This window comes from Hibiscus syriacus, unplaced genomic scaffold, assembly GCF_006381635.1.
Source record: "Hibiscus syriacus cultivar Baekdansim isolate YM2019G1 unplaced genomic scaffold, ASM638163v2 tig00110321_pilon, whole genome shotgun sequence".
NCBI classification, from domain to species: Eukaryota; Viridiplantae; Streptophyta; class Magnoliopsida; order Malvales; family Malvaceae; genus Hibiscus; species Hibiscus syriacus.
The window spans coordinates 1,598,373-1,863,699 of NW_024062680.1; the positions used below are offsets into that span (position 1 = coordinate 1,598,373).

Genomic DNA, 265,327 nt, shown 5'->3' on the forward strand with positions numbered 1-265,327 from the left:
TAGCGGTCCTTACATATTATTTTTAATTTGTAATATAATCATCATAATTTAATCTTTTGTTTTTGTAATATCATGAGTTAATGCTAACACTTTGACTGAGAATTAACTAATGGCATTCTATAAATATTATGCCAAATTAAAATACAATAATAAAATCTCAAACTTGTTCAGAGTAGAGGTACCAAAACCAAAATTTAACCTATAATCATTAATACTGTAAACATGACACATTGCGGAACCAATGGTCCAGATTCCGTAGTTATTTGGATTACAGATGGCAATACATTCTTCTTTCTTCACTTTCTTGCATACTGCATACTGAACAAAAACAGTAATTTAGTGAGTAGTCAAGTAAAAAGGAAAAAAAGAAAACACGTAAAAATTACAACTCCAAAAATTCGTCGTAAAATATTATTACAGGCTACATTAGAAGGAGATGGGAGGAGGTTAATTTCAAAACGACGGAACGACGCCGAATCCATACATGTTACCGCCATTGACCTCGAATTCGATGTCACTGCGTTTTGCGAACCTCCCTTTAATCCTCGGCCGCACCTCTGCGTAAGCTTTTCTCGAGGCGTAACGTATCGTTTTCTCGAATTTCCTGTTCTTCCTCTTCTCTCTGTACCTCAACACCCTCACCTCTCTCTCCACCGATGAAAGTTGCACCACCGCCTGATGGGTTGATTCCGTTGAGCCTTTCCCACACGCGACTGATATGTCCGGCACTGCACTACCATCTGGCACCACCCCAACATCCAACGATGATGATGACACCTACAAAAAGTAAATAGAAAAAAAACATGGTTAAAATTTGAAACTTTGACTATGCGAAAAGACCTGATACTAGTATTTGCTTATATTTGTTTAATGCTTACACTATGGCTAAGGCAGTGAGGGTTGCAGTTGTAGCCATAAGGGAAGGCTTTGGGTGTAGTGAACTCCAAGTCGAAACAGTGATCGTTAACAAGCGGAGCTTGGACGGTTTTGTTTTGGACAGGAACAACTCCGTCAGTTGCAGAGCTGTTCTGCTCCTGGTCATACTTATGTGTTTCCATTTTCGGATCCACATGTCTGTAATCCAGATCCAGATACGGATCCATATCGGAAAACACGTACTGTCCCGCGTTCACGTCCGGGCTTTCAATAGCCTTATGGTTGTTAGGGTTGGGGAGCAGCCACGATACGGCCTCCGCTTCTTCCCTGCTGCCGTATTCAGCGTCACCATCAACGTCGGAGAAGTAACGGTCGTCGAGGAAGTTAAACGCCGTGTTGGGCTTGACAGAACCATAGAAGGGAGCCAATGGAACGCGCTCGTGGCGGCGAGCGAGAGGGTTAGCCGAGTGGATGTCTCGGTCACAAGTAACGCAGAGAGCGGCTGCATCAGCCTTGCAGGTGACATGAGCCGGCGCTTGTTCGCAGACTTCACAGACCAAGACTCGAGCGTGGCGGGAGGCGAGCTTGTTGGCGGCGTGGATTTTGGAGTCGCAGTTGGAGCAGAGAAAGGCGGATTCAGAGCTGCAGAAGAGAGTGGCCGTCGCTGATTTGCACGAGTCGCACAACTTGGAGGCCATTTCAACAAGGAATTTGCCTCTTTGCTCTTCTGTCTGAATTCTGAAAGGTGAGTTTGAGGCTTGGTTTCTGTTATGATTGAAGCTTTGACCAAGTTGGTCGATGATGGTGCGGTGTGGGGCAGAGGAGATCTAGACGCAAGCAATGGAAGTTAGAAACGTGGAAGAGACTTAGCCAAATAGGAGGATTTTATTACGGGTTGAAAATTGGAGGGTGGAGAGGCGAGAGCTGTCAGTTTCAGTGAGAAAGGAACCTTTTATGTTTTCGCCTTTCGGTTATGGCGTGGGCGTAGTCATCAGTAATGAGGAAAATAACAGTAAATTGACTGCTTCTACAGCTGTCCTCTAATCGATCTTTGGATTGGATTGCTTGCATGTGTCACTTTCCAGTTTCCACTTGTTCCCGGTGTGCAATATTTATGTATATTTTGATTTTGGGTATGCAATATAATGGCTAATTTGATGTAGAGTTGTGAAAAATTTTATTTGTTGAAAAAAAGGTCTAACTATTATTTTTTGATTTAATGTGAATGTTATAGTACATGTCGAGGAAGTTTAGAAAGTCGCCGGAAGAACTTACTGACCTATGGATGTTTCGACTAAAAGCCTAATTACCGATATAGGTAATCGTTGTTACTTATGAGAAACAAAGGAAAACATTGGACTTGGCGACCTTTCGACTAAAAGCCTAATTACCAATTTAGGTAATCACCGTTACTTATGGGAAATCTAGGAAACCAATGCTTGAACGTTTGGAGGACTTGACGACTTATGGAGGTCGTCTAGAGGACCTGATGACCAACTCTTGAACTGTAGCAAATATCCCAAATGAACAAATAATTATTGGGTTGTATTATCTGAAGAATCTTTTATTTCAACTCATTAACTGGAGAATTTTGCCCAATATAATTTATCATATTAATAATTACTATAATTTTATAACATGACAGCTATTGTTTCATTTTTGATAAAAAATAATCTTTTTAATTGTTTAATTAAATTTAAATTTTATAGTTTTAGTTTAGAATTTACATCATACCCTATCATCTTAAATAACGTGATTTAAATGCGTATGAGTAAATAAAATTCGATTTACTTAAAATTTGATTTTTTTCAACTGGATTAAAAAATTAAGTTCAAATCGAGTTATAAAATACAACTTGAATAACTCTAAATTTTTAATAATTAGTTGATTGATTTTCAAGTTTTAGTAGAGTCCTTCGACTCTGTATGATATATGTATATCATATATGAAAAGATATACATGTATTGTATATAGTTATAAAAAAATATTTAAATTATAATCAAATAATATCATAAACATTTATAATTAAATTAAAATATAAACTCGAAAATTTGACTCGAATCAACTCGAATTTTACAAACTAGATTTGGTTCAATAAAATTTAAAGTCAAGTTAAAGTTATAAAATATGACTCGTCAACTAGAAATAATTTTACTCAACTCGATCGACTCTATCGAATGTTCATCTCTACGTATAAGAGTAGCATGTCGATCCACCAAATCTCTAGGCTGACTCAAGAAAGCCTTTCTTGGGTCTTGGCTGTTAGGCTTTTATCCTTATATGATATGGCGTATGGGTTCAATGGGCCTACGATTTGCTTGATACATGGCTTAAATTTTCCATGTTTGAATTTGTTGATCAGCATTATAATAGTATTGTGATATTTAAATCAATTCTACGGATGCCTTGCTTTGGAAAAATTATAATATAAATATTTCTTATCATGTAATTTATAATTTCAATTATTAAGAATCTATTAAATAATTTTAGTTATAAATAAAAAATTTATTTTCTTTAAAGATTTCGAAAGCTACTGCATCTACATGATGTATGTGCATTGTAAATAATTAAGAAAGATTTTGAACAAATATTAATATTATTTTTATAATTAACTAAGACTATTAGAAGAAAATATAATTTTAACTATTTAGAATTATTATTGTATACATTAATTTTTAAGATAATTTTAAGTTTTTTTATAATAAAAATGAATGATTATTTAAAAGTTAATTATGAGTAGATTAATAAGTAATTTTTATGGATAAGAATTACGGATAATATTACGGATAAGCAAATTTGTCTATGAGATTTTGTGTTATTTTTTTCTGACAATAAGCCTGACTGCAATGCATTTATTAATATCAAACAATAAAATGCTTTCAATAACCCACTGTTTTTCCGCCAAGAGCTCTATCCCATTTCCTCACATATTTGATCATCGTGGTTGATGTTGAATGCTGCAACGCAGGGCCTCTTGTAGAACCTGGTTTTCTTCCTCATAAATTCCATATCTCTCAACGTTTGTTCTACCATGATTTCGGTACTCGGGAGCTTAAAGTTTTCATCGATAAGTCGAGCAACCCACATGCTACGAAGCTCCGATGCCCGGACGTTCGAAAAGCTTTCGACGTAACCTACAAACGCCATGTTCGGTATCAACGGGTGGATCGTGTCCCTGAAAAACAAATCATCACATGCTGGTTCAAGTATTATTATTATTAGTCTAAAAAATCATAGAGTTCTCAAGCATACCTATACAAGGCCATGATCCCATACGGATATTCAATCACACTCCGGAACGGCTCGGGTAAGATTGTTTTAAGTTTCTTCACTCCATTCTAACCGGTTGCGAGAATTACAACATCGGCCTTCGTTTTCGTATTGTCACCGAACTCGATTCCTTCTTCCCAGAACCACCATGCGGAAGCTCTTTTGAATACAATGTTTCCCTTATCAGCCTCCGCAAAGAAAGTTTTCGGCACGGTGACCATCTGACACGCTGCGATGTCTTCCTCAAATGAGTGGTCTGGTTTCAGTCCGTACTTGTTTAATGGAAGCTTCCAAAGCAAGAAGGATTCCATGAACTTCGAAGCCCCACGCCTCTATCACATAGACACACACAATGTAAGAAAGAAAGTTGTGTGAAGGGATTCATGTAAGAAAAGTTGGACTCACCAGGGGAGATAAGAGGTAGCAAAGGAGGGTCCTGAGTATGGTTTAGTTAGGTCTTTCATGGAGGAACTCTGAAGATCTTGTAGTGTACAAGAGGGAAAAAAGCAAACCGAAGAATCAATGATTTGGAGCAATCCAGTGAGGTGTCCTTACCACCATGGTGCATGGTTGCCCTTCGGCTCCTTCATGCAAACTAAATTACTTAACAATAACCCAATGCTTGAAAACAGGGATCGAAAATATAATTTTATGTTAGGGAATAACTTATAATATTTGAAGAGAATATACTAAATAAATTTTAGAGACTAAAACATATTACCAATAAAAAAATATAAACAAAACATCTAAAATAAATGAAAATTAAAATTTTTTTGGACGACTATCACCCCGTCGATCTCTCAATCCATCCCTATATGAAAATAAAGAAAGAAGCATATCTTTAGAAAAATCATTATAACTCCACTCTTAAATTGAAATAATTATTTTATAAACTATTTCCATCACATCATCAATAGTGTCAACCAATTAAATAGATACACATCAATCTTTTTTTCATGTCATTCACACATATTGATTTTGTTTTACAAACCAGTTTTTTCATTAATATGTATCAAAATTAAATCTAAACTAAGCATTATTTTTAGGATCTACATTAATACATATAAGTTTTTTTATCTCTCTTCATCCGAGTTTTTTTTTTCTCAAAGTTTATTTATTTATTTATGTTCATCCAAATTTTTTTTCCTGGCTCACTAAACTAAAATACCTAAAGTTTTAATTTATTAAGTTATGATGATAATTGAAGGGAACTCAAATTTAAAAGTTTTGTTACGTGTTAAAGCCAACAAAGAAGTCAAGCTAAGTGTGGAATTGTATTTGGATGTTAATGGCTCTGTCAATGCCATAAGTTCAGAGTTCATTCTAATGCATCTCCCTCCATGCAAATTAGATTAATATTTTAAAATTATTTTTGGTTGTCCCTTAGTTATTTGTGCCTTGGTGAAACCTCATATAGACAAGTAATAAATTTGTTATTTTCCATGAATATTTATTCTACAATTTTTATATACAGTTAGTTGGTCATAACTTGAAATATGTGTTCCTTGATATGCAATTGAATAGTATTTTGACAACATCGACATGAACTGTCAGTTAACAATTACTTTTATTCCTATACATGAATTTGAGGTAAAAAGAGACTTTAGATAGAGAAAAAAAGAACTTGGATAAATAGGAAGAAAGAAAACTTGGATGAAGATAGGTAAAAAAAATTATATGTATTAATGAAAACTTAAAATTAATATTTAAATTTAGGTTTAATTTTGATATACATTAATGAATAAATTGACTTGTAAAATAAAATTTATGTGTGTGAATGACATAGAAAAAAAGATTGATGTGTATCTTTTTAATTAGTTGGGACCATTAATGACATAGTAGAAAGAATCCATGAAATAATTTCTGCTTGAATTGGTGCATTTGAAATTAAAAAATTAATCCTAATTTTGTTTCATTATTAACATTTTAACCATAATTAATGGAAAGTTACCTTGGTTTGCTTGTACACACTCAACAACTAAGTCCATGGCTGATTTTTTATAGCCAAAACACAACCATCTTCCGCTTAAGTAGCTGAGAAGCAGCATCTTTGTTCAGCTTGCAATAATCGATGGTATGAAGGATTCCCTTTAAAAATCTCAGGGCCTTTGTTGTTTTGAAAGTTACAAATTCTGGGTATGTCTCCATATTGCCCAATGCAAACAACGACAAATTCAAAGGCATACCACTGCAAATAAAGGCCAGCAGAAATATATATATATTTCATCTCTTTATTAAGGTCAGTTCATATGCTTTTATTTAAAAAAGAAACTTGTATGTAGATAGAAAGAAATGATCTTAAGGCAGTTTGAATCGTTAGTTTGCACCGCAATCTCCCAAACGGGTTTGCCTACCAATGGACGGTTCCAATAGTACCCTGCGTTTCCGGTGAGGTCGGTTGTTTCCGAGCAACCGGAGAATCGGAGCTCAACCACTTTTGAATTGAACTTGACGAACCTCAACACATCAAAGTGTTTGGCATATGATTCCAAGTAATCCAAAACCTCAAGCTTAGAAGGCAAACTTGGGTCGTCTCGATTCTGCCATGGGAATTCTGCAAACTCATAATTCTTACGAGTGGATTGGAGTTTAGTAGAATTATAAGCACAGCTTTTCCATACCCCACCTATGGAATCTGAGGCCTCGAAAACAATGGGGTTATGGTGATATAGCTGTTTAGCAGCCGCGAGGCCACTAACTCCAGCTCCGATAATGGCAATTTTCGAGTTTGAGAGTACTGGATAAGGGCTTTCACAATGATATGCCATTTAAACAAAATTGGGTTTTTGATCTTAGTGAGAATTTCACTAGAAAAATTTTAAATTTAGGGGTTGTGGATTCACGTGGAAGTTGATAAATCCATATAAGAAATTGTATATATTTATAGTTGCATGAGGCTTCGTTTAAGAGAAAGTTTTAGCGTAAAAAATATATTTTTCTTCTGAAAATTATTTAACAAATAATTATAAATAAAATGTTTATATTATTTGTAAGTAATTAAAATATAATATTTTGTATCTAAAATATTTTTTAGTCAAAATAAGTACTTAAAATCATCATTTTGATCGAAACATTACTTAAAATATTTTTTTGATAAAATAGATACCTAAAAAAATTATCTTTTTCATTTAAATACCTAAATTATTTTTTAATTGATATCACATGTCGATTTTTTAGAACTTAGATGAAAATGATGGTAAATTTTAGGTACATATTGCTGTTTTGATAAAAAAAAAACTTAAGATATCTATTTTGATCAAAATATAACTTTTGATACTTACTATGACAAAAAATTATTTTAAATACTTAAATGAAAAAAATTACATATAAGTATTTATTTGCAATATGAATTTAAATAAAATAGTAAATACCTTTTATATGATTTTTTTAATGGTATTGTGTTCAATAATTGATGGCTTGTATGATTTTAAGTGATAATTTTCATAGAATAACTCAATCATGTTTTAGGTAAAATTTTGTAATATATTAAATCACTCTTAAATTTATTGAGAATCAACAAGATCTGACATAGGAAGAGAGTCAATGAAGATTTCTTACGGGAATGTCTAGGCCTGTAAATGAACTGAACGTTCAGCGAACCGTTCGTGAACCGTGGGCGGGAAGTTCGTTTATGTGCGTTTATTTATTAAATGAACGAACATGAACAATATTTTTTGTTCGTTTAATTAAATGAACAAACATGAACATAGGTCTCGTTCGTTCATTTACGTTCGTGAACGTTCGATTATGTTCGTTCGGTTATGTTTGTTTATGTTTGTTCGATTATGTTCGTTTATGTTCATTCATTTATGTTTAACTCAATCTTCTTAAATCAATTTTGGTGACCAATTTGTAAGTATCTTAAAAAATATTAATTAATATGATATTCTGATGACCAACTCCATAATTAACCCAATTTTATTTAGAGATTAAATCCAATATGTCAACCTGTGAGGCACATCGCACCTATATTCATTTCTCCCTTTTTTCCCAAACCCTAGTGTCCACTAGAGAGTGGAGACGATCGCTGAAAGCTTCAAAACAAGTTATATTATAGTGCAATATGAAGTTTTACAGGTCTGTTTTCATCTCTTTCTCTGTTTTATTTGGCTTAATAGTTGATATGTAAAGTTATTGCAGGTATCTTCACATCTAAAACTCAAGAAAACATCATACTTCTTTCTAGAAATAGATGGGAAGATAAAGGTAACAATCGGAAGTATATGAGCATCAATAAAGAGAAAAATATATAGAATTTGCCAGAAAACAAAACAAAAGTTTCTATGCAATTTCTGAAAAGAGTGTAATAGCGAAAAATGATTGTTCATATGTAATCATGGACCACTAAGATAAATGTTATAGCGTTAAATTAAAGTTGTGTGAATCATTTAATATCTTTAAAAGATCGATCAAAATATTTGATATCTTCAAACATTTCATCACTGCTAATAAACTCTTACGCTATTTATCACTGTAGATTTGGTTGATTTGCATTGTCGACTATTTTTCATGAAAGAACAATGGAAGGTAGGGTCTCCAACGTTTATGTTCGTGTTCATTTATGTTCGTGTTCGTTTATGTTCGTGTTCGTTTATGTTCGTGTTCGTTTATGTTCGTTTATTTATTAAATGAACGAACATGAACATATTATATTCCTTAATAAACGAACATGAACAAAAAAAAAATTTGTTCGTTTATGTTCGTGTTCGTTTATGTTCGTCTATTTATTAAATGAACGAACATGAACATACCTCCGTTCGTGTGCGTTCGGTTCGTTTACAGGCCTAGGAATGTCTCAGGAAAGGCAGGTTAATATACGGTTAATATACAGCATTACCGGATACATTAAAATGTATTTAATAAATTCGGTTTAGCGGTACCTATTATATTGACAACTAATAATGTTTTAGGTAGAAAATATGAAAAACTATTAAAAATTTTGGTAACCGGTAAACTTTGGTTATCGGTAAGTATCTATCTTTTTTATAAAAGTGTCCATACTTTTAACATATCAAGTAAATTTTACCGGTTTTGTCATAATGAATCTGGTTTTGTCATATTTTTACCTGTTATATTGTAAATTATCTATCCTTTTTATAAAAGTGTCCATACTTATTTCACTGTGAAAATATTTATTATTATCTTTAGTTAATATTGTTAAATTTAAAATCTTAATAATATTTTATAAATATCAAACAATCAAATAATTTTTTGTGTAAATGAAATTATTAAATTAATATTGTAGGTGGAAAACATGAAACACTATTAAAAAAATTGAAACATAAATTACATAACTTTCAAAAAAGTATATATCATTTTTATAAAAGTGTCCATACTTATTTCATTGTTGAAAACATATTTATTATTATATTTGGTTAATATTGTTAAATTTAAATTCTAAATAATATTTTATAAAATATCAAAACAATCAAATAATATTTTGTGTAAATTAAATTATTAAATTAATATTGTAGGTGGAAAACATGAAACACTATTAAATAAATTGAAACATAATTACATAACTTTCAAAGAAGTATATATCATTTTTATAAAAGTGTCCATACTTATAAAAGTAGGTCTAAGTCATGAAGAAATATTAAAAATTGTGCTACCGGTTCGTGTCGATCCAAATTAAAAATGTGTCGATCCAAAACGATATAACAGGTAAAACTATGACAAACCGGTATAGAAATGATAAAACCGGTCAAGCGCTACCGGATACATTTAAAGTGTCGGTACTTTAATATAAGGATCGACACTTCGTGAATTTAAAAGAGAAGCAGTTTTAAATCCTATAAAGTGTCGATACTTTTAAAAAATGTATCGATCCAAAACGATATACCAGGTAAAAATATGATAAAACCGGTAACAAAATGATAAAACCGGTAAAACGTTACCGGATATATTAAAAGTGTCGATACTTTATATAAAGATCGACACTTTGTGAATTTAAAAGAGAAGCAGTTATAGCACATATAATGTGTCGATACTTTAAAAAAATATATCGATCCACAACGATATAACAGGTAAAAATATGATAAAACCGGTATCAAAATGATAAAACCGGTAAAATGATACCGGATATATTGAAAGTGTCGATACTTTCGTAAGTACGTGTAATAAATTATCGACACTTTCAAAGAAATAGGTAATTATCCTTTCGAAAGTATCGACACCTGACATAAAAGTATCGACACTTTTGTATTTGTATCGATTAAATATAAATAACATATCCGATGAAAATAAAGGCCATAGCTAAATATCCTCTGAAAAAGATAGAACGGACGAGTTTTTGAAATCGAAGCGTAATTGTTGCTGCATTTCAGAAGGCGTTTCTAAAGTGAAGTTTGTTTGTTTTTTGCTGCAGTCGAATCGAAAAGTATGTTGTCGAAACCCTAATTTTTTATTATTACAGTAATCGCGATAGGGTTTTTTATGTGTTGTTTGGGGTTTTGGAGTAAGGAAGCATTTGGGACCGATTGCAGGTAGAAATAGATATTCAAGGAAAAATATAAATGTCGATACTTTTATTAAATATTATAGGTAGAAAATGATATTATAGGTTGTATAAATGTGCCGACACATTTTGGTGTGGCCATTCAAATTCTTTTGAAGAAAACCGTTTTACCACAAGAGTAGTTATCTATATTTGTATATTGAATAAAGTGTATGTAACAAAATAATTTGATTTGCGTAAACTGATATATGAAGGAAAAATGGAGTCAATGGGTTGGAAAATTGTTGGTGGAGCAGATGACTTTGAAATTGAGGCCGAGACTCGAAAGCAACCAAAGGGTGGATATATGTACTTCTAGTAAGTATCAATGTCCTTTTGTTATTATTGTTGAAATGGTAATTGGATTAAAGTATCGATAAACTTTAAATTGATTACAAATTTTAAATGTTACAGTATGGCCGAATGCAAAAGGATGAAGGGAGATGGCACACAGAGCGGTTCGGTATGTAAAATGAAATTGACATTGAGTAGTATTAGTATTTAGTGTTAATGTATTGATTAAGAAACGTTTATGTTTAATATTAGGTGAAAAAAGATGTGAGGTCCAAATGGAATTCAATGAGTGATGCTGAAAAGGAACCTTACATCACACAGTCAATGAATGATAGTAAAGAATACAAAGAACGGAGGAAAGCACATGAAAATAAGGTATTCATTAAACTTGTAAATACGTTGATACAAAATATATAAGAACTATAACATTATATATTGTTAAAAAATGTAGGAAGTGTCGACAAGATGCAGCATTAAAAGGGTGAATTTATTAATTAAACACCTTAAGGAGAAGGGTCAGTTGAATGTGCTGGGAGAAATAGGTTTTGGATCGTTGATCGGAGTAAGGGATCGACCTATTCGAAGGGAATTGTGTCGATCCTTGATGGCACAATTTGACGTCAGTCAATGTATGGCTAAGTATGGTGATTATTCATTCCCTCTGGGGGTATCGACTGCTGCAGCCGTCTTGAGGGTACAAAACAAAGGCAAAAGTGTTATAGAAGTCTGTAGGAGTAAGAACTGGAAAGCACTTGCCTCCAAATATGGTTTGAATCATAAGGTGACATATGCTGAAGTTGAAGAGGATATCAAAAGTGGATCTTACTGGGGGGATGAGCTGAAGGCCTGAGTTCTATTGTACCTTGTCGGGATATTTCTTTGTCCAACGGGTGATACGTCAATGAACAAGGAATATATGAAGCTCATTTGCGATGAAGGCTTGAAGGGTGAATTCAATTGGGCTAAATATCCATTCGAGATTGATTGAATCAATAATCACCTTTAAAAGGGCAGCCAGAGATACCTCAAAGGGTGCATAGCAATCTTAGAGGTAAATGAGTTGAATCACTTTTTTGTGTTTTATATAAAAATATAAATTTTATTATAAATGCAGGTTGCACTGTTCGATTTTTGGTCGGGCTGTGAGGCAGTGCCGGCTTATGAAAGAACCGGAGTGGCACGCATCCGTGCATGGGGGAAGGAAGAGGTGGTTAGAGTGATGGTGAAGTTGAAGTTGGATATAGGGAAGAAGCAAGAAATGGTAATAAATGTAATTAAATAATATTAAGAATATAATCAATGTCTTAATATTGTAATTTAATTTTGAAGGTTATTGGAAAGGATGTAGGAGGCAGTGGAGGCAGAGGAGAAAAAGGAGGGATGGTTGTATTGGGGATGACAGTGAGTGGGACGACGGTGAGGGAAAACATAGTAACTTCGACATTTTGATGTCTGAATTGGCTGATATCAAAAAAATCCAATTTGAAATCATGCAAAGACAATCAAGAGTCGAAGAGAAACTTGATCGATTCGTAGAGAAACTCGAGAGAGTCGAAGATACACTTGAGAGGCATAAGGGGGTAGTGGAATGAAAAATAGATGGAGTGGTGAAAGAAGTAGAGGTGTTGAGGGTGAAGTGGTGAAAGAAGTTGGGGTTAAGGGGTGATATTAAGATGGTGACGGGAGAAAAATTTGAGGGAGTGGTGAAGGAGGTTGTGGATTTGAGGAGTGAACTTACGGGGTGAAGGGGGTGGTTGATAAATACTCGGATGAAGGAGCTCAATTGAAGGGTGAAATAAAAGAGATGAAGACTATGTAGAAAAAAGTACGATGAACTGAAAAAATGAAGAAGAAAAGAGGGAGGAGGAAGAAGAAGAGATGAAATGAGGAGGAAGGAAGTCGATGTCATTTATACACCGGAGAGTGTTATAGCAGCAGTTTTGGATTCGAAATGTCCTGCACCCCAGAAGAAGAAGCAGAAGGTAAGTTTAATAAAAGAATACTTAATTTGATTTTATTATGTTGGTGTGACAAAAATTTGTATGCAAAATTGTAGGTTGAAAAAGCGGATATTCCAAGCGGAATTGATGACATCGAAGCTGCAATTTGTGATTATTTATGGAATAGCGAGTTAGAATCGGGTAAGTGAAATATATTGTTTTGTGAGTGATATTTAAATATTTCATGACAACATATTAATCCTAATGATTCATACAGATATTCTGTAATCTCAATGGGAAATCAATTCGCTATTGTATACGACGTTGCAACGTTGAAGCCTACGGAATGGGTTGGCGGTGTGGTAAGTATAAAGTAGAAAATGTTAAAACTTATTGAATATGTTCTGATTGTGTAATTAATTTTGTTAGGTTATCGATTTGCTCGCCTGGACCATATGCTACGATTCTCAAAAGTCACTCCGGAGGATTGGCTACCTTCCATACCTCTTAGTGGTGAGTTAAATTAATAAATATTGAAAAGTAGTGTTATAGACGGTAAATTAATAATGTTTGTTGCGTAATTACAGCAACAGGCGTTGGATGCCAACAACAAGAAAGTGTTGAGGGTATTTCTACCTTCTGGGTGTCATATGGATAACTATGTGAAATTCACCGACTGTGAGAGGTAAGACACCATGCCAATTGCAAATGATGTTTTCGGATATAGAATGTTGAATTTTGTCAAATTGGTGTGAAATTTGTTGCAGATCATGATCACAATAAACTACCATAATTCACATTGGTATCTGTTGGTGTTGGATATGGTAGATCGTGTTGTAATAATATATGATAGTATGTTTACAACTGAAGCAGCTAAACAGAGAGTGAAGGATGCTAAGATATTGGTATGTATGTATGTATGAAAGGACATTATGTAAATTATAATGCTATTTTTTTTTGGTGCATAACTTCTTCTATTTTAATGCAGATTAAAATATTAGATTCTTATAATAAGAAACGCATTTGGGTTGAGTCATGTGGATCTCTAGGAAAGTATCCCTTGAAAATTTCAAATTTGTGGAGCATAAGAAGAATAAGCAATTGAATGGGTATGAGATGTTATCACAAATAGAAAGCTTAATTTATGCAGTATCCATCATAATTGACATGTGTGGTTTTCAAATTTGTAACAGATATGATTGCGGCATGTATGTGATGATGTGGATGGAATCGATCGGTTCTACAGGGGCAACTGGTGATTTTGTAAGTGGATAGAAAAAATCGTTTGTGGTAAAATTGTTAAAAGTCGTAGATTGAATGCTGTAGTTGACAATACTTAACGTTCTGACAATTTGAATATAGGTTGTTGGAGACTGGGATCGATCGCGAATATTAAACGATCTCGTAAGCCACAATCAAAAACGAAGACAGGAGATGAACGAAGACAGGAGATAACAAAAGCTGCAATATTACATAAGAATAACAAAAGGATGCAATGATGTAAATGTAGGGTTAATTTTGTATAAGATTTATAATTTTGTATACTTTATATTTTTGTATGTGAATATAATTATGAATGAGATGAGAAAAGTTAGCAGTATGTTGTTGTACATTTTCTTACACATTAAGGGTCATGTTGATACTTTGAAGTAAAAGGCAAATTTACCATAAAGTGTCGATCCATATAAAAAGTGTCAATCCCAAAAACATCGAAAACCAAAGTATAATGTAATATGTAATTTTTCAATCTAACCGGTACAAGTCTACCGGTTTTATGAGAGAATATGTCTAAATAATGTGTCGACACTAATATATTTGTGTCGATTTTTTTTTCCAGAATGAATGGAAACATGGTGCACCCATAAAGTGTCGATCCATATATAAAAAGTGTCGATCCCAAAAACATCGAAAACCAAAAGTATAATGTAATATGTAATTTTCAATCTAACCGGTACAAGTCTACCGGTTTTATGAGAGAATATGTCTAAATAATGTGTCGACACTAATATAGTTTGTGTCGATATTTTTTTTCCAGAATGAATGGAAAACAGGGTGCACCCATAAAGTGTCGATCCATATATAAAAGTGTCGATCCCAAAATCATCGAACCCAAAAGTATAATGTAATATGTAATTTTTTCAATCTAACCGGTACAATTATACCGGTTTTATGAGATAATATGTATAAATAATGTGTCGACACTAATATAGTTTGTGTCGATATTTTTTTTCCAGAATGAATGGAAAACAGGGTGCACCCATAAAGTGTCGATCCATATATAAAAAGTGTCGATCCCAAAATCATCGAACCCAAAAGTATAATGTAATATGTAATTTTTCAATCTAACCGGTACAATTATACCGGTTTTATGAGATAATATGTATAAATAATGTGTCGACACTATATAGTTTGTGTCGATATTTTTTTCCAGAATGAATGGAAAACAGGGTGCACCCATAAAGTGTCGATCCATATATAAAAAGTGTCGATCCCAAAATCATCGAACCCAAAAGTATAATGTAATATGTAATTTTTCAATCTAACCGGTACAATTATACCGGTTTTATGAGAGAATATGTCTAAATAATGTGTCGACACTAATATATTTGTGTCGATATTTTTTTTCCAGAATGAATGGAAAACAGGGTGCACCCATAAAGTGTCGATCCATATATAAAAAGTGTCGATCCCAAATCATCGAACCCAAAAGTATAATGTAATATGTAATTTTTCAATCTAACCGGTACAAGTATATCGGTTTTATGAGAGAATATGTCTAAATAATGTGTCGACACGAATATAGTTTGTGTCGATACTAATTTAAATATCAAGTGTTTTTCCACCGTTTACGATATAGTACTCTTAATCGAGAAACCCTAAACATAAAGGCAAGCAGGCAGATCTTCCTCTTTCTTCTACCGTTATCATAAGTGACAATCAGATATTCAGGTAAATTTATCGATATTTTATGGGTTGATTGATTTCTATATTGGAGTTTTTATCCTGAATGTGTTTGTGTTCCATTGTAATAGGGTAGCATCCAACCAAAATGGCTCCAAAACGTCAGCGTCAGAAGCGAGGTCTTTCTCAAAGCTCTTCTCAACCCAGTTCTTCTCAACCACCTCCTTCTGTAACAAACAATTCTTCTGAGGAAATCAGGTCCTTCGAAACTCTGAACTTTAGATCCGACATGGAGAAACAAAGATGGCAGACGAGTTTTTAAAGTAAGGAAGATTCGTCCCGAACGTGTCATTGACCTGGGTTTCTTGTTTGATGATAAATATGCATTTAGTTTTAAATCCACATTTACATCTTGGGGTTGGCTTGAATTCCTTGGTGTAGAACCAAGATATTATCCCAACCTAGTTAGAGTCTTCTACAACAATGCTTCCTTACAGCACGAGCCTAATAAGACTAATATAATAGGAATTAATACACATGTCATGGGGAAGGATATATATATCTCCAGAAACTATTGCGGAGGGTTTAGGTGTAGCGAATACAGGGGATTCAGATGAAAATGGTGTAGATTGGTCTACAATTAAACGGTTACTAGAAATAGCCCAATTCACCTCGATGTAGAGTCGATAGTGTTTCACAAATGCTCACATGGTATATCCGGCCTAGTGGGGAAAACATTCAACGCTTCGAGACAACGATTATTGGTGGATAGCAAAGTATAAATCCAAAACGGCTCCAAACATTGCAAAACTCATATTTAATACAGTTGTATATATGGTCACAAAGGGAGCAACAATTTCAACTACACTACCATATGGATGTGTCATCACCCATCTGTTGAAGAAGAAGGAAGTTGATTTTTCGCATGACGCCCCTGTTCGATTAACCTGCAAGATTGACATGGTATTTATTAAAAAAGCGGGATATGATTTTGTTGAAAAACTCGGTTGAAGCGTGTCAAGGAGGTCGGATTAGATCAAGAGAGGGAGGAAATGGACCCCGTTGGCCATGAAGAAGAGCAACCAAGTGGAGACGCAATGATGGAAGAAGCTCCAGTTGCACATGATGTCACAATTAAGACTGTGATGGAATACATGGTCAATATTCGGGAGCATATTGATTCCCTTGTGAGTGGAATGCGATCCAATATTTCATCATTGCAACGTGAAGTCTCCATGTTGCGTAACAAATTACGTCAACGACATCAAACGAGTTAGGTAATTCATTATCTATGTTTCTTAACATTACACGTTCTGAACTTTATTTTATTTTCTTTAACAGATGTGGACAACCAAGCGGTCGCAGAAGATGAAGCTGACGATGAAGATGATGATGATGATGACGATGAAGCTGGCGATGAAGATGATGACGATGATGATGATGATGAGAGATGATGATCCAAACAAGTATATCGTGTCTGCAACGCCGCCTTCAAGAAAACTTTTAATTTTTGATCTCAATGGTGTCCTTGCCTACATCCAAGACTGCCGGCAGGTTTTAATTCTATTCTTTTGTATCCATTATTTTAACATATAAGCGTAGAACTTTATGCAATTTTTCTTCATGTTGTAGATGTTGTCCTCAGAAGAGGATTATTTGAATTTATGCAATTTTGTGTCGACAATTTGTTGTTTCCCTTTGGTCTTCAAGATGAGGTTAGAACATGTTTGAGGCAATTGAATTACTGTAGTCAAAATCGTTAATATACATTTGAATGTTAACATTCAAACTTGATTACAATCTCAGGCATAACGTCGACCGTGTACTTGAGAAACTACATGTATTTTCCGAGCATTTTCTATTCGTGTGGGTAAGATGAATGTCATTACAGTTTGCTGACTTTTCGTCGTCTATGATTCCTACATATTTATGTTCGACTGTTTGTGAATAGGATCAAAAAAAATGCAAAACATACGATTCTGTACCTACTGTAAAGATCTCATGATGTTTGGAACGCGTGTCCAGATTTTAACGAGCTAAATACACTTTTGGTCGATGATTCAGCGGAAAAATGATTTATAATCCGGTAAGTTGCATTTATGCAATATGTTTTTCCAGTTGAACATGTGTTCAGACATTGATTATTTTAACAACTTATGTGTTTATATAGAAATACAATTACATATGTCCACATACCTTTGATGTTGCTTCCCATTCGAACGACAAAGCTCTAGGTATGACACAAATTTATTCATGCTTATGCGAATTTAATTTATTGTTAGTAAAATTGCACCTCATTAGTTTGATAATTAAAATTATTTATGTATGTCCTCAGAAAAAGGCGGAAACATACGAGAGTATTTGGAAAATTTGTTGAAGGCCTCTAATGTTCCGGACTTCGTTAGAAATAACCCTTTTTCATCGGATTAATTTTGTTTGTCGGTACATTATTTGAACATTTTTGTGTATTTATATTTTGGTCTAAATATTGTGTGTATATTTTCATTAATTATTCCATATTTGCTTCTATGTGTACATATACATTTGAGTGTCTATACTTTTTTAATATATTGTAAAGTATTTATCCTTTTTATAAAAGTGTCTATATTTTTTCCACTGTGGAAAACATTAATTTAAGGTTATCTTTTGAGTGAGTTTTAAGATATTAATTTAGTAATTATAGGCGTCTAATGATTTATTTTTACGTTACGTATATATTATTATTAAATTAAAAATTCTTAATATTATTTTATAAAATATCAAAACAATCAACTAATTTTTTGTGCAAATGAAATTATTAAATTAATATTGTAGGTGGAAAACATGAACATACTTAAAAAAATTGAAACATAAATTACATATCTTTAAAAAAGTATCGATCCTTTTTATAAAAAGTATGGACACTTTCAACATATTAAATATACCGGTTTTTTGCGCGAATAGGTCTACAACCTATATCGACACTTTTTAATCTTGTGTCGGTACTTTATGTCCAGATTGGAAGAAAAATGTGTCGATACATTGTTAAAAAGTGTCGACATTTACACATCGGAACCCATAATTATAATGTAATAGATAATTTTGTAATATAACCGGTATAAATATACCGGTTTTATGCGCGAATAGGTCTACAACTATATCGACACTTTTTAATATTGTGTCGTACTTTATGTCCATATTGGAAGAAAAATATGTCGATACGATTTAAAAAAGTATCGACATTTACACATCGGAACCCAGATTTATAATGTAATAGATAATTTTGTAATATAACCGGTATAAATATACCGGTTTTATGAGCGAATAGGTCTACAACCTATATCGACACTTTATAATATTGTGTCTGTACTTTATGTCCAGATTGGAAGAAAAATGTGTCGATACCATTTAAAAAAGTGTCGGTAATTTTAAGTAACGCGGTTTTTTCTTCCTTCATTCAAAATATTATATGTACATACAATAGGAGTCATGTTGATACTTACGATATATTATATGGAGATCGTTGTCATTCCATTCCGTCTTCGAAAAAATCAGTTGATGTAGGCTGTGTGCTTGTACTCAAACTGAGCTTGACTTGAGGACATGTTAGTTTGTTATGCCCCTCACCGTTGCAGTACCCACATTGCCTAATTTTCTTCTCGACCTTGTTCTTCGGCACTCTTTTCGCTTGCGTTGTTTTCGTTGAGGGTCACGAACATTGTTTACTACAATGCTCTGGTTGACTGAATGATTCAAACCAAACGAGTTTTCTAATTCTTCTATTAGTTTTTCATCTCATCTCTTGCGGTTTTGAAAGACTCGTCTGTCTTTGATGCATGTAGCATAACCTACTTGACGTTGAACGTAGAGCAGCGAACCTTGCCATTTGCATCACTTATGGAGACACATTCAAATCAACATAGCTGGGTGCAGAAGCCTTCGCATCATTAGTCCACCTACTTTGAATCAAAGTCCCGGCAAATATGTGTAGTCCAATTGCTTCAAAATGTGAAGTTGATGGCGACACGGAAGTCCAACGGTCTCGAATTTTTTGCAGGAGCAAATTAGAGTTTTCGTACGAGAATCAAAACTATTTCAATTTCCTATTTTTTTCTGCGTACTTTGACAAAATATAATGTTGACATTCATCTGATAAGGACTTAATCTCTGCCTCAATCCGGTACAATGTCTCCCGTATAAGTTCATCTTGGAACACACGAAAAGATTCGCGGGTAAAAATCGCAGCGGCATGGCTTTCAAGGTCGACCAGTTTTGTGCTGGAAGGGCTTCGTATGGGAACTTAAGTATCCGCTTTCAACTCGTTCATACGCATTCTACTAATTCCATCTTCAATTGCACGAACAACATCTAAATATGTCTTCTTGTGTTTCAGTGCAATAGCTAGTGAAGCATTCATAGACTCGCACCTTTGTGTTGAGCGAATATTGGCAAAGAAATGACCGGTTAGATATGCTTGTGCCCATAAGTGTCGTGTATTTCCCTTCTCAATCACCCATGGATGCTTTTGGACGTTGAATTCTGAAACAATCGAACGCCATTGAATATCAAATTCCTTGGTTGTCCACCAGGAAGCCATGCATTTTGAGAATGCTGCTGTAAACTTTGGGTCACCAATGTTAGCTTGCATTGCGAGAAAGATGCCAAGAACATAATCTGTGCTTAGCATAAGGGATAACAGATTTGATAGCCCTCTGCATTGCCCTATCCCCATCGGTTACAACGGAAATAGGTGATTTATTCATCATGGCTTCTAAAAAATTCTGTAGCACCCACTCGAAAGATTGAGACGTCTCGTCAGCGATTATGGCAGTGGCAAACACAATTGTGTTATGGTGATGATTGACACCAACAATAGGCATAATTGGTCGACCATACAAATTAACTTTGTACGTTGTGTCGAACGCAATTACATCACCGAAACATGTGTAATCCGATCTCGATGTAGAATCCGACCAAATAAGATTATACAATGCCCCGATTCGTCTACCGAGTATGTCATAAAAAACCCGGGATCATCATGTTTCTTATAATCAAAGTAGGCAATAAGCGCATTCACATCCCCATCGACGATTTCCTTTGCTTTACCTCTTTGAAGTGCATTGTAGAGGTCTTTATGTGTAAATCCAACATTATGATAGCCCTCTGCCTGCTGCGTTAAATAGTTCATTACTTGTGACGTGCCAACCGACCTCTTTCAATGTTGTTGCCTCATCGATATCAGCCTTACTTACAGCTCTATTAGAACGCATAAATGGTGTCATAGCAGATGTGCACAATGCATGATTATGTTTCTGATCAGACTTACTTATAACCCACTGATCGTTGTATTTGTTGCTGTAACTACGACTCTAGCCTTACATCCTGTTCTTGTGACTGGCGTATGAGCACGTTGACGATCAACATTATTGACTTTTGATACTCGAAACCCTCTTTGGAACAACAAAATTCTTGTCTTCAATTCCCTTCCACGTCAAGCCGTGTTGTTCCCTTACGTACTAAACCCATGTTCCCGTACGAATCCCTTGTAAAAGTGCCAAGCTTGATCACGTGAACAGAAGAGCTGACCAACCAATCTGTCAGATTCATCAACATTATGTACTTCATGGCATTCCTCGGTTGGCTTAACATTGTCTACATTAGTATTATCCATGGCAAAAATTTTGTTGTGCAAGTTCAGTGCTCCAGGAGTTTATGGAGATGTAAGCAAAGGTTCATTTTGAACATGTTTCAGTCGTGCTGCTTTCAATAGGATGTGGCCTTGGTAGTGGTAGTTAAAGGGTGGGTACACCATTAAATTCGCAGTACATATTTAGGTATGTACAATAACTACAAGTATATATTATCATTAAATTTAGGTATGTACAATAACTACATATTTAGGTATGTTTGTTAACTACATATTTAGGTATATACATCTTTTGAGTGAGTTTTAAGATATTAATTTAGTAATTATAGGCGTCTAATGATTTATTTTTTATGTTACGGTATATATATTATTAAATTAAAAACAATAAACATATATTATATTTATTATTATCTTTGGTTAATGTTGTTAAATTTAAATTATAAATATTATTTTATAAAATATCAAAACAATCAAATAATTTTTGTGTAAATGAAATTATTAAATTAATATTGTAGGTGGAAAACATGAAACACTGTTAAAAAATTGAAACATAAATTACATAACTTTTAAAAAAAATATCGATCCTTTTTTATAAAAAGTATGGACACTTTCAATATAATAGGTAAACATATGATGTAATAGGTAGCGCTTATATAATGTAATAGGTATCGTTTATATAATGTAATAGGTAGTGGTTATATTGTAAAGTATCTATCCTTTTTATAAAAGTGTCCATACTTTTTTCACTGTGGAAAACATTAATTTAAGGTTATCTTTTGAGTGAGTTTTAAAATATTAATTTAGTAATTATAGTGTCTAATGATTTATTTTTTACGTTACGATATATATTATTATTAAATTACAAATTCTAAATTTATTTTATAAAATATCAAAACAATCAAATAATTTTTTGTGCAAATAAAATTATTAATCAATTACTTTATTCCAACCATGTGACAAGTGTGACAACTCCATCAACTCACAACTCAGCTTTGAACTCAATCAATATTGTCTTTTAGCTTGATGGTTCATAAAGCATGTTACTTGAACAGTATGAATCAATTATGCAATTTTCATGTTCAATTTAACACTGCATTTCAATTCATTTCATATGTAATTGGAGTTTGAATTTAAATTTCAATTTGAGTTTGAATTTCAATATATATTTCGGCTCCACTATAAATATTAGCCCAAGCCAATATGCATGTTATCATTGATTATTCCTAATTTCCATTGTTTTTTTCCAACGTTTAAACGCGAGGGAAATCCCGACCATTGTATTTTTTGGTCAACTTTAAAGCGTCAGAAACGTTTCGGGCGTATGATCTGGGTGGTAAACAAATAGCAACTAAAATCATAAGTCCGAAATGCTTCTGAGTACCACCCAAATCATAAGTCTGAAATACTTCCGATGCTCATCAAAATCCAAAGCTCATATGGTGCCAAGCAAAAGGAAATCAAAATTCAAATCTCATATGATGTCAAGCAAAAGGAAATCAAAATCTACAACTTGAGTTTGAACATTGATATGATATGTTCAGTTGTTATCATGTTGGGATTTTCTCGTTTTGATTGTTTGGATAGTTTTCTCTTGCTTCTTCAAGTGTCCTTAGCTTGTAATTTATAGCTTGGAATGTGTTTGATGTTGTATATATTATTATTAAATTAAAAACAATAAACATATATATTACATATTTATTATTATCTTGGTTAATGTTGTTAAATTTAAATTATAAATATTATTTTATAAAATATCAAAACAATCAAATAATTTTTGTGTAAATGAAATTATTAAATTAATATTGTAGGTGGAAATATGAAACACTGTTAAAAAAATTGAAACATAAATTACCTAACTTTTAAAAAAAGTATCGATCCTTTTTATAAAAGTATGGACACTTTCAATAATAGGTAAACATATGATGTAATAGGTAGCGCTTATATAATGTAATAGGTATCGTTTATATAATGTAATAGGTAGTGGTTATATTGTAAAGTGTCTATCATTTTTATAAAAGTGTCCATACTTTTTTCACTGTGGAAAACATTAATTTAAGGTTATCTTTTGAGTGAGTTTTAAGATATTAATTTAGTAATTATAGGCGTCTAATGATTTATTTTTTACGTTACGATATATATTATTATTAAATTAAAAATTCTAAATAATATTTTATAAAATATCAATAATCAAATAATTTTTTGTGCAAATGAAATTATTAATTAATATATAGGTGGAAAACATGAAACACTATTAAAAAAATTGAAACATAAATTACATAACTTTAAAAGAAGTATCGATCTTTTTTATAAAAAGTATGGACACTTTCAATATAATATAATGTAATAGGTAAATTTGCAATACTATCGGTATAAATATACCGGATTACTTATAAAATAGGTAAATATAAGTGCTACCTATTACATTATATAAACGCTACCTAGTATGTTATTGTACTTTATAATATTTCCGGTTAAATAATATAACATAACCGGTATAAATTTTAACCGGTCAATTATTTAACCGATCACGCCGTATATTAACTGTTTTTTAGGCGCCGCACCGCAGAACTACCCAATTTCTTACGGAAGCAGATCCTGGGAATATTAAATTTCAAGTAATATGATACACGTGGCTCGTAAACCAATTAAATTGTTAATGGGAGTATGAGAATCGTTTACCTTTCACCAATGAAAATTGCAATGATGTGCCGGTGTGAAACAGGAATATTATTGTTTCGTGTACCCTATTCTCATATAGGTAATGAGGTTAGGAGATTCTATTCCTATATGTAATGAGGTGAGGTAGTAGGCTGTCTCAACGTCAGGTTGAGAGCAGTTTTCATGAAAGATCTCCGGCAGTCAGAATTATGAATTATCTACCGTAAGATTTGATCTCACGACCACAAAATTAATAGCCTTGCGCTCTACCAACTGAAAATTGAACTTACTTATATAATTTTCTACCACGATCCATCCGTATACACGTTGCCAAATAAAAAATTGAATTTATAAATCATTCTTTACGCACTTTTATTTTATTTGTAATTTATATAGGAAACATATTTTGTATTTATGATAAAATTGAATTTATAAAAATCAATGTATTGTTTGCTATTATATTAAAAAAAAACATATCTAATTTATTAATTCTCTGGAAAATAGTGAACTCTTGAAATTGAAAAACGTTTTAAAAGAAATCTTTAAAATAGATGGATAATAAAACAACAATATTAAAAAACTTATACAATCACTTAAAAGAAAGTACATTTGATTCGTCATTCTTTTCAATGAGAAACAGTTTTTATTTCATAGAAGGAAATTATATGAAAGTTTAATCATTTTGAAAGGCAAGGAACATGTACATTAGTAAAAATAATAATTCAAATTCTATTTAAAAGATTCATAATACAATCTATTTAGTGAAGAATTAAATTAAATAAAAAGTTGAAATAGATAACGAACGTGAATGCTCTCGAATTAAATGTATAAAGAGAACATATCACCAGAATAATTTTTTGAGTTGTCTTGATTATTTGCACAAATGAAACGTGGTAAGGAAAAAAAATAAGAACATATAATAATTTATTATTTTACTATTTTCCGCATACTTTTTTTTTTTATTTAGATGTTATCGCCTGATAAGAAAAAAATAATAAAGTAAATGAATAGCCAAATCAAATATGACCGGTTCCATTAAAAACTCTCGTTCACATGTGGCAAATATATTCAATAAGCCAATAAAAATTTCATCCAACTATGACTGTAGCTCCTAATGTTGAACCAGACCAAAGGGAAGTGACAATTCACTTCAGCTACACTTTGTCTTGCACCCAATACTGTAAAGAACCATGATTAACCTATGACGATCATAGTCGAAGATAATCCGCTTCTGTAGCTAAAGATCAACCATCACAGAAAATCCCCATTTTAGATGCCTCCCAAGTCTCAACCCAATAAACATAATGAATTATTCAAAAGCAGACTTCTTTTCATCATCTAGATGCAGATGCAGACAGCCGGAGACAGTAAAGAACGGCGAGTTCAGCAACCCAGCTTTCAAACCCAAATAGAGGACTCTAAACATGTTCTTGCTAGTTAATTGCATGACCAAAAACATGTTGAAACAGAAAGTATCCTTCTTAACCTTTTTGTTGTCTCTCTTTTAGAAGTTTGCAAAGAAATTCAATGTTTCAGGGATCCTAAAATATCAACTTCTGTAGAACAGATATAAGTACCTGCCAGAGAAGCATTTGACGATGCTCCTCAGATCCCTTTTAAGATAAAACTTAAAAGTAAAGAAACGCCACTCGAGTTTGAGTGAAGTTGCATCACAACCGGAGAGAAAGATTCGTTCAAACAGTAGCAAATAGCCAAGTAGAGACTAGAGACGATGCCAAATGGGACCCACAATCATCTAGTATTGAAAAACCCATAGCTGGCCAGCAAAGATGTAAACCCCAGGGGAGTGTAGAAGCAGAAAAGCACCGAGGCAGACGCAGAAAAGCTCCTCAACACAAAAAGGAAGAAAAAAAGCATGAACTTTTAGCAGGGTTCCTGGAATGATTTATCAACAAAATTTATAGACGTCGCCTTTAGCTTCTTCTTTACTATGCAGAAAGGAATATTTAGCATAGACAAAGCAAAGAAAACCAACATAGAATATAGAAAAACAGAAACGAACTTAACCAAATCCAAGAGGCTGAGGGCGTTGCCCAATTTTAAACAGTAGCACTGAAGCCCAAACAAACTAAACACACTATCCAGTCTCCTCACATAAAAGCTACATCTTCGTGGTACTTAGCTCCTGCTCCGATGGTGCTCTCTTACACCATTCCTGCACCAAATTCAGTAGAAATATTTCACTCTCGTATATCTAACAGCAAATGGTATAAAAGTGAATAGCTGTGAGCATCATCAAATCTATAGGACAGAGGATGGATGACAAAATCTCGAGCAAAGTGACCAGGCTCACCACATTCATAGCACTTCAAATCAGAACCACCAGAGCGTCCACGGCCACCACCTCCGCCTCTAGAATTATGAGAAAGCTCTACTCTCCAGCCATTCCTGCTTGTTCCAAGTACACCAAATAGATTGTGAGTCTCAAACGAGAAACTCGTGCTCATTAAAGATGCCATTAAGAAAAAGAAAATTAGGGACTTGCATCTAGGTGGGTGAAAGAGATAAACGCTATGTTCCTGCCAACAAGTTTTGTAGACTTCCTTAGACAAAAATCAATAGAAGTTAAGAAAATTACAAAAGGAGAGAGATCCCCGTTGTAAATTTGATCCATGTTAATTGTTATTAGCAAATACGGAAAAGGTAAGTTCTTCATAAAGCCATATCTAGTTCTGAAGAAGTAAAGACCGGAAAGGGCATACCAAAACCATGATTTCCATCATAAAGCTTAACAAGGAAAGAAAAAATGACTGTCCCTTGTTCCCATATATAAGGGGTAAGGGGAGGTAAGATAGTAGGATGATCCCAACACTAGGTTGAGAACAACTTCCGTAGGAGACCTCCAAATTATGAAATACCCTCCATGGACTCGATCCCACAACCTCAAGATTAAGCATCCCAGTAATCAATGTGCTAGCTCCTAAGTCCTAACCAAGGCATTCTCTAGTTTTTCATATTTGGTTTATAACGAGAAAGGAATCACAGCTGACTGGACAAAACATTTAGGATGCAACAAGTGACATACTAAAAAAAAAGATATTGTTGAAAATACCATCTAATTCACGAATGGCATCCTCGGCATCTCTGCGATCATCAAAATCGATGAAAGCATAACCCGGTGGCCTACGAGCAACCCATACACTGGAGGAAAACAAAAGAAGAGCAGCATTTGGAGAATTATGAAAAACAAAATCATGCTTAAAAATACGGACACCTATGTTAAAACGGAAGAGAAAACAAAACTATACCCCTTAATAACTCCAAAGACACGAAACTCATCTTCAAGATCCCGCTCCTAGACCCGTGTGTCTAGGTTACCCACGTACACGCGCGCCATTGTTCTTTCGGGCGGTTCAAGAGAATCCTATGAAACAATTCTCACGCTATTATTCAAGTTTCAATTCAACGCCAAACAAACCAACCGAAAAAAGGGTGTTGACATTGCAAATATGGGATTATATTTAATAAAATACACTTAATGATATATAATCAATTCATCGAGTTTAAAAAATTATATTGTTGATATATAAAATATTAAACTATTTAGGGTAAAGCACACACATGCCCCCGACTATAAGACACTATTCTATTGAGTTCCTTAACTATAAAAAATTACAAAATAGTAATCTAATTATCGGTTTTTATTTTATTGAGTCAATCAATTATTAAAAGTTACAAAATGATCATAAAACTATTCATATATTCCAAACACATCTTTTTTCGTTAAAAGAATGATGACAGCTTGAGCTAAATGTTAATATGTTGACGGAGATATAATAGTTATTTGAGATTTTTGGGATCAAATTTTATCATATCACAGTCACTAGGTTAACATCCAGCTCAAACTATCATTAAATTTTTAACAGAAAAATGACGATTTTAGAACATATGAATAGTTAGATGACATTTTGTAACTTTTAATAGTTGGGAGACTAAACAAAGTATTGTCCTATAATCAATGGACCATTTCATAACTTTTAATACTTTGGGGACTTGATAAATTATCACCCTGTTGTTGGGTGCACCATTTGTATATCTCACCTAACTAGTTATTATTATGAATAATAATAAGGATAAAATATAGTTTATATCAATTAATTATTAATTCGATTACAAACAAATTATTTTAAAATATATATATGATACAATTATTTAATAAAAATATTATTATAACAAATAATTAATCGTTAAGTAATACGTAAAATAATAGTATGACCTAATATAATAATAGTTATAGTCTCAAAATTTTATATATTATATTTGTTTAAATTTAATTATTTTTGTTCAAAATGTCTATTAATTTAATTTTTTTTTCTCTTAAATTATTTGTTTTTTTATAAATATTTTTTCTGATATGATAATAAATTAACAGTAATTTATTGATGCATTATAGTAGAATATAATTATCTAACTATTGCTTTGATCGAATGGACTAACGTAATTTATGAAAATTTTAAATATAAAATATTAAATTTATTAAATTATTTTAAATTACAATCAAATTGATAGAATGTATATTTTTTGTTCAGACTAAAATTATTGTTATTGTGTTAATTACATTAAAAGTATGTTTCAATTTAAAAGGATTCCCTGGCCAACGATGGACAGCGCTTTCTTCAATGCAAAAAATAAAAGTTAAAAGAAGACAAATTCTAAAGGTGCTCTCGTCCTTCTTCCCACTCTCGCAATTTGCGTCCCACTCTCGCAATTTGCGTATTACTTTTTTTCTCTTTCTATTTTGTTATACTCTCAGTATACTTTAGGGTTTCTCTTTGGATCCAAAACTCAACGATTCAGATTCCGCTCAAACTCTCTCCTTCCAGCTCATTTCGTCGGTTCAGCGCACCTCTCTCACCCCACAATTGTGCTTCTCCGTTTCCGAAGTGAGTTTCTTTTACTCGCTTTCTCCCCACCCACTTAGTGTTCCTTTTCGTCTTCTTTTTAGGGGTTGATTTGGTGAAGAATAAAGGGGGAAAATAAAGAGGTTTTCTTACATGAATTCGTGGGAAATTGATAAAATTTCCCATGAGAAGTAAACAAGGATAAAATACCCATTTTGGAACTGCTTGTAGATCTCTAAATTTGTAGTTTCAGTTCACACGTATTCGTGGTTACAAGCTTGGATTTTGATTAGGCTTTTCCTTTGGGGGAATAAGATGGACCCATCTGCACCTGGTAATGATTGCAAGAATAAATTTTGTATTGATAATTTGATAGCTGCAAGAAAGTCACTAAAGCTCAGCTTAGAGAAATCAAAAACCCTAGGATTGGCTCTTGAAAAGGCTGGACCAAGAATAGAGGAGATCAACCAAAGATTGCCTTCCTTAGAGGCTGCGGTCCGCCCAATTCGTGCTGACAAGGACGCGCTTGCAGCTGTTGGGGGCCATATATTAACCGAGCTGTAGGCCCTGCTGCAGCAGTGCTTAAGGTTTTTGATGCCGTCCATGGACTTGAGAAGTCCCTTCTATCAGATCCCAGGAATGATCTTCCTGGGTATTTATCAGTGTTGAAACGCCTCGAAGAGGCATTGAGGTTTCTTGGTGATAACTGCGGATTGGCTATTCAATGGTTGGAAGATATAATTGAGTATTTGGAGGATAACAGAGTTGCTGATGGACGGTATTTGTCGAATTTGAAGACATCACTCAAGGGCCTAAGGGAGTTGCAAAATGATGGGGAAATAATACATCTTGATGGGGGGCTTTTAGATGCTGCATTGGACCAACTGGAAAATGAGTTTAGAAGACTATTGACGGAGCATAGCGTGCCACTTCCAATGTCATCTCCATCACTAGGCGAACAGGCATGCATTGCACCGTCACCCTTGCCGGTGACTGTTATTCAGAAGTTGCAAGCAATTCTTGGTAGGCTGATTGCCAATAATAGACTTGAGAAGTGCATTACAATCTATGTTGAAGTTCGTAGTTCAAATGTCAGAGCTAGCTTGAAGGCACTTGATTTGGATTATCTCGAGATCTCAGTCTCAGAGTTCAACGATGTGCAGAGCATAGAGGGGTATATAGGACAGTGGGGAAAACATTTGGAGTTTGCAGTAAAGCATTTACTCGAGGCAGAGTTCAAACTTTGTAATGATGTTTTCGAGAGGATTGGCCTGGATGTTTGGATGGGATGTTTTGCAAAAATAGCTGCACAAGCTGGCATTCTTGCTTTTCTTCAGTTTGGGAAGACTATTACCGAAAGCAAGAAAGAACCTTTAAAGCTTCTCAAGTTATTGGATATATTTGCATCTTTGAACAAAATTGAGATTGGATTTCAACAGGCTCTTTGGTGGAGCAGCATGCATTGAGATCCAAAACCTGACAAGAGATCTCATCAAGAGGGTTATTGACGGTGCAGCCGAAATTTTCTGGGAAATCTTTGTTCAGGTGGAATTACAGAGGCAGATCCCTCCTCCTCAGGATGGGAGCATTCCTAAATTGGTGTGTTTCATAACTGAGTACTGCAATAAACTGCTCGGTGATGAGTACAAGCCGATCCTGACCCAAGTTCTTGTCATTCACCAAAGCTGGAAGCATAAAAAATTTCAGGAGATGATTCTTGTTAATGAGGTTTTGAAAATAATTAAGGCCGTTGATTTGAATTTGGAAACATGGGTGAAGGCATATGGTGATGCTACGCTGTCCTATCTTTTTGCCATGAACAGCCACTGGCATCTATACAAACACTTAAAGGGAACAAAAATTGGAGAGCTCATGGGAGATACTTGGTTGAAAGATCATGAACAGTACAAGGAGTATTATTCCGCGGACTTCGTAAGAGAGAGCTGGGGTAAGCTCCCTGGCCATTTAAGCCGTGAAGGGTTAATTCTGTTCTCAGGTGGTCGTGCCACTGCTCGTGATCTCGTAAAGAAAAGGTTGAAGACTTTTAATGAAGCTTTTGACGAGATGTATAAAAAGCAGTCTGGTTGGGTTATCTCAGAAAGAGATTTGAGGGAGAAGACATGCCAACTAATAGTGCAGGCGATTCTACCCGTCTATCGAAGCTATATGCAAACTTATGGGCCATTGGTGGAGCAAGATGCAAGTTCCAGTAAATATGCAAAGTACACAGTGCAGGGGTTGGAACAAATGCTCCTTTCCCTTTTTCTGCCAAGGCGGGAAAGGTACGGCAGTTTCAAAGGCAGAACGACCGGCAGCAAAATCGATAACGGGGTAGATCTTCGCCGAACTGCATCTGCAGTTGTGTGATTGTAATATGTTGGTGTTTTAGATGTTTAAGCGTATATCTTGTGCACGGTTTTACTATGTTACGTCGACTGCGAAGCAAATGGGTGGTGGGGTAAGGGACATAACAAGCAAGTACCGTGTTGGGTTGGTAGATAAGAGAATTGATACTTTCAGGTATAGCATTTCAAGTTTTCTTTCATATTCACTTGTTAATTTAGTCGCTAGCTTGTAGGCAATTTGCTGGTTTTCATGTTCAATATAGTGACATAAAAGTGGAAAGTGAAGGTCTAAGCTGTGATTAATTAAATTTATTTAGTCATCAACATTCCCTAAAGAATCTGCTCTGATGAAATGCCCTTAATTGTTTTCCTGTTATTAGGATGGGTTTGATGTACATGCACTTGTTATTAGGATTTCATGCTCAATTCGTGTTAACACGCATCTCCGATGCATGTTACATTTATTTCTTCTTTTTGAATAAAATCCAACTAAAGGTTATTATTTCGATAAATGATTGGAAATAAGGTCACTCTAGATTTTAACTAAAAAATATTTAGGTAAAAAAAAATGCAAGGTCTGAATGAATGTAATACTATTTTTTTTTATGAAAAATCAGAGTAGAAATAATATTAAAAAAAGAAGTCATGTTTTAACACTCGTCGAAAGGCAGTATTTTTAACCATTATTCAGTGGCCCTTTCCTCTCTTGAAATGTTGTCAACAATTGTTCTACTACCTCTAGATACAGAAAGAACAACAAAAATTGAAGGGCGGCCATCGTTTAAAATGTAAGAGATAAAATACCTGCAACTTTAAACAGACAAAAAATTAAAAATAAAATGTTGTTAAACGTTGCACCTCTATGGAGATGGAGGAAGCAACTGTCTGTCCCAATACAAGAATGCGTACTGGTTTTGGGTGATTACAAATCGATGTCAAAATGAGTACTGGCTTGCTCCTTGATGGCCTAAAGTTTTACGACCAGTATAGACAAATGAGACTGGATATAAATAATTCGTCATATGAGGTTCGATTTTGTTTCGGTATGATCCTTTCTCCAGTCTGTGTTGTTACAGTGGAATTAGCTCAGCTTGATATCATGACAGGAATTACTTGACTTAGAAGAAAAGACGGGTAGTAATGTGAGCACTGTGCTATCCGAAGAAGCATTGTCGAAATGGCTCACGAAAAGCATCTACGAGGATGACAGCGTCAGCTGTTACGGTGAACTGGGTGATATCAAATGTAGTATATGCCAGATCCTTCCCTGTATAACTTTCCACTCTGTATATCGAAAAATGTTAGTTATTGCCGTTCTTTGTGCACGATCAGTTGTCTCTCGTCGCGGTAAAGGACATTTAGGTGGTTAGGTTAGTTACTGGATGTACTTATTCCTCATCCTTTTATCACTTGATTGCTTAATGCACAAGTTCCGTCATCTCAATTGCAGCTACTCGGCCCGACATGGGTTAGTTTCAAGTCCACCATAACTCGAGAATAAATCAACATTCGATTCTGTAATGTATACTATAACGAATGGAAAGGAAAGGTTGTAGACTCCTGCAATGCAACAATGCAATGTCAACATATATCTGTCACTAAAAAGTTTATCCATCATACAAGGAAAGCAAGAGCGAATCGTAGATGTAGAAGCAAGGTTATGAGTTGAACGTACTTACATAACCTTGACTTAGAATACTAACAATATTACAGATTCCTTTTCATTATTTTTGTCTCTCATAAAATTGGCCATAGGCCTTGTTCGTCGTCAATTTTTTTTTTGGAGAGAGGAACACATGATCATCATGATCCTTCGTTCGTATGCTGCTTGCGGCTTTAGCTTTAAACTGTATAATGCTGCTGAATGGTATCGATATCAAGTCCCTTCAGCTTCACAACTGATTCGACATGCCCCTTCAGCGTATTCAGCTCCCTCAGCCTACAACATAAGTTATATATATTAAGATCATAATCCCAAAAGAAGGATGTTTTCTTTTGTGCATATGCATGAAAATTAGTTCAACTCACCTTGCAACCTCAGCCCTACGCTTGGCCTGCTCTGCAATCTCTGAAAGTTCCCTGTAACTGCTCCTTTCATTGAACACGTTCGAGGTTTCAGGTGGTTGAAGACCATGCAGCGTTCTCTGTGCAGTTGCCCATTGTGCTTCTCTTTCCTCTTTTCCGTAATCTTTCTTTGTAGTGAAGGCGGTCTTTATATAGGAACACAGCATAATAAGTGCAAATGAATCAGAAATAAATATAAATACTACATAGCAGAAATGGAGAGATCCATCGAAAGCCATGATGACTCCTACCTTGTTCTCCAGAAGATTGTCCCAAGCCTTTCCACTAAGAACGTAACGGATCGCAAATTTTATAAGATCAAGTGGAATATAAGTCACCACACTGTAAAACCAGATTACACCAGCCCACCCCCAACCCATTCCTTTTATCTTTGCGAAGCCCCAATTTGCATAGACAGCTATCAGAGTGGCCACCTGCCAAATACAAGTGGCTAAAGCTTCATTATATGTTAACAGGAAGCTATCTATTTGTCAAAATTCACTGCAACAAAAAGCATCTATTTCGATTTAGCTGTACTAGGAATGATACATCTAGTTGATTTACAGAAAATTAAGCGAGGCCTGCTATGATAGATTCATACGAAGGGAAAAGCAGACTATCGAACGGATGATATCTCAAATGATGAGTTAAATTTTCTTACCAGCTGAGCAGCAATGAATGCACCGACTAATAGAAGTCCAGGACGTTCAACAAAGGACCAGCTGCGAGACCGTGTAACAAAAATGAGGGCCTGACTCACAATACTAACTTGAAGGTATAAAGCTGCCATCATTTCTTCAGGACGATCCCTCAGTGGCCTAACATTAAACTTGTCCTGAAATATAAGAAAGGAAACTTAGCAAAATCAAAAGAAAAACGCATCAAAATAAGGCATAAATTAGGTAAAACTGAACTTACAGAGAAGAAATCGGTGTCTTTCATTGCCCAGAAGAATAAAACTGTCATTAGTGCTAAGTAACCTCCAAGCACAATGCCAGTTGAGAAAATCTCCTTGAGTTTCCAGCTGTCAGGCTGTGGAGATGGCTTTACTCTGTCCTTGGAAATTGTCATGATTGTACCTATAGATGTGTGTGATGATGAAATAACTCAGATACAAGACAATGGTAGGTTTCCTGGTGGCTTTTACAAAGACATATTAAAGTAATAATAGTCTGATAAAACTCATCTCACCATCATTTAGTATGGCAATGATTAAAACCATGAAGGGTGCAAAGTCAAACTTCCATATCAAGGCTATAAACATGAAGCCAAACTGCCAAAAATGAATATGAATAAGTTAATCCATTTGTAAAATTATTTACAATTATTATTGTTCAAGTCTCAGCAGGTCTGTATATACTTACCACGATACGAATGGTAATTGAAACAGCATATATCTATAGAAGTCGAAAGGAACAAGAGACGAAGTTAGAAACACTTTCCCCGTGGAGTAAAGGACTGTAAATTGCAAACAAAATTAAGCTTCGATGTGGCTTACAGTGTAGTTCTTCATCCTTTGGAAAATAGCCCTGCTGGTCAGTACTGCACTGATAATGACACTTAATCCAGGTTCAGTAAGCACGATGTCTGAAGCACTTCGAGCGGCATCTGTGGCATCAGCAACAGCAATTCCAATGTCTGCCTTCTTTAAAGCAGGAGCATCGTTGACACCATCGCCTGTCATGCCACAAATATGTTTTCTCTCCTGTAGCCTTTTAACAATTTCATATTTGTGTTCTGTCATTGACGTGAAAAACAAACTGTTAGGGAGGAACTTAGCAGGGGACCTTATGGCAAATAAAATAATGATACTATCAGGAACGACCTAAGAGACTTAGGGATGTTCCTGCAAATCAATAAGTGATGTGCATGATAACAAGCGCCAAGTACAACACACGACTCTTTTCTTACAAAATAATAATAATAATAATAATAATAATAAGATGCCAACATATCTTTAATGATCGACCAAGTTCTTACCAAAACATGCATTTTAATAATTTCCATTTTTCAGAATATCACATATTTAGGTAGACATTTGACAATTAAACACACCAGGGAATACTCCTGCAAATCCATCAGCCTTCTCGATCAATTCATCTACAGGGAGAGAAGCAACTGAAGCATCCTTGTCCTGACCCAGCAAGGAAGATGAAGGGTACATGTTGGTTCCCATTCCAAGCCTCCTGCCAGTTTCTTTGCCAATGGCAAGCTGATCCCCTGGTATGAGAAAAATATTACAAAATTTGCGTCTTTAAACTATAGACAATGTACAATATTTAAATACAATTTAAAAAACTCTTACCAGTAATCATCTTAACATTTACTCCAAGGTTTAGAGCTCTTCTGATGGTTTCAGCACTATCATGTCTCGGGGGATCAAAAAGTGGCAACAAACCAACAAGCTGCCATGGTGCTCCAGGAGCGTCCTTTGATTTTTCAGGTACTTGCTGTAGAAATGGAAACTAAACAATATGACTACACCAATCGACTTATCTATTCAACATGAATCATTCAAAAGTTTGTTTTTCTGACCTGTCTTGCAACAGCTAAAGATCGAAGCCCACGTTCAGCAAATTTATCGATAACTGAATGAACCTTTCTCCTGACATCTTCTTTGCAATTACAAAGATTTAAGATCTACTTCCAAAAACATTGAAAGCATATAAGTTAGAAGCTATCTACCTAAAACTTCAAAAATTTATATTCCAAAATGGGAGAAAAGTATTATTACCTGTTCTGGAGCACCTTTGCTAGCACGATGCCAGTTTCCATCAGAATCAATGTACGTTAGAGCGGTTCTCTTGTCTACGGGGTTGAATGGTAGGAAATGGATCTCGCGGATACCAGCTCGTGCCTGGCCGATCAGTGTAAAAGATGACACAGAGGTCTAGGACCTAACGGTAACAATAGAAGAAGAGAGACTTGAAAAAGAAATAATACCTCCTTTGGATCAGCAAGCATTCCTACAATTGCGGCGTCAATAGCATCCTGATTTTCAGTCCTTGAAGCCCTTGCTGCATAGAGTAAAACATGCTCTTTTTCGACTCCCTTTGTAAACACTTCAATTAGGGTTCTATCAACTGTAAGTTTGTTTAGAGTCAGAGTCCCAGTCTTGTCACTGCAGAGAACATCCATGCCTGCCATTTCCTCAATGGCGGTCATTCTCTTTGTAATAGCCCCTTGCTGAGAAAGCCTATGGGAACCAATAGCCATGGTGACAGACAACACAGTTGGCATAGCAATTGGGATTCCACCAATCAAGAGAACCAGTAAATTGTCAATTCCATCCCTATACTTGCGGTGCTGTATTGGGTACATGACTATTATCTCAATGAGTATTCCAACAGCAATGGAGCAAATGCAAAAATTACCAATGGCAGTAAGCACTTGCTGGAAATGCCCAACTTGATTGGTGCTGTCCACTAGGTGGGCGGCTTTACCAAAGAAGGTGTGAACACCAGTTGCAATAACAACTGCTTCTATTTCACCCTGTTTACAGGTTGATCCAGAGAACACTTCATCTGATGGATTCTTCGTGACAGGAAGAGACTCCCCAGTGAGAGCAGACTGATCAATCTTCAAAGGATCACCCTCGAGAAGGCGAGCATCAGCTGGAACTATGTCTCCAAGTTTTATAGTGATAATATCCCCAGGAACCAGAATTGCTGCTTCTTGCTCACTCCATCGACCATCTCTAAGAACCTATATTATGGTACAAGACCAAGCTGAAATCATGAGAAAAATAAGACGGATAATTCTCAACAAACCATTGAGTGTCTGGATCTTGGTTTCCACCTTAGTTTTGGGAGCAAGATTAGCCATGAGAGCAGCTGCAGCGTTGCCAGCATTATTTTCTTCGATAAAACTGATGGTGGAGTTGATCACCAACAAGACAATGATACCAACAAAGTCCTGCCAGTCCGGAGGCCTTCCATCACCATTTGCCAAGGCAATAGCCATTATAGCAGCAGCTTCCATGACCCAGGACAAAGGGTTCCACATAAAACCCAAGAACTTGAGAAATTTGCTCTCCTGTTGGCACCATATTATATACCAGATTATACAACTGAACACAAACTGGAAATTTAGAAACAGGTACGTGAGAGATTATGGTAATGTATAGACCTTTTTCTCTTCTAGTTTGTTTGGTCCAAAAACTTGAAGGCGTTGGGTGCCTTCGTCGGTAGTCAAGCCTGCTCTTGTACATTTTAGTTGCTCGAAAACTTCCTCGATAGGAATCCGTTCCTATAAGCAATTATCACTTAACCAACTTAACTATCGTTTCATCAATCAAAATTCAAAAGTGCACCTAAGAAGAATGATTGCTTTGTCTATCTCTGTGTGTGCATGTGTATGCATTTAAGTAGAAATCAAGTGTTGCATAACAAAGAACTTATATGGCCATGCAAGTGAGAACCAATAAAAATATTGAACTTCAGATGAAAATTTTATAGATACTGAAGCTTAGAGTAGAAGCTAAAATTATATAACAGAATCCACCACCTGATATCAGCCTCAAAATCAAAACAAACCTAATGCTAACATTGCAGAATGTGAATGGGGTCAAATAGAAGTTTATTTAAATGTATGTATGTATGTACGAAACGGTTTGGTGGGTTTCAATTAAAGAACTCCCTGTGAAGGAGAAACACCGCCATAGCAGTAACTTATGTAAAACCGAGCAGCACATTTCAACAATAAAAATTAAAATAAAATAAAAAGGCCTTCTATTAATGTCGTCCCTAATTCATCTCCCTTCCCATGATATGATATCTTATGTGATCCACGATGACAAAGACATAAACATAGACATAGTGTGCCCAAAGCTAAAGAAAAATGGAAAAGTATAACCTAAATTCTTCAACTTCGAAGGCCAAAAAATCCATAAGCCTAAAGCAAATATGTGGAATTTATTTTATAGTATGGTTAGATTATTATAAATAGAAGAACGGACGAGTTTTAGGCTATCATTTTTCAATCTAGTGGTGAATAAAAATCATAATTATTATATATAAAAGTAAATATTCTTTTTATTATTCTTAAAGGTTATAGGTTCGAACACCAGCGTCTGCAAAGGTAATTATGCTTTATTGTTAAATAGTTGATAATGTTTAGAATATATATTACTTTGTAATCACATTAGTTTAATAAAAAAATATTCCTTTAAAACCTTTAAATGGTTGGTAACTTTTTTATGAGTGGGAATGCTTGTATGATCCGGATGGTTATTTTAATAGATAATAATCTTTTAGGACGTAGATTTTATTATTTAAAAAATATATTATATTAAAAAATAAAAAAATGAACTATAACTTTATATATTTTTAAAATATATATACATATATATATTTTTTATCCATTGATTTGTTACGCCACCAATAAAAATGTTATGAACAGCAAAATTAATGGGGTACAATATGTTTTTCAAAAAGGAATAAATAATTTTTGAATTATTTAAATAAGATTAAGGATTTGAATAATAATGTTGCTGAATGAAATAAATTAAGTTGAGAGCATCGTCTTTGTAATGGGTCTCTACGATATTTAATATAGATTAATTGATCAATATATCAAATACTGATAATTAATATAAAAAATCAAATTTTAAACTTAGATGTCAACAATAAATCTTAATTCCGATATGAAAATAAAACCTAATATTTTTCTGAAAAAATGTTTTATTATATTTTATTAAAAATAAAATTAACATCACTCTAAAATAATATTATACCCATCGCCTTCATCGTTTCCCTTTGCCTCTACACACTTAAAAAATATTTTTATAATTTTTTAAAATATAATATCATTTTTTACTCCTCCCCCATATAAATTATCCGCAATAAGACATAAACTTCTTATTTCACAAGATCATCTCATGTAATAAATTATAAAAAACACAAAAGAAACTCAGATAACAGAAGTAAAATATATATAACAAATTTCTATTGAAAAAATCATAATCATAGCATTCTCTTAAAAGTCCTAGAAGTAAAGGAAACTTCTGTTTACTTTTCAATAGCAAAATTAACGTTGAAAAGCAAAAACAAGATTTATGGCGAAAAATAGCAACTCCTACTGTCCCACACTAGTCCCAAGCTGTTAGCTCAATCCAAACCTCTTAATTATTTGAAAATTAATGAAAGAATACAGAGAGTGAAAAGGATGTGATCAATGCTCATAGTTGGAGGATAAAGAGAAAATCGGTAGTCGATCTTACTACAAACAGATATCATACTAATTAAAGAAAATAAAATGGATATACAACGGCGGATCTACGTATATTTGAGGGTGTGCGAGTATTTATCTTGAAATTTGAATTTTTCAGCCAGTTAATTATTATTATTGTTAATGTCTATCTTAAAATTTTATTTGTGTTCACACCAATAAAATTTTTATTATTAATATATATGTGTTCATTCAAAAAAAATTATGGATCCGTCAACGTAGATTATACGTATTAAGCTCAAGTAGCCACAAATCATCGCTTAATTTGTTTGGAATGAACGAAGATGCTTGTTGAAATTAAGAAACATAGCTACTTCACCGTCAAATCATGAATCATTTGAAACATACAAGAAAAAGAGATTATATCGCAGAACATGATTTCGCGCTTAATTTGGCTTAAATTCCTTAAAAAATCGAAAACCTCCACCGTTTTAGTGAAACATGAAATTAGAAGTTTAGATACACACTCGTTTCATAAAATTCCAGAACGCAGAACGTCACAAAAGCATATGATTTACACATAATTGCTCGTTTTTGTGATTTGAAAAGCAAATCAAACAACCGCCCAATACTACTTGCTTGTATCAAATTAATATGATTGATGTAAAGAGATGAAAGAACAAAAATATACCAGATCGACGGACTCGTTTTTTATCTCTTCGAGGCTTATGCCGCCCGGCATCTTCCAACCTTAGTCGCGTGGAGATTAGCCAGAAAAGGAACTTGCAGCTACTAGAGCATGTATACAGCAAAAGCAAATATAAAAAAGGAACCACGCGAGACGCTTAAATACTCGTACACTCGGAGCACGACAAAGAAACGGGCTGATTACCAATGCTAAAAAGATGGACTAACAAAGGAGGAGTGGGAAGGAAATTACTGTAGTATAAGAAATAGAGGCGTTTCCCTTTTTTCTGGTTATGGGTTTTGTGTTATTAACGTAAATGAATGGAGTCTGTTCCAGCGTTCAGGTCTTTATATATACGTGAAATGGCGGAGGAGGAAGGAGCCCCTAATCGCAACCCTCCATTTCTAGTACCAAAAAGTGCAGCCACCATGGGACCCGCTTAACCTGTTCCGTCTTGGCCTCTTTATCAACGTTATCATGTATGTTGTACTAATAATAATGACAGTTAAATTAAATTCAATCAATAATTTTAAAATAATATGATATATAATGATATTTAACTAATATATACTTTTAAAATATTTTTTTTTAAATATATTAATTACTTTTTGGAAAAAGTAATTATATTAGTTACGATTTAAAAATAGGGTCATATAATTTATGTAGAGTAAAAAATGAATACTATTTTATTAAACAACTAACTAAATAAATTAATATATAAACTAGTAATAAAAATAGAAATGATTTTTATATTGGTGAGCAAGTGTAATCAATAATCATAGGTATAAGATTCAAAGGAAAAAAGGGGTGTAATAATAGATATGATGTACTATGTGGAAAATGGAATCAGCGTGGGGAATAGGAAAACCTTTTCCAAAAGGTATTGTATTAGTTAAGTTATTAAATAGTGAATCATTATTATCTATTTTAATGGAATTTTTTAATATTGATAATCATAAAAATGATTATTATGTTTTGGAGTTTATTCAAACAGGATCTTGTATAGAAGAATAATTTTTATTTTATAGAATTTAATTTTAATTTTTTTTTATAATTTGATCCATTCATCGATAAATAACCTTGTAAATGTGTAATTGCGAGAATACTGATGATATAATTTAGGCATGGAAATAGGAAGTATTTGTTTCTTCATCAAATACTTTTATCAATCAAACTTTGAAGAAGTAATGTAATAAAAAAGAAAAAAAAAGGTTGAGCTTTTATCTCTTTCCATCACAATCGTTTTAATAGTGATTGATTCTTCATTTACTTTTTGTTCTATAATAAAGTAAAATTGCTTGATTTATTTAATTATTTTAGTTAATCTTAGTTAATCGATCTAAAAGAGTATTATTCTCTCTCGATGTTTTAGATTCAAATAGTTATGTCTGTAATGTGTGTATACATTATCAATAATATTTTATAATCATTCCAAACTATTAAAAAAATATAATTTTATACTTCTTAATTTTTTTAATATAATTTATTAAATTCGTACTTCCTGATATAAAATCTTACTTTTATCCACATCTTCTCATATACATCAATAATTTAAATGGATTAATTTAAAAAATAATTAATTTATTTTAATATTATAAAACATTTTTTCAATTTAATTTATTCCATTAATAAAAAGCAAATCTTTAATCTTACTTAAAACTTTAGATTTGATTCAAAATTTAACATGGTGTAATGTAACGAGGAAGATAAGAAATTGATATTTGTACACTCCGTCTAATAGGAAAAGCACATGCATGTATGTGGAAATTATGAGATGGAATTTGAGATTGGCCGGCAGACCATATATATTCAGGCAATGTGATGCTCAATTTTAATTAGTGTTTGATGTGTAGTCTATTAATAATTATATAAAAATAAAATAATTATTTGAACAAATTTAAAATCTATAATAAAAAAAACTGTTTGGCACATATTCTTCCACTCACAATCCTCCCCTAGTGCTTGGTACAAACCATTTTTTGTCATTGTAAGACCAGAAAATGGTCCAGAATTTTTGTTCCACGGGGTCCACCAACTTATTAAAGTATTATATAGAAAACCCTTCGACCCATTTGAGCCACTGGATGAAAGGAATTTATCATACAAAAAAACAACAGTTTTATTGTGATGCAAATGGAGAGAGAGAGAATATAAATACGGCAGAGAGGAATGGTTTCTGAAAAGGTAGCAACATTCAGCCTCCAAGTATATCATCGCCACTGCTTTTTAGAGACTTTTTCCACAAGGATAAGTTTCATAAGAAAATGATTATAAATATAAAAAGATTAAATAAAATTGTACTATCAAGAGAGTGATTTCATTTTGATTTAAAAGGAATAAATTTGACATGATAGACGGGCGAGAGATTTTATGTTAGAAATTAATTTATAAAATTTTATAAATTTAAAAATAAATTATTAAAAAAATAAAAATACCCTTAAAATATACAAAAATTCATTTCTAAAAAAACTATCCAATTAATCCCCTCTATCCATTTCTGATTTTACGTGATTTCAGTGCAGTGAACTTGGCAGTACTGTTGCATGCCTAGGTTTCAACTTTGAGCAACGAGTGTTATTGGGCGGTTAATGAAGAGTGGAATTTGGGTAGCTAGTACTTGGAGGTGATTGATAGAAACGGCCAACGCTGGAAGTGGTCACTGCATATTTGGTGATTCTTATCACTTCCTCGTGTCCAATGCCACTAACAAAAGGACCTCAAATGTTAAAATGACCCTTCCATTGAACAAGGACACGGCACGTATTTTGAAAAGATGGACCGCTAATCCAAGGACGTAGCTCCGAGATTCGTTGGCTCCTCTATCCCTTTCCATTTTTTTTATATTTTTTTACATTAAAAAATGTTAAAATATTATTCTGATTTTCAAAAATTATTTTATCCAGATTATTGATATAAAAAATTTGATATCATTCATCTTCTGATCTCAAACTCATTGAATTAAATACTCAAATTTGGTCCTCTAAATAATTCTTATTTTATCTTATGAGAGATTAATGATTTTTAATATATTATTTTGAGTTTGTTTAAAATAGAGTTATCTATGACCAGAATTAAATTTAAAATAAAATTTATTTTTTTGTTTTGTTTTAATTAAATATTTTAAACACTCTAATCATTTAACAATAAACGTTCATATTTCTGCATATGCGATATTTAAACATGAGATCTCAAGAGATAACAACAAGTCCCTTAACCAATGAGATTGCTTGGTTCGTACCAAAGGATTAAATTATTTGACATATAAATAATAAAATTCTTTTAAATAACTAAATTAAAAGAAATAAAAACTTTATTTAATTAATATTTAAACGTTAAGGCGACTATTAATAGAACCCTGAGACGGTCTAATGATTCAACCGCAAAACTAAACTACGCCTCCATGACATGCATTATATATACAAGTGATCAGGATCGATAACGGCTTTCAATGAATGAAGCAGCAAACGCAAACGCACGAGCATGATAATGGACCCTTTTCTCCTTTTTTTTTTCATGGGAAAGCAGCCGAAGTGCAGAGATCACAGGTGGGAGCAGCATCACATGTTGGCATAACTTCCCTTGTAAATGCAAAACCCCCTTTTTCATAGGATTCTAAATTATAATAAATGGTGGAGACCGAAGTGTTGAGTGCGAGTAATTGTAAGAGAGCCAGAAGACACGGAATCTATGGCTGGCTGGCTTGACACACTCCACTGGATCTGAACTAAAGATTAATACGCAGAAAGTAAACGGCCTCATATCATTGCCACTTTTTATATTTAGTGGAACCTGTCGTCCAATCAATATTCCCTCTTAATTTTATTTTTTTATCAGTAAATCATTTATATCTTACTATCAATCATTATAAAGTTGATCAATTCAAAATTTAACTGTTTTGGATTCAATGTAATCATTCCATGTCATTAATTTATTGGGTAAGATATATATATTTAAATTTTATTATAATTTGTTTATATCATATTTTTTTAATTGTATTTGATGTTCGTGGTAGACGTTAACTTTGATTAAACAAGGAGTAAATATACAAAATTATAAGGAGAGTAAACTAATCTTATAATCCGGACATTTCTCTTAAAATTACCGAATTGTATAAACCAACTACATAAGAAAGAAAAAGATTGTACAAGCAAAGAGTTTAAAATTCAACCAAACAACTCAGACAAATGATAAATACTAATACAAATTGTTGTCGGTATTAAAAAATAAACACAATCAATATTAACATAAAATTGCTTGTAACAATGTTGGATGGTTAACAAATTAACAATAACATAATTCAACAACAATTTATCTTTGATGATTAATATCAAGGATCAAAAGTCAACGATAGACGTTCAACCCAAAATTGATGCTAACGTCGAAAACAAAAAGAATATAAAAAGGAAAAAGTGACACAAGTAAAAAAGAGAAAGAAGTATTATGATTTTTTTTCATTTATTCTTCTAAAGTAATATTCATATAAATTTTAAAATTTTACGGGTCAATAAGATTTTGACTGAAATGATAAGATGAATCCACATTTGAGTTTCATCCCATGTAAAATATATATTACTTTTATTAAAATTTCTTATGGTTTAAATCTTATAATGTGCTAGTTCTGTATAATTATATTTATTTTATTTAAAAAAAATGATGAGTTCAATTTTACATAAATAATTGACTCACAAATGAAATGATAGAAGTTTTTTATTCCATCTTTCATTGACATTAATTTGGAGTTGAATTCATAAACAATCAGTACCCCTCCGTTTTAAGGAATAAATTCCATCAAGATAACTACATATTCTTAGCACAATTCAACTAACTTTATATGCGGGACTTGAGTCGTAATAAAATTTTATTACCTTCAAATACATCTTCTAAGACTCGATTCTATGTCATAGGCGTGAATGCACTTTTCGTAGAACATTTACCGGATAAAATGCTCGTTGCTTTGGTATTTGCTACCTTTTCTTTTGTGCGTGGATAATTGCTAGTTGATATCCAAAGGCAAAACAGAGAATCGCAAAATGAGCCGAGAAAGCAGCCTTCTTTATCAACGCTTACAGTAGTTGTACATTGTAAAACGACCTCGTATTGAGCGGACACTGGGCTCAACCCAAGGTTAATCCGTTCAGGCCCACTTGTTGAAATTTATATTGTTTCTTAAAATAAAACATCAGGCGGGAAAATAATAACTAATTGGCGGGAAAGTTTTGAAGTAGTAATCCCAAACCAGTCTCTTCCTAGTCTCTATCTAGTGTTGACTACCACTACTTATATATGGTTTGAATTAATTTCACTTTCATTTTCGTCTATTCCCCTTTCTGATTTTAGGTTTCCAAGCATGTTCTCTAATAGCCAGTTCGACGGATTCACGCCCTCTCAGTTCGCTAACTCAACCCCGTCTCCTGCAAGAGTAAGTTGTATGCATTTCATCTGGCAATAGGAAATAAAATAATTATAGTTGGGGAATTTTGAAATTTTGAGTATTTGTTTGTAGTTGATCGATCTAATTTCACCTTTCCCCCTATTTGGTGTTTAGTTGAGCCGTGATACGCTGGGGTTGGTACCGGCGACGGTGAAGATGATAAGTGAAGCATCTCAATCTGGTGATGAGAAATCCAATTTCATAATTGACGGTGTTGATGTTGCCAATGTACCACTTCTCAAGTCCTTTCACCGCTTATCATTTTTATTTGTTTGTTTTGAATGAAAAGAATCGTTGTGTTAAATCTTGACACTTAAAGCTACAAATCCCTACAGCTTAATTGAAGAAATTCCTTATAACCCACTTAGTTATTTGATCAATTCATTATTTTATTTTATTTTATTTTTGGATGCTTTGTCGGTTTAGGTTACGGTGGTTGGCATGGCGTTTAACAAAAACTCAAGGTCCTCAGGTATACGTTTCGGACTGGATGATGGAACGGGTCAAATTGAATGTATAAGATGGTAATACAGCAGATTCCATTTGAAATCGATTCACTTATGAATGACATCCTATTGTTATTTAATTAATTTCCGTTGTATTGGTACCGTTGGTGTCTTTTGTTTCATCATTGCATTAAAAGAAGAATATTGAAATTAGATAAGCAATTTTGATTTGCAAAGTGAAACTATTCTCTAAACGATTTTTTGTTTGAACCCGGATGACTGAAATGATTGATACAAGGGAAATGGATGCACTAGAGTAAGTTCTCTCCTTCATATAACTCAATCAAGCATTTTTTGTTTCTAGGTTAGAATGTTAATACATGCTTCTGTTGTAGTTCTACATTATTATATTTGGTTACATACTTGAATTTTTTTGGTGCAACAGAGAGAGAACTTATGTTCGTGTTAATGGACACTTGCAAAGTTATCAAGGCGTTATTATATGCTTCTGTTGTAGTTCTACGTTATTATATTTGGTTACATACTTGAATTTTTTTGTGCAACAGAGAGAGAACTTATGTTCGTGTTAATGGACACTTGCAAAGTTATCAAGGCAAGAAGCAATTAAGTGCCTTCTCTGTGAGGTATGGTTCCATAAATAAAATTTCTTATTTTGCAATAGATTTGTACAGTTGTGATCTCCTATTTATTGTTATCACACTCAATTTGTTGGTTGATGTGCTCCGTGCTTGAATATGATCTTACTAAGAATTTCAATGGCATCTGATCCATGTAACGTGACACAATTTTCATATAGAATCCTTTATGTGCTTTACAAGTTACATTTATTTCAAATCCAATGAACCAACCAGGGCTGAAACTTGGATAAGATTGTTGTTTTATGCAACTTAGTACATTTTAATGCTTCAGAGCTCGTGTTTTTTTCCTTTGCCTGCTCTGATTTCGTGTTCTGACATGAAATTGGAGGCGCCAAAGGAGCATATACTTTGAGATATCATGTGCAGCTTAGTGTACCATTTAGGGCACCGATGAGCTTATTTTCTTGTGTTAATGTTTTTTAACTTCACTTCTGCCATTTGACCGCCTAATTGATGGTCTTACCTATAACTGTAAATCAACTTACTAGTTTGTATCTGTAATATTGACAACCATTAATACACTATCTAAGCATTGGTGGCGTTCATTTCTTTGTTTTCTTGCAATTCTAGGTTGGCGACAAATTTTAATGAAGTTACTTGCCACTTTATCGTGTGCATTCATTTCCATCTGCAGAACTGCAAAGCACAGGTATTTATGTCTAAAACTGATGAAATTTGCATATAAATCTGAGTTGATCTCTTGGAGATGAGTATGGATTTTGATTGGTGTTTTCCTTGTGCTAATTGTAGTCAAAGGGTGGTGCTTTGGCCCCACAGGTGGCAGATTATCATTCAGCACTCCTGTGCGGGGTGCATCTAGTGGACACCAGCCAGCATCGACAAATGATGTATGAAACCAAAATATAAAAAGTTTACTGTTTCCTTTTAATCCTCATTCCCCCCCCCAATAAATATCTTGCTCTTTTCCAGTTCTCTATGCAATATAATGCGGAGGGGCTCAAGAATTTTGATAAAATGGTCCTGAACTATCTGCAGCAACTATCAAACATGTAAGTTTTCTGATTTGTGATACTTCCTCAAAACACTTCAATTGGTGTCAATGTTTTCTGATTCGATTGGTTGGTTACTACTATTTCCAGTGATCGAGAAATGGGGGTGCAAAAGATCAAGTATGTACATATGATGAATTTACTATTGAGTTATTTTAGTTATGCATACTGTAAGTAATCATCCATTAATTTCTTCATTTTTGCTTTCTTTTCCGTCCTGTACTAGGGATGCTATTGAGTTCCTCGAAAGGGAAGGTCTGGTTTACTCCTCCATTGATGATTATCACTACTACAAGGCTGTAGAAGGTTTGTAACTCTACTACAGGGGCAAAGGTTACCTTTTGCCAATAAGTTATGATTTTTTAGATTTTGGGACGAAAATAAAATAATAAATTGGGTTTATTATAGGGGCAAAGGTGATCCTTTCACCTAATTTTTTTTTAAAAAAATCTTAATTTTTCCTATTTTTCATAAAATGCTTCAAGACTTTTAATTTCGATACCGACCATCACCAATGTTAACGAACTTGACTCACTTACACTTTACGAGCTTTTCGACCACTCACCCATCTATTGAGATGGATGAGTGTTGAAATTTAGGGATTTGGGGTTTGAATTTAAGGATTTGTGTTTAGAGATTTTTTGGGTTTTAGGGTTTAGAGTTTGAAGTCACGATTAATGCAGTCGGTGGGTGGGTAGGTGGCGGCTAGTTGGTAGGCCGTCGGTGGGGGTAGTAGCAATAGGTCGGGTGGATATTTTAGGATTAAGGATTTTGGGACTTTTTTAGATTTTAATTTTTTTTTGAGAACTTTTAAAAAATAATAACAATTTTAAGTTTTTTTTAAAAATATTTTTTTATAAAGATGCCATGTGTCATATTTTAAGTAGTTAATGGAATTTTTTTGGCAAAAGGGTCACATTTGCCTTTGCTGGATTCAATTTATCATTTTTTTCTTTATCCATCATTTTCGTCTTTATCATATTTTCATATTAATTTAGCTCTCGAAGTTGATTAATTGTATCATTTTATATTTTACTCTTCACTTAAAACCTTAAATTGTGAGTTTTAAGTTATAGATTAAAGTTTAGGGTTTAGAAGTTATGAGGTTATGATTTAGGATTAGGGTTATCGGTTTATGGTTTTAAGTTAGGGTAGGATATAGAATGTTGCAATTAAACAATTTTGAGGGTTAAATTGATGCGAAGATACGATAGAGACAAAAATAATAAATTGAGTTTACTACAGGGGTTGAAAAGACCCTTTGACCAATTTTTTTAACGTTTGTGACAACTGAGTAAATTATTTGAATATTGTCTTATTTAAAAGTTCACTTATTTTATAATTAAGCCTTAAACTAAATATCTTCTAAAAGTTCACTTATTTATAAAAAGAAAATATTTTATGTTTTTACTTGATGTTTAAATTATTTGAATATTATTTTATTTATAAATTAGAATATATATTTTATTATCTTAATTATAAATTAAAGTATATTTTTATTACGTTGAATATTATCATATTCCACGAATAAGTGTCTAAAATATAACGCTTTTTAATTAAAGAGCCTAGTGTTTTCAATGTTATCATTTATGTATCCATCATGGTAACCTAAAGTGATGTGCTCAAAACAAATCCTTTGCAGTTCAAAAGATGATTTTGGATTCTTCGGTCATAGCAAAATTTTTGATTCGAGTACTTGGACTTGGAAGCGATTGGATATTAATTTGAAATTAAATGACCGATCTCGCCATACATGCAGCTTAGCCGGCAATAATATCGAGATGCAGAGTTATTGGAGGTATGGACGATGGAGTCCTATAGATCGATCCAAGTGTTGGAACAAAAAGTTTACTATCGATTTGGGAGAACCAAAGAAAGAAATCCGCAGTTTCGTTTTATAACGCCGATACTCTCTTGATGTTAGATGGTAACATAGTAATGCTTTATAATTTTAACACTTACAATACTTGATACCAAATTTAAGAATCTTCTTTTGTTCCGACGGATTATGAGCCGATTCAGTTGAAAAATAATCTTCTTTTGTAGCCTTTTCTTTTTATCTGCAGTCTTTTATTTTATTTAAGTTGTTTGGATTAGGACAAACACATTTTTATTTTGTAATTTCAGTGATTTAGAAAAATAAATTCGTCCTTGGTAACATTTTATTTTCCAGCTTTGATAATTTTATTTGGATCTCTTCATAAATTCTTTATTACCTTTTTATAGTGTAACATTAATTAAAAGATTGATATTTTATATATATTGTTCAGATGATTGCTTCTATAACTAAAATCTATAGTTATTAGACTGAGGCTTAATTATAAAATAAGTGTCTAAATTATATAATTTTTCATGAATAGTTGTCTATAGTATCTTTTGAATGATTCCAGTGATTAACGTTATAAATGTTATCACTTTAGGTGCTCAGCTCGTAATTGTCATTAGTTTTTTTTTGTTAAGATACATGTCACGTATTGGTAATTTTGAATTTTTTAATTAAAAATATTATTATATTTATTAAAAAAACCCTTAATTTCTCTTAAATTTAAAAAAAAAACTCAAATTCATAAAAAACCTAAATCCTAATCCCCGTCGCCTTTTCCGATCTCGACCACCGCTGTCGACTTAGTCTCTACCATCCTTTTAGTCATATGCCGTCGTATTTGTCATCGATTAACCGTCGGAATCGTGTGGGATCGTGATTTTCATTCTAAGGTTCGCGAGGTACAAAACGTCGGTTAACTGTCGATCGATTGTCCCTCGATCACGATTTCATAGGGATATTAATCGTCGGGATATGTGAGGTTGGGTGGAACTTTGTCAACGGTAAAGAGCGACAGGCGGCGTGGGTTTAGAAGTTAAAATGAAGATTTTCAAAGTTTTGTACTGTTTCAAATTGTGTGTTTTAGAACGGTTTCGTTTTACAACGTTGATACTCTCCTGATGTTGGATGGATACAGAGCAATGTTTTATAATTTTAAGAAGTGAGAAACTACTCGATTGATAATACTTGATAGGGGATTTAAACATTTTATCTTTTGTTCAGATGGATTCAGCTGAGAAAGAAGCTTCTCTTGTAATATTTTTAGTTTAGTTTAGTTTTATGTTATTTAACTTGTTTGGATTAGGACAAACAAGTATTTATTTTTGTGATTTAGGAGTTTGTTTGGATTAATATTTTATAATTAGTAAAAAAAATCTTTCTTAGTAATATTTTATTTCAATTTCTGTTTGCCTCTTTTAATAGTGCAACATTAATTAAAAGATTGATAATTAATTTACATGTTTAAATATGATCACATATCCTAAATTTTAAACCTTAAAATACATTTTTTTTTCTTTTATTTGTAAACTCTAGCCTTGATCTTTAATATCACATATCAGCTATTCAATTTGCTTGTATTGTTTTTAATTAATTATGACTCTAGTGAAGAATGTATGGTTTACCGAAATTAAATTTAGTGTAATGCATGTAGTAATTGGTTTGTAAAAAACTTTAAAAAAAAAAAAACAAAACCCTTTTTGAATTAAAATTTGTAATCCTGGTGAATGACGATAACAATTCGATTGAGTCTGCTCATGAAATAAAAATAATAAAAATATTTGATTAAAAGCAGAGCAGCAGAGAGTAGGGAAAATGCCTACACAGAGTGTGTTGTGTAATTAGAGAAATGGAGCATCAACTTGTCCAAAGTTTCTGGATAAAATTTTCTTGCGAATAAATAACAAGGTCGCTTTATGCCATTCCACATGCAAGGTCCAGTCAGCACTCTCTGCACCCACACATAAACCACGACCATTATCCCCAAGTTTAACCATTAATTTTGATATTATTTATCGATTTAAAAGATGAACAAAATAATAAAAAAAAAAAATTAACCTTTGAATCACTTGTGAAGTGTACGACGTCGTCGATGGACTGCAGGAAACACAGAACTATGAGTTCCTTTCTTAAAATCTAAACCAACCGAGACTTGAAGCATAAACATGTCCGCGAATCATATATGTAATGTAACGACGTACCGTGAGGTTCTTGAGGAACTCCAACGTGATATCTTCAGGCTTAAATGATTTAGGATGCCATCTCCGTTCAGACCAGTCCACGTACGTTACCGACCGATTTGCTATTCCATCAGGATCAATCATCTGTATGCAAGCATGGAGAAATAAATTCTACATAAGAATCAAAGCGTGTAGTATAGATACAAGCAGAATAAACAAGTCTGATGTACCGACGTTGAAAAAAGTCTGTAAGTAATGCTCGTCTGCGTAGCAATTGCGGCCTTCCATATTAGGCTGTCACAACACACATAACTTGAGTAAATTTTGCGAAACACCGTATATGTACCCGTGGTTAGCATTACTCAGAATACATACAATACTGGTTATGACAAAAAAGGTAACTCCATGAAGCAGATTACCTTGCAGTAATACCTAAACTTTGTGTAATATAGGCTGTCCGCCATGATTATTATAGCATGTCGTCGCTTCAACGAGAACCACTGAAATTAAATACGAACGGGAACCAATTTATTAGCACCTTGGATTGTCACATTTGTAATCACAAACGCTGGTTGTTTCATTTATGCAAAAAGCAAACCCCAAAATGTAGTTGACCACAATTGTCTATTGTTTAGAATCTGGATGCCCAATGGAAGATCCGAGATTTCTGTTTATCGAATACCAATCTCCAAGCTAACTACATATTTCAATCGACAGCATTGTTCTAACTAATGTATGACGACTAGAATGACTCCCCATGGCTAGACATAGATGCATACAAGAACTTCCCCACATATCAATACCATTTTTCTGGAATTGGTACATATGCCCAAAGCCACATTGTTAGTGTAAAAGGATTTACCTGTGAACCTTTTCGAAAATCTTTCTTTTCAACTTCGGGCATCATATGCTCTGAATACCTCCCGGATCCATGAGGACCGAGATCCTCAAAACTTATGAGAGGAAGAGATCAAATGTGGGATAAGTAGTTTCTATAAACTCAATATTTACAACAACAAACACAGAGTCTTTCACGGTACGTTACATGTGACGGGATAAAAACAAAGAGTTCAATGTTGGTTACCAGTCAATAAAGCTGACGTTAGTGAGCGTCAAGTAATTGTAGACGTAATCAAAGTTCTGTAATGGTATGCAACTGTAAAAGAAGGTTTAAAGAAAGGCAGAACTTCAGATAACTACTTATCACAAGAATATTAAGAAACGAAATCCTTAACCTCAATCACCTTTCTGACAGCAACACAAACTGCTGGTTATCAGGGTCTGAAAGTGCGTGTGCCGACAGTCTCCTCTCTGCATCAACCATGGAAATTTTCCCCCATACCACCTGCATTTTTAAAAGCTGCTTTTCAGGCGGCATTATATAGTTATATTCATGCATAAATTACATGTGCACACCCTCTAAGAGTAGATTTCCATCTCAAATCTCTCGGCATTTTGGATGCAAACTTTTCATAGCTTAATGTCGTAATCCTAAACATAATGAAATACACGAAATTATTAATTCCACCTACTGGTTCACTGCGAATGTCTCGACCCTTAAAATACTGACTCGTGTGTACTGGCTTTTCTCTCGAAGCATGAACATAAACAGAGAATCTACCCTCATGGCCCTGAAGGGAAAGATTAAATGAATGTAAATAGGAGGTTGCATAACCATAACCATAACCAAGGCAAAGTGAAGACAAAAAAATCGATGAATGACGAGCTAGCAACAAAGTCTTACCTCAAAGAACTTGGCCCACAATGCCTCTAAAGGGAGTGTCCCTGGAGTAAGAAACAGGAAAGCAATTTTGGATTGCTGGACTCGACAGGAGGTGTCCTTAGGATTTCATTAATTACAACCTGAGAGATTGTCTCGCCATCAGTTAATTCCCTTGCAGGAACTTTCGGAGCCGGCGGCTGCTTCCGAAAAGGCAAAGTACAGTCCGTAGAAGAGAAGATAAAGCAGGCGGCAGAAGTCATCGGAGGGTAACATAGGCAACAATCAAGAACAAGATCACGAAATTCACCAATATAATAATCCACACAGGCCTCTTTCTTGAACTAGACATGATGGGAATATCTTTAACATTTAGCTGCCAATGCCACGCATGAGTTGTCTTCATCTACATTGAAGGCAACATTATCAGTATCTCAAAGCATCACCGACTTGCCTTAACTTTCCCATCTTATTGCTCCCCCAACCGTTGACCGTTGACTTCGAAGAGAAACACCTTCACTGCATGCAATTAAGTTTTTTTTTTTTTTTAAATCAGACTCTAAGGTGAAAAAAGGGCAAGTGGTGGACAAAGACATCATCAAATAAAAGGATACAAGACAACAAGCAAGTATGCTTCTCAATCACCCTTAAAAAAACCATGTTTTAATGGTAAGGTAGGGACCCCTACTGTTATCATGACTAAGACACACATAGACACAAAAATCGTGTTAACAGATCAGAGATTTGATAGTGAACTTCAACAATCTAATAAGCTGATCGTAATGGGAAAGAGAATAAATTGAGGGTTTGCAAATGTGATTGAAATGCAATGGGATTGAAGAATAAATGCAGAAAAGGAATGAACAAATGGGGTAACAAAGATAAACTAGTATTATGAACTCAAGGGAATAAATAAAACTGATGAAAAAGAATGAACCCACAGCAATGAAGTGATGGAAAGGAAAGTACCTTGAATCTGGGAATGGGTTGGTTGAAAATGCAGGGTAATGAGAAGAGATGCAAAGAGAGTGACAGATCCAGATCCAGTAGTAGCAATGGCAATCTAAAAAAGTCTCAAGGAAGTAGAGAGAACACCTAAAATAAACTTCTTTTTATTTGAAAAAAAAAACAATGACTTTCTTTTCTGTCGTGCGTTCCCACTCTGTCTATTCAAAGTTTCCAACTTGGAGAAAATGAATCATTTCAACCTGATCATTACCTACAGTTATATACTTAATTGGCCATTGGATTTTATTATTTCTCTATCTCTTACTAATTTGCTACATTTTAAATTTTAATAGTAAATTTTTAAAATTTTAATTTATTATTATATTAATTGTATTATGAATAAAAAATTATAAATATATATCATAAAATTTATATCTGAAATAATTTAAAAATATATTTATTGATTGGATTAAGTTTCACTCATTAACCTTTAATAGTGTACGTTGGTCAATATTTATAGTGATCTTTACTGTGTGTTAGTCGCATGGCCATCATAATTAATTGTAAGTTGATAGATTAGAAAAAAATATGATATCCATACTTTAAAATTTTATTACGTGCATCATTTGTACTTATCAGAAATTTTGTCTACGTCTTGTAGTTTACCAGAAATATGTGTCTAAAGAATGTAGTTTAGTAAGGCGAGTGAAGTAGTCCTCAAGATCATCTTGAAAACTTTAACAATATTAATTTTAATAATAGAAGAAATAAAAGGTAAAATAAAAGTATAGTCATACAATTCTATCCAAAACAAATTTTGTCCGTTAATTTCTGAGTTAAATGGATTTAAATATTAGTAGATATAAAATATAAGAATAGTGACTCAAAAATTTAATATATTTTTTAAAATAATGAATTTATAAAAAAAATTATTTTATTTCTTTTTCATTTAACATATTAAACCAAATTTAATAATCCTTATAAAATAATGGGTATGTACTTGATAAATGGACATAAAGTGGAGTCTAAAATATATATATGTGAAAATGTACATTTGGTGCGTATGGAAGAATCTTGGCCATCGGGCATGCCAGAGGAAAAAGGGTGTTGAAAAACAAACTATAGTTGAGCATAACGCATCAGATATCTTCGTAGAGTTTTAGAAACGCAAGCCATGACCATTGTACATGCCTTGTCCAGTTCTTCAAGGGTCAGTGATGGTCCAGTTCTCCCAAGCTCTGCAATTGGCAAACCGGAAGAGGGCACATTGAAAATCAATATTGACGGGGCCTTTATCCCCAACACCGGAGGTGCTGTAATAAGAGTGGTTTCACGGAGGGACTTCATATGGCAACCGAAAATGGACGAGATAAGATGATCATTGAAGGGGATGTTCTTTCCGTCATTAACCAATTGATAAACCCACAACAAGACATCTCGATAATTAAATTAATGCTCGACAAGGCACGCGCATTACTCGATAGCTCCCCAGCTCTCAAAGCTTTTTTCATTAATAGGGCGGCAAATTAAGCTTTTTTCATTTATATAAAGGTTTTCTAATATTTTCATATTTCTATTTAGTTTTTAAATATAATAATTATATTTTCATATCTAAGAATTAAAATAATCATTATCATAATATTTATGTTGATTAATATTGTATAAAATATTATTTAAATTTTAATTAAATTATTTAAAAATATATAAAATGTCACTAAAAACAAGTTAAATAAATTCAATTTTAAAATTTCATTATCAAATGTCACCATCTCAATCATCCTCCTTCCTAAAGCCCTTGCAGAAAGAACATTGAAAACAAAAGGGGTGGAAAATGTGCTTAGGCTTACTAGTCCAGCTTCATCAATAAATCTCAGCAAAACTGAAGAGCAAAAGCAATATTTACTATCCGAGCAGTTTAACACCTTCATTGCCATGATGATCTAAGGCAAGGAGGCTGCCTGAATTACTGCTCGAAATTTTTTTATGTATGAAACGGATGTATCAACCTCGACCATTAAAATCTACTAGATAGATATACATCATAGCAAAATTTTGAGATCGAAGTTGAATAACTTAGTATTGCTAACTGCATTCATCTCCATGGCAGAGATTTGATTTAGCCAAGGAGCCAAACTCCAGTCGCGTTCTCAAATCATAAATAAAAATATACGCCCGGATTCTGCCAATGAATAAAAAACCCTAAAATTAATCCCCAAAATAGAAAAAGAATGAAATGAAAATACCGTTGGGGTTTCCTTCGTCCATGTTGGTGAAGGAGTGAAACTTCAGCGGCTAAAAAAAATTGGGGAGCTATTAATTGAAAACCCTAGGGCGGCTGGAATTGGTGTGAATCATGTGATACAGGAATGATATATATAACCTTCTAGCAAAGGCAAAACCCTAATTGCAAAACCTTAAAGCGGCTGAAATTGATGTGATACGGGATGATATTTATAGCCTTATAGCAAAGACAAAACCCTTTCTTACTTAAGTCCATATAGTTCATAGTCCACTAAAGTTCATTGGATCGGACTTTTATGATATTCAATTATTAAGTCTGATGCAATTTCAATATTTCGATTATTATTATTATTATTATTATTATTATTTTATTTTTATTATTATTATTTAAAGTAGATGAAGAAGTATGATTTGAGATTATATTCAAGATTTAAATTTAATATGTATTTATTTTTAATAACAATTCTTTATTATTGAATTACATATTTAGTTAATTAATATTTTTATTTTTAAATATGTCAAAAAATATTAAAAGAATTAACTTGAAAAACACAATTATAAATAAAATTATTTATATCAGGAACAAATAATTCTCCTTTAGTATTTGTTTTTCTTTCTTCTTTACCAGGAGAATATAGAAGTTAAATATATTTTTTATTAATAAATTTCACTATTTTACCCTAAAATTTCCATCATACATAAGTATAATTAGCACTCGATTGATCTAGTTTAATTTAAGATCTTAGGAAGTAACAAGACTATATAAATGTCAACTCCGCATAAACATACATGTCTGTAGATGTATTTATTATAAGATTAAGAGATATACACAAGAATTTATGTCAGTTACGAACTTTTAAAATTTTAGAAATAAAATAAATTTATAAATTTCTACTAAAATGTAGGTAGCACAAAACCAGAAAACATAAAGCTAAAAGATGAAGAGAGAACAACATGTCTCCAATGGCAAAAGGCTGCTCAGTTAGTGTTCCACGAAGAGGAATCCCATATATTTTACCACTTTCATACTTATCCCACCCTCCAACAACAAGGCCAGTCTAGAACATTTTCTGACCATAAGATCACTTGCTCCTGGAAATATAAATCATACAGACAAATGGACCAAAACTAAAGCATAAATTCAACAAGACATGCTGGTTGAAATGCATTCCAGAATGAATAACCAGAAACATTTGCTCTAAGTAGAAGGTGACAACGGGAAACATTCCTGTTTATGTGAAATCATAATATTAAACAACTAAAAGAAAGAGAAACGGAATACCGGTGCCGGTACGAGAGTCGGGGGCCGAGGCCGCCACCGTCATTGTAGGCCACGCAAGATGAAATCTTAGTATTTATACTTTTGTTTTTAGCTGAACCAATTGAACTCCGCACTAATGACTTTTCTAGCGTTAATTTTAATTATTTACTCCAATTTAGAAAGCAATAAAGCTGATAATTTCTAAAATTCGTTAATGATTTATAGAATTATACACAATTAATGTATCAAATATTAATTTATATATCTAACAAATGAAGAAAGAGTTTTTCTTCAAGGCACGTCCTAGATAGATACATTCATCAGTGATCATGAAGGCTGATTAATCCACTATTACGGGTAATGTAATTTAAGCTTAGTCTTTTGATTACATTGGTGATATATCATTTGTAGCTCTAGGTTGATCGATCAGGTAATCAGTCTGACAAAACAACAACCTTACTGAGAATCCACATCACCAAGGAGAACTCGAAAGCGAAGAGAGTGTGAAGCAATCCTCGATCCAGAGCATATCCAAACAGCGTGATCCCCTTGTTGTTATACGCCAAATACGACACTGCATGCATGCAGATCATCCAAATCAAAACCAACAATGGAATATATATACATATATGATTGGAACTGGCATATGTCACTGACCTAAAGCTTGCCTGGTTTGAAGGTTGGATGGATGTTGTTCGGGAAAGCTGATGAACATATCCGACGAGTCGTCGGAGTCGTTTTCATTGCAGTTAGATTTAGGCGGGAAGTCGTCGCCGATTTGTTTCCCTTGTTCGACTCCTGTCATTGCGCATGTCATGCTCATATTCCATCTGCTAGCAACCGCTGCCATTCCTTGGGCTCTATGTGTGATTCTCGCCGCTCCCAACAAGCACAAGAAGAAACCGCTTAGCTGAACCGTTGAACATACCTACACCACCAGTTTAAAGATATAGGGACTAAAATGTACTTTGTAGTTTAATACAGGGACATGCATGACATTTTTACCAGAGTAAATGGACTTGAATAATATTTTTTACCAAAGTTGCAGGTAGTGCAAGTTAACATACTTACCAGAAGATCACCAGAATTGAAGAAATTCTTATCCGATTTCGAAGCCAAAACCATAAACAAAGCTGCGAACTGGCTGGCTGTGATGACAACTAAAGACGCAATAATGAAGAAGCGATACCTATGACTGATGATGGATAACTGTTTTCTTATCCTTACATGCTCCTGAAATATTTCACCACCATCAGACCCACAACCCTCAAACATCTTATGGAGCCCTTCGAATCTCAGTATCTGTAGCTCGCAAGTCAAGCGGAACAGCACGGACACAAGGAGAAACAAGCCCGTCCTATAAACCCAAGACCCCAATACCAACACGAACGCAATTGAGTTCAACGGGAAGCCCGCGCTGACATAAGGCAACGATATCTTCACGGTGGAGAAGAAAATGATCTTATGAACGATTTCAACGAAGGAAGATGGTAGAAGTATGAACGCGAGGTAACGAAATGCCTTGTCCAGCTTCCGCGTGTACCCGCGTCTCACGAACGTCGTATCTTCTTGCAGGACGTCGAGAAACAAGAGCTGCCTCAACCCGTATTTTCTGAAGAAGCAGGTTAAGGTGGAAAAGCCCAAGAATGCCAAGGCCGACTCGGGGAATTGAACCAGAAGGTGGAAGGCAGTGGCTTCCATAGGAAACGCAAAGGACGGGACCTGGAACCAGACCGGGAGGGAGCTTACGATAGGGACGAAAACGGCGAGGATGGCAAACGTTAGATAGGATACGAATTTGCCTATCCATGTGGAGTGATCTAGTGCCCACCAGCGGAGGCTTATTCTGAAGCTGCGCAACTCATCGCTGAGCAAGGACGTTGATCTTGCATATGATGGTTGGAGTAGCAACGGTTGTTTTAAATTGTCAGTATAGTCGCCATGGCCGACATCGGACTTGTAGCTGTTCATGATGCCCCCACGGTTGGACTTGGAAGAAGGATGTTCAATATCGTTGAATTAATTTACTAGCGATTTTTCTTCTTCCTTTTGTTCATTTATTTTCACTCGGGAATTAGTTATATTATAGATGTTAACAGGGACGGTGGGGTGAGGCTAAACCACAAGTTCAAGGAGCCTGTGGTGAAAGGAAGCCCTTTTTGGTTATGAAGAAAGCAACTTGTTTAAAATTTGCATTAACCTTTTAAATGGCCAATGACAAGGCTGATAATACACGTGAAAGAAATAAATAGGTTCATGGGGTGAAGCCTCTAGGAGAAATGAAGTTATAAGCTTCGATACCACACCAGCTGGACCGATTCCTTCCCACAATCTCATTTTATATTCTACTTATGCATCCACCTGTCATCTAAACCTGTCTAGAGTTCATTGGTTTTTTCTTGGTTGACGGTATAATGATAAATGGATAAATTACAATTATGGTCACCAAGATGCTCGCACCTTGATGGTTGAAATAAAAAAAAAACATTAAAAGCATTATCATACAGAAAATGATTTAATTTGATCATCATAAGTTAAATTATTAACGAAAACTGACATAACATGTTTATATGTCATTTTATAACCAATTAATATCTTCTTATAAGACGATGATACATGCCACCACTTTAGTAATGAAAAATTAAATTAATACGTGTCAACATCGTATTAATGGAAAATTAAAACAAAATGAATGAGACCCAAGGTGGACTGAACCGGGGACTTTCGAGGGGTGTGTGCAGCACCCAACTAATCATATCAACATGTGTATTAATCATAAGTTCCTAGTAAGACATCTCAATGTTTTTGTCAAACAAAACAAGAACCAAAACCACTGCAAAAACCCGGAGATCAAAAGTTGCTATACATTAACTACGGGCAACAAACGAGATCAAAGGAGATAGAACACCTTAATAAATTTGATTGCCCCATGTGGTTATGCATGTTATCCAATCGGATTCCCTGACAGTAATTTTTCGGCCACTTCCTTAATTTCGGAACTAGGCCTCTCAAGGCCGTAATTTGTGAGTGCACCCTCATCCATGTTATCACTGGAATTTCCTACTGCATCGTCAGCTCCTTTTGGGTTCAAGAGGTTAATGGGAAGGGAGCTAGATCTGCAAATTTGCTTCACAGGTTGTTTTGGCTTATTCAGGGCACGACAGTGCGGGCAGTAATACGTTATATACGGAAAATCCTCCTGCTTGGCAAGTCCTGAACAAACACCCCAAAAGAAATAAAGTTAGTAGTTCAATATTGCTCTGGAAGAGCACTAGAACTCTGCAGTTTACATGCGTGCAATTATGTTGAATCAGTAATTTATAATATAACAGAAAACTGAAACACCACTAACCGTTGTGCATGCGGCAATTGCCACATATAAGTGCATATGATTGTGTTGGATCTTCCCCCACAAGCAAGGCCGCTAAACGAGCAAGCCATCCCCCATCCTGTGGAGGTCCTTGTGGAGGCTGATGATTAATGACTACTTGACCTTGCACAGATGCCCAAGGAGCCTCATTCCCTGCAGGAGAATGAGGTGTTGATTCATCATCAGAATGAACCAAAGGTGTGCATGCCGTACTGTGGGTTCTAATTTGCTTTCTTTTTCGAAGTCCACTTGATGGCACTACCTCAACATCGTTGCTCTTTCCACCCAGGACATTAGGCTTAGATTCGTCTTCAACATAGAATTTCAGACCTGAATCTGCACCCAACTTAGATGCAAGGACAGTTGCAGCAGCAGCCTTTGCTGCTGGATCAGGATCATATCTCTGCAACAAAGTGATTTAAATAAGTTTGCTTTGCAAATAATATCATGCATTCAAAGATATACTCATCATGTAGCTCATGAGCAAACAAGTTTTCCATTTTCTTCATTTCAGATTGAGAAAATAGAAAGAAGAAATCTTTATATATTGCTTGACATTATATTTGATCACGTAAGATTTTTTAAAAAACAAGCGTTTTCCTATTATTTACTTAAGTGTCAACCTTTTCAAGATGATCATTCAAAGCATCTACAGCTTCCTGCAATGTTCTGTGCATTGCATATAAGCAATAAATTGTCTCATTCTGCAAGCAAAGCCGGTAATGATTTCTTTCCCTGATTACTCAAAATAATACAAGGCTCCAAATAATACCTTTAAGGCTTTAACCTAGTTAAATAGCACTTCTTCTAACAATCCAAAAGGTGGGCTACACTAGGAAATAGTTTTTGCATCAATATGTACCAAGGGAGGTTTTACCTCATGCTTTCTGTTGCACAATAAATTATAATAGCAGAAGAAAATTCAGCCTCGGGACTTAAAGGTCATTCCATTAAACCAATTACTAGTTTTCTAAACAACCTGAATAAGCTGTTGTGTAATGTAATAATTTGTCTTCTCCTTAAGTTCATCAATTTTTGCTTGCCTTTCAGCACGAAGCCTTTCTAGAGTTTTCCTGTCCCTCTCATCACCTATAAGATAAATTCACAAATTAACAAGATTGACCATATTTTAGGAAACCAAAAACGGTTGGTACTTATTATATCAATATCATAATATATTCACGAAACAGTACCATCCGCGGCTTAACTTCCAGGGTACAGAATTTTTTTAGAAAAATGCAACCCATTGTAAAAAAGTATGCAAAAGATACAAAGTATGTTGAATAGTAATAATGATGAGTATGGAAAGGCCATTATGCTGTTTGCACTTCAATAAGAGAGAGCTTTGCCTAACCTGAAAAGCTCAGCAACAGAATTAAGAACTGTCCAATCACCTAAAGAGAGCATGTGAGAGACCTTGACCATCAAAATATGGATAAAATAATGAAGGGTTTCATTCTGAAACGACGACTTACACTGGTGAAACAATAAATCAAGGCTAGAAATTCAACACACAAATCACACTGAAATGCTACTAAATATTATGCTACTTAATTATAATGTTATTTGATTCTGATAAATCAAACTAAAAATGACGTTAATGTTTAATACAATAGACTGTTCCTTCGGGTCTTTCCTCTGTTTAATAATTATAATAACTAACAAACAAAAGGTTAAAAAACAGGGATAAATTGGTCTGGAAAATCTTTGAAGAGTAAAAGAACAGAGTGAAAAAAGTATAAGAGTTGGATAAGAAAGTAACAAACATATAAAAGGGATAGGAAACACTCATCCAATTATTTGCTCTATACAAGTTAACATTATATATCAATCAGAAAACATATTGACTTCATGGTTTCAAATTGCCAATCGAATCAATCCTGTACTTTTAATTTCCTCAAATCATATCTATAATTGAACCAACATGTCTAGTTAGGAACACAATTCGTACTAACAACTTTAGGCTTTTTAAGTTCTATCAGATATAATTCACTAATCACTTTTGAAAGAAGTTGAAACCCCAGAGGCAAGCCTCATGCATCAATTAACATAAAAAAGAATTAAAGCCGTTACCATCAGCTAGTATAAAGCATGAGAACAGAAAAATATATTGCTGTCACATTAGGGAATTCATAAGGATATTTGATGCAACTATCTGGAAGGTTAGAACTTCTCTGGTCTAAGTAATATACCCGTGCATTATATCCTACACAGTATTATTGTTGATGCTATAATCTAACTAACCAACAAAACCTTAATTTGCAATATTGTATCAGCCATGCAGCCCATGTTATGCAACAAATCAGTGGCAAGTTTCTATACCCTTTTATATCTCTTGGGTGTGGGGGAGGGGGGATCCTTGTTTTTCTAGTTGGAGCATAAAGTTACTGCATGCTCACAAGGTTGTAAATGCCCCATAGCTACTACCATTAACAACATAAACAATGAAAATAGATAAAAACTAATCCAGACATTTAACTACAACATGAAATTCTATAATATATTGAGTTGAGCTACTTACGCATCTTTGTGATGCTTGCAAATGTAGAGTAAGCGATGGAAGAAACAGCAGGCAAAAGGAAAATTGGTAAAACCCTTAATGCCCTAGTCTTCCAGTTTAAATCCATGGATCTTGTTGTCATGATGGCATAAGCAACTGCGATAACCTGTAAATTGACAGGAAAATCCTCATTTAGGACATCCAGAAGGGAGTTCTTCGAAAAGGTAGACAGATATTAGTAGTTTTCACAATATTCCTCTCTTTTACCCCCTTAAAAGAGGGGGAGCATTTGAGCAGCACTTCAATAGAGAACCAAAACCTGCATCTTCTTCTTTCCCGGAAAGAAGTTGATAGAACAACTATTGGATTCAAATGTAAAAAGAATATGCATAAATCATATATGGATGGGAAAAAACCCAAAGTTAACGGGCTAGCTAATAATATAAAATACTGAATGCATTGTGTGAAGAAAATCACCAATGATATCTTTCATGAGCACTTCTAATAAAGAACCAAAACCTGCATCAACTTCTTTCCCGGAAAGAAGTTGATAGAACAGCGATTGGATTCAAATGTAAAAGCATATAAATAAACCATGGATGGGAAAAAAAAACAAAATTAACGAGCTAGCTAATATAAAATGCTGGATGCAGAGTGTGAAGAAAATCACCAATGATATCTTTCACGAGCTTTTCCAAATACAATATATATGATATGCACGTGCCAAATTAAATATAACAAAAGTTGCATATGATTACCGAGACAATTACTAATTAGAAGCAGTGTGTGAAAAACGTGGAGCAATGAGCTGCAGACAATAGAGAGAAGGTGATGAGATGATGAGTACCTCCAAAACGACGGAAAATACAATGAGATGCCTTACTATTCCCCTCCAAACCTGGGATCTTCTTTTCATTCGCGCGATAACGGCAGTCTCTTCCTTGGTAATATGTTTAAGCCTCTTCTCCAAATTGTCCCCTCCGTTTCTGAAGATTGCGCTCCAAACGCGGGAGAGGACTCCCTTGGGCTTCTTCCTGACTGCCGGCGCCGGGGGCTGGATTCTTTGCTTTTTTCACCGTCGGAAATGCCTTTGTCCTCCGTCATCGCTCGCTATTGCATTTTCAAAAACAAATCCAATTAAATTTATTGTCGTAACCAAATCGATCATTTCATACAAAGATAATTGACGTTAAACCATAATAAGAATAATAAGAATTTGGAGGATCGTCTGTTTTTTAATTCAATAAGTATGAACAATAAAATAAGGAAGAAATACCTGTAATTCTCCTCTCCTTTTTCTCGTGTTGATTTTTTAATATAATTTAGATAAAAGATGCATATCTGATTGTCTTCTTCTCCTAGCCTCTCCTTATTCTTATTCGTCTCTCTCAATTGATTTTAAATCTATAAATTATTCTCTTCTTTTTACAAAGTGATATAATTACAATCTAATTGTTTTACTTGACAATTGTTTATGTATAAGGAAAATAGTTTTTCTTCTTAAAATGACTAAAAAATCCAATAAAAATCTCAATAATTACTAAACAACAAAATCTAATCATTATTAACAAACATATTATAGAAGTATTCTTATCTTCTCATTTTTATATAGTTAAATAATTATTTAAAACTAGGTTATTAAAGAAAAAGAAAAGAGAAAATGTTAAAAAAATACAACATTTATTCTTTATATAGTTAAAACTAATAAATATTTTATAATTTATGATATTTATTACATTATCCGAAATAATAACATTGAGAACAATTGTTAAAATGTAATTTGAATATCTGCAAGTAAAATTTAAAGAAAAGTGTGTAGATGAAAATATTATATAAAATTGTGTGTCGACGAATATGATGAATCCATATATGAGCATTAGCATTTGCATTTAAGGATTGCCGTGTTTTTACAATGTGGAAACTAACCACCGATAGATTAATATGTTAATGAATCAATTAGCGTATAAGATTAACAGTGTCGCTCACGATGATGATATGTGGAGCAACCAATTTAGTTGTCATTTGGATATCGACCATAATAGTAGACGCCCCAATAACACTCGCATCGTTCAATGCATCCATCAACAATGCATGACCAACAATAATCGAGTTATGCTCATCACGAGCAACAACATCTGCTACACTACAAACATCGTCGACACTAACCTTTAACATTGTCATTGAGGGTCACAACAACAGAAAAGTATAATTGAGTTTTAACCCTACTTAAAAAAACATTTATTTATTATTGTTTATGATTTTCAAAGTAATTTTAATTTTTTTTTCTAAATAAATATTGAACGGGCCTTAAATTTTCTTTCAACTAATTAAGTCCAAAATGTTGTGAGCATAAAAAGACCGAACACGTGATTGATAATAATTTATAAAAGTATTGATTATTTTTCTCATTATGTTTGTTTAATAAATTCATATATTTATATAATATTTTTTTAAAATGGTACGTAATTGGATAAAACTTTAATAATACTCTAATATTTTTTTTTGAAAAACTTGTATTTAGATTGAGTAAAAGGGTTGTTAAAAGCTGTTTCCTTCCATTCTTAAATCTAGATTATATACCTACGAGCAAGTTTATTTTTAGTGACTACTCGCTTAGTTTCCATATATATATAAAAAACTTTAGATTGTGTTTAGTAATTGTCCAAAAAGAAAATATTGATCATATTAAAAAAAGGAAATAATTTAGTGACTACTCGTTTAGTTTATCCATATATATCGAAAAGTTTTTTTTTTCCTCCCTAAAATTTCCTTGAAAAATTCCCGACCCGCTCTCTTCACATCCCCGCCAAAGAAGCCTGCACCGCGCTGTCCCATCCTCGTCGTTCTCTTCCCCCTATTATATTCCACTCCCTCTCTTTTTATTCGCTGACACAATCCCTCTATTGCATTCAATTTTCCGGTAGACCGTACCAAAACCTAGAAATTTAAACAAGGTAATTTTCGAAACCCTAAACTTAAATTTAAGATTTATTCCCGAGTCACGGGGTTTTAGTTCTGGCTCTGCTTGTGTTATCTGGTCTATATTAGATTTTCCTCTTTTTAATTCTACTGCTTGTTGATCATGTTCTCTCTCTGTTTACTTGTTCGGAAGAAGTTTTTTTTTGGAAAGGTTTAGGTTAAGCGGAAATGGAGACGTTATTGCCGCTATTTTCCGTTACACTGCCATTTTTTTACCGTGATCCGCTTCTATTGACGTGAAATTTGTTCACCCCGCTATTGAGGTCTCTAGCGGCGGTGGATGATGAAATGTCAGCCGCGAGACTGTTCCTTATTTTACTAACAAATGTTCTGCTGGCTGCTGTCCAAATATTGTCTCTTGGAATTTTTGTTTCTATCATCTTATTTCGTTTTTTTATTTCATTACTTGTGAATTTAATGCTTATGCTCTAAGTCTGAACCTCTCAATTAAACTTGCAAATTTGCTTTATTCCGTAACAGCATTATATGACAAATTTCTCTTTGTTGTGCCCACTACAGGGTCGGTCAATGATAAATGAGCCGACCAACAACCCGAAGTAAAAAAAAAGAAACAGGCAGGTGGAGAATGATGATACAACTACTGAAATATTAAGGTACTATATGTTTTCTATTTAAGACAGAATTATTTACTTATGTTTTTTCCACGGGGCACCGGAGAGTTGTTAATCTTTACATTAGTGTTCGTTATGTATTGTGTTTTCCTTGTGCAGGAAAATTCATCTGACAGGTGAAATAACCGATGATGATGTAAATCAGCTGTACATGATCACAAAACCGGTTTGTCAGGGATGTCGTGTGAATACTAAGGACAACCCTAATTGCTTTTGTGGGTTGACTCCACCTCCAAATGGAAGTCGGAAATCTGGCTTATGGCAGAAAAATTCGGATATCGTCCAGGCCCTTGGTCCAGATCCATGTAAAGATCTCCGTGCTTCTACTCATTCACCTGCTGGTCTTACAAATCTGGGTGCAACATGCTATGCTAACAGCATTCTACAGTGCCTGTACATGAACAAATCATTTCGACAAGGTGTTTTCTCTGTTGAACCTGATGTTTTGAATAAACATCCCGTCTTAGATCAACTTGCACGACTTTTGCGCAACTGCATGCTAGTAAAATGGCTTTCATTGACTCTGCGCCATTTATAAAAACACTTGAGTTAGATAATGGAGTTCAACAAGACAGCCATGAATTCCTGACCTTACTTTTTTCTTTGCTTGAACGATGTCTAAGTGATTCTAAAATTCCCAAGGCTAGGACAATTGTTCAAGATCTCTTTCGAGGAAGTGTATCACATGTTACAACGTAAGATTGATTTCATCATTGCTAGTTTGCCGATTATTATTTTCTATTTCCCCCTGGCATTATTTATACTTTTCTTCCTTTTACTTGGTTTGATATGTTTTGGAGGCTTATTAGATCCTCGTATATGAGCGAGAAAAGGATTAACTAACCTAAAATGGGAAGAAACTCACACTTCAATATCGATGGAAAAAATAGTTTGCACTACTTGTATGATGTTTTTAAGAGAGATTTTATGCCGTTTAAAACTTTTGCTTGTTTACTTCTGTCTACTTAGTAGATTATTCCTTCATGTGAGTTTTAGATCAAACTGAATTTATGTTATTTGGGAATCCTTGTTCTAAAACGTACATGTTTAAGGTTTATTTAAGTTACTGTGAATGCACTTATTCAGTTGCCTTATTTCAAACAATTCCTTCAATATGAACTCGCTTTAGTCTAAGTCTTTGTTATGCTTGGGTTAGGATTAATTTATATGAGGTGCATGAATCAACAGCCTTTATTGATCATCTACTATTCACAGACCTCCTGTATTATAGCATATACCTTATAAACATTTCATTAATTTAGTTGCATCCACTTTCTGTGGTGAGATTATTTGTTAATATCTTGGTTTTTTTCAGTGTTAGTAATTTGTATTAAGGTATGCATTTTACCTGTCACCCATTTATATTCGTACACCTTTGGATATTTATATATATATATAACGGTCTTCCTGCTTATGGTATTTGATACTATAAGCTTGTGATTACTCATAGATGTAACTAAAGTAGAGTAGACAAATGTGTTTTATGTATTATCCTGCTTTCATAGGTGCTCAAAATGTGGCAAAGATTCTGAAGCATCTTCAAAGATGGAAGATTTTTATGAGCTTGAGTTGAACGTCAAGGGCCTGAAAACTCTAGACGAGAGTTTAACTGATTACCTGAGTGTGGAAGAGCTGCATGGCGATAATCAATATTTTTGTGAGTCATGCAACTCAAGAGTTGATGCTTCTCGCAGTATCAAGCTGCGCTCACTGCCCGATGTGCTTAATTTCCAGCTTAAGCGCTATGATTTCCTTCAAAAGGTAATCGATGGTGTATTTGGTATCAGTTTGGCTGATCCTTTCCTTTTTATTGTATCCTTTTACTCGATGCACAGCCAATTCCATTTTGTGTGGTCTGTAGTAGAAGCTCCTGTCAGTAGCATGCTTTGTCAGACAGTCATAACATTATTAATATTTCGTGTCCTTCAATGTGTCAGTAGACTACGTCAAAGAAGAAGATTACTTCTGTGTTCTCCTTTCCTGGGAAGCTAGATATGCGAGGGAGGTTATCGAAGCCTTCTCAAGTGGAGTTAATATACGACTTGTCGGCGGTTCTAATTCACAAAGGAACTGCCACAAACAGTGGCCACTACATAGCTCATATTAAGGATGAGAATACAGGGCAGTGGTGGGAGTTTGATGATGAGCATGTCTCAAACTTGGGTCATCATCCATTGGAGAAGGTTCTTCAACTTCCAATACTAAATCTAATCGAACCGATCCACTTCATTTGTCTTGTATACGAGTCGATGGCACTGCAAATGGAAATCATTTGGATCCCATTAAGCTGCAACATGAAGAATCTAGTGGTGGGAGTCATGTAGAGATGTTTTCATCTACTGATGCCTACATGCTAATGTACAATCTTAGTGGTGTTAAGAAGAATGGTGCCAGCACCATGGAAATAGAAGGGGATGCAGTTTTCTTACATGATGGGATTTCACTTCCATCTCATCTTTGTCAGGAGATAACAAACTTGAATTCATCATATGTTGATGCTTGTGAACAATTCAAATTGAAAAAGAAAAGAGAACTAGAGCACATAGCCGAAAGGAGACAGGAAGTGAGATCAGTACTATCTGAAGCTCCCGTTCGTTCTGTTGAAGAACCATTCTATTGGATTTGTACTGATTGGCTTCGTCAATGGGCTGATAATATTTCTCCACCGTAAGTACAGTGCCACATTTTATTGGAATCTGGCCTTATAATTTGCTCATGCACATGTGGATGTTAATAATTTTCATCTAGGTCGTGGAAAAATGTGTACCATGATCTTGCTTAAACTTGTAATTTTATTTCTGAATTTAGTCCTCTTTGTGGATATTTGTAATTATCCATGAAAACTGTTGCAAGGTTCACTTTTTTTTTCCATTTCCACTTTATTGCTGATGGTTTGATGTCTTGCAGCGTCTTAGATAATTCATCTATCCAATGTTCTCATTTAAAATTACCGATTTCCAAAGCTGGCACTGTGAAGCGGTTGTCAGCTGAAGCCTGGATGAAATTGTTCTCTAAGGTAGCATCATTGTAATCATCTTAACTCTTTTGCTCCAACTGTTGATTCATTGTTGATTACACTTTGATACTTCTCTTGTGACTTGTCTACTTTTGTTTTTATCTTTGTTGTTTGGTTAAGTTTCTAATAAAATGGATGTGTAGTTTATTTGAAGTTCTTATTTCATTACCTTCTTTTTTAGTTAGCTTGCCAATTAGCTTATATTCCGTCTTATGATATTCACTTCCATCCTGCAATTGATGCTTTCCACGATATGCAATTTCCTAGAAGAATATAGGTAGTTGATGCAAGCTTTGCATGCTTTTCTACTGCCCCCCCCCATAGCTATAGTGATTGTTATTAAACTCTCTTTCCTTGTTGCAGCAAATTTACCTTATTGTCTTTTGTCAAATCATCTAACTAATAGTTGTTATGCAAGTGTTTTTGTACATATGTGAATTCTTTTCCATTTGGATCTCTTGATTGCCTCTCCAGTGTGATTTCAATCACCTCTGATTCATTTTGATGATGGTTGTGCAAAGCAGTACAATGGGGGCCCAACATTTGCCAAAGATGACTACTGTGTGGACTGCCTTATTGATGTGGCACGTACGATTGTATGTGCTGAAAGCTATAGGGATCGAAGAAAACTGATGAAAGAGATTGCAGATGTTGTACTTTTGGGCAAGTGTGAAGATGGAGCCTACTATGTTTCCAAGGCATGGTATGACTGCAGCTATTTCTATTTTATTTCTGCTTTAAATAGTCTTGCTGCTTTGATTACCTTGCCTGGCTGCATTGGATTATTACGGGCAAAGGTCCTTTTCTTCTTATTCTTCATCTGACGGTTTTAGGGGAAAAAACTCTACCTTTTAACTTTTTAATTTCATTTTTAGTGATGCCGAACATTTTCTACTTGCAGGTTGCAACAATGGGTGAAAAGAAAAACCTTGATGCACCAAGTGAAGCTGATGCTGGACCAACATTGTCTATTAGGTGTCCTCATGGGCACCTGATGCCAGAGCAAGCTGCTGGTGCTAAGCGATTGTTGGTTCCCAAGAAGCTATGGCTCTTCTTTATGAAGATGCAGTTACAATAAAACCTGATGATCCTTCAGGTTGTCCAACTTTTCCTTCCAACTCTGAAGTGTGTCCTGAGTGCAGCAAGGCACTCTCAGAAGTTGCATGCTTGGAGGATTCTAGAAGGTTATCTAAACTGAGTTCTCATTTGTAGTTTTTGCTAACTGCTTATATGCTTGTAGTGCATGGTTTATCGACTTCTGTTCATGTTGCAGAGAAATGAAGCTTAAACAGCGTCAAAACCATGAAAAACTAGCCACAGGCAAGAGTATCCTGCTGTCTTCAAACTGCAAGTACTACTTGCTGCCATCTTCTTGGCTTTCAAAATGGAGGAGCTACATCAGTACAAGCAGCAACATAATTCATCTATGGAACCTGAAATTCTTGATGGTGTCATTAATCTTCTTAAATGCGAAAAGGTCACTTGCAACTTTTTTAACGTCTGGTACCAGTCGAGATGATTTTTCTTTTCCTGCCTAGGAATTAGGATTGGTGCTTATTTACTGTTATGGTTTGATCCTCCTCTTGCCCCATGCTTAATTTTTAGCCAACCCAAAATATATTGGGATTAGACCTTGTTGGTTTGGTTTGGTGGGGAAGTAACCAACCTTTCTTGATGTGCATTCTGTTGCTTTCTATTATTTGATAATGATTTTTTTCTGCAGTAGTTAGTTAAGAAAATTTCTGAAATAATGAACTTATGAATGGTCCAACAACCTCTTAATAGTTAAAATTTTCTTTTAGCCCTTAATGGTCAGAAATTTGCTGCCTGAAGTTAAATTTGTATCTGTAGATTACTGAGGCTTATATTGCTTTTAGTGTGATCTTTTCATTTGTTTTATTTTGTATGTCATGAGGATAATGGTTGTAATATCCTTCTTCCTCGTTTGTTGTCACCAGCATGTACGCCTTCTGGAGAGGCCACCTAAAGTGGTTTACAAACGTGGTTCCTTTTTCCAGAAGGGTTCTTCTGTAAGTATGCTAGTGTTTTACACACATTCATTTGTTGAATCTGAAGATAGTGATAACTACTAGTGGCTAGTGCAATTTATTATTCTTTATATATATTTTGCAATATCCAATTTGCTTCTTCATCTAAAATATTAGTTCAAATTTTAAAGTCTCTCATCTTTGGATTTTAGACAGATAGGTTGACCATTATCACTGAGCATGACTGGAAATGCTTTTGTGAAGAATGGGGTGGTACCGAGGAGAATGGCATATCTGCTATGGTTGAGCTCAGTAGCTCTAATGATTTGGCTGGATGCTGTGAGGACATGTCAATATGTGAGCAGCAGCTTGATCTTTCAAATGAAGTAAATAATGAGATCGAGTCTAGACAACCAGTGGTTAGGACCTGCCCTGAGGTAATATTGAAATTCTTCCTGTTTTCTGATCCATGTAGCTCATTTTGTTTTAGAATTTATGAACATTGGAGTTAAAATTGATGATATTTAGCTAAGACTATATTTGACAGAAAAACTTTTCTTGTGTAGGTGGTTATAAGTGGTTGTTGTTGGTGTTGCTAACTTTCTGTAAATATGATGTTCACATCCTGAGGCATGCAGGATGTGCTCTTTCTTGCTTGGAAGAAAGACTTGAATTTGAAAAACTGGAAAAACAATTGAAAGAGAGAATGCTATATATATATATATATTAATTATTTCTTTTTGAATAAACAAGTGAGTTTTTATGCATTCAAGCAGAGACAACTGAGAATGTGATTATAGGTGGTGGATGTAGGAAATATTGCTTTTTCATCTTTCCTGTTATAAAAATTTCCTCATAATTTTAAGGGCAAGGATGATTCACATGTTTTGAATTTCTTAGGGATCTTGGATGTTATGAAAACTTGAATAGTGTAATACTGGCTAGAGTGGAATTGTAATATCTGCCAAGGCTGTTGAGACTTGGGAGGACTTGCCAACCTCATTTAAATGAATGTAAATAGTGTTTTCAGAAATGATTTTGTATGATTGTATTGATGGATTATAAACATTTTGGGTGCTGTGTCAGATGCTCATGGAGACGGGCAAGTTATGACATGCTGATCCTGGTTGTCGATGAGACAATTTCATAGAAAGGATTGCACATAATGCTTAAAGATTATTTTAATTATTTAATAATGGTTAAAGATTTTTCATATTTATTTGCGTCAAATCTGGGGAATGATTTATGTTAAAAGTTGTTCTATGCATGGTTGTATTTCAGCTGCCGGTACTCTATTTCAGAGTTTGAATTCCTTGATATTTTCCAGGTATGTGAGGAGTGCATTGGAGAAAGAGAAAGCTGTGAGTTGATGCAAAAGCTTAACTATGCTGATGAAGAAATTTATGTTTATCTCATACGTGGAAAAGAAGCTCCAAAGTCATATTACAATCATCTGAGTCCTCTGAGCCTGATCGGCGAACCTCCAAGCGTTCTCGGAAGACAAACAGTGGAAATTTAGTAATTTAAAAGTTTCTGCAGCTACATCAATATACCAGTTGAAAATGATGATATGGGAATCACTTGGGGTACGCAATGTTAAGTTTGTGAAATTTAACAATGATATTTTTCTAATACTTGTGCTTGTTTGGTATGTTCCTTTTTCCTAACTAATTAGATATCTTTATATTGCAGAACTATGAACATGTATCCCCTTTGTCTAGAATTTCATGTTCTAACGTTTCAGACAACTTTTATTGGGGCTAATGACAATCTTGTCTCTGCCTATGAACCATTTTTTCCTACAATTTCCTTGCTTAATACGATACTTTTGGTGAAGTATGTTGTTGAGTCAAATAAAATCTTCATTATTAATTTATACAAACCATTTATTTGTTGCATTGACCTTCTCAATCTTGCTAGTCTTATTATGATATGTTATTTACTTATAAAATTAGACGGTTATCTTGCAAGGCAACATTAATTTCCTGAATTACTCGATTGTTGCCAATTAGCTTCGCAGAATTTAAAATCACTTATTTGGAAACATTTTATTCAATATGTGGAAAATGAAGTTTTTGCTGGACTTCGTTGAATAAGATTTGGCTTGACCCTGCCATTAATTTGGGTTTAATAGCAATCTTTGTTTTTTTGGGACCAAATGTCAACCTTTGCTTGAAACTGTGGCTGTAGAGAATTTCTTAATATTATTGTTTTAACAAGGTTTGCTTGATTGTCTACCTGAAATTGTGATATTGTTATTTTCGTCATATTTCTTTTAGATGCATTTGTAATGAGCATTTCTTGCCAGTTATAGGAAAATAGGTTTTATTTCAATAGCAGCCTCATTGACAATCACTATATATAGGTTGTCAAGGAAAATCAAATACTTCACAAAGGATCCCGGATAATTGATCAGGAAACGGCTACTCTTGCTGACATGAATATATTTCCTGGGGATAGGCTTTGGGTGAAAGATTCTGAATCCATGAAGATCGAGATATCGCCGGTAACTTCTCTCTCTCTCTCTCTCTTTTTTTTTTGCCTCTTAATTGGATGTGATTTAAAAGAAACTAGCAAAACTGTTTTCTGTTTAATGTCTTCAGCTTAATCCTTTCTGCAATCAGGGATTTGACAAATTCTTCATACATCATGTTGATTTCTACTATAGTTTAGTGCTCCAAAACTTCAACCAGCATGAATACATTGTGCATAGGAACCTGACTTAGTTACATGAGAGTTCTTTTTATAGATTTTTTTTAATTTCAATGATATTAGCAAAGAACAAGGAAAAATATAAGAGGAAACCTAAATATGTTAAATTTTCTCATTCTGAGAAGGTTAAAAAGCAAAAGCTTTATAGAAACTCTCTCACAGGTACCCAGAGGATGGAAAAATAAGTCTAGTAGGCATGTGGGTGATGCCGCTGTTTGATATTTAATTATGAAGAGTGAACATACAAAATATTGCTAGAAATAGATATGAGCTTCAGCTGCATTAAATCTATCAACTGAAAAGTATTTTGATTCTGGAATATTGTTTTCCAAAAAGGAAAATTATGTGGATGGGCATCATTGTGGCCTTGGCGTTTTAATTTCCCAATTTATATCTCTTGCTATATATTCTCGTATACAGTAGTTGGATTCCAGCCCCCACCCCTATCAAAATACACACACTAGTGGTAGGTTACATTGATTTGACATTAAACATTGTATGTGATTGTGACCGTATTCTATGTCAACATTTTATTGGTTATGGGTATACTAGTAATTACAACTTCACATGCCATTTGTATGGAGTATAGTTATTACCTAAACTTTTATTAATTCCCTGGCTGAGTTTGAAGTCACAAGTTATGTGACACCAGCTCAATAAGGGGAAATACATAAAATAAAATCATAAAACAAGTAATAGATATTTATAATTATGCTAGTAATTTGATTTTTCAAAACAAATTTTTAATTATTTATTATTGACTCACTCTTTTTCATTAATAATTCTAAAAAAAACTATGCATCGAGTTATTATTTCAGTTATTTCTACTATATCTTCTCTTTCTAAGATTTTACTTATTTTACATATCATATATTTCTTCTACATATATAATAAGTAACATGAGTAGTTTATATATATACGTGCACAAGCACACATATTTACTTCCATTCTAAGCTTCATCACCTAAGTATTTCATTAATGAATTGACATTATTTGCTGATCCTTTTGTGGCGCACAGATGAGCTTTCTGACCAGAAAATGAATGTTGAAAATGTTGAAGGAGGATTTCGGGGAACACTACTGACGGCAAATATTTCGTCTCAAGTTGTTTAGATGAAGTATTCTCCTGTTTTCCCACTACAAGATCTAACTTTTGTAGATATTGATGCTGGAAGAAGTAATCATGGAATGTTTTGATTTGCATGTTAGGAGGTACATTGCCTTAACTCTATTTATATGTGCCAACTTTCGGCTGTTATATCCTTTATATGCATCTCTTTTAGCCTCCTTATTATCATTTCGATGTATTACAGCTATTAAAAATTTTTAGTGCAATTAAGGCGCCATAGTGGTAAGCAGTTTTCTGTTAATGCACAGCATGACCGAAACTGTCAAGGTCATAGCTTTTATGATTGCTTATTTATACAGGAACAGATGTTTGAATTTGCATAATGTCATCTGATGACATTGCTTTTATGTTTGAATACTTCTGTAACTTGTTGTCTGGCTTTCGTGGCGAAAGAAATCAACGAATGATTCATATAATGTTGTATTTGTGCAAGCAGATAGTAGGAACGGTTGCTGTTGCTGCTCGGAGGAATCATATAATGTGATGCAATGTCCCATTACCAGCCCAATTTTGTGCCTTGATAATTTCCAGAAAGCCCTAGGACATAGAAAACCATGGGAAGAGAACAAACACGTGGTGACCACAGAAGCAGTGATAGAACAAGGTAAAAAAGGAGCTTTTATTATATATAAAAGTTAGTAGAGACTGGTATGAACTATGAGTCGATTGGAGTATATATAGTATTCCTTGATGTAGTGAGCTGGACTGGGGCGGTATATAGGTACGGATGGTTTAAGTATTGATTGCTGTGGACTTATATGTACAAATACGAGTTATTGTAATACCTTGTGAACTAAAGGTTATGAAACATTTGTATTGCATGGTTTTAGTAAACCTGTTGTGTTGGGTTCAGCAACCTTACTTCCTGTCTCTGGCACTGGTATTTGGTAAAACACTTCATGCTGCAATTCCATCATGTTTTTGTTTTTCAATTTTTAATTCCTATCGATAGCATTTTTTTAAAAGAAATAATATGGGCGGCTCCCAACCCTGACCCAAAATGGTAAGCTTTCAACGGAGTATAATCTTGTTCAGACCCAATTTGACATAATTTTCCTTTCAAGTCGGAAGATTAATTTTTTACCCTAAATCTGATATCGTCTGGACCTTGACAATCTCCATTTGTGTCAAACCTACCTTCCATCTTCAGTCTATCAGTCACTTTAATTCTACTATAAGCTACTGTCATTCAGTTTGTGGAAACATAACCATATCCAACTTCACAAAAACAATGGCAACTCGGTAGATAAACAATGCCGCAAAATGATTCACCCAAAACCACGAGAAATGGAACCAGGATGTACGCATAATGGTTGACTTTGTGGGGAAAATATTGCGAACCTGGATTTCCGACTGCCTCGTACAATATTATAAACTCAAATCATTCTTTGTGCACATTTCATATGCAGGGATTTCCGACTGCCTTGTACATCTATCGATGAATGGTTTTTATGCTGACTGGAAGGATGGGTGAGCTTTATTGTATAGTACCTATCATGTTTAGAGACACAAGGACCAATTTGCTTGACCCATATGATGCTGCATGATTTTGGATTCGTGGTTATCTACGTACTCTACGCTTGTCCCATGTACTTGAGGGCTATAAAAAGCTAATTGTAAACAACACCGGAGCAGCTCTCATCACATTTACTTCCTCTCTCCTCCATTATCGGAGGTCTAATCTTCAACCAGACACTCCACGTAGCCGTCGCCATAATTGTGGTGTGAATCTCAGCGATGGTCACCTTCCAAATTTGTTATCAACAGAGCTTATTAGCGTTGTATTAATAACGTGATGGAAGTTAAATTTAAGCCCCTAAAAAGGAGAAATAGACATTGGAAAAGACAGTGTACTTTTGCTATTGAAACGAAGGAGAGTCCGATGCATCAAGCAACTCCTCTACCTTGAACTCGTTACATCTTTGCCCGTGAACGAAAGCATGATGAACGCATCAGGATCCCTCACAAGGAAGTGAGGAACAAGCCATTAATAGATAAAACACTAATTTATCGGACGGCCCAAGTAAAGTATTCCATGAGAGTAAATTTTGTTTTGTTTTATTCCTACTCCCACAAACTATTATTGTCTACTTGCATCAAGCAGGGTCGATCAGAGAAAATAAGTGATTGGAGCATGACAACTGCATCTACAAAGTATGTAAAAAGTAAATAAAAGAACAATTTTGATCCTCTTTTATCTCAACCAATCTTCTTCTTCTTGTTAGAAATTGAAACTGCAAAAGTCAATATTAAAATTTAATAAAATAAAGGTGTACCACATAACCTAGAAGAAGAATCCTCAAGTCCCAGAGAGAAAAAAGATGCAAAGTTTATTCATCAGAATAATCGAAGTGATAACACCAATAAATTTGACAAAAGGTTAAGCGAAAATTAAGGAGAAATGTTGTTGACGGCCAGCAAGTGAAACCGTGAAAGAGACTAGTCCTGTTTTCACACAAAAATACCATCAAGACAATGATTTAGGTTAGCCTACTACCATTCACACATACAAAAACCTTTTGGAAAATTATGTGAATGGCTAACTAGCCACCAGAATCTAAGAATAAACACAAGCAAAATGTGATGGGTTGAGTTTTGGGGAAAATAAAAGAACCAACAACGAAGAGTAAAGGCGAACACTAATTAGGGTTTTATAGGGTTTCCGCCTGTTTCTGCAGTGCCGAACCCGATAAAAGAAGCCCAATATGGTTTGCCGAATGAACCTCACTGAAAGCCCAAAAATCACCTTAAAAAAACATGGATAATCAAAAAATTATCTAAATATGTCAGAATATAGATATTACAGGTTGAATAATAAGTTTAGTATTCTTTTAGTAAGATATTGAGTTTGAATTTTGTGGATAAAAGAATAATGTTAAAAACTTAAGATAATTTAGCTACCTATTAAGAGTTTGATTTATTTGTATTTAGGTATAATCAGAATTCATATGATTATGGGATATCGAAAGCAAAACCACCACAGCAGCCAATGAATTTCTTTTACGTGGCATACTTTTAAACCACAGGATGCCACTACATCCCTCTCGGCAAAGCTGCAAAATCCCCCACCCCTCATGCAAACAGAAATTCGATAGCAATCTCTGTCCTCCACTGTCAGTTTTTTCTTCGTGAATGTGTGCCCACAAAAACACCCTCCCTTCCCTTGTCGAGCTTCCTCGTAGTGGGACTGGGAAGGGAAAACACCAGAAAAGGGAGCATTGGTTCATGTGGGCCGAAATTCAATTCATATTCACTCAACCGATGTCTATTTAGATCCATTCTTTAGATCTTTTTGTTGTTCATGTTATTAAGTTCTGTTTTCTTAATTATACTCGGTTCATTTTCGCTGTTTACGAGTTCAAAAACAACTGATATCCATTTTATTTAGTTTATCATTTTCAATATAAAAGAGTAATTTTTATTTAAATTGGTGAATAGTTTCAAAATATTTTAGAAAAATATGAAGAAACCAATCTCGACAAAAACCAAAATGCTGCATCATAATCATCTAGATCGATCAGAACCATTTCCACACACCGCTAAAAAAATGAATTCAGGTCTGATCAGATGAGACTTGCATTTGGGTCAAGCCAGTTGGGGGAAATGGAACCTCATCAAACGTCGGGTAGGTTCCCCATCCCTATTCTAAGCAGAGCTCATTCAACCAATGAAATAAAAGATGCCTACGCCAACGTTAAAACAAACCCGTATCACAGTTCAAAAAATTTCATCTAAAGCTAACAAAAATCGCAAGTAGCTGTATTATTACAAGTCTTATGAAAAATAAGCAAAATTTAGAGCTACAGTCCCATAGAAACTAAAAAGGGATGGAAAGGAAAAATGCTGGGTAAGAGTTGAGAAGAAGTTGAAGAGGATAAAATCTATGGTGGTCAGCTTATATCATTACACCATACATTGAGCTTTATGTCCATTGCATAGTGAACAACACATCTACAGATAAAGGGAGTTGGCGAACATGATACCTCGGCGTAGGCTTTCACTTGCCGCAGCAAACTTCTTCTCCAAATCAGCTTCTCCGACGGCTTGGGCAGCGGCACGGAGCTGGGTACACAACAAATAAAAGTTTCAACATATCACTCTTCAAATTTGAGTTAATCAAAGAAGCAGTGGAAAGCCTATATTGACATGCCCTCCCACCAGAGACAAGCTATACTATAGGTATCATTAAAGAGAGCGATTTTAATTCTTTAAGATGAGAAACCCATGCCCAGGGCTGACAATTCAAGTTCACAAGTTATAAGGGTATCCTCGAGATAGCAGAATAACAAACGTCATATGAGTTGACACAAACACAACACGATTGTATCAACACCCTCATGCATGAAACATGCTTTGAAGCAGGTTCCACCACACAACTAGCAAATTTATCAAACAGATCGGAACAAAGGTTAGATGACATGACTCGATAGAACAAGGGTCTTATAACCCTCCCTTTTAAAATGTAATCTTGCATCCAAATAAAATCAAAATCAAAGATGAAATTCACTCAAACAAAAACAAGGCAATAAGATTACAATATTACCATACCCGTTCAATATTGGAAAACAGTTGTGCACTAGAAAATAAAGAAATAATGTTCAATAGAGAAACTCCCAATCTGTGTTTCCAAAAGTCCTAATAGCGAAAAACGGAAAACAAAAGCAGAAAGGCATCCAGATCACAATAAATATGGGGAGGAGCGAAAAATAACTTTTCTAATTAACATACCTGGTTCAGAAACTCATCAAGCCTTCTAGCACTCCTAATAATGCTACCCTCAAATATATCAGTCATCTGTATTACCTCTGCAAAAGTTGCACCCTGAGGAAAACAATCAAAACACGAGTAAAGCCAAAAATCAATAAATAAAGAAATTGAAAAAGGAAACAATATGCCCAAACAGATCAGGCATCTACACACGCATCTGAATAGAACTTACTACTGGCAGAACAAGTTGCATCAAAATACATTAGAGTGAGTATATAGGCAACCAGATGAATTATAAGTGGAAATAGATTTCCATATATAAATATAACATGAAGCCGGATGCAAATAATGAACAGACAGCAGCCTTTTCCTAGCAGAAGCACTAACCTTTGACCAACAATAAATCACGTCCATCAAGAATGGTCTCACTGTTGATTCTACATACTTGTCAATGTTTACATCCAATTTGCATTCATGTTGTATCTGAAACCAGTAAGATATGCTTCTAATTATCTTATTCATGGTAAGTAAATAATGTATATGAACGAGAGAACTTGACAGGTGAAGAACCTCTGCTATTTTTCTTGCACTTTCTTGGAGTTGCTTAATGGTTTAGCAATCTCTGTCCTCAACTGTATTTGTTCACTTGATTTATCTACCGGAATGAAACAACTTGCAAGGGCTGCTACTTGGTGATGATTCATATCATTGAATGTACCTGATTAAAATTTGCTCCAAATATAAGAACAATAGAAAACTCAAAACACCAAGAGCAAAAATTTGCAGTATTAGCTCTATTACTTGAACTTGCATTCAATCACAAAATAACGAGCCATGAAAATCATCCCGTTTAAAACTTCAAAAGTCCCTTATTGATTTATATTCTGTAAGTTATTTTGAATAGTTGATGATTCAACAAAGAAACAGGTTCAGGTGCAAGTGTTATTTAACCTCCTATAACATGCAAAAGATCATAAAATCATAGGTTACAATTATTTGGGCTTATCAGTAAGTATCAGAGGAACATCATTCAGTATGCTTAATATCCTTTATCATCATCCATTTTTTTATAAGAATTGAAGGCCTCGTTAAAACCCCTTCATGCTTAATATCCTTTATCATCATCCATTTTAATTAGCTAATATCTGTGTCAACGAGTAGTATGCAAAGAAAATATTCCCTAACCTATTTTTGCTAAATGATTTGAAATATACACAAATTCCAAGAATCGTCATGTTATAAATGAGCAATCAATTGCTTATGAATTTAAGTAGTGTCTGTTTAAATAATAGACAAAACACCAGGCACAATCTAAAAGGAAAAGCTAAACTAATGAATGAATCTCATTTTAGCTTTTTTCCCTGAAAAAAGAATCTCATTTAGACTTTTTTTTTGGGGGGGTGTATATGATTTGACTAGTAATTCCATTGTAAAACGAATTTGATGATACTAAACCATTATAAGAATCCTATAAAGCTAACATGTATTTTCACTTTTGTATAAGAAACCAACAAATAAGGTTTGGGTTAGCACCCCTTTTGTGAAACGAAATTCTAACATAGAAAAACCACTCCAACCTGGCAAGGAAAATACCATTCATAACATACAATTATATGCACAACAAATTGGATTGACCAACAGTAGTTCAAACTCACCATTAAACATCAGTTCTGTTACAAGCAGTTCATCTCCAGTGTCTATCAAGCAGGCTGCCCGCCCCTTCAACTGAACAACACCATCAGCATCAATATGGCCTAACTTCTTCAGGACCCTTGAACGATTCCTAAGTTCATCACGGAATTTTTGAAGCTGCAAGAGGAAAAAGAAAGTTTAATCAAAATTCACGAGATGTTAACAGTAAAGAGATTTATAAAAGACATTCAATTCTGAGCACCATTCGGGGGGGGGGGGGGAGGACAAAAACCCACACATAGTACATTTGTGCATCTTAAACAGAGGTGCAGTTGGTACACAACTATTCTTTACCAAACTTAAAGACTAAAGGGCCATTCAGAAGGTTTGTAGGTTCATGAAAAAAAATACCATCTTTAAGCTATTCTGAAATTACTAAGAAGCACCAACATGGAAAAATCCGCTCGTATAGGTGTTCGAAATGGACACATCTGGATATGTATGTGACATGCCAAAAGAAAAAGCAAATTGGTCACGGCCCTGAGAATAGACATGGGACTCCCAAAGCAGACACAGAAGACGCATGAAGAACGTTTTGGCAACGAAGGACAGGACAAAAGAATTCTGTTGCTTGGACTTGATATTTTGGACAGCACACCTGTCTCAACATGAGTGAACGCTGACACTAGTATGGAATCTGTGTCAGATTCGTTGGACATGGCTCATTGTGACTGGCAGAGCCCACAGCTGGTAAAAACTAAAACGGTAGAAGCAGCAAGGAAGGTTCTGGAAGAAGAAGACGACGACGATGACAAAGGCTTGACAAAAGAAATTAACAAATAGAAGGTGACTGCTTTTTAACTCGGGCTGGCTGTGGCTGGGAAGAACTGAAGAAGAAGCAAAGAAGCCGATGAGGACGGCATGAAGGTTCTGGAAGAGGCAGCGGAGACGAGAAAAAAGACAACAAATAAATTTATATACACTAAGATTATTGATTCTTTCATGTGAAAGAACCATTTGTTTAAATTTATATATACTAAGATTATCAATTCAGCAAAGTGTTAAAATGAACTGAAAATAGTGACCAATTCTGAAGGTCATGTGACATCTACATTAATAAGGCAAATGGAATACCTGGGAATCACGCATTTTTGACTTGAGCTGTTGAATCTCATGATTCACCTCTGCCTTCCGCTGGAAAGATCTAAGTTGATGCTCATCTTGAGACTACAAAGCATGAAGTAGAATAAGTGAAACAGCTAATAGATATCGTAAAACAACTACATGCCAGTATCTATTATCATATGCAAGCCTATTCTATAATAGAAACAATAGAAACAGAAATCAAATTCGAAGTGGTATGGCAAACCTTGTGGAGTGGGTGAGAAAACAACTTCTTTTCATGTTCCTCAATTTGTTTCACTAACTCAACAATTTCTTGGTCTTCAATTTTCATGTCCTGCAAATCAATATAAATCAACAATAAGTTTCTACTTACCCAAGGTTCTGTCACCAGAACATAATTTAGAATTTAAAGCGCTTCTACTACTCAATATGTATGATGCTCATAGGGAATAGGAATAGAGAGCATACTTTTAAGCAATAAAGAACGATGAAGCATGAAAATGTAGAATGGATACAAAATACCGTGGAAATGCTATCTAAGTGACAGCTACTACAGAGAATGCAGCCATGAAATCAGATGCTTTGTTAATTTCACATTTGTAATAATTTGGACTAGTAATTTCGCACTCTATTTCACGATTAAGGGCTATTGCCTATTGTTACGTACAAGGTACACTTGTAGTTTTTTCCCGATACATGTGCCCCTAGGGTAATTTTGGCAATTTTCATTTTAGTTGGAATGAATCTTAGAGCTCAATTGGCATTGCAATCAAACTGAATTTCATCTCAATTACCAAAACTTTTATCTACTAACAAAATGCAAACTAGATAAGATATCTCGATTAAAATCCCAATTGAGGTAAATTTGTTCTAAATCACAAAAGCAGCAAAGGGTCTGCAATTGCGTTTGCTTTAAACCACAGTGCCAAACCGGGTCTCAGTCACCGGGCACTAGATCTTATTTGGAGTTCAAATAAATTATTACGGCTTCACCATGTTCTTACTTAGTTGTGTCTTTCCAAAGTCTAATTCGCAAGCATGGTTCTCAGATGAGGGTAGATTAATACTTATTTATATCCTTTTATTGCTAGACTTGGTAAAGTTGATCTTTAATTAACATTTTAATCATCAAGAGTTCTTGGATAATTTTTTGTGGAATAACATGGAACAAAAGTGCAGGAGTTCCAACTAGCAATTATCAATAGCAATTAGCAGATGAACTTAAAAGGAAAAGGCTTTCAGCATTATATCACTCTTGGTTTTACTAGGAAAATCATCCAACTATAACTTGATATTATGAATGGTTACCGTAACAGGATTTAGTTTTGGAAGGCCTTGAGGAAATCGAGTTCCTAGCTCCTGCACAGCAAGTAACAAACTCTGCCTGACTTCAGGTGGCCGAAGATCTGGAGGCATGGATACTTTAATTTTACTCAGAGCTGAAATAAGAGGCAACTGGACAGGAACCTAAAGCATATGAAAATGGAAGATCAGAAACTTCAAAGGACCAAGCTGAAGTCCAAATTCCGCAACTATCCTATGTGTCAACTTACCACATGCATTTCACCCTTCTCCCCTGGACAGGGTGGGCATGGTTTTGGCCGTGCACCATTCTCGCTTGAACCAGGTGAACAATTTAGTAATGTATCCACAATATAACCACCACCACGTGCAGACACTGTACCTAATCCTGCAGAGGTCCTTTTGACAACATTAACTACAACTCCCCAACCCCAATCTGTACTGCCTTCCCTTACTTTGACCTGCAAAGGAATGTTGAATCTAAGTGTCAAAATTGCTAAGTAGAAAACTAACAGTACATCTCGAAGTTAGATGAAATAAAGTGACCTGAAAAAATAATGTGTATTCAACATCTACACTTAATAGCAGGACACATTATGCAAGTTATGATATTTAAGCATGGATCCATATATTTAAACAACCAGGACACCATTGAGACAGGAAACACTAATGGCAAGCATGATGTATATTTGTTATAAATACACACACATGCTCACTAAGAAAAATTTCTTTCTGCAAAAAAAAAGGCAGCAAAATATTTGGAACCCAACCTCAGTTTCTGGCAAACTGAAGAAAATAATTCTTGAGAGTATGCAAGAATTAATGTATTTACATAAAATAATCATCCAGACAGCACACAGCTGTGTATCTAGTTACTGATATATAATTTCTACTCAAAGCAGTCTGCCACGTGTTATTAAATAAAAAAACCTACTTGTGTGGGGAAATAGGAATTAAAATAAGGTACTTGGATTTTGAAATTAAAATAAATTGTGTACTGAAGTACGTGCAAATATAACCTTCATGATTGTTTTCAAATCCACGGATTTGAAATGCCTATAGGTACGAATTTAAAATATATAGGCATTTACATCTGAACTAAATTGTGCATGATGTAGACAATCCATTCCCGCAATTTATTTAACAAACTAAATCCAAATCCAGTATCTCAAATTCATCTTTCCAAACATATATAAGCAACCTAATTCACGGATGGCATTTTAATAACATTCCTTTTGACGTGATAACAACTTGGTATAATTTTTTATCAGAATTCTGACAAGAAATGCCTGATATGAATCCGTACACGAACCAATGGAAATAATAAGGACAAGCTGCAATTTGCTTTGCAGCCATACGTAATTGGGATGGAAAAACAAATGGTACAGTTTTCAAATTAACTCTTGTTTGTACAGGAGTTGCATAATGACCTTAAATACATGGCAACTCCATTTCAAAAGAAAATATAAAATTTGACTGAAATGTTTGCTACATAGAGAATTTTCTTATGGATGTTTATGGCAAAAAAGTATACTTTAAGGAACTTTAACGTAACTAGCAACTAATAACAAGAAGAATAAAATGATACATAAACATAATGCAACAATAGGCTTATCTGTTGTACGCCATATTTAAAAACAATAGGGCAGGCAGTAATAATAATCAACACCGCTTCAATAAGCACATACCAGCCGTCCAGGATCAAGATAATAAAGAACTCTTTCAGGCCTAGTAATTTCTGACATCAACTTCTTCTCTAACTGGGCGAATTCAAGTTTTAGTTTATGATATTCAGCTACTTCAGCCTGCACATTAAAAAAAATCTTTGTATTGACTCAAAAAGTTGTCAAAACAGGTTTAAAAAAGGAATTTGATTACCTCTCCAGAAGCATCTAGCAAAGCAGCTTCCTGCTCCAGCTTCAGAACCTTCTTCCCTATATCAGGTAAGGCCTGAAACAGATAAAGATCAACAAGTTATTGCATGTCCAGTATGCTTATGCAAAAGAGGACAAAAAAATCAGCAGACACCTTCTCATACTGAAACTGGTGGAATGAATTCCTTATCACATGCTCAGCAGTCATCTGCCCTTCTGCACGGCTCATTAAATTCAATATTGAATAGTAGCTCAGTCTGAAAGTACTGACTAAAGGAGCTGGTTTACCCAAAACCATGTCCTTAAGTGTATTCATCTCCATCTGTATGCAGAGGCAATGTAAACCTGTTTGTCTTTAAAAACAAATAGCAAGATTATCCAATATATGCCAGCCAAGATTCCACTCCAGAAAGGAAGTAGTCCAACAATTATAAATTTACAACGGACAAGGCAGTACATAACATGAAATCCTGGAAGATTCTACTGCAAAAGAAAGTGCTTCAATAAATATAAATTTACAATGAAAAAGGAAGTACACAACATGAAATCCTGGAAGGTCATACAAATCTGAAAGAAGATGCAACATAAACTTGTTTGCTTCATTAAAAACATACAGCAAGAGTATCCCATGCGCTGCTAGCTCAGATTCTAATCCAAAAAGACAGTACTTCAACACATAAATTTACAATGAAAAAGACAATACACAACAAGAAATCCTGGAAGGTCAAAATTAAATGGGAATCTAGGAAGGCTTTCTAAAATCGGTAAAACAATGATGAATAGTTGCAGAGTTCAAATGCACATAAAAACAAGGCGTAAAATTACCTGCTCATCAACCATGATAATACAAATACCACGCTCGTCTTTGCCACGGCGCCCTGCCCTTCCACTCATCTACAGGGTTTAGAACAAAGTATATGACCATCAGCTTCTTGAAAAAAGTGTCAATTGATTAAAAGTAAAGGTAGCAGAATATTCACTCACCTGGATATACTCACTAGATCCCATATAACGATGGCTATCACCGTCCCACTTCTTAACAGAAGTAAATACAACAGTTTTGGCCGGCATATTTAAACCCATTGCAAACTGTATCAAAGAAAATTCATCATGGAAGATATTCAACATTAATATTTTGAGCTATAAACGAAATGAACAGTTAAAAAGCGCATATAACGAAAGAGAGTTGGTTGGATGCCTTGTGATGATCTTACAGTTTCTGTGGCAAAAAGTGCCTTTATTAGGCCTTCTTGAAAGAGAAGCTCGACCAATTCCTTGATAACAGGAAGAAGACCAGAATGATGTACAGTAATGCCTCTCATAAGCAGAGGTAACATTAACTCAATGGCAGGCAGATTTCTATCTTCTTCATTCAAGCACAGTACTGCATTGCGGAAAACTTGTTCTACATCATCCTTCTCCTCCTGCGTGTTAAAGTCCAGCTTTGACATGGACATTGCATGATATTCACACTCTCTTCTACTGAAGCTAAAAACAATGACTGGGTGATACTTCCGTTCCATAATCATCTGAAATTCCAAAACAGTACAATCAACTATTAAGTAATAATGTACAAATTGGTTACAATAGCAGCAGGCATAGATGACAGAAGTTTATTAACCATGTTTAATTACATTAAATATCATCATTGCTCATGCACACGGATAAACTGTCTACAGCTCCTTGTACCAATTCTGATTTTTTTACTATGATCAAAAGAAAGAATTATTTAGGAAAGACTAAAATCCAAAATGTGCAAGGTAAATATTGAAGGATCAGACTTTGCCACAATAAAGATTAATTGCATATCAACAGTAGGATCCTCAAAATCATAGACATAAGAATGACATCAAGAGATTTGCATTGCTGAGCTTTTTTGACACTTCTCATGACTCAGCACATTATTACCCCAATAACATGATCTTTCCTATTGTTCAGAATATGGCAAGGCATTCTTCTATTGAAAATGGCCCACAACCTCCACCATAAAGATCTAAAATGATTAGTAACATAGATTTAAAAAAGTGATCTAATTATTTCAAAATGTTCATCCTATACATGGTTCTAGAAAACCAAACATCCACTTCATTTTTCCCCCTTTGATCTCCCCTTCTCTATCCACATACTTTGCAGGGTAAAAATCAAAGACAGCAGGATCCATTTCCCTCCCAGCAAAAAATTATGCAATCATTATTTTTTTTCTCGTAATAAATTAGTTTCTGAAATCATTTGACAGTTTACATCTTTGCATCAAACATATGTCAACATTCATAAGCAAATTAATGACAGCATCCCCCAGTATAACATTTTGGGCATTCTAAATGGAAACATAGTATTGAAATTTACATTTTAACAGGAGGAAGCATCCTTTTATACTTGGAAGCTTTGCTTCAGAAGGAAGAGAAATAGTTGATTATGTCAAATTTAAATCCTCAAGAAAGTAAAAAGTTGCCTGCCGATTGAGAAGATTCCAACCATTTATATTATGCCCAAGAAAAATTCCCCATCCATTTGAACTACATGCAGCCCTAGAACTGATTCTGTCCGTGATATAAACTACTTAAAGCTAAAGAATTTCAGATATTCATTCCTACTAGGGAAGTGACCCAAAGGATCATACAATTAGGGATGCATATTGCATAATAAAGAATAGGAAAAGAAAGAGAGCATATTTCGAACAATAATGAAAGCATCTTAATAAAACAATCAAGAGCAGCATCTAAAAGTAGAAGCAACACCTTCACAATTTTATATATGTCAGAACCCCCTGAAGAACTTCCACCTTTGGCTCTCCCACCACTCTTCCCATCTTTATTCTTGCTAAAATCACCCGGTCTCTGCTTTACGAATGAATCCTGGAGCTTCATAAAATTGTCCTCTCTAAATTGCTCATTCTCATCAACCACAAGGTACAATCCACTTCCACCCATGGGGAAAACATAATGCTGCAAAGGAGTCGGACGGAAATCAGTGTACACAACATGGCAAGGCTGTTTGTGTAAATGACAAATCCACTCTGCGAACTCAGTGGCATTGGACATTGTCGCAGAAAGGAAAACCATTTTTATTGCTGGTGGCAAAAATATTATGCTCTCTTCCCAAACAACTCCTCTTTCCCTATCTTTCATATAATGAATTTCATCAAAAATAACCCATGCAACCTCTTTCAAAATCTCGGAGCCCCTGTAAAGCATCCCTCTAAGAATTTCTGTGGTCATGACCAGACAACTAGCATTAGGCGACAATGTAACATCACCAGTCATCAGCCCCACATCTTCAAACTCTTGATGCAGCTCCCTGTACTTCTGGTTACTCAGAGCTTTCAATGGTGAAGTATATATGACCCTTTGCTTATCTCTGAAGGCCATGGAAATGGCATACTCAGCGACTGCGGTTTTACCAGCAGACGTATGTGCCGAGACCAAAACTGATTCATTTCTCTCTAAGCACGCTACAGATACACTCTGAAAGGGATCAAGCTCAAACGGATAAGTTTTAGCCATTTCCCCCTTGTAGGCTGGATTCGAGAGCGTCCCGTGAATGGATTCATCTTTAGTTGAAAGGTACCCACTTGGAACTGCAACCTCGTGCACACATGTCCGTGCCACTGTTCTCCGTTTCGAGACAGATTCTTGCTTAGGGGTCTTTGTAACATCTGCCACTTCAGGTAATTTTCGTTTCCCTAGTGCAGCTGATTCTTCTTCCATTATAAGGGTTTTACTGAACCAGGGTTTCAAACAGAAGTTCAAAATCTCAAAATTTGTGCTCGAAATATCACGCCTTAAGTGAAAATCAACCCTCAAGATAAGCTTAGGGTTTCAAAAATTACCTTATTTGAATTCCTGATCTGACGTAACTTGAAGGCAAGATATGGCTTGAGTCGAGGAGATGGAGAGGGTTAAAATTGGAGCAGGAGAAAGACGGGCTTGCTTGTTTGGCGGCGGGGATGGGCGAAGAGAGTTGAGAGCGGGTCGGAAATTTTAGAAAACCTTCATTTTATATATGATTTTTTTCAAGATTCCATAAAAATTTCTGGAATAAGTCACATTTTGGTCCTGAATTTGTTCATCATTTCTACATTATTATTTAAAATTCCATTAATATTTGAATTTATATATTTTTATTCTTATGAACATTAATATTTAAATTTTTTTATTTTCTATAATTTTTTTCATTTGTATCTACATTTTAATTTTTAAAATTACTATATATGTTTATAATCTATATAATATATTTTATGTATTGATATAGAAAAATAGACAAATTCAGTACCACTGTAGAAGAAAATTTAATACCAATGAGACAAAGTAAAAAATGTAGGGACTAAATTATGATTTATCACAAAAATTGAATAGAAGTAAAATTATCTAATTGAGATATAAATATTAATATATTAATTTATGATTTATAAACTTGATTGATGCTTTGATTTTTTTTATTTATATATTTTATTCTATTAGCTTTATATTTGGTGTTTTATGTGAAATTTATTTGTTATTATGTAACAAAAAATAATATATGTTTACATTTAATAATCACAAATTACTATCATATGAAAGAACTTGTGAAAATCTTTATGAATATTTATATTAGACAAAATTTAAAGGGTTGTTTATTTTATACAAAGATTAAATTATTCAGATTTTTCTTTTCCCTTGAATTGCAAATATTGAATATATATTGTTGTTGAATGAAATGTTGTTGAATGAAATGTTATTGATTTATGTATTTAGTTATCTACTCTTTATCTTTTGTTAAATTAAGGTTGTACCTTGTTTTTTTCTTTCTTTTTCTCTATCATCCGATTTTTTTTTTTGCTTACACGGAACATTCGTTAGGGCGTTACTTCTAACAGCCTCTTGAGATATCAATGTGGTGATTATAGTTGACGGTTCATCAAATAAAACTTCACCAACAGGACATCTTCGAACTATACCTGAACCCCAATCTCCATGCATGTTTAAGCGCCTCATGTATTATCCAAAGCTCTGTCGAGAAAATGGAGCAATTTCCAAGGCTCCTAGCAAACCAAATATCCATCTTCCTTGCTCGCAATTTAGGATTCCCCTGCAGCAGCAGCAGCCAAGTCGTGACAACCAACGACATCATCCGTATCCATTTAGCGGCCTCCGATGTTGGATTCATAGTCAGTCATGTGGCGTCACGTGCAACTATGGTTTCCTTTATTAATCTCAAGCTTCGACTAATAATATCATTAAATTCGAAGTAATTCTTGTCAAAAATAAAAGGCAAAGCGTTCAGCTCTCCATCATCTGCGTACTTCTTCCTTATTTCTATTCGCTCTCTTTGTTTTTTTATTTTATTTTATCTGTAGATCTGGTTTAGATCTAGGATTTTTCTCCTGTTTTTCCTTTGTTATTTTTAGATTGTTTTGTTCATGTTTGATCTGTGGATTACTAGTCCGAATCTTTTTTTGAAATCATTCCAATGATACGTGTTCAATTAATTATTTTCTTGTACTTTATACTTCACTTTTTCTTGAGTTCTTCTTTTCATAGATCCAGGGAGGTCTTGTTTTCAGGCGGTGTTATGTCCCCTTGTTATTTTCCGATCGACGACATCATCCTCGCGATTCTGGTTATTGCCATCGAAATTCTCGAAGCACTGACTGCATATGTTCTTGCTTCTGCTTTCAATTTATACTCCCCCTTAGGTTTTTTAGGGTTTGCATATTCTTCTTGATTGCTTTAGGAAATTAATGTTCTTTTTCTTTTATTAACCTAGGGCTAGTTATTGTGTAATGCTTAATGCTCTAATTAGTAGTATCATTTTTTATTTGGGAAGATAAAAATCAATATTATTCTATTTTCCCCCTTTTAACACTAGGCTTTTAGCAATAATAGTAACAATAGTTTTATATAAATTAAAATCCTATTAAGTAACCAACTAGGTTTCTTAGTACCCCTCAATTCTCTAGCATTTTTTTGTGTGCGTCTTATGTCTTCTTTGGATTCCTTTTTCATAGATCCTCATAGCTTTGGCTATAGATTATTACTTGAGGTCATGTCCTTCTTTTAGATCTCATAGGGCGTATAGGGGGCGGGCTCGACAGAGTGGTGTCAAGGAGACTAGACTTAGAGTTTGTACGTTGAATGTAGGCACATTAAATGTTAGGCTGTTGGAGCTGACTGACGTACTAAGTAGTAGAAAATGGATTTTGTATGTATTCAAGAGACTAGGTGGAAAGGGGCTCGCGCCAGAGAGTGTAACGGGTACAAGTTGTGGTATTCAGGCATAGATAATGTTAGAAATGGGATGGGTATCTTGGTATCCTCTAGCCTCAAGGAAAATGTAGTTGAATTTGTAGATACCGTGATAGGATCATGATGATTAAGGTTATTATAGAAGCGTAAGTGGTGAATGTCATTTCAATGTACGCCCCACACGTTGGCCTAGGGGAGGGGGAAAAACGTTGTTTATGGGATTCGTTAGATGATGTACTTAGGAGAATTCCAGAGGACCAAAGAGTTTTCATAGGGGGAGACTTCAATGGCCATATAGGTAGTGAAATCGACGGATATAATGATGTTCATGGGGGTTTCTGTTTTGGTAGTAGGAACGAGGAGGGGCATGCGTTGCTTGAAATTGCTACTGCACATGATATGGTGGTCACTAACTCCTTTTTTAACAAGATATATGAACTTGATTACGTTCCATAGCGGGGGACATTGTACCAAAATCGATTATATCCTGGTTCGAAATCGGGATCGATAGGCTTGCATTGACTGTAAGGTGTTCCCTGAAGAGACATGTGCATCACAACACAGATTATTGGTTTTGGTGTTCCGCGTACGCCACGGGCGGAGCACTCATAGGAGGGCTAAACTAGGTAAACCTAGGATCCTTTAGAAGAACTTACATGGAGCAACAACCAATGACTTTAGGAGTAAGGTTTTGTCTCATACAGGTTTTGGAACTACAAACTCAAATAATGCAGATATGTTATGGAAAAATATGACAAATTCCATCAGAGAGGTGGGCAAAAACACCCTTGGGTTATCGACAGGGAAGGTCAAGGAACATAAAGAATTGTGGTGGTGGAACGACGAAGTCCAAACTAAGGTGAAGACAAAGCAAACTTACTTCAAGGAGTTGCTACAATGCAATGATGACAAAGAAAGATCGATATCTAAACAAAGATACAAGAGGCAAAGCGGGAAGCCTAGAAAACAATGGCTAAAGCAAAGGATAAGGTATACGAGGAAATGTACAAGAGATTAGACACCAAGGAAAGACAAAACGGCATCTTGAGGCTTGCAAAATCCATGGAGAATAGGAAAAATGATCTAGATAGCATTAGGTTTATTAAGGACAACAATAGTGTTCTTCTAATGAAAGATCGTGATATTAAGAGGGTTTGGGGTAGTTACTTCTTTGGCTTATTTAATAATGGTGCCTCTCCCTATAGAGATAGTAACTTTGATGGGTCAACCGACCATCATACTATGGCCAATGACTGCCCTACAAGTAGGATTGGGATTGAGGAAGTCAAAATGGCCCTTAGAAAGATGAGAATGGACAAAGCTGTAGGTACAGATCAAATTCTTATCACTGTGTGGTTGACCCTAGGAGAAGAGGGAGTTAAGTGGTTGACCAACATCTTTAATATTATTTTAGAGACTGCCATGCCAGAGGAGTGGAGAGAGTCTACGGTGATATCAATCTATAAGAATAAAGGAGTTCCCCAACGTTGTGGTAACTACAGAGGTATTAAACTACTCAATCATACCATGAAGGTATGGGAAAGGGTGATGGAGGCTAGGTTGAGACATGTTACTAGGGTTTCGGAAAACCATTTTGGCTTTATGTCAGGCAGGTCTACTACGGAGGCGATTCATCCACTTCGACGGCTTATGGAGAATTATAGGGGGGAAATAGAGATTTTCACATGGCGTTCATTGACCTTGAAATATGTATGATAGCGTTCCCCGTGATACGATCTGGAAGACCTTAGAAACGAGATGGATCCCAACTGCTTATATACGGGCAATTCGTGATATGTATTGTATATTTACTATATACGTCAAGACTACAGTTGGTGACACCGAGGCATTCCCAATGGAAATCGGACTCCACCAGGGATCGACTCTTAGCCCTTACATCTTCGCCTTGATTATGGACGACATCTATTGTGCGATACCAGACGGTGTTCCATGGTGTATGCTTTTCGCTGACGACATTGTCCTAGTTGCTGAAACAAAAAATGAGTTGAATAATATATTGGCTACCTGGAAGACAGCTTTGGAAGAAAAAAGGTCTAAGGATCAATATTAAAAAGATAGAGTATTTATGTTCAAACTTCAGTGGGAACCAAAACGATGAAGATGTAGAAGTATGCATCGAAGGACACGTTCTCCCCTCAAAGGATTATTTTAAGTACCTAGGGTCTATGATACATAAAGATGGGGGTGTAGATGATAACGTTACACACCGTATAAAGGCGGGATGGCTAAAGTGGAGGGTTGCAACTGGAGTTTTGTATGACAAGAAGGTGCCTCTAAAGCTTAAGGGAAAATTTATAGAATGGAAATAAGACTAGTGTTGTTGTATGAATCAGAATGTTGGGCAATCAAGAAGGATCACGTAAGGCGGATGGAGGCCGCAAAAATGAGAATGCTTCGATAGGCATGTGGTAGGACTCTTTGGGACATGACACCGAACTCTGCAATTAGGATGTCCTTGGGGGTGGTGCTTGTATCCGAAAAGTTGAGGGAAGGAAGACTACGGTGGTTTGGTCATGTCCTTAGGCGATAATCGTCGGATGCGGTCAGGAGGGTAGAGTCGATTACAGCCGACGGTGCCAGAAGGAGAGGACGACCAAGGAGGAAATGGGTAGACTGCTTGAGATCTGATTTGAAAGATTTAGCCCTTACCGAGGACATGACCTCTGACAGGAAAGTACAGAGACTTAAGACCATGGTAGCCGAGTAGTGTGGGTCACAACCATAGGGTGTAGCATCTCTGTATTCTTTTTAATACCTTTGTAGTAATTTCCATGACTTCTACTTTTTATACGTGTCTGTCATTGGAATTTATGAAGGCTTAGAACTAGGATAGCGGAGTAGTGTTGCCTTAGTTTAGGTTTTAACCCATTTGACTTTATTCCTTCTCGTAGCTTGCTATTGCTGACTACTGTGTATCATTCTCTTCATGTTTCCTCTTTTTAAATTTAGCCCGGACTTACGTTTCTGTCTATATGCAGAGATTTTTACGCATGGATTTATTTGTAGGGATTACTTCCTATTACAGACGGGCATATGAAGACTGTTCAACTATGTATTTATTTATTTATTTATACATGCATTGTATTTTATCTTTATTTTTAATTTTTTGACTGTCGGAGGTCTTCCACGGAAGCTGCCCACAACCTGACGTTGGGGGCAGTCTACTACCCTACCTCCCCCTTACCCCATTGCATATGAGAATAGGGTTTTGTTGTTGTTGTTGTTGTCTTGTCAAAAATAAGGAGATTACGCTGCTTCCACAAATTCTAGTAAATAATGAGAAACAAAATCATCCAAATTTGTAGCCTAGGGACAGACGCATAAATTTATGTTAAGGGTTCGAATATAAAAAATTATATTAAAATTTTAGCGGGTGCGAGATTATAAAATATTAGGGGTACGAAATCAAATAATTCATATAAAATACAAAGGAAATACTTAATATATAAGGAAATTTAAAATTTTAGGGTGCCACCGCACCCCATGGTCCATCCATGCTCCACCACATGGTTACCTTGCTTCTGCAGGTTACGATTTTCGTTTAGCTTACTAACAACTGAATTAACGAGCAAAACAGACCATGTTTCTTTTCTTATTCCGCAGATTTAACTTTTTGTACTATTAACCTCAAACTTCGTGTTTGGCTTAAGTTCAACAAAGCATACACGAACCGTTCTTACATGAACCTAAGAATATATAATATTTTCATCTTTCCCTCTATAAAATCTTTTAATTCATCTTTGAATTCAGTGTAACTATCACACTGAAAATCTAGTATCTGATTTGACTTAAAACTGTATTGCTACTTGAAGGCAGAAATTGAGATTCATTACGAGTGTGTGGGTGGATGGATGTGTTGTCCCGGCAGTGCTTTAATGCCAGGAACGGACTCAAGAATTTGTGTCATGAGTGCGAATATAAAAAATTATATTAAAAAATTAGGGTAGCTGTAGCTTCTTATCCACTGAACTGTAATTAATTTTCTTTCATGCATTTACTTACCAGGTTTAATGCTACTGACTTCTTGGAGAGACTAATAGGTAAGAGGCTGATGTTGGTTGGGGACTCCATGAACCGCAATCAGTTTGAATCACTCTTATGCCTCCTACGTGAAGCAAAATGTATGAGGTCCATGGCTACAAAATAACTAAAAAAAGAGGGATTTCATTTTTTTTTTACTACTTAAGCTCAATACCAGAGAGATTTCATACATTCATCTAGGAGCTGCAACTTTACTTTTAGATCACTCACAATTTTGTCTTGTAATATTCTTGCCTCTTTCATTAGGTTTTCTCATATTTTGATACTTGGATAAGGACATTTCCAAGCAGCCTTTTCAACAAACCTTTTGAACCTAGAATGAAAATTCATATACTGCTTGCTTACCATATGGTCAATAGGGTTTGCCATTAAAGGATTCCAAGTATTTTACATGAACTATGCACACTACATACAGACACCGATTGCTGCAGATATATGGGATTGCACTGGCTAATTAGTTTCTGTTATTTTGAAAATGAAGATAGTGGATCGGAAGAACTGATTCCGGAAATGAAGGTCCCTGTGATACTGTTGAACGTAACAGGGTTGCCCAAATCTCGCAACCGATGTGGGTTACTGATGCCTGGAATGAGCTTACCTATTCCACTCTGGTTTCCAAGAAACTATTTTGCTGAGGTTAAATTTTGAAATTAGTTTTTTTAATAGTCTAGGTGATTACAACGTAATATTTATTTCGAATATTTTTAATTAATTGATAATATGTACAAATTTTACATACGTAATTATTCGAATTTAAGTATTTTAGGCATAACAACAATTCATTTTACCCCAATTCTTTATATTAGAATTTTGAATAACCAAAAGCACAGGATAATTCATTGCTGTATTCTATCTTTTTATTTAATTAATAACAATACAAATATTTCAGGTTAATTACTTTCATTGGTTTTTTTAAATAATCCATGTAATTTAACTTAAAATTTAGTTAATTCAAATAATCATTTTTTAAAAATAATATTAAAAATTGAATTTATATCTTAATATTTATTTTTATACAATTGTGATTAAAGAAAACAAGTTGTTTGAAAAACTTTTCCTTATGATGAATGGAATTAGGGGCTTATGTCAGCAATTTAGATTCTTGTAAATTTAAATATTAAATAAATTAAATCTTACAATTTAAAAAAAGATTAGCGATAAGATAAGAAGGAGAGAGTTGAAGAACTTGAGTGATAAGCTTACGAATGTGCTTGATAAAAGAAACCCCACTAGCGTAAATGGGTTGGTAGGTAATTCCATACTATTGCATAAATAAATAAGAAGGTAAAGTATAAAAAAAAACATTGAATTATATAAAATTAAATTTTGATTGGTAATTTATATATTATAAAATAAAGATTAAAGTTTATAAATAATTATATAATGATCATTAAAATTAATTAAACTGAAACAAACATTTTTTAAACTTACATTATTAAAAATAAGATTTAAACTTGTTAAAACTTATTATCATTGTAATATTATAAGAACCTATTTTATAATCATTTAAAAATTTTAACAACCATTTATTATATTTAATTAAAAAATCAATGTCTAAAAAATATTTATACATAAGTCATTGATCTCTCATGTTACATGTATATTATCCAACAAGAAAAGGTGCTGAGAATAATAAAAAGAAATGGGCAATTGGATTTAGTCTAAAGGGTGAATGATGAAGGAGCAGCGAGGGCGACATTAGAGGACAGCCGAGGAGAAACAAAAGGGAAGGGTTGACTTTGATCTCGTGGCCCACACCATAATATCATAATAACCCCTCTTGTTTTTTTTTCAATCGTCTCTTGCCCTAACGCTCAAGTGTTTTGCTCCTCTCCTCCGTACGCCCTTCTATAACCAAAGCACAACCATCTCATTTCATCAAATCAAATTCCCTTTTTACTTTGTTTTTTGGGGTGTTTTTTCCCCTCTTCCTTACAGCGCCGTGTCGCGTTTAATAACAATAAAATTAGAAAATGATGACAGAACAGCAGCAGTTGATGAGAATGGGAGATGGGAGCAGAAGTGGGAAAAGATTCATGGAAGAAGAAGAGAGGCTTGATATTGTAGACTTGAGTGGCTTGTCAATGGATTCTCTTCCAAAATCTTCTCTCAATTTGACTACCATTTGCAAATTAAACCTCTCCAACAATAATCTTCAGGTATCTCATCTTCTCTATATATCCTTGATAAATTTTCTCTCAATAATAATATTATTCAGTTATTATCCTCATGACATATGATTTATGTTTCCTGAGCAAGAGAAGTCTCGAACAAGACTTGTTTTGCAAACTGTAGGCCTAACTGTTATGAGGATAGAGATTCGAGTCCTAAATGAAAGGGATGAATGAACAATTTTATCTTCATATAATAAATGAACGAATGCAGATAAAGATGTATTCGGTTCGTTTATATTCACGAACAAATTTGTTTATCGACTTGTTTACTCGATTATCTTTTTCCTTTTATTTTTCTATATTTTAAATATTGGTGAAAATATGGATTAAATTGAACGTAAGGTGAACTTAAAGTTCAAACTGTGAAAAGTAAGGAACTTAAGGATTAGTAACATAATTCACCATTTTTATTTAGCGTGCAAATAAAGGGATAAAAAATAAAGTTGGTTGTCGAATGTTCAACGAACATGTTTACGAATATTAAATGAACGAACATTAATACATTCAAAAGTAAATAGACAAACACAAACACGATACTAAACACGAATAGAAAATAAACACTTTCAAAAATAAATAAATGAATACAAATATAATTTTATGAAACTTAATTTATTTAGATGATTCTTTTATTTTATCAACCATTCATAACTCAGAGAACGAATGACGCATCATATCAATAAAGTATGAAAAAATGGGCGGAGATAAGTGGTATACTAATATCTTTTGCAACTTTTATAAGAATTTGCACCGATCATATATTAAAAGTCAACAATAATACGAAGTGATAAGATCGGCGTTGTATTGGATTTGAAGTATCATTCATACTTGCACCCGAACTATTCCCTCACAACAATTTATTTTTAGTTCAATTTGGCTAATCTATAGCGAGTTATGTATTATAAAATTAAAGTTATATAATATGTTTATTATTTAAAAATTAAAATTATTAACAAACAGAACAAGGGGAAAAAACACAAACTTAACGTAAGGGTTTGACTTTTGCCTTGCACGAAATGCTGGGATCTCGGTAGGGATGGAAAAAAAGATAAATTTCATCCCATTTATTATAAATATTAAATATAAATAATTGGTGAATTAAATTTGATATGTAATTTACAGAACATACCGGAGTCACTGACGGCGAGATTACTTAACTTGGTGGCGTTTGATGTACACTCCAATCAGCTTAAGTGTCTCCCCAATTCTATTGGTTGTCTCTCTAAGCTCAAGACTCTCAATGTTTCCGGCAATCTTCTCCGATCTCTACCTAAAACCATTAAAAATTGCAGGTTTCATTTGTAATTTCTTCTATTCCTACCTACAATACTATATATATATATATCCTTAATATGTAAATATTGTTAAGCTGCAAAAGTTGAAGAAAACGCTTTGCATTTGGCAGGTCATTGGAGGAATTGAATGCGAACTTCAACATTCTCACAAAGCTCCCAGAATCAATGGGGTTCGATCTAATACACATGAAGAAACTCTCCGTGAACTCAAACAAGTTGGTTTGTCTCCCTCAATCCATCACCCACCTCACCAACCTACGTGTCCTCGATGCACGCCTCAACTGCCTCCGAACTATCCCAGAGGACATGGAGAACTTAATCAACCTCCAGGTCCTCAACGTCAGCCAAAACTTCCAATACCTTCAGAACCTCCCCTACTCCATCGGCCTCCTCGTTTCCCTCGTGGAACTCGACGTCAGTTACAATAAAATCGCAACTTTACCCGATTCCATCGGATGCATGAAGAGGCTCCAGAAGTTGAGCGTGGAAGGGAACCCCTTGATGTCGCCGCCGGCGGAGGTTTTCGAGCAAGGGTTGCATGCGGTGAAGGAGTATCTGGGTGAGAAAATGAATGCGGGTCATAGGAGCCCGCAGAAGAAGAAATCGTGGGTGGGGAAGTTGGTGAAATGCGGTACGTTCAATGGGTCGTCGGAGCGTGAGGGGAGAGAAGGTGAGGGGAGAGAAGGGTTTATCATTTCGGAATATAGATCGATCGACGGTCTTGCTTCGCCTCGGTACATGGGGATGTTCTCTCCCCGCCGGCTATTCTCGTCCGGTAGGTACTTTTCCAGATGAAGGATACTCGAACAGAACTCCGGATACGTTTTGGATGGACGCTGAAATCCACTTCGGTGAGTGTGTGGATTGTGCATTTAAATGGGATTTTGGGATTGCAATTGCGTATATAGTTGATGTTGCTACAATTAGTGTGGTCTTAAATTTTATTTATACTAAAACTCTATGGTTATATTTTCTTTATATGATTTATATTTGAAGTTTGAAATAATCTCTTATAATAGAACCATTTCTCTCTCTACATATATATAAAATAGAACCATTTCTAATGTTTAAAATTATGGTGTTTAAAAATTATCCATTAAAAAAAAAGAATTTTGTTAATATATTTTATTATACCAACTATAAGTTGATTTAACGTCACCATATACTATATCTTTTAAATGGGAAAATAAATTTAATTTTTAATGTTACATATAAAATAAATTAAATTAGAATAATCGTTATATAATATCTAATCTAAATTGAAAAAAATGTCTTATTTATATTAGAAAAATGGAAGTGCTTAATATTTTATCATATTCTCGTTTTGGGTAGACTATTATTTTTTTTAATAGATATGTTATATGTGATCTTAATTCATATTCTTTGTTAATTCCTTTTGTTTTTCTAGAGGGAAAATGAAAGTGAAAAATTCAAAATTTTATAATATTTTAAAGAAATTAAAAAAAATCTATAGTCTCAAATATTTTAATTCTTAAATAAGATGATAAGTAAATGACAAAATAAATAATTTATCTTAAACTTTAATTATTATAAAAGAAAATAATGGGCCACATAACAAGCCCCTTGGATTCAGTTAGTCCTCTTGCTATATGTTATAAGTAAGAGAGTCCAAAACTCAAATATATTATTTTAAAAAAGTATTTATTAATTTGAATATATTAAAAACTCAAATATATATGTTTATTCTCATTTGTATTAATATTTTTTATATTTTTGTAATAATATTTAAAATAAATATTGAATTTATTTCAAAGACTTTTAATAACATTATTAAACATTTACCTATTAAATCAAACAATCAAATTTATTTTATATTTTTTTAAAAACAATATTGCTGAATGATTCCCCTTTGAAACATGTAGAGACAATAGCTATGGCCACGGTTATGGAAGAAGGGGGCATCAACATCGTAACATAACGTCACATCACATCAGGACACCATCAATTTTTGGGGCACATAGGAAGCCCATTTCTACCTTCCACAGCAACCAAAGCCACAAGAATAATTTAAAATGGATCCGACTCCAATTGCAGCCATATTTCTTCAGAAATATAATTTTCATTTTGTTTTTATTATTAATAATTTCCCCAATACTGAGTAACAAAGAGCCATTGCATTATTTTCTTAATAATGAATGATTATATTGAATTATTTATTTTTTGTTTACAAAACATGTCAGATATTGTTCCCGAGAACAATTTTTTTATTTGTATTTCAATCAGCAATTGTTTCAATTTTCAAAAACATTGTTTGAAAAGCTATTAAATAATTAAATTTGAGGAGTTATTTACTGTTATATATTTATAATGCATTTGATAATTAGCGTAATTGATAATTTTTATTATATTAAATGTAATTTAAATACTTCAATTATACTATTCGTTTCTATGAGAAAATGTGAGGATTAGAACAATTATTTGTGTAATTAGTCATTTTTAGAGTTTATAATTGAAAATTATTTTAATTTAATTAGAAAAAATTATGCTACGACCTATTTGAAGAATAAATTAATTAAGAAACAAGAGAGATTTTGTAATGGATGTGAAGATTCTCGAACCTTTTTCGACTGGGGTGTGAGACAGAACCTCGGAGTATGAACCTTATAGCACATCTATTTTATACAAAGTTATATATATATTTTTAGTTTTTGAGTGAAAGTATAAATTAATATTAAATAATACTCTTAATATTAATTTTTTATTATTAAATAATTGATTTTATAAATAGTTAATAAATATTAGAATTAAAAAGAAACATTAGATTTCATGTTATAGTTATAGATTCTTATAATTTTGGTTAACTTTTTCTCAACCATCTATAGTTTTTCTCTTACATAGCTCACGTAAATATATACGCCTTATATATTATGTGATCATTTATGTTTATTTTTATCGTCTTATGTAGTGTAAGAGTTATGATAATTTTTAAACGCCTTTTACATAGTGACACATCACCATCTGATTTAAGATTAAATTTATTGAATTAATTAAAAGTTATGGTCAAATGAATAGAATGTTTAGTAATGAGGACTAAATGTGTAATTATATAAAATTTATTAACTGACACGCCATCTCTTTCTTTAATATTTAACGGCCGGTGGCTTGATTGATAAGATTTAAATAGTTAGGTGACCCGATTGACAAAATTAAAAAATAAGTGATTAAATTAAAAGGAGTAAATAGCTAGATGGCAATGGTATAGATTACCCTAAAAACTAAAGTTTTATAAATATTGTATTTTAATTAAATTATATTTAAATTTCTAACAACTTATAATTATATGTTTAGTATTTTATAATTTAATATTTTATAAATTAATTTAATGGTACTAATCGTTAATGGTGCTCATCGTTAACGCTCGACGAAGGTCGTAGAATTTTTCTTATATTTAATATACTAACGGTATAGTTTTGAAATTTTACAAACGAATAAATAAATGGTAATATGTCTTCTTTATTTGTTTTACATCAACTACGATCGGCGGTAGTTTTTTTATGTGTATCATATAATTAATTATTAATAGATGAAATAAAAAATGTAGTTGTCTATTAGACGTCTGAATGTAAATTTAAAAGTAGGGATTCGTTGGATGAAATAAAAAAATGCATTTAAATAAAATTAGGGGGGGAGAAGGAAGCACCGACAGGAGTTTAATGGCAGCACATGAAATAAAGGAAAAAAAACAAAAGTACAAAACAATTAGTCCGCATACATTAATATTATTATGCTGATCAATATTACATTATCATAAACAGAGATACTGTATTAAGATTATGTTATGGTAACATTATTGATGCTTTGTTTCCGACAATGGTCTGTTCCCTGTTGTTGAAATTAATTGATTAATGTTAATCAAACTAATGGGGTTTAAGTAGTTAAAAGCGACGGAAGTGATGGCAGAAGCTGAAGAAAGAGAAATAAGGGGAAGCCAGATCTACGGATGTATAATATAATATTACGAGATTTAGATAATATATTAATTATTGTGGCTAAATGTGAAAGCAGCAGTTAGATTCTTTGTAGTGGTCTGGATTGGTGGCGGTGGTGAGCTCAAAAGCACCATGTGAATGCAGTTGCGAGTAGTGGGGCCAAATCCAATGTTGTCCCATGTGGTATTTCTTTTATAATCTTCTGCATCTATTAATAGAGTAAATAACTTTAGTAAATTTTAATCAAATTTTTTTAGATTTACGAAAATAACCAACAAATTCGCAATACGAACTCTAATTTCGCAACACAGCTTCCAAATTCGTAACGCTAATTACCGATATAGGTAAACACAACTATCGCAACGCGAATTTCGCAAATTTGCAATTTAATTATTGATATAGGTAAACACGGTAGAAAAAATCCGGTCAAAAATCCGAATTCGCCAATTTGAAAACTGAGTTGCGAATTCAGAAAATTCGTGATGCGAAATGTCAAGTCTCGCCTCTTAAAGAAAAAATAATTTCGACAGTTCGTTTGTCTGGTTAAAGTTAAACGAACGAACGAACGAACATGAACATACGCTCGTTCGTGTTTGTTCAATTCATTTACAAGCGTAGGTTTAGCTGAGTGATTCATACGTGGACTTAGCAATTGTGATGTCCTAGGTTGAAAACCATTCCAATGCATTTTATGTCCTTTAATTTTTTCTATAAGAGGCAAGATTTGACATTCGCAACACGAATTTGCAAAATTCGTAACTCAGTTTTCAAATTGTTGAATTCGGATTTTTTTACCGAATTTTTTTACCGAATTTTTTCTACCTTTCTATCGTGTTTACCTATATCGGTAATTAAGTTACGAAATTGACGAATTCGATTTGCGAAATTCTCGTTGCGAAAATAAAATTCGCGTTGCGATAGTGTGTTTACCTATGTCGGTAATTAGCATTGCGAAAACGAAATTCGCTTTGCGATAGTTGTGTTTACCTATATCGGTAATTAGCTTTGCGAAAATTTTCATGTTCGCGTTGCGACTTTGGAAACTGTGTTGCGAAATAGGAGTTCGCGTTGCGATTTTTTTGGTTAATTTTACAAATCCAAAAAAAATTAATTAAAATTATATATTATAAATATTTTCGGTCACTGAAGTTATTCTCTCTTATATATATCTTTTTCACTTTTCTTAACAATTTATGTGCGGTGTGTTGTGCTAGTCAAGAATAATGAAAGATAATGAAAAATAAAAAATAATATTAAAAAAATAATATTTATATGAAAATTTCTAAAAGAAAAAGATACAGACACATAATTTATTATAATGTCAAAATAAAATATAGATCACAAATTCTAAATTGCATTTGTATGGTGGCTTCTCTTTTCTCTTCCATTAATTCACACCACACTAAAGTCTTTTTTTCTTTCTCTAAATATTATTTATATATAATTACTCGATAAGTTAATAATAATTTTATAAACAAAAATAAAAAATCATCTTATATTCTTTATTGATAATTAAAAAGTAAATAAGATGCAAAATAAATTTCTAACTCTGCTTAATTATGAAATTAAAAAACTACAAGTACACCCAAGAGTATTTATATTAATTGTACCATACTTGTAAGATATTCATTATTATTTGAGGAGTTTTTTTTTGTTATCCACACGGTATACTAATTCAACGTTACAAATATTATTTATTTAATTAAAATATTAATTAATAAAACATGAAGTGAAATGAATTTGTTTTTTTATATTTTTAAATATATATTATCGTATAATCCTTCAAAATTATCTACAAAATTACTTGTGAAGATTTTTTTTACCGCAATCTGTGAAATAATCACCTTAATTATTCCTTTTTATTTTTAAAGAGTATAAGCTACTTAAAAGAATGAGTAGGCACAATCCAACTTACCTCAGTGATTAAATGAATCGTTATTATTTCTAAAAACCATAAATTTAAACACCAACAAATACAAAAATATTTAACGCATCCTTATTTACCACTAACATGCACACATTTTTATTTAAGTGATAAAATGTTATAACTAAAGTAAAAATATGGGTAAAATACATAAATAGTCCCCAACTATAAGATATTATTTTGTTAAGCATTTTAATTATTAAAAGCTACAAAATGGTCATTGACTATAAAACATTGCTTCCTCCAATAATTATAAATTACAAAATGGTCATTTGACTATTAATATATTTCAAACTTATCATTTTATGTTAAAAATCTGGTGGTCGCCTGAGATAGACGTTAATATGTTAACTAAGATATGATAAAATTTAATCACATAATCATTTTAATTATATTTTGTCGATCGAATATTCATTTATATTATGTTATCGAGTCAATACTTGAAACATCATGTTAGCGAACCAGTGCTTGAAAGCAATGACACTGTCAGTAGACATCATTAAAATATGATTTAATAATATCTCAGTCAGCAGATTAACGTACAGCTTAGACAAATGCCAATTTTTAACGAAAACAATTGGAACATATAAATAATTGGATGATCACTTTATAACTTTTAATAGTCAGATGATCAAAAAAAATATCTTATAATCAAATATCATTTTGTAACATTTAATTGTCATGAAACTTAATAAAATAACACCTTATAACCAGAGATCACTTGTACCCAACAAAATATTAGTCATATTTTTCGTATTGTTTAATTTTATGGATCAATAATATGAAATGCATGGCATGGGTTATATTTATTTATTTATATTATTGCTAACCATCCACCCATGCACAGTGATAGTAAACATACACCGACGAACAGGCAACTAAATAAATAAAGTAGAATTCAATCAATGATTACACATGATAGTGTGCCGACGATTCACAACAAACCCATTCACGGGGACCTTGTTGCCCTCTCACTCCCTTCCTTGAAACTCTGAATATCATACATATATATATATATATATAAGTTTTACATGTAATTAATTGTGCTTAACCAGCTCATAACACGATACCGGGAGTTTAGGCTACTAGACTGCCGTCTTTTAAGCAGGATTTCGCTTCCAAATTCGTCTAAATCAGTTTGAATTTTGAAAGATCAAAGTTTCTTAACGCAAAGCAGGATTTTATTACGAATACATATTTATTTATAAAAAAAGTTATGCCCTCAAAAGATTGTAATTATTTTAGGAAACATAATTAATTTTTAAAAATATTTTATAAATATAATACGAATTTCCCATGATTTTTAAGGTGCCAAGACTTCCTTTGATCTTTGTTACCATCCGCTCTTGACCCTACTGTTTTAATGGTTAAATGGTACTAAAAGAGGGTTCAAACTTCAAACACCTCTCTTTTCTCTAATTATAAAAAGTGGAAGGACCTATAAATAATTAAAATATTGTATAAATCTTTATTTTAAAAATCCATAAAATAAAAAGGCTGGAATATATTGATTAACTAAAAAGCAGTGATATAAATGAGGTTGACAGTCCTCTCTATAATTGAATCCGCTTGTGTCAGCGTCACACGTCAATTCATTTAAATTAACTCTTATCTATTAGGGGTTTAAATAAGATTGAAACACTACAAATTATTGAAGCCTAGAGTCTTGATTTAGGGGCGGTTTATTTGGTTCTGAATTGAATCGTTCAATATTCAGGCTGTTTGTTTATTACATCTGAATGATTCATTGTTGACTGATTCAGCAAAACAGTTCTGAATGATTCAGCACAAAAGTACATTCTGAATGATTCAGAGCTATTATCAAACAACATGTCACATTCAGAGTTAATTCACACAGAACCGCTAAATCATTCAACGCTTAATCATTTTAAAGTAAACAAATAACCCCTTAATCTCCTCGTTTCAGCACATGAGCCTTCTACAATACTAGAGGATATTAGCTTGTCCAGTGCAGGAATGGACTAAACGTCGGTCAAGTTGGTTGTTATTTTAAAATTTTAAAATTATCATATATTTTAAAAAAATGTATATTTTTATTAATAATTTATTTTTATTTTTCTTAAAATTTAAAAAAACCACTCTTATTAATGTTTTTAAAATTCAACCATTTAATATAAAAGTATGTATCGTTCAAGTGGATTAAAAGAGTTATCGTTATCCGTTTAAGCAGTTTGAATCAACTATGCTTGCCTTTATTAATCGTTAATGTACTGGTTCTCACTATCACCAATGTATGATGTCTATTTCCCGTTGTAAATATATATTGAAAGGGAATGTATGTTTACGTGTAGCGAGGGAAGATTCACAAATTACAATAAATTAAAGCAGCGTTTACGCAAAGGATCCATTATTTAACTGAAATGGAAAGACAAGCATAAACTATTAACCTAATCAATAGAGTAATACCAACGTTGACGGATATGAGATAAGAGAGTGTATATTGAGCGTTTCCCTCGTTTGTGGTATCAATTTACTAATGAAAATTTATTATTCGTTCTTATATTTTTTTAAAGGAAGATAATTTTTTTTAATTTCTCACGAATACGATAATTTAATTAAAGAGTTTTATCTTGATTAATTTGTTATCATTTTCTAATATATTTGTTTTTTAAAATTTTATTTATTATTTTCTAAAGTTAATGTCGATTTTTACCTTCTCTAAAATATTTTTGTTCGGACTATTTATGAGTACTCTTGTTATTGGATACGTTTCTCACCTTTATAATTTTGATTTGATTCTTGTCTTGTATGAGTGTTGAATCAGTTCAAGTTTAATAATTTATGTGTTAAACTCCATCTAACATCGTTGTTTGATTGTCCAAACTTCTTTGCTCATTTTCATGTTATTGTTTTTTAGTTACTGACATCTAATTTGATAAAAAAAATACCAACCTTCATGTGCATGTAAAGGATCTATTCTTCTAGGGAAAATGTGTGCCCAACTCGAAAGTACTTTACGCAACTATGACTTGTAAAATATTTCAATAGCCTCATGAATTCTACTTGTATCAATAATCTAGTTAAATCATTTTTTAACTATAAAATAAAGCTCATCTAATATTATTTTATTTCCAAATCATAAATTTTAAATATAAAGTATCTTTTATCGTTTGACCTAACTGAATATTAATGATGGCTATGGTGAGTTTGGTATAAAAAACGAAGCACAGCTGGACGGCAAAAGTAAGTAGGGTACGCCACACACACACAAATGAAAATGAAAAGATAGAAAAGCAACTGTGTTGGAAACAGATATGTATCGAATTAGTGTTGGGAATCCGATCCCACCTTCAGAAGTTTTATATATTTATTTTCATTGCCCGCCAAATCATAGGTGTTCTTAGCTTTCCTCTTAGACAAAGAGTTCAAAGAGATTCCCTGCGTGCTTTTCCCCCTCTCTCTGTGTCTGCAGGATGCCAGGATCCTCCCAGAGACAGAGTAGTATTGTATTTATTTTTTTAATTAATCATTAATATTCAATATATTAATCAACTAATTTCGATTAATATATTATATTTTGCTCCAATCACAAATATTAGAGTTTAAATTTATGACATTACTTAATTAAAGAATCTAATCTCTCATCTCGCTAGATCAATTGGTTGTGGGTAATATTATATTTAGTTAAATATTGTGTAATTAAAGAACCAAGAACATAGTATATATTTTAGGGTAAAATACATAAGAGATCACTGACCTATGATTAAATGATCATTTTGATCATTGAGTTTTTAAAACTCACAAAACAATCATTTAATTTCCGAAGTATTAGTATATAGTTTAGGATGAAGCACATTATAGGTCACTAAATTATAATTAAATAATCTCTTAATCATTAAAATTTTAAAAATTAAAATAATCATTTTTTTTATCAAATTATTATAAAATAGTCACTGAAATATTATAATAATTGTAAATTTTCAATAAGTTTAGTGACTATTTTATAATAATTTAATAAATGTTAATAATTATTTTGTAATAGTTGGATAAAATATAATGGTTTTTTTATAAGTTTGAAAAGTTCAGTAGGCAAAATGATCATTTGAGAATATATTAGCTACCTTTTATGTACTTTACCCTATAACTTTTACATATAATCTCGAAAAAGCCCGGCAAAACACACACGCTAGTTTAGTGTGGTAGGTTTCCCTGTGCTTTTCATCTTTTGCATCTCTTCTCTCTCCAATCACCGCCCCTTAAACAGCTCCTTCAATCTGCAAATCTACTCGCTTGCTTGCTTGCTGCTACCTTCATATATATTGTTCTGTAACCTCCCCTATCTAACTCCTTCACTTGAAAGAACCAATATTTTTTAATTTAATTTAGCCGTACTAAAGTACCATTTTCTTACATTTTCATTGGCAATCTTGTTCATTTACAAACGAATCTGCAAGTTTCAAGCTTTTTTCTTCACATCTTCTCTCTCTACACGTTCGGGGAGAAGAAGACGAAGAAGAGAAGCAATAATGAAGCTTTTTGGGGTTTGGGTTGTTTTAGCATTTGCTTTTGCTCAACTGGTTACTGCCTTTTTAGATTTTAATGAAACTGAGCTGTCTTTTCTTGAGTATTTGGAATATGGAGCCTCCAAAATCAACTATAACCCTCTCATGGTTGGACTCACTCTTATTCATACTGCTGGTGCTAAAGGAGCTGGTACATTTCCGATCTTTCTTTGTATTTTACTCCAGATTTAGAGTTCGTTGGCCTTTTCTTATGTAAAAAAGGAAAAAGAAAACTGGGTTTTGTAAAAATAACACTAATAATGTAGCATTATGCTTATTTTGTTTAAGGTGTGCAGTTATTGTGTTGTTGTTTGAGGTTTGCTTCTGCTTCGTTTCCTTCCTTAAACATCAATTCTTTCCCGGTTTATTTATTCAACTTCTATTCTAGCTTTAACAGTGTAGTCTTAGGGCCGGTGGATATTTTAGTTAATAAGAAAAAACATCAGATCTTCAGCCGGTGATTGTTGTTCTACTTGTAATGATGGCCATGATTAAATTTGGTCAATCAACATTCTCCCATAATCTTTCAGCTAAGGTCTTTTTTCTTGTATGATGATTTCATTTGCTTTCCCCATCTTCCTTCAGCACATCAGTTTTGCACACAAATACTGAGAATTAATGAAATCATAGCCGAATATTGCCCGGGCTCTTAATTTTTTTCTTGAAGTACTTGTCTTCGACATATTGATACACGGATATGACCTCTATAGATCGTCCAAATACATGAAAAACCTTAGAAAGGTAACCATACCGATCTCCGACATACATTCATATCCAAAACTGACACTTAAGTTCCAGTAACATAAGTTTAGTCCACTTAAACTCTCTTGGCATTTGTCTTAATTTTCGTGCTTCTATTTCACCTTTCAACTATACAGTCTGCCTAGATGGAACATTGCCGGGGTATCATTGGCATCGTGGATATGGATCAGGATCGAATAGCTGGCTCATTCAATTGGAGGTATGTGAGAGAGAAAACAAATGATGGACATATATAGTTATTACTTGATTGCATGTCCCAACATATCTATGTTATAGGTCATTTCTTAAAATCTCATGTAAATTCTGCAAAAGTTGTATGTTTCTCTAAAATAATGTTCTTTTTCATTGTGTTGTGGCAGGGAGGAGGATGGTGCAATAACGTTCGAACTTGTGTCTACCGCAAGAAAACCAGACGTGGATCATCTATGTACATGGAAAAGCAGATACCATTTACAGGCATATTAAGTGAAAAAGCTGAAGAAAATCCCGGTCTCCTCTTCATTCTTATTCCACGAAAGATTCATACTATGTAAACTTTAGAAGTACCATTCCTGATCATCATCTTATTAAAATTGCAGACTTTTTCAATTGGAACAGAGTAAAGCTTCGTTATTGTGACGGCGCCTCTTTTACTGGGGACAGTCAAGATAAGGTAGCCTAGATATTGAAAATTACGGCTCTCAATTTATAGAAAACTTTTATCTGCTTTCATTGTCTTAGTTCAGTGTTTTGTTGTTAATATGCTACACTGTGTTTAGGCTGCCAAGCTGCAATTTAGAGGCCAACGCATATGGTTAGCTGCAATGGAAGACTTAATGTCTAAAGGAATGCGCCATGCAAATCAGGTTTGCATTTATCTTTGATTGTCACTTTCTTTCAAAAAAGGACTACCTTCTGTATGTTTATTTCTATTTTCTTGAAGTTGGAGGTATAAGTATGTCAAGTATTAGCCATTAGGCTATGTCTCACCGCGTTTTCGTATTTACTTTTTGTTGTTAAAAAGAAGGATTGAATTTCAGGCTCTTCTTTCGGGGTGTTCTGCTGGAGGTTTGGCGGCGATTTTGCACTGTGATGAGTTTAGGAACATGTTTCCCAGAAACATTAGAGTTAAATGCCTTGCTGATGCTGGTCTATTCCTTGATACGTATGTATCATTACCCTTTCAAGTTCTTGTTTTAAGCACCAGTTACAGAGATTGTTTCTTAGTTCTTAATTTAATTTTATTATGTCCTCTTTGGACTGTAGGGTTGATGTCTCTGGTGGTCGGACACTTAGGAGTATGTACAGTGGCGTGGTTGGCCTGCAGGTTCGAGATTTAAATGATTTTTCTCACTTTTACCTATCGGTATCAAAGGGTTTGATATAAGTGATTGGAGAAACACGAAGAAAAACTTGTGGATTATTAAATGATCAAGCCCTGTTTCTTATTGATATCACAGGGTGTGCAACACAACCTGCCACGCATATGCACCAACCACCTAGATCCAACTTCGGTATATCCATTTTCTCGATTTCTTTCGTTTGAGTGATTAACAAGAAACATCATGTGAATGACTCATTGTTCTCTTCTATGAAACTTATTTCAGTGTTTCTTCCCGCAAAATCTAATCAGCCAAATCCAAACTCCACTGTTTATTCTTAATGCAGCTTACGATTCATGGCAGGTAATGATGCTTGCCAGAAGAATAACATTATCGATTTATAAATTAGGACATGATAATGTATGATGTTGAACGATTTGGTTTCCTTTCTTGAAATCAGATTCAATCCAGTATAGCCCCTCCATCGGCGGATCCACACGGTTATTGGCATGATTGCAGATTGAACCATGCAAAATGTTCTCCTTCCCAGATCAGGTTTTTACAAGGTGACTTCACGTGTGAAATCGATTATCCATCCGACATGCATTTCAACACATGATAGATCCTATTTAGAAGCAAATCTTTGTTTGTGAACCAGGCTTCCGGACGCAGATGCTTAATGCCATAAAAGGGTTTGCAATGTCGAGACGGAACGGATTATTCATAAATTCGTGTTTTGCTCACTGCCAATCAGAAAGGCAAGACACATGGTTTGCCGATGATTCTCCTGAAATCAGAAACAAGGTATCTCTAATAGAACAACATATTTCATTATATTGGCAAAGGATATGTAAATGACTATGCAATTGTTAATGTGGCAGCCAATTGCAATAGCTGTTGGAGATTGGTATTTTGACAGAGCAGGAGTGAAGTCCATTGATTGTCCGTATCCCTGTGACAGAACATGCCACAATCTGGTTTTCAGATGAGGTACTCTGTCGTGTTAGAAGTAGCTAGCATGGATATTTGAAGATATCAACCCTGCAATTCAATGAAATTAAATACAAGACAATAAAAGAGAGGGAAGGTTGTCGAGGAAATACGAATGCAATCCGCAAATCTCCCGACTGTGATGTCTGCAAAATAGCATTGCTCATTGTTGTTGTTGTGATTGTTGGCTATTATGTTCTCGATTGATATTTTGATAGTCATAGTGTTACTGCCTTCATTTGATTTGGTTATTAGCATATTGCCATCCCCTTTTGATTTTCCTTTTAATCTATCAATTAAAACCCCCTAAACTTCTATTGTTATTGAGCGTCAAATTAGTTTGGATTGGATCATTTGCAATTATTATTATCCATCATTATTCGTTTAAATTAAACCTCCGATATCCATTTGATATAGATTCTCACGCAAGTCAAAACGATGCAGGATCCATTGTTTTCATTGTCGTTCTTATTTCTAAAATAAAAATCAGGTAATGATGTAGGATCCAATCAGAGTCCATAATGATGAAATTTTGGATTGTTGTTCGTCTTCAAATGAACTTCCTCCAGGTGAAGGAAACCCTTTAGAGAAGGAGCTTGAAGAATGAAGAGTGAAAATGAAAAATCTTTTGAAGGACTATTTTTGTAAATATAACAGGTCTGATAGGTTTAACTGTCAAGCCCATATATGTTAGTGTAACAGTATAATCAAGATCTGTAATTATCCGAGTTGCGTGTGTTGGTAGGAAAGCCACAGCATGACGGATCTGATTGGTGATCACCGGTCACGACAATATTACCGACATGCCTTCCAGGACGTTGCTCCGCTGTTTCAGGTTAATGCGGCACATTTGAGCCGTCGGGTTTGTCGCAACGGTTCGAGTGCCTCGTGGTCCAAATGAACTGCAATGAAAGCAAGCACATGGGGGCTTTCATACTATGAGCTGTACGTGTGGGATTATTCCCTCCAGTTCATGGCACAATGTTGAAGCATAATCCCAGTTTTAGCACTACATTTTGATGTCTAAAACACTTCTTACATGATTAAGTAAAGTATTTTATTTAATTTTTAAAAATCAATATTTATGAAATTTATAAATTTATTTTATTAATTTATTATAAAACAATTATTACTATTATATTATTATAAAATAATAATTAAAATTTTACATTATATTGCAAATCAGTATCAAAATCAAAATCGTACACGTGGATTCGAGGGGAGTCTATAAATATCGCTATCACCATTCACCATTTTTCTCATCTACCATACATACTAGAACTCTCTGAAACCTAATCTCTTTGTCTTTCTTCTCCATCCACCAATACACTGAGAGGAAGAAAAGAAAAGACAAAGCTCAATCTGTAGGGCTTGTAAAGAAGAAGCAAAAATGGCAGACGGTAGCACAGCCACCTGCATAGATATCCTCCTGGCCATCATCTTGCCTCCTCTTGGAGTCTTCCTCAAGTTTGGTTGCCAGGTCACCGTCTGTAACTAAATAATTCCGCCTTCTCTACTGCAATTACGATATCTATGGAGTTTTATACCGTAATTAACGTTAATTGATTTTGATGCAGGTGGAGTTCTGGCTCTGTCTTGTACTCACCCTCTTCGGCTACATCCCCGGTATCATTTATGCTATCTATGCCATCACCAAATAGACATGTAAGCAACCCCTTCTTTTGATTTCTTCGACCCGAGGATTGGTTCTATGTGTTTTTTAATGGCGTATTACAGTGTTGTATCTATTTTCTAATAAAATTTAATACTTTTTATCTAATTTTTAAAAATTTAGTGTCTGAAAGTATCGTTTTAATATAAATTAATTTAATTTATGGATTTTGTTCTATAAAATTAATAATGAATATGTATATATACTATTAATTTTAAATTTTCTCTTATTTTAAATAATCAAATTATTTAATTTACTTTATTTTAATAATTTTGATGGTTATTGAAAATTATCTCTTTCAAGTAGATTTAGTTATTTTTATTATATTCTAAATATTGATTTCCTTCCTATTATCGTCAACGAGTGATTGGGATTCAAGAATTTAAGTTTGTAAGGTCAAATTCGAATATTATCATCGTCACTCTTGATGCGTAATCTATAAATTCTTATGCAAATATCAATTGAATCTTAAATATACTTTGACCTTAGATCAGGAGTCATCCCTAAACTTTTGTTGTACAAAAAAAAATCCTTCATATTATTTATTTTCCTTTTTTAAACAATTTACTTTGATATATTTCAAACTAAAACGCAAAAATGATTTTACACGTGTAATGACAGCGCCCTTCTTAACTTAGGGATGCGCATGAACCAATTTTAAAATTTGAATAAATACCTTTATTAATTCCCTAATTTAATCAAACTATAATGATTTTGTGGACTAAATCATTTCTTATGCTTTTGTGGCAGTTGGAGATTTGGTGTAGGAATGTTGTTTGTATCAATGCGTGTCGACTCTCTATTGGCATACTTGAAATTGTCAATTCGATTTGATGTAAAGTTTGAGTTACAGTTTTATGATTATGATTTAAAAACGCGGTGAATGGGCATGTTTTTATAGCAGTCCGTTAGTTATCCATTATTTTATGTTCATTAAATAAAAATGTTTAATGTTGGGATCCGGTTTAAACAAAAATCAAGTAATGTTTAATATATGTAATTGCTTTTATTAATGTACTTTTTATATTATTTTGGATTATTTAATACCATATATTGTTTCTTAATGTGGCTTTAATACAAAGGGCACACAAAAGTTACAGTTTTATGATTATGATTTAAAAACGCGGTGAATGGGCATGTTTTTATAGCAGTCCGTTAGTTATCCATTATTTTATGTTCATTAAATAAAAATGTTTAATGTTGGGATCCGGTTTAAACAAAAATCAAGTAATGTATTTAATATATGTAATTGCTTTTATTAATGTACTTTTTATATATTATTTGGATTATTTATAATACCATATATTTGTTTCTTAATGTGGCTTTAATACAAAGGGCACACAAAAGGCGTTGTTATGGTATTTATTTTAGCTTTGTGTTGTAAAGATTAAAGGCGTTTTATAATTTTATCTTAATCAATATGTTTTAGGATAAATAAATAAATTTATCTTCATCCCAAATATTTATCATCTTTTAATTGTCAAATACAAGTATAAATCAAATTATTTATGTATAGATAACTAAGTTCTAGTGGTATAAGATTTAACCAGAGAAACGTAGAGAAGATACGCGCGCTATCTTTACCCACACGGCACACCCGCTTTAAGTCGTGCTTTTGAAGAAAGCCTCTACATTTCCGATTCCCCGTCTTCCACGGTGTACTTCTTTTTATCAATATATTTAAGGATAAAGTTCACAAATGATTCTGACTGTATGATATTATTTTATTAAGTCTTCCAATTATTAAAAGTTATAAAATAGTTCTTTACAAGAAGTTGTTTTATTAAGTCATTCAACTATTAAAAGTTACAATATGGTCATCTGATTATTCATTATGCTTTAAACTCGTCATTCTTCGTTAAAACAATTAAAGACAGTCTGATTTGGACATTAGTCTGATGACTGAGATATAATAAAATATGATCTCATAATTTTAAACGATTATCATATCTCACTCAACATGTTAACGTCCAGTTCAGACGGTCGTTAATTTTTTTAATGGAAAATGATGAGTTTGAAACATAATGAATAGTCGGATGATTATTTTGTAAGTTTTAATAGTTGAGGGACTCAACAAAACAACTCCCTATAATCATGAGATCATTATATAACTTTTAATAATCGGTGACTCAACAAAGTAGTATCATATAATCGGAGACTATTTATGTACTTTACCCTATATTTAATCATTTGTTATTACACTAGTTTTATAAATGATTTTTGACTTGATGATTTTTTAATTTTTTGAATAAAAATTGAGTTTGAATGATAGTTTAATTAAAATTTGAAATACGATGTTAATTTTATTATACTCAATTTTTAATTTGTTCGATGAAAAATAAATTGAGAGAAAAACTAATATAATTATATTCCATTAGAGTCGTTATATTATTACAATATTATATGCATATAAAAAATTCTAAGGTTTGGTATATATTAGTATAATTTTATTATAATTTATCAGCGATTATGGTAATTTTTTTATCGTATGTATGTGTCTCTGATGTATTCTCGTGATTAGGGATCATCAGTTTACCTAACAATTCAAGTAATTTGGATGCCATCTATAAGGATACGTCGACAATTGAGTAGCAAGACAACTACTCGTGTCGTTACGTTTTCTTGGCATGTCAGACTACAAAACTATTTATTGATTTCACGTAGGAAAACGCAGAGTCAAAATATGAAATTTCTTCTGAATGCTACCCATCGGTTTACTTAACCTCTAATACACGTCAACATTCATCTGCTCATAACCAAATAAAACTAAATTAGGTCACACTCCAATAACATAACGTGAGGGATCCTATTATGTACGGCTGACTATAGATTTATGGAATACTAGACCATGTTGTAGATCAAAGAGGGAAAAATGATCTTATGTTGAGGGAAAAAATAGATTATTAATTTAAAATTTTTAGAAGAATTACTGTCACTTATTCTTTTGGTCTACCTTTAATATATATAATCGATGGTGGGATTATACCGCTAAATATTGGTAGTCGCTACCCAAGTAGGGATGGCAAATGGGTACAATTTCGTGGATTCCGCACCGTACCCGTTCCAATTGGGGAGGAGATGAGTATAAATTTAGTGGGTAGTTGGCGGGTGTGAATTTAGAAAGTGGTACCCGTCGCGAGTAGTGGGCGGGTGATGGGTTTGAAACCTTACCTACCCCACATCCTCCTGCCCACTAAATACACATTAAATTTTAAATAATTATGAATTTATATATAATTTTAGAGACTAATTTATAAATCTTAATATTGTATAAGATATATGCTGTCAGGCGGGTCTAGCCAGGTATGTCTCCAGTTAGGTAGTGTGTGTGAGGATGAATTTGAAAATATACCCGCATGGACGGGTGTGGATTTGAAAAATTTTACCTATTATGGGTGATGAGCGGATGATGGATTTAAAAATAGGTGAGTATGGGGATAGAGAGGGTATGTGCACCCGCCCCGTTTGCCATCCTTCCTTAGATAAACGAGCTCAAAATTAAACAATAATTTTAATCAATATAAAAAATTAACAATTTGCGTGGGTACATGGAATGGTCCTACAAGAAAATAAACAAAGAAGGTTCAAAGATTATAAAAATGCAGCAACATGACACATGGTGCATGGTTAGGTACTTTCATATCACTTTTTTTTTTTAGTTTCCTGAGGTGAAAGAAATCAGATTAATCAGTAACCAAATGGTTCAATCAATGTGTACGTGAAACTGACGAGCGAAATCCAAATATGAAGTATACGAGGGACGTGGCTTCATGCACAATACCACTCTTTCTTCATACTTTAAGTATATGAAAACAAATAAGTCAAGGTCGATGAAAGATATGAGGGGAAGACTTGAGATTTAAAGAATTAAAAAAAGGGTATTAGTTACGTGCAGAAGTGTAATTAAATTAGTTATCATCGTCAGAATATAGTATAATATAAATTAAATTAAAATTTAAACTCTCTATTGGCCGGGGCACATGGGCCAATAAATATGCTCCATCATCAGTGAACCCCGTGAATTAAGATGCAGATTGAGACTTAACGAAATGGGCCAATTCATTTGTTTGCAGGGCACCCATCCTGCTATTCATGCATGTGATGTACACATGCTTGCACCCATTTCCGAATCAAAGGTCTGAATTATATATGCATGCATGTCCAGATGTCAAAGAAGCTTTACCTTATTAATTATATATATATTTCTTACATAACATTGTTAATTATATTCAGGGATGGATCAAGAGGATGGATGGGGCATCATCATCCTTAAAAATTAAAAATTATCATCTATTTTAAATCTTAAATATTTTTTATTGAAAATCTATATCCGTCTTCTAAAATTTTATAAATTGTCCCTCTTAACATTTTAGAGGTTCGTCTCCCTTTACATAAAATTAAGCATTCGCCCCTGATTATCTTTATAGATTCTAATTAATAACCTTTGGTAAAGATAGAGTTGTTTTTAAAGGTTTAAAGTCAGCTATTTTTTCTTTTTGCGATTTAACAAATGAATTTATTTTTTTATAAGACATTATAATATAATTTTATCATGTATTAATTTATAATTTGAATGAGCTTGCATGGTTGATTCAGCGGAACTTGAAGGATGACAACAGGCTTCATATGCTTATCAAAGCCTACAGTCCTTTGGGAAAATACAAGTATTAGTTTCAATGTTTGCATGTGTTATGTCGACCAAGAGATTTTTACATTATTATATATTTCTATAGCGTCTAGTCTGTTCTAAGAGCACAGTTTGCTTTTGTTGCTCACACCCATTGAATATAATATAGCTAAATAAATTTCATATAATTCGAGCATCATATATGGTTATTACCTTCATATTTTTAAATATATATCCATTCTACAGAATTCAGATTACTAGAATGATTATGAGATTGCTTGTTCATGCAAACATATTTGCAGAAAAATAACACATTAATGTTTGCTTACAAGTATCTAATACAAAAGAATGGAACAGATTCAACATCACATATATATCCTGACTTTTTAACCCGCTGCAGACAACATTTAGATGCATGACATTACCAGCCTAATCGTAATCCATGTTAATTGCATGCCTTGTAAGTTGGTATTAATTGATCATACATAAGCCTGTTTGCTTTTATTCTTACATATAAACAAACCAGAACAAAAGCAACAACTTATATATATATATATATTTATATATATGAGTCATTTAAGTGTTCTTGCAAAGAGAATAACTACAGAAACTACTTGAGATAATTATTTAACATTTGGTTAAAAGAAGGTAGACCATGTTGTAAGTTATTAATTACTTATGAGTTATTGATCGATGTACAATAAATGAGATGATCTAATGGGATAATAATGGAAAGATGTGATAGTTGTTTGTGGTTTGTCTCTCTTGATTTACGTAAAGAACAATTGAAGTTCATCCTTTAGTTCCTAATCTACACCCCCGAAGATGCAGACTGGAGGTTTTGGAGGAAAAATCATCCTTCATTTATATATTTTTATATTTTATGTGGCACGTGGTGAAATATAATGATTTTTTTCTCTGATATTATTTGAGGGATCTACTTTAATATTTTATTAGTTATTTAACGATGAAACGATTATTTCGAATTATTTTGTGTATCAACTACCATATCAATAAAGTGTAGTAGAGATATGGCTTGGGCTTGCTAGCCCCCAAAGACTTTGTAGTTCTGGAATAATATCTCTAAAGTGGAGGGTACAACATGAACAAATAACTACAATGAACGCTTGTTCTTACAATTTAATAGTAAGTGGAGGGTCCAACTCCAACTTTAATATAAGGCAACAAGAAACTTAATATGAAAGAATTAGTTAATGATGAATGGAGGTTCCAACTGTGTAATATAAGCTCACGAGAAATCTAATATTTAAAAGATGGTGGGATAACACCACCTAACAATTTTCGTCTTACAATTTGAATTTCATTATTTATGCATTGTTGTTTTCAGATTATGGTTTTGTCTAATGATATTACTAATGAGATGATGTTTATGCATATCAATTGATTTAATCTCGTATATATATGTTTGTGTCTGTGTGTGTTTTAGAGAAGAAGATGTTCATGGTTATATCAGCTAAGAGTGCAGACCAATTCACATAATCCATATTAATTAAAGATGATATATGTACATATACATAGACTCATATATGATACAAAATAAGAATCTGATCTCTATCTTGCAGCTTGATGCAGATGAACTGAATTAAATTTCCAAGTTATACAGTTCTATAGACAGACCAAGATTCATAAATTTCATGTCATTATTAAACACTTCTTAAAGAAATGATAAATATGAATCTTAAATTTCCAAAAGACATTGATTCTGGCCTCATGGTTTGGTAATTTCCCACAATTCCCAGCCCGTTTCTTACCTGTATTCATTCGTTCCAGTAAACACAGTCAGGGCCGTATCTGGGCCTGGACAGGAGGGTCACCTGCCCAGGGCCCATAATTTCTATAATATACTATATTTATAAAAAAAATGAGTTTATATAAATTATGGGGCTTAATTATTTTTAATATTTGTTATTGAGGGTCTAATTTTATTTTAATATTTATTATTATAGGTTTATATTTTCCTAATATTTATTATTAGGGCATATTCTTATAGTTTATTTTTTTCCTAATATTTGTATTAGTGTCTACTTTTTTAGCAATATTTTTTTTAACATTTATTATTAAGGGTCCAGTTTTTTTAATATTTATTATTAGGGGTCCAATTTATTCAATATTTTTTAGTAAGGGAATACTTCTAAACTTTAGTTTCTTTTCTAAAATTTATTTGTTATTATTATGAGTATAATTTTTTCAATAATTTTATTAGAAGTCTATTTTTCAATATTTATTATTATGAACATACTCTTAAAATTTAATTTTAAATATTTTTTATCAGAGACTAATTTTTTCAATGCTTGTTATATGGAGTTACCCTTAAAATTTATTTTTTAACATTTGTTATTAGGAACAACTATTTAAAAAATGGTCTGCAACCACAACAACAATAATTATGTAGTAGCAACGATTTCGTCCGAAATCGCGATATCCATAATTTTTATGCCCATAATATCATATGTTATTAAAAATTCATAACTACGATATTTACAGTGACCGTAATATCATTCACTATATCTGTAATAGTGATAAACGCAACACGGCCGAAGACAAATTTAAATTGTAATTTAAATATTTAATTAGGGCTCTAATTTTTTGTTCGTCCTAGGGCCACCAAAATCTCAGAAACGGGTCTAAACACATCTGTATACATAATGCATACATGTACAGGAATAAGATTTTGAAATATATACTAATATAATAAACTAATACAATATCTAAAAGAAAAAGAACAAGGATTTTTGCTACTTCTGACTGGATTACTTGAGTGAAGAAGAAGCAGCTGCAATTAGAAATATATATACCGTGTGTGGCTAACTTTGGTGCAAAAGTGCCCCAATAAATAATCAATTATATGCAGATACACCTATTTTAGAAAACATAAGCAAAATTATTTACATGTATAAGACTGGTCAGAAATTAAGCTCTTGACTGGATTCTGATTCCAAAGTTCTTGAAACCTACCGTAGTGGAAGCTTGACCTTTCAACTATATATATGAATGAATCTTCCTCCTCCTTTTACTTTGAACAGACAGTGAAAGGTGAGAATTAAGGAAGGTTTTTTCACTTTATCTCCAATTGCATGCTTAGCTTTTCATGATATTTGAATCTACAACACATAGCTTAAACCACCCTTTATTTAAATGATTTTTTATCTGCATTATCCGTCTGCCATAGGTTACAAGCAGGCCAATTCAAAGTATACAACTCTCTACTTTTTTGAGAGAGATGGTTTTACAAGACAAAACCTATAAAGTTTGCTATTAAAAAGTGGGAGAATCAATTGCCTTTGGAAAATTTTCGGTGAAAAAGGAAAATGATGGAAGTTTTTGCTAAACACTGAATGGAGGAGATTGGTGACATTGATTGAACAGTACTTACATGAGAATCAATCAAAGGTTGAAGACCTTTTGATATTAGAACAAGTAGAAATATGAAAAGATTACATATACATAAGGTATTATATACGGCTAATAACTAAACACTCTCATTTTGTACTGTAGCTCTCATCATATTTGCTCAAGAATAGGATGTTCATATCAGGTCATACTATGATCATAAGCAAATAAAAAATACCAAATACGACGTTAGGTCTTTTAAATGAGGTCAATAGATCAAATCTTGTTATTGTGAATGGAGAAAATTAGGTATAATAATTATAGTTCACATGAACTCGGTTAAATGATATTTTAGCCGGCAAGCAGGATTATAATTCTCTACTTTAGATGGATTAGCATAGTCTAGTCTTAGCTGAAACGAAAGAATCTGCACTGTTTACAATACAGTGTGAGAATTCACCAAGATTGTAAGCTATATATATGTAAAACATGTTAAAAGTCCAAAGGTTGGCAACCAACTTTGAAAATGTTTTCAAAGTTTGGTAAATATTTCTTTGAAAATGGTTTTCAAAGTTTGGTAAACGTTTCTTTGAAAAATATTTTTAAAGTTTGGTAGATGTTTGTTGAAAATAGGAATGGGTAAATTCACTTTAGTCATTGCACTCTAGGGTATTTTCAAAGATTAGTCCCTAAGTTTCAACTATAAATACCCTAGCTCATTTAGCTTCAAAATCCCAAAATCCCAAAATTCATTTCTTTCTCCCAATACTAGAGAGCTTTCTTGTGAGTAGTGAGTGTTTTGTAAACACCTGTAAATTTTCTCTCTTAGTAAAAGATCTACAGCAGTCCGGAGACGTAAGCAAATTGGTTGAACTCCGTTATCAATTTCGGATATTATTTTTTGGCTTTTATTTCGCATTCTCACTAATCTGGTTATAGGGAAATTACTCGTACTCGGTTTATTTCCTAACAACTGGTAATCAGAGCTTTTGGTTGTAAGTTTTGTCAATTTTTTTGCGAGGTTACTATTCATTACTATTCACGTGAATAGTGAAATTTTGTCGGCAATACGAATTTGTCGACGGAGGTGTTCTAATACACGGTAGTTCGAAAGAATTGTCAGAAACGATCCAAACGAATCCATATTCGAGTGGGAGCGATGGCTGCAGACGAAGGGAAGGTGTAAATTGAAAAGTTTGATGGTGCGGACTTTGGCTTTTGGAAGATGCAGATTGAAGATTTTCTGTACCAGAAAAATCTATATCAACCCCTCTCAGGAAAGCAACTAGAGGGCATGAAGAATGAAGACTGAGCTCTTCTCGATAGATAAGCCCTCGGAGTTATCCGATTGACGTTATCCCGCAATGTTGCTTTCAATATAGCAAAGGAAAATACCACGACGGGTCTTATGGCGGCTCTCTCCAGTATGTATGAGAAACCACCAGCCTCAAACAAAGTTCACTTGATGAGGCGATTATTCAATTTGCGAATGGCGGAAGGGGGATCAATGGCTCAACACCTAAATGAACTCAACACTATCACAACCCAGTTGAGTTCCGTGGAAATTGAATTGAATGATGAAGTTCGAGCTTTAATTCTCTTATCATCTCTACCAGACAGTTGGAATGCTACTGTTACAGCAGTCAACAGCTCGTTGGAAAACAACAAATTAAAATTCGACGATGTTCGAGATCTGGTATTGAGTGAAAAAATTCGACGGAGAGAATCGGGTGAAGCATCAACCTCCTCAGCCTTGCACACGGAGTCCAGAGGAAGAACTTCATAAAGAAATTCAAATCGTGGCAGATCCAAATCCAGAACGGGAAAATCAAGAACATGAAAGAAAGATTTTACATGTTATAATTGTGGCACTTTAAAAGAGACTGCCTAGCACTGAAGAAAGATACCGGCGCACAGGGATCTGCCAACATGACTGAGGAGATAGGTGATGCGATGATTCTAAGCGTCAACAGTCCGATTGAATCATGGATCTTGGATTCAGGGGCATTTTTCCACTCCACCCCATACCGAGAAATCATGGAGAACTATGTCAGTGGTGATTTTGGGAAGGTTCATCTAGCTGATGATGAAACCTTGAAGATCGTCGGAAGAGGAGACATCCGACTAAAGTTGCCAAACTAGACCACCTGGACGCTGAAAGGTGTGAGACATATTCCTGGTCTCAAAAGAAATTTGATTTCTGTTGGACAGCTTGATGGAGAAGGATATAGCACAACATTTTCAGACTGTGAATGGAAGATTACCAAAGGAGCACTCGTCATTGCTCGTGGTAAGAAAACTGGTACTCTCTATGTAACCTTAAATTTAGAGAATATCATTGCAGCCGCAGATGCTGATGGAAAATCAAACCTATGGCACCAAAGGCTTGGTCACATGAGCGAGAAAGGGAGGAAGACACTTTTGTCAAAAGAGAAGCTGTCGGCTCTAAAGAATGTAGATGTCGGACTATGCGAGGATTGCATATTTGGCAAACAAAAGAAAGTCAGCTTTGCAAAGATTGGTAAAACACCCAAGGCTGAAAAGTTAGAGTTGGTTCATACTGATGTATGAGGACCATCTCCAGTTCCATTTCTTGCAGGCTCACTATATTATGTCACCTTCATCGATGATTCTACAAGGAAGGTGTGGGTTTATTTTCTGAATAAGAAATCAGAAGTCTTTGATACCTTCAGAAAATGGAAGGCCATGGTAGAAAATGAGACTGGTCTGAAAGTCAAGCGGTTGAGGTCTGACAATGGAGGAGAGTACAGAAATAGGAGATTCAGAGACTTCTGCGCAAATAATGGGATCAAGATGGAGACAACAGTTTCCATGACACCGCAGCAGAATGGCGTAGCAGAGTGCATGAACAGAACTCTGAATAAACGTGCCAGAAGCATGATGATACATGCTGGATTGCCCAAATTTCTATGGGCTGAAGCTATCAACACTGCAGCTTACCTAATCAACCGTGGGCCCTCAATTTCTTTGGATGGCAGAATACCAGAGGAAGTTTGGAGCAAGAAAGAAATAAATCTTTCACACTTAAGAGTGTTTGGTTGTGTTTCTTACGTACACATAGACTCTGCTGAAAGAAGTAAACTTGATGCTAAGTCCAACAAATGTGCCTTTGTTGGTTACGGCGGTGATGAGTTCGGTTATCGGTTTTGGGACTATGAAAATCGGAAGATCATCAGAAGCGGAGATGTCATTTTCAATGAGAATGTGATGTACAAAGACAGGCCAACTGTAGAATCAAGCAGCTCCAATACCAAATCTGAAACAAAGGAATTTGCTGAGTTCGAGGAGATTTCTGGAAATGATGTTCAGATCAATCCTGAAACAGTTCAAGAACCAGACACACCAGAACTAAGACGCTCCTCCAGAATTCCTAAACCAACCCAACGGTATTTTCCTTCTTTGCACTACTTGTTGCTGACTGACAATGGTGAACCAGAGTGCTATGATGAAGCAATGCAAGTGGAGGATTCAATCAAGTGGGAGTCTTCCATGAAAGATGAGATGGACTCGCTTATGTCAAATCAGACGTGAGAATTAGCTAAATTACCACCAGACAAGAAAGCGCTTCACACAAGTGTATTTACAGGATCAAAGAAGAGCACGATGGGAGCAAACATTACAAAGTAAGATTGGTTGTCAAAGGTTTCAGCAAAAAAAGAACGTATTGCCTACAATGAAATTTTCTCTCCAGTCGTAAAACTGTCCACAATCAGACTGGTGTTGAAAATTGTAGCTGCAGAGAATTTACATTTTTAGCAGTTAGATGTAAAGACATCTTTCCTTCATGGTGATTTGGAGGAAGAAATCTATATGAGGCAGCCAAAAGGCTTCATAGAGGCAGGCAAGAAAAACCTGGTATACAGGTTGAAGAAGAGCTTGTATGGTTTAAAACAAGCTCCTAGACAATGGTATAAGAAGTTCGATAGTTTCTTGAGTAGCAGTGGTTTTACCAGATGCCAAACAGATTATTGTTGCTATATCAAGAGGTTCGACAACAGCTTCATTATTTTATTGTTGTACGTTGATGACATTCTCGTTGCAGGCTCAGACATGCAAGAGATTATAAACTTGAAGCAAAAATTATCGAAGCAGTTTGCAATGAAAGATCTGGGCGTTGCAAAGCAGATTCTTGGGATGAGGATCAAGAGAAACACAAAGTCGGGGACTTTGATGTTATCACAGACTGAGTACATCAACAAAGTACTCTCCAGGTTCAACATGCAAGATGCTAAACCAGTAAGTACACCTTTAGGTGTTCATTTTAGACTCTTCAAAGAACAGTCACCAAAGACGGAGGAAGAACGTGCACACATGGTGAAGGTGTCGTATGCCTCAGCAATTGGAAGTCTAATGTATGCCATAGTTTCTACCAGACCAGATATTGCTCATGCAGTGGGAGCTGTTAGCAGGTACATGAATAATCCGGGCAAGGTACACTGGGAAGTCAAATGGATCCTCAAATATCTGCGGGGTACTACAAACAAAACATTTTGTTTCACAGGTGGAGATACGATACTGACAGGCTATGTAGATGCTGACTTAGCCGAAAATGTTGACATCAGAAAAGAGCACTACAGGGTATGTCTATACTCTAGGAGGTACTGCAGTGAGTTGGGTTTCTCAACTACAGAAGATAGTTGCTCTCTCCACAACTGAAGCAGAATATGTCGCTGTTACGGAAGCCAGCAAGGAGATGGCCTGGCTCCAAAGTTTCTTGGAAGAGTTAGGCAAGAAACAAGAAAACAATGTCTTGTATTGCGACAATCAAAGTGCTATCCATCTAGCAAAGAATCCGTCTTTTCATTCCAGGACGAAGCACATACAATTGCGATATCATTTTATTCGATCTCTTCTGGAAGATGGGATTTTGAAACTTGAAAAGATTAGCGGAGCTCAAAATCCAGCAGACATGTTGACAAAGACGGTGACCACAGACAAACTGAAGTTGTGTTCAGCTTCAGTTGGCATGCAAGAATAACAAGACTATAAATGCTGCTGCATCGATCGAGGTGTGAAGACAGATTAAAATCAGTCTTCAAGTAGGAGATTGTTAAAAGTCCAAAGGTTGTCAACCAACTTTGAAAATGGTTTTCAAAGTTTGGTAAATGTTTCTTTGAAAATGGTTTTCAAAGTTTGGTAAATGTTTTTCAAAGTTTGGTAAAGTTTGGTAGATGTTTGTTGAAAATAGGAATGGGTAAATTCACTTTAGTCATTGCACTCTAGGGTATTTGAAAGATTAGTCCCTAAGTTTCAACTATAAATATCCTAGCTCATTTAGCTTCAAAATCATCCAAAAATCCAAAAATCCCAAAAATCATTTCTTTCTCCCAATACTAGAGAGCTTTCTTGTGAGTAGTGAGTGTTTTGTAAACACCTGTAAATTTTTTCTCTTAGTAAAAGATCTACAGCAGTCCGGAGACGTAAGCAAATTGGCTGAACTCCGTTATCAATTTCGGATATTATTTTTCCGCTTTTATTTCGCATTCTCACTAATCTGATTATAAGGAAATTATTCGTACTCGGTTTATTTCCTAACAAAACACAGCAAGTATAATATTGGAAAAATGAGGGCCTCATAGCTTATGGCCTGATATATCATGCAAATGCTGCCAAAATGTGAGATTCTGATATGACTAAACAGTGCAGCTGAGATATATATCTGCCTATATGCTTCAAAAGAAAGCTTTCTCAGAATACCATTAATTAATCAAGATTTTCTCCTGATTATTATCCATTTTAATAACAGAGTACAGCTGGTTTAATACACATATATTTATATGTATCAAACTGATCCTGATTATTAATTAATTAATGAAAAAGTGTAATATAAAGTAATTGCAGAAACCAAAAGAAGGAAGAAAAGTGATGGCTACAGGGAGCCGAGAACCATCTTAGAGTAGTACTAGAATGCATAGAGTGGGGTACATTTGAATGAGAATCGAAGGGTTTAAATAGATGTGTTGCGAGTTGTCCAATTAGACAGCACAGAAATGAACCATCAATTATGTTAAAAAGGTTCCCAAAAGGGATCCGAAGGGGAAAGCACACCCCTCCACTTGCGTTACTTTTAATGGTCACCATTCCATGCATACAGCTGTACCAGGAGGCAAACAAACAGAAGCATATGTATGTATGCATCCATATATACGCATTTATGCACGACTGTATATCGGCACATTGCATTTACATTTAAATTTGCTTGTGTGATATGGATCATATGGAAACCTACATCAGATGAGATATTTTTTATTAAATAATGTTATATCTGTAGTAAAATGAACAAAGTGTTTTCATATATATATCTTCTGGAAGACAAATGGGGGACAATCAACCCTATTGGCATGCAAAAGGCCGAAGAGATTCTAAAGGCATGCATTTCGCTACAAGGAATTGGCTCAAGGCTGGATGCCAATGCACTTTCTTTTTGGGATTTGTTTTTCAGGTCGACCCCTCGCCGTTGGTTCTTCCAGTGCTTGACAGTACTATCAGTTTCCATATTTTTTCATTAAAAAAAACATTGGGAATATATATGCATATATATATATATATATATATATATATATATATATATATATATATATTTGTCCACGAAAAGATTATATTTGTAGTACAACACAAAGGAGCTAAAACCTAGAAGGAATAAAGAATAGAGAAAAGGACGTGACTCGTGATGCCTGGAATGTTTTAGTTAAATTGTGGTTCCGGTCCCTCTACTATGTTCCAATTTGAAATGAGAAGTGAAATGAAAACTGAAATGATATGTGGGTGTACATCATGTAGTATAATAATTAGTGTTAGGAACAAGTCACAAACCCTGTTTGTGGAGATTTGTCAGATTCCACGACATGCATGCAGGAGGAGGTACCCATTGTTTTATAGACGCTGTACTCGCATCAAAGCATAATCAATTAAAATCTACAGGGAAAAACATAGGTTGATGGTGTAGAATGTGCCTATTTTTTTCAAAAAATAATTCAGTGTTTTAATTATTTTACATTTAATTAGATTCTTATACCAAATTGTTGTTATTTAGGGGTTGTCTTTTTTTTAGCTATCGTTAATCTTTTTTTTCATCTTCGTGATCGACAATGACATTAATTTTGATGTGATCGTTAACTGTCGATATTCATTATTTTTTATTTTATTATAGTGATTTTTTTTAATAATTTTACCTTTACGACACATCTCTTTTTGTCTTTAAGACATGCTTTTTTTCCATTGACACATTTTTAGTTGTTTGACCGTCGTTTTCGTTTAATCTTTTTTTATGGTTGAATTTGACATTGTCACGACTGATCAAGATGAAGTTTATTTGTTATTATGCTGATCTTCCATGATTTAGACCGGTAGATTAGGTTTGGATACGTGCTTTGTATTTGTGGATAGTATTTTCAAGTCGCTCGATTCTAATTTACGATTTGTTGGTGGTCTTTCAATAGCTCCATCACTTTTTGTGATTTGTTTGCCGATGCGATCAAATTTGTTAGTATCTACCTTTTGTTCGAATTTATTTGGTTAAATTTTTTAACATTTTACTTATATAACCCTTATGTTATCTTAAGTAACTAGTTTTCTTGTGTTTAGGAAAATATTTTTATTATATATTTAGTTTAAGATTGTGGTTGTAAACACTCGTTATAATTTAAATATTTTTTATTTTTAATAAAATTAGTGGCTCCTATTAAAAATGCTTATACTAATAAACTAAACCAATTAAAATCTCATATTAATAAATTATGTAAATTAAATCTTTAAATTATTTTTAACCATTAAATCTTATTGATTTCAAATTATCTGTCATAAAATACACTCTGATACTGATATTGTTACATGATATTTCTAAATTTTTAAAATAAAAATTAGAAAAATCTTAAAAATGTCTCATGGCATCACCTTGATGTGACATTTGATCAAAAAATTATTAAAGTAATTGATTTTATCTAAAAAATCATTTTAATTTTTAAAATTTAAAAATTTAATTAGATAAAAAATATTTTTTCCATAATATTTTTTGAACCTAGCCAAAAACATGTATTGGGTTCATAACTTTTTCCTCACTTTCAGATATATCTTGGAGTGGAGTGAGTTGAAAATTTTAAATTTTCATATAATATAATTATTTTTTAATATTTTTATCAATAATTTATATTTATCTTTTAAAATTTTATAAATTATCTCTCTAATAACCTTCTAACCTAAAAACCTATGTCCCTCCCTGATTTTGAACGATTACATGATTTACATCTAATCCAGATAGAAATTGCCATTTGTTTCCAGGTTCAAGAAACCTCATACTCATCACTATTAGAAAGCTCCCAGCAGGTATTTGTTTGCTACCCATACTAGAGAGTAGAGAACACCTGTTTTACTTAACATATCCACTTAATGAAGCCAATGGATTATCACATGCATCAACTCTATCCCTGCAACGATATAGGGTCATCCACTTCTTTTTTAAGCTTTAAAAATGAGCTTTATTATTGATGTAAATCCAAACTCAAGAACCCTACATTTGGTATACATATATAGGTATGCGTGTCTCTGTATGTAGAATCAATTAATATTTGAGTAAACAAGTGAAAGAAAGCAGAGAGTGCTTGCTGGATACTGGATAGACTGCATTTGGTGTCAAAGAAGAAAACAACAATTCATAGAAGAAGAGCAGTTTCCGCTATAAGAATCCACATAATGTTTTATTTCTCATTCACAAGCTATTAACAACTGATATAACAATCGAGGAACAATTGGCTGTCTCACGAGACAATAAAGACAGAAAGAAAGAAAGAAAGATGATTGGGAAGGAAACTAGCTAGAGGAAAAAAGTGTTGGACATGAGCGCAGTGAGAGGCATGGCGGCAGCCTTCGTTGTTTTTTCAGCCTGCTTGTTGATGATGAATGGCCTCGGAGACGCGCGTTGCATGGAAATTAGCGATGAAAGCCGAAGCTTTCTTGTCGATACCAGGCTCCGCAACCACACGGAGAGTGTTGTCTTCGTCGCTCGGATACACTTTCCTGGTGCTCCAAACGTCTTCACCTCCATAATAATAGTCTTGATCTCTACGGCCCTTCTTTGCTTTGAAGAAACTGAAGAAGGAGAAGGACTTCTTGTGCTTGTTCCCAGCCATAGCTATCTGTTTTTTGCAATCTATACACTGCGTTTTAGGAGGGATGAGGTTTGCAGTGCAGTCTGTCAGAGTTTGGGTCTGAGGGTGTCCTTTTATAGGGGGTACCCAAGGGGTAGGACGTGGACACGTGTGGGGTTAGATGACATGGGGATGTGGAGTTAAGACTTCAAAATACATCCCATGTGTTGTGGTCCGTTGCTTGGTTTATTTGACTCAAAAAAAGCATATTTCTTGGGTCTTTGCCTGTGTTTGTTCCATAGCATGCCATTTTCCATTGCTGAGAATTAAAATGATTGGCAACTTGGCATACTGTGTGTAGATGTAGCTTTACCTGTACCTGTAGCCTGGAGAAGAATTCACCTTAGCTTACCTTCCAATCCACTGGTTTTGTCTATAGTGTAATAATAAGAGAAAATAATCTCAGTTATTGAAAATGTCTTATAATATACGATTTTGATTATTTTTTTTATTTACCAAAATAACCAACAAAATCGCAATACGATCTCCAGTATCGCAAATCAGTTTCCAGATTCGCAACGCGATTTTGACTATCGCAACGCGATTTTCCAAATTAAATCGCAATGTGATTCTGATTATCGCAATGCGATTTTCCAAATTTACGTTAGTCCAAATTCGTTGCGATAGTCCAAGTTCGTTGCGATTTTCCAAAATCGCAACGACCGGTGGTATTACATTTGTTTCTTAAGAATTTTCTCTAAAAAGATAGTATCCGCGCGGATGTGTCGAAAACACGTATTACCACGACCACGACCCGGGACGGCGGCGGCGGCGGTGTGCGAGAATCTCCTTGTTCTTTTCCACTCAACAAGGAAGTGAGAAATCCAAACCTTAAATACCCATTCCCAATAGTGTTTCCAATACTATGTGGGATTGAACATTACAAACACTTCGGAATCTTTTACACTATCTCAACACTTATTGTTTCAAACTAAGATCTTACAAATGGCTTGGGAATCTTTTACACTATCGCAACACATTCTTTATTATTTCAAACTACACGTGAATTTGGAATAGTTAAAATGTAAACTTATTTCGCAATACATTTTTTAAAATCGCTTTGCGAATCTTACAATCGCGTTGTGAATCTGGATATTCGCGTTGCGAATTTGGAAACTGAGTTGAAAAATTAGAGTTCGCGTTGCGATTTTGTTGGTCATTTTGACAAATTCAAAAAAAATTGGTTAAAATCATATATTATAAGATATTTTCGGTCACTGAAGTTATTTTCACTAATAATAACTGATACCACAAAGCATCTTCTCAACTTATTGGTGGGCTTATAAAATTGTACTTGCAATTTTGATTGGTGGTTTTAAATCAGTTGATTTTTTATTAATCAAATTTAAATTTTATTTTTTAGTTATTATGATTTAATTTATTTTAAATTAGATTTTAAGATTTAAGTTTATAAGTTTTAATTATAAAAAATTAAAATTATTAATTTTATAAAATTTTAAAATATCTAAAATAACTAAATTTTATATGTCACCGTCAAATCAATCACCACTGCTCATCTTTTATGTTGTTGGACTCCCACCAATCATTCATTTCCCTTGCAGTCACACATCGATCGTTGCTTGAAATAAAATAATTGCATCACTTAATCGATAATTTCGTCACACGTGATCATTATTTTTTCACTCAACCATCGCATATTCATCATCGTCGATAAGGCTACACTGCCATAATATTATAAAATTTATTTGGGCACTTTTTTTTTCTTTTTTGAAAATTATAAATTTAAGGTTTTCTTAGAAATCTTATATTTAATTTTTTTAATTTTTAGAAAATTAGTATTAATAAAATATTAATGCTGTCTTAAATAATTATTAGTTGATAGTTTTTTAAATTTTCGTTTATGAGATATTTTTAAATTAATAACGGAATGAAACTTTAAACACCTTAATTAGTAATAAAATAAACATTATACACTTAAAATAAACAAGAGAAATAGTTTTTACACTTATTTTTCAATTAAGTTTAAAAATAATATATTTTAATTATTTTTTAAAATAAAATTTAAAAATTTTAACTTTTAGAATTAAATAAAGATAAAACTAAATTTTATTTGATCGGGTTAGATTTTGAGTTCATATCAAAATTGATTGAATCTGAGTCGTGTTTGGGCCTAATACACAGAGATTGGACCGAATCGTTATCAAGTAGAGCAGAGCCCAACTGACATAGGCTAATGCTGTTTAAGCTCATTTTGCTATCAACTAAGAAATCAAATCGAGTACTTGCTTTACACATTCGTCAATATCCCACCGAGGTGAATGTCAAGCTGAAGGCGCATAGCGGAAGAAGAGAAAGATCTCCTCTCACCACCGCCAGTTGCTGCCTTCCACGTCCGTTGCTCTCTCTTTATCTGTTCCGGTATTACCTTTTCCTTTTCTCGTGTAATTATTGTTTTTGTTTGATATATATAATCCCTACCTTTTTCCTATTCACTAAGCTACGTATGTTCTTGCTATACACATTTATATTGGCGGGAGCCGGGAAGGCTGTGCGATTTGGTTCAATCTTCTTTCCCATGGTCTTTTGGTTGCTTATGGTTCTTAAAGTTTTTTTTGTCTGTTTGATGACGATTCTTGCTTTGAGAGGGTTCTGTCAGCTTGGAAATCGAATCTAGTTAAACAAAAACCCTAATTCCAGAATGGGTCTTCGACTTGCTCAATTAATCGCGTCCAAATGCTTATTGGCACCCTCAAACCTGTTTTTCTGCTCTCTTTGATCGCTAAATAAAATGTTTGCTGGAACTTGCATATTTTGTTATTATTTCCTCTCGTATATCTTCCACTTTTGACATGATTGATTAACTTACTAGCCTTTTTTTTTATTAATCTCAATCTCTTTAATCACTGTTCTACTTTTGCTAGTTTAAGACGTGATTATAATTGAGAAATCAACTGACTCGTCTAACCCCTTTCCTTGATAAACCAATTCAGAGTATTCTTACAATAATTCTTTTCTTGTAAAGATGCAATCGCTTTTTTGACTGATTTGCTCACTTTGTGGTCAAGCTTTATGATTGTTGATGTATTGAGCTCTATCATCTGTACTTTCTGGCATAGGCATACGAAGAGTCACTTATTGAGGATTTGGCTGAAGATTTTCGCTTGCCAATTAATCACAAGCCAACAGAGAATGTTCATCTGGATAATGTGCAACAAGCTACAGTGGATACAAGGTTGAATTCTTCAAATGTTGGGTTTAGACTTCTTCAAAAAATGGGTTGGAAAGGAAAAGGTCTTGGGAAGGATGAACAGGGTACGTTACTGCATTTTCGTTCTGCATTATGGGTCACTTTTTATTTGGCTTCTAACTAGTAGGAATATATTCCGGGATAAATAATGTGAAACTGGAATTTAGCAAGAACTTACTGTAATTGAACCTATGAATTACTCTACGAGTAATTCTTTAATGATGCTCAGATTTATTTTTCAAATACTGGACTTGATGTTCTCCAGTAGTTCTTGTTAGGTTGTGACATGATTTTATTGACTCATTTGTTTGCCCTTTTCATTTATGGTTACTTGAAATCCTGACTTGCCGTTCATTCCATGCTCAAAGTTATTTGTTTATCATTAACAATTATTTTCTGGTTCACAGGAATAACCGAGCCTATAAGATCTGGGATTAGAGATCCAAAATTAGGGATTGGAAAACAAGAAGAAGATGATTTCTTCACTGCTGAAGAAAATATCCAGCGTAGGAAACTTGATATTGAGGTTGAGGAGACCGAGGAACATGCAAAGAAGAGAGAGGTATGATTTCTAACTCGTAGATGACCACTTTAAGTTTCAGTTGGTAGATAATAATGAGGTTGATGCTTTACTTTTTGTGAAAAAACTCCATTAGCAGAAGGCAGCATATAGCATATATGTATGTCTTTTGATCGGAATGGTATATCATAGGGGAACATCAACCTCGGAAGCTCTTGTCAATTACATGCAGTTTTTATTACCTGGTGGCTTCTACTGCCTGCTTCGTGCACATTATGAAAATCCAGGTGTTAGCAGAACGTGAGCAGAAGATTCAAACGGAGGTGAAAGAAATACGCAAGGTGTTTTATTGTGAGCTTTGCAACAAGCAATACAAATTGGCTATGGAATTTGAGGCCCATCTGAGTTCATATGATCACAACCACAGAAAGGTAAATTGCCCAATCCTCTTTATCAAATCCACCCATATACACACCAGCACTGCCTCTTTTTCAACATCTTTTGATCTTTAGGTTGTTTTCAATGTTGTCTAATCTGCAACACCATTTGTTATTGCTTGCAGCGCTTTAAAGAAATGCGAGAAATGCACGGAAGTAGCAGTCGTGATGATAGACAAAAGCGGGAGCTGCAACGTCAAGAAAGAGAGATGGCTAAGTTTGCTCAAATGTATCTAATTAATTAAGGTTTTGTATCTCCATGGTTTTTGAAATACATTTGCTAACCATTTCATGTCATTTTCTTTTGTATTCTTTAATGTGGTATAGGGCTGGTTCTCGTAAACAGCAGCAGCACCAGGAGTTACAGGAGGAATCTGGGCCTGCCACTGCTCCTGCTGCTGCCACTGCGACCGCACTTGCTGATCAGGATCAGCGAAAGACGTTGAAGTTTGGTTTTTCTTCTAAAAGCAGCAGTTCTAAGGTATGTAATTCTAGAGTAACAGTTTATGTGTGCTCGAGAGGTACTGATGTAAAGGTTAGCAATAGCCTGCTTATTTGATTATTATACATCCATGAGTATGCACATAAGAAGTTAAGAACATATATTTTCTTGGGTGCCAGGTTTTATTGTTGAATACTGAAGACAATTCTGACTTGATATAAATTCAGAATATCCATGTGATTTGTAGGAAAAGAATCTGGCTATCTGAAATTAAATTTTCTGTCCTACTTTAATGACTTGTTGAATTGCTTTCTCCAAACCTTGTCTCTCTGTTCGTGTTGCCCAAGAGTTTTTTTCGTTAATCGTCTCTTTCTGTCCATTAGCTTTAGAATCTATTTTCAGTTCCACCGCTTCTTTGAACTTGTGCGATACAGTGCGAGTGGATTGTCCTCAGTCACATTGATAAGGTGGCATTACTTTATACCTCTCACACCAACATCTCACCCATCAACTCCAACTGTGTTTAGTACATATATACATACGGCATTGAATCCTTAATCTGTTGCCAATTTTAAAGTTTAACTCGAGTTTGCCTATGAATATGCTTGTGATCTTGTTTAACTTCGTTTGTTCCCTTGTTTTGTAGAATGCATCGAGTAGTGCAGCGAAGAAACCAAAAGTAGCTGTTGCTTCCGTTTTCGGGAAAGACTGTGATGATGAATAGAAAAACTTAGAATTTTTATCTCCTTGGGGATGTTTGTGTTAAGTAATTGCTTGCATAATCTTTAAAAGAATGTTTTGACAGTGATGGCCAAAATGCGACATTTTAATGTATTTGATGTTGTCTATTAGACATTTACGTGAAGTATGTACGAGTTGTGGAACAAAAGACAAATTATCAGTTATAAGAAATAAATATTTGTGTTAAAAAAGAAATTGGTTAACTGATATAGGATGAACATAACACTATTATATTGGAGCTACAATCATCGAACAAGCATTCACAACTGTAAACCTACAGGCATGGTATTACTGCTGTAAAAATTATGCAATATAAAAATGAAATTATAAATACAAGTAACAGACTTGTCTAATTATCATCGGAATTAATTACTATAAAATATAAATGGATTGATGATTAAAACACATTTGAATTTTTAATCACAATAAATTGAAATTATACAAAATTTTCATCTAACAAATGGGTTGGATAAGTTATTATTATTTGTTAAATTAATTTAAAACCTAAATTTATATAATTTTGAAGAAAAAAATCAGCTCAAATTGTTTAGGTCAGTTAGAGGCATGAATTTTTTTAACTGGGGATAAAATTTACTATTTATATAGTCGAAATTTTCGGGAAATACAAAATTTAAATATATTATCTAAATATGAATTTTGGTACCAAACTTTTGTACTGGTATAAACTACACTTGAAGTTTTAATATCTTTTGAATCTGTAATATATAATAATTTTTAATGAAATATTATTAAAATTCTAAGTATAGATTATCAAAACTGAATATGTATAATTTAAAAAATATGAGCAAACTACGCGGTTAGTACCTAAATTTCACATTTGATCCGATTTAGTACTTGAGCTTCCAATTATTTTAAAATCATATCTAACATTTAATTTTTGTTTCAATTTAAAATTTCACCATTAAAAACTTGATAACAGAGCTGACACGATATTTTTTTAATTAAATTTTAATCAACTTTATTCAACTAATAAGATAGTGACACGTGCCCAAAGGAATAAAACAAGACTCGAAACCGGAGATGGGGGAAGATAGCCGCTCAACCATCGGCGCTGGAGAAGAACATTGGTTTCAAAATGACGAAGTGTATATTTAACTTATACTTATCTGTCTATAAAATGAACGAAAATTGTTAGATATTCGATTCGAACTTAGGACATCTCTCAAAATATTCAATCGTGTAATCATTAAATCAGATTAAGAATTAATTTAATGCATACCAAAATTATTGTTTAACTTATTTTAATTTAAAATTAAATAATATTTATTTTAATTTAATATAATTAAATAATTATTTATATATTTTATAAAATAAATATTAGTTTATTTTAAAAACTATATGGATTATTAAGTAGTTTAAAATTATATGTATTTAATTATTTAAAATTTAAAAATACAATTTAAAATTATTTCTATTTGTTTAATTATTAAAATTTAAATATAAACTTCTATTTATAATCATTTATGAAAATAAATATAAATAATTATTTAAACAATTTTAAGGATAAAATATAAATTTTAACTAAATGTTTTTTTATAATTATTTAATCAAATAAATAAATATAAATAATAATTTTAAATATTTATTTAATTATTTTCTTATTTCTAAATGATAAATTATTTAATGTTAATTTAAATTTTTTATAAGTTAAATAATAATTTTGGCATTTTATAGTGATATTTTAATATATGTTAAATATATACTTTGGCATTTAAAACAATGGTCTTCTGTGGCGTAGATGGTTGAGCGCTTCCCTTACCCTTCCAATAAACACATATTCAAAACTTGTAAAGCCCTCCTCTGGAGGTTTTTTTTTGTTGGTTTTGTTCAAAAAAGGTATGTCACCACTTTATCAGTTGATTAAAACTAATAATATAAATAATAATTAAAAAATACTACGTCAGCTCTGCTTTAAGTTTTTAACGATAATGTACTAAATTAAAACAAAAACTAAACGTTAGATATGATTTTAAAATAATTAGAAGTTTAGGTATTAACTCGTATCAAACGTGAAAGTTTAGGTACAAACCGCATAGTTTACCCTTATTAGTATTTAATTATGTGGAGAAAATTTAAGTACTTAATTGTAATAAAAAGGCTTAAATATATAAAAGGTGTCCAACGTATGCCCATTTTTTCAATTCAGTGCCTAAAGTTTTTTTCGTTCTAGTTTGGTGCCTAATGTTTCATTCCGTAACTCAAAATAGGTCACGTCGTGACAGACCGTTAAGTTTGACCGTTAACTCATTAAAAATGTCACGTGGCATATTTTTTAATATTAAAAATGATTTCTGAAAATAAAAATTAATTAAAATAAAAATTAAACCTTATTAACTTTTTACCCATTAACCCTAAATCATTTTCCCCTTTTCCACTTCACTCTCTTCCCATTCCTTTTAGATAATATGAAAATTTGCAATGAACCCTAATAATTTCTGTTTATTATTGCAATTGAGGAATACGAAATTTGTTACTACTTAAAGCGAACCAAAAAGTCAATTCCTTTTTTGTTTCTCAATCAAACCCATTTGAGTTAAGGAAGGAGAATCGTCGAAGAAGTGAAAGTGTTGGTCAAGGTCAAGTTCAAAGGTAAGTCTGAAAAAGAAGTTTATGCGTGATTTTGATTTTAATGGTAAGTATTTGCAATGAAAACCCATTTTTTGCTTTGCAAAAATTGGTGTTACTAGTTTGAGTTCTAATTGAAGGACAAAGCTTTGAAGAAACACAAAGGGCATGTAACATCCCAAAAACCGGGCTAGTGATTAAAACATAAATTTTTGAAACTTTATGACCAATTTCAGAAAATTCAAAAGTTCAAGGACTTAATTAAAGTATCTTGGAGTTGGATTTAATAGCAAAGTTGGAAAGTAGAAAGGGTATAATGGTCATTTGATAAGAATATAATTAAAAATTATATTGAGGGAGATATATATACACGTAGGGATTGAGGAGGAAAAGGGAAAGAAAAATCTGGAGAGTTTTGGGGTTCAACTATATTCTTCTTATTCTCTTCCCGTGACTCCATGAGCAAGGTAAGTTGGTTTCAAATTGATTATTCATTTCATTTTAAAGCTGATTTTGATTCTTGGAATGATAAGAAAGCTTAAGGAAACCTTAAGGTGACTTAAAACTCAAAGATGAATAAGTTATGAAAGATTGAAGGTAAAGAGTTTTTAAGTAAATTATTGAGAAAGAGTTAGTAAATAAGTTTTGAAGTGAAATTTGACTTGTCATAAGCTGGAATAAGAAATATAAAGTGTTAGAAAGGGATTTAGAACATATTGAATATTTGGTATAATTCTTGAGTTTAAGTATTAAGGTGAGATGTTGAATATTATGATGTGTTCAAGTGATATAAGATGATTTAAGTGAGTATAGTTGAATTTGAAGTAATGAAAGGATTTCAAAGTATGAAGTTTATGTAAGTTTAGTTAATTTCCGGGTTAAAATAAGAAATTATAGGTAAGGGGTATCGGTATTGTTCATTCAGTACTGATATTTCAAAGAGAAAATGAATGATATTTGGGTATGGGTATTGATACTGAATGAACAATATCGATACCATAAGCCAAAAGTTGATAAACTATTTAAGGAGTATCGATACCGAAGGAGTAGTATCGATACCATTTAGCAAGTATTGATACCATTTTGAAGATGAATTCCAGAATCGAAATTGGATATCGATACTGAGGTATAATATCGATACCATAGGGTAGAAGTATGGTATTGTACCTTGGGTACTGATACTACTCATATGGAAATTGTAAATTAAGTACTTTGTATAGATTATGTTATGTACGATTGATTAAGAGTGACTCGAATTAAGACATTCATATCGACTATATGTATCGGGTAGATATCGAACGAAAGCAAGTGTCGGATGAGTCAACGAGATAAGATCGATCAAGAAAGAGATAAGTGTATTGCTTGGACTAGTGAGGCTAAGGTGAGTGCATATAATTATAGTATATGAATATATGGAAATTAGACTTGCGATGAGTCTATTTCCATGTTCTGATTTTATGAATGCATGAAAATAAGTATAGTTGGTAGTTAGTATGTGAATATGTATTGTTATGTTCTTTGCTATGTGATATGATTTATGTGATGATGTGACTCTGTGATATAAGTTATACGATCATGAACTATGTAAATAACAAGAGAAAGTGATATAAAATATGTGATATAGTTATAAATGATTATATGAACATGTAATATAAGTTATGTGATGAGGATCTATGTGTTTATCTGTCTATGAGAAGATATAAAAATAATATGTAAGCCATGTGATATAAACTACGTAGCTATGTGTTATCGACATAAGTGAATTATGTTAACATGTGACAGGTGAATATGAATCCTATGAGATGTCTAAGTTTAAGTGAAATATATGACATATGTTATATTGTGTGATAATGATCTAGGTGAATATATGACAACCAGGTATAAGTTATATGAATCAGATCTATGTTAATTGATATAATTGACTTATGTAATTAAATGAAGAGTGAGATAAGTTAAGTAGCATTGACATAGATGATAGTATGAGAATAGGATATAAGCTATGAGACACTGACATAAGTGATTATATAAACATGAAAGATGAGTTGCATGGTAAATATATATATGAAACCATATGAGAATAAATGTTTAGGTGACAAACTATGTGAACCTGAACTAAGTGAATATATGAAACTATTATAAAATTTATTTGATATAGGTGATTATGTAAAACTGTGAGATAAGTTATATTGTATTGATATACAGACTATATTAAAATGTATATATGAGTACCTGCTTAAGTTATATGGGTTGATATATGAACATAAGAGAATAAATGATAAGTTATATGATGCAAGCTATGTGATTACATGTATATATTAATATATCTTGCTTGCATTACATGTTATGTGATATGAACATATATGATATGTGTTATATGACAATTATTTATGAGACCATACAAGGATGTTACATGAGCTACGTGATAATAAGATATAAGATTACATGCTTAAGTTATATGGGTTGATATATGAACATAAGAGAATAAATGATAAGTTATATGATGCAAGCTATGTGATTACATGTATATATTAATATATCTTGCTTGCATTACATGTTATGTGATATGAACATATATGATATGTGTTATATGACAATTATTTATGAGACCATACAAGGATGTTACATGAGCTACGTGATAATAAGATATAAGATTACATGCTTGTACGATATAAGTTATGTGAATTGTGATAAATGGTAAAGCCCATGTTACGTGATACGAGAACTAGGGGTATAATTGACATACCAAGAGTCGAGGGATATATGCGGTCCTTCGGGACATATATGTGGTCTTTCGGGACATCTATGCGGTCATTCGAGACATATATGTGGTCCTTCGAGACATTTTTACGTGGTCATTCAAAACATTTTATATGACACTCAGTGAAATTTATACGAGCTGTGGTGACAACATTTGTGCACAACCTCAATGCACTCACATATCTTTAGTTCTCAAAAGTGTACCATGGACTATTAAATAAAGATAACATAAATAATTATATGTGATGTGGTATGTTTTATTTTGTGAAATGTATGATATGACACTCACAAATGTTAAGTACAAGATTATATGATTAAAGGAATAAATGGTAATATATGATGATATACATATACATATGCATTTTGTTATGTGAAATGCTCTATGGTTTTGTGTAACATCATTGTATGAAATGTTCATGCATTGTTAAGTACTTAAATTTCTATTATACGTTTATAAACCTCACTAAGTCTGTGACTTAGCGTGTGAGTGTTTCACACGTAGGTTTTGAGAAGCAAGGTTAAGCAAGTCAGGTCAACTCTTCATTTTTGAAGATTAGATCGAAAAGACTTGAATCGTATATATTTTATAATATTGATTTTAGTTGGCATGTAAATAAAGATTTGCTTTAGATATGCTTTGATCGGTTTTGTAAACTCTTTAGTTAAATTTATGTAAATAATGTTGTTTTATTTAATATAAGTTGAAATTTTTACGATTTTGTACAAGTATATGATTTGAAAGGTTAATGTGACATCTCATACTCGTGTCCGGTCAGATACGGGTTGGGGGTGTTACAGAGTACCCAAAGAAAAAGAAAATAAGAAGCTATGGAAGGTAAAGCTACTTGATCTCGAATCAAAATTTGGAGAATTTTTTACATTTGTGTTAATTAACGTTTTCCTTTGTGAGTTCACTGTAATATGTAAACAAACTTGCATGTATGGAGAAATGTTTGGGCAAAAAACCTAACAGTTTTTGTAAATTTGCTTTTTAGCCCCTGGTGGGTTGTTGTTTGGTTGTTGGAAAAATGAAGAAATGTAAAATTCTAACCATGATTTTTGTTTGCAGCAAAAGGGTTATGATTTTCTTCTTAAATTGTAGTTTTGTTTGCTTTAGAGTAATTTTGTTTTTAAGCTGGAAATATTCGTCGTATGGAGAAATGTTTGGGCAAAAAACCTAACAGTTTTTGTAAATTTGCTTTTTAGCCCCTGGTGGGTTGTTGTTTGGTTGTTGGAAAAATGAAGAAATGTAAAATTCTAACCATGATTTTTGTTTGCAGCAAAAGGGTTATGATTTTCTTCTTAAATTGTAGTTTTGTTTGCTTTAGAGTAATTTTGTTTTTAAGCTGGAAATATTTCGTCTTATACGGTCTTTTGCTTTAGAGTAATTTTGTTTTTAAGCTGGAAATATTTCGTCTTATACGGTCTTCGGAGTGAATCTCCTTCGTGGTTCGAGCTTTTCTCTTGCGAGTTGAATAAAAAATGGGTTTTCCATCGTTAGAACAACAACCATCTTCTTCAGCAAAAAATCTTCGGTTTCGTCGTCAATCATGAAGAACATTGCTATTATTCATTTTTCGAGAAAAAAAGAGTCGAGATAAAGAGAAAGAAAACATTTTTAGAAATTATTTTTTAATATTAAAAAAATGACAAGTGACATTTTTAATGGGTTAACGACCAAACTTAACTGTCCGTTACGACGTAACCCATTTTGAGTTACGAAATGAAATATTAGACACCAAACTAAAACGAAAAAAAACGTTAGGTATTGAACTGAAGAAAAAAAGCATACGTTGAACACTTTTTGTATATTTAAGCCTATTAAAAAAAGTCTGCGATCAAATTGCATTAAAAATGTTTGGGATCAAATTGTACGTCAATGCAAAAGTTAGATATCAGAAGTCATATTAACCCTATATATCTACGGTTTCAAATTGAGTAATCATTTACCAGGAAAAACTAAAACCCTAATTATTGGGGATTTTGGGAACCCTATTCCTCACAATTCAAGGTAAGCGTTTTCTAACATATTTCCAATATTTCCATATCTTCTTTTGTTAGGGTTTCTTCAGTTCATTCTTTAATTGCATGAAAATACATTTCCGCCTCTATAAAACAACAACAGAAAACAAAAGATTCCAGCTCTTTTGCCTCAATGCTAAACTTCAACTTACGATTTCTGGCCTCTGATTTTTTATTTTTTGCAATACTGTTACTGTTTCTTAAAGGCCTCATGTTCTGCTTGGTTATGGAGATAGCCTGAATTCGCAAAATTAGGGGGAAAACAAATTCATTGGTTTCTTTTTCAAATCCATATATGTGCATGCTCAATGTGGTAGGATTGGGATACAAGTCAACAAGTAAGCCGAATATATCACTAGAATTAATACAAATCACTTCTTTCCTTTTATTCCATTAAAAGAGAAAGAAAAAATCGTTTTTGTTCTACATTATACAAACTACCCTTCTTCGCCATTTTTCGGTCAGCATTTGATCACTGAACTCGACATGATTACCCCTTTTCCTATGACTTCATATCAAGCTTTATAATTATCATTAAAACCTTTTTGTTTTGTTTTTGCTTTACTTGATTGGTTTTATGGACCGTCCTAAGCATCTTTTGATTTCTTCAATTGAGTGGCAGGTCATGGTTACTAAAAAGCTTAGAGTAATTTGTCGATCTGGTGGTCAATTTGAGACTGAAAAGGATGGCTCATTGTCGTATAGAGGTGGGGATGCTCATGCAATATATGTTGATGATCAAACGAAGTTGGATGAATTCAAGATGGAAGTAGCAGAAATGTTTAATTGTAGCATTAGTACTATGTCTATCAGATACTTCCTCCCTGGAAATAGAAAGACTCTCATTACTGTCTCCATTGACAAGGATTTAGAGCGGATGATAAAATTTCATGTGGATTCTATAACTGCTGATGTGTTTATCATGATGGAAGAAACCTTTGCTCCTTCTGTTTCTAACATGCCAACCAGTAGGTAGTTTTCTTCATTTCTTAGCCAAAGCTTCATTGTAATTCTTGATTTATTACCATGATGCTGAGAGTGTGCTTTTTTTTCCCCCTTCCTTTTTACAGGTCAAGTAGAACAACTTTGTCTGAAGAAGTGCCTATGAGAAATACAATTACAGGTGCCGAGCAGTGGGAGAATACAATTACAGGGGTGGGGCAAAGATTCAGCAGTGTTCAGGAATTTCGTGAATCATTGCGTAAATATGCCATTGCACATCAGTTTGCATTTAAGTATAAAAAGAATGATAGCCATCGTGTGACTGTTAAATGCAAAGTAGAAGGTTGCCCTTGGAGAATTCATGCATCAAGGTTGTCCATCACTCAGCTGATATGTATCAAGAAGATGAATCCAACACATTCTTGTGGAGGGTCTGCCTTGACAGGTGGGCATCAATCAAGTAGGACCTGGGTAGCCAGTATAATTAAGGAGAAATTGAAAGATTTTCCAGATTACAAACCCAAGGACATTGTAAATGACATTAAACAAGAATATGGACTACAACTGAACTACTTTCAGGCATGGCGTGCCAAAGAAATTGCCATGGAGCAGCTTCAGGGTTCACATAAGGATGCATATAGTCAGTTACCATCTTTATGTGACAGAATAATGGAGACCAATCCTGGCAGTCTTGCTTTGTTCACCACTAAGGAAGACTCAAGTTTCCATCGCCTCTTTATTTCATTCCACGCGTCTTTGAGTGGTTTTGTACAAGGTTGCAGGCCTCTCCTTTTCCTTAATAGCATACCCTTGAAGTCAAAATATCAAGGAATATTGTTGACAGCGACCGCTGCAGACGGAGATGATGATGTATTTCCTGTTGCTTTTGCTGTTGTGGATGTAGAAACCAATGATAACTGGCGTTGGTTTTTGTTACAACTCAAATCAGCTGTGTCAACATCTTGTCCTCTAACATTTGTTGCAGACAGACAGAAGGGGTTGCAGGAGTCGGTCTCTGAAATTTTCAAGGATTCAAATCTTGGTTATTGTCTGCGCTACTTATCAGAGGAACTTGTTAGAGATTTGAAAGGGCAGTTTTTTAAGGAGGTTCAATGTATCATGATTGAACACCTTTATAGTGCAGCTTCTGCACCTAAACCTGAAGATTTTCATACGAGTGTAGAGAGCATCAAAAGCATTTCACTGGAAGCTTACGATTGGATCATGCGAAGTGAGCCCCATAATTGGGCAAATTCATTTTTCCAGGGTGCCAGATATAACTATATGACATCAAACTTTGGTGAACTCTTTTACAGCTGGGCATCAGATGCATATGAATTACCTATAAAACAGATGGTTGATGTCATGCGGGGAAATATTATGGAGTTAATATATACCCGGTGGGCTAATTCTGATCACTGGTTAACAAGGCTGACTCCATCCATGGAGGAAAAACTGGAAAAGGAGAGCTTGAAAGTCCATTCCTTTCAAGTACTCCTGACTACCGGTAGCATATTTGAGGTTCAAGGTGAGTCCACTGAAGTGGTTGACATTGATCGTTGGGATTGTAGCTGTAAAGGTTGGCAACTTACCGGTTTACCCTGCTGCCATGCTATTGCTGTTATCAGTTGCATTGGACAAAGCCCTTATGATTATTGCTCCAGATACTTTACAACTGAGAGCTACAGATTGACCTATGCGGAGTCTATCCAACCTATTCCTAATGTGGGCAGCCCTATTCAGAACGATTCTTCACAAGCTCTAGTAACTCCACCAACACGTCGTCCACCAGGTCGACCAACTAAAAAGAAAGTAGGACCACAGGTGGTAATGAAGCGCCAACTCCAGTGCAGTAGATGCAATGGTCTTGGGCATAACAGGGCCACCTGCAAAGAGCTCTTGTAAAGTTTCGTGTAAGTATTCACTCCTTTGTTATTTAAATCTTGCACCAGTTATCTCCGAATATGTCAATATAATTGCAATGCTCTATTCCATTCCATTTTTTTATCTCTGACTGGCTCACTGAGAAAGCCTATTTTTAATATCCAGCTTGTGTGTTCAGCATTTTTGCGTGAAACTCTGAGATGAGTGTCTGCCTTTGTATTACGCATTCTTAAATCTGTGCTGCATCTAAACCCACAAGTTTTTGTAGGCTTTCCATGTCCCAGTTTGCAGATATTCTGCAGTTTTCACTTTTCTGTATCTAGACAAGAGTTTCCTCTCTCTGATGCTTATAATTTTTTATTTGTTAGCAGAATTATGTGGGTGCGGGTAGCCATGGATTTTATTCTTTTATTTAAGGTGTGTTGCTGTCAGTATTGGACCAACTATTCATCTTATATGTTGTGTTTTACAGGGACCACCGGTAAGGATCAAGTGCACCACATACGTTACATCCTATAACTCTTTTGGAAGTGGTCGAAAGACATATTGGGAGCTATGGTGTTATATTAACAATGAGCGCAATGGCTGTTCTTCGATGTCAAATGTTCTGTATTAGGTGTTCTTGTATTCCAAGGTTATGATTGTTGTACGTGACACTAATCAGTAGGGAAACAATGGTCGGTTTAAATGTCATCATCAACTCAATCAAAATTTTCCAGTGTATAATGAGGAAGAGATTGATTGGTTTAAGCTTTTGAATTATGGATATGGTATATGATGCTTTGAATATTGTAACAGTAAAGTACAAGCATATACCATCGCAAATTAAGTAATAGAGTGGACATAAATTAATGTATTGAGTGTCGAATCCTGTAGAGATTAGTTATTACAATCAGAATTGTTGCAAGTAAAATATCAAAATGTGTAATGAAGTGTTGCAGTGAACAATGTCGAGACCAAGATAACTGTAGACAAATAGAATGAAAAAGGGGTTGCACCTTACGTAATTGGAGTAATGGATCTAATGGACAAAAGATAATGATATATCAACCTTCACATGTTTTTCAAATGCTATAGCAAATAGAGAAAATAACTTCAGTGACTAAAAATACCTTATAATATACGATTTTAACCAACTTTTTTTGGATTTGCCAAAATGACCAACTAAATCGCAATGCGATCGATAATTCACAACGCGATCTCCGGTATCGCAAATCAGTTTCCAGATTCGCAACGCGATTCTGACTATCGCATTGCGATTTTCCAAATTCGCGTTGCGATTTTCATTCGCAATGCGAATACGTAAATCGCAACGCGAATTTGGTAAATCGCAATGCGATTACGTATCGCAATGCGAATACGTAATCGCAATGCGAATACGTAAATCGCAATGCGATTTACATAGCGCCATTCATCCAACGCGTATTTTTTTCAAATTCCAACACGAATATATTAATATATGGAACACGAATCGTCACAATATATCCCGTAATCGCAACTCATAACCTAAAACCCTAAATCACAACTCAGTCTCATCTCCATCTCTCACTCTCTAAGGCGACATCCGTCCCATCTCCGACGAAATCAGTCCCCATCGCCGACGATATCAATCTCCATCTCCGGCGAAATCATTCACGGTCAGAAATGGAAAATCAACCAAATCAACCACCGAGGGTTAGTTTTTTTAATTATTTTTATTTTGAAAATTTTGCATTATTATTAGGTTTTTCATATTGAATTGATGATAAGTTTACTGTGTTTTCAATAATAATTAACCATTTCACTTAGATTGCTTATATTCATTCGATTGCTGCCAATATTGCTAAACTGTTTAGTCTTTAACCCTATGAAGTTATTTGTTTTGTTTGTTGTCTTTTGGTTGAAGTAATGCAATCCATTCAAGTTTCTTTCAATTTTAGTATTTGAAACCGAGAATGACTATCGCAATGCAATTCTGTCGTTGCGATTTTCATTTTCGTGTTGCGATTTAAAGTTTCAGAAACTATTCTTCTTCTGCAAATTGAAACTTGAATGAATTGCATTACTTCAACCAGAAAACAAATACTAAATTCACAGTGTTGTAAATTTAAGTTTGAAGAATAAACTACTACTCTTTATGTTTATTGTTCATATCTTCACAGTGTAGTTTTTGGTATATCTAAATTGATATGTTATTGTTTTTGCAGAACTTTATTCGGCTCAATTGACCTTAAGAAATAAAGTAAGCTTGACCAAAACAATTACATCGAAGCTTTCACCTGCACAAAGAAAAATATTTGAGGATACTTGCTTCGGGCCATGGCTGAAAGTACAACATCCGGGTGGAGATTCTATGTTGACCCATCTGTTTCTTCAAACCATGACTAGCGATCTACCAGAGACTATACAACGTCGTGATGAAGAGATATGGTTTGATTTTCCACCGGCGTATACGTGTTTGGGCGGGAGGAGTTTTGCTTAATCACCAGTCTACGCTTCGGACAAGATTATGTAGATCGGTACACTAGACATATTACCCGCCTATCATGGTTTTCCCGGGTTTTTCCTGAGCTGTCAACGGAGAAGTCGAATTTACAAGTGGAAGACTTGACGAGATTATTGAATAAGAAAGATGGTTTTACTCGGATGGATGACGTCGATGTTGTCCGAGTATACCTTCTAATACTTTTGCAAGCCGGCTTTTTAGGCAAAGAGGCCCGACAACCTATTCCTAATGATCTAATTAAATTGGTAGAGGACCTAAATGCATGGAACCTGTTTCGCGGGGTTCGTATCTATGGAGAGCTACATGGAATAAGTTGTCATCTGCCTTTAATGATCGGAAAAGTTTACGTGGCGATGGTTCCAAATACACTTTGTCAGGCTTTATTTGGGCCTTTAAGGTAATAATTTTTATATAATGTTTCCAAAATTATAATTATTTCTTTAACAATTACTAATGTTTGTTATTATATTGTTTGTAGATTTGGATATTTGAGGCCTTTCCCGCCATGCAGACATATGCATTAAAAACTTCTAATGATATTCCTAGGGCTATTTCCTGGAAGAGGAAACGGTCCTTGCAGCAATGGGAAGATTTACTACCGTATACTACAATAAATAATGTAAGTTAACACAAATACTACTATATCTTTATAAAAAGTTATTACTAGTACACGTTTAACTTTGTTTGAGCTTTTATATTGTTAGGAGGCCAACACTCCATTATAGAGGCTGACACCCACGGAAGCTGAGCTTGCCACTGATTGGTGGCAAGCTAGTAAGCTTTTTTTTATGGCACGGATGATGAGCAGCCACCACTTCGAGAGTCATCACCTCACCCAGAGCCATCACCTGATCGACCCGAATATACATCTCCACAACGAGAGTCATCACCTATTCTGTCACATCATCGAGCCTCTTCTCCACCATCACCTCATGATAGGCGACCGGCAAAGATGCCACGACGTTTATCTCCCTGTTCTCCACCTCCCTCCACGGGATGAGTTAGGGGAGTTACGTAATGAGGTCAATGCCTTGCGTGAAGAGGTCGGTACTTTACGCGATGACAATGGTGAATGGTGTGTTGAGGTGTCTACTTTACATGGTGAGGTAGTAGCTCTACGTGAGATTGTAGCATCGTTGCAGAATGAGGTAGCATCGTTGCAGAATGAGGTTCATACTCTACACAACAAGGTAAGTTTAATATTTTTCATATTTAACTTGATGATAAATTTACTCGTAATTTCACTTAGATTGCTTAGTAAATTCATTCGGTTGCTGCCAATACTGTTTAACTGTTTATTCTTTAACCCTGTGAAGATAGTATTTGTTTTTGGTTGTCTTTTAGTTGAAGTAATGCAATCCATTCAAGTTTCAATTTGCAGAAGAATAATAGTTTACTATCGCAATGCGAAAATGACTATCGCAACGAGAGAATCGCAATGCGAAATGAAAACCGCAACAACAAAATCGCAATGCGAAAATGACTATCGCAATGCGATAGTCATTTTCGCGTTGCGATTTTGATGTTGTGATTTCCATTTTGCATTGCGATTCTCTCATTACGATGGTCATTTTCGCGTTGCGATAGTCATTTTCGCGTTGCGATTTTAAGTTTCAGATTCTATTATTCTTCTGCAAATTGAAATTTGAATGAATTGCATTACTTCAACCAAAAGACAAATACTAACTTCACAGTGTTGAAAATTTAAGTTTCAAGAATAAACTACTACTCTTTATGTTGTCATTGAACTTGCACTAAACCTATATGTTGTCCTTTTAAATGTTTATATATGTGCTTACTTCTGGAATGTTATCTGATGCATTTTGTGAACAATGATATAATAATGACTTGGGTGAATACCGTGCAAGTTTGAAATATATTTGTCTTTTTTTCACTTTTAATATCATGTCTGTTTATTTACTGATTTATGTATTAATTTTTTTAGCGGCCCGCTAAGGCGGATGCTCTACGTCGGGTTTTTCTTGCAAGACGGAGTTCACGCATCAGACGGCGTGCACGTGCCATTACGTCTCTGTTCACCCCAATAGTGCGAAGAATCCGTAAGAAAAAGCCTGACTCACCTGTCATCGTTCAAGAGGCCTCCCCTATCGTTTAAGAGGCCCCTATCGTCCCTCAAGAGTCCCCTCCTACCGTTCAAGAGGCCACTGTCATCGTTGAAAGGTCCCTCCCAACATTCTAGAGCCCGATTCACACAGCGTAATATATCGAATTATTGAGAAGCCCCCTCACGTGCCGAACATGATGGATGACTGTTGGCTTTCGTATAAGTTACCGGCCAGTACCATTCCAGCAGATGAAGTGGAGAGGAAACAACTACCGGAAACAATTCTGGATAATACCTTTGGGTTAAGACCGCAGTTGATTTTTATCTACATGAGCGGAGCCAAGAGTATTACGCTGACATATACAAACTAAACGATGATATGCATTTGTTGATTAAACGGTCTTGGTGGGGTGTATTATTAGGGGTTGAAGACAACGGCTATTTCGATGGGGGGTAAGTCTTATATTTCTTCTTATATTTCAGTTTGATTAATTTTTTTTAAAATTTATGTAATTCACTAATATATGTCTTTTTTTGTAAAACAACATATTGATGCATAGGTGACACGTCTTCTAATTGTAAGGAAATTGAAGAAAAATATAAAAAAATGCGATATACAATTATGCCGACGTCTTTTCACGTAGTTCACTTGAAGAATCAACGACAGGAATCATATGTGTTGGCTAATGGACAAGCTAAACTTTATCCTGCATGGTGGGAGGTTGATAAGGTTAGTATATTTGTTTAAATATTTTTAAAGGTGTTCATAAATAAGTGCGCAATTTGAATTATTACATTTCGATGCATGTGTTTATCCCTGTTTTTGACCGTACTCATTGGCTTCTCGTCGAGCTTCAGTTCCCATCCCTAAAGACAATAGTATATGACATCATGATAAATTACATATCATTGTCTGATTTGAGAGATATTATTAAGGGACGAAGCTCTCATTTGGCTAAATTCTTGGATGCAATTAATTATTGGACTAAGTCTGGAAACAAGAAGCCAAAGAAGTTCAATGTTACAGTTATCAGAGACGAGACCGCGCCACAACAAATGAAGGAAGCCAGAGGGGATTGTGGTCCTCTCGTATGCATGTGCTTGGAGCGTTTGACGACAGGAAGTACACATTTTCTACCTCCCACCGATAGAGATAGAGGTGCAGTAGGCTTATGGTTTCGGCATTTTATGGCTAGAGCGATATATGCGAGACGCTGCCTACCTGCATTCGCATTATGAAAGTGTCCATAAATAATTTGTAAGTCAAATGCAAGTATTGTTAAACATATATACTCTTTTTGGTTTGAAAATGTTTGGTTAATTAGCTAGAATTCAATAATTTGTTGTTTGTAGGTTTTAGATGTGTAGAAAGTGTTGTTGATTCAATGTTTGATTTCTGCAGGTTAATCCTGAAGTGATCTGCGTGGAATGGATGTATGGGTGCAAAAGTTGATTCAATAATTGATGAGGAAATAATTCATTATTATTTTTTGATTGTTTAATTGATTTGTAAAAGATGATTTGTAAATGTTGATTTGTTTAATTGATGTGTACATAATTATTATTTGTGCTTGTTTAATTGATTGAAATGTAATAGTTGATTTTTTGATTTTAGTCTGCATTATGTTGAATGCAAAACAGACTATCGCAACGCGGAAATGACTATCGCAACGAAAGAATCGCAATGCGAAATGAAAATCGCAACGAGTGAATCTCAATGCGAAAATGAAAATCGCAATGCGAAACTAATTTCGCGTTGCGATTTTCATTTCGCATTGCGATTCTCTCGTTGCGATAGTCATTTCCGCGTTGCGATAGTCAATTCCGCGTTGCGATAGTCATTTCCGTGTTGCGATAGTCATATTCGCGTTGCGATAGTCAAATGAATGTCTAATAAGTGATAACAACTGAACATATCATAGCAATGTTCAAACTCAAGTTACTAATACATGCCTAACTAAAAATGTTAAAAGTTCACACATAATATACACATAATACAACGTTTGCATTTAAAAAATCACCTAAGTTAACAGTCCCAAAAGGTGAAGCCGGTTGTGATTGGGAATTTGATGTGGATCCATATTTTGGTAGAGGAAAAGATGATTGTGATGGCACTGGTGATCCACATTTCAAACTTGTATGACCACTTTCCTTGCACCGACTACATGTCGATCTCTTCTTCTCTTCACCCTTAGACGGTATACGATCGTGACTTTTTGGTCGGCCAGGTAGCCTTCTGTCCATGGCTGGTGGAAAAACTGTTTGTAAGTCATCTGGTATGTCACACTCAGAAGGTGTGGAATAGGGTAGATAATCTCGCCATAAGTTTGTCGATATACTTCTGTAGTGTAGCAATCCATAGCGTATGCGCTTGAATCATCTTGGTTTAGATGAAGATAAACTTTTATAACATGGCCACACGGATAACCAGATGTTTTCCATTTCATACAACTACATGTCTTTGCATTTAGATCGACAAGCCCATTTAAGTTATTATCCAGTACTTCAAACAAAGTGTTTAAACATGATTCAACTCTCCATGACGTTGACTTCACAACATGTTTCGTTATCTTTTTTTCAGTCCATGGTGTAACACGATGTTCCAATGTTCCTGTAAATTTAAATAAATAATACTTAGTAAAATATATGATAAGTTACGAATTTAAAGAAATAATACCTGCATGGTTTCTTTTCTTGTAGTACCACTGTTGAATAGAGGCTCGAAAAAACTCCATTAACATAGTAATGGGTAATTTCCGGGAATGACGACTTAGAGCGTTGATTGATTCTGCACTATTAGACGTCATGAAACCATATCTTGCTCCAAGTTGATGTACTCTTGACCATCTTTCAAACCTGACATCTTCTAGTGTTTGAGCACACTGAGGCAAAACACGTCTTAAACAGTTTATATGCTTATTAAAATCCACTTCCCGATAAGCTTTTACAGCCTTCCAGTATGTCCATTTGTGATTTTTTATACCAGCAGACCTTGATTTTAGATTTCTATACAAATGAACACCACAAAGTCCATGAAAAGCATCTGGGAAACACCTTCTAACGTTGTCAATTGAGTTTGCCCTATCGGATATGATTGTCAGATTGCTAATAGGACCTATGCAATAAGATGCCCCATAAACCATGTCCATGAATAAGAGGTTTCAGATTTGCCAACCCCGTAAGCTATTGGCAGTATCCCATTGTTAGCATCCATGGCTACTGCTAATAAGTTACTCCAAGGTATCGAGCTTTTAAATGTGCTCCGTCAATTATAATAACTGGGCGCATGCAATTAATAAACGAATGAATCAACAAAATCATATACACAAGAAATATAATCATTTAAATGTGAATGCATGTAACTAACAAAAATGAGTCAACAAAATTATATTGATTTACTAACCGCAGCACCAATGGCGATAAACAGCAACTCAAAGCGTCCATCTCTATCTGTTTTGATATGAGTTACCGACCCAAGATTTTTCAGCTTTAAATTGTGACAATAAGCCGTCAGTTGGGCAAACGATGCTTCTGGCGACCCCCTCAACAATTCCAAGGCATAACATTTGGCTCTCCAAGCTTGAGAATATGAGATACTAATCTTGAACCGAGCATTCATGTCAGTCATAATTTCATGTCCCCGATATACCCTGCCATTCAAAAATATTAACTCAGTCAGAAAATCACCCAACACCTTTTTGTTTGCCTGTCTATGGTGAGGAAAAACTTGGGTTCTTGAACATGTATGTTTATCAATAAAAGTCCTAACTTGAAACATTTCGCAATCTTTTATCCTCTTTGCAATCATACGTCACATACAATTTTTGTCAATCATACACCTTGTTTCGAAACGATATTTGCTTGATTTGTTAACTTTTAGTTGATAGCCATCTTCCACACATTTCGTATACAAAGCTATCTTCAAGTCTTCCTTTGTATAAAAACAATCATCTTTCTTGATACGAATAATTTTTGTGTAACAATCAACTGCTATCTTTACCAACTCTTCTTCCGGTATCTGAAGTAATTATGGCATATTCCAGTTATACTCCTGTGGTATTTTCTTCGGGGACTTTTCTTTGGGGATTTCTTCTTCTTCTTTTTCTTCTTCAGTGTTATATGAATTACAGAATGAATGTTCAACATGTTCATTTACAGTCGTAACTTCCTCCTCATTATCATCAATAACATCTTCCTCGGCAACGGCTGTTTCATCATCAAAATTCGGGTATTGACCAATATCAAAATCATTACACGCAGGGTCTGTTTATTCTTCTGAAAAATCATCAAAATCCGAGTATTGACCAAGATCAAAGTTCGGGTATTGACCAAGATCAAATTTCGAATACTGACTAGTACTAACAATTTTTTCTGTTGGCTCATCATCGTCTAACTGGTCAATACGAAAACCGGAATTTGGTGCTGAAAGTTGATTGGGATTTTGATTAGGGAAAGGTTATGGGTTTTGAGATTGTGTTTGGTATTGGAAATGTGGTGAAACAATATTTGCTTGGTGATGAAATTGTGGTAGAACCATTAAATTTTGAACACCATAAACTTCTAGGTTCAACAACATACAATGTAACATCATCACTTGAAACACTAATGTAAGCAATGAATCGTTCAACATCTTCATTGTCGGTTAACAAATAAACTTTACCATTTCTCTGATAAGATATCCTAAATCCACTTAGGGGCTCTAAATTCAATTTATTTGCAACACGTAACATTAGAGTTTCATAAGTTAACTTTTTTAATGACATTTTAGTTGAAGATTCATGGGTAAAGGCATATATTGTAAAACACCATGAACATTCTCCCATGACCCTCCAAAACACAAATCTATCCAAACATGATCAACATTAGATGATTTCATTATTGTAAATTAATTTACTAAACAAACGAGCTGCGAAACTAAAACTGTTGCCGGATGGGGAAGGATGTCGTTGGATATAGGAACGGATGTCGCCGGAGAGAGTGATAGATGGAGATGGAATGAGTTGCGATTTAGGGATTTAGGTTATGAGTTATTGCTGTTGCGTAGTTATATACCCAAAACATTTGTGTTGCGAAACTAAAACCTGTTGCGAATTCAGAAATCGAGTTGCGAATTTGAAAATCAGTATTGCGATAGTCAGAATCTCGTTGCGATAGTCAGATTCGCGTTGCGATTTACGTATTCGCATTGCGATTTACGTATTCGCATTGCGATTTACGTAATCGCATTGCGATTTTTCAAATTCGCGTTGCGATTTATGTATTCGCATTGTGAATTAGGAAAATCGCAACGCGAATTTGGGAAATCGCAATGCGATAGTCAGAATCGCGTTGTGAATCTGGAAACTGATTTGCGATACCGGAGATCGCGTTGTGAATTATCGATCGCATTACGATTTAGTTGGTCATTTTGGCAAATCCAAAAAAATTTGATTAAAATCGTATATTATAAGACATTTTTGGTCACTGAGGTTATTTTCTCTAGCAAATAAATCAATGCGTCAAACATTATTTAACAGACGTGAAATCAATTTATATTTAATTACATAACCATGCTAAAAATGTTGTGGTAGTCAGTAAGCAAAAATTTCTTTATGCTAACACTATTTCCGAAGCATTGCTGCTATAAGTTTACTCGCCTCTCAACTCATAAATAGGCAATTTATATTTCTATAATCTTGCCAACGATAAAGAATTTGCAACATCAATTTAATTACTAAGCAAAGTAAACTACATGCACTCCATCAAACAAGTTGTAAATATAAAATCCAAGTCAACAAATCATCCACAAATAATCATTCGACTTAAATAATAGAATGTTCCCCTCTCGAGTTCGAATTTAAAGGCGACACCCAAATAGATCATTGGTCACCGTCATTACGATTGCACCGCTCCACTTCCGTTCGTTGCTCTCCCCAACGGTCAAGAATTGATATATATATATATATACAACACACACACATAAACAGCCAACAGATGAGAAACCTATGTATTTGCGAGCTTTATAGTTTTGTATTTCTTTAGAGAATAAGTACAGCCATACACCATATATATATATATATATATATATATATATATATATATACACACACACACGAGTATATGCAAGTGATTGTGAGTGCAGGTACAGCAAATAAATGGTACTCAATAGAAAAAAGTTATAATTAGCGATACCAGAAATAGTACGGCTTTCAAAACGATGGCTGGATTACCTTGGAGTTTACTGTCATGGGTTATTATACCAAATGTTTCCGCAGTTTCCCGAATCATAATGCCACTCACTCCAGTGAAATTAGTTACGTTGCACTCAGCTACTATCAGAAAATACATAAGATTACAGTGAATACCCACAAATATGCCTGTGTGTGGTCATGGTCTAAACCAAAATAGCATTCTTTGGTTACCCCTTTTAGAGCAAAGCTTTCCGTAAAAAGAAGGGGAATGAAGTATTCAGTCTCAGAAAAGGCAGAATCGATAACTACATAATTGCTCTTTGAATTGATTTAGAGAAATTGTGATCAAAGAATTGATAAAGGGTACCTATAAACTTATAGTGGCTCCAACGGGTTTTCTCAAACGGGCTATTGTATTTCCAGGATCATTCTACTTCAATGAGAAAAGGTTATAAGTTCTTTCATAATAATATGAAATGTGTGGAAACCGCAAAAGAAACTTATTATTCGTTGTTCCCATCATAAAATTGGTTGCTTGAAGTGGGTAAAGTCTAAATAATTTTGCATCCTGAGAAACAGATAAAGTTGCCCGAATAATATGAATCATTGGTCCAGAAGTGAAGTATAACCCAACCTAGAATGAGGGCACCATGTAGATCCGCACAAATAATACATTGAGCCAACTGATTTTTCCTGTAATTAAGAAATGGATATAGAATCAGACTAAAAAAATCATTTAACAATCATACAGTTCGATAGAAACTACTACCCTCCAACTCCACACGACTGAATAACCAACATAAGTACAATGAATATCTTACCCAGTAGTTTTAAGAAGTTGACTCATATAGCCTTTCCACATTTCATGCATTGGTTTAAATGTATCAAACCTGAATATTAAAGACATAACAATTATTTTTTTTTAAAATAAATAATTGAACAACATCAACACATAACATTCACAAAGAACTACTAACTAAAATCCTTTTGTTGCAGTCTCATTTTTTTCCATTTTAACAATCAACAAGGAGATCTTCTGTTTTGTTCCTATTCTTCTATAAATTGTGGAACAAACCTCAAAGCATTCTCCACACATATGTAAACACTTCCTAACATCCTCACTCTTTCCAGAAAATGACCAATTAAAGTCTAAAAACATCAATTCCATATAAAGGATCTAAAAATGAAAAGAGATCATCCTGGTTACTGAACTTAGCCTCATAGTGAAGAACAATGTGACACAAAGGTTCATAATAATGATCCTACAACAAAAAAAGGGGAAAAGAGCAACAACCATATCCGTGACAGAATACTGACTTTTGATTATCTTGAGGCAGTTCAAGTACTCCCGATTTCTTAAGTTGCTTCATCAACATATGTCTTTTAGAGCGCTTAGAGTGGGTCTTCAAAGCCCTGATTTGAGAGCCCGTAGACATAACTCGCCCTTTCACAAAATTATCAAGAAGGATCCAATTGTCGAATTTGATACTTCTAGATCTTTGCATATATTTCTGAGCTGAATCCCCACCTTGACGAAGCTCATGCAATATCTTATCAGCCCTGCTTCCTTTTTTGTTGGAAAACTACAACAAGAAACATCAAGATTATCATGCGATAGGTTCCGAAAGCTTGGAATACACTTCACCATTTTCTTCAACGTCTATATATAAAATTATAATTCATGTCATGTCAAAACCAAGACATATAACATACTTAAATGTCCACAGTCAGCGATGCTAGAAAAGCGAAACTACCTTGCAAACTAGAGGGACTCGAGAAAAGGAAATTTCCTGAATGTAACACCAAAAGGAAACAAAAATTAGCCAAATAAAAATTGAAAAGGATAAGGAAAAGGACGGGAAGATAGCTGAAAACTTTGGGGAAACCTTTCTTTGATGAGGAATTGGAGGGAGTTGCGATGCGAGTGTTGAGAAAAGAGGAATTACTGCTAGGAGTTCCTTTTCCATCTTCCTCCACAAATGTCTTATTGTTCTTCTTATGTTGTTCAAGAAACTCGGTTTTAGCAACGGCAAACCTTCGCTCCAATGCCTCTTCTAGAGTGCGCTTTCTTGATCTTGAGTAACTGGGGTCGTCGCCATTGTAAACTAAACTAGTTTAGGACAGGGTTTCAAAAAGAGGAGGGTGTAGCTGTACCACTGACCGACACCGCTAAAGACTCATGAATGAATTTCACATCAACAGCGGTCGCAAATAGCAGTGTAACGGAAAATAGCGGCAATAAGGATCCTCTATTTCAAGTAACCGATACCTTGTAAAAAACAAAAATAAAAATTATAGAGTATGAGCTTAGACAGATTAACAAGCTGTAGCATAAAAATCAGTGATGGAATGAAGCTGTAAACAGAATTAATGCTTTCATGGGATGGATCAAAATCAAAGAGTCGGATCAGAAGTTAGAAGCAAAAGACAATGATTGTTCTTGTGTTCTCACTTTAATCAATAAACAAATTATATATACTCAGAGACAGACACTACACATCCAAATAACATCAATGCAATAATAGGAAATTAAAGAATAAGAGAATTACAGCAATGGAAGCTTTGGGATTCAGCGAGGAACGGCGGAACACACTAATCAGTAGGGAAACAATGGTTTGTTTGAACTAGCTATATACGCCTCTCGACTGAAGCTAAGAGAAACCATGATGGTGGCAGGACGATATTTGGATGAGATGCAGGGGAAATGTTCTTCATTTGGGGCACCTGCTTGTTGTAATGCTAATGTACAAACAAACGATTAGGGTATCATGATGATGGAAGTCAAAAGAATTTGTGTAGTTGCTTGTTTCACGTACTGAGTATGCAGTTCTAAAGAAGATAATGAAACACAACGTTAGTTTTAGCTCAACATTAGGGTTTAGGGTGGACCCTAAACAGTAAAAAAGAAACTATAGAGAATGTAGGGTAAATAGCACTACTGGTCACAATACTATTAGTTCTCCTATTTTGGTAATCATACTATTATATTTCTCATAATTGGTCACCAACGTTATATTTTTTATTACCGACAATTAATATTTAACACAAAAATTGACATAACTTAATATACTAAAATTATTAAAATATATATTAAAAATTTATGAAATAAAAGAAAATAGGAATAAGAGGCCCCTATACTTTAAAAAAAACTAATATAAATCTCGTATTAATTTTTTATTTAATGTGGACCTTTAACTCAAAAAAATAAACTCAATAAGTCTCTTTGACTAATGTTTTCCGCCGTTTACCGTTACGGTGTTAACGTGACAATTCACGGTACTTATGTGGTGGTCCATGATATTGACGTGTTAATCCATAATAGCTGATGACATGGCGAATGACATGGCATATGGGTTAAACTAGGTTTTTAGTTTTGTTCGAGTGTCAAATTATTTTTTTTCAAAAGTTCAAAGGATTATTTAATTTTTATAAAATAAATTTTGTTTTAAAATTTAAATATAAAATTATTGAAATATTCAAAAATTTAAATATAAAATATGCTAAAAAATTAAATTACTAAAAAATAAAATATCATATTAAAAATATTAAACTATTATAAAAAATTTAAAGTTTTTGAATATATGTAATAGGTTATAAATCAATTACTTATAAAATATTTTAAAAAAATTGATTATACATAATATATACATGTAACATATAAACATATCATCGATATTTATACAAAGTATTTTTACTAGATTAATCGAAACTAACAAAATTTAAATTAGTTGAGACTTATAATTTTTTATTAGTCGAAACTTATTATGTTTTCTAATAATCTTTTTATAAGTCTCGACTAATTTGAAAGATAATTATGCAATAAGTTTTGACATAAAAGATAATTAGAAAACATAATAAGTTTCAACTAATTCAAAAAAAAAATTAAGCCTCAATTAATTTAAATTTTTTAAGTCTAGATTATTCTAATGAGAATACTTTGTATAAGTGTTGATGATATGTCTATATGTTACATGTTTAAATTATGTACAATATATTTTTTAAAATTATTTTTAATAATTTATAACTATATATATTAAAAAATTATAATAGTTTTAGTATTTTTAATATATATTAAACCTTTTTAGTAATTTAATTTTTTAAGTATTTTAATATTTAAATAATTTTATATTTAAAAGTTAAAATAAATTTTGTTTTTAAAAAATAAATAAGTCCTTAAAGTTTTTGAAAAAAATCATTTTGAACTTTGATCAAAACTAAAAAACCAGTTTAATTCATCTGTCATAGCATACGCCATGTCATCACCACTGTGGACTGTCATGTCAAAGTTGTGGACTACCATGTCATACCATGAACTACCATGTTAACACCGTTACAATCAACGACGGAAAATATTGATCAAATAATCACATCAAATTTATTTTCTAAGTTAGAGGGCTCCATTAGGTGAAAAAATAATACAAAAGTCACATTATTTGTTTTTAAGTTCAGAGACTTTTTATCTTAAATAAATTATACCATTAATCACTATATTATTATTGTTTCTCTACTTTGATTATCAAATATTTTTCTGTTTTACAAATTTGGTAATAGTATCATGTTTTTTCATTGTGATCATTCATCGTTAACTTTTTTATTATAATAATAATTTTAATCCTTAAAATTTATATATTTTATCAACTGAGTATTAACTAAAAATATTAAAAATAAAATTTATTAAATTATTTTAAATTAAAATCTAATTAATAAAATATATAAATTTTGAAGATTAAAATTAAAATGATACCATATTATAGATTTTTTATTTTTTTAATAATCGATGATTAAAATAGATAAAATGTAACATGATCGAAAAATAATCTGAAGATAAAAATAAAAATAATAGTATTTGAGTGATATTATCCTAATTAATATTCATTTAACATAAATACATAATTTATTTTAATATTTTTGTTAACTTCCTTGACTCTCCTCGAATTAAACTTGACCCTAGTCAATGCCCGCTTAAAACATAGTAAAACCCTAAATATACTTTTAACAAAGAAAAGACGACACGTTGAAAGCTAAAATCCCAGAGGCGGAGGGAGGGCGGAGAAGAAGATCCTTACCATGGCTACGAGTTTGACTACTAGGAATGGTTGTATTGGCATGAACCTCCCCACCTCCACCAAACTCAACATTCCATTACCATCCAAAGAATGCAGCAACTGCAGAGGCCGCGCTTCCTCCTTTCTCCACCAAGTCCGTCATTTAGGCATCCTCCGCCGCCTTTGTACTGCATGTGTCCTCCGCCTCCACCCTTCTTCCTTTTGCCCCGTCTGCTTCGTCTTCTACGCCGGCTCCGCTCCCCACCCTTCGAAACGCGTCGCCTGCTCCAGCTGCTCCTTCATCACCCACTCTCACTGCGCCGGGGACACCTTGCTTACCTCTTACCTCTGCCCGCTCTGTAAGGACTCCTCCTTCTCTTTCTTCCCTATCAAGGAAAATAGGATTGACAAGAAGCTTGCCCTCGCTTTGCTCTGTGCTTCCAAGATTGCCTCCTCCTCCATGGGGAAGGCCGTCACCGTAGCATGGGCCGAGGCTGACCAGAAAGTAAGGGAGGCGACGCTTGCGAGAAAGCGGGTAAGGGAGGCCTTAGAACACCTCCTCGTCATTACTCGTAAGGACAATGCCAGAAAGGAGAATGTGAATGTTGATCCCGCCAAAATTGAGGAACTGGACTTGGACAACGGTGATGACGATGGAGATGGGGATATCGATATTGATCTCGTGCGCCATATAGAAGATAGTCTCGTTAAAGTCGACGATTGATGCTTGAACTCAACTGAGTTTCCTTTTCGATTTTGTCCCAAAAGCTTGAAACAAAAGGTTGTATAGTGATTTTCATTTCTTCATCATCATCATCTCTTTTGCTTGCATTGAATGTTTGCAGCAGCAGGGAATTTCGATTGGTTTTTCCACAATTTGGTGGTATTTCCTTTGCTTTTTCCTTTATATACTTCAAAGCTTTGTTCATAGAGAAATGAGAACCTGAAGCTAATACAGTAGACTTTGAATTGATATATAAGAGTATCAGTTTCCTTAACTAGTAGTTCTTCATGTAATATTGTCCTGCTTTATTTTTAATTAATTTGAAGCTCTGAATTTGTTAAATGATTCCATGGAACATTTGAATTGTTTACGCTGCTTTGCTCTGCATTCTTTCGGTCCGGTACTACAAGGTCTCCGGTTATGTCCGGAGTCGAGCCGGGTTGGTTCTTCCAACTCAGGTTTTCTCATTAACAAGAATGCAACTCGACGTCAAATTTCTTAATGTTCGATCCAACAGTTTTCTCTGTGTATATTTTGTTTCACAATTCATGAATATTTTGCAAGCAACTGGCAGGCCAAGTGCTTGAATGCATCATGGATATATTGGGAAATGCCTTCCCGGTTTCCACTTAAAAAGTACATAATATGTCTGCATAATATGATAGAACACTGGACAATAGTTTATGGTATCACATTTGATAGTTTCTAAGATGCTTTAATACAATCAACTTTTGATCAATTTAAAATTCGAATCCATCTATACGTGTGTTTGTGTTTGTATTTGTGATTTTGGGTTTGTTGTCTGCCTTCCATCCACTGCCCTGGCTTTCTAATTCCTTTGTCAGTAAACTGTTACTACCACAAAGGCGTTTGCTATTATGGAAAATGTTGAGAATGCTGGGTTATTGCTACCAATTAGCGTTGTCTACTCTTTGTTTGGGAAACTTAGGGGCGGTTTGTAACACCCCAACCCGTACCCGACCCGAATACGAGTCCGAGGTGTCACATTGACCGTTCAAAACGTTTACTTTGACAAAATTCAATGAAATTCAGCTAGACATTTCCACTAAACCCCAAATAATTTCTATTATATAAAAACATAGGATTTTACAAATTGATCAGAGCGGTTCCAATACAAATCTTTTATCTTACATGCCAACTACATTTCATATGACAAAATATATAATTTAAACCTATATCTGATCTGAATTGTGGAAAGGAGAATATGATATGTTTTGCTCCTCTAAACTTCTCTTCTTGCTTTCCATAACCTACGTGTGAAACACTCACACGTTAAGTCTATGACTTAGTGAGGCATTAAATACATTAAAATAATTCTAACTACTTAATCATGCATGAACATATCATATCATATCATATCATGCTATCACACAAAATAATATATCATTTCATTTAATCAAATGTACACATCATTCATCATATAAATCATAAGATGCAATTCATATCACAAAAGCATATACTTTACATGTAATATATTTTTACTGTTATCTCTTTGTTAGACCATGTACATCTGTGAGAACTGTAGATATGTGAGTCTATTGAGGTTGTGCACTATGCTGTCACCACAGCTCGTATGGGGTCCCACTAGGGGCTATGAATTTTGTCCCGAATGATCTATGTACTATATTTGTCCCGAATGATCTATGTACTATATTTGTCCCGAAAGACCACTCCTTAAGAACCATATACATATTTCAATGGATCACATATGTGTCTCATAAGACCCTATAAATGTTCCATAGAAATATATGTCCCGAAGGACCACGTAGAACCCTCGACTCTTGGCATGCCAACTATACCTCTATCTCTCTTTACACATAACATGGGCATTTTCACTTTTATCATTTCACATATACATTTTCATATCACTTGTTCATATAAGCTCATAGCTTCTTTCACATATACATGTAGACATATAGTTTCTTTTCATGTAATTCATATCACTTTTCATATAATTCACATGTTCACATATAACACCTATGACTATATTCATGCATAAATAATAATCATATCACCCATATTAATATTCATAAAATCATGTAATCGAATGTTGGAAGTAGACTCATCGCGAGTCTTTTCCACACATATCATATACTAATGCATATACACTCACCTTGGCCTCACTAAGTTTCAATCCACTTTTATGCTTTCATCTCTTTCGATTGAATCTTAACTTGATAATCGTTCTGGAACTTGTTCGTGCTCGATATCTATATAAACATACATTGATACATATCAGTATTTAATTGATATACTCTAATCTATCATTTTTTAGACCAAAAGAAATGTCTATTTCAATTTCCCCTTGAAGTGCATCGATGCATTCTACAGTGTATCGATGCATCCCTTAACATGTGCATCGATGCACTCCTTATGCATCGATACATTAATTGCATTCGATGTTTCCATTTTTAATGGGTGCATCGATGCACTTCCTGTGCATCGATACACTCTGAACAATTTCTGGAAATTTACCCTTGATGCATCGATGCACATAGCCCAGAATTCATTTTTAAGCCCGAAAATCTACTCAAATCAACTCAAATGCTTCATATTTCATCCCCTTTCATGTTCTTAACTCATATACACATGCTTAAACCAATTTATATCCATATAAACCATCTTTAACTTCAAAATTCTATTCCTCATATGTAACTCAATAATTAAACCAACTTTGCAATATGTTTTAATTTCAATTCTATGGCTTCTAACTTCTTAATTAGACCCTTGACAAGTCAAATTTAACTTCCAACTCTAGTTATGAACTCTGTTTCAAGATTTCACCCAAGAACGTCAAATCTTTAATCCCTCCTAACTCCATCATACTTTAATTTTAAGATAACTTAAGCTTTCCTTAAGCTTAGTTATCATCTAATAATCATAAACCAACTTTTATTTCAAACAATAATCAACTAACAATAAAACTCACATTTGCCATGGTGACTCACGGCTGAAGAAGAAGAGAACTCTGGAAGTTTATTTTGCCTTCTTTTCTCTTCCACGTTGGCTTCCTTATCTAATAAAGGAAAATAAAAATCTTCCATGTCAAATGACTATTTTACCCTTTACCTCATTCAATAATTACTAAATAACCTTCATCATATTTTTAATAAATCATTGAGCTATTCAATTATCCCACTTTAATCACCAATTCCTGAAATTTTACAATTTGGTCACTAACTCGGTATTGAGGATGTTACAAATCTCCCCTCATTTAAAGAAAATTTGTCCTCAAATTTTCACTGAACAACTCAATAAGAACATATCTTCTAATGTTCTCATGCTACCTCCTTTACTTAATCTTCATTCCTTTAGTTCTTCAACTATCTTTTTCCTTTATACATTTATCTACTGTTACTTATCATATAAACAGTAACCCATAACTTCAATCCATTTATGTCTTTTCTCTCCTTCGATTCTGCATTTTCCTTCGACCTTTCTAAAATTCATATAATGTCATTCATTACAGTAACATCCAATTTCATCACTCAACATCATAAATTCATCTCTAACTGCCTTACAATAATAACCAAATTCATTTTCCATCATCATTTAACCAAAAACACGACCTTAAATCTTCTTTAAATATGATTCAACATACACTTTAAAGAATCTTTTTACATCACCTTGCACACTTTTCTTACTTTTATATCAAAATTATCATCTACACTTCCATATAATCTTTGTCGTGTCTGATCCTTTAACTCAATTCCTTTCATTTCTTTATTTCATTATTCCTTTATTCATTCCTTATACATAAATCATACTTTTCCTTTTATATTCACATACTCTTGTCCTATCACCTATACTCATCTATGTGTATCAATCTTCATTGCATCCTTATAACTTTGATAACCCTATTTACTTATACAGAACTTCATTCTTTATCATTTCTTATACTTGCGTTTTCCTTCCTTAAGGTTTTATACAAATACTTATCTCATTCTTGACATCCTAGCTATCTGATCAGAATACACAACTATATTCAGATTCACATCATAGTTGATTAACTCAACTTTACATTTTCTTTCAATCTTATAACCTTTACTCTGACAATTAATCAATAACATTTGTCCAATCTAGGGCACAAACCCTAGTCAACCAATCACATAAATCATTTCCAATCAAAATTATCTCAAAATTTGTTTACTTAACTTGTCAATTTCACCTCCATTCTCATACATCCTGAAATTTCCGTTATTCAAACTCAACATCATAGCTTCCTTTGTCTTATAAACTGATCATTGATATATACCTTCTCAAACTCTTCTTATCAATCCTCAGCTTTACCCAAATATACAAATCCTTACTTCCTTTTCCATTACTATACCACATCAATATGATCCAAATATACAACTGTATCCAGATCCATTTTATATTTGGTTGTCTTATCCTGACAACATCTCAAAACGTTAAATTCTATACCTTTTCCATCACATAATCTGGTTAGCCAGCGTTAACTCTGTCCATCCAAAATGCAAACCCTTATTCTATCCACATTCTTACTTATACACGGTACTATTTCTTTATTTCAAACTCATCAACTTTGATTGTATATATCTTATACGCTTGTCACTGATGCACTTATTCTCGAATTCTCCACAAATTCTAATCACATCTTTAGATCTTTTAACATCCTTATGGTGACATTTGCTCACCATATTCTATCTTATTCACTTTATAACAAAACTTCTCCATATCACTTTTTTGATTCGAAACAGTGAAACCATTTTATCACTATTCAAATATGATTTCAATTTTCTGAAATCAACCTTTAATCTTATAAGACACTTTCTGATGTTTCTTCTCTTCATCCTGCCTGGGCAGGGCAAGTGAATTGCTATCATCATCAGATTTATCAGTTATCGATTCACTTCGATAATTTCTATAATCCATTTATACTATATTATACAAATCTTATTCTATTAGCAAGACAATATACTCCTTACACTATCAGATCAGAATTTTCACTTTGTGTTGGCATGTACACATTTTATGACACTTTAGACTTCAGTTTATGCCAAGAATCAGCTAAACCGTAGCTCTGATACCATTAAATGTAACACCCCCAACCCGTACCCGACCCGAATACGAGTTCGAGGTGATACATTGACCGTTCAAAACGTTTACTTTGATAAAATTCAATGAAATTCAGTTAGACATTTCCACTAAAACCCAAATAATTTCTATTATATAAAAACATAGGATTTTACAAATTGATCAGAGCGGTTCCAGTATAAATCTTTTATCTTACATGCCAACTACATTTCATATGACAAAATACATAATTTAAACATATATCTGATCTGAATTGTGGAAAGGAGAATATAACCTGTTTTGTTCCTCTAAACTTCTCTTCTTGCTTTCCAGAACCTACGTGTGAAACACTCACACGCTAAGTCTATGACTTAGTGAGGCATTAAACACATTAAAATAATTCTAACTACTTAATCATGCATGAACATATCATATCATGCTATCACACAAAATAATATATCATTTCATTTAATCAAATGTACACATCATTCATCATATAAATCATATGATATAATTCATATCATAAAAGCATATACTTTACATATAATATATTTTTACTGTTATCTCTTTGTTAGCCCATGTACATCTGTGAGAACTGTAGATATTTGAGTCTATTGAGGTTGTACACTATACTATCACCACAGCTCATATAGGGTCCCACTAGGGACTATGAATTTTGTCCCGAATGACCACTCATTAAGAACCATATACATATTTCAATGGATCACATATGTGTCTCATAAGACCCTGTAAATGTTCCATATAATACATATATGTCCCGAAGGACCACGTAGAACCCTCGACTCTTGGCATGCCAACTATACCTCTAACTCTCTTTAACATAACATGGGCATTTTCACTTATATCATTTCACATATACATTTTCATATCACCTGTTCATATAAACTCATAACTTCTTTCACATATACATGTAGACATATAGCTTCTTTTCATGTAATTCATATCACTTTTCATATAATTCACATGTTCACATATAACACCTATGACTATATTCATGCATAAATAATAATCATATCACCCATATTAATATTCATAAAATCATGTAATCGAATGTTGGAAGTAGACTCATCGCGAGTCTTTTCCACACACATCATATACTAAAGCATATGCACTCACCTTGGCCTCACTAAGTTTTAATCCACTTTTATGCTTTCATCTCTTTCGATTGAATCTTAACTTGATAATCGTTCTGGAACTTGTTCGTGCTCGATATTTATATAATCATACATTGATACATATCAGTATTTAATTGATATACTCTAATCTATCATTTTTTAGACCAAAAGAAATGTCTATTTCAATTTTCCCTTGAAGTGCATCGATGCATTCTACAGTGTATCGATGCATCCCTTAACATGTGCATCGATGCACTCCTTATGCATCGATGCATTAATTGCATTTGATGTTTCCATTTTTAATGGGTGCATCGATGCACTTCCTGTGCATCGATACACTCTGAACAATTTCTGGAAATTTACCCTTGATGCATCGATGCACATAGCCCAGAATTCATTTTTAAGCCCGAAAATCTACTCAAATCAACTCAAATGCTTCATCTTTCATCCCCTTTCATGTTCTCAACTCATATACACATGCTTAAACCAGTTTATATCCATACAAACCATCTTTAACTTCAAAATTCTATTCCTCATATGTAACTCAAGAATTAAACCAACTTTGCAATATGTTTTAATTCCAATTCTATGGCTTCTAACTTCTTAATTAGACCATTGACAAGTCAAATTTAACTTCCAACTCTAGTTATGAACTCTATTTCAAGATTTTACCCAAGAACCTCAAATCTTTAATCCCTCCTAACTCCATCATACTTTAATTTTAAGATAACTTAAGATTTCCTTAAGCTTAGTTATCATCTAATAATCATAAACCAACTTTTATTTCAACCAATAATCAACTAACCACAAAACTCACATTTACCATGATGACTCACGGCTGAAGAAGAAGAAGAGAACTCTGGAAGTTTATTTTGCATTCTTTTCTCTTCCACGTGGGCTTACTTATCTAATAAAGGAAAATAAAAATCTTCCATGTCAAATTACTATTTTACCCTTTGCCTCATTCAATAATTACTAAATAACCTTCATCATATTTCCAATAAACCATTGAACTATTCAATTATCCCACTTTAATCACCAATTCCTGAAATTTTACAATTTGGTCACTAACCCGGTATTGAGGATGTTACACGGTTAGCGTTGAATGATTCAAATGTTGAATGATTTAGAGTCTCTATATGAATTAGCTCTGAATATGACATGCTGTTTGATAATGGCTATGAATAATTCAGAATGTACTTTGATGCTGAATCATTCAACATTGTTTTGCTAAATCAGTCAGTACTGAATCATTCAGATGTGTGAAACAAACACGCTGAATGTTGAACGGTTCAGTATTCAGCGCTGAATGGTTCCATTCAAAGCCAAACAAACAACCCCTTAGTGTTTTTTATGATCATTTCAGACACCCTTTCATTTTTATTTACCGATCTAACACCCTTGGCAGAAAGGTACACCCCAAAACGCGCCTTACGCCACCTGAAGCGCCTTGTGGAAAGTGTAAAAAATTAGGTGCTAGTTTTGTAAATATTTTTAAAATAGTGCCTCATATATAATTAATTTCTATTAAGGTAATATTTGTGTAAAACATCAACTTTAATTTTTTTTGCGTGAAAAAAACTTTTTACGTTAAAATCTTTAAATATTCTTTTGCAAATTATTTTACAACTCAACAAATTTTGATTTTTGCATGAAATTACACAATACGTATAATCTACTATAGGAAAACTTTAAGGGTAAGTATTTTAAAATATAAATAATTTTATAAAAGTTTTATAGCTAGTATTTCTTTTTAAAATGATGATGATGATAATAAATATTTTATAATTTAAAACATTATAAATTTTATATTTTTTTGAAAAAATTATTGACTTTTAAAATTAATTATTTAAAAATATGAAAAATATTAAAGTAAACTTTTAAAAAAAAGTAACAACAATTAATAATGTTTATTCATTTTTAATAAAATTAGAATTTTATATTTATTTTATATTTTTTAAAAATTATAAAAAATATTTTAAATAAAGAGGTGATATTTTTAGCTTAATATTATTTTTTTATTGCATTTTATTGATTTTTTTTAAAAAAAATTACTAATAATTTATTTGATCTATCATTTGTAATTAAAAGTTTATTTTAATAATTTTATATTTTTAAACAATTAATATTAAAAGTTAATAAACATTATAATTTTTTAAAATATAAAAAAAATATTAAAACAAACTTTTAAATAATTTAACAATAGTTAATAATGTTTATTCATTTTTAATAAAATTAGAATTTAATATTTTTTTATATTTTTTAAAATTAATATTATAAATAATATTTTAAATAAAGAGGTGATATTTTTAGCTTTATATTTTTATTGAATTTTAATTTTTTATTGCATTTTTATTGATTTTTTAAAAAAAGTGATTAATAATTCATTTGATCTATCAATTGTAATTAAAAGTTTATTTTAATATTTTTATATTTTTAAACAATTAATATTAAAAGTCAACAAACATTATTAATAATTTTTTAAAAATATAAAAAATATTAAAATAAATTTTTAAATTTTTTTAACAACAGTTAATAATGTTTTTTGATTTTTAATAAAATTAAAATTTAATATTTATTTAATAATTTTTAAAATTTATATTATTAAGAATATTTTATATAAATAGGTGATATTTTTTATCTTTTTATTCTTTTATTGAATTTTATTTTTTTATTACATTTTTATTGATTTTAAAAAAAATAAATAATAATTCATTTGATTTATAATTGTAATTAAAAGTTTGTTTTAATATTTTTATATTTTTAAACAATTAATATTAAAAGTCAATAAACATTATTAATTGTTTAAAAATATAAAAAATATTAAAATAAACTTTTAAATTTTTTTAATAATAGTTAATAATGTTTATTTATTTTTAATAAAATTATAATTTAATATTTATTTAATATTTTTTTAAATTAATATTATAAATAATATTTTAAATAAAGAGGTGATATTTTTTAGCTTTATATTCTCTTTTATTGAATTTTATTAAATTTTAATTTTTTATTGTATTTTTATTGATTTTTGAAAAAAAAAGAATAATAATTCATTTGATATATCAATTGTAATTAAAAGTTTATTTTAATATTTTTATATTTTTAAACAATTAATATTAAAAGTCAATAAACATTTAAAAAATGTCACACAAAAAAATAAATAAATAAAGTTGACTTTATTACATAAATATCACCCTAATAGATATTATTTTTATTTTAGGCACCATTTTAAAAATATTTACAAAATTAACACCCGAATTTTTTACCCATTATGCAATGCACATTTCAGGGGTGCACCTTGTCTCACGACATCAGATCAACATAAGTCGCGTTTCAAGAGGCGTGTCTTACTACAAAAAGGTGTTAGATTGATAAATATAGATAAAATGGTGTCTGACAGATAAAAAAAATTGTCAGGATGATTATTTAGAAAAATGGCACTGGATATTGCATTTATTAATAAAAACAAGTTGAGAGTTAAAAGTCGCGGTCAGTAAAAATGATGAATAATAATTCATTTGATCTATCAATTGTAATTAAAAGTTTATTTTAATAATTTTATATTTTTAAACAATTAATATTAAAAGTCGACAAACATTATTAATTGTTTAAAAATATAAAAAATATTAAAACAAACTTTTAAATTTTTTTAACAACAATTAATAATGTTTATTCATTTTTAATAAATTAGAATTTAATATTTATTTTATAGTTTTTAAAATTAATATTATAATGAATATTTTAAATAAATAGGTGATATTTTTTAGCTTTATATTATTTATTACATTTTTATTGATTTTTTTAAAAATGTGAATAATAATTCATTTAATCTATTAATTGTAATTAAAAGTTTGTTTTAATATTTTTATATTTTTAAACAATTAATATTAAAAGTCAATAACTTTATTAATTGTTTAAAAATATAAAAAATATTAAAATAAACTTTTAAATTTTTTTAACAACAGTTAATAATATTTGTTTATTTTTAATAAAATTAAAATTTAATATTTATTTTATATTTTTAAAATTAATATTATAAATAATATTTTAAATAAAGAGATGATATTTTTTAGCTTTATATTCTTTTTTTTATTGAATTTTATTTTTTTATTGTATTTTTATTATTTTTGAAAAAGTGAATAATAATTCATTTGATATATCAATTGTAATTAAAAATTTATTTTAAATTTTTATATTTTTAAACAATTAATATTAAAAGTCAATAAACATTTTAAAAAATATCACACAAAAAATAAATAAATAAAATTGACGTGTTTACATAAATATCACCCTAATAGGTATTATTTACATTTTAGGCGCCATTTTAAAAATATTTACAAAATTAACACCCGAATCTTTTACCCATTATGCAATGCGCGCCTTATCTCACGACATCAGGTTAGCGTAAGTCGCGTTTCAAGAGACGCGTCTTACTACAAAAAGTGTTAAATTGATAAATAAAGATAAAATGATATATGACAGATAAAAAAAAATTGTCAAGATGATTATTTAGAAAAATGACAATGGATATTACATTTATTAAGAAAAACAAGTTGAGAGTTAATAATTACTACAAATAATTTAAATTTCAACGTGGCTCCGTCACTGCCTCATATAGACTTTGTGATTAAGATTCGAGTAGAGGAAAGTTGATGGCGGACCATGAAACCTCATAAATGAGACAGAGAGATGGTATATAGATTAGACAGGATTTAAATGCCAATTATGATATCTTAGTCTGCTTTTTGTTAATACATTTTATTAGATATAATGATAAATTACAGCTATTACCATCATACCAGAAAACTCCTAGATCTATTTATATGTTTTTCTGATTTTCAGATAGAAGAAATTTTCAAACATGACAGAACCAGTGTTAACACCCTCTTCTTCAAAATCTCTTGTTACTATGGCCGATTTTCCTTTAAAGTCTCATGTGTCTAAAAAGATCTCTTCTTTGTGTGAAGTAAATTATTCAGAAGATGAGAAGGTTCAACCTACTGAACTTCCTCTTGTAAATCCATATTCTGCTTATAAGAAGTCCTCTTTCTCTCCTATTAAAAGTATAAAAGCTCTTATTCACTCCTCACCCAAGAGTGTAAAAGAGTATGTTCAATCCTCTCGTTTTGGCAAACACTTTATTACTGGAAGTGCTACGGAACAGTTCGTGACATTAGAAATTCCTTCAGATTTTCCAGGAAAATGGATGGAAGCTGGTTACTCCCATATCCATTTTGGAGCTATTCGTTTAGCTTTGAATTATCATGGCACAGAAGGCAAGCCAGTTGTGGCTAGGATTGCTCTACTTGACACAAGATACCTAAAGTACCAAGATGCTTGTATTGGTACAGTTGAAGCAACCATGAACAATGGTCTAGTTATGGTAACTTTATTCCCAAACTTTACCATGGCTCTTGTAGATCCGAATCTAATGGATGCTTTGAAGGTTCAGATCCATATAGTGGGAGCACCACAGATAGAATCTTCTATCATTGCTACCATTCACTACCAGATTGTTTACAGAATACAGGACCATGCTTTCAAACTGAATGGATCAGGTACAAGAGACTCTCTCCTTATCTCAGTTAATACTCAAGAACAACCACACTGTGTTCATGTTCCCAGACAGATTTCCCGAAAAGAGCTGATCCAGCTATTACCAGAAAGATGGGTGACAAATTATGAGCAGATTCATGAGAAGAATCAACCAATCAGATCCACCAACAACCAGATCCTTTCCAGAGAAGGTGGAGCTACAGAGATCAGATTCGACCACAGTCATTTAAAAGGTTCAGCAACACCATCAGTTTTCCCCACACAGCTGATGATGTTACCTACAGGAGATCCCAGAGAGGCTCATGATAAAGACGATCCAGATTGCTACTGTGATTTATGTAAGCCCAGCTTTGAAAGCCAATATGTCGAGAAATTTGATCCAGCAGGAAGGCCTATTTACATGCAGCGAGATCCAGTCACTGGGCATAGCCCATTTGATATGGATTGTTCTTGCAAATCCTGTAGGCAAGCAGATCTAGCATCATGGCTAGATGGAAACTCTCACTCATCCTATAATCCTCACAAGAAGATGAACAAAAAGAAGAAATCTTCTCACTCCGACCTGTACCAAAGGTATATGCAAGGAGATCCCTCTGTTGGACCATTGGGAGAAGACAATGGAAAGTATCAATTCCTTGTTGATTATTCTTCCAAAATCCCTCCTATAAAAAATCAGAACCAAACCTTTCAACCATCTCCTCACCCAAAACCACCACCAAATTCAGGAATCCTTGTTCAACCATGTTACAAAAAGATTCAGAAATGGATCAAAAAGAATCCTGAACCACACCCTCAACCAATTGCTGCTGTCTGTATGTTTCAACCTTCTGATCCTACTTATGATACAGAATTTCCTCCTTTGGAGGAATTCACCAAAACAAACTACAGACATACCCCAAAAATCCCAAATCCACTTATTGGTGAAAATATCAGTGCTGTAGAAGCAACCCTTAATTGGCAAAGTGAAAATACTTTAGCACAAAATTCAACCTTAAAGAAAATTGACTCAAAGATTTCGCAGATGGATTCCAAACTTTCTCAAATGGAGTCTAAGGTGGATGCCAATACCAAAATTGCCAATGAACTGATTGTTCTACTTCATAGAAGATTACAACAAGTCGAAAGGCAAACAGCTTCTCCAGGGCAAGATTTATTTCTCCACTTTGAACAAAAGGAAAAAGAAATCCAAAAGCTGAAAGAACATATCAGAATCCTTGAAGAAACAGAACAAGTTCCTCAACCACAAAAAGAAGATGAACTTTTCTCTTTGTTTGGAAGAACAGGGCCGGAACCTCAATCTTTCTCTATATTCCCGTCAACCAAAGGTCATATAACACCTTCACAGGGATTGTTTTTTCCCTCTCTCAGTGCTGAGAAGAAAAAGCCAACAACTTATGAACTCTACCAGCAAATCAAAAGACAAGAAACTGAGAAGAAAAGAGAAAGAGATAAAGGGAAGAAAAAAGAAGAAGATGATGATCCTTCCCCAAAATTCTCAAGAGCCTTGATGATCCAACAAGAACAGCAGAATCCTTTGACTTCTTTTCTAAAGGAGTATCAAGAAGTTGTTGTCCCAAAGATAGCTGCTGTCAGCCATCAAGAAGCAATATCTGAAGAAGTTTCTGATACTGAAAGTCCAGAAAGTTCATATGCCTCTTCGGATGATCTCATTATGGCCACTACAAATCAACCTGAAGAAAAATCATATGTCTCTGAATCAGGAAGTCCAATGGATGCAAAAACCTCTACAGCAAGACAACCGTCTGCGGTAGGTGGAGGAAGATATGTGTTCACACTTGATGATATTCCTGTTTCCAGATGGTCTCAAAGATTCCAAGAATTTCACTCTTGGATGGAAACCCAGAAGTTGACCAGAGACAGTAACTATGATATCCTCACAGAATTTGTATCCAGATTCACTGGAGTTCTCAGAGATTGGTGGATGTCCATACCCCAAGGAGATCAAATGCAATTTCTTTTTCAGCAGGATTTCGCAGCAGTCATCAGAGTCATGCACAATTGTTTTCTTGGAAACCCATATGATATCAAAACTCTTAAAAGAAAAGAGTTTTTCAAAAGAAAATGCTGCTCTTACAAGAAGAAAGATCTGGAGAAATATTTCAGCATAATGACAAAGCTTTTCTATGCTTTGGGAGCAGAACCAAGCTTGAAACATGCCATCTTAGCTTCAATCCCAGAGTTGGTACAGAATGCTATCCACAGACATCTTCAACAACAAAGAAAAGATATTTTGCAGTTGACTGTTGGTGAAATACAACAAGAAACTTTTATTGCAGTTGAAGAACTTTGTGACAGAAAGAAGATAATTAAAGACTACATGACGGGAACCAGAGAGTTAGATCAGGCTTGCATAGAGGGGATGAATACCAGGAGAATCTACAGATAATACTGTAACAGGTATGCTATGCCAAAACCAAGGCCATCATAGCCATAAACGGCACTGCCTGTTAGTCACAACATTTTTCCATAGATTTTACTGATATACATTCTTCTACCAGGATCCCATTTCCAAAGAACTCACGGAAGATCTATTTACATACCTTTAAGACTTCAGAAAGAAGAAGAGAATTGTTTAGAAACTCATGAGGATTCAAAAACACGATTTTTATTTAAGGCTAAGTTCTGTCGTTTACAATCCACACCATCTCCTTTTATCTACACAAGGAGACTATTACCACCTAAAATATCTTACACAGAAATTACATTGGATTCCAGACAAAGTCTAGTGCTCACTAAAGTAATTAAAGTACTCCAGTACAATAATAATTAAAACACTCGTTATATTATTAAAGTACTACAGTGATATGTCACTGTAGTCAGTCGATTCATCTGAAGTGATATTTAGCTCAATGATTTTGTCTTCCTTTTCCTGCTTTCTTCTGTAGCATTTCAACTGATAAGCTTCATATCGTGCTTCTGGGTCCATTTCCATCTTATCTTCTTCTGGTGTTGGGACCGGGTTTGTCTGTTGTGATAATGGATGTTCTGGTGGTTGTGATGACTCACCTCTTTTACTGGCAACACTATTGATCCACGGATATTCTTGAGACCATTCTGATGGATCTAGGATCATCTCTTTGAATGCTTTAAGGGCCTCCATTATTGATTTGTAATAGGGAGTCAGAAGTGAAGGGTCACTAGGCCAAGTGTCCCATGGTGCATCAACATCAGGAGGGGGCCAAACTTCAATAGGAATTTGTCTGTTTATCTGGCACAAGTATCTTTGAAGATCTCTGTATTGTTGATTGAGCTTTCTGACATCATCAGGGTAGATTCGATGTATCCAAGCTGTCGGTAATGTGCCAAGTTGCTTTGCAGTTCCATGTTGCAGGAAATAATGTGGTTTGTAGAAGACGATCAGGATATACTGTTCTGGAGTTTTCTGTGCCTCTGTGTTCATCATTTCAAGCCATTGGGGTAGAGGATAGAACCATTCCAAAATGATAAAAAGATTTTTTAGTTCAGGATGGATCATACATAACTCTGGTTGAGCTTTTCCTCTAATGGCTTTGTCAAGAAAATACTGAAGATCTTCTAAGTGGAACTGGATGGCTACATGGTGTATATGTGTAAAATACCATAATAACCATTTTAACTCGTCTGGTACTTCAGTAAATTCAAAAGGAATTGGGTGAATAAATGGATAATCAGGATGAAGTCCATGAGGTTTGAGAAAAAGACCTCCATAGAACCTAAAAAGTTCTAACTAGTATTCAAAGATCATATCTCGGGCTTTGGAATGAAATGTTCCTTCTATTACCAGTCTATATACTTCAGGAGGAAATTCTGGGTTTAGGTTTGGAGGAATGGAAAAAGCTGTTTCTGGTTGGGTCTTTGGTTTCTTTGGTGGTTTTGAAGAAGATGAGGACGATGCTCTATACATCATAATTTTATGGATTTGGTTTTGTGGTGGTCTGGACAAAAGATCTGCAAGAACATTAGTTTTTACCTTTGATGTATTTGCAGTCAAATGAATATTTTGAAAACCATTCTGCCCATCTGAGAAGTTGAGGATTTGGAATCACCTTTTGCTTGAACTTCAGCATCTGAGGGAATGATGACATATCCATTTCAACTGAGAAATGATATCCAATGAGATGGAATTCAAACTTAGTTATTCCTTTTTTGACTGCAAGGATCTCCTTGAAAGTGGAGTGATAATGGATTTCTGCATCTGAAAATCTTCCACTTTTGTATCCGCAAACATACCGCTTCTGATCTTTTTCTTCCAGTAGAACAGCTCCCCAGTATTTGTCACTGGCATCTATCTGAAGTATCCTTTTTCCATCTGAAGGGATCTGTAATGGTGGTAATTGTTGAAGCTTTTCTTTGAGTACTTTCACTGCCTTGGTTTGAACGTCTTTCCATGGAGGAGGATCTTTTTTGAGCATTTTTCTCAGGGGATTAATATACTTTGAGATTTTAGGAATGAAATCTCGTAAGTAGTTTACGATCCCCAAGAATTGCAAAATTTGTTTCTTTGTAAAATCCTTCTCTGGAAATTTGAGCAATTCCTGAGCAATATGAGGTCCTGGATGATATTGTCCTTTTTTGAGATTCATCCCCAGGAACTGGATCTCCTGTTGACAAATCTGCATCTTCTTTTCTGATAACATAATCTCGTATTGTAGAACAAGTTGTTTAAACTTTTCCAATAATTTGAGATGGGATTCTTCATCTGGGCTGTATAAAAGAATGTCATCAATATAAATAAGAGCATTTTCCATAACAGGCTGAAAGATTTTAATCATTGCTTTCTGGAACAGTGATGGGGCAGTTTTGAGTCCAAATGGCATAACCTTCCACTGGTAGTGATGATTAGGAATGCAGAGCCCCGTCTTGGGCCTGTCTGTTGGGTTTATTCCCATTTGCCAAAAACCTGCTTTAAGATCAAATTTTGAAAAAATCTGGGCTCTGGCTAGGCTTGAAAATAATGCATTTCTGTTGGGCAGTGGGAACTTATCATCTTGTAGAAACTGATTAAGTGGCTGGTAATTTATGACCAACCTGAGCTTTCCTCGTGCTTGTTCTGACCTTTTGTTGACATAAAATGCTTCACATGCCCACTGTAAGTCTGATAGTTCAATCAATCCTTGTTGCAAGAGATCAACACATTCTGATTCTGCTAGCTTCTGGTGTTTAGGATTCATCCCTGAATGACTAGCTTTCGTTGGATTGATATCTTCATTCTTCTTTAAAGGTAGCTGGATAAAGAACTCCAAATTTCTCCATAATGGATGGTCACATTTGGATAGGAATTCCTCATGTGATTCTGCACAAGCTTTGACTTTGAGTTCTTCTACAGCTCCATTGATTCTTTGTTTGGTCTCCAATAAGTATAACCTGGAAATTTCCACAAATGGTTTAAACATTTGTTTATATTTAAGACCATTAGGTAGAATTCTCAAATATTTTGCCTTGGTATATAGGTCAAAACCTACAACCAAATCTTTCCCAGGTAGTTGTGAACCTAGAACTGTGGTTGTAACAGCACATCCTGGAAAGAATTGAATAGTTATAGGCTTGCTGATGAGGTGCGTAGCAAATGTGTGGTATGCTGCTGAATTGAAATATCTGGTATGAGGTTTTCACCATTCTGGGGGAAGGACTTCTGGATTCATGATTGTCTCCGGTGCTCCAGTGTCAATAAAAGCAATCACTGAGATAGGCTTTTCATATTTCCCCAGGTAGACAGTTGCTAGAACATGTGGTGTAGGAACCACTGAAACTATTGAGGAACTGATTTTGCTTTGAAGCATAAAGACTCATTCTATTTCAGAAAACTCATCTTTTGAAGAATCTTCAAGGTTTTGTATTGCAAAAAGAGTCTGATCAGTTGGTTCTTCATCAATAGAGAAAAGGGATTCAACATCATCATCTTCCCTTATCTTGATTCCTGTTTTCTACTGGATTTGCTGGATCATCTTGGAGCTCTTCTTGTTTTTGGGACAATTCTTTGCAAAATGTCCTTTCTGACCACAAACATAGCATTTTGAAGATTTTACACCTGTTCTCAAATATCTCCATTTCTTTTTCCCCTTTTTAGGAATGAATGGATATTGAGAATATTTCTTGGAATACTTCTTGCCTCTGGTACGAGGTTTGCAATGGCATGTTTGAGATGGTTTACACTTAATAGTAAAGCTTTTCTCCTTGCAAGCCTGATCTAACTCTCTGGTTCCCGTCATGTAGTCTTTAATTATCTTCTTTCTGTCACAAAGTTCTTCAACTGCAATAAAAGTTTCTTGTTGTATTTCACCAACAGTCAACTGCAAAATATCTTTTCTTTGTTGTTGAAGATGTCTGTGGATAGCATTTTGTACCAACTCTGGGATTGAAGCTAAGATGGCATGTTTCAAGCTTGGTTCTGCTCCCAAAGCATAGAAAAGCTTTGTCATTATGCTGAAATGTTTCTCCAGATCTTTCTTCTTGTAAGAGCAGCATTTTCTTTTGAAAAAACTCTTTTCTTTTAAGAGTTTTGATATCATCTGGGTTGCCAAGAAAACAATTGTGCATGACTCTGATGACTGTTGCGAAATCCTGCTGAACAAGAAATTGCATTTGATCTCCTTGGGGTATGGACATCCACCAATCTCTGAGAACTCCAGTGAATCTGGATACAAATTCTGTGAGGATATCATAGTTACTGTCTCTGGTCAACTTCTGGGTTTCCATCCAAGAGTGAAATTCTTGGAATCTTTGAGACCATCTGGAAACAGGAATATCATCAAGTGTGAACACATATCTTCCTCCACCTACCGTAGACGGTTGTCTTGATGTAGAGGTTTCTGCATCTATTGGACTTTCTGATTCAAAGACATCTGATTTTTCTTCAGGTTGATTTGTAGTGGCCATAATGAGATCATCCGAAGAGGCATATGAACTTTCTGGACTTTCAGTATCAGAAACTTCTTCAGATGTTGCTTCTTGATGGCTGACAGCAGCTATCTTTGGGACAACAGCTTCTTGATACTCCTTTAGAAAAGAAGTCAAAGGATTCTGCTGTTCTTGTTGGATCATCAAGGCTCTTGAGAATTTTGGGGAAGGATCATCATCTTCTTCTTTTTTCTTCCCTTTATCTCTTTCTCTTTTCTTCTCAGCTTCTTGTCTTTTGATTTACTGGTAGAGTTTATAAGTTGTTGGCTTTTTCTTCTCAACACTGAGAGATGGAAAAAACAATCCCTGTGAAGGTGTTGTATGACCTTTGGTTGATGGGAATATAGAGAAAGATTGTGGTTCCGGCCCTGTTCTTCCAAACAAAGAGAAAAGTTCATCTTCTAATGGCTTTGTCAAGAAAATACTGAAGATCTTCTAAGTGGAACTGGATGGCTACATGGTGTATATGTGTAAAATACCATAATAACCATTTTAACTCGTCTGGTACTTCAGTAAATTCAAAAGGAATTGGGTGAATAAATGGATAATCAGGATGAAGTCCATGAGGTTTGAGAAAAAGACCTCCATAGAACCTAAAAAGTTCTAACTGGTATTCGAAGATCATATCTCGGGCTTTGGAATGAAATGTTCCTTCTATTACCAGTCTATATACTTCAGGAGGAAATTCTGGGTTTAGGTTTGGAGGAATGGAAAAAGCTGTTTCTGGTTGGGTCTTTGGTTTCTTTGGTGGTTTTGAAGAAGAGGAGGACGATGCTCTGTACATCATAATTTTATGGATTTGGTTTTGTGGTGGTCTGGACAAAAGATCTGCAAGAACATTAGTTTTACCTTTGATGTGTTTGCAGTCAAATGAATATTTTGAAAACCATTATGCCCATCTGAGAAGTTGAGGATTTGGAATCACCTTTTGCTTGAACTTCAGTATCTGAGAGAATGATGACATATCCATTTCAACTAAGAAATGATATCCAATGAGATGGAATTCAAACTTAGTTATGCCTTTTTTGACTGCAAGGATCTCCTTGAAAGTGGAGTGATAATGGATTTCTGCATCTGAAAATCTTCCACTTTTGTATCCGCAAACATACCGCTTCTGATCTTTTTCTTCCAGTAGAACAGCTCCCCAGTATTTGTCACTGGCATCTGTCTGAAGTATCCTTTTTCCATCTGAAGGGATCTGCAATGGTGGTAATTGTTGAAGCTTTTCTTTGAGTACTTTCACTGCCTTGGTTTGAACGTCTTTCCATGGAGGAGGATCTTTTTTGAGCATTTTTCTCAGGGGATTAATATACTTTGAGATTTTAGGAATGAAATCTCGTAAGTAGTTTACGATCCCCAAGAATTGCAAAATTTATTTCTTTGTAAAATCCTTCTCTGGAAATTTGAGCAATTCCTGAGCAATATGAGGTCCTGGATGATATTGTCCTTTTTTGAGATTCATCCCCAGGAACTGGATCTCCTGTTGACAAATCTGCATCTTCTTTTCTGATAACATAATCCCGTATTGTAGAACAAGTTGTTTAAACTTTTCCAACAATTTGAGATGGGATTCTTCATCTGGGCTGTATAAAAGAATATCATCAATATAAATAAGAGCATTTTCCATAACAGGCTGAAAGATTTTAATCATTGCTTTCTGGAACAGTGATGGGGCAGTTTTGAGTCCAAATGGCATAACCTTCCACTGGTAGTGATGATTAGGAATGCAGAGCCCCGTCTTGGGCCTGTCTGTTGGGTTTATTCCCATTTGCCAAAAACCTGCTTTAAGATCAAATTTTGAAAAAATCTGGGCTCTGGCTAGGCTTGAAAATAATGCATTTTTGTTGGGCAGTGGGAACTTATCATCTTGTAGAAACTGATTAAGTGGCTGGTAATTTATGACCAACCTGAGCTTTCCTCGTGCTTGTTCTGACCTTTTGTTGACATAAAATGCTTCACATGCCCACTGTGAGTCTGATGGTTCAATCAATCCTTGTTGTAAAAGATCAACACATTTTGATTCTGCTAGCTTCTGGTGTTCAGGATTCATCCCTGAATAACTAGCTTTCGTTGGATTGATATCTTCATTCTTCTTGAAAGGTAGCTGGATAAAGAACTCCGAATTTCTCCATAATGGATGGTCACATTTGGATAGGAATTCCTCATGTGATTCTGCACAAGCTTTGACTTTGAGTTCTTCTACAGCTCCATTGATTCTTTGCTTGGTCTCCAATAAGTATAACCTGGAAATTTCCACAAATGGTTTAAACATTTGTTTATATTTAAGACCATTAGGTAGAATTCTCAAATGTTTTGCCTTGGTATATAGGTCAAAACCTACAACCAAATCTTTCCCAGGTAGTTGTGAACCTAGAACTGTGGTTGTAACAACACATCCTGGAAAGAATTGAATTGTTATAGGCTTGCTGATGAGGTGCGTAGCAAATGTCTGGTCTGCTGCTGAATTGAAATATCTGGTATGAGGTTTCCACCATTCTGGGGGAAGGACTTCTGGATTCATGATTGTCTCCGCTGCTCCAGTGTCAATAAAAGCAATCACTGAGATAGGCTTTTCATATTTCCCCAGGTAGACAGTTGCTGGAACATGTGGTATAGGAACCACTGAAACTATTGAGGAACTGATTTTGCTTTGAAGCATAAAGACTCCTTCTATTTCAGAAAACTCATCTTTTGAAGAATCTTCAAGGTTTTGTATTGCAAAAAGAGTCTGATCAGTTGGTTCTTCATCAATAGAGAAAAGGGATTCAACATCATCATCTTCCCTTATCTTGATTCCTGTTTTCTCCTGGATTTGCTGGATCATCTTGGAGCTCTTCTTGTTTTTGGGACAATTCTTTGCAAAATGTCCTTTCTGACCACAAACATAGAATTTTGAAGATTTTACACCTGTGGCTTTTTTCTTTCTCAAATATCTCCATTTCTTTTTCCCCTTTTTAGGAATGAATGGATATTGAGAATATTTCTTGGAATACTTCTTGCCCCTGGTATGAGGTTTGCAATGACATGTTTGAGATGGTTTACACTTAATAGTAAAACCTTTCTCCTTGCAAGCCTGATCTAACTCTTTGGTTCCCGTCATGTAGTCTTTAATTATCTTCTTTCTGTCACAAAGTTCTTCAACTGCAATAAAAGTTTCTTGTTGTATTTCACCAACAGTCAACTGCAAAATATCTTTTCTTTGTTGTTGAAGATGTCTGTGGATAGCATTATGTACCAACTCTGGGATTGAAGCTAAGATGGCATGTTTCAAGCTTGGTTCTGCTCCCAAAGCATAGAAAAGCTTTGTCATTATGCTGAAATGTTTCTCCAGATCTTTCTTCATGAAAAACAACATTTTCTTTTGAAAAACTCTTTTCTTTTAAGAGTTTTGATATCATATGGGTTGCCAAGAAAACAATTGTGCATGACTCTGATGACTGTTGCGGAATCCTGCTGAACAAGAAATTGCATTTGATCTCCTTGGGGTATGGACATCCACCAATCTCTGAGAACTCCAGTGAATCTGGATACAAATTCTGTGAGGATATCATAGTTACTGTCTCTGGTCAACTTCTGGGTTTCCATCCAAGAGTGAAATTCTTGGAATCTTTGAGACCATCTGGAAACAGGAATGTAACACCCCCAACCCGTATCCGACCCGGATACGAGTCCGAAGTGTCACATTGACTTTTCAAACATTTATTCGTATAAAATAGTGAGTAATTTAAAAACTTTGATAACATTTAAATTATTTCAAAACGTTTACAAAATATATCAGAGTTCATACAATTTTTATCTTTAGACTACATGCCAACTACACTCTATATACAATACATATATTTTCTGATCTGACATTTGGTAAGAAGAACTGACCTGTCTTGCTCCCTCTTTATTTCTCTTTTCGCTTTCCATACCTACGTGTGAAACAATCACACGCTAAGTCGATGACTTAGTGAGGCATATAAAACATATAATATTTCATATAACATAAATCATACATAAACATATACCATCATTATCATTAAGAAACACACATAACATCATATGGTTCACGTAACACATTTCAAACCACTTATAAACCCATCGTATACATATCACATTCAGTATGCTTGTTTAATCACTTTATTAGCCCATGTACACTAGTGAGAACTTAAGGTATGTGAGTACATTGAGGTTGTGCACACATATGCTGTCACCACAGCTCGATCAATGTCCCGAAGGACCAGTCCATAGATTCCGAAGAACCTAGGTAAACAGTCCATATGTCCCGAAGAACATAGGTAAACAGTCCATATGTCCCGAAGAACATAGGTAAACAGTCCATATGTCCCGAAGAACATAGGTAAACAGTCCATATGTCCCGAAGAACATAGGTAACCCTCGACCCTTGGCATGCCAACTATACCCCTAGCTCTCATATCACATAACATGGGCATTATCATTTATGACCGTTCACATTACTTATTCATATTCTTTATCTTATAAACACATATCTTTTCTTTTCAGCCACGTATCACATGTACGTGTAATCCTTGATATCATAATCACATGTTCCTTCTCTTCTATCACATATCAAATGTATGTGTAAGCACATATCTAATATCATATGTTGCATTTTCATGTAAGCATGTAAATCATGTAACATATAAACATACATCCATTTCTATGTACTAATGCACACAGAGTAATCACATAACATTATATAATTTACCTCTTACCATAGTAACTCTATCATTGACTCATCGCAAGCCAATGTTTGATCAATCACATAAGTACAATTTAAATTGCACTCACCTGGCCTCACTAGTCCCTTTCAATCTCTTATCTTCCCTTTTTATCGATCTTACTTGTCAATGATTCCGGAACTCGTTTAGGCTTTGAATCTACATAATTATACATTTTAAGACAATTATTAGATACCCACACCTTTTAATTGTATACTAGCAACTTAAACGAACTTATTAAACCAATATTAACATTTTCCTTTAGGGGGGAATCGATTCCCTCCTGTGGGGGTATCGGTTACCCTCTGGCATTCTGGAATTCTGTCGTTTGAAGGGGTATCGGTTCCCCTTGAATGGGTACAGATTCCCCTTGCCCAGAAATCATATTTTTAGCTCGAAAATCACTTCAATTTCTCTCAAACACTTCATATATCATCCCCTTTTCATTCTTAACTCTAGTACACATACTTAAACCAATCTATATTCATTTATTTCATCTTAAACCTTAGAATTCTATTCTCCATATAGAATTCAATAATCATATCAAATTTTTCATGTTATTCAAACATAATTCTAACACTTCTAACTTCTTAATCTCATAGATGACAAGTCAAATTCAACTTAAAATTCAACTTATCAATTCTATTTCAAGATTTGATTCAAGAACTCAAAATCTTTAATCTCTCATATACCTTTCATCTTGTTGTTTTAGAACAAATTAAGCTTTCCTTAAGCTTAATTATCATCTAATAATCAAAACCCAACCTTGAATTGAACAAATAATCAACTAATGAAGAAACTTACCTTTGCCCTTGCTCTTACGGGAGGGGAAGAGAAAGGAATAAGAAGATGAAATGCTTTCATCTTCTCATGTTTTTATCTCTTAATAAAGGGATAAAAATATCTTTCATGACAAATTACCCTTTTGCCCTTTAATTCTTTAGATAATTACTAACAACTTTCAGGAAATATCCTCAAATAAATCATTGAACTATTCAAGTATTCTACTTTTATTATCAAATTCTGAAATTTACGATTTAGTCACTAACCCGTAGTTTGGGATGTTACAAGGAATATCATCAAGTGTGAACACATATCTTCCTCCACCTACCGTAGACGGTTAGCTTGCTGTAGAGGTTTCTGCATCCATTGGACTTTCTGATTCAAAGACATCTGATTTTTCTTCAGGTTGATTTATAGTGGCCATAATGAGATCATCCGAAGAGGCATATGAACTTTCTGGACTTTTAGTATCAGAAACTTCTTCAGATGTTGCTTCTTGATGGCTGACAGCAGCTATCTTTGGGACAACAGCTTCTTGATACTCCTTTAGAAAAGAAGTCAAAGGATTCTGCTGTTCTTGTTGGATCATCAAGGCTCTTGAGAATTTTGGGGAAGGATCATCATCTTCTTCTTTTTTCTTCCCTTTATCTCTTTCTCTTTTCTTCTCAGCTTCTTGTCTTTTGATTTGCTGGTAGAGTTCATAAGTTATTGGCTTTTTCTTCTCAGCACTGAGAGAGGGAAAAAATAATCCCTGTGAAGGTGTTGTATGACCTTTGGTTGATGGGAATATAGAGAAAGATTGTGGTTCCGGCCCTGTTCTTCCAAACAAAGAGAAAAGTTCATCTTCTTTTTGTGGTTGAGGAACTTGTCCTGTTTCTTCAAGGATTCTGATCTGTTCTTTCAGCTTTTGGATTTCTTTCTCCTTTTGTTCAAAGTGGAGAAATAAATCTTGCCCTGGAGAAGTTGTTTGCCTTTCGACTTGTTGTAATCTTCTATGAAGTAGAACAATCAGTTCATTGGCAATTTTGGTATTGGCATCCACCTTAGACTCCATTTGAGAAAGTTTGGAATCCATCTGCGAAATCTTTGAGTCAATTTTCTTTAAGGTTGAATTTTGTGCTAAAGTATTTTCACTTTGCCAATTAAGGGTTGCTTTTGCATCACTGATATTTTCACCAGTAAGTGGATTTGGGATTTTTGGGGTATGTCTGTAGTTTGTTTTGGTGAATTCCTCCAAAGGAGGAAATTCTGTATCATAAGTAGGATCATAAGGTTGAAACATACAGACAGCAGCAATTGGTTGAGGGTGTGGTTCAGGATTCTTTTTGATCCATTTCTGAATCTTTTTGTAACATGGTTGAACAAGGATTCCTGAATTTGGTGGTGGTTTTGGGTGAGGAGATGGTTGAAAGGTTTGGTTCTGATTTTTTATAGGAGGGATTTTGGAAGAATAATCAACAAGGAATTGATACTTTCCATTGTCTTCTCCCAAGGGTCCAACAGAGGGATCTCCTTGCATATACCTTTGGTACAGGTCGGAGTGAGAAGATTTCTTCTTTTTGTTCATATTCTTGTGAGGATTATAGGATGAGTGAGAGTTTCCATCTAGCCATGATGCTAGATATGCTTGCCTACAGGATTTGCAAGAACAATCCATATCAAATGGGCTATGACCAGTGACTAGATCTCGCTGCATGTAAATAGGCATTCCTGCTGGATCAAATTTCTCGACATATTGGCTTTCAAAGCTGGGCTTACATAAATCACAGTAGCAATCTGGATCGTCTTTGTCATGAGCCTCTCTGGGATCTCCTGTAGGTAACATCATCAGTTGTGTGGGGAAAACTGATGGTGTTGCTGAACCTTTTAAATGACTGTGGTCGAATCTGATCTCTGTAGCTCCACCTTCTCTGGAAAGGATCTGGTTATTGGTGGATCTGATTGGTTGATTCTTCTCATGAATCTGCTCATAATTTGTCACCCATCTTTCTGGTAATAGCTGGATCAGCTCTTTTCAGGAAATCAATGGATTTAATAAAATAAATCATATAAATACATTTTATTAGATATAATGATAAATTACAGCTATGATGGCTATGATGGTATATAAATGGATTTAAATTTATTTATTAATATTTGTACAAATAGTCATTTTATTTTATATTATTTCTTTTGAAATATTTTAATTAAACATTTTAAATTTTAGTTAAAATAAATCATGTTAGATAAAAATTATTAATTGAATACATACGGTTACGTCATTCGAAGCGAATATATAACATATACAACATTATTTAAAGTGATAATGTGATATGTATCATGTTATCAAAATAATGATGTGATATGTGACACATCATTTAAAGTGATGACACGATATATATCATATCACTAAAATAATAATAAGATATGTATCATATCAACAACTAAATACATATAAAAATATCATATCAACAACATTGTTAGCCATAATCAGTTAGTAATTTCGTTTAACGAAATGTTTTGATAAAAAATACAACATTAGAAATAAAATACTAAAAAAATGGAGACAAAATGATCATTTATGCAAACGTTGGAGGTAATTTTGTCATGACATAATTTCAAAATTAATCCCTCAATATTTATTAAAATTATCATTTTGTATTTTATCCTTTTTAAACATTTTGACCCTCAACATTTCATTTTGGGGGCAAAAAACCCTATATGAATGAAAATTATTAGTTAACGCAATTAACATTCTAAGATAAGAGCATTTTTATCCTAAAATAAAATGTTTAGGATCAAATTGTTCTAAAGTAAAGAATAAGGACTAAAGTGATTACTCTGTCAAATATTAGATAAATTTTTGCTCTAACACAAAATGTTGATGACTAAAATGCTAAAAAAGAATAGATATAAAAATGACTAATTTAGTAAATGTTGGAGGGTAATTTTGATATTATCTATTTTGTCATTAGGCATATTTTTTTAATAATTTAAAATAATTATAAAATAGTATATATTTAAATTTTTTCTTAAAAATTAACAACTTATACACATCTTACTACGTAGCTATTCGAATTTAATATCTTTAAAGAGAATAATACTCATTTCGCTAACGCTTTTGGTGTTCTGATCTTTGGATTCATGAACTTATTGGCTTTGCTTTTTTGTTCATTGTGTTTATAGCTAGCAAATCCCCAGCCCGAATCTGATGCCAGGGGCAACTTAGCACTGAATCAACCAGCTTTATCACCTGGATTGAGTTCCACAGGGACTCGGAGGCCTTCATCATCTGGGGGTCCAGGTTCAAGACCTGCAACACCCACCCGACGCCCTACATTGACTGCATCTAAACCTACGAGATCATCAACACCAACGTCCCGGGCCACATTACAGTCACCATCAATTTCTGCATCTAATCCTGTGACATCTGCAGCAAAGCTTGTAACAAAACCTTTAACTTCGTCAACTAAGCCCACTGTTTCTGCAGTCAAGAGTCCGTCTCCTGCTACTAAGCTCACAGTTTCTGCAAGATCCTCCACACCAACAAGGTCCACAATGAGGTCTTCGAAGCCAACTGCAAGACCTATACCTTCATCCAAACCTGCATCAAGAGCTACTACACCAACTCGTCGGCCATCAACACCATCAAGTACTCCTAACATATATGCTTCTCCAGCTAAAGCATCTTCTTCAGTTACAAAGCCAACTCCTGCAGCTTCTAGAAATTTTGTTTCTAGAGGCACTACTTGATGGCTTCTCATATTGATTCTAAAGCTAGAGCTGTAAGACTATCAAATATAAAAGCGGATATTTTCAAATCAACAAAGTTTGAGTGAAGTTGATTTTGATGGCATTTTAGGAGTTTGTTAAAGAAGTTCTTGAGATTATGGAACTCAAAGAAGTCAAGGATGCCTTGGTTGGGATACCTTGTCTTTCTGGTTTATCAACCGCACAACGTAAGCGGCTTACAAAAGCGGTAGAGCTTGTTGCTAATCCCTCGGTAATTTTCATGGATGAACCAAGAACTGGCTTGGATGCAAGAACAGCAGCCATTGTCATGCGTGCAGTCAAGAATGTTGCTGATACAGGTCGAACAATTATTTGTACAATCCACCAACCAAGCCTTGATTTGAAGCATTTGATGAGGTAAAACCAGTTATGTTAATGTCATCTATCATAAAGTAAGGAATTTTCTCTGTAGATGTTTGTATGTATATGTTGCCTTCATTGCAGTTGATTCTTCTGAAAAATGGTGGGAGCTTAATCTACTCTGGCCCCTTAGGTCAACATTCCTGCAAAGTTATAGAGTATTTTGAGGTTGGTTCAAGTGTTCAATTACCCCCATATTCTTTCCATTCTCCGGTAACTCCATTACTCTTGATCGACCTTGATCTTATGCTCTCTGAATTCTTACTGACAGAGTATTCCTGGAGTGCCCAAGATTGAAGACAATTGTAATCCAGCAACATGGATGCTAGAGGCAACCGCCCCATCTATGGAGGCTGAACTAGGAGCTGATTTTGCAGAAATTTACATGAAATCTGCTTTATATGAGTGAGTTCCATTACTCAGTAGTAATTAGTTCTGATTTATACAAAGCTGAATGATTCATTAGTTCCTCAAATGCGGTACTCTAACTCTCACCAATCACTTAAACTGGTTGAATCCGAAAAGATATGAAAGGGCCATGTCAAATTGTTTAAACCACCTCTTATGTTGTATGACTTAAACTGAAGCATGTACTTTGTGCATAAAGTATCAAATAGAGTACTTAATTACACAATATCCATTATATTATATTTAATACCAGTGCGTAAGTATCGAAATTAGTGTGACAACTGACAAATGCATCTTAGAATGATGATGCCCTGAGTGTCTGTAGAGTTAAATAATTATCCTTACAAACTGCCTGATTCACTTATTATTTCCTTTTGGTGGTAGGAACAACAAGGAGATTTTAAGACAGTTGAGTGATCCACCTCCTGGTTCAAAAGATCTTCATTTTCCAACCCATTTTTCACAATGTTGCTGGGGCCAATTTAAATCTTGCCTATGGAAACTGCATCTGTCCTATTGGAGAAGTCCGTATAACTTGACTCGTTTCTTGCAGACTGTCATAATATCTTTGGCTTTGGGCTTATTATTTTAGAATCAAGGACAGAAAATGTAAGAATGGGGAAAACTGGCATTACTTTCCCTTTGCAGTAGGCTTGTTGATAATTAACATCATCTTTCTATCTTCTTTTCTTCTTTAAATTTCCAGAAACAGACTGCAAGATTTGTTCAATATTTTCGGTTCAATTTACTTTGCTGTGGTCTTTCTGGGGATGAATAGCAGCTCATCTGTCCAACCATTTGTTGCCACAGAGAGGGTTGTTATGTACCGAGAAAGATTTGCAGGGATGTACTCTTCTTGGGCTTATGCACTAGCATAGGTACGTTCTCTTACGCATCATAAGTTAAAATGAACTTTTTTATTTTCTTTCTTTGAGCTAAGTTGCTAGTTTTCTGGGTTCTCGATAAAGCTTATAGTAAATAAGGAGGGTGTAAATATTCTACAGGTGGCAGTTGAGGTACCCTATCTATTTATCCAAACTCTGTTGTTTGGAATGATCACATATCCCATGATTGACTATTATGGATCAGCATATAAGGTTTTGTGGTACTTCTATGCCATCTTCTGCACACAGCTCTACTTCACCTTCTTTGGAATGTTGTTTGTGTCATTGACACCGGAAGTCACAATAGCTGGAGCTTTATCATCGTTATTCTATCCGTTGCTTAATCTTTTCTCCGGCTTTCTGATGCCTAAACCGGTAAGCTATTACTATTAGAAAGAATTTGGTATGATGAAAAGTGAATATGTTGAATTATACCTAGTATAATTGTGGTGTAGTATTCACTTAGCTGGTTATGTTATTCTTTATCTGCAGAAAATCCCAAAGTGGTGGCTCTGGTTGTATTATCTAATGCCTACATCTTGGACATTGAATTGTTTGCTCACTTCACACTATGGAGATGTAAACGATGAGATTATGGTATTCGGTGAAGCCATGTCAGTGGCCTCTTTGCTTGAAAACTATTTCGGGTTTCGCCATGACCGCTTACACATTACAGCTGTCTTTCTGATTTCGTATCCCCTAATTTTTGCAACCCTTTTCCCATATTTTCTTGCACGTTTGAACTTTGAGAGAAGGTGAATATGTCTGTCCCACAAGGATGAAAATTATGTGCATAAACGAATTGTGTTCCCTTTGTACTGAACTGGGTTTCGTTGTCTACTCTTTGTTTGAGTTCTCACCATTCCATTGCTTGTTGTAGTTTCTAGTCTTGAAGATGCTCTAATTTAATCAACCTTTCATTAATTAAGAAACTGATCCGAACTAAAACCAGAATCCATGGATCCAAATGTATGGCCAAAGAAGGCCAAGACACCCCATAAAATTCTACCAAAGTTGTATGTTCTTCTCCGAACACGTAGAAATACTCTTAAACAACTCTCGACACCTTCGTTTGAACCGTTATCAACCACCAGCACCACTCTTATATAATCATAATTAAAATCTGAATCCATCAAGATAAATGAATGTTTCCATTTTTTTTAACAAAGGGAGCTAGCTCTTGGGGCAATTCATGATCAAAGGGAGCTCAGGCAGTCCAGGTTAGAAATATTTGCCTATCACTTGATACGATACCGAAGGATGCTATTTCTTGGGGGATAACCGGCTTTTGACCAATTGAGTCCTATTGTTATACAAATCACCATTACTCTCACCATAGATCCTTGGAGCATTTAAGGTGGATTTTATGGTGTTGCTGTTGTATTTATGATGTCCTTAGTCCTTAATTAACAAGACATAATAGGTCTACTTAGCTTTCAAATCTTGGACTTGCCACTCTGTATTTGTTCCTTAGTATACAGACATTTTTCCTGTGTTATTGTATTTCCTACTCAATTAACTACTCCTGATGAATCTTCTCTATTACAAAATATGACCATGAGCTGGTTCATTAGAATCTTTCATTATATATATATATATACACATACATATATTATATATAGGGACTTCATCTTATGCTTGCGGGGCGTCTTTTGTGGGAGATTTCACAATTTGGGTGCGGCTCTCTACATAAGGACCATGATCTGCTACTTGACCATTTTGCTGTGGCTGGCACAAGGGCATAGAAGAGTTCGATCAGATGTTAACAAGCCACGGTGGGGTCTTCAAAGCTTTATACTACATTTTATATGACCTATAGAGTCGCAACTGGAACCAAGGTTGGGGCAACCTTTTCGTCACTTGACTAGAAAATTCAGGATCCAATCTTGATGAGTTCCATTGCAAGAATACAGACGATCAACACCCCGAAACACATATAGTATTGAAAATTATGATAAATCACCATTTAGTAACTCGGTTGTTGTAAAAGAGTGCATAATAACAGAAACACTTCATCAGGTTTAATAGTTTAAACACGTAAAACAAAAAGATCCCGTAGCTCAGTTGGTTAGAGAGTTGGTCTTATGAGCCGAAGGTCGCGGGTTCGAGCCCCGCCGGGATTACTATATCATTTCTAGGGATGTGCAATTTTGGGTACTCGAAGTGCTCAACTCTCATATCTTTAGGTAATTGGTTTCTCGCCAAAACATAAATTAAATAATATATAAGTGATCAAATAGGTAGTTTATCCTAAATAATAATCGAGTGACCAAAACATCATTAGGTAATTGGTTTCTCGGCCTGTGCATTGATCGAGATTTTGCATGTGCACGGATACCTGGTTTTTTTTCTTCAAATTATTAATTAAAACACACACAAATTTAAATGTTCGAAACTTCGAATTACATAGTCTAACATCCAAACATAATTAAAAAATGTCATATTAACATCATTGTCCATTTTTAAATATGGGTGACCAAAATAGAATCAAAACATAACATTATGTATACTTTTGAAAAAAAATAATAACTAAGTGACCAAATAGGTAGTTTAACCTAAATAATAATCGAGTGACCTAAACATAAATTAGATAATATATAAGTGACCAAATAGGTAGTTTACCCTAAATAATAATCAAGTGACCAAAACATAAATTATATAATATATAAGTGACTAAATAGGTAGTTTACCCTAAATAAAAATTGAGTGACTAAAACATAAATTAAATAATATATAAGTGACCAAATATGTAGTTTATCCTAAAAAACTTCCCTAACCGGGTACTCTGGTAACCGGATACCCAGAAAAATTTAATTTTGTGACCTGACCCGACCCAATCGGGTAATTTTTTTAAAAAAAATTATTTAATTTTTTAGGTTTGGGTCGACGGGTCAAATCAATTATTTTTTATACACCTCAAATACTTTCAATTATAATTCGCAGCCCTCTATCAACATTTTACTCTCAATTCTTATTCGCGAGGCTGGGTTTTGCATGTGCCACTGTTATATGAACGGTTCAACCCAAAAAATGTAAAGGGTCCAGTTAGGTAGGCAGCCCAACACACCCCTTCTCTTTATTGGAATATTTAGGACCATATTTATCTCATACATTGTATTCATACGATGCCGTATCACCATGGTATAGCTCCTTAAGCCGTTGGTCTCTAGTGTAGAGTTCTAGACTGTTCTTAATAAAATCTAGAGTAAATTACATAATTTTTCATTATATTATACTCTCTCTTCTATTTTATTTATTATACTTTTAATTTTTCTAATTTACTCACTAAACTTTTAAATTAATCATATTTTGATCACTCTGAATTATTTTATTATCATTTTTATATGATGTGATATTTTTATTATTATTTAACATAAAATAAAAACAGAAGGTGATCGGACGCTATCATCGACTACCTTCGACCGCCGTAAATGGTGACCATTTGATCCTAAATTTCATATATCACTTCGTCACGACACCTTGAGTTTGAATCCGTCCTCCAATTTATTGGACCTTACTCTGAAGTCCACGAATTGAAGATCAAAAATGAGGAAGCTGAAACGTTTCCGTTGATATTCATGGGTTTTGAGAACTTTTCTGGTGAAATAACCATTAGATTCAGACTTGGGGTCGAGACAAACGACTTATGAAATTTGGAATCAAACAACCATCATCTACGATGGTGACGTCCGACCACCTTATATTTTTATTTTATATTTTCAATTATTTTATATTAAATGATAATATAAAAACCACATCATACAAAAAATAATAAAATAATTTAAATTGATCAAAACATGAATAATTTAAAAATTTAATGAGTAAATTAGAAAAATTGAAAATACATTGAGTAAAATAGAATAAAAAGTATAGTTAAGTGAGAAAGATGTATTTTACAAATAATAAAAACTCCCTCGCTTTCACCTTCGATTTTCCCTCTCTTTTTCCTTGCCCGTATTCTGTGATTTTCTTAAATACTCCCTTTCCAATCTCCACTAATATTTCCTTCATATTTATTATCTCTTTTTCTTCTTTGCTTCTCAATCTTTGTTTCTCTTGCTTTTCACAATACTTCCTGTTTTCTAAGCCTCGAACTTTGGACTCTGTTTGCTCCGACTTCTGGGGCCGCAATGACATCAGAAGAACCCCACAGCTCAGATTTGTGCTCATTCCAGTGTGAATACAAAGTCTTCAAAAGTTTGCTGAAGTTTTCCAGATTAATAGAATAAATACTTCCTGAAGCAGAAGCTGCCCCGTTTGGAGGCTGGCCATTTGTATTCCTATGTTCAGTCATTGAGAAGCTATACTGCATAGTAATTACCAATAAAAATGCGCAAATACAAAAAAAAATAATTCTAAAAAGAAGGAGATTACTAAGAGTACAACAGAAACTGTAAAAACACTAAAAAAGAGGACTCGATTAGCCTTTCAGGAACCTAAAAAAACACTTCAGAACTTCACAAATTAAATATACCGAAATTTCTCGCCCTTCATGAATAATCATTGAACAAATTTAGATTCAAATCCCGCATTTTATTTCGCTTGAGCCTAAGTCTCACAAGTTAATACTAGAGAACAAATAAAACTCAGTTTTACGTCTAAAAACCAAAGGAAAATATCTGTAATCAAATGAAACTCAAACTCCAGCAAGTTAGAGATTCAATAGGTGGGAAATACTTGATAAAATGCTAAAAAGCAAAGGAACGGAATGAGAAAAACTCATAATTCCAACTCTGCTAGCACTAAGCTTCAACCTCGAGACGAAGAAATCTCAAATTTATAAAAGCGAACTTGGCTTCTTTTGGCCCAGCAGCGGCCTCAGAGTGAAACTAGGGTTATGGTTTAGAAGAAACAAAGATTGTAAATCCTCAGCTAGCTAAAGTGAAGCTCAAGCCAGGGAATGTTGATGTTGTTATCCTCTCATATTCCAAAGTGGGGGTGAGTTTGATCTCAGACCTAGTGCGGCAAGTAATGAAGAGAATCTGCACAACGGTTCTACTAGTGTTATCTTGAGTGCAGTTGGAGCTCTCTGTAACAGTTATTGCTCAAATATTGCCAGGACATTCTTGATTGATGTCACTCCACTTCAGAGCAAGGCATATGAGGTTCTTCTTAAGGCCCATGAAGCTGCAATAGGTATGTTAAAACCTGGGAACAGAATCAGTGCCGCATATCAAGCATCACTCTCAGTTGTTGAGAAGGAACCTCCTCCCTCCAAGAGATTTTTTTGATTCAAAATGACCAAAAGAATAAGGCTGTGCTCTTTCCAATATATGGTAGTATGGTTCCTTTCCATGTGGCGACTATAAGGACAGTTTCAAGACAGCAGGATACAAATCGAAATTGCTTTATCAGGATTATATTTAATGTTCCAGGGTCTCCTTTTAGTTCCCATGATCCAATCTCTTAAAGAATCAAGGAGCAATATATTTAAAAGAAGTCTCATTCCGTTCCAAGAATCCAAGGCAAATAAGTGAAGTGGTACAGCAGATTAAAACGCTTCGTCGGCATCATGTTGCCAGGGAATCTGAGAAAGCTGAGAGGGCAACCTTGGTTACTCGGGAGAAACTCCAACTTGCAGGAAATAGGCTCAAGCCTATAAGGCTACCCGAGCTTTGGATTTGTCCTGTTCTTGGTGCTCATGTTGCCAGTTTTTTTTTATTATTATAAATGTTTAGACTTGATTTTACTAGCAGCTAGTGCTTCAAAAAAATATTTTCTAACATAGCTCTGAATTCTGAATTGTCATCTTATTGATTCTGTTCCTTTGTCTTAAATCATTACGCAGTAAGTTGGCTTGTCTGGAGGGGAAGGTTTTGGTTGTAAATTCCTGGCATCAGTTCAATGTTAGTAAAAAAAAATTATTTCGTCCTTTGAAATTCCTCTATTGAATTTTTGCTCTACCAAGTTTATATATATGGGGCTGGATTTACAAAATTAGCGTGCGGACATGTTACTTGTTCAAGTAAGAGATTCACCTTTGGAATGCGTTTCTTTTGGCTTTATGGTTCGTATGGCTGCCTCATAATACATTATTTGAATAGCAAAAACGAGATTTTTTTGTTGTTCTAATCTCACCCAAGGTGTAACCATTTTGTGATGTTTACAGATGTGGTAGGTTGATTCTGGACTGCTTAATTTACAAGCTTCATCTCCCAGGATGTTAAGGCTCTCATAAAGCTAGGAGTTATAAATAATTTATAATTAATTGCATTCCTTTCAATCACTGTTTTTTCTTGTGCTTCTTGCTTTTAAAGAGTCGTTGTGAGAGCTGCTTTCATGTTTTCTGGGTTCCTTGTATTTTCACTTTTGGAAACATAAAGATGATGCTTAGTCCATGGCTTGCTGATATTACTAAATTCAGTCGGGGCCCTTTTTTAGACTAGTGGCAATCTCCTTTATCTTTATGATGTTACCTTGCATAACACAGTTACTGGAACTTGATTAATTTTCATTTCTTTTTGCAGTTTATCTTTGTTGCTTTATTCACAGTCAATGTGTTTTTGCTTGATTAATTAGTTTCTTATGCATTACTGAAAAACCTTAAGACGCTTATCTAGTTCCTTTTGCAGTCATAAGTTCATGAAACCAACAAGCTAGAATGAAAATGAGACCAACGAGATGCATCCAAGATTACAGGTAAAACCTCCATAATATTTTTATCTTAACTAATTTACTTGTACAAGTCTATAACAAGTTGATTAACACACAATAAAGAGATGGAAAACAACAAATAAACCCTTGATTAAACGAATGCTATTGAAAGCTTGAAAGCAACTAGTATTATTTAGTACGACTACCATATTTTACTAGGTTGCTGAGACTACTCCATTGTTTTCAAAAGCATGTCACCTCAATTTGGACCTCTTTGGAAGGCTGCCACTGGGATTTCTCTTTTCAGGTGCACGGGCCTTACCAAAAGCCTTCAGCTTTCTCCTCTTCTTATCTTCCTCGCTGTCATAATCATTTCCTTTATCTCTATCTGCACTGCTTGCTTCCCTCTCCAACTCTTCCCAAGTCTTTCCTCCATCTTCATCTGTGTCTTCATCCGAGTCTTCTTCAGCATCATCTTCAGATTCAACCAATGATTCACTGTCATCATCCTCATCCTCTGATGCTGATTCAGACTGCACATCTGAAGGTACATACCCTTGGTCCGACTCTTCTGAGTTCTCAGACTCGGAATCACTGACTTCCATATTTAAAAATTCCCATCCGCCATCTTCAATGAACTTTTATGGATCATCAGTGATGGTTTTCAGTATAGGCCGCCAATTCAAGTTTAATCTGCTCTCATAGTACTTGAGGTCAGTGGTATTAAGCCACTCTTTGATGCCATCTAGTGATGTAGAAGGAATCGAGTCAATCCGAAGGACATCCCGCTTGAAGTCCTTGAATACAATAGTCATATCAAAATTCTTCTGCCCAAGACCAACTCTTTCCAGGTTAACTATCTCGATCTCACTTAGAGTTATCACCACAAAAGGAATCTCTATTAGCTCAACCAAGCAGTTTGATGTTGGCACAATGAAAGCAGAGGCTTTATGGGGAACCCCATGGAAGCCAAGCTCTCTCATGGGCTGATCAAATTCAAGGTCCAGTGGTTTAAATTGAGGCTGTCCCCACAAATCATTAACCCGATTCACAAAATTATGGAACTCCGTGTTAATTTTATTCTTTCGGTCCCGCTCACGTTGCTCTTCCTCAATCTCATCAGGGTCATAAGCAGATCTCTTTCCGCCACCCAATGTCTGAACTATATCCATCACCTCAATATAAACTGCACATCCTTTGTTTTCTTATTACCAACCATGATGTGATTATGTAGATGGAAGTGCACAAGAGTGATCATTTCCCGCTCTGCGGGCTGGAAGAAGGCATGCTTGATATTTGCGTACATCACATCAACACGTTCATCAGCCCTTGAAGTAGAATACCTGAATCCGTTTGTGTGAGCTTCCAGTGAACCAGTCAGCTTTCTACCACGACCACCAAAAGGGGGACGAATCCATAGATCATGCAACTTAATTGGCTTGAACTTGGCTGATGCAAGCTGCAGCCTTTCCTGAGTGACTAAAGTTGCCCTCTCAGCCCTTTCAGACTCTCTTGAATTAACTTGTCGGCGCAGCGTTTTAATCTGCTGTACAACCTCGATGATATGCCTCGAGTCTTTGGAGCGGAATGAAACCTCTTTCAAGTATATTGATCCTTGAAACTTAAGAGAGTTTGCATCATGCGGTGTGAAAGAGGTGCCAGGTACATTAAATATTATTCTGATATAGCTAGCACGGTTGCTGTCCTGTTGGCTAGACACACTCTTCACTGTAGCCACGTGGAAAGGAACCATGCTTCCATAAATTGGTAAGAGGATAGCTTCATTCTTCTGGTCAACCTGAACCATCAAATCCCTAGGAGGGGGTAGATCATTAACATTTTTGTATGCAATCAAATCACCAACTGTCTTTACTGCACCACGGTTATCTGCTGCATTAGCACCCCCACCAGCTAGTCGCCTTGCAGTTTCTTCATTCTTCTGGCGAGCAAGTTCAGCCTGGTGCTGCCTTCTAAGCTCTTCTTTAGACATTTCATGGTTGTCTGACCTGAGAGTTGTCTTGGAGAATGCCTCATTACCGTTATCCTCAGCTTTAACCTTCAACTTCTCTTCCTCTTCATCATCTTCGTTGAATGAGTATGCAACATCTTTGAGAGCTTTAGAACTTTTAGCTGTTAAGATATCTGGTACCTTCTCACCAACAATGACAGTATCCGCAAGCAACAGCGAGTATTTCCTTGTCTTGGGGTTCTTCGTCTCTGTCTGCAAATTCTGAAACCCAAGTGACACGTTGAAAACCATCCCTGGTCTCAAGATTCGATCATTCTTAGCATTAAGGCTAAGCCCCGACTCACGGAACTCAAGGCCTATTCCGGTCCCCGCAGTTTTAGTTAAGTTTGCAGCTAATTCAGGAGCATCCTTCTCTACCACCGATAGTGCTGCTTGGTAAACAGAACTCACCCTATTCCCGGATTTCAAAGCACCAATGGCTGCTTCTTGAGCTTTAAGGAGGACCTCATATGCCTTGCTTTGTTTAGAATTGGCATCAATCAGAACAGTTCGAGCAATATTTGAACAGTAGCTGTTGTATCGAGACCCAAGTGCACATATAATGACACTGGTGGAGTCATAGTAAAGATTCTCATCGTTGCTTGAAGCACTTGGTTTGAGATCGAACTCTCCTCCACTCTGAAAAATAGGAGGGTAGCAAATGTCAATGTTCTCTGCCTTCAATTTCACCTTAATTCGTGCCGGCTCCAATATAGTCTTCTCGGTATCATCCATCAATGACGAGTGAGAAACCTTCCTCTCCTCATCAATGATCTTCTCGAGTTTGGGAACCACAAATTGCCTCATAACAGATGAAGTCAAGAACGCAGCCTTCTTCACATTTGTAAGCTCAGTTTCATCTTTCGCAGCAAACAAGTCGGAGAATCCATTTGTTACATCGGTAAGCTCAAATTTTGCATTCTTTAACTTTTCATCCCATGCCTCCAAAAACTTTCCCTCAGGTGCTTCCCTTGATATGCGACCTACAACAGGTACATCATTATCACCGGAGTTTGTCTGAGAATAGATAGCTCGAAAAATGTTATCCATTAGACCGGTCCCGTCGTCGCCTTTGGCCTTCACATGAATAATGACTTCGACGTCAACAGCTTCTTTGGCAGACTTCTTCACAACATCAAGCAAAGATGCCTTTTTTTGGGTACACAAGAAATGGATCTGTTTCTTCAAGAAAACCATGATGGTATCTGGGAATTCATAGCCAACCAACCAAATATTTAGTGCTGAGGATTTCAAGTACCTCAGATCTTCCGAAATAGGGGGAGTCGCAATGGCCAGAGCACTAGAACCAACCCATAGATCAGTACCGTGTTTATTCCAATGTGAATATAAAATCTTCAACCGCTTGCTGAAGTTATGTAGATTGACAGTGAACGGGTTGGCAGCAACAGCTGCCGGTGGCTTGCCACTTGCAGGCTTGACATTTCTATTCCGGTTCTCAGCCATTGAGAATCACTCAAATACTCTGAACTTGAACCAGGGAGAGTAGAGCTCTGTTGGCTGTGGCAATCAGCATAAACTGTTATGAACAACATGGTATGCATAATAAGATTAGATAAGGAAGTAACAAAATGATTGGTGAATGTCATCTTTGCCAAGAAGGTAGAATTATATATAAAAGCATATTCTGATTCATTTCTATGCCTATGCGATGCAATGAATCCTAAAATCACGTTAGCTTTGAAATTCAGGCTTTGGGAAGGAAGTTCACCTGGGAAAAGTAAAGGCCTTAGCTTTTTAGCTTTATCCAGTCCTCAATTTTCTGATGACGAACGCTAAATTCCAGAAAGAAAAGAACCCAATCATCAGATTCCCAATATGGAGCAGTTTGATCCTGGGTTTCATTATCCATAAAGAAAAATGATCTAAAAAGAAGAAAAACAGTAACCATACCAACATGGGATAGGGATAAGATTCGATTGTGGTGAAAAACCAACCTTTGATAATACCATCCGAGTGGAATCAAAGAGGACAGCAAAGAACAGGTGAATAAAGTGAAGAGCTTCTGGAGAAAGATGATGAGATCTGCAGGGGTAAATGGATTATTTCTGGGGTTCTGGGCTAAGATAGAAAGTGGATCAGAATTTTGGGTGTTTAAGAAACAGAGGGCAATGATGGATAAATGGGTACGATGCTGCTGCAAGCAGCAGCTGGTGGACAGGAGAAGATTATGGCAATGGTGAAATAGACGGAGAAAGGAGGAGCTCCAAGGGAAAAAGGCCTATGAAATAAGAAATATAGCCTATTATGAATCGATTACTATGATTTTTCTTCTTTTTAATTTGTTGGAAATATCACATAAGTGATATTTCAAGGCTTAGGTTAACCTTTTTTGGGGTTATATTTTGTTTTTTTGCTTTTATGTTTTATTTAAAATTTTCAATTTAATGGAGTTAAAGGGTGAAAAAATTATGGATGAACTGATTAATCATTCGTTGGTTTAATGACATGAGATATTAGAATTTTAAAAAATATTTTAGGTTTGAATTATAATATGATGAATATAGTAAATTAAATTGAGATATTTATTTTTATAATTAATTTTTATAATTTATATCTAAATTAATTAATTGAATATAATGCTTAGATGAAATGGTTTATGTAATTTATCTGCAGCTTATCGACCTTTTGGACCATTGGAATTGTTGTGTTATACTAAGTAAATGTAGATATATTCTTACAGTGTATTTATTTATTTAAATTGAATTTATACTATGTTTTCATTATAATGTTTATGTGGAAAATTATGTTTCATTAAAATTTGAATTTAATAATTGTTTTATTTATTTTTACTCAAATAAATAATTTTGATTCAATTGAAGTGTAAGTAAAGGAAGTGGGTAGGAGAAGTTGGGCCAAGGTTAGTTTGCTGAGAGTGTATTAGCGAATCATTGGTGTCGGTCATGGGCTTGAACTCTGAAAATTCTCATTAAAAAAGTTTAAATGTCATTTAAAAATTTAAAATTCATTGTTCATAATTTAATTTATGATATTGCATTTTTATATTATTTTTTATTTTAAAATATTAATTTTAACCACATTCAGTTTTACATTTATTGTATTTTTAGTAGTATAGGATATTTTTAATAATATGAGGTATTTACAAGGTAATTTTTGTTTATAATTGTTTCTAGTCATTGACAATGTATACACATTTGACATATGTAACTGCTCAAACTTGAAATCTAGTGAGGATAATACTCTATTTTATTATTAAGGTCATTTGATAGGTTCATATTTCTTGTTATTTGACATTTATAAAAAAGAATAAATTAATTTATCGTATATTTATATTTTTATTAGTTTAACTTTTAATTTTTAAAAGTTATATAAAATATTTTGATTGAATATTAAAAAAAATCAAATGTGTTCCATAACATTGAAAATTTTCATTATATTGAAAAGATTATCATTTAAAGCTTTATATATGTTTTGATTATTTTATTAGATATTTACTTAATATATAATTTTAAAAAATAGGATATATAAAAGTATTAACTTGGTTTTATTTTCTAAAAATTCATATTTGAAATGAATTATCTATTATTTTTTATCTAAAACAATATAAAATAGTATCTTAATAAAGAATTTTTAAAAATATTGAGCAGTGCCAAGAACACATGGGTGTCATCTCATGTAAGTGTCATATGGCAAAGCATCCCATTCACAATAGAGGGGAGCTTTTTTCCGCATGTAAATTACGAAGGAGTGGCGGCGGCTAAACCCCTAGCAGATGAGGTCGTACGGCTCTAATATCTGACTTTTGTTTATCCCAAAATGTGCTTGAACTCCATCTCTGAAATAATCAAAAACTGGGCCAGAAGGAGTCAATCAAACCAACAGCAAAAGAAGCACGGCTCTGCAAACATTACTTCTTCCCCATATCATATCTCCATATTGCCACATTCCCTTTAAGCTTTATCATTTACTTCCCACGTGCTCTAGCATGAGGCCAACCCCTATATTGTAGAATGGAACTGGGTCGGTTTCGTGTCACAATAGTCTAATCCATGCCCACAATTCACATTGGGGTGCTTCCACTGAGAATTTCCCACATTGCAACTCAATTCTTTTCAACTCTTTTGTTTACTTCCAGAAACGTGGGGGACCTTGTTGGTTCAACTTCCATGAGATCTTTAGGTGAAGAATAACAAGTGACAAAGAACTTGGTTAATGACTATAGTACCTAGTACATAGGCCAAACCTAGGATAGTGTGGCCGGCTTTTTCCTATAAGTAGAGGGTACCCTCTCATTACACCCCACATGTTTTCATTGAAGCAAAAGTTTAAGCTCAACATGTCCTTCCATCAAGTTCTTAGCCTGCTTTTCTTTATCTTTTCATGCCTTTACTTTGTTACCATTCAAACCAGACATCATCATAGTCACTCGGAACATGAGGATTCCACCATGTTGTATCTCACGTTTCTGTCCCTCCTTCACCTGCGCCAGAAGCTGATGCTATTGCTGGTCCAAGGTACAGTGTCTTCAATGTGCTTGATTTTGGTGCTGTTGGGGATGGTGTCACCGATGATACTCAAGCGTTTAAGATGGCTTGGGACATGGCTTGCCAAATCAAATTGGCGGTTCTTCTAGTCCCTGATGGTTACTCCTTCATATTACAATCTACAATCTTTGCAGGTCCTTGTAAGACAGTTGGCCTTGTGTTTCAGGTAATGAACATTTTGCCATTTCAGTTTAGCATGGAGCTTATTATTGTGATAATCAGCCATTGACTCGTTTCGATTTCGGTGGGAAGATCGATGGAACCATAATGCCACTCGACGGACCTGATTCTTGGCCAAGAAATATTAGCAAAAGGCAATGGCTGGTCTTCTACAGAGTCGATGGAATGTTAATGCAAGGTGGTGGCCTTGTAGATGGCAAAGGAGAAGAATGGTGGAATCTTCCCTGCAAACCTCACAAAGTAATACAATTTAGTCACGTTTAACATGCCTGTTGCTGTTTCACCAGTAAAGTCCATAACTAACAGAATATATCTGCTAAGCAGGGAATTAATGGAACAACAATGCCTGGTCCCTGTGATAGCCCTGTAGTAAGGACATCTGAGCCTAGCACTTAATCTTTGATTTTCTGAAGATTTATCTCTGGTGTTTCAAAATGCAGGCTATAAGGTTTTTCATGAGCACAAACTTGACAGTCAAAGAACTCAAAATCAAAAACAGTCCACAGTTCCATTTCAGATTCGATTTCTGCCACAGTGTTCGTGTAGAATCACTGACTATCAAAACACCGGCCCAAAGTCCCAACACCGACGGAATTCACATCGAGAACACAAACAATGTGAAAATATATAATTTCTTCATATCCAACGGTGGGTTTTCTTTATGATTTTAGTACATCTTGAGCATATATGAAATCAAAATTTCAAAACAGAGTGCTTACAGGTCTTCCTTGTATGTATTGTTAGGTGATGATTGTGTATCAATTGGAGCTGGTTGCTATGATGTTGATATAAAGAACATAACTTGTGGTCCAAGTCATGGAATAAGGTAAACAAAACGGTTACAAGCATGGGGTTTAGGGTTGCCATTTTGTTTCTCAACACATCAAACATCTTAGGCCGGCTGAAGAAGACTACTCTTTTTTGTTCACATCATTATCAAGTTTCAGTTCTCTGTGTTGACATTCTAGGTTGGGCTAACATCTTTTTCATTTCTTATTGCAGCATTGGTAGTCAAGGGGTCAATCATTCCCGAGCCTGTGTTTCAAACATCACAATTTCAGATTCGGTCATACAGCATTCCGATAACGGCGTCCGCATTAAAACCTGGCAAGGCAGCTCGGGCTGTGTGTCGAAAGTCGAATTCCGTAACATCAGCATGGAAGCTGTCCGTAACCCGATTATCATAGACCAATACTATTGCCTCACCAAAAACTGCAGTAACCAAACAAGTGCAGTTAAGATTAATGACATCTCCTACGTTAATATTAAGGGCTCGTACGATGTTAGAAGTCCACCGATGAGTTTCTCTTGTAGTGACTCGACTCCATGCATAAACCTTACACTGGCACAAGTAGAACTGCAGCCCGCCACCCGTGGACGCATCGTGGCGAATCCCTATTGCTGGAATGCTCATGGAACTGTCCTCACACAAACTATTCCACCAGTTTATTGCTTGATGGAGGAAACTAATGTCACCATTGATAACACAAACTTATGTGGGTAGGTGTTGAATCAGATTGCTATGTAAAATATACAAGATCAAAGGTAAAAAAATGATGGATACTTAAGTTGTATGAAGCTCAATCCAGTCCTAGCCAAAAAAGTTCTTTTTTTTATGGGATCCCAAACTATGATTCATGCACAATGGTTGAACCATAACCCATCCCTTAATTACAATATCTGCAAACACAAAATAAACCCACCAACATAGCAAACACAAGAAAATATAAGCCCTCCAGCCAACACAGCATGAAAAGACATTAAACTAAGCTGACATGCAAAATATAATCGTCCAGCACGAAACTCGCTTATGCATCAAGGGTGAAGGTGGAAATGAATTAGTGAAAGTATGCAAAATCTCCCCTTAATTCACTTTAGTTTCTGCACTACATTACAATAAGGGCCAAGAAAAATTGCAAGAAGATTTATTTGAAAGTGGGTAAGAATAGGCAAATGTTTCTGGTAATAGAAGCAAATGGGAATTTATTGACATGCTAACACAAGGATTCAGAGAAATTTCCAAGCACCAGAGGAAGTATTTAGAGAAAGAAATGAAATACATATGGTGTAGTGTATGTGCTGAAATACATTTTTATTCATTCACGTACACTTTTCTTTTTATTAAAGTGTTTCAATAAACGTGCATCCTTCCATCCACCCTCACATACAACCTTACAACTGTATCGATTTCAGGACACAAAAGACAAGTGGATGCAGGATGTTACGGACATAGAGAAGCAAGTACCTCCAACAAGGAAGCCGCGAACTTCATTTGGGTCTCCTCGTCTATGTTCAAGAAGAGAGGGACATGGACAAAGAGGGATTTGACCCCACTCTGCTCAGCAAATCGAAGGGAGTGATAGTAAACATAATTGCACACAAACCGTCCGGCATCATCAGAGGTCATCACTTCAAATCCCTTCTTTGTTAAGGCCTTTGTAATCTCCTCAACGGGAAGAGAAGCCTGCACAGAAGTAACGGAGGAAAATGCTTCAGGATGGAGGCAAGCCGATGAATAGTATCGGCTTCGGGTGTAATTTTAACCGTGCTAAACAACAAAATAAACTTCAACGAAAATGATACTACCTCTCGCACACGTGAAATTCCACCATCTGCAGGAATTATGGGTACTTTCTGCAATCAAAACACAGCGTTAAGAAAAGGAAGAAAGTTTGAGAAGAGGCAGACATACCAAATTGCACATGCACTGTAAAAGTGGAAAAGGGTTATCCAACCTGAGGTTTCCATCCCATCTCATCAGGGCAACGGAAAGTAGCTTCATTGGCAGCTTGACGCTCAATAGCAAATCTACTTGCACCACTGTTGACTCCAAAATGTAGCTGAAGAATGTTGTAACAATGACCAAGAAATATGAAGCTTGAGTTAACATGCAATTTTACTATGGATTTAGCTGGTACATTATCCACATCACATTACAGATATTTTACCCCTTACACTTTTGCCATTTTTTGAGAATAGATGAAATGCAGGTTACAACGTGAGAGTTATAATCACAATAATAAGACCCTTTTATGCATTAAGCAGGTACCAGAAAAGCCTTCGGCCTACCTTATGAAAAGGTAAAAAGAATTATTCCATATTGAAAATTCATTGTTGTAATCACTGTTGACATGAACGTATGAACCTAAGCGATTACTAAACAATTTAAAGTGACTTACCCAAATAATTCTCCCAGAACAAGAAGATTCAGAATCCTTCCCGGGTAACGCGGATCGCAATGTCTGGTATAGTTGAGTGAGTGCTCCCTGTCCTGCAGTCTCGAGGACACTACAGCTGCCGAGAATTACACCTTTTGGCAAACCTTTCTTTTCTGTATACCCTTTTAAATTACTAACAATTGTTTCGGTTGGATTCTCTGAAACTCCATGAAATTTCTTAAAACCAGTCACGTGGATGGTTACTGCTGTCGGTCCTTCGGATCCCATCAATAGACTTTTCTTGGATGATAGTGACAATTTACTACCGCGTGAAAATCTGATTTAGTTATCTAAGTACCTACATTAACCAACAGATCATCTGTTACATAACCAGGTCTTGATAAAAAAAAAGGAAACCAGGACCTCTTCCTAATTTAAAAATTGAGTAATAAATTTACACTTCGTCACCCCAACCGTTTACAGACCATATGCAACTTTCAATAAAAGCTTTAAAACATCAATTTTTTTTAAGCCTAGAAAGCATATAGATACATGAGAAGAGAAAATGGAACCCAAAATTCATCGAATTTGCAGAAAGAAACAAGCTAATGACAAAAAAAAAGTAACAAACTAAAAACTGGGTGAGCAAAAGACCATAATCTACTCTCTAAACCACCGATAACAATCTGGAAAATCAGATAATTCAATCAAAGACCAATCAATTTAATAGCAAACTATATAATTGATAAGAGCGATCCGTGCTTAAAAAACAAGCCAAGATAGAAAATTGTTGAAATACCCAGATAGGCAAAGACATGAGAGAAGGAAAAAAAACCAGAACTCTACCTGGAAAACCAAGGCCAGAGATTACATGTCACATGCGAAATGAATAAAGAAAGCTTTGCGAGCGGGTAATGTCGACGAAAGTGGCAAGAGAATAGAAATGAAATGACTCAACCACTAGTCTTATCTAATATAAAAGTTTATTTAAATAAAAAGGTTAAGCCGATGATGTTAGAGATCCCCACTTTAGTTAAAGAAAGAAAAGAAACTGTATTACTACAATATAATATGTTTCTTAATAGTTTATAGGAAACGCAATACACGTTCAATTCCAAAGAAAAATATATATTGAATTAAAATAACATAAAATATTTAAAACACTTTCATCTTCCCCAAAAGCCCAGTAAATCTAAAACTCATCTCTCTTCTTCTTCATTCACCCTTTCTTCCCTAATCTAAAACTCATAGTAAAATATAAGCATGTCCTTCTTCATAACATCTAAATTCAAACTTAAACTTACTCACCATGATGCTATTATTTCATTACTTGGACAGAGACAATAAAGTATAATAGATTAGAGTAGGTGACATTCCAATAAACAAAGATTAGGTGATGAACCATTGATGGAATCATGGATCAAGTTGAAGCTACTTGAATGATTGAGTACATTATATTAGAATATAACATAACAAATAAATGAAAAAAAAGATACCATATCTTATATTTATGTCTTGTCTCGTGTGTGTATGTTCTCCGATAATTTGTCGTTTAGTTTACGCTGTCAAATTCAATGTATGTTAGGGATCGGACAAATATTGTTTTACTTTTTTCTTTCTTTTTAGTCGTGGAACGGCAGCCGCTGGCTTATTTGCACGTGGTGGACATGGAGATTTTTTTATAAAAATTTCTCCAATGATTATTATAACTAAATTAATTAGGAATAACCAAAATTTAACTCAATTCGAATTAATTTAGAGTTATAATTTCATAAATTAGATTCAATTTAAAAATTTGAAAATTCAAAATGAGTTATAAAATATCCTCCATATATAGATTTTATACTGTTATATATACAATTTTCATTTAAATTAAAAAATAAATTTATTTTTTTATATAAATTAATAAATTACTTTCAATTATAACAAATTAATTTTTTAAATTAATCACTGATATTTAATATATTAACCGAATAATCCAAATCGAATAATACAAAGACGATGACGATTTTCTAATCCAATTTACTTAATTCGCAAACCCAAAAATAATGAAAATGAGCCATAAATAAAAATGGTAAATTTAGATATTAGGGTGATAAATAATTCTTTTAATTTAGTTGGGGGACCAAGGGTATATTGTTTACGTCAATGACGATTCATGTCTGAAGAAGACGCCTTCATCTTACATATAAATTTTAGAGAAAATAACTTCAGTGACCAAAAATTTTAGATAATATATGATTTTGACCAACTTTTTTTGGATTTACGAAAATGACCAACAAAATCGCAATGCGATTTTCCATTTCGCGTTGAGATAGTTGAAAATCGCGTTGCGATTTTCCATTTCGCGTTGCGATAGTTTAAAATCGCATTGCGATTTTTCATTTCGCGTTGCGATAGTCTACAGTTGTCGTTGCGATTTTCCAAATTCGTTGTGATAGTTAAAAAAAAAGATTTTGTTTCTTAAGAATTTTCTCTAAAAAGATAGTATCCGCGCGGACGTGTCGAAAACACGTATTACCACGACCACGACCACGACCCGACCCGAGACGAGACGGACGGCGGCGGTGGCGCGCGAGAGTCTTCCTTGTTCACTATCACTCAACAAGGAAGTGGGAAAGCCAAGCCTTAAATACCATTCCCAATAGTGTTTCCAATACTATGTGGGATTTGAGCATTACCAACACTTGTTCCCAATACTATGTGGGATTGAGCCTTAAATAGTGATATTATTTTTGAATGTTTTGCTTAAAATTGCAATAATCGCGATTGATTGTAGATTGACTTTTAATTATGACATATTTAATCGTATAATACTAATGCAATTGGTTGCTGATTCAGTTGTTTTAAGGTGAATGATTGTTAATTGTTTCCTAAATAATCACATTGTGTTGGAAACAAGTGTTGGTAATGCTCAATCCCACATTGTATTGGAAACACTATTGGGAATGGTATTTAAGGCTTGGCTTTCCCACTTCCTTGTTGAGTGATAGAGAACAAGGGGGACTCTCGCGCACCGCCGCCGCCGTCGTCTCGGGTCGTGGTCGTGGTCGTGGTCGTGGTCGTGGTCGTGGTCGTGGTCGTGGTCGTACGTGTCTTCGACACGTCCGCGCGAATACTATCTTTTTAAAGAAAATTCTTAAGAAACAAAATCTTTTTTTTCAACGAATTTGGAAAATCGCAACGACAACTGCAGACTATCGCAACGCGAAATGGAAAATCGCAATTCGAATTTCAACTATCGCAACGCGAAATGGAAAATCGCAACGCGAATTTCAACTATCGCAATGCGAAATGGAAAATCGCAACGCGAATTTCAACTATCGCAATGCGAAATGGAAAATCGCAACGCGATTTTCAACTATCGTAACGCGAATTTGCAATAGTGGAGATCGCGTTGCGATTTCAACTATCGCAACGCGAAATGGAAAAACGCAACGCGATTTTCAACTATCGCAATGCGAAATGCAACGTGAATTTGCAATAGTGGAGATCGCAATGCGAATTAGAGATCGCATTGCGATTTTGTTGGTCATTTTCGCAAATCCAAAAAAAATTGGTCAAAATCGTATATTATCTAGGATTTTTTGTCACTGAGGTTATTTTCTCTAAATTTTAATATTAAAATCAATTAATTTAAATTTAAATATAATTTAATTATAAAATAAAAAATGAAATTCAAAATTTATCTGAATTTAAAACAGCTTGTGTTTATTCTTATGAAAATCGGTGATTCTCCTATAAAAATCATGGTGATGACCTATAAAACCAGTCAACCATCACGGCTTCTGCTTCATCTCACCGGCAACGAAAACTCCATTTCCTCTCGCTTTCCTCCCTATTACTGACTGTAATATTTTTGAGGTTTAATTCAATATATAGTTCTTCATGCTCTAAAGCATACACATTAGGTAAAGTCAAGCTAGCTAATGGAGGAGAGCGGGAGAAGGAAAAGAAAAATGGGGAACGAAGAAGAAATGGAAGACGAAGATGAAGTTCTTTGCTTTGATACGAAGCACAAGGGAGGTGCGTGATCGTCTAAGGAACGTTGTGGTGCCGAATGGATCGAAAGAGGAGGAGAAGGCGGTTGCTACCGGTGGGGGTGGAGGCCGGTGGAATCCGACGTTCCAACCTGAAGATTTCATGGAGGATTCCGTTTCCGGGTCTAAGAAACCTTCGGTGTTGAATGATGCGGGCCCCTTCCTCGGAAACAAATCAGGGAGCGGATAAAGAAAGCAGGGACGGCGGCAGTGGTTTGGAGTTGGACCTTAACCTCTCGTTGTCATTGTAGTACTAAATTTTAATGACAGAGAGGAAATTGAAGTGATGTTATTAATTTGAACTTACTAATTTTATAAAAGTAAAATAATTAAAATATTTCAAACTAAACCGTGATTGAGCGTAAATTTATCATTAAATAACTTAATTTCTCGCGCCATTCATTAAGTGGCCTTGGAAGTGTCTAAAATTTTGGGTTCAAACTTCAAAGGATTTAAACAGTACTGGCTTCACTGCTTAAACCGAAGTGAGAGTTTGTAGAGCCTTTGAGATTGGAACATAGACTTGCCTATCAGTTATCGCAAGGCCCGGTTTGGGTTTTGAATGGTCAATTATAGTTGTTGGCAACAAACATTTGTGATAGTATATTATTATGAAACTTATCTTTGGGTTTAATTTTAGCCTTTATCGTGTTAAATTTTGATATTTCAATTGAATATAGTTTAATCTTTTGATTTTCAAAATAATATTAGTAAGTTTAAATTTATAACATCGTCAATTTCTAATAAAAGAATTCAGTAATTTGATATAGTTATGTTGAAAATTCAAGGCAACATGGGCGGCTGAATCAACATGAGCGGCTAAAATTGATCCAAGTTAAGCAGCAATTTTTTTGAAAAATAAAATGGGATAATTATCAAATTTAGTCCATATACTTTAGGATATTTATAAGATTAATCCTTAAACTTCGACTATAAAACATTTTTAATGATTCTATCTTATTTCTAATGGCATCCCAATATTCTCAATCACATTACCAAATTTAGTCCATATACTTTAGGATATTTACAATATTAGTCCTTAAGCTTCAACTATAAATACTCTAACCCATTTAGCTTCAAAATCATCCCAAATCATTCTAGCTTTCTCCCAATACTAGAGAAATTAGAGAGATTTCTTGAGAGTTGTTTTCTCCTTTTTATCAAGAGAGAATTGTCATTGTTTTCTCCTTGTTAGATCGAGAGAAGTTGTAATTCATATTTTCTCATATTGAAATTCTTCTACCTTTGCACGTGGTTTTTATCCTATATTATTTAGGGGTATTTCACGTAAAATTTGTGTCTTTTTTACCTTCATTTTTATTTTCTCAAATTATCAGTTACGATTTTGCTCTATCCGATAGCCGTCTTCCGCAATAATTGGTATCAGAGCCAGATTAAAGTGTGTAATATCTACTTATTATATTTATGGTTGCCACCATAAGATGGATCCTCCAACATAAGAAAGTAAGAATGTATTACACATTCTTTGTAGGTTCTAGAGAACTATTCACGATAGTGAAATAGTGGGAGCTATCCGTAATAGAAGCTATGTCAACAAAATTTGATATTGAAAAGTTCAATGGGAGAAATTTCTCATTGTGGAAATTGAAGATGAAGACCATCCTGAGGAAAGACGGTTATCTAACAACTATCAGTGAAAGACCGATAGATTTTAAAGATGAAAACAAATGGATCGAAATGGACGGGAATGATATGACAAACTTTCATCTAGCATTAGCAGATGAAGTATTGTCAAACATCGAGGAGAAGACGATAGCTAGAATGATATGTGATCATCTCACTAAACTGTATTGATGGTGTAAAGGGGTATCGCTTGTGGGATCTCACTGCCCGCAAAGTGATCATCAACAAGGATGTTATCTTTGTAGAAGATAAATTAAAAATAAAAGAAGAAGATGGTAGCACTGAAAAGTCAGAGACTACATGTGGAAAATGAGTTTGAACAAGGAGAGTCTTCTAAAGCAGAACCAGCGCATGATGAACAAGAACCAGAGAGTTCTGAAGCTCCAACAACTCGTCAATAAGATTATGTGAGAAGACGTCCCAATTGGCACTCAGATTATGTTAAAGAAGGAAATATTGCATACTGCCTTTTAACAGAGGACGGTGAGCCATCAACATTCCAAGAGGCAATAAACAACTCAGATGCTTCACTATGGATGATGGCGATGCAAGAAGAAATCGAAGCCCTTCATAAAAATAATACATGGGCCTTGTGCCACTACCACAAGGAATGAATCCAATTGGTAACAAATGAGTCTTCAAAAACAAACGAAATGGTGACAATCAAGTTGAGAGGTATCATGTGTAATCACCATTTTTACCTTGATCCAGCTGGTTCCCTGCTCTAATTAGCACCTACAACAGCTTCACATTCCACCAGCTGTCCCTCCACGTCCCGGCTATAGCTCACCACCAAACAAACAACAATCATTATTTTTGTTTTAAGCATGTAATATGGGTTATAAAAACCTAACAAAACAAGAGAATAACTCATCTCTTCATATATCCCCGATCGAGCAGCAATATATACAAAGGATTGGAAATAAAAACACAACCAAGGTTGATTCATTTTTTTCTTGTATTTTTCAGCTTTACTTATTATTATATATATATTTTTAAATCAAACAGCATGTTAAATAAATAAATAAATAAATAAATAAATAAATAAAAAAGAGAAGAGTTTGAAGCTTTGGGTGTTCTGCGTGTGAGATAAGGAAGAAGAAGATGAGTTTTAAGTTTATAAAACTTTTGGGTAAACCATGCGTTAGGTCCCCAGTTTCTGGGAGCTTCTTGCTTTGTTCACATATTTTATGGATTAACCACCTAATGGTACCCACAATTTCAGTTTTTTTTTCGTTTTAGTCACTAATTTAGGGGTTAAATATCCTTAGGCCCTCAAAATTTAAGCATCTATTGACATCCTAGTCACTGACCCAAGGTCAAATTACATATAGCCCACTAAACTTTTACCTTATCTTTATATTATAGTCACTTAAAATAGGAAAAATCCCTAAATAATCCATATAATTTAGATACATATTTACACTTTAGTTCCTGATTTTTTTATTTCGAAATTAGTTGCTATATTTTATTTTCTTTCATTTTGATCTCTATGTTTTATTTTATTATATTTTAGTAATTTTAATTCTATCTTTTAATCTTTTGAGCTATTTTATTTTTGGGCATTATATTCAATATCTTTTATTTTAGTTCTTTATTTTATATTTTAATTTATGCGATTTATTTTTATTTATTTAATTTCATTACTTTAATTTTCTATTTTTTCTTTACATTTTTCAATACTTTAATTCTAGTTCTTTAACTATTTCGCTTTATTTTATGTTTAGTTTATTTTAGTCATATTAATATATGTATGTATGTATATATATATATATATATGAAAGATTAATAAGTATTATTTAATTAATTTCACAAATGAATTAAATGATAATATTTATTTATTTTTAAATATTAAGAAAAGACGGTCTTAAAGTACCTTGACGTCCTATTCTGGTACTTTAAAAATAAATAAATATTCTGCTTATAAAAATATATATTTACTTCATTATTTTTAGGAAAATTATTATATTCTTATTAATTTATTTATTAATATTAAAGAAAAGACAGTCTTAAAGCAACTAGATGTTATTTTCTAATATTTTTAAATAAATAATACTTTATTTATAATTTATAAAAATTATTTTAATATTTTTCTTTATTATCCAATTGAATATGAAAAGATCATAAATTAAATTTATATTCGAATTCTTAAATTCTATTATTAGAGACAATTTATAATCGACAAAGACCAATTTTGGGTGTTGTAGGGTGCTAATCCTTCCCCAAACGTAATCGACCACAAATCTCTTTTTATTATTAAAAAGAACGAATTTTTGGTTAAACGCAGACTAGTTTCTCTTTTAAAATGGTATTTTCTTAAAAACTATGTTAAAATATGATTTTTAGGCATTCGACCTACCTAACCCAAAAGGTCGACGGCGACTTCAAACATTTCCTTAAAAAACCATTTATTTATCCACATCACTTTTCCCGCCGAGTAAAATTTCGTGCCCGGGCGAAAACTGGTTACGACAGCTTGGCGACTTCGCTGGGGACCGGTCAAACCTAAGTCGATTATATATTGTCTCTATAGTTAGAAATTGAGAATCCAATTTTATTTAATTTATGATTTTTTTCTTTCAATTTATTTTATACTATTGTATATTTAATTTTATTTTTAGATATTAATTTATGTATGAAAATTTCTCCTCACACACAACACTTGCATTTGCATAACATAAGCTTTATAATCAAGCTTGTCCCTTTTAAGTGGGAGTGAAAGCGACGTCTTCGTGAGAATTTATTCTCTGTGTCAGACCTAGCAAGTAACTTCCGGGGTTCATATGCTCTATGTCTTCGTGAGAATTTATTCTCCGTGTCAGGCATAGAGAAATGTGTCCCCTCGAATTGAACCCCATCCGCTTAAGTCTGTGGTGGATTAGGATTGAGGGTTTGACAGCCCAATGGGGCACCAACAAGGACAGTTCGAGTACCTTTACTTCTAGAATTGAAACCTGCATATAATAAACCATAGAAATTCTCCTGATCTAAGACAATACTGAAACTCTGTCCATAGGTGTACACAAAAGAGAAATAAGCTCTAGCTTTTAATTTATTTGATTTCATTTTTTAAATGCATGCAAACTAGTAATCATGCGGTTAGGTTAATTTTTTCAAACAAAGCATGGAACTAGAAAGCATGAGGTTAAGATTTATATATTATATATAGAATCTTTTCTTAATTGGTACTAACCAATTTATTTTTTCCTTTCTCATTTTTTATATACATATTGATTTCTTTTGTTTGAATTGTTTGATCATGGCATAACTAAAAGGTGTTGACTTGAAAGACTGTTCATCAAATTGAAAAGTTTTTCATAAATGGACAAAAAGTTTTATGATCAAACAAAATATGACGCAGCCAAGGAAAGACATCCTGAGGAAACTCCGAGGATAGAAGCGAGCTATGCACACAAAGATACTGTTATATTAATACCAAAAGTATTCCACAAAGATACTGTTAGATTGATACCAAAAACATTATATGGTAAGAGTATCAGTCGGGCATTCAGAATAAAGGAGGTTTTTATGAAGATCAAGCATGTTATTTGAAGGATCAAAACAAGAAATTGAGCACAGAAATGAAAACCATGCATGAAGATTTCCAAAAGATCAGTCAAGCCTTTCAAAATGCTTGCATAGGAAATACCCCAGAACAGTGGATAACAAGGGTCATCAAACTGAAAAAGAACAACGTATATGAAGATCTTGTCCAAGAACTTCTTGAACACAAAGGTTCTCTTACAAGGGAGAATGAGCAACATTGCTTACAACTCCGAAGGTTGACACAGAAGATGAAGGAAAAAGAGAATGACATGGAAGAAGTTGCAGTCCAGACAAGCAATATGGCCCATAAGCTGATAGACTTAATTGACTTTACAAGAAATTGAAGCAGACTGATAACTCAACTATTGAGCATGAATGGAAACTAATTTGGCTTTAGAGAAGTTATGAGAGAAAGTCATCCCCTATACGTAAAGTTTTATTGAAGTTAGGACCAAAAGCTGTCCCCTACATGTAAAAGTTTTGTTTGATGCACTGAAACTTTTGTGTTCAATGAAATCTGTTTTAATATGATCACTCTTGAGTAACACCTTTTTCATACATGCATTTTCATTTTGCATTCGTACTTTTATGTTTACTTTTACATTGCACAATTTGCATTCGCATCTTTGCATTTTTACGTTTGTATTTACATTTTCATTTTTACATTTGTATCTTTGCATAATTATATTTTATTTCAAACTATTTTACATACATTTAATCATGAAAATATGGGAATAATTCGTGGAGGATTCCATGATAGAATTTCTGAAATCCAAATTGGAGCTAACATGGTCTTTCTAAAGAATAATAAGAGCCATGAATGAAATTTTAACAAGGGTTGGTAGAATCGAGAAACTACAAGAGCAACTTATCAAGACTCAATAAAAAATGATTGATCATGCAAAAAAGTTTCAGGCTAATTCAAAAGAACAAATTAGTACGTTAATGGACATGATGAATGATATGATCCATGGAAAGAAATTCTTAGAAGATTCTGTTATAACAGATTTGGGTGGGATGATGAATGCTAGTGGTATATCTGATGCAATGAGAACAAATGACCCGGTCCAACAGAACCCCCTCGACCACAGGAGACCATTTAGTCATTCAGAACGATCAAGGAAAGTGAAAATCTCTCGAGCGAGAAAAACTCTGAAGGTGTTTCAAGAATCTATCTCAGATCTGTAACCTCATTTGGTTAAAGGTCAATATATTATACCAAGATTGGTGAAAGTGTCACCAAAGCCTTATGCCCATTATTATGATCAAAATAGCTTTTGTAATTTTCACTTGGGAGTATATGGGCATTCAACAGGGAATTGTTGGTCACTGTTAAAAGAAATAGAGATGCTCGTTGACAAGGGAGTCTTGACACAAGAAATGATCAAGAAATGGGGGGAAAATAAGGATGAAAATCCTGGGCCAAGTACATACCCAACATTCGAGGAATGATAGAGCAAGATAAAATAAACAAGTTGAAGTTGTTATCTACCACTGTAGTACATTTCTATTTTCAACATCTTGTTTGAACATGTTTTTTGTTTCTTTCTATGCCTTGTTTTGATAAATAAATTTTTGTTGCTTTTATGATTATGAGCAAGGAATTAAATTTTAATTTTGAAATTTTTTAGTATCAAGTAGATTAAACATTCTTTTTCAAGAATTATAGATCTTTGGCAAGTGGCAAAATTATACATTCCATATTCCATCCAATGCCAATTACTTGACCCTTACTAAAACCAAATCTTGACTATACATTTATCTGAGACTCTGAAGTCATGTCTCTACCTATTTTTGAGACACCAAATCCAGATGTTTACCTTCTTGGGTAGAGTTGATTGGTTTATAACATTCAACCATATATATGACTTCAAAAGTCACACATTTGTCCTTCCAAATACAAAACCATCATAAACCAAAAGTCCTCAAAAGAACCAAACTTTCAAATTATCCGTGAATCTTCCTGCAAGAAAAGACGAGATGAGGCATCATGGATAAATATATCATGCATTAATTACATTGTTTTCATGTAAATAAAGATTAATCTTGAATATTCATCCTCCTGGGGATACCTCTTTTTATAAAGGCTTCTATGTATGAGATGACGAACGACATTGTTTCATTTATCCTTTCAAATATATGTATATATATGTATCCCTTGTTGTCCCCTTTTGTGCCTATAATATTTTTCTTCTGATTCAACCCTAACCAAGGATCACCCTCCATACTAAGGGGGACAAAGTGAAGGATATCTGCTCGCATGAGTGAAGATCATCAATCCAGATTTCGCTACAGAAGTAAGTCATAAAGTGAGAAATATCAAGATACCACAAGGTAGATCAAATACAAAGTGCTTGAAGATCAATCCATTCAAGAATAACGAAATAATTTCCAAAATGCAATAGGAAAATGTGGTACTCAAAGCAATTTAAGTCCTATACTCATTCATAAAAAAAAGGAAAAAAGGAAAAAATTGAATCAAGATGGGTGACTCATTGAGCCTCAAGCTACAAGGTTGATTCAGTGCAATTAGTTCAAAGATTCATATTCAACAAAAAGAGCAAGAAATGATGAAGATGTGAGAATATGGAAATGAACTCAAAAATTAGCAGTCTTGAGGGATCCATAAAAAGAAATGATGAAAGTCGAGTAGCAAAGCATATCCAAGTCAAGCAATGCAAGATTGAAGGCATCATAATGAATTGATCCTTAGTTTAATTACCCTTAAACACTTGTTTGGGCCTTTTTATCCCTTTCTTTCGTAACCATAAGCGCTGGCCTACGTTACGTACCTGAAAAGTCCATTTTAATCATACATGGATTTCTATGTGAAAGAGACTATCTTCATATTTCATTCCGCTTCTCAGGATTGATTTTTATTTGCAAAAATTGGTTTTTTAAAAATCTTTAAATGCATGATATGAAAAATGATAAAAGGGGGTTCAAGACGTAAAATTTTTAAATAACATCTTGAAACCAAAAGAGGATTCGAGTCGAAAACCTGAAAATGTGGCTTGAATATTGAATGGTGCAACAACGACATAAGAGACGATCTTAAGCTCTTGATGAAGCACCACACATCCCAATGACGTTCCTGAGATTCTGGAATCAAGAATATCTCTAGGAGATGAGCATAACAATTATTTCTTCAAGTTAGTGAAAGTTCAAAGATACATATATCTTGGACCAACCTGAGAGACCTTACTTTACCAGAATCAAACTACACCTTAAATCAGTCAATAATTTTGACAATTGCCATAGGACTATGATTTTTTGATTTAAAAGTGTAGTTGATTTATTTGATATTCATTAAACTCATGTGTATGATTTGATTCTATTGTGAACCTGTAAGGGGCAATACTTTACAAAATTCTTTCATTTTTTGATAAAGAAATGAGAAAAAAAACATTTTCAAACAGGACAGTCTCAAATAAGGAAGGCCCTTAAAACAAATGATTGTCTATTCCACCTCTATTATAGAAAAAGAATAACAAGGCCAGAATTATGAAGCCTTTCACATTCTTGAAAACAAAAATCCTCGACTCCATTTAGATGATGTTTATTTCTTCCAGTAAGGTTGTTACACGGGATGCCACTAACAACAATGTCGAATTCACCAAATCTACTCATTAATTGCTTAAACCGATCACCATTCAATTCTTGTGCATCTGTTTTCAAAGGTATGCCAAGACAGTAGAAGGAAACCTCTGCATCACTGATCCCAGAGAAAAGAGACATGGCATTGATACCACCGGGGAACATGTATCTAGCAGGTCCTTCTCCTCGTGTATGTTTTTTAGGGAAACCTAGAAGTATTTCCACCTCATCAGGTTCAAGTGGAATAACTTTATTCATTCCAACCCATACTAGATTCCATTTTCGGCACTCATCAATAACATACTTCTGGACACTCAAAGGTGGCTCATCATCATAAGCTTCAAAAGCCTTACGGATCATTTCTGTCAATTTGGCACTTCTTGTACATGTTTGTAAACATTCAATTTTGTTCTTGGATCCCAGGAAGGCCACCATTTTTTTCAATGGAAAAGCATAATGTATGGTGCGTGCAGGAAGCTGAATAAGAGGAAATCTGTTCTTAATTGGCAGATTATGATTATAGCCATTTTTCGTGCAGCAGCACAAAAATATTTCGAATCTACAAATTCTAGCTCTACATCATATAAGTACCATGACATTTCGGTCTAAACACCAACTGGAGCAAGTACCACGTTCTCGTAGTAGAAAAAAGGAGGCCCCCAATAGCATCTTCTGGAAGTGTTCTTTGAGTTATCTGATCTGTTTCAGTAGGAACCCCAAAACCAATCATTGGATTTGGCAGATGAACTGCATGATCGTCTTTATTAAGAAACTTCTTTTCAAGCTTCATCTACTTCTTCCTTTTCCAAATATCATAGCCCGAGTTTCGTATTTTCTTGTAATTGGGATCATTGCATAATGGCTTCCTATCTTCTACCAGAAGAAGTGCGTCAGCAGCCTTAGCCATTTGAGCAGCACATATAAAATTCTTCATGGCTATTGAAGCCTCAGCCTCTGAGTACCCCATTTTCGTCAAGTATAACAATTTATTATCCTCATCAGAATCAGAATTCAGGATTTCGTCGGTATCAGAAGAATTATCAATATCTGTGAAATCATCCTGAAAGATCGTTTCATAATCAGATGAGTAGTTATCAGAATCAACATATTGCATGGGTGTGGACTTTTCAAGAGCCTGTACCACTGTATATGTAGTCTTGCTATTGCATCAAAATAGATTATTGTTCACATAAATTGTTTTCTCTCCCACAGAAAAGTATATTCCATAAATAGCCTTCACTGAAAACAAGGTTCATTGTGTCGGTCTGGAATGAATTACCAAGCAATTTGTACCACTCTGTCCGACTAGATCCCTCCAGATCCAAAAAATGGGCACCTCATTCAAAAGAGGCACATATCTCAGACATTTCCGTCAAAATGATTGATTACTTATTAAGTTTGTGACAACATGAAGAGAATTCCTCAAGTTACTTAACAATTGCTATTCAGTGACACCAGAATGACAGTATTCAAGATAAATAGATTTGGGACACGAATAAAGCTATAAGTACCCGCAACAGTGCATTGTCAAAATTGGACCTCGTAGGGATCATGATATTTAAGTCAAACAGACATTGTGAGTGAACCAGAAATAGAATAAAGGGGCATGCTGAAAGCCCATTTCAATCAGAAATAGAATGTTGAGACATTTTGAAAGCTCGCATCAATAAGAAGAAAATATTGGGGCATCCTGAAAGCCCATTTCAAACAGAAATAGGAATGTTGACGTATTTTGAACGTTCATATCAGCAATTATTGGGGCATGTTGAAGGCCTATATCATCTTGTGGAAAGATCATTGACTTGAGAAAATATTTCCAATGAGACAGAAAGGTATGAAGAATGAAAATGGTGAAGCAGTGACAGTCGAGTTGACTATACATAATTGTTTTGTTCATCAGGCAGTTGCATTAGGGTCCTGTTGTTGAACAAATATCTACTCAGCAAGTATGGTTTCAAATACCCAATCTTCTTAACTATGTGTCATATGACAGTGTGTTCTTTGTTAAGCTACATCGCGGTTGCATGGATAAAGATGATCCCTATGTAGACCATTTAATCCAGGGTTTAGTTCTTCAAGATCTTAGCTTTGAATTTGGTCTTTTGTGTGTGTCAGTGATGATTAGAAATATTTCTTTGAGGTTCCTGACAGTTAGTTTTAATCATATTGTTTAGGTTACAAAGTTGTTTTTCACATCAGTTTTTATTTACTTGATGACATTGAAAAAGGAGGCTCGACTTACATATATTACCCTTATTTTCGTTGTTACTGGGGTTATCATTGCCAGCCAGGTTGAACTGAGTTTTCATCTATTTGGTTTTATCGTGTACATTTCATCTATAGCAGAAAGAATTCCATGAACCTCTTTCTGTACATGGCTTTTATAGTTGATGTGTTTCTACTTCCTACAACATCTCATTATAAAAGAAAGAGTGATCAGTATCACATTTTGACCTTGTCCGAGATGATATCAAGATCAGTCAGTGTCTCTTATTCAATTCGACACTAGCATATCTTGTGAATTTGACCAACTTCTTGGTTATGAAACACACCAACATCTCACTTGTATTCCCACTGAGTTTTGTTCTCAAATGGTCTTGTGACATTATACAAAAGCTTTGAACACTATGTAAAGAGCTGCATTGACCATAAATTTATACAGAAGCTACAGCTGGATGAATGTATTGTCAAATGTTTTACAAACATATGGGCAGAAGCCACAGAAAATGATGAATGTATTATCAGATGTTTTACTAGCATCTGAGAAGAAACCACATGAGATGATGAATGTGTTGTCAAATATTTTATGAACATCTGGGCAGAAGCCACAGGAAAAGATGAATGTGTTGCCAAATGTTTTACGAAACATCTATACATAAGTCATAACTGGATGAATATGTTTGAACCAGTGATTTTGGTGCTGAATCAATGTTGTGATCATATGGTTTCCATTTATTGATGCAAGATATAGTCTGTCTTCTTCAAACCTAATGTTAAAGTGAGATATGATGAAGATTTCTTTCTACATAATGTAAGCTGAAATTTTAACAACAAGAAACTAGTGCAACCAACTAAGATTGAACAATAGGTTGTTGTTAAACATCTTCACATGATATGGTCCAAGTTTCCTTGTTCGAGATCTGATTAGATGTGGAGACATGAAAAGAATTAGGATAAATCTTTCTTGTGATGTGTTTCAAGAGTCAAATCAAAATAGACACTGATCTCCTAATTAATCTCTGCTGAGTTTAGCATATCTACATCTACATTCTTCAAAGATGATAGATTCTCTTTTAAAGATGAAAGCTTTATTGGATTTTTACACAAGTTCATATGAAGAAAGCCGATTTTATCAAAGATAAAATGGGGCATCAAGGTCATAGTTCTGACTACGACAAGAGTTCCATAAATGAAACATTTTTTCTGAGACTTTCATGAAACAAAAAAGACACAAAGATTGCTCTTCCAAATCAGAAATGCCAGCTTGAAATGACATTTTGACTAAGTAAAGGAATACCAAGTTTGCCACTTTGAAGTAAAAAAATACAATCAACATTCATGCATCATATTTAGGCATTTGCAAAAATAGGGGCATCTTCATTCATTTTATCAATTTGAATATTTAACAGGAATTTCAAAGATTTCAGCAAAGATTCAGATCCATCATTCGATGGGTCAACTTTTCCAGATAAAGTTCATAATGAGACGAACTCATCTGAAGAGAAAGAAGAAGTTCATAATGAGAATAACTTGTTCAACTTTAGCTTGATCGACGGATCAACATTTCCATATAGAGTTCATAATGGGAAGAACTTATCTGAAGAGGAAGAAGAAGTTCATAATGAGAAGAGCTTGTTCAACCTTTTGCTTGACTCCATTTCCAGAAAGAGATAGAGCACCAGAGCCATTGCCAGGTAGAGTTCATAATGAGAAAAACTCATCTGAAGAGGAAGAAGAAGTTCATAATGAGAATAACTTGTTCAACCTTTTGCTCGAATTCATCATTCGATGGATCAGCATTGCCAGGTAGAGTTCATAATGAGAAGAACTCATCTGAAGAAGGAAGAAGAAGTTCATAATGAGAAGAACTTGTTTAACCTTTTGCTCGAATTCATCACTCCATGGATCAACATTGCCAGAGAAAGTTCATAATAAGAAGAACTTATCTGAAGAGAAAGAAGAAGTTCATAATGAGAAGAACTGGTTCAACCTTTGCATGACTCTATCACAGAATGAGATAAATCAACACCGACATTTCCAGAGAAAGTTCATAATGAGAAGAACTCATCTGAAGAAGAAGTTCATAATGAGAAGAACTTGTTCAACCTTTGCTTGATTCTATCACAGAAAGAGATAGATCATCATCAACTTTTCCAAAAGAGTTCATAATGAGAAGAACTCATCCGAAGAAGGAGAATAAGTTCATAATAAGAAGAACTTGTTCAACCTTTTGCTCGGCTTTATCACAGAAGGAGATAGATCAGCACCAACATTTCCAGAGAAAGTTCATAATGAGAAAAACTCATCTGAAAAGGAAGAAGAAGTTCATAATGAGAAAAACTTGTTCAACCTTGCCTTAATTCATCACATATGAAATTGAATCAACGATACCTCTTTTGAGGATTAGCATTTCTAGAAGGAGTTCGCAATGAGAATAACTCATCTGAAGAGAAAGAAGAAGTTCATAATGAGAAGAACTTGTTCAAACTTTCCTTAATTCATCATATATGAAATTGAATCAACGACACCTCTTTTGAGGATCAGCATTTCCAGAAGGAGCTCACAATGAGAAGAACTCATCTGAAGAGGAAGCAGAAGTTCATAATCTGAAGAACTTATTCAGCCTTTTACTCGACTCATCACAGACGGAAATAGATCAACATCAACATTGTTCAACCTTTTGTCAAATCAATCACAGAACGAGATAGATCATTATTCCCAGTGAAAAAGTTCATAATAAGAATAACTTGTCCGAAATGAGCGAAAAATTCATAATGAGAAGAACTTATAGCTCAGAAGTTTGAACAACTCAAGCCAAAAATGGTGTTTTATGTCTTTGCTTCATTCATGTTCCACAGCAACGAGCAAAGAAGGGCAGCTGTAATCACCATTTTTACCTTGATCCAGCTGGTTCCTTGCTCCAATTAACACCTACCAGCAGCTTCACATTCCACCAGCTGTCTCTCCACGTCCCGGCTACAGCTCACTACCAAACAAACAACAATCATTATTTTTGTTTTAAGCATGTAATATGGGATATAAAAACCCAACAAAACAAGAGAGTAACTCCTCTCCTCATCTATCCCCGATCGAGCAACAATATATACAAAGGATTGGAAATAAAAAGCACAACCAAGGTTGATTTCATTTTTTTCTTGTATTTTTCAGCTTTACTTATTATTATTATATATATATATATATATATATATATTTAAATCAAACAACATGTTAAATAAATAAATAAAAAAAGAGAAGAGTTTGAAGCTTTGGGTGTTCTGCGTGTGAGATAAGGAAGAAGAAAATGAGTTTTAAGTTTATAAAACTTTTGGGTAAACAATGCGTCAGGTCCCCAGTTTCTGGGATCTTCTTGCTTTGTTCACATATTTTATGGATTAACCACCTAATGGTACCCGTAATTTCAACTTTTTTTGTTTCAGTCACAAATTTAGGGGTTAAATATCCTTAGGCCCTCAAAATTTAAGCATCTATTGACATCCTGGTCACTAACCCAGGGTCAAATTACATATAGCCCACTAAACTTTTACCTTATCTTTATATTATAGTCACTTAAAATAGGAAAAATCCCGAAATAATCCCTATAATTTAGATACATATTTACACTTTAGTTCCTGGTTTTTTTATTTCGAAATTAGTTGCTATATTTTTATTTTCTTTCATTTTGATCTTATGCTTTATTTTATTATATTTTAGTCATTTTAATTCTATCTTTTAATCTTCTGAGCTATTTTATTTTTGGGCATTATATTCGATATCTTTTATTTTAGTTCTTTATTTTATATTTTAATTTATGCGATTTATTTTTATTTATTTAATTTCATTACTTTACTTTTCAATTTTTGCTTTACATTTTTCAATACTTTAATTCTAGTTCTTTAACTATTTCGCTTCATTTTATGTTTAGTTTATTTTAGTCATATTAATATATGTATATATATATATATGAAAGATTAATAAGTATTATTTAATTAATTTCACAAATGAATTAAATGATAATATTTATTTATTTTTAAATATTAAGAAAGGGCGGTCTTAAAGTACCTAGACGTCCTATTCTGGTACTTTAAAAATAAATAAATATTCTTCTTATAAATATATATATATATTTACTTCATTATTTTTAGGAAATTTATTATATTCTTGTTAATTTATTTATTAATATTAAAGAAAAGGCAGTCTTAAAGCAACTAAATGTCATTTTCTAATATTTTTAAATAAATAAATACTTTATTTATAATTTATAAAAATTATTTTAATATTTTTTCTTTATTATCCAATTGAATATGAAAAGATCATAAATTAAATTTATATTCGAATTCTTAAATTCTATTATTAGAGACAATTTATAATCGACAGGGACCAATTTTGGGTGTTGTGGGGGCTAATCTTTCCCCAAACGTTATCGACCACGAATCCTTTTTTATTATTAAAAAGAACAAATTTTTGGTTAAACGCAAACTAGTTTCTCTTTTAAAATGGTATTTTCTTAAAAACTATTTTAAAAGATGATTTTTAGGTATTCGACCTACATAACCCAAAAGGCCGATGGCGACTTCAAACATTTCCTTAAAAAACCATTTATTTATCCACATCACTTTTCCCGCCGAGTAAAATTTTGTGCCCGGGCGAAAACCGGTTACGAAATCGTGCAAGACTGGTGGTCAAAGGATATGCTCAAAAAGAATGTATTGATTTCAATGAAATCTTTTCTCATGTGGTTCGAATAACAACAGTTTGAGTAGTCTTGGCAATGTGTGCTACATTGAACTTAGATCTAGAGTAGCTAGATGTTAAAACAACTTTTCTTCATGGAGATCTTGAAGAAGAAATTTATATGCTCCAGCCTGAAGGTTTTAAAGAAAAAGAAAAGAAGAACTTGGTTTGCAGGTTGAACAAATCTCTGTACGGTCTAAAGCAAGCACCGATGTGTTGGTATAAGAGATTTGATTCCTTCATTATATGTCTTGGATACAACAGACTTAATGCAGACCCTTGTGCTTATTTCAAGAGGTTTGGTGATAACAATTTTGTTATATTGTTGTTGTATATGGATGACATGTTGGTTGTAGGACCCAACAAATAACATATTGAATAATTGAAGGCACAACTGGCTAGGGAATTTGAAATGAAGGACTTGTGATCAGTAAACAAGATTCTAGGGATGCAAATTCATCGAGACATAAGTAATAATAAGATTTAGCTTTCATAGAAGAATTACTTGAAGAAGATCTTGTCAAGATTCAACATGCAAGATTGTAAGCCAATTTCTACCCCTCTTCCTATTAACTTCAAATTATTCTTCGGTATGAGTCCTAGCAATGAAAAAGATAGGATGAAGATGTCTCGAGTGCCGTATGCATCGGCAGTGGGAAGTTTAATGTTCACTATGATATGCACAAGACCAGACATTGCACAAGCAGTGGGAGTGGTTAGTCGGTATATAGCGAATCCAGGAAAAGAGCATTGAAATACAACAAAGAGGTACAAGGTAGAAAGAATGGTGTGAAGATATGATTCATATCTTCAAGTGGGAGATTGTTGAAAGTCAAATTTCAAATTTGGCAGCCGACGGCTGTCAAAATTAGGCAATATAATGGGGCGGCTAATTTGGTCAAAATTAGGCAGCATGAAATTGTTGAAATTCATGGCATGGCAAAATTGTAAATTTAGTCCCTATATTTTAGGCTATTTATAATATTAGTCCTTAAGCTTCAACTATAAATACCCTAAGCTATTTAGCTTCAAAATTATCCCAAATCATTATAGTTTTCTCTCAATACTAGAGAATTTAGAGAGTTTTCTTAAGAGTTGTTTTCTCCTTTTTATCAAGAGAGAATTGTTATTGTTTTCTCTTTGTTAGATCGAGAGAAGTTGTAATTCATATTTTCTCATAGTGAAATTCTTCTACCGTTGCATGTGGTTTTACCCTATATTATTTAGGGGTTTTTCACGTAAAATTTGTCTCTTCTTTATCTTCATTTTTATTTTCTCATATTATCAGTTGCGATTTTGCTCTATACGATGCCATATTCCGTAACAAATGGACCTCAAATATTGCATTATGTTATGGAGGATCAAACTTATTAATCAATGGGTATGTAGATTCTGACTATGCAGGGGATTTAGATAAAAGCAAATCTACTACATGATATGTGTTTAAAGTTGCTGGTGGAGCTATAAGCTGGGTTTCAAAATTGCAGTCAGTTGTGGCTGCATCCACAATAGAGGCAGAATACGTAGCAGCTACAAAAGCCAGTAAAGAAGCAATTTGGTTGAAAATGCTATTGGAGGAGCTTGGGCACAATCAAGAGTATGTCTCTATGTTTTGTGACAGTCAAAGCGCCTTGCATCTAGTAAGGAATCCAACATTTCATTCAAGGACAAAGCACATACGAGTTCAGTACCATTTCATTCGTGAAAAGGTGGAAGAAGGGACTGTAGATATGCTGGTGATCCATACCAAAGACAACATAGCAGATTTCATGACGAAGACGGTAAATACTGATACATTTACTCGGTGTCGATCCTCTTGTGGCCTGTCAGAAACGTAAGCAACATGAAGATACAAGGTATAAAGAGTTGTGTGAAGATATGATTGTTCAAATCAAATCTTCAAGTGGGAGATTGTTGAAAATTCAAGGCAACATGGGCGGCTAAATCAACATGGGCAACTAAAATTGGTCCAAGTTAGGCAGCAAGTTGTTTGAAAAATAAAATGGGATAATTATCAAATTTAGTCCTTATATTTTAGGGTATTTACTAGATTAGTCCTTAAGCTTCAACTATAACTACCCTAACCCATTTAGTTTCAAAACCATCCCAAATCATTATAGTTTTCTCCCAATACTAGAGAAATTAGAGAGTTTTATTGAGAGTTGTTTTCTCCTTTTTATCAAAAGAGAATTGTCATTGTTTTCTCCTTGTTAGATCGAGAGAAGTTTTAATTCCTATTTTCTCATAGTGAAATTCTTCTACATTTGCCCGTGGTTTTTACCGTATATTATTTAGGGGTTTTCCACGTAAAATTTGTGTCTTTTTTTATCTTCATTTTTATTTTCTCAAATTATCAGTTGCGATTTTGCTCTATCCGATAGCCGTCTTCCGCAACAGTTTAATCTCTCTATTTTCATATGGGTATTAATAGGTTTAAATTTATAGCGTCACTAGTTTTTAATAAAAAAGAGCATTCATGATTATGTTGTGTATCATTTTCACGATCTAAATATCATAATTCAATTTATTTGAGACTATTACTCTATTTATGACATAATTTAATATTCTCTTCTTTACGCTCCCTCAAGAATCATGAGTTTTATTGTCATAGTGTTTCTCAATATTTAAACCGGGGATATGTGTAGTTCATATTTAGGGATAAATATAAGCAAGATTTTGATTTATTTAAATTTGTTTTGAATATTATATTTTTTTATTCGTTATTTGATTTGATTTGAATTTAAAAATTCCCACTTAATTCAAAATTTGATATGATTTTTAGATAAAATTTTACATTAACCCAACTCAACCCGACACACAAACACACACATATATATATATATATATATATATATAATCTTTTCATTAAGTAAAATAGGAATTAAATTAAAAAATATTAGATGGTGCTATTATTATAATTATTCTTAACTTAAGAATAATTATATTGTTTTCCCTAAAGCTTGAGGACTCAACAAAAATAATATATTAGAATACGTCAAAAATAAATTCACTCATAAATCGTGTTATCACAACACCTAGACGAAGAGACCGGGGACCCATCTAATGGTGATGGATTGTGACAAACATACACTTGTGTTTTCCAAGTGAGGCATAAATAAGCAAGGTTGAGTTGTCCTTTTAGAGTTGGAATTTTGTGATAGAATTGTTGTTGTTTTTAGGCAAAGTTTAGTTTCACAATACTCTGTGTTTGAAGCAACTACAATGATGGTGCCACAAAAGTCCTTTATTCCCACCTCAAAATTTGCATGAACCTTCATAAAATGACGGACGAGGTTTGCCCTATTTTTTTGGGTAAAATACATTAATGGTCCCCTAACTATAAGGTACTACTTTCTTGAGTCCCTTGACTATTTAAAGTTATAAATTGATACCCGGTTATAGGGTCTTTCTTTTTTGAGTCCTCTAACTATTAAAAGTTACAAAATGGTCACTCGACTAATCATATGTTCCAAACTTATCATTTATCGTTAAAAATTTGATGACAATCTGAGCTGGACGTTAACTTATTGACTGAAATATGATAAAATTTGATTCCATAATTATTTGAGTTGTATAATTGTTTGAGATCATGTGGTCAAATTTTATCATATCATATTCATCAGGTTAACGTCCACCTCAGACCGCCATCAAATTTTTAACGAAAAAGGGTGAGCTTAGAACATATGAATAGTCGGACGACCATTTTATAACTTTTAATAGTCAGAGAACTCAACAAAATAACACCCTATAGTTGGGGATCATATTGTAACTTTTAATAGTCAGAGAGTTATCAAAGCAACGCCTTATATTTGAGGAATCATTTGTGTATTTTACCCTTTTAAAAATAATATTTTAATTTTAATTTTTTTAATTTAATTTAATTTATCTTTTTAAAGAATAACAATTTTCATTAACTTTTTATTCTTTGAATATTTTTAATTAAATCTATTTAAAAATTTTAAATTAATTTTAAATTAATTTGTACAGGCCTGTTATTGTATCATATCCTCAGAAACAACTTAATTCAGTCATGAATCGCATCTTCTGCTAAATGTATCTGCATGAATCAAATTTGTCCATGAGTCGGACTGCACTCTGAAAATATTTTTCTTTCCTTGTGGAATCTCCAATCTAGTCTAGAGTCTAACCTGCTTTATCGTGTTAAAAGTTAAAACAAATATATCCCAAAATTCAGGTTAAATTTTGAGTTGGGCGAGGACTCTTTGGATTCAAATTAAATTTGAATAGAGAAAATGTATCTTTTAAGTTAAATCCAGTTGGTGAAAACTCGATCTAATACAACTTATTACATTACTAATCTACGATGATTGATCAAGTATCCAACACACATGCAAACATGCATTATACAATGTATCATCTTTACACGTATAACATCTTTACACGTGTCTTTTTTCTTCTAAATTTTAATGAACTAAATTACTCTTATGAAATATTATGAATTATGATTGATCAATTATCTAACATGCATGCATTATGTGTAAAAGGTATATTTCGTGTCGTACGTTTCTTCGTGCATGGCTAAACTCTAACATGTTTACCAAAAACAGAATCCTCGACTTAACCATTTTATAAGTCGAATTAATCATTGATTTCCCACAATTAATCATTCAATTCAATCGATAAAAGGAAGATGCCTTTTAATTTATTTAATCAAATTAATTTAAATTATTACATTAATATATAATGAGTCGATAAATATTTTAAATATTTAAAAATATCATTTTTTATTAGTATCGGGTGAATATAAGGGATAGTATATGTTCAAAGACTCTCAACTATTTGACATTGAACGCTCATTCACCTTTGCGTTCGTGGTGTTCGAATCTAAAACCTAAAGGAATAACAAAAAATCATTAACCACTAAAGTTATTTGATTCGTGCCCGTATCATATCTTAGATTAATACGGTATCATTTAATTAAAACTAAATAGAATTGTTTTTTTTATTGTAATTTGTGTTATAGTATAAATTTTTGGACATTTTTTAATGAAAAACATAATTGTACATGTTATCAATAAATATATAATGATATATTATTATAAAAAATTAAAATTAAATAATTTTAATCTTATATAATAATATGTCATCATATATATATGATTCACTAACTATATATAAAATTATACATGATTAGTGGATCAAATACTTAGCTTAAATAAATATTCAATTACATCAACTTTGCAGAATCAAAAATATATATGTTAATTACAAAAAATCACATATATGGCAATCAAAATCTGTCAGTAAAACACGGAAAATTCATCAGTATAGATTATAGAACCTTGGGCAATATAATAACTAACAAAATGCTACCCCGACAAACAATTGACCATCATTCTACTGACGGATTTACCGACGACTGACGGATTTATCCGTCGGTAAATCCCTTGTAACTTCTAGCAACAAAACTTTTCACCAATAAAAGCAGAGTCAAATGTTTGGAACCTTTACCATTAATACATTTCTTTGCTAACGGTTCGTAATCGTCGTCATATGTTTTACATATATTTTTTCTACGTATTTCTATTTACTTTTTCTTTTTACAAATGTTCTTTTCCAGCAATAACAATATTTTAAATATTAAAATTAAATATAGTTCACAAAAAAATTCTAATAAAAACACACAAAACTGATATCTCATATTAACAAAGCAGATTCAAGACAAATGAAGCTTAATAGATTTCGAGAAACTCAAACACGAGGCTCTTAATTTAAGAAAAACAAAATTAGGTTAGATTAAATAAATGGAGGAACACGAGAAGAAGGAAAATTAAAACACACTAAAGGTGGGTTGAAAATGGTGTGAAATATTAAATTAAAATTTCCATCAATATGAAAGAGATACGGTGCTTAAGATGTGCCGATACCGACTGTTTTTGAAACCCGTCATTATAGATATAAGTTATACTAACAGGTTTCAAAAATCCGTTATCAATACCGAAAGTAAGGTGCGCTTAAGCTATATCAATACCGACGGATTTAAAAATATGTCATTATTTATTAATTAAACCAAAACACTTATAAATCCATCAATATAAATGTAAGGCATACTAACGGATACACCATTTATAGACTACTAAACGACAGTTTAATGTTTGTCGCTACATCATGGTTTTAGCGACGAATTCTTTTTCGCCACTATTTGTATAAGTATTGCCATCTTTCTGTTTTCTGTTGATATCCACATTTTCTATTATTTTTAGATTTTGTTAACGAAGGCACCTTTAAATATTTTTAATATAAATGTTGATATTTAATTTATTAATAAATTAAACTAAACCGAGTAATTTCGAGGACGGAGCTAGAATCAAAATTAAGAGAAGTTAAATCATCTTACATCAAATTAATGATAATTTGAATTGTATATTTTATTTAAAATATTTAATGTCTTATCGTATTAGACTAATATATGGGATTGTATTAATCAATATATGAATAAACAAGTATAAAATCCCCAATCCCTAACTTGAGAAATGTTATACACATATATACGGAAAGTCATGGACGTGGCAGAAAATTAAGCCGAGAATACATGGGGGAAAAGGCAGCGACAGCTAAGATTATAGTGGCTTCGGACATGGATACCATAATCCTCCCCTTTTCAAATTGTATATGCAAAAATGTATAGACGCTGACGTAAATATCCATATTATGATCCACGATTTGCCCAAATAATAAGATAAAAAAACACAAAAGAGAAGCACGATTTATCGCCCATTTCTTAATATAACTTTGCCTTTAATTATATATCAAGCATGGAAAAAGACGAAATATGGAACAAATTTCCATTGGCTCTGTATGTGGAGGGGAGTCTGACCTTTAAGCTAAAGATCTGATAAACATTAAATTATGGATATTATTGCATTATGGATTTCCCCAACCCAGAAACAACAACCCCTTCTAGACCATGTTTCCTTTTGCCATTAGACATTAATATTATTATCTCTTTAATTAATGGCCACTGGTTTACCTACTTTAACCTGTTGGAGAATTTAGTGGGGACAGCAGCCCTACATTGTTCTCAAGGAATTGACTTTAGGGTTGATGCTCTGATGGACTGGAAGCCATGCAGGGTTGATGAGTTGTTTAGGGAGGGGACCCCACTAAAGGGGTTGTTGCTGACGTGGGTATTTGGGCAAAGTTTGCTTGCTTCAAGTTTTGTGTCAATGTATTTTGCCGAGCCCGAGACACAATAACAAACAAACTGAAAGCTACTTTAAATTTTCATTTTTTGTTCGAGTGATGACACTGACAAGCATTTGTCTCATGCAAGTGCCCAGGTGTTGCAAGAAATCCTCAATGACTTCACCTCTTTCATGCAGGGGGGTTGAAGACTTGAAGGTCTTTGCTTTTGCCTCCTTATATATATGGGGGATTTCCAAATATTATTCTTCTCACATTATAAGTGTTTTTTGTTTTCTTTTCTTCTTGCCAAGGCTAGCTTGCTTTCTTTAACTCTCAAAAGGGGTATACTTGAAGAGAATTAAAGAAAGAATGTTGGATGATTTCATGCCTTTAGTGGCTAATGTTCTACTGCAAGTAGGGTATGCGGGTATGAACATCACGTCAAAGCTGGCCTTGGAATCTGGAATGAAACCCCTTGTTCTCGTTGCTTACCGTCAAATCTTTGCCACCCTCGCCATTGCTCCTTTTGCCTTCTTCTTAGAGCGGTAATTTGTGTCTTAACTTATTCATCAAGAAACCCTCTTCTCTTCTCGTTCCATTCCTTGTTTCTCAGTTATGGGTTTTATCTGTTCTTTCTTGCACATTGCATGCTGAGGCTTTACTTTCTTGAAGAAGGGTTCGGTTTTGATTTTCGATTTTAACTAGTTTGATTAAGCTTTCTTGAAGTTTTCTCTCTCAGACACCGATATACTGGCACGCAGTGGTAGTGCTGTTTGTTGTTTATTTGTTTGGTTTCTGAGAAACATCCGGAAAAAAAGAGAATAATTTAAAGGATGTCTGGGGGAAAAAAGGCTCTAATATATGAAGCCTTATGGTTTAAATAACACAGGGAGCTCGGTTAATCGATTGGTTAAAGTAGATTCTTTGATTTCCAAGTTGCAACTGGTTTGGAAAAAAGTTGATTTTATTCCATGCATGGCTGACAAGTCATTTCGTCTTGTTGGCAGCGGCGGCTACTATGCATGTTAATCATTTGTTATTTTCTGATTGTTGTGTGGAATTAACCTTGATTTTTCACTCTTTTTTTATGCAGCAAAACAAGACCCAAGATCACTATGCCTATACTTTTCCAGATTTTCTTATGCTCAGTGACAGGGTAAGTCTACTGTTTAGTGTTCTCTTTTGCATGTCATTAGGCATATATGGCTAACTCCAAATCGATCTATCGATGCAGGGCGACGGCGAACCAGGTTTTTTATTTTGTCGGACTGAACTATACTACTGCTACGGTTGCATGTGCATTGAACAATGTACTCCCGGCAGCCACCTTTGTCCTCGCTGCTATTTTCAGGTCTCGATTGCCTTTTATGGCTTCTGCAGTTATATGTATTAAGGGTGTGTTTTAGCAATTGCTTTTGGCCGTGCAAAGTCACTTTTTTTTACAGCAAAAAGCAATAGTAAACAGAGGGCTTTTGCCATCAAAAACATCTTTTTCGAAAGTCCTTTAGGATCCAAACCAAGAAGCTGATTCTGCTGCTAACTGCTTTTCAGAAAGCATACTTCTTTTCACACATCAGCAGGCCGTTGATGTGCTTTTTCTTTTTACATTTCCTCTGATAAACTGTTGAATTTGATGTTTACTAGACAAGAAGCCGTGGGAATAAAGAAGATATCAGGGGTGGCCAAGGTATTAGGAACTCTAATATGTGTTGGTGGAGCCATGCTGCTGTCGTTTTACCACGGACACATCATTGGCATAGGCGAATCGAAAGTCCACTGGCACTATGCCGATAAAATGTCGAGCAACGACAGCTCCGGGGCTACCGGATCGAACTCCTTCCTAGGTCCCTTCCTCGTTATGGCCAGCGCTATCGCTTGGGCCGTATGGTTTATACTCCAGGTAAAGCCGAACACCCACATGATTCATCAAAACTTCTTCATTCAAATACAAATAATCATACGTTTAACAAATTTTCCAGGGACAAACAAGCAAGAACTTCCCAGCACCCTACACATGCACCACTATAATGTGCTTCATGGCCAGCATCGAGTGTACAATCGTCGGCATATTCTCGGAACACAAACCATCAGCTTGGTCATTGAGCTCCCCCATGAGGCTTATTGCAGCTCTTTACGCAGTAAGCGATCCGATACTCAGATCGGACATATGTATATACATTATCTGCTAATTGAGCAGGCACAGACGATAATGTTTTGTCTTGGTTTTTATCTTTCCAGGGAATCATATGCAATGCGGTAGCGTTTTGTGTTATGTCATGGTGCATACAGAAAAGGGGTCCTCTCTATGTATCGGTGTTCAGCCCTTTGTTGCTCGTCATCGTGGCTATTCTGAGTTGGGCCCTGCTCCGTGAGCAATTATACGTTGGGACGTACGTTTTCGTGCGCACTTATTAATCTCTTATTAATCAATTGATTAGCAGTCCTAATCAGGTTTGAATAATCTGAAATGATGAAACAGTGTTGTAGGGTCACTGTTGATCGTCGGTGGACTGTACGCTGTCCTATGGGGAAAAGATAAAGAGATGAAACAGATGAAAGACGGTGAAAAGGGAGGAGAAGAGAAGGTTGGGGTCACAAAAGCTGGTGGCATAGACAATGACTTGGAGCTGCAGTTGCAGCCTCCGCTGAAAGGAAGCCAGCTCGGTGGTTAAGTGGTGGTTGGCCGGAATCAGAATGTGAACTACCTATGAATGTAAAAACTGCTGACTCGGCAGGGTTCTTAGTGGTTTATTTTGGTACTTTTTGGATGCAGTTAAAGACATTTTAGCATGTTTAGCTATTAATAATCTCTATCCTTTAAAAACAAGATAGTATTAATAATCTATATTTAAGCTTCTCAAAAAGTTTTTGAGTTAACCTTAATTTCTTAGGGAGAAAAATAGATAAAATATCTGAAATTATATTAACCCCTATGATTTTGTATTAATTAATACTATTATTAGTATCCGTACTTTGACCAAATTTGGGTATTGCATGTGAAAAATGAATTTATTTATTATATAACTTTCTGAAGAAAAAATTTGTTTGAAAAATATTTGTATTAATAGATTATTTATGGATTTAGAATTTTTTTGAAAAAAATATATTTTAAATTTTATATATTTTTATGAAAAGTATACAATCATTATAAATTTATTTTTCTAATATTTTTATATTTTATCATAATTTAAATTAATATGTTTTATATACTATAATATTAACAAAATTAATATTATATTATATATTTTAATTTAAATATTATATTTAAGTCGATTAACCTCTAAAAAATACATTTTAACATTAATCCTAAACAACACCAAAATCTTCAAAAACATTGTTAAATTAGTACTAATTTTTTATATTTTTGAGGTTAAGAGAGGGTAGCGAAACGACAGCGTTTGAGCCTAATCTAAAGGCGTCTCAACGTTTAAGAAAAAACCCTAATCTGAAATCACCCTCCGCCTCCAATTGCGTAATAAATAACCCGCCTACATATTTTTGAACGTGTTTGCCTTTCAATTTTTGTTTCTCTATTCGTTTGTTTCTTCTTCCTGCAGTGGGCAGCCTGCGGTTGCTCACCAATGTATGAATCTTATCCCCGTTTTCTCATTTCTAGTATCTTGTTTCTGTGTTCTGATTTCCTTTTATTATGTTGTTTTTTTAGATTTATATGTATAAATAAAAGGCCCGTGCTTTGATTTGTGTTGATGGATGTTTCACTGTTTGCTGCAAGATCTGGATCTGGGTTTTCTTTGTTATGCTTATATTTCCACTCCTCTTTCTTAATATGCCGCTGCTAATATTAGCTTCCATTTTGAAGCTATTCTTCTTTTTTGTACTTTGATCTGCCGATTCCATCTAATATGATGCGAGACTGTAGCTGATTTAGATCTGTTTGTTTAGATTGACATTGCGTTTACAAGTTTTTTCCCCTAAAAGAATTTTTACACGTTCAATGGCGTGCATTTCTAAGATGGAAAAAAATGGGTGTTTATTGTGTTACATGTGACTATATTAATGTGACATTTATTCCCTTTTCGATAGCATCAATTAGGTGAGTAAATTACGATTGACCTTATCATTATTTTGAGTGTCAGCCAAGGCAAAAGGATGGGGCTATCTTTTGCTAAACTTTTCAGTCGGCTTTTCGCCAAGAAAGAGATGCGAATTCTTATGTTGGGTCTTGATGCTGCTGGTAAGACTACCATCTTGTACAAGCTCAAGCTCGGTGAGATTGTCACTACCATTCCCACCATTGGTATGCTCCTTACCTTGATATTTTTCTGGTTCGCTTTATGTATTGTAAATAATTTGATATTTACTATTGATGCTTATGGCAACCTTATGCAGGGTTTAATGTGGAGACTGTATAATATAAGAACATTAGTTTTACCGTTTGGGATGTTGGTGGTCAGGACAAGGTAATAGAACATATATTTGAAAATTTGTGTAACAAAACCTTAAAAATTCAGACTTCTACCGTTGTATTGTAATCTGTTGTTTCCTGGACCTTCTCGATGGAAGCATCATATTTTGCCATGCTATTTTATTCTCCAATTGAGGTTTCCGTTAAAACTGTTTGATGTGCTCATATGGTGATTCAATTTCATGATCAGAATAGGACATAAACATAAGCTGCATCAACATATGCCATATTGTTTTTGAAGGTTTTCCTCTCTGATTGTATGAGGAAAGGCTGTCTGCATTGTGGTTGACACTTGACACATAAAAACTGCTCTCTTTGTCTTATGTTTTCTTGTTAAAACTTTGGATTTGCTTATGCACTATCTTATGCTGATTCAATTTCATCATCATTATAGGACATAAACAATAGCTACATCTACCAATGCCACCATATCTTTCAAGGATTTTCCTTGATTGTATGAGAAAAGGCTATCCGAGTTTGTGGTTACACATGAAAGCCAGCCTCTTTCATCTTGTATTTTCCCTGTTAGTAATGTGCTTATGGACGTTCCTGCGCTGATTATGTTGTTCTCCATCAGCACATAACATATTCATAAGCTACATGTATGGCCATATTATGTTTTTGTTCTCTTCCCTGAATGAGGGAGACTATTCATTCTGTGGTAAAAATTACATACCTATTTACCCTTATTCCTCTGTCTGTGATTATGCTCTTCATCTTGTATGTTCCTTGTTATTAATGTTCTTACGGATGGTCCTGTGCTGATTAGATTGTTCTCTGTCAGCACATAACATATTCAGAAGTTACATTTTATGACCATGTTATGCATTTTTGTTCTCCTCTCCACTGAATGAGGAAGACTATTTATTCTGTGCAAATATTACATACCTATTTACCTTTATGTCTTGCCGTTTTCATAGCAGTTTTGGTTAGTGCTCATTGATATGCTTACACTCATCATCTTGAATGTTCCTTGTTATTAATGTGCTTATGGACGGTCCTGTGCTGATTAAAATGTTCTCCGTCAGCACATAACATATTCATAAGCTACACGCATGGCCATATTATGTTTTTGTTCTCTTCACTGAATGAGGAAGACTATTCATTCTGTGGCAAATATTACATATCTATTTATCTTTTTGCCTATCTGTTTCCATAGCAGTTCTGTTTGGTGGTCATTGATAATCATCTTTTATGTTCCTTGGTATTAATGTGCTTATGGACGGTCCTGTGCTGATTAGATTGTTCTCCGTTGGCACATAACATATTCATAAGCTACACGCTTGGCCATATTATGTTTTTATGTTCTCTTCATTGAATGAGGAAGACTGTTCATTCTGTGGCGAATATTACATACCTATTTATCTTTATGCCTATCTGTTTCCATGACAGTTCTGTTTGGTGGTCATTGATAATCATCTTTTATGTTCCTTGTTATTGATGTGCTTATGGACGGTCCTGTGCTGATTAGATTGTTCTCTGTCAGCACATAATATATTCATAAACTACATGTATGCCCATATTATGTTTTTTGTTATCCTCTCCACTGAATGAGGAAGACTATTCATTTTGTGGCAAAAATTACATACTTATTTTATCTTTGTCTGTTTCCATGGCAGTTTTGTTTGGTTGTCATTGATATGCTTACACTCTTTTGATTGGATGTTCCTATATCAACACATCTGAGCCATTTTATATTTTGATTTAATGGGTATGTAGGGCAATGATTCTATTTGGTTTATTCTTTTTAATCAATGCCATAGGGCTGCTGTTAGCTGAAGTCTTATCCTAAACTCTAATGGTTGTAGACTTACCAAGTACTTATTTTTATACTACCTTGTCTTTTGAATTTTTTCCCTTTGTATCATACAAGGAAAGGCTATCCACGCCATAAATTTTTTCCTTTTATTTGAATGAATGGTTAAATATATCGAGTTTGATAGCATGCAATGATCCGAAGGCTTTATTGTGCACTTTCAGATTCGACCTTTTTGGAGGCACTACTTCCAAAATACTCTGGGGTGATCTTTGTTGTCGATAGCAATGATCGTGACCGTGTGGTTGAGGCCAGGGATGAGCTTCATCGTATGCTGAATGAGGTACTAATTTAGTCTATCCGTGTGGCTGACACGGATATTTTCCAACTATGTTCACTTCTAATTACCTTCTAATCTTTGATGGCCCAACCTAATTCAAGTTCTGCATTGGTTTTGTTGTTTGCGGTTTCTCCAATTTGTTGGGATTCTAAGTGAAAGAAATGATGAGGCTGTAGTTTACGTTGGCTGTTTTATTATTTTATACACATGCAATTACTTTTTCAATCATTATGTTACCTGTCATTTATGTGTAGGATGACCTGAGGGATGCTGTGCTGCTTGTATTTGCTAACAAGCAAGATCTACCAAACGCTATGAATGCTGCTGAGATTGCTGATAAGCTTGGTCTACACTCCCTCCGACAGCGCCACTGGTAGCTTATCATCGACTGTCTGTTTGTCCTCGCAACTTATTAGCACATTTGTATAACTATACTCGCGAAATGTAATCATTCATTCTTTCTTGAGCTTCTCTCACCGGTATATCCAGAGTACATGTGCAACCTCTGGCGAAGGGCTGTATGAGGGACTTGACTGGCTCTCCAACAACATAGCTAACAAGGTAGGACGAGGCTCTCAACTCACATCTGCCAATCCATTTTGGATATTGTTCTCTTGTAACTTATTTCGTTCTATCTTATTTCATTGGCTTAGAGGATCGGTTGAACGTTCGGTCATCTCTCAGGCAGCGAGCGAAGGATGTTGTTTTCTGTTTCCTTTAAGTTCCACAGGAAATGTATCCTATTTTGTTATATTTTGCCTGACCTGGAAACTAGGCATTTTGGCCTGCCTTGTAGATTGATTTCTCATGTAATCAACCTATGTTTACTATACTGGAGTACCAATGAAGTATTCAATTTCCATGATATCAATTGGTAGAAGGCTAGAAGCATCTGATTAACAACATAATAAAATCAGCATGCACAGTAATATTTGTTTATATTTACTTCAAAACGTTTACAAAATAAAACCAACGGAACCAAGGTTCCTGCTATTAAAATCTGTCCATTTCAAAAATGGACAGAAAAACTAAACTAGTAGAACAAAATTACATAAAACCTTCTCTTTTTTCGTTCTTTTTCCTCAAATGTCATGACACACATTTACAACTGCTTTCACTTTGAAATACTCCTCTATATATATATCGCCATTGAAGGCCGCAAACTTTATGCTGCAGACGGGGCATTAACATAGTGAACGTATCCAGTCTCTGCCAAGGCTGCCAACAACTCTAGGGCGACTCGTTCGTCATCATCGGCTTCACCAACATTTGCGTAGTCAAGAGACTTATCATTGTAAACGTCCCACCATTTTGCCACCAGCTTCTTAACATCTTCCCTGTCCATGTTCTCTTCCTTTCCAGTAAACCTCCATGGTTTGGACCCCGCAGCACAGTAGTGAACAACCTTGGCTTTTTCTGGATCAATATTCTCAGGGTGACGCCACAGCATGGCCATCACCAGGTTGTAAATTGGAGGGACGGGCCTGTAAATGTTCCTAAAGAACATGTTCAGATAATCCTGAAACAACAAAAAAGAACACTAGTATCCAGAACTCATTACGAGATCAAATAGTGAAAAAGCTTGAATCATTCTTACCTGTTCAGCAAAAGGTGTAGGGGGAGTAACTTGGAGAGTAGCCAAAAGGTCATTATAGACTGTAAGACTGGGTTCAAAAACAAACATTCCCGCGTTGAAGTAAAGTGGTGGTTTAGGACCCAAATGATCAGGCCACTGCACCTTGTTAGGATACTGTTGGCAATACCCAATCTTGTACTGTGGGGTATGGCTCCATGTTTTCTCACAGAAACAATCCATCACAGCATAAAAGTATCCATCCCCCATGTCGAACAAGTGATCTATGTTATCGAAAACCTGAATGTCTCCGTCCAAATAGATCATCTTCGAATACTCCACGAACTGCAACAAAAAAAGAACACATAAGATCTAAGAAAAACATAAAACAAAAGTTCAACACAAGCAACATGCAAAAGAACGTATATTTATATACCTTCCAGATACGTAGCTTGGAATAGTTGATGACGTAGTAGGCCATGGCGAACTGGGTCTGGGTCTCAGGTGGATACACGGGTTCAATCTCCATGACTATGCAACCCTGATCCAGCAGGATCTTCCTGTGATCTTCCGGCACGTCCGGCAAGACCGCAACGACGAGTGGGTACTTGCTCTTAACTTTCCTCAGCCCCTTGGCTAACCCGACCACACCCTTCACATAGTCACCGTTCCCTGCCAAGAACGTAATGTAAGCCCTTTTGGAAGTGGCGGGAGCCCTGACCATAGCCGGGACCTTGGAGGTCACAGTGGCAACTTTGCTACTTATGAAATTTGTTGACATGTTTGAAACTGATGAAAGAGTGTTTGGTTGGAAGGAAAATGAGAACTGCTTTCGAGGGTATATTGCAAGATAAACTTTGATCGTGTTAAGTTCTTTGGGGATCAAGGGGTGTTTATATAGCGATTGGATTCATCTTTTTTGCTAATTTTCTTTATTACTTTGATTTTTTTAAAAGGAGTAGGATTAATTGAATATTCCAGTCCAAGAAAGGGTTACATCAAAATTATATATTAATTTACAGCTTAACTAACCTAACCCCAGAACAGCAGTCAGCATCGCCGAGGAACTGGGGCTAATATCCACCGACCAGTGACACGATTCATTAAGCCTATAATTAAGGATAAATATTTGATTGAGTCGATTTTAAAAAATTTATATAAATTAAATTGGTGAAATTTATTTTATAACTTAAAATTTGTTTAAGAATTTTATAAATTAAATTGAATTTATGAATTTAAATCGAGTTTATTTAGCATCAATTTGAAGTCAAATTTTGCTAAGCGGGCATTTAAGAGCCATAATTTCATGAAAATTAAAGCCAACAGCCGGGGAAACCCCACACGAAAGCCCCATGCAAATAATACACGTGGACCTCCTCAACACACGTGTCGGTACCCTTCAACGTGGAAAATATTTGGTGGATCTGATTACTGTGGGGTCCACTGCAGCTTCGCCACGTAATCGGTTCAGGAATCCAGATGGCAATCTTAGAGGCGTTCGGTTTGGTTTTATAGTAATTCTAGAGGCAAGTGGGAGGAACATGGTGACGTAGGGGGTCCACTTGCGTGTCGACCGTGGCGGGGATTATCGGGTGCCATGCGTCGGCACGAAGTTGGAATGTCGGTGGATCGCCACGTGGTGAAATGGGTGATGTTGTTTTGTGTCAACGGTCCAATCGGAGCCGTTGAATTCCCTGGCCCTTGATTAATTTCGTAAATCTTTTTAGTTAAGTTAGTTACTCCAAACCAAACATGCAATTACAACCGACCAATCTTTTTCACTTGACGCTCGACTCCAATCGCTTTGTTTTACGTCCAGATTTGGAATGGGAATATACCATAAGATTCTTTTAATAAATATTAAAGGATGGATGGAACTAGAAGCCTGAAGGTGGCTTCTCAAGATTTTGCATTAAATTTGTAGCCACTAATTAGCCGCCACATTGGCGTTGATTAAAGAATTTGGAGCAGTTAATGGTCCATATAAGGAGTTAGTTATTTGGTGGGCTAAATCTGCGAACTCCATCAATAGCTGGGATGATAATCAAAGATGATAATTTTAATAAATTCCATAAACATTTTTTATTAAAAGGTATAATGAGTTAGTTATTTTGTGGGCTAAATGTGCAGATCTCTAGTTGGGATGGTAATTAAAGATGATAATTTGATTTAATAACATTAATTATTTTTCTTCAAATAATTGGATTCATGTGAAGTCGAGTTTTGTATGGGGTGAAATTGAATAAGGTTCGAATTTAGGGTAAAAAGTTTTCGATAGACTCGACCCATAATAATAATAATAATATATTTTCTCCACTATATTTAAGGATAATTGTTGTAGACTATTTTTTATTTTTATTTTTTTATTTAGGTCCTTTGAATAAATAAAAATGATTTTTAATTTTCATGTTGAATCTAATCATATGTAATTTTTTTATTTCAAAATTTAGGTAAGATTTTGATTTCAATAATATCTCTCTAAACTCGAATTCGGATAGAGAATATATACATCTTGGATTGCACCAGACTAGTTAAAAGCTCTACTGACTTGATCTTTCGTCATCTTTAATGATAATAGTACAATAATTTTTTCTACAAATATGAATATAATTCGTAATAATGAAATTTTATTTTATTTTAATTTACGAATAATTTTAATTATCTTAAACTCGACTCAAACATCAAATATTTTCCTCAACCCGATTATTTTTATAAAAAAAATCTGATCTAATCCATAATATAAATTTTATAAATCAAATAAGATTTTTCTCTAACAAATTGTTAAATGAATAATGGTTGAATTGGATGTCACTGTTTAAGAGGGGAGTAGACCATTGAATTTTGGACCCAAAATAGGCCTTTTGAGCTCTACCCGTAATGTTATTATTTTGAAGGTGTTTTCACACTGGATTTAGCCCCCTTAGGCCCATACTTCTGCCCTCAAAAACAAAACCATTCACTCAAACATCAATATCAGAGATGCAGCAGTGTATATTTGTTCTATCAGATTCTGGGTAAGTCGGATATTTTCAATTCAAAGCTTCTTCCTTTCTTCAATTCTTCGACTTCGACTTCAATTTCATTTCAATTATAATTACATCCTTCCTTAGGCCTAATTTCCTCTTTCTCATTAATATTCCCTTTATTTACCATTTCACCTAAAAGTGTGTTTGCTTTTTTTTTCCTCGATCTGTCGCTCTTCTTCATATACCCAATTTCCTGTTTCATGGCATGCACATCAATACCGTCCCTGTCAATTTTTTTTGGTCCTTTTCTTCTATGCGCCTGTTTATCACTAGGAAATGTGGGTTGTGTTCCATGAGGTAATATGTGCTGCTCAAATCGAGCTGAACTAGCATGTTTGTTACAGCTTCTGGATGAGATGATAGACAATAGCTTCCCTCTCACAACAGAACCAGCCATTCTAAGATAGATGTTTGTTCCCCAAATATTGTCAGCAAAGTTTTGAGTGTGGTGACTGGTAATAGTTCCAATGTAAGTGATACCCTTCCTGGTGCTACAGGGTCTTGCATACCATGGAGAGCTGCAGGTCCAAAATATGCAAACAATGAAGTTTATGTTTTGTATTTCGTAGTTTTACATTCAGAGTCATGAGCCTCTTCTTTTGCACGTGCTATTTAGGGATGGGGTGTTGGTCAAATGTGAAATTTATGGTGAAGTTCGAGTAAACTCCCATCTGCCAGGTCTTCAAGACTTGACACTTTCTTTTGCGAATCTGTCGGGTCTGGATGGTGTCAGATTCCATTCCTGTGTTTGTTTTCGACCCTGGAAATCCCGTCTAATTCTGACATTTGTACCTCCTGATGGAGAGTTTAAGCTTATGAGTTACAGGTTCTCTAGTACATTTTACCTTCTGCTAATTTTCAGCTGATGCTGCTAATTATCATCTTTAAAACATCTTTATTTCCATGCTAAATTAAAAAGTTGAAGAGTACCCCTATATATGTAAAGCCACAGCTATCATCAGATGCCGTGTTAATTGTTGGCATTTTGATGCTGCTCCATTTTTCAGAATTTACGTTGTTTGCTGATTCAGAAACTGTTGTATTTGGTACTTCCGAAATATAAATACATCTTGACAAACTATGGCTCCATATCTTCCATTTTCAATTTCACGAAATGTCTGCTCATAATTATCATGGATCATACCGAGCAAAATCATTGCCTTTCACCAACTTCCTTGCCACAATCTTTATTTGGACTACTTTATCCCATGTAAGGTAAGATAACTTACAATGATGCTTGATACATATGTTTCCTGAAGGAATGTTGAAAGAATATAGTAGGATTTGGATGTGAGCATGTTTCTAACGCTGACAGTTTAAGTACTAAACGCTTAGTTTACCCTTAATATTTCTTTTAGTTTTTCTATGTACTTGGAAGATCTTTGACGGTTGCATTCTTATATCCATGTTGGTTATGCATCCATTGGAGCAAATGGTCTAGAATGATAACCCGAACTGAAATTAGTATACTTCGCTGAAACAAAAAGTAGTTTAGTGCTACAAGAAAAAGAATAAAAATCTCAGCCCAATAAAACAAATGAAAACAAGGGTAAATTCTCAAGTTAAAAACTGTTCAGCCAGCCACCTTGTTGACTCTAAAAGAATCCATGACTTGCCGCAGATCATTTTCTTCTTCTACAAATACACTTTCAGGTGTTTGTAATCTCAACTCATATAATCTGTTGTTTTCAACTCCAAGAACCGAAAGGTACCGCCGGTCCCATTCCAATCTTGGTACTCTGTCTTGTGGCATCACAGCAAGTTCATTGGTGTTTGCATACGACTTTATGTTCACCTAAGCCAAAAACACAATCCCACACATTATGCATACATCCCCAGACATCAATTATGTATTACAAAAGATTGGATAACCTACATGACCCCGAATCAGGTGATTCCGGGTGCGACCGGTATGTATGCTTCAAGAAAAATGAAGAACGAACTCACCTCAACCTGATAATATAGCTTCCCATCATCAGTAACTCTTGAGGAAGTGGAAAGTATATTCGATTCGCGCCGAACACCGAGCCTTGTCGACATGAACTCCGTCAAGTACTGCTTAAGTACTTTCTTACCAGCTTCTTCCGGAGGACCCAAATCTTCAACAGTCTTATACCTGGAAGACGAAGGAGATGACATCTCTACTGAGAGATTTTCATCAAGAACATAAGGGTCCCTGAAGAATATATCAGCTCCAGCACCTCGAACTTGAATCCAGTTCTGAGGGTACTTCAATGAATAGCCATCAAATGTATCTATGTACTCTCGGAACCCAACTGATGATGGTTCAGCAAATGCAATTTGATCATGTAAACTAACTTTTGAGAAGATACATGTTGATAAAATCAATGCCATTGCACTCCTCCTAGGGATTGACAAGGCTGTAATCTGATTATATAATAGGGAAAAACAAAATCATTCAATAAGAACATAGATTACTCAATTATATAAATCTCCTATCATATGATTACTATAAATGAAACGACATAAACAAATGCAAATGCATGGAATCATAACTATAACTGCTGTATATTGATCAACAAAATGAAAGAAACATGAATGAAAATGGCGGGAGAGTAAAAATGGGATACCGATTGGTTTCTGCGAGTGCAAAGACAAGAAGCAGAAGAAGGGAATGGCGTGGAGAAGCGAGTTGGAAGGGTGGGTCGACTCGGGGGCAAGAGCGAGTCAAGTATGGTAGCCATTTTCCGATAGCTCGCATGAGTCGCAGTGGCAGGACAGGGAGAGACCAATAGCAAAAGGATAGAGTTTTGTCGGATCAAATGTGTGATCTGTGAATCTGTGATACGCACGTGGCAGTTTCTCAATGGCTCAGTCAGCAAGTTGATTATCTTTAGTGACAAAATTAAAATCTTTTAAACTTTATTAACCAAAATAGGAATACGAAGAACGTTGAGTGATTGGAATTTGTAATTTACCTGTAATAATAAGATTAAACTACGTAAATGGTCACTAATGTTTGAGTAAGTTTTCATTTTCACCACTGATGTTTCAAAAGTCACAAATCAATCACTAATATTATCGTTTGTTATGAATTGATTACTCGATCGGAAAGCTGACATGACATATTAACTATTGATTTGACACTATTTGACCTATCATTCTCTTCATCTTTTTTTCTTTTAATTCAAAACTCATTATTTTTATTTATTTATTTTCTTCAATCTTCATCTTCACGCTATATTATAAGAGGAAAAACAAAAAGTCATCCATCCCACGACTCTCTTTGTCTCGTGCAAAGCTCCCCAACTACTCAACTTCTTTCCTTCATTCAAACACCGCCCATCATTTTTGATTGAACTGGTGGATGAGTATAGCATGGTCATCTTTATTCCCCTAGACTTGAGGAAAGAAAGCAACATATAATAAATATTGGCGCAAATCTACAACTGCATTCAATATGGTGAAGATGTTGATGTGAAGATCAGAGATTTCAAAAATAAGGATGACGAGTAGACGTAGGCCTGTTGGTGCAGTGGAAAAAGCATTATCTTTGTTCAGAACTTTCCCATGTAGATAATCATGGAAAACGATGGTGAAGAATGTTTTAGCAAAACTGAAGTGAAAACCGATTGAAAACTAGAATTTGAAAAGATGAAACATGGAACTAAATATTTTGGTGTCATGGATGCATAAAAAAAACGCCCATCCCAGCTGATTGGACTTTTCGGTTCATGTTCTATAATTGGGTTAAAGGCTTAAGTTTTCCAAACTTAAATTGGTTAAATTGATTTTGTCAGCTTGAGGTATGATTCACAAATGATTAACCAATTACAACAAACAATCACAAATCGGATAAAGAAAGGAGGCGTTGTAATTTTAAAAGCATACCCAAGAGGTAAACCACTTCCAAGAATGAGGAACTCTCAGACAATTCTTCAATTGGATACCCTCTGTATCTAAGAATTCCTTCATCTCCATCTATATATGGAACAAGACGATCGAACGAGAACAGTATTCAAGTAACCCGGATCGTAAATTTTTAGCCCCTTGTCATCTTTACCTATCGTTAACTGCAATTAAATTCAAACTTAAAATTTAAAACCAGATTTTTTATACATAAATCAAAACAAAACACAGACAAATTGATTAAGAAATAAAACCTTTTTAAAATCGGTAGCTCTAATGATGCCTTCAGAGGAGACAGGATCTGGTACTTCATCCCGGCTCGCTCGTCGACGACGGTTAAAGAACCACCGACAGAGCATGGAGCGGCCTGAGTCGACACGCAACACGGATGGAGGAGGGAGGAATTCAGGTTGGTAAAGGAGCAATCTGTTATGAACTGAGGAGAATAGAGAAGGAAAAATCGAATAGATGAAGATTTTAGAAGAAGAAAAGCAGAGAGATTTCAGAAATCAGAAATTCATTCATTCCTCGGGTATCTTTCTCATTCCTTAGTACATAGTATTTATTTGATTACAATGTACTATAGCAAATAAAAGAGGACAGCTGTATAACTGATTTTCTAATAGACTCCTTGCAGCTGGATATTTTTCTCCTTTGGGCTGTTGACTGGATCCACGTCTGAGCCCATCTCTTCTGCCCAACTCTTCCTCTGCTGCAACTCCAGGTAAATCCCCTCAGCCTTCTCATTAGGGATTGAAATCCCTAATTCCTTTCTCTCTTTTCTCTCAATCCCTAATTCCTCGTCCATTTCCCCCAATTCCCTCGCTTCAATTCTAATCTCCTCGTCCTGGTCTTCTCTTGCAACCGTGACACAATCAAGAGCTGCCAAGTGCCAAGTGACCAGAAAGCACAACCAAACGGTGGTTAACGTTGAACATGCCAGGTATACTTTCCGTCGCTCAAAATAACGGTGGTTAACGTTGAGTGATTAATTTGTAATAAACGATAATATTAATAACTGATTTGTGACTTTTAAAATATTAGAAGTGAAAATAAAAACTTACTCAAACATCAGTTATCATTTGTGTAGTTTACCCTAATAAAAATTATCTTCAAAAGACAAGTGGAAGAAGAAGAATACGATTTGAAAATCCTGAATTGTTGGAAAGGAAGGGTGAAAGATATGTTGCAGCGCAGATTTCTTCTATCAGATTCTGGGTAACTCTTCATCTTTTCCATTCGAAGCTGCTTCCTTTTTTTTCAATCTTTTCCATTCAAAGCTTCTTCCTTTTTTTTTCAATCTTTTCAATTCAATTTCAATTTCATTTCGATTACAATTGAATCTAAATAAAATAAACTGAAACCGAATACGAACGCCATGAATTTCATCCGCAATTCCACTTCCAAGCTTCCTTCAAGAGTCCTGGACCCGAGAAACGCATTGTTTTTGGGGTCTACACATTCGTTTAATCCCCCTTGTTATGAGCATGAGCTTTTCTGCAAGGGCAAAGCTTTTCTATTGAATTCCAATAAAAACTCTCAATTCCACGCCTACCCTTCCCGGTTTCAACGCCTTATCAACAATGCCCAGAAGTCGAATTGCGTCCCAAGTACCGCTTTTGCCCAACCCATGGCGATTTCAATGCCTTACGGTTTATCTGTTGATGCCACGGTAGCATCAAAGGTAAGACATCTCTCAACGTCGGTTGAAACCAACATAAACGACAGTACTTTCGAGAGAATTCACATACAGAACAGCATCTCTGTGAAGCCCAAGAACCTTGCAGGAGAAGAAACTCCACTAGATGAAGACGGACACAACGTGAAGAACACCGGGAAAGGATTGGAGGAGGGAAAAGGTGGAGTTTCAATCGATAGCGACATTGAAAAGGAGGCGTGGAAATTGTTGAGAGATGCAGTCGTGACGTATTGTGGATACCCTGTTGGTACAGTTGCTGCAAATGATCCATGTGATAAGCTGCCTTTGAATTATGATCAGGTGTTCATTCGTGATTTCGTGCCTTCGGCTTTGGCCTTTTTGCTTAAAGGCGAAGGAGAGATCGTCAAGAATTTTCTCCTCCATACCTTGCAGTTGCAGGTATATACATAATTCACTTACTAGCTTATTGGATAACTTTGTAGCACCATTATTTCCTTTTTTGGGTTGACTAATCATTTATTGTTCGGTATCCATTTGTGTATTGTTTTAGATTCAGATTGCCTAATTACCGCTATCATCATTGTTATCCTATTTTGGTCGTTGTTACGGCTTGGGGGCTGCTTGCTTTCTGACATTGCAACCTTACATGTTAAAAGAGACCAAATGCTAGGAATAATTCGTTTTAGGATATTTACCATAAAGTTGTTATGTTGATCGGTTGCTTTTGATCATTATAAAACTTTGGGCATTTATTGCTTAATGTAATCAATTTTAGGTCTCTTTTCTTTATGCTAGTAGTTTCAGACACATCAAGACTCAATCCAGAGGTGGTTATGGATTTTATTTACTATGTAGGTTAAAAATTTCCTTGTCAGTCTGCAAAATTATACCTTTGAAACTTTAACAGCTATTTTTTTTCCATTTGATCTAGAGTTGGGAGAAAACTGTCGACTGCTATAGTCCTGGACAGGGTTTGATGCCAGCAAGTTTTAAGGTTAGAACTGTACCAATTGATGACAATAAGTTTGAGGAAGTACTAGATCCAGATTTTGGAGAAGCGGCTATTGGCCGTGTTGCACCGGTGGACTCTGGTTAGTATTGTGGAACTTTGTAGACCAATTAGTACGACGATTTGGTAATTAATATGAGGATGTTGAACTATTCAGCTTTAGCAGTCATAATGGTTTTTTACTTCTAATGTAATTTTTTCCTTCCTTTTCCAAAGTTCCTGCTCCGAGAGAGAATTGATAAACTGAATTGACTTTTTGGTAGGATTGTGGTGGATTATTTTGTTGAGGGCATATGGGAAGATCACTGGTGATTATTCATTGCAAGAGAGAGTGGATGTTCAAACAGGAATGAAACTGATACTCAACTTGTGTTTAGCTGATGGATTTGATATGTTTCCTTCTCTGTTAGTCACCGATGGATCATGCATGATAGACAGAAGGATGGGTATTCATGGTCATCCCCTTGAGATCCAAGTGAGTTCATTGTTAGAAGCCTTAAGTTTCCCAACAAACAACAGAAGAAAAATAGTTGCTTTACATTTCTCTTGTTAATTATTCCATATTGGATTTAACCTTATATTAATTTTTAGACCGTAATTGTCATTTGTTTTTTCTTGCACATGGTATCGGACCCTGCCACATTTTTAACATACTTCCGTTTGCCCTTTTGATGTTGAAATTCATGTCCTAATTGTCACATACTCGATCTACAGGCTTTGTTTTATGCTGCCCTACGTTCTTCTCGTGAGATGCTCACAAATGAAGGTTCCAATAATCTGGTGAGGGCTATAAACAATAGACTGAATGCACTATCTTTCCACATCAGAGAATACTATTGGGTTGACATGAAAAAGATCAATGAGATATACCGTTACAAAACAGAAGAGTACTCCATGGATGCAACCAACAAATTCAATATTTATCCTGAGCAAATTCCTTCCTGGCTTATGGATTGGATACCTGAAGAAGGTGGATATCTAATCGGCAATCTACAGCCAGCTCACATGGATTTTAGGTTCTTCACACTCGGGAATCTCTGGTCCATTGTTTCATCACTTGGCACTCCGAGACAGAATGAAGCTATTCTCAACTTAATTGAATACAAATGGAATGACATTGTGGGGCACATGCCTCTCAAGATATGCTATCCTGCAATAGAGAATGAAGAGTGGCGCATAATTACTGGTTGCGACCCAAAGAATACGTGAGTGCCTTTCCTTTTATCACGAAAACTCTTTTATCTATCTATCTATCTATCTATCTATCTATTATCTACTGACACTAGTGTGCTTAATGAACTTGTGCAGCCCTTGGTCATATCATAATGGCGGATCTTGGCCAACACTTCTCTGGCAGGTAAAGTTGAATTTTCTTGTAGTTCGGAATACCGCTTATCAAGAACGGCCTCTATTGTGTTCTAAATAACCAACTTTGTTCTGTGATGCTTTGTTTGAATACCTTTACTTATTTCAAAGTGGTTATATTACTCTTTCAGTTCACTTTGGCATGCATCAAGATGGGCAGATTAGAGCTAGCCCACAAGGCGATTGCTTTAGCAGAGAAGAGGCTTTCAAGAGAACATTGGCCTGAATATTACGACACCCGGAGCGGGAAGTTTATCGGGAAGCAATCTAGACTTTACCAGACGTGGACTATTGCCGGTTTCCTGACCTCCAAAATGATGGCGAAGAACCCAGAGATGGCTTCCTTGTTATTCTGGGAGGAAGACTTCGAGCTTCTCGAGATCTGCGTCTGTGCACTTAGCAAAAGCAGTCGGGTAAGATGTTCTCGTGGTGCCGCTAAATCTCAGATACTTGTGTAATTCAACACCGTTAACCGAAAGGTGGAAAGCCTTGTTACTGTACAGCCACGAGTTTAGCGAGGTGGAGAATGATATTTTAGTCTGATAACCAGCTCCCAAATCATTGAGAGAAAAAATCAGCATACATGTTTGTATTACAAACTAGTGTAGCATATTACATATGTTGTTTCTCCGATCAATCCTCGAAGTTGATTGGCATTGAGATCATAGATGACTTCAATATATGTATCTATGGCTCCTTTGAAATTTACTAAACTATATATCCTTCAAAAGTTTATTTATCCGAGGCAGCCTTCCTCCACTCTGCAGAATTTTGAGGTGCCACATAATTCCATCTATATGTAGCTAGAGGTGTACAAAAAATCCGAATATCTGATTTTGTGCAAAAAATATCCGAAATAGGATTTGGGAAAAACCGGTTTTTTTTAAACCGGATCGAATATTTTAAAACCGGATAGTATAACCGGTTTGAGAAAAAATTGGACGACCGGATTTTTTACCGGATTAAAAACCGGTTTGAAAAAAATCGGATAAAAAACCAGTTTTTTATCCGGAAAAAAATCCGGTATGGGGTTTAAAAATTGGATGACCGGATTTTTACCGGATTAAAAACAATTATTTTAAAAAACCGGTTTTTTTCAAACCGAAACCGGTTACACCGGTTACATCATCCGGCCCTCCAAACCGGTTATGATCTGAACCGATTTTTTTATAAACCGTTTTTTGACTTAGTGAAAAAACCGGATCGATTTTTATCCGATCCGGATCGGATTTAAATCCGGTTATGTGCATCTCTATCTGTACCATATAATGTTTTTAGCATATTCAAATTGATAATACAGTTAATTGTTATTATTAAAGTCACACTTTAATTTTTATGTAATCTTAATTGTATGATCTAATAATAATAATAATAAATTCCACATAATCATTTTAACAAATATAGCTCGTAATATTAATTAATTCAACCTATCAATAACATTATAAAATTAAAGGTCTAAATTATGTTAAATTAAATAAAGAAATATAGAGGCAAATAACTAACTTTGTTACAAGTCTTTCGATTGCCCCTATTCTAGGTTTGACGCCCTAAGCAAAAAAAAGTTAAACTATGGGATTAAATTTAAAATGTCATCGTAGTAGGGAGACTAAAATTGAAATTATACCTTTAGCAAATAAAAGTAAAATTAAAAATAAAATAACGCTAAATTATGTTAAAATGATTTGTTTTGGTTATTAAAATCTTAAAAGTTATAAAATGATTGTTTAATTTATTTAATTATTATAAAATAGTCATTAAATCTTATAAAAATTAATACGAAGTGATTATTAAAATTTATTGAATTATTATAAAATGATCTTTAAATTTAGGGTAAACTACACAAAAGTCATTAATGTTTGAGTAATTTTTCGTTTTTCCAACTAAAGTTTCAAAAATAACAAATTGATCACTAATATTATTGATTTGTTATAAATCGGTCACTCCGTTAACAACCATTAATGCAGTAACAGAATGCTAATGTGGCATGTTAAACCAACTGACTTAGCATGTTTGACCCGACCGTTTAACTACTCTTCTTCTAGATCCAATGCCTTTGAATACTTTAAACTATGAAACCACGAAAGAATCTCCAAATGAAAAAAAAGAACCCACGAAAATCTGGAAACTACATTATCTAACCATTCTGGCATATTAGAATACTGGAAATGAATGAATAACATTGATGTATATTATGGCATATGAAATACAAAGGTAAGCATTTTTTTAATACAAATTGCATGCAAGCAGTTAATCCTAACAGCCATGTAACAAACTCATAACCACTAAACGTCTTCACCACTCAAGCTCCACGTGTAACAATTGGTTACAACCCAATTAAAATTGTTGAACACACATTTTGGCTCGAAAGTCTTCAAAAGCTGCTTTTGAGAGGGGTTTTGTAAACCCATCTGCCACCTGATGCATGGCTGGGACGTAACGCTGTCCAACAACTACCTTTTCAAGAAGGAAGTGGATATCAAGCTTGGATTGGGCATGATAAACATGATTGGCGCTCATAGCCAATGCACTTGTATTGTCACACCATACAACAGGTTCTCTACGCTGCTGAATGCCCAGGTCCTACAAGAGAGCAGTCAATCATCAGCAACATCGGCTACACTTTTATATTATGCTTCCATCGTGGACCTGGAAACAGTTTGATGCTTTTTCGAACACCATGCAACGATGCATTTCCCCATAAACACCCCATCCTTAATAATGGAACGTCGATCATCAATGCTAGCTCCCCAGTCAACATCAGCAAAGGCAACAACATCCAGACTTGCAGCATAAGGAGAAAAAACAAAGCCAAACTCCAAAGTTGATGGCAAGTATCGAAGAATTCTTTTAACTGCCACAAAATGAGATTCTCTGGGTGCATGCATGTACTCTGCAACCTGCCCAACATTGAAAGCCACATCTGGTCTTGTGTGACAGACATAAAGAAGAGACCCTACAATGCTTCGATATTTAGTTGTATTCAAGAGAAGATCACCTTCCTCGTGAGAGAGCTTGGAAGACACGATCATCGGGTAGCACAACCTGTAGCATTCTTCATACCAGTCTTGTCTAAGAGCTCAAGAATAAATTTTTTTGACTCGAAAAATCGGATTCATTAGAACGTTTGATCTCAATACCCAAAAAGCAACTTAAATCACCAAGATCCTTAAGAGAGAATCTATCTTTCAGCATGGACACAACTTCTCTTATTGCATTTGAAGACTGGCATGTAATAACTATATCATCAACAACAATATCTGGCGGCGTTGCAACAGCACCGGTGAGCAGGTGTTTCAAGCGGTGACTACGAATGGTAAACAAGATAAGCTGCTTCCAAAGTAGGAAATTCATTTCATCAAGGACGACTTTTACTTTATTATGAGAGAAAGATTTGGCACTGCTGGAAGGAAAATCCATCAGAAACAGCCAACTGGGGAGCCACAAACTCAAGCAACGGAAGCCAAACGAAAAACTCCAAGACCATCAGCGAAAGATACCATATTAAAATACTGGAAATGAATAACATTGTTGTACATTGTGGTATATGAAATACAAAGGTAAGCATCCTTTTTACACAAACTGCATGCAAGCAGCTAACCTAACAGTCATGCAACAAACTCATAACCACTAAACGTCTTCAGCACTCAAGCTCCACGTGTAACAATTGGTTACAGCTATTATAACTCTAATACGGCATGACAAAGAACTACTCTGCTAAAAGCATCATCCAACTCCTCAGTGCCATTCTTCTCTAGTTTCAGTTCCATCTCTACTTTCTCAGCACGGAAGCAGATGGATTCAAGGTCCATCCTGAGTTCATCGATCAACGATATCCAATCACTTTCCATTTCCATTCATCTCTGTCTTTCCCTCTCAAGTTCTTCCTCACTGTAATTACGACCGTCTACACTTTTTTGCAATTGAATGGAAAGTGACAATAAAGAGGACCTCAATTTTTCAGTAGACGTGTTTAGAGATGGAGCGGCAGCATATGAGTGCAATTTGCTCTTCAATGTTTCAATTTCCCGAAGAAATGCTTCCTTCTCAGTCGCATCAAAATGTTCTTTTCCGTTAATACCATTGTTGGACTGCTCAAATGGTATTATTTCTGAAAGAGATTCAATCTTGCCTTTTCTCATTGCTAAACCGTGGAATATATACATGATTACAAGAGATCAATTAGGCTACAATTAAGGAGATTACAAGAGATCAATTAGGCTACAATTAAGGAAACAAAGATATACATTCCAAACTAATGATACACACTATAAATAAAATATATTGAACATATATTCTAACACTCCCCTGCAGTCTTAGCGGAAGGTTCACGTACGCTAAGGCTGTCTCAAAAATCATCGAACAACACCCGCGGAAGTCCTTTCGTAAAGATGTCTGCAATCTGATATCGGGATGGAACATGAAGAACTCGTATCTCGCCCTTAGCGACCTTTTCACGAACAAAATGAATGTCCATCTCAATGTGTTTGGTGCGTTGATGTTGCACCGGATTACCTGACAAGTAAATAGCACTCACATTGTCACAATATACGAGGGTAGCTTTCTGAATGGGACAATGTAGCTCAAGTAACAAATTTCTGATCCAACAGGAGTCAGAAACCACATTAGCAACCCCTCGATACTCAGCCTCTGCACTAGAGCGTGATAATGTCGGCTGCCTTTTGGAGGACCACGAGATCAGGTTGTCCCCAAGGAAGACACAATAACCTGAAGTTGATCTTCTTGTGTCTGGGCACCCTCCCCAATCTGCATCAGTGTAAGAAACAAGCTTGCCAATAGAAGATTTATACAGATGCAAACCGTAGGACAAAGTACCCTGTAAATAGCGTAAGATACGCTTTAGAGCACCCATATGCGCATTGCGCGGATTGTGCATGTGAAGGCACACTTGTTGAACTGCATAAGATATGTCAGGTCTCGTAAAAGTGAGATATTGGAGAGCACCTGCAAGACTCCGATACTTAGTGGGATCCTCATATGGAGCATCGTGAGTGGCACTAAGTTTAGATTTCGTGTCAACTGGTGTGTGACATGAGCTACAGTTAGCCATGCCAGCCCTGTCAATGATATCTGCAGCATATTTTTTTTGAGACAAAAATATACCATTAGCATTACGAGTCACAGCAATCCCCAAAAAGAAACTCAAAGGACCTAAGTCCTTCATTGCAAATTCAGAACCCAACATAGCCATAAAATGCCTCCGCAAGCGATCCGAAGACGCTGTTAGAATGATATCATCAACATATAGCAGAATATAAGCAATATCAGAGCCCTGTCTGTAGACAAATAAGGAGTGATCAGATTTACTATGAATGAACCCAATAGTGGCAACAAATTCTGCAAATCGCTGATACCAAGCTCGAGGAGCCTGTTTTAGGCCATAGAGAGATTTCCTTAATAGACATACATGATCAGGGCGACTTTTGTCGCGAAAACCCATTGGCTGATGCATATAAACTGTTTCGTTGAGATAACCATGTAAGAAAGCATTCTTGACATCCAATTGATGTATGGGCCAAGAGTGAGAGAGAGTAATGCTAAGAACAGTACGAATAGTTGTCGGTTTTACAACTGGACTGAAAGTCTCATCACAATCAACACCCTGCTGCTGTGTCTTGCCATCACCTACAAGACGAGCTTTATGCCGCTCAAAAGAACCATCAGATTTTCTTTTATGACGAAAAATCCACATAGATCTAATAACATTCACGTCTTGGGGCCTTGGTACCAAATCCCATGTATGATTAGCAATAAGAGCATTGAATTCATCTAACATTGCACTGTTCCAATTCGGGTCACGAATAGCGCTAATAGGGTCCTTTGGAATAGGGGAGATGTTAGGGGTGGTCATCGTGTTTAGATTGTGAAAGTATTTTGTGTTTGGTTTGATGATGCCATTTTTTGCTCGGGTGGTCATTTGGTGAGATGGGGTAGCAGGATGCTGAGGAGGGTTGTTGGGCGCAGGGTGGTGTGGGGCAGTATGCAGCAAAGGTGGGGGCTGATAATTCAGTCTAGTTTGTGACATAGGGGGTGAGGAAAGTGGACTGGGCTGCTGGGAGCTCTCGGTTTGGGGTGTGACAGTACCAGGTGAAGAAGAGGACCTGGAGGAGGGAGATGTGTCGGACTGTTCATGAGTAGCAATTGGCTGCTGTTGAGGAAAGGAGGGTTGGGTGCTTTGCAAATGGTGGAAGTAATTTAAAGGATTTGCATCCAGAAAATCATAATCATGTGAATGTGGCGTGTGAAGTTTGGAAAAAGGGAATTCATTTTCAACAAATCTAACATGTCGACATATTATGATTTTTTCATTTGACATATCATAGCACTTTGAACCTCGATGATTTGGCGCAGGGCCAAGATAGACACAAGGGGTGGACATTTCTTGCAATTTGTGGATAGAAGTAGAAGGAAACAAAGGAAAACATAGACAACCAAAGACGCGCAAATCCGAGTAGATAGGATCACATTGATATAAAATCTGAGTGGGAGATTTAAAACCTAAGACTTTGGTTGGAAGTATGTTTAGGAGGTATGTGGTCATTTCTAAAGCATGATGCCAAAAAGAGATGGGCAAGGAGGCATGAGCAAGTAAGGTCCGGATGATGTTATTGATTGATTTTATGTGTCGTTCGGCTTTTCCATTTTGAGGAGATGTGTGAGGACATGAGAGACGAAACATCATGCCATGGTGATCAAAGAATTCTTTAAGAGTTCCATTAATATACTCTGTGCCATTGTCACATTGAAAAGTCTTAATGTTACGTTCAAATTGAGTTCGGACAAGTCTATGAAAGGATATGCATAAGTGTTTAACCTGAGATTTCTTTGCAATAGGAAATGTCCATAAGAATTTGCTGTAATCATCAAGGAATAAGACATAATAACAGTGGCCAGAAGAACTAGCAATGGGAGAAGTCCATAGATCACTATGAACAATATCAAAGGGAAGAGCAGTAGACGACAAAGAGTCATAAAAAGGTAACTTTGAGTGTTTCCCGAGAGGACACGAGGAGCAATAAGTTTTACAAGCCTTATTACAATCAATAAATTTTTTTACTACTTAGAGACCTAAGAACAGCAACACCAGGATGTCCTAAGCGATTATGCCAGAGATCTGAAGAAACAGCAGTAAAGGCGGAATGATTGACAGGAGAAGTGGCTTGAGTGTTTGAAAAAATTGGATAAAGGTCACCGGTACTGTCACATCTCACTAGTTTGGCTCTCGTCTGTAAATCATTCACAGAAAATCCAAAGGGATCAAATTCAACCGAAACCATATTATCAGTTGTGAACTTACGGACAGATATTAAATTCTTAATTAATTTTGGAGCATGCAACACATTGTTTAAGGTAAATGGAGGGTACGGGAAGGGCAAAGTAGTACTACCGTGACCGACAATTGGAATTAAATGTCCACTACCAACAACAATGTTATTATTTTTAATGCTCGAATTGACATAAGATGAAAGAATACCTTGGTCCACTGTCATATGAGATGTAGCTCCAGTGTCCATATAATAATTCCCATCCGGTTGCGAAATTGAGAAAGCATGCATAGCCGCCTCAATATCCGTAGGTGTGTATGAAGGGGCCATGGCACTATAAGCCTGTGGACGTTGGCCCAGAATACCTGGCCTAGGAGGCCTAGTACCGGAGGGGGTAGCAGCTGGTCTATGAGCCCATGAAGCTGCTGGATATGGGCAGGGAGGATTGGGCCATTGAGCTAGCCACGGGGTCCAGGATGCCGGCCAAGAATATTGACCCTGATGCTGCCATGTTGGTCCAGATGCCTGCCCAGATTGCTGTTGGGTTGGCCCATTAGCATTACGTCCTTTTCCAGAATTTTTGGTCTTTTTTTGCTTAGTGTTTCTGGAATTCGAACGGGAGCCGTCAGTGTTCTGCTGGGTGGTGGAGGTTGAGACAAGGACCGTCTGTGGGCGGTTGGTGGAACCTCCCTCCTTAGCTAGGCGGTTTTTGATGGTCCGCTCAGCCAATTTTAGACGAGATCGACAACTTTCGAACGAAGGCAGAGGTTCTTGATTTTGAATGAAATCCACGGTCCCGACATAAGCTTCTGGGAGCCCAGCTGTGAGCTTGAGAATGAGTCGGCTGTTGGGAATCGGAGCATCAACGTCAGCGAGACGATCGGCAAGTGATTTGATGTGATTACAATAGCCATCAATTGATGAGAAATTCTCAAAGTCGAGGTCAGCAAGCTCTTGTTCGAGATGAGAGGCTCGTGAGGCTTTATTGTCTTGAAACATAGACTCGAGACGAGCCCAAGCACCATGAGCAGTGTCGTATTTGAGAAGAATAGCATGAAGAAGATCCGTGGAAATGGTTCCATAGATCCATTGAAGGACTACAACGTCCAACCGTTTCCAAAGAGCAGGATCAGCGGCTA

The 265,327-nt window shown here is 34.3% G+C and overlaps 17 protein-coding genes, 1 long non-coding RNA gene, 2 other non-coding genes and 10 pseudogenes across 24 annotated transcripts; 16 read left to right on the forward strand and 14 right to left on the reverse strand.

The window, feature by feature from the left end:
* Positions 1–179: 179 nt before the first annotated feature.
* LOC120117700 (zinc finger protein CONSTANS-LIKE 4-like) lies at positions 180–1,731 on the reverse strand. Of its 2 annotated transcripts, XM_039137940.1 has the most exons (3): positions 879–1,729; positions 738–777; positions 180–707 (listed from the first exon to the last, which is right to left on the reverse strand). In XM_039137940.1, exons 1-3 carry the CDS (start codon positions 1,572–1,574, stop codon positions 454–456), a joined length of 990 nt encoding a protein of 329 aa, XP_038993871.1. In that variant the 5' UTR covers positions 1,575–1,729; the 3' UTR covers positions 180–453. The 2 variants fall into 2 exon arrangements, with proteins under 2 accessions (XP_038993871.1, XP_038993869.1); XM_039137938.1 differs by having other exon boundaries at positions 180–777; positions 879–1,731.
* Positions 1,732–3,783: 2,052 nt separating this feature from the next.
* On the reverse strand, positions 3,784–6,914 carry LOC120117555 (annotated as a pseudogene).
* Positions 6,915–26,262: 19,348 nt separating this feature from the next.
* Positions 26,263–27,434, reverse strand: LOC120117822 (annotated as a pseudogene).
* Positions 27,435–28,759: 1,325 nt separating this feature from the next.
* Positions 28,760–31,548, forward strand: LOC120117701 (annotated as a pseudogene).
* A 1,365-nt stretch (positions 31,549–32,913) lies between these two features.
* LOC120117702 (plasma membrane ATPase 4-like) lies at positions 32,914–40,426 on the reverse strand. Its single transcript, XM_039137941.1, has 17 exons — positions 40,393–40,426; positions 40,192–40,289; positions 37,461–37,580; positions 37,131–37,367; positions 36,276–37,037; positions 36,067–36,189; positions 35,868–35,972; positions 35,638–35,782; positions 35,388–35,552; positions 34,831–35,069; positions 34,697–34,729; positions 34,524–34,605; positions 34,251–34,411; positions 33,994–34,167; positions 33,584–33,766; positions 33,297–33,478; positions 32,914–33,207 (listed from the first exon to the last, which is right to left on the reverse strand). The coding sequence occupies exons 2-17, from the start codon at positions 40,240–40,242 to the stop codon at positions 33,111–33,113; spliced, it is 2,859 nt and encodes a 952-aa protein (XP_038993872.1). The 5' UTR covers positions 40,243–40,289; positions 40,393–40,426; the 3' UTR covers positions 32,914–33,110.
* A 5,056-nt stretch (positions 40,427–45,482) lies between these two features.
* Positions 45,483–47,738, forward strand: LOC120117853 (annotated as a pseudogene).
* Positions 47,739–51,328: 3,590 nt separating this feature from the next.
* Positions 51,329–54,523, reverse strand: LOC120117852 (annotated as a pseudogene).
* Positions 54,524–56,234: 1,711 nt separating this feature from the next.
* LOC120117886 lies at positions 56,235–56,364 on the reverse strand. The gene has a single exon (XR_005515698.1). It is a non-coding gene; the product is annotated as a small nucleolar RNA snoR77 (small nucleolar RNA).
* Positions 56,365–58,303: 1,939 nt separating this feature from the next.
* On the reverse strand, positions 58,304–59,940 carry LOC120117703. Its single transcript, XM_039137942.1, has 3 exons — positions 58,978–59,940; positions 58,564–58,834; positions 58,304–58,480 (listed from the first exon to the last, which is right to left on the reverse strand). Exons 1-3 carry the CDS (start codon positions 59,875–59,877, stop codon positions 58,341–58,343), a joined length of 1,311 nt encoding a protein of 436 aa, XP_038993873.1. The 5' UTR covers positions 59,878–59,940; the 3' UTR covers positions 58,304–58,340.
* Positions 59,941–60,850: 910 nt separating this feature from the next.
* LOC120117861 lies at positions 60,851–64,918 on the reverse strand (annotated as a pseudogene).
* A 1,610-nt stretch (positions 64,919–66,528) lies between these two features.
* On the forward strand, positions 66,529–77,148 carry LOC120117705 (annotated as a pseudogene).
* A 2,917-nt stretch (positions 77,149–80,065) lies between these two features.
* LOC120117706 (DExH-box ATP-dependent RNA helicase DExH10-like) lies at positions 80,066–90,852 on the reverse strand. The gene is given in 18 exon segments (XM_039137943.1): positions 80,066–80,294; positions 80,961–81,053; positions 81,327–81,422; positions 81,510–81,544; positions 81,547–81,657; positions 82,595–82,748; positions 83,706–83,798; positions 83,941–84,030; positions 85,005–85,163; positions 85,250–85,459; positions 86,687–86,803; positions 86,877–86,948; positions 87,027–87,194; positions 87,698–87,766; positions 87,857–87,961; positions 88,087–88,401; positions 89,611–90,592; positions 90,702–90,852. Coding segments are annotated over 17 exon segments (2,967 nt in total). The 5' UTR covers positions 90,580–90,592; positions 90,702–90,852; the 3' UTR covers positions 80,066–80,183.
* Positions 90,853–98,975: 8,123 nt separating this feature from the next.
* Positions 98,976–101,513, forward strand: LOC120117710 (plant intracellular Ras-group-related LRR protein 6-like). The gene is made up of 3 exons (XM_039137948.1): positions 98,976–99,317; positions 100,452–100,621; positions 100,735–101,513. The coding sequence occupies exons 1-3, from the start codon at positions 99,132–99,134 to the stop codon at positions 101,417–101,419; spliced, it is 1,041 nt and encodes a 346-aa protein (XP_038993879.1). The 5' UTR covers positions 98,976–99,131; the 3' UTR covers positions 101,420–101,513.
* Positions 101,514–110,607: 9,094 nt separating this feature from the next.
* On the forward strand, positions 110,608–114,378 carry LOC120117709 (pectin acetylesterase 12-like). Of its 2 annotated transcripts, XM_039137946.1 has the most exons (12): positions 110,608–111,172; positions 111,900–111,982; positions 112,143–112,272; positions 112,362–112,435; positions 112,542–112,628; positions 112,803–112,927; positions 113,029–113,089; positions 113,223–113,276; positions 113,370–113,447; positions 113,545–113,650; positions 113,743–113,888; positions 113,966–114,378. In XM_039137946.1, the coding sequence occupies exons 1-12, from the start codon at positions 110,986–110,988 to the stop codon at positions 114,071–114,073; spliced, it is 1,239 nt and encodes a 412-aa protein (XP_038993877.1). In that variant the 5' UTR covers positions 110,608–110,985; the 3' UTR covers positions 114,074–114,378. The 2 variants fall into 2 exon arrangements, with proteins under 2 accessions (XP_038993877.1, XP_038993878.1); XM_039137947.1 differs by lacking the exon at positions 111,900–111,982 and having other exon boundaries at positions 111,034–111,172.
* A 972-nt stretch (positions 114,379–115,350) lies between these two features.
* Positions 115,351–116,700, forward strand: LOC120117712 (hydrophobic protein RCI2B-like). 2 transcript variants are annotated; one of them, XM_039137951.1, is made up of 3 exons: positions 115,351–115,554; positions 115,652–115,739; positions 116,497–116,700. In XM_039137951.1, the coding sequence occupies exons 1-2, from the start codon at positions 115,465–115,467 to the stop codon at positions 115,733–115,735; spliced, it is 174 nt and encodes a 57-aa protein (XP_038993882.1). In that variant the 5' UTR covers positions 115,351–115,464; the 3' UTR covers positions 115,736–115,739; positions 116,497–116,700. The 2 variants fall into 2 exon arrangements, with proteins under 2 accessions (XP_038993882.1, XP_038993881.1); XM_039137950.1 differs by lacking the exon at positions 116,497–116,700 and having other exon boundaries at positions 115,652–115,804.
* Positions 116,701–132,594: 15,894 nt separating this feature from the next.
* LOC120117823 (G patch domain-containing protein 8-like) lies at positions 132,595–138,405 on the forward strand. The gene is made up of 7 exons (XM_039138022.1): positions 132,595–132,918; positions 135,966–136,161; positions 136,504–136,658; positions 136,904–137,047; positions 137,179–137,282; positions 137,381–137,534; positions 138,142–138,405. Exons 1-7 carry the CDS (start codon positions 132,595–132,597, stop codon positions 138,217–138,219), a joined length of 1,155 nt encoding a protein of 384 aa, XP_038993953.1. The 3' UTR covers positions 138,220–138,405.
* A 7,100-nt stretch (positions 138,406–145,505) lies between these two features.
* On the forward strand, positions 145,506–149,060 carry LOC120117707. 2 transcript variants are annotated; one of them, XM_039137944.1, is made up of 4 exons: positions 145,506–145,590; positions 146,224–146,573; positions 146,672–148,456; positions 148,900–149,060. In XM_039137944.1, exons 2-3 carry the CDS (start codon positions 146,227–146,229, stop codon positions 148,446–148,448), a joined length of 2,124 nt encoding a protein of 707 aa, XP_038993875.1. In that variant the 5' UTR covers positions 145,506–145,590; positions 146,224–146,226; the 3' UTR covers positions 148,449–148,456; positions 148,900–149,060. The 2 variants fall into 2 exon arrangements, with proteins under 2 accessions (XP_038993875.1, XP_038993876.1); XM_039137945.1 differs by lacking the exon at positions 145,506–145,590 and having other exon boundaries at positions 146,427–146,569.
* A 10,027-nt stretch (positions 149,061–159,087) lies between these two features.
* Positions 159,088–161,380, reverse strand: LOC120117711 (ribonuclease P protein subunit p29-like). The gene is made up of 6 exons (XM_039137949.1): positions 161,034–161,380; positions 160,902–160,937; positions 160,465–160,730; positions 159,969–160,037; positions 159,782–159,840; positions 159,088–159,288 (listed from the first exon to the last, which is right to left on the reverse strand). The coding sequence occupies exons 1-6, from the start codon at positions 161,112–161,114 to the stop codon at positions 159,119–159,121; spliced, it is 681 nt and encodes a 226-aa protein (XP_038993880.1). The 5' UTR covers positions 161,115–161,380; the 3' UTR covers positions 159,088–159,118.
* Positions 161,381–164,214: 2,834 nt separating this feature from the next.
* LOC120117824 lies at positions 164,215–164,916 on the forward strand. Its single transcript, XM_039138023.1, has one exon. It carries the CDS (start codon positions 164,215–164,217, stop codon positions 164,914–164,916), a length of 702 nt encoding a protein of 233 aa, XP_038993954.1.
* Positions 164,917–192,614: 27,698 nt separating this feature from the next.
* Positions 192,615–195,372, forward strand: LOC120117860. Its single transcript, XR_005515691.1, has 8 exons — positions 192,615–192,834; positions 192,912–193,198; positions 193,286–193,369; positions 193,473–193,606; positions 193,994–194,218; positions 194,316–194,487; positions 194,614–194,868; positions 194,986–195,372. It is a non-coding gene; the product is annotated as an uncharacterized LOC120117860 (long non-coding RNA).
* Positions 195,373–196,542: 1,170 nt separating this feature from the next.
* Positions 196,543–196,616, forward strand: TRNAI-UAU. The gene has a single exon. It is a non-coding gene; the product is annotated as a tRNA-Ile (tRNA).
* Positions 196,617–201,126: 4,510 nt separating this feature from the next.
* On the reverse strand, positions 201,127–205,002 carry LOC120117714 (annotated as a pseudogene).
* Positions 205,003–207,875: 2,873 nt separating this feature from the next.
* On the forward strand, positions 207,876–209,302 carry LOC120117825 (polygalacturonase At1g48100-like). The gene is made up of 5 exons (XM_039138024.1): positions 207,876–208,038; positions 208,123–208,167; positions 208,239–208,446; positions 208,543–208,624; positions 208,801–209,302. The coding sequence occupies exons 1-5, from the start codon at positions 207,886–207,888 to the stop codon at positions 209,300–209,302; spliced, it is 990 nt and encodes a 329-aa protein (XP_038993955.1). The 5' UTR covers positions 207,876–207,885.
* Positions 209,303–209,744: 442 nt separating this feature from the next.
* On the reverse strand, positions 209,745–211,827 carry LOC120117715 (pyrrolidone-carboxylate peptidase-like). Its single transcript, XM_039137952.1, has 5 exons — positions 211,803–211,827; positions 210,978–211,314; positions 210,534–210,638; positions 210,385–210,432; positions 209,745–210,262 (listed from the first exon to the last, which is right to left on the reverse strand). The coding sequence occupies exons 2-5, from the start codon at positions 211,242–211,244 to the stop codon at positions 210,020–210,022; spliced, it is 663 nt and encodes a 220-aa protein (XP_038993883.1). The 5' UTR covers positions 211,245–211,314; positions 211,803–211,827; the 3' UTR covers positions 209,745–210,019.
* A 2,876-nt stretch (positions 211,828–214,703) lies between these two features.
* On the forward strand, positions 214,704–215,247 carry LOC120117826 (annotated as a pseudogene).
* Positions 215,248–238,218: 22,971 nt separating this feature from the next.
* Positions 238,219–240,726, forward strand: LOC120117718 (WAT1-related protein At1g09380-like). Its single transcript, XM_039137954.1, has 7 exons — positions 238,219–238,425; positions 238,974–239,036; positions 239,115–239,231; positions 239,525–239,780; positions 239,860–240,018; positions 240,119–240,270; positions 240,360–240,726. The coding sequence occupies exons 1-7, from the start codon at positions 238,250–238,252 to the stop codon at positions 240,550–240,552; spliced, it is 1,116 nt and encodes a 371-aa protein (XP_038993885.1). The 5' UTR covers positions 238,219–238,249; the 3' UTR covers positions 240,553–240,726.
* Positions 240,727–241,358: 632 nt separating this feature from the next.
* On the forward strand, positions 241,359–245,203 carry LOC120117827 (annotated as a pseudogene).
* A 263-nt stretch (positions 245,204–245,466) lies between these two features.
* Positions 245,467–246,814, reverse strand: LOC120117719 (galactinol synthase 2-like). The gene is made up of 3 exons (XM_039137955.1): positions 246,412–246,814; positions 246,000–246,320; positions 245,467–245,921 (listed from the first exon to the last, which is right to left on the reverse strand). The coding sequence occupies exons 1-3, from the start codon at positions 246,754–246,756 to the stop codon at positions 245,568–245,570; spliced, it is 1,020 nt and encodes a 339-aa protein (XP_038993886.1). The 5' UTR covers positions 246,757–246,814; the 3' UTR covers positions 245,467–245,567.
* Positions 246,815–250,559: 3,745 nt separating this feature from the next.
* LOC120117720 (psbP domain-containing protein 1, chloroplastic-like) lies at positions 250,560–251,756 on the reverse strand. Its single transcript, XM_039137956.1, has 3 exons — positions 251,593–251,756; positions 250,949–251,389; positions 250,560–250,796 (listed from the first exon to the last, which is right to left on the reverse strand). The coding sequence occupies exons 1-3, from the start codon at positions 251,704–251,706 to the stop codon at positions 250,575–250,577; spliced, it is 777 nt and encodes a 258-aa protein (XP_038993887.1). The 5' UTR covers positions 251,707–251,756; the 3' UTR covers positions 250,560–250,574.
* Positions 251,757–254,125: 2,369 nt separating this feature from the next.
* LOC120117716 (alkaline/neutral invertase A, mitochondrial-like) lies at positions 254,126–257,488 on the forward strand. Its single transcript, XM_039137953.1, has 6 exons — positions 254,126–254,969; positions 255,463–255,622; positions 255,804–256,015; positions 256,255–256,745; positions 256,849–256,897; positions 257,037–257,488. Exons 1-6 carry the CDS (start codon positions 254,250–254,252, stop codon positions 257,361–257,363), a joined length of 1,959 nt encoding a protein of 652 aa, XP_038993884.1. The 5' UTR covers positions 254,126–254,249; the 3' UTR covers positions 257,364–257,488.
* The last annotated feature ends 7,839 nt before the right edge of the window (positions 257,489–265,327 follow it).

What these genes read in the sequence shown, in the direction of transcription:
- LOC120117700 (XM_039137938.1), bottom strand. Translation starts at nt 1,574, where the DNA reads ATGGCCTCCAAGTTGTGCGACTCGTGCAAATCAGCGACGGCCACTCTC. An exon ending in CTCACTGCCTTAGCCATAGT is followed by an intron (nt 778 to 878) that starts GTAAGCATTAAA and finishes TACTTTTTGTAG; the next exon opens with GTGTCATCATCATCGTTGGA.
- LOC120117702 (XM_039137941.1), bottom strand. Translation starts at nt 40,242, where the DNA reads ATGCCGGGCGGCATAAGCCTCGAAGAGATAAAAAACGAGTCCGTCGAT. An exon ending in TGCTTGCTGATCCAAAGGAG is followed by an intron (nt 36,190 to 36,275) that starts GTATTATTTCTT and finishes CTGATCGGCCAG; the next exon opens with GCACGAGCTGGTATCCGCGA. An exon ending in CTTTAGCTGTTGCAAGACAG is followed by an intron (nt 35,783 to 35,867) that starts GTCAGAAAAACA and finishes CCATTTCTACAG; the next exon opens with CAAGTACCTGAAAAATCAAA.
- LOC120117703 (XM_039137942.1), bottom strand. Translation starts at nt 59,877, where the DNA reads ATGAACAGCTACAAGTCCGATGTCGGCCATGGCGACTATACTGACAAT. An exon ending in TCAATTCTGGTGATCTTCTG is followed by an intron (nt 58,835 to 58,977) that starts GTAAGTATGTTA and finishes CTGGTGGTGTAG; the next exon opens with GTATGTTCAACGGTTCAGCT. An exon ending in TCAAACCAGGCAAGCTTTAG is followed by an intron (nt 58,481 to 58,563) that starts GTCAGTGACATA and finishes GCATGCATGCAG; the next exon opens with TGTCGTATTTGGCGTATAAC.
- LOC120117710 (XM_039137948.1), top strand. Translation starts at nt 99,132, where the DNA reads ATGATGACAGAACAGCAGCAGTTGATGAGAATGGGAGATGGGAGCAGA. An exon ending in TCTCCAACAATAATCTTCAG is followed by an intron (nt 99,318 to 100,451) that starts GTATCTCATCTT and finishes TGTAATTTACAG; the next exon opens with AACATACCGGAGTCACTGAC. An exon ending in AAAACCATTAAAAATTGCAG is followed by an intron (nt 100,622 to 100,734) that starts GTTTCATTTGTA and finishes TGCATTTGGCAG; the next exon opens with GTCATTGGAGGAATTGAATG.
- LOC120117709 (XM_039137946.1), top strand. Translation starts at nt 110,986, where the DNA reads ATGAAGCTTTTTGGGGTTTGGGTTGTTTTAGCATTTGCTTTTGCTCAA. An exon ending in CTGGGGACAGTCAAGATAAG is followed by an intron (nt 112,436 to 112,541) that starts GTAGCCTAGATA and finishes CACTGTGTTTAG; the next exon opens with GCTGCCAAGCTGCAATTTAG. An exon ending in ACCACCTAGATCCAACTTCG is followed by an intron (nt 113,277 to 113,369) that starts GTATATCCATTT and finishes AACTTATTTCAG; the next exon opens with TGTTTCTTCCCGCAAAATCT.
- LOC120117712 (XM_039137951.1), top strand. Translation starts at nt 115,465, where the DNA reads ATGGCAGACGGTAGCACAGCCACCTGCATAGATATCCTCCTGGCCATC. An exon ending in TCCTCAAGTTTGGTTGCCAG is followed by an intron (nt 115,555 to 115,651) that starts GTCACCGTCTGT and finishes ATTTTGATGCAG; the next exon opens with GTGGAGTTCTGGCTCTGTCT.
- LOC120117823 (XM_039138022.1), top strand. Translation starts at nt 132,595, where the DNA reads ATGGCGGCAGCCTTCGTTGTTTTTTCAGCCTGCTTGTTGATGATGAAT. An exon ending in TGCGTTTTAGGAGGGATGAG is followed by an intron (nt 132,919 to 135,965) that starts GTTTGCAGTGCA and finishes TTTCTGGCATAG; the next exon opens with GCATACGAAGAGTCACTTAT. An exon ending in AACATGCAAAGAAGAGAGAG is followed by an intron (nt 136,659 to 136,903) that starts GTATGATTTCTA and finishes ATGAAAATCCAG; the next exon opens with GTGTTAGCAGAACGTGAGCA.
- LOC120117707 (XM_039137944.1), top strand. Translation starts at nt 146,227, where the DNA reads ATGGTTACTAAAAAGCTTAGAGTAATTTGTCGATCTGGTGGTCAATTT. An exon ending in TCTAACATGCCAACCAGTAG is followed by an intron (nt 146,574 to 146,671) that starts GTAGTTTTCTTC and finishes TCCTTTTTACAG; the next exon opens with GTCAAGTAGAACAACTTTGT.
- LOC120117711 (XM_039137949.1), bottom strand. Translation starts at nt 161,114, where the DNA reads ATGGAAAAGGAACTCCTAGCAGTAATTCCTCTTTTCTCAACACTCGCA. An exon ending in CAATTCCTCATCAAAGAAAG is followed by an intron (nt 160,938 to 161,033) that starts GTTTCCCCAAAG and finishes TGTTACATTCAG; the next exon opens with GAAATTTCCTTTTCTCGAGT. An exon ending in GAGTCCCTCTAGTTTGCAAG is followed by an intron (nt 160,731 to 160,901) that starts GTAGTTTCGCTT and finishes TTCTTGTTGTAG; the next exon opens with TTTTCCAACAAAAAAGGAAG.
- LOC120117824 (XM_039138023.1), top strand. Translation starts at nt 164,215, where the DNA reads ATGGCTACGAGTTTGACTACTAGGAATGGTTGTATTGGCATGAACCTC.
- LOC120117825 (XM_039138024.1), top strand. Translation starts at nt 207,886, where the DNA reads ATGCCACTCGACGGACCTGATTCTTGGCCAAGAAATATTAGCAAAAGG. An exon ending in TTCCCTGCAAACCTCACAAA is followed by an intron (nt 208,039 to 208,122) that starts GTAATACAATTT and finishes TCTGCTAAGCAG; the next exon opens with GGAATTAATGGAACAACAAT. An exon ending in GGTCCAAGTCATGGAATAAG is followed by an intron (nt 208,625 to 208,800) that starts GTAAACAAAACG and finishes TTCTTATTGCAG; the next exon opens with CATTGGTAGTCAAGGGGTCA.
- LOC120117715 (XM_039137952.1), bottom strand. Translation starts at nt 211,244, where the DNA reads ATGGGATCCGAAGGACCGACAGCAGTAACCATCCACGTGACTGGTTTT. An exon ending in GTTCTGGGAGAATTATTTGG is followed by an intron (nt 210,639 to 210,977) that starts GTAAGTCACTTT and finishes AACATTCTTCAG; the next exon opens with CTACATTTTGGAGTCAACAG. An exon ending in GAATTTCACGTGTGCGAGAG is followed by an intron (nt 210,263 to 210,384) that starts GTAGTATCATTT and finishes ACTTCTGTGCAG; the next exon opens with GCTTCTCTTCCCGTTGAGGA.
- LOC120117718 (XM_039137954.1), top strand. Translation starts at nt 238,250, where the DNA reads ATGTTGGATGATTTCATGCCTTTAGTGGCTAATGTTCTACTGCAAGTA. An exon ending in TTCTTATGCTCAGTGACAGG is followed by an intron (nt 239,037 to 239,114) that starts GTAAGTCTACTG and finishes CTATCGATGCAG; the next exon opens with GGCGACGGCGAACCAGGTTT. An exon ending in GAGCAATTATACGTTGGGAC is followed by an intron (nt 240,271 to 240,359) that starts GTACGTTTTCGT and finishes ATGATGAAACAG; the next exon opens with TGTTGTAGGGTCACTGTTGA.
- LOC120117719 (XM_039137955.1), bottom strand. Translation starts at nt 246,756, where the DNA reads ATGTCAACAAATTTCATAAGTAGCAAAGTTGCCACTGTGACCTCCAAG. An exon ending in CCAAGCTACGTATCTGGAAG is followed by an intron (nt 246,321 to 246,411) that starts GTATATAAATAT and finishes TTTTTGTTGCAG; the next exon opens with TTCGTGGAGTATTCGAAGAT. An exon ending in CTACACCTTTTGCTGAACAG is followed by an intron (nt 245,922 to 245,999) that starts GTAAGAATGATT and finishes TTGTTGTTTCAG; the next exon opens with GATTATCTGAACATGTTCTT.
- LOC120117720 (XM_039137956.1), bottom strand. Translation starts at nt 251,706, where the DNA reads ATGGCTACCATACTTGACTCGCTCTTGCCCCCGAGTCGACCCACCCTT. An exon ending in GCACTCGCAGAAACCAATCG is followed by an intron (nt 251,390 to 251,592) that starts GTATCCCATTTT and finishes TTATATAATCAG; the next exon opens with ATTACAGCCTTGTCAATCCC. An exon ending in AGCTATATTATCAGGTTGAG is followed by an intron (nt 250,797 to 250,948) that starts GTGAGTTCGTTC and finishes TTTTTGGCTTAG; the next exon opens with GTGAACATAAAGTCGTATGC.
- LOC120117716 (XM_039137953.1), top strand. Translation starts at nt 254,250, where the DNA reads ATGAATTTCATCCGCAATTCCACTTCCAAGCTTCCTTCAAGAGTCCTG. An exon ending in TGTTGCACCGGTGGACTCTG is followed by an intron (nt 255,623 to 255,803) that starts GTTAGTATTGTG and finishes ACTTTTTGGTAG; the next exon opens with GATTGTGGTGGATTATTTTG. An exon ending in GTCATCCCCTTGAGATCCAA is followed by an intron (nt 256,016 to 256,254) that starts GTGAGTTCATTG and finishes CTCGATCTACAG; the next exon opens with GCTTTGTTTTATGCTGCCCT.